Source organism: Nomia melanderi, chromosome 6 (assembly GCF_051020985.1).
Source record: "Nomia melanderi isolate GNS246 chromosome 6, iyNomMela1, whole genome shotgun sequence".
NCBI classification, from domain to species: Eukaryota; Metazoa; Arthropoda; class Insecta; order Hymenoptera; family Halictidae; genus Nomia; species Nomia melanderi.
Window position 1 is genome coordinate 811,918 of NC_135004.1, and position 288,358 is coordinate 1,100,275.

Below are 288,358 nucleotides of genomic sequence, written 5' to 3' on the forward strand. Positions count from 1 at the left end.
GGTATCCTTTTTAACAGAAATTATCCATTCCATTTAACATTAACTATTTATAAAGTTTAATCTCTTCATTTTTATTTTCATTTTATTTGTATTTCTACCTCGTATTAAATTATAATGCAAAAGAACCTTAACACTATTTCTATCAAGCTGTCAAAAGACAACTTCTGAAATTTCAACTTAAAATTATTCTGCAAATTTAGTCGTACATTATGAATTGACTTTTCGACTTTTCTAATGACGATTGTAAAATTAACTGTAGTAAATATCCAAAATTCAATTGAAGAAAAATGATTAAATTGAGAAAATAATTTTAAGTTGAAATTCGGTAGAAATGGTGTTAAAGATGAAAATGAATTTTGAGTAACGAATATTCGTATAGTTGATATTAAAATAAAATAAGCGCAAATTTATTTACGTAATACGACAAACAGAATTCATTTCGTCTTTTTATTAATATTTAAATATTATTAACTTATTGTATCCCGTAATGTAGTTGAGTAATATATTAATGTGTCTGTAATATTATTAATAGTACTTGTACATTTGCGATGTATATTAAAGTACATACGTGCTCGTCGCGAGTTTATGAAGTATGTTTGGTGAAAAATAAACTGACATGTTTGATCAAAAGTAATTTATTTGTTTCTTTAAAAACTTAGACGTGGAATGCAACTTCTACACATGTGACAGGTATAATATGTAAAACTACATACTACTATATCCATAATTTTTTACGGCTTTTAGAAGATCAACATAATATACTTTATTATGTATAATTATAGCATGTCTAGCGTCAATAGCAATAATCCTTAAATTCCGTGCTAACTATTGTGTATATCCCCTGTACTGATTTCTTTACAAATGAGTATCTGATTTCTGTATCGTTCTTTATCCATATTTACTCTGACATAGAACTTATCGGATATTTACAAATATACAGAGTAATTTAATATCGCATATTTTTTTTTTCAATTTGTTAATCAGCTTCGTTCAGTCACTATTATGTTTGTCTTCATATACTGCACGTGGTATCCACATGCGCGCACACATACCCACACTTCTCGTAGAAAAAAGAAGAAGAAAAAAACAAAAACCTGATAAATACCTTTAAACACATTAGAAGGATCGGAAAATCAAACTACTCCGTGTAATATTCATTTTTTTCACAGCTAATGAAATTGTCAACCATTAAAATAACATTTATTAAGTAAAAAAACAAAAAGAAAAAAATTTTTGAATTTCGTCGTAGCACTACTCTGGATACATGCATTGAACGGAAAGTATCAGCCAATCCAAATTCAGAAGAAATCGATCAAATCATACATTTGAACTTTTCGATCATTATATTATTGTATATACTGCTCGCAGTTTTGAGTACGATATTATACAATGTACAGTGTTCGTATAAAACTATATCTACACCGTAATGTACTTAACTCTTCTTTTCGAATGGAAAGCAAATTTGATTATTTTGACTAAATCAGTTTTGCGGAAACGATAGTAACATTTTATGAAAACTATTTGTTCAAACTAGGTACATGAGAACTGTATTAGAAACCAAATGGTGTCCGATAAAACCGATCGAATGAAACGCTTAGTAGTCACATTATACGCTTTATATCGAACAAAAAATTGGAAGAGATAAGATATTACGAATGTGTATTAAAATTTCCATTATTCTTACTCGGAGAGGAACAACGAAGGTTCTATACACTTTACATTCCAATAACGCGATGAACTGATTGCGAACCATAATATACAACCATCAAGGTAAATTATTTTCGATTTGATTTATATCTTTTCTTCCGTGAACGTTATACACGTTTCAATTATATCGTGACGTCGATATTTTCCAAGTGACTTAATTTTAAAAGCAATCTTCCGTGTTCGAAACAAAACTCTAATACTTTAGTCTTCTGAATTTACCTCTACAGAAGATGTTTTTCTCGTGCTTAAATTAAATTAAATTAAATATAATCTTGTACACTCGTTTCGAATAACTCGTGTTCCGTCCACTCACTCGCGAAAACAAATAACAATTAGGAGACGGTAAAAGTGTATGATAGGTTTCGGAAAAAAAAAACGAAGAATCGATGATTATTTTCTAGATAGTATTAGCGGAAATGAAATTCACGGTCATGAATAGATTAGTGGTAGTTTCTTTGCGGCGAACAGAGTAAAGGCACCTTAAAATTCACGGTATTCAATGTCCAGCACCTATATTTTTTGGTATTACAGCAATTTTCTGATTTTCCTCTAACAATCATAAAAGTCTTCTCGTTTTTTTCTTTCTTTTTATAAAAAACAAATGTATTGTCAGTGTTGCGATCAATCGAAACGCTTTATTTGTATACACGCGCGCACACATACACCTGTGTGCATATTTATAGACATTCGTGTAGTATTTGACATGGAATTAAAAGAAAAAAAAGAAAGGAAAATTTAAGACAATTAGAAACTAAATGTTAATTATTATTCAAAATGAGAGACAGATGCGAATGAAGCGAAAAAAGAATACATTTATTATCGAGCAACTGAATCGACAGTTATATTGTGAAAATAACTGTTACGGGAGACCTTGTGCACGATAGGTAAATTCAAACTTAACGCACGTGAATAAGACATTATTGTACGCTGTACAATGTGACCAGAGCGTTGTAAAAATATCGGCATTCGGTGATGTAAAAATTTGACGAGACTACTCTAAATAATTGTCCGCTTTCGATTCTTATATTTATTGCTTATGCAGTAAATCAGAGCTGTAACAATAAAACTGAGAAGACTTTTCATGTTGCAAACTAGTGAATACTTTGATGTCTTAGATTTGGTCCATTTTGGAAGACAACCGCTGTACGTACGTCTTCGATAAATGCTCACGCCATGCATCTGATAGAATAAAATACATACAAATGAATCGTAATTGGTTTTCAATTATCAATCAGATCTTTATTTTCAGTTGTTAATCTGTTCAAAGGCGTATTATTAATGAAAGTTCTGTGAAATTACTGTCTCACGTGTATCTTTTTACATCGACCGCCTGTGCATTTGTCGTTGTGTGCCTATTGGTTGCATAGATTGTGCATATATATATTTATAAGAACATTCTGAATATTCATCTCACACTAATACGTTTTTACAATTTCATTTCTTATCGTTAATACGTGTTCTATGACTTTGGAACGTTATAATATAAAAGATATATGTTAATTCTGTCATGATGTAAATCCGTCATTGTTACGTACCAATACTTTTAATTATGGAAATTAAATTGAGAACTTTTTACAGAAAGAGCATTAATATAAATATTCCATGTACCGAGGTAACTTATAACTGTTGAGAGTATGTAATAGATATTGTGGACAAATTTATTAATGAAAAAACATGACAATAATTTTAGATGAAAATAGAAGGTACAAAATAATAAGAGAAAATATTTTACTTTCGGATATTACACTGGTTATAATTTGGTACATTTAAAGGCTATTGAAAACTGCGCAAATTATAACATATGTTTTCAGTATCAGCGTTAAATTATTAACAATAGATTAAAGTTTTTTCATATTTTTAGCATATGTAGCTACAGTTTTTAGTTTGTCATAGAAATAATGCTGTACAGGTAGGAAATTATTATTTTGTAAATAAACATGATTCATCATACTGTTAAATGGTAATTGTATATGCACAAATCTACACTGCCAATCATTGGTATTTTACCAGCACATGCAAGTCCTGAAAGCTGTTCATTAATTTTCAAACTCCTTTTATTGTACTCCAGTAGAGGAAGTATTAAAATTGTGACGAAGTTGTTGAAACAACTTGTTTTTATCAAAGATTAATTATTAAGTAAACTAAATATGCATAACACAAAAAATTAAATGTACATATACATATATGTACATTTGTCATCGATGATCATACCTTTATCAACTTTGTCATATAAATAAAATTTGTTTAAATAGAAAAGTTCTAGTACATAGTGTTTCGCCAGCAATACATTATGACAATTGGACTTTTCATGGGAGACGTGAAAACATGCACATGTGACCTCGTTAATAGATACCCTTTAGAACCACAATACAATGTTTCTCTCACTCTCTTTAATCAGTACATAAGATATCGCCCCCCATCTATTAATAAAATATGAAGTTTAAATAGTTTAAATATACAGAAGATCTGTTGTTATTAAAGTATTAACGATAATGTCGGTGTTGTTGTTAAGAACTTTCTTCTTATTAAATGGATAAGGATAAACTGCAAAATAAACCAAAACCATCAACTCACACAGAATGTTCAGTGAAATTATAAATAATTTACATTTACACTTTCTCTTTCCAATATGTATATACATATACATGTGTATACGCATACATACATATACATATATATATATATATATATGATTATATGTATATATACACACATGTATACATATGCCACAAGATTTGTATGTGTATGTGTATGCGTAAGAGTATGCGTATGCGTATGCGTGGTGTGTATATATATACATATATACACATGTATACATAGGCATATAGCATGCATACAATCATACACACATACATGCATACATACATTTATATATGTACATATGTATATAACTTAAACATGATTCGCTGCAAAATGATTTTTTGAATAATGTATTAATCTATATACAATGTACAGCACTAACGTGCTAAACCGTTTAATTTCTGATCACAAATTTGTACAAATTTTGTTTTGTACACATCATATTGGTCACCTATTCTATAAATATCTACTCACTTTTCGCTTTCATACTCAGCAGTGTGTGCGAGACGCTCGGAGACTTTATATAGCAAAATAATTTTTGCGAGTCTGTATCAGAAAATGCTTTCAGACAATAACCATTTTCACAGTTGTAATCTTCCTCTTCTTTTTTCTTCTTCTTTTTTTGTTAAGACTAAGGCGCTGTATAATTGCATGAAAATGATGATATAGCAAATCCTTGATTGGTAAAAGTTCTAACTGGTCTTTGGATATAACACGGCAATTACCTTTACTTTGGTAAAGTCTGATACACTTTTTATCATACTTTGTATATTGGTGCACATCTCATGTTCCTGTAAACTCGGATATATAACGTAAATCTCACTACTTCCAAAACAATTAGAGTTCGTGCCGCGCAATATCGTCGATGTATAACTTCGACTGCACGAATTTTCTTTTCTAACGAGTAGATTGTACTACAGCTTACAATAATTTTCACCTTTTCACGTAGACACGACAGTACTTGTCGTCGACGATTGAGCCACTGTTGTCACTGTTATCGTACTTAACGTACTGTCAAGAGTATTTTGTTCCGACGTTACCGTAACGTCCTTTTCAATACACGGTTTCTTCGGTTCCTTCTGCTCCTCTGAGGAACTTGACTTCCTCTTATGATTCGAACTCGACGAGTGAGACCGACTCGATCCCGAATCATCTTTCGATGAACGACCGCTAGACGATTTTTTCTGCCCATCTCTTCCATGACTATGATGACCCTCTCTTCTTTTTTCGGATTTCCTCTCACTGTCTTTATTATCCGTGCGATCACTAGTTTTATTAGAAACGTTATAGTCTCTAGGCAGCGTAATGATTTTCAGTGGATCCTCTTTACTACTAGTTTCTCCGATTTTACTGTCAGATTTACGTTGGGATGACGACGGACTCCGATGACGATGCTTCTTATGTTCCCTATCGCGTCTGTCTCGGTCCCTTCTATCCTTGTGGCGCTGACTTCTAGAATCCTTATCGTCTCTATGCTTTCTTTTGGACTCTGAATGAGCCGAATGTGAATCCGATGGCAATTTCGATGAATTTTCATCACTGCTACCATTTCGACTATTACTACTATGCTTTTCACTTTCTGTTGTCGGAGATGTAGATATAATTGAAGAACAAGAAGAAGAATTAGTAATCTTTGTTGTAGACGACGAATTTTCCTCGCACGAATTACTGGCAGTTGATGCACAGACTTTCTCAGTTTTTGATCTCTCCTTAGCTTCGTCTTCAGCCATCTCGATCAATGCTTTCACTGCATTTTCAGTTGCGCATTCCATTTTCGATGTAAAAGCCAATGTTGTTTCTACTTCCAGTAATTGACAATATTGCTCTAATTTTGATATATCATTTTTGTACTTCTGTTCGGCGATTTCAAAGCTTTCTTTATGTATTTTTTCTAGCACCTCCTTCGAAGCCTCTGCAACACCGGTTCGTAAAGACTGGCAAACTTCTTCCACGTCAGTTTTTGATTTATAAATAGCAATTTCTAAAGCCTTGTCTACAACTTCCGTTGCATATGTCTTCGCTATTAATTGCCGTTGCGCTAATATATCTTGTTCAAGAATAACAACGTTGCAATCGGAAGTTGTATCATGTTCCGACGAACAAAGCTCCGATGAGCTCAAACGTCTTTTACTGTCTTTCGTTAAAGAGCTTGAGCTGCTAAACTTATTGACAGATTTCGATTCGATAGTAGGTGAAATGGTTTCTTTGCTAGACGTAGTACTACTACTACATCGGTTATGGTGACGATGATGGTCTAATTTATGACCACTACAGTCATATTTTTTCTTGTCTCCAGAATGACTACTGCCGCTGCTGCTGCTATGAGAGTGATGACTGGACTTTTCGTTCGATCGACGACGATCTTCGTGTCTCCTTTCGGACCTTTTATCGTCTCTCTTCTCACTGGTCTGTTTTTGATCTACCGTGTTGTTCTTTGAAGATTTATTACTAAAAAGATCCGAACAATTATCGTTATTTTCCTCGGACTCTCTTCTTTTACTTGAGACGGAAGAATGTCTTGTATGGTCTCTGTTTTTACGTTCCTCTTTACGCTTTCCATGTTGATCTGATTTCTTCAAGTTCCCTTGATATTCGGCCGCTCTTTCTTTTGCCTTTTTCTCTTCAAGGGAATCAATACAATGTTTTTGTTCTACACGTTGGCGATTTGTATTCTCTTTCTGTTCATCTCCTATACTAACAACTTCCAAAGGTTTCTTTTCTTTTATGCGATGAGACGACTCACTTCCAACGCGAGTGTGTCTAATGTTTGTATTATGTTGTGATTCTGGATAATACTGTTTTAATCTGACGTGCCATGCCACACTTGAAACGGCCGAGACTGTACGAAACTGATGAATAATATTACGCGGTAAAAAGTATATGTCATTGTCATATAAATTTATTCTCGCATATCGAATACCCTGTCTACGCAATTGATTTAATTTAGCGTCTTCGATCCACTGTACACACTGAGATATTGGTGGTTCATGAAGATCCAGTTGCAATTTTTCGACTAGTTCAGGGAAGTCACCAGCATAGAACGCCACAACGTCCTTTGTAATCCTATTGTATTCGGAAGGTTGTCCACCATGAACAGCTTTCAATATACCTACTGCAGCTGTTGTCATTCTGTCTAATCCATGGCCCACGTGATCCGCATGAGCTTTAGTACGATCCTCGAACATATATTCACGGGCTTCGCTAAGACGAGGTAAGTATTGAAGATTTCGCAATTCGTTTATCCCCGTCCTACGTCTCTTATAAGGACTTTTATTTATATCTGCTGTTGGAACTAATTGCTCCCCTGGTCTAATCCATAGAATTGGACCGTCGTTTGATTCTTGAGGTGTATCCATTTTCACCACAGACAATGGACCCCAAGGCATAGTCTGAAATAAAAAGGGATGATGACCTTTTTGTATAATGCATAATACAAAATACGTGTATTCACAACTTTGTTGTGTTAGTTTATAAAATTATATTTGAAATATAGTAAACATAAGTCTTATTTATTACGTAAAATGCAAAAAGAACTACTAAACTTTTGCGATAAATCTTTATAATATGTGAATATGTGTTAAATTTAAAACACACAGACATAGAGCACAAAAAGTATAGTGACATAATCATATACATGTATATACAATTGAATACGTTTGTATCTTTTTTTCTTGTTATTATTCGTACACACACTAGTACTGTTTCATTCATATAGAATAATAAAGTATGTTTCTTTTAAAGTTGTGCTTACCAGCTTTAAGAATGGATTTTCTTCTAATTTTTGTAATAGATCTGGAAAATATCCACCAACTTCTTCATGAACAGTTCCCACGAGACTTATTTGATGAAGGGGCCCATATCTAACAGTTCCATTACTATATGCTTTACAAACTTGTTCTTTGTACTGAACCATAGTTGTAGTTTCTATATCACTATTTCTTCCTAACACGCCATTTTTAACAGTTAAAGTGGGATAATTGTCTGCCATGTAATCTAATAAATCAGGGAGATATGCAGCAGCATTGTGTACTATACCCATAACATGATGGGCATTTCCATTTTCATCTTCACCAAAAACTACCTATAAAATCAAAATATTTTCTGATGTTTATATCATTTAGAAACAAGTGCAATATTTTGTATTACTAAAATTCAAATATAATTTTAGTTTATTGCATTAAATGTAACAATTTTCAACTATTTTTAGATCAAAGGTATTTTAACCATTATCGTCTTACATACCTTGAAATACTCTTGAGCTAATTCCTCTACTTGTTCGTGTGATAATGCATCAATTTCATCTTGATACATATGCACAACAGTTGCACCACCGTTAGGATAGGTTTCTATATGAATAAATTTCTTGTACTTTAGGCCTTCGAGTAATTCACTTTTAAGTGGTGGATTGTGAAGCATTTTATAATTTTTTGTTTGCAAATTTAACCTGAGATTTTCATTTGTAGACTTTGAGAATGCATGGGTTACTGGTTTAGAACTTAATGAAACCATACTGCGATCCCGTTTACACTGTACTCCAATGCTTGCGCGTTTTATTTTGCTACGTTTGTAACAACGTGAACAAACGCGCCGCTCACTGTGCTCCTTACTTCTTTTGTCTCTTGAAGATGTATAAGACTTTGAATGGGAACCCGAAGATGTAGAACTAATGCAATTTACTGATTTATTATGAGACAATGCAGCATCACTCCGTTCAACTATTGTCGTAGATACATTGTTAGTAGTCCAATCAGATTTAACGTCTAATTGTTCTAGAGAATCAGTTGGCTCTGCTTTCACTTCAACAACTTCTGTTTTAATATCTCTATGAACAATATCCATTTCTTCATCCATCTTTTCTTCTTCGTTCGATTTTATTTGTGTAATAGAAACTTGTTCTTCAGTTTTGTCCAATTGTCCGCAATATGAATAAGGCATCAGATTCTTGTTAGCTTTACCAGTTAAATTATCTGTGTTATCTTCATCGTATGTTGCTGTATCCATTATAACTGTTGACGTTGCTATTGTTGTTGTCATACTACTGGGAAATGTAGTATCTGGACTGTTTGGACTATCAGAAACTCTTGGGGGATAATCTGGACTTCTGGGACTGTTAATCACTTCACCGCTACTTTGAGGACTTTCCCCTAGTTGAGGTGTGTTAGTATTCTCCAGATTCATACATCCTTCTAATTTTGTTGATAATGTATGCATTCCATCTGATAGCGTCGTATCTTTGTTACATGCTGACTCAATCTAATAAACATAGTTTCAATATTTTATAGATTTATTATTTTAGGATTTCTAAATCGATTCGTCCATGTAATGAATAAATATACGTACGTGAATAGCATGCTGAACTGGTTCTATTTTAGGTTTTAATAACTCGTTATTGCAGTGATCAGGATTTCCTATAGTATACAAATAAAATTTCAAAATGCAATCACAAATGAAGTATATCACATAAAATATTTAATTACCGAATACTGCATTCAATTATTCAAAATATTCAACACTGCAATTTTTTTTTATAAGTAATGCGTATTTCATGTACGATAAATATTATTTTTAATATTGCAACATATTATTCTAAATAGTACATTGTCTAAAATGCTTACATTATATTTTAAATCTTTCTACAGTATACTATATGACTATTAACGAATATTATGGGATATCTAGTTTGTACTCTATACATTGACACGTTATAAACAATAGTTTCTTTAATATAAATGTCAATATAAATTTCATGGCAAACATATTTTTTAACGTATTATTTATTTAATGTATTTATCAGACAGATACGTGTGTTTATATGACTCTAAATAACATTAAACGACATTACCATTTGGCTGTTCTGCAAGACAAGCAACATTGTCCAACTCATTTCTCTGATTAGACATGCTGTGTGCTTCCAAGGTTGGTATACGCAATGTAGTGTTGATAGCGAGTTTGTAAGTAGTACGTTCTTCCACATCACCAGAAGAGCTCATGAAATTCACGTTTCTCTGTAATCCTTTCCCTTCCGTGTTTGCATTAAACGATGACGCTGTAGAGAAAATCGTGGGCGTCGTGATTGAATGTAACGCTAAATCGTCCGAAAACTCGTTTGTCTCTTTAGTAACACTATTCCACGCTGTTCTGGACACTTTTACGTTGGTTGTTTCCCTTCGTAGCGGCTCAAATACTTGCTGAATTGTATTATTTACATCACATCGCTCATTTGACACGATACTTGTACCAGTTTCGGATGCCATCTTGATTCTGTGAGCAACATCCTGAACACAACGATACTACGCAACATTTGATTGGATATTTCTTCGTTGCCTTTCGAACAGACCTTATTCTATTCGTCTGAAATCGGATAAAGAGTAGGGGTAAGACCAGTAGATATAGAGGTACCATACACATTTTTATTCATGGGAATCTTCGATCTTCAACCTTGTTTTCTCCAAAATTTTTTGATTGCAAAAGGCCGTATATTGTTCATAATTCTCATATGCACTGCTTATTGCATGAGCACAAGGACACAGGTGTAAAACATTCAAGATAACTTACAGTAATTGATTGGGTTAAGCTCGGCTGCATACAAATACGCATAAGACTTTACCGCTAATTTTCAAATTTTTCCATATAAACACCTCATAGCTTCAATTTAAAAATTTCATTTCTTTATAAAACATTATGTAAAAATGTAAAAAATATTGATTAAATAAAAATAATTTCACGTAGAACAATAAAATTGTTAAATGTGAAAAATAATAAAATCAACATATAAGACTTTTATTTATTAATAAATATTGATTTAAATGTTTTGAATTAGTAAACTATATTTTAACATTATATTCGAAAATAAAATAGATGTATATAATATGTATGGTACGTGAGGTAATAATTATGCATGACAAATCAAAAAATTAAAAATGTTTAAGATTTTGTTAACTTTTGTAACACATGATATGTTTATCTGTTTAAGTATATATATATAATTTTCCTGTACAATTATTGATTGTTTTAATTAATATTTTTGAGGCACTAAGTTACTAGGAGTAACAACAGAAATTCTAAAATCTTTATTATGTATACTTGTATAAATTAAAATATAAGTATAAGTACACAAAAATATGAAAATCGTATTGGTTTTATATTTAAAAGATCGCTTGACATTATAATACCTAGAGGGATACAATACATTTTACAAATCTATAAAAATATTTATCTTCGGACTGTAGTTATACTACTTTAAAACTACTATACAAAATAATTGATTCTCTAAATATATGTCTTGTTCTACCGGATATTCTTGTGCATCGGTTGAACAAGATATTTAATAACTGTTGGTATGTGGCGCAATTTATCTTTCACGATGTGAGGAACTTCGGAGTTTTGATAGCGTTGATTGTATCGCGTAACAGTCCCGTTATTACTCTCGTAAATTATACCACCACCATAGCTTTGAGGACTTACCTAATGACAATAAATTCGTTTAAAATAATTAGTAATTCTATGTTTCGATCAACCTATTCTATTATAAGTTTCACTTACAGTTAAAGTTGAACCATCTTTATAATTGACACGAATATCTCCGGAGGATAGTTGTGTCGCGGTTCCTACTCCCGGAACAATTATCTTCATACTACTAGTATTGGAATTTTTTATGGAATTCAATTTACGTGTATGAGACGCTATCGTAGAAATGACTGAGCAACTAGCATCAAAGGATGGCATCTAAAATACATAGTACAGTTATAGATGACAATGCACAGAAGGCACACCAGATTCCATAAGTTTTTTTTTTTTAAATAATCCGACTGATATTACAGTTGTTTTACAAGAAATTCTTATATAATATCCTTTACATTTGTCTTACCACAGGTGTATTATTTTGTATTGTTGCTTGAGAAACATTTTCTTTTCCTTGTAAGCAAGGAACATCATTTAAGGCCGCGCTAGGCCTACGTCCAATTATAACAGGAAAGCAAGAATGTCCAGTAGCTGTTTCTAAGGATGTTAAAGTAGACTCTAACAACAGACAACGCTGGTAGCATTCCGAGTAATGCTCATAATATTCGTCTAGGTGTGGTGGAAATTCACCTTCTGTAAAGGTAGGTCCATCACTTTTCTCTATTATTTTCACTATACCATCCACACGTACCACCTGTAACAAGTGATACAATTATGATTTATTCACTACTCATATGCCGAATTGAAGGTTCTCATAATTTATTTCTTTATCTACCTTCACTCCATTATAAAAATGAACTTCGCAATCTGGATGAGGCCCATTTTCCATAAAAAGACATTTCGATCGGTTCGTATATAATGTAAGCTTCGGTGTCTTTGCTCTTACAAGCTTTATAAAGCGAGAAGCATAAACGTATTTTCTGTGGTGACGTGCGGGTAGATTTTCATAAGAATAAATGCTGTCTGCACCACGGGCTGGTAATGCAGGTGGTTGCGACCCTACTTCCACGGAGATAGTTGGTTTATAAAGAACAACTCTCAATCCATCACTTGATATTCTGCAGACTTCACCTACTTTCTCCTAAATCATCAAGATAATTTTGTATTAAGAAGCTCGAAAGCTGTTTACATCTTCTTTGAACTTACCACTCCATTTCTTCGCTTGATAAATTCAATACAAACTTCACCATGATCCAAAATGGTAAGAATTGCATTCTTTGTTCTGTGTCTAGTAGGCTGCAGTCTTTCAGAAGACAAAGGAGGAACTTGTAATTTTTCGCCATGTTCAGAACCTTCAAAACAACTTTCTGGCTTCTCCTTTTTTTTGTATTTATCATTTTTGTATCTATCAACATCTTCGTATGCATCGCAACCACTGTAATGCTCATTTTGAGAGAATATTCTACTTTGTGGGGGAGGCGGTATTCCAGCTAACACAAAATTCTGTTTTCGATGATAATTAATGCCACTTGTTTTATGTGAATGCGTTTTTGCAATGGGCTCAGACATAGCTTCGCTTCTTGCGCTAAACATGGGTCCCAAACCATTGGATAAGATTGGCATTGTGGACGTTCTTTCTTCTGATTTAGAACGCATTCTTGGTCGTCCATATGAAGACAATGTTCTTCCCAAACCAGAATCAATCATACCTTCCCCTGACAATGCTCTATGCATACCATTTTTTTCGCAATGCAATTTATTTCTGTCCAAACTAGTTATGAATGGATGTTTTGGAATATCACGTAAACGAATTCTATCTTTTGGATTTTTTTTTAATAATTTGTCTATGAGGTCCTTGGCATTATCTGACAAATGTGATGGCATTACATAGTCAGCCATGACTACACGTGTCAAGGTACTCTTGACAGCATCTGTATCAAATGGTGGTTTACCAACTAAAAGAGTATATAACATGCATCCTAAGCTCCAAACATCTGCTTCTAGACCATGTGATGACCTTGTTGCTATCTATTGCAATGTAAAATATATTAGATTGAGTCTATCAGTGTTACAAAAGAAAGTTTGTATAAATTATTTGACAAACCTCAGGTGATATGTAATTAGGAGTACCACACATAGTTAAATGTTTTTCATCTGGTCTTGTCAGTTGAGTAGCCAACCCAAAATCTGCTATTTTCTACAATTTAAATTATATTTAATGATTCAAATTTAATTCGAAAGACAAAATTTTATAATTTGCAAATAATCTTACCACTTGCATATCTCTACTCAAAAGTAAATTAGATAAAGACATATCTCTGTGAAGTATTTGATATGAATGTAGATATAATAATCCTTGTACTACTTGTCTTATTATACGGCCAGCTGAAATAATATAAGTGAATACACTACATGCAAATTTTAGAAACATTATAAACTATAAATATATCTACATTTATACCATGCTCTTCAGGTAATGCACAGGAGTTTTGCATCTTAAGGTATCGTTGAAGTTCTCCATTGTGACATAACTCTAATATTAAATAAACATAATTGGCATCCTCAAAGAATGTATATACTTCAAGTACAGCTGGATGTTTCAATCTCGAATGGATCGCAACCTCTTGATATACCCTATCCACCATCCCAGCAGCTTGCATCAATTTTTTGTCGATCTAAAATAATATAGTATTTTTTGTTTCACAAAACTGTTTATATACACGGTGCAATAAATACATCTATGCATGTGCATATTCAACGGAAGAAATTTTCATTTTCAATTTTAAATTAAAGAAAATAATGCAACAAGTGTTTGTAGCAATATAAGTTACAAGTTTACTTAACCTATAAAATTAATGAAATTACCATTTTTATTGCAACTTCTATACCACTTCGGAGACATTTTCCTCGGTACACACTAGCGAATCCGCCTTTACCAAGCAAGTTCAATACTTCGTAATCCTATGTTTAGAAATCATAAACAGAATGTTAAAATCGATGGGTATAAACGTACAAATTCAAAATACTAACCTCTATTTGTTCACCGAAACCTCCCGACAACGGATGCATATCTCACATTCACGTGATGAGACAATAAAATTGTTTCAATCACCGAGGCCACTAAGTGGCGTTTTCTTTATGTTTGAAATGTGTCCGAAAAGAAATATATTTAGGAAAATCCATAAATTTCTAAATAGAAATGACATGGCGCGTTTGCCACATACAAATTGTATACGTCTTCTGTTTACTATAGATGGCGTGCAATTTTATGAATAGGTTTCAATTGTTACCTTCCGAGGCAACACAATTAAGTTGAATATTAACTTTAAAATGTAATTTCTACAATAATGATTTTGTGTTATATAATATTATCATGTATACAAACGCCTAAAAGAATTCATCAAAATAATGTATAAAAGTTCATTGAATACTTTGATACTGTGACGCTCGAAGCACCATATTGGTTTCTCTGCTTCTCCGTTACAGATCTCATTTAATTAATAAAATTAAAATCATACGTTATATATATTTATATGCATTGCTATATTTATAATAACTGTTTTCTTGTTATTTTTTCTTTTGTAAACAAATAAATGTCCAATTTGTCAATTGTGTTATTGCTTAAAAAAGTAATAATTATTTAATCAAATAGGTGAGTGACAAGAGTGCTACAATTTTTAAAAATTTAAATTGATCACCAATTTTCACAACTTCTATTCAATTCTAACAACATAATTCATTCTAAATAACTGTAATTACAAATTAGTTACAAATAATACACAGCATAATATAAATTATGCGCACGGAGTATGTATTAACGTTTCAGCGGAAGTGGACGAAATATCGAAATGCCGCGCAATTCATTAGTACATGATTATTCTACAATATAAATATCTTGATATTTGGAGATAGAATAAACACCTTATATATGTATATATATTAGTGTTTTTAGTCGTTAGTTTCACTTTCACTGCGTAAGGAAATAAATTCGTACTATAATTGTACACTTGTTACAAGTTTCTGTTTACGAATATAAATTTTGTGGCACATGACTCGTTTACATTTTATCAGTACTGACATCTATATCCTTTAGAAGTGAAGAACATGTAGCTGTTTTTTTTTCTTATAAAGTCAGTCTTTGAAAATAACACTACAATCAATTGTTCAGTAGAGTCCAATATTTTTTTACTAAAAGACTGACGTTACATTAAAGTAAAGGATTGCTTTGAGTATTCATAGGCATAGAGCTTTGACATCGTTGAGCGGGAGGCTGGTAAATGGGTTGAGTGCTGCGTTGCTGATTACGTTTTTTATTATAATTAGATTTATTTGGAGGGACAACTCCACTTCCGCTTCTTCGAAATTCCATGCCCGCTGCAAAATCCATGTTTACGAATAAAATCTTTTTCTTATATTTAATAATATATACTATGTACTTAATTTATAAAAAGTTACAGATTTACCAGCTATATGATTCTGTGTTTGCTCATATCGAACTTGCTTGTTATTATACCACTGATCTAATTGTTTCTGATCCATGCCATAGTCTTGAACTTGGTACTAATATAATTATACAAACCATAGTAATTAGTTATATATAATAATTATTATATTATGAATGCAAGAATTGTTTATAGTTTACATACATCATCTGTTATTGGCAAACAGTCCACTTGAAGTACTTCTTCATAATTTTCAAACCCTTTAAATTGAACTACGCAGGTTCTATCCGATACACCGGTCACTTTCGCATTGTAATACTAAAATTTAGAAATAATTATTATATTAAATGAAATTCATAATATGCAAACATAATATAGAGTATACCTTACCCTATTATCTTCCCAATATTTAGCTAAACATTTGTCGCCAACTCGCCAAACCCAAGAACTGCCAACAGAAACATTAGCACTTTGATTGTTACTATAATGACTTTGAACTCTTTGACTGTTGGGTCCTATAGTACTCTTGCCCCCAGAACTGTCATTTGGTTGAAATTTATTTAATTGATTTTTGTAATTTTTATCATTTGGGTTTGTAGGATATACTCTATGCGTTACGTCTTCTTGTGGTCGATTATGCCTACCATAAGAAGCATCATAAGTTTGTCTATTCCTGGCGTCAGTCTCGTGATGATTGTAACTCCTGCTGCTACCAAAATTTTTTCCTTGTTGTTCTTGCGAACCTTTATAATAATTACTATTATCGTTAACGTTTGTTCCATCTACATGCATTTGAAAACCGGAATTTCGGGCATCATTCAATTGTGATTTCTGGTATGTTTTGCTTCTAGTATCTTGTTGATTATAATTATGATTATCTTGATTTTTTTGAAATCTTGGCGGTTTGTTTTGTTGAGAATTATTTCCTCCATTGTATTGTGAATACTGAGGGGTGCTAGTATTACTAAAGTTTAATTTCTTATTATTTTTGTTTTCTTCTGAATGCCTTGGTGGAACTTGATAACCACGTCCTCCTCTCTGACTTCTATTAAAATAAGTAGAATAATTATTTTTAACAATTTCAATAACAATATTATACTGTTTTAATAGATATATACCTTCCACCTCTTCTACTTTGTGCATCATTTGTTTTCACTTCAACTCTATCGTAACTATTTTCTGTGTTCTGTGTATGACTATTTTGAGATGTAATATTAGTCTCAGTAGTTTCAGATTGTATAGGTAATTTATCTTCTAGAAAATCAAAAAGAGATATTTTTCCACTACTTGGTTTATTTTCTTCTGATTTCTTATCAAATCTTTTATTTCGAGGTTCTCGAGTTTCTTTTAGTGTACTAAAATAATTTCAAGTATTATAATGTGGATTGCTGGTTTAGTAGTTTAAAATAAGAGAAAATAAGTATACTTGTGTTTGTTATCGGTCTTCTGCAAACTCTTCAATGCTTTATCAACATTGTTTCTATTGAATTTCAAGGCATACTCTGCTTGTTCGATAGAGAAACCTTGGTCTACTATTTTTTGTACACTGTGATCTAAAAGCTACAAAACCATCATGTGATTGTAATGTTGTTATAAAATTGACTTTGTTGTTGAATAATTAATTTGATATACCTGTTTATTTCCACCACCAAAAATTTTCTTGCTACCTTGTTTAGCTGCTTCTGCTATAGCATCTTTGCGCTGAGCCTCAAATTCTGCATTTTCTTTACTAGATTTTTCCTTCTCTGCTAAGGCTTTAAAGTTTTTGTCATTTTCAGACACCTTTATAATTTTTTTACCAAATGGTATCCAAGGTGGAGGTCCACCTTCTTCTGTTGATCGTACTCTTGTATGTAAAGCCAATTTCTGTTATGATATTGTATTTGATATACATATATTAAAAAAAGTTGTTTTCTTTAATATTTAAAAAAATAAAATAATACAACCTACTTTGTTTAATTCCCATTTCTCTACTAGATTCGTTACTTTTCCTCCAAGTACTTGTACTATATGCGACGGTCTTAATAAAATAATTCCATGCGATGTTGGTAGCTCTACCGATCCAATTAAAATCTTTGTACCAGGCGGTGTATTTAGACTAGAATGTATGTTATGCGATAGAATCTATTATTCATAGAAATTATGAATAAACTGTAACAATTTGACCATTTACCTTAAAGAAGAAATGTGTTCAAGCTCTATAGCTTGGTAATTATTTTTACCATCGGTCAAAGACAACTTCAATAAACGTGGAGCTGCACGAGACTCCTCGTTGTTTTTAGGTGCAGCTACGTTGCGAATTTTTTGTATTTGTAATACAATATTACCTTGAATAGCATCTCCTTGACCATTTCCGATTTCTCTCAAATCCAGCTATAGTATAAATAAAATAATGAATACCTAGCCTAACCACTATCCATGGACAAAATATATAAAATACATTATTCTTACATCCAATAATCGCTTTATGATTTTTTGGATATCGACAATATTTCCAGCATCGCTTGCAATATAGTAACCATGATCTGTGATGTACCTAATTTGTATGTTCAAATATAATTAATGCATTCAGTTCTTTTGTACAGGGTGTATCCCAACATGTACAACTCTTAGACATATTGCAAGGTATATCGCAACATTAACAGGGTACACATTCATATAAATTTTCTTTCTTTTTTTTATAAAATGAATCCCGCATGTCAAGAAACACCCTGTACAATGGATTTTTGATTACTAAGCCGTACGAATATTTTCGTGACTCATTGTGAACCAGGTATGTCATTTTTATACGCACCATCCTTTATCCTTCAACTTCATAATATTCACCGTCATCGTGTCCTCGAACTAGATTTTTTCTCAAGGAGCCAATCTCATTAATTCGCCGACTTTCCCAAGAGAAATTTCATGTGCGTTGCATGCGTGTACACGACATGTACATAAACATGTGTCAGCTGACGTGAAAACTAATGGGGAATAGATCTCCAGAGAATTAACGATCGCGAAGAGAGATTGAATCTCTTGACAGGTATTTATTGTTGTTTACTAAACGTTTCGGCACCTTCTATTTTTTCCAAACAATGGGGAAAAAGAACCGCGCCTATCGGACTTCGAGTCCTCGACCACCATCTTGGACGTTTAGTGCACTGTGATTTTAAGATCGATATATCGGTGTGCTGTAACAATACGACACTATCGATACATCGTCTAGCATTTAAAAATAGTCAGAATCGGTAACAATTCGAATAAATATTTCGGCCAAATGTTTATTTCGACAGAAATTGCATTTGAACATTTCAATGTGACACGTTTCAATAAAAATTTTCCACAAGAACACCGATAACCATGTTACGATACATTCGATTAGCACGATATTAATTTAGCTGCGTTTCATCGAAATTGTATTAATTACAACTACTCCACGGACGTTTAATCAAACTTCATTTTTCCAGATGATTATTAAAATCTGATAAACAAAGTAAAATTAATTTTTCCTTTTATGACGAGTATTCCAAGGTTTAAAATGAATATTAAAGTTCGTATTTTATACACATGTACAACTTTATTCTCATTCCATTGTGTCAATAAATTTCAATTTTCCGTAAATGTATAAATCCACACCAATGTTTTCGTGGACTTTTTTATTCGAGACTTGTTAAACGAAGTTTCCAACGACTCAATAGAGGATTTTATAATAGCGTCTGGATGCAGCGTGTAATTTGTTACGTAACGACACGCAGTGACAAAGTAATCGAACGTAAACAGAGAGAAATGTTGGTTGCGGATAGCGCCGAGGGAATCGCGCGAAAGAACTCCGCATCGAATCAGCGGACTAATTGAAAGTGGTTCGTCGTTGTTCGAAAACGGTCGTCGAACGGTAACACGCCGAGGAAATGGGTCACGCGGGCCCGGTGTTTCTCGCGTTAGCTTCTAAAATCAAGTTTCGGTGGACAGTAAAAGTGAGTGACGTTCCCCAATTCTCGAAATTCCACGGACCGCGTTCTCATGTCCAGCTTACGTAAATAAAATTACCTTGACGTTGGTCATCGTATCTTCGAATCATCTAAATACACACACACATACGTGCACACTCTTCCAATTATTTACTCTTGCCTTCCTAAGACTAGAACTATAACGAAATCACGATAATTCCATCGTTCCACTGAACCTTCAATTCTATTGAGTTTCTAGATACGAATTAATTTTATTTTTCATGGTTACATAATTGTTTATATATTTACTCATGTGAAATAAGCAAGACACAGGCACAACTTTTATTTTCAAGCCTTCGTAAGACCACAACTGTAACGAAACCACAATAATTCCATCGTTCCACTTAACTTTCAGTTCTATTGAATTTCTAAGTGCGAATTAATTTTATTTTCCATGGTTATATTTCTTTTTATTATTTATATATCATTTACCCGTAAGTTTCGAGGGAGTTTTGTATGGTTATATAATAATTTATATATTTACTCATATGAAACGTGCAAGAAACGAACATAACTCACATTTTCAAGGTGACGGGAGGTGTTCCGCGCATTTCGTGAAACGATTATGGCCACCAAATTCACAGAGGTCATTACCGCCAGCGACCCCCATGGCGATGTTGAATAAGAGAGGCATTAACCGCTGATCGGTCCAATTTGAACCGATGATTATTACACGGGCCGAGCCCCGTTTGAACAAACGATGAAATTAGATCAGATAGGAACTAACTTTGGAGATGACGGAAGCGTGTAGACACGTTACAAAATAAGACCCGCCCATATCGTTGCACCGAACGTTCGTGAAAAAATTGTTCGGCCATGGTGATTGATCACCATAAATTATTATCTCGTGTTCTATATATAGAACTAATTGACCTACCAAGTTTCCACCTGCCGTAATATCCCGATGAATTGCTTGTTTGCTTTGCCAGTTTTATTAATAGATATCGGAATTCGACACGAGAAAGTTATATTCCTATTCATCGAAGTTGTAAGACCGAACGTAAGTTTTGTTAATTATTACAGAAATACAAATGTTGTCTCGTGGACATTGAATATTCCCGTTTATACGATTCACCGGATGTAACGACGGTCACCGAGGGCCGCGTAACGATGCACTTCGCCGCGTTTTCACATACTTGCCGGTCGTTCGGATTCGTCGCAACACCTTGGAAATGCAAAGATCGTGTGTTTTCTAAAAAAAGAAAGCGCGGCGCCTCGCGTTTTCCACTCGTAGACATTCCCGTGCGCTTTAATTGTGCATTACGGTCGTGGGAGAAAATTATCTTTGCGTTACTGGGTCAGGTTTGGCCGTTGCCGGGGCGGGCGGCGGGGTGGAAAAAATAATTGCGACGCCTAAGGTGCGTCGGACAGGATATAAATAATACAGGTCGACTTTTATGCGTTCCTACGAAAGGAGCCCCCCGTTTATAACATTGAAACTCGTCGGCTGAAATTATCACTCTCGCGCGAGTGTTTGAACGTTGCCCCGCGGATCGTCGGATTAGCGTGAAATGAATTAGGATCGATCACGATATTCCCAGAGGAGCAATTTTCTCTTGCGTTCACGCTAGACTGAATACGCTAAAAAAGTTGGAAATCTTTTTATTCCTTGAATTCTTCTTCTATTGATTTACTAGTTTTATGAACCCTTTATTTCTCGGCGACATCGCTTTGAAACCATATACACCTAACCCTCGATTTACGCGGATTCCTTTCACGCGAGCTTCTTTTTTACACGGTAAATTGGAACACTATTTACGCGGTAGTTTCTACGCGCGATCACAATTTACGCGATCTGAATTTAGTAACAGCGAATAAAATATACTTGTGTTTTCTAGAATGTTATTATTATTATTTCTTTTGTTAAGCTAAAATAAATATGTATTTCTAAAACTTACGTCAGCTTTTCTCTTCAATATTCTGTTTTCTCTTGTACCGACAGGCTCCATTTACGTGATTTTCGTTCGCGTAAAACGAGCCCACGTGGAACGGATTTTCGCGTAAATCGAGGGTCAGATGTATGTCAATATCAGTAAAATGCGGGCCAGTAAACTAATCTCAAAGTCACTAGCACAACATTAACATAATAGTAACCATTTATTATGTTTCACAGTTAGAATAGCATTTTTTATAAAAATATTTATTTCGTTAAAAATGGTAAGCTAATTAACGTATATTGTGAAGGTAAATGTATTTTTCCTAAAAACTTTTGTTCGGTAACTAAAAGTTAATATTATTAACGGCGAAACTGTGGATCACCTTTTAACGACATAACCTCATAAGAAAGATTGTAAGAAATATAAGATGCACGAATTGATTTGAGATGCATGGAGTGTGCCGAGTATCGATTTGGCAGGAATAAGTGGAACGTCGATGTACGATCCAATACTTGAGGATATGGTGCTCTATTGAATCGCTTCTGTACATATGTACATTGTGTTTCAATAATTCTTGCCACTTGCAGCCGGATGGTATATGAATAGACGGTAGGATTATTAGGAGCGGCGTATGCTCGTCTGGGTTAGCTGTCTCGTTTTACTTAACGCGTCAAAGAGGAAACATACGAATTAATATAGGACACATTGTACTGTGGAAGATGCATAATAGAGACGTAACGTAAACAGGCTCATTGCTTGGACATCTTAGCTTGAACTTGTAGGAAAACGTTACACCGTAACGTAATATTGTTTCATCCGCTACAAAAGTCGGAATACATAGATGTAAAAAGTATGGATAGTCATCTTGTTTCAAATTATTTGGAAATTAGTACATTAGTAGTTATCATATATAATAATCCTGTCACCTAGGACAACACCTGCTAAGGTTATAAAACAAATGGTATTACATAAATATATATTCACCTTGTTTAATTAACGCTAGAACTATCGTACCAAATGACTAGTTTCGATTTATTTGTTTCGCAAGTATTGATATCTTCAAAGCATTGAATATTCGAAATGAAAATAATCTATTGTTACAATTTTTATATGGGTTACATATTAATCGTATTAAATGCTCGGCAGTTCTAGTGTTAATCATTCGATTATATAATCTTTGCTACTTTTTATAGTTGTTCCATTGTTCTAGATTAATCATCGAGTCCTAGATAGTTTCAAAGAGACGCAGAAATTACGATGTCCTTTAGGGTTGCGCCCCGCAGAAGCTACCACCCTTTCTACACTCAAGCATGCGGGCACACGCACGGCATCGATTACGGCAGGGTCGAAATCAATTGGCGCCTCGAGGCCACTGAATAATTACACCCATTACAATACTCACTGATCGCTCAATTATTCCCCCCTCGTCTTGCAGACTGAATTTTTCCGGAAAGTTACGATCCAACATGAAATCAAGTCTTTTCACAGACTCCTTCGAAGTGATTATTAAAAGGAGCTATGTACTTTCTAGCTTCTTACTTTCTCAAGCACTAACCATTTTATTACTTTTATTCCAACTATACCTCGCGAATGTACGTCAACCCTCATCTATTTACTTATTACGTTGAAATATACGCGTGTCACGAAGGTGTCCTGTTTTACAGCTCTTTTTACTCAGCAAAACAGATGATTACTTTAGGGATATCCTTTTTTTGGGACGTGCGTGCGTCGGAATTCCCATGCACGATAAGCACGCTACGAGATGTCCAGTTTACACGTCTCCGAGAAATCCTCATGACCTCGTACCCCTAATTTCACCACACCCCATGTACAATCGCCGAGAGCGTCGCGTCGCGCGTTTAGCTAATCGGTTTCGATCGGTCGACAAATTTACGCACCCACCGACACAAACACAGCTCGTTCCTAAACGCGAATAATGTCTCCACGCGCAGTGTTCGCGGAGACGAACTCTCGTACCCCACTTTTGGCAGCGTACCGGATCTCGACGGATTCTCCGTGCGTCGCATCGCACGATGGTTGCACACACGACGCGTATGAGCGGCTTACGGTCGTATGCACATAAAGATATACCGAGGACCGACAGCGTTAAGGGGCCTTTCTACCGCGACGTTTTGCAAAAATCGATTTTCATTCTGCTTTGAAACAATTCGTTCTCAGCCGTCTGAGGTATTAGCTCGAAGAACCACATACGGATTGAGATGCGAGTGTTTGGGGGAAACGACTAATTATTCGCACGCATACATCTGTACTTTATATTAGAGTCAGCTTGGAAATTGTATTTTGAGTTTATTGGAAACGAAGATATCGAGAATGTTTTTGAGAAAGAAGGATCTTGAATGGGAAATTCTGATGGAGTCAACTTCGAAATAAAGCTGTTGTAAAATGTGCGAACCGTTCTTTTGTTCCTATTGTTCGGTGAATGTTTCTTTGTCGTTCGAGTTAGAACTAAGTCAATATCTGTAAAAATTGAATTTCGGAGTTTGCCTTCCTTCAAAGGTTAGTTTGCTTTTTATTCTGCAATGTACATTTTTAATTCTGATTCAGAGGATAGCTACGCTCGTGCAAATTAAGAATGTTCTTGCTTTCTCGATGTCACATAATCGGAGCAGTACAACCCCGCAATTTTCACAGATCGCTCCAGTAACTCCGAACGTAACGACAACTTCTGCCCCAAAGAATTCCTGCGCATACCCGAAGTACGCAGCAACAATCCGGCGAAGTTTAAGATCGATAAGTTTCATGGCTCTCTTTAGCACTAGCTTTACGAACATTCGTAGTACAGTTTATTCCATTGTTCCCAGAAAAATAGACAACCGTTCATGAAGATCTCGAAAATTGGGGGCTGGGAAATATACGATGAAGATATATGATCGTGCACCCGCTTCAGTCGAAATCTACGCGAACACTCACCAAATAACATTTACAAAATTCAATATGCATGAAGTAGACGCGTTTCTTAACCCTTTGCATTCCAGAGGCGCCTCTGATTTGACACAGCAAAATTGTAAAATTTCATATTTAATATTAAATTTTGTATAACGCATCAATATGTGAAATATTGGAAGAAAATAGTTTTCTTTCTCAATGTATGTGCGATTTTTTGCAAAGACAGTTTCAGAAAATACTGAGTATTTCCAGTGAAAAACTTCTGGAGTGCAAAGGGTTAACCCTACAACTACCGCGCCCGTCAAAATGGTGTACTTCAGTTTCCCTATTTCGCAATGACTGACATCTTGAAAGTATCAAAATACCCGAAATAATTTCAAAAACAGCCAGTCTCCCTTGAATTCTGTAATGAACACAGGGAAAGATACCGAAAAAAATCTGTCAAATCAATTAATCATATCAGACACTCGGTAGTTCTATTAAACCTTGCGTCCAACAAATTCCCGTACATCGCGGTGTTTTGAAACGGTCACGGTAGGGAGGCCGCTTAAGCGATGATTCTCTGCCGGCGAAGGGGTGGGGTAGAGAGATTCGAATAAGTAGGAGAGAGGGAGAGTGAGTGTCAGGCGAAGGAGAAGTAAAACCTCGGGCGACAGAGAAGGGAATAAAATAACCGGCTGGTCGGACGAAGACGTACGGAGAAAATGAGAAGTAGAGGGGCTAAGGGGGGAGGGAGGGAGAACATAATCGGTGAGACCGAGCAGAAGGAGAGAGGGAGCCGCGCGACCCGGGGACAAAGCGAGAAAGAGAGTTTTACCCATTTCAGTTTCACTCAGAGCCCGGCCTGAAATCGCGCGTGTCCACGCGGAGCCGAGCCACTCGCGCCCGCAGCCTCGTGTCCGAGAACCATACTGTACAGAGCCGAACCGCGATTTCCCGAGTCGCAGTGGTCCGCGAACAGTTTCCGCGAGAGCCGATCCTGAGTTTCCCGCACGGCGCGTCGTCAACGTCGCGGCAACGAGTGCCGACAGTTCCGAGCCCGTGTCCCGCGGAACGGTGTCACGTTTCGTCGCCGCGCGAAACGAGTTTCCATCGACGTACCCGGCTACGGCGGAACGAAAACCCGACATACGGAACGATGTGAGTACTGATCACGAATTCTCGTCGGCCGATCGGAGCGTCTCGGTGTTTTCGGTTAGGGTACGCACGGATTCGCTGGTATCGTCTTCAAATTCAAACTGAACGGATCCCTGGCTCGCGAGGATCGATTGATAAGAGATCGGAGCGATTCATTCCTTAGAATCGATGAGTTTTCGCGAACTGAAAGGCCAGTCGTATTGGTACGGCTACCGTTGCACGAAGAATAGACACCGAGCCGGCGGTTCTTCGCGGGATCGCCGCGGTGGTTTAATTAGACCCGGTTATAGGGTGCATCGCGCGATAAGGCGCGGATTAAGCGACGCCCACGGGCGCGGAACGCAAAGTCACGGTGGCCAGTGATGTCGAAAGCCACAGCTGCTCGGCTTACAGGCTGTTCACGCGTGTCGACATCTCGGTTGTAATTGCGATTTCGAAAATCGATGAACTGGACAACTTCCTTGCAACCGATCGCCTCTTTCCTTTTTGTTTTCGTGATTTTCCGTTAAGGAGGTTCGTTCGTGTCGGAAATCGTGAAGGAAGGGTGAAGGAATGGATAGATGAGTGGGATCGAAATGATAATTGTTCTTTTTGGAATTGTAAACCGCGAATCGTGACCGATCGGGATTTTCCAGCATCCATGTTGTTACGGAATCGACAGCATTGTTGCGAGCACTCGCGCGAACGGGCGAACGCGTGTGCGAGCGCGCCGGGCGTGTTGGAAACGCGCGGGTAATAGTAGACGCGAGCATCGTAACGCGGACGTAGCGATCGCGCGGGTAGAACCCGATGACCTCGGACGCCGTGTAACTTTCGACCGACTGAAAGGAACCCTTCCTTCGACTCTTTCCTTGATCGTTCTTCTGTGTTTTTTCCCCTCTTGCGTATTCTACTACCGTTGCCCTCTCCTGCTGGTCGGCTCGGATTCCATTATTCATCTTGATAGAGTATCGGCTACGAACACTTTGCTGCCATCTCCCGATCTAACAGTTGTTACGAAAGTATTCGTGTATTTCGTTTTTGGGAGTTCTTTCTCAATCGGGATAGCGTTTCTGTACAGGGATTTTCATAACATAACTATTCTCTTGCTTGAATTTAACGTTGCAGCAACTTGTTGCAACGGTTTGCAGCGCTTTTCGTACGAAAGTATGCGAACACTTTCAAGATAACTGGATATATCATTGAATTATTGTTGGGTATTGAATATTGGAAAAGTTTGAACTTAATCTCTCTAAGGATAATGTCACATATGTGTATATTTGATAATGATTACATGTGTGATTATGTATGTATGCATGTGTATGAATAGCCTATTGGAAACGGAAACTTCCTCTGTTTTTAAACAATTGGTTCTTGAGAAGGTTAGTCATCAGGTGTGAAATCAGCGATTGCTATGATGACTAATAACTGCTTCGTTTAGGCACTCGTATTATATGTGATCGCATAAAGCACAGTTGAGTAAGTGATTCAACGAACTACCAAGAGAGCGTTGAAATTTGTTCTGTAATATTTACAATAAACAGATCACCAAAGATTAATGAACGAATGCTTGCGAAATGCGTAACCTTCGCTGCGTCCCAGGATATCAGAACACGTAAACAAGTAATCAATCGATTGACCCAGAAAGCATCGCACAGATTCAATTTCTCTCTCCATTGTGACTGTTTTTTATAATATAACATAGCTATCATTCCTTTTAACGGCCACAGAAGATCGTAACGTTCAAATTTCTTCAATACCGTTCTCAATAAATGAAACATCTCTGACTCAACGTCAGTATGTATATCCATGAGCAAGAAATCCATCAGTTGTTGACACAGTTGCTTATAAATATCGCGTTGCTTTAATCGCCCCATTAGCTGGCGCCGTTTCCTTCTAGTATAATCGAATACTGAAAATGTCATAAACTCTTCCCATAATGTTCACAATGAAAAGTAATGCGCGCAATGTTCCCAAGGACCTCCCAATCCATCAACAGTGCAAATAATAAATATTGACTTAACCCATACCCGATACAACCGAATCCCCGGCGCTCCAGGAAACGCAGCGATTTCGTCGCCCTGACCTTTCGAAAGCCAAAGCCGGCAAGGTTCGGCAAATTCGCAGACTGTGACGACACGGACCGAATCGTGTTCGAGGGGGGTAATATGGGAGCGTGTTTTTAACGATTTTCTCATCGTTGACTTAACCTTCGGAGCCGCAGCCTCGACTGGGGACGTTCCGGCGCCGATCCTTCGCAGCTCTCTGCTTTTTCTTCGCGTAAATCAGTGGGCGTTCGGCAAACGGTGCTCGGAGAATTACGCCGCGACTTCGGAGAAAACGGACTCGACCAGAGTCGCAGCTGCATCCTCGAAACTCCCCGAGAACGCGACGTGCCTCCTCGATGATGCGGGTACGCGGCGATGATGTCAAGCGAGCTGGGTTTCTGTTTTCGTTCGAAGGTCTGATTCATACAGGCTGGCTCTCCGCTGCTGCGAGTATCGAGAAGCAGCGATTTAACCGATCCTTTACGCAACACTATGGCCGAGTAAGACATTAAGTCCTGGTCGCTTCGACGCAGCGTCCCCGATGACGTCTTCCTGTGGAATTGTTTTACTGCTTCCAGGTGCATAGGGAATTCGGTTGATTACAGTTTTAATCGTGACATGTTCTCATTTGCGTGGAATTCTCCTTTGTATTTATGCGTTCGGGTTTCGAATACCAGCCAGCCATGCTGGTATGCCGCGTCCTTCGCAATTGTTTCGAGAGAAATGAAACGTTGCTACGTGTAAATATGCGTAATAAAATTCATTCAGAAGGAGTCTAATGTCTCTTAGGGATAGTATATACACAATCTCACATTTGACCTAGTAAATTGTGTCCAAATTATGGTAAATTATGAAGTTGCCGCAAAAGAATTAAAAAACAGCTGGAGACTGGAAAAGTTTAGCAATAATACTTTTGAATCTTGACAAACTCTCATTTTAATCTGTGCGTTTGCATTTCGAATAACAGCTGATATGTTGCATGTTTCGCAATTGTTTCGAGAAAAATAAAACGTTGCAACGTGAAAGTGTGCGTAGTAAAATTCCTCCAGAAAAGTGAAATCTAATGTTTCTCCGGCATAGCAGATAAACAATCTTAAAGACCTAATAAATTGTGTCGAAATTATGGTAAATCACGGAGTTGCCGCAAGAGAATGTAAAAATAGTTGCAGGGTGGAGAAGGTTAACAACAATACGATTCTTCGTGTTTTGAATCGTCGTTGGTAGTTGACGATAAACTTCTTTTCTGCAACGCCCTCGAATACGGTAATCGGGCGACGCGAAGTCTGGACAACAGACAGGCCGTGAAGTTTATCCGCATTCAATCCATCAACCAGGGAAACGGCTTTGTAATACCTGACGTGCTTGTCGTGCATGATGTGCAGCATTGGTGTCGCATGCCTTATAAACGAGAATCATATCTCGATTTTCTCTATTACTAAATCTCATCGTTACGGACACTTGCCACGTTCACTTCTACTGATTTTAGTTTACATAGCAATAACCGTGGCGTGTTTCCATAGCCGTGTTTATAAATACCTCGCGTTTGGGTTCGAGTATTACTCACGGCTACGTGTTGCATGGGTTTTTCGCTCATGGAAGTTTCATTGCCTCTCGAGAGGAATTAATTCGATTTTATTATAAAACACGTCGGTTCTCTCAACTTTTTCTGCGTGTAACGATGATAACATCAACGTGTATTTCTTCGATAATGATCTTTCAGGATTACAAAGACTTAGAAGTCGTGAATTACTGGCGGGTCGCAGATATTCGTGCAAACGCAGATTTTCGTGGGGCGATTAACAAGAAGTGGAAGGGAATAGAAATTTGATTCGTTTTTTATTCTTCTGTTCGCTAAGTCGTGGAAAATTTTCAGATTTGAACGTTCCATGATAGTTTTTTAGATAATTTCTTCCATGAGAACAGTTCCGAGGAAAGGTGGAGCTTGGGCCGAGTGTTTCTAGCGCGATCAAACAGACCTGGGCCGATAAAACGGTTAATTTAAACGTCTCGTAACAGGCAAAAAGTGCGAAGTCGTTTGCTCGGCTAGCGATGGTAATAAGAGTTCGAGCGACGACGACGACGCTCGGAAAAGTGATCGATATGTCGAAGCGAGAGCGCTCGCAATTACGACTCGGTGAGGAATTGCGTTGCTCTAATTAAGCTTCTCGGTGGTCGGGGTGCCATTTACGATGGCCCCGGACGCCATTTGCGCCGGCACAGGACGAGGAAGGAAGTGCCGTCTTGACGTCACGCGCCACAGGTCTCGATCGTCTTCCATTATTTTTTCTCTGCGTTTCACCGAGTTATGTCCTAAGTTCGTAGTGTTTTCTTTCGCAAGTGAAATTTTTCTACGGTCTACTCTCGAGCCTTAAATATTCGAAAGAATGAAACAGGTTAAAATGTTCGTTTTTCTCTGTAAGATCAAAATATTAAATAGTTCACTTTACATACAAATTAAAAGATTCTTATTTGTTAAAGATAGATAAGAACCATTTTAAATTCGAAGTTATTCATTCAATCAACCCTTTGCCCTCGACAATTTTTCTCCCGAAATGTTCAACATTCTCCGATGAGATATAGACGATGTTCTCGGAAACTCACTAATGAGGAAACGTACGTAAATTACGAAACAAGGCTACTTTATTTCAATACTTCACATACTGATGAATTATGCAAAGCTCAGTAATATGTATCGAACTTCATGAAGTTAAGGTTAGATGAGTATAGAAATGAAAAACTCTCATGCTTATTCGATAATGGCCCTCTGGCTTCAGAAAAAATGAGTTTCAAAATTATATGTCACTGTAATAAAACAATCAATAATATCACACTAATAAAATACGAGTTATTTAGAGATTATAATTGAAAGGAAAGCAAAGAAAACGGAGAAAGATAATAATTCCAAGTATGGAGACTTAGAACGGCACTTTGTTTTAGCAGACTTCTTCTAATCGTCTTGTTATAGTAACATACAAACTTAAAACTCATTCCTTTCGAAATCAGAGAACCATTGTCAAAAAACCCACGAGGCTTTTCCATTTCTAGATATATACTGTAACATGTATACGGTTTCATTCAAAAACAGATCTTTATGTTTAGTCCTCTTCTTGTAGGTGTGACCTTTTAAGTGCAAAGGGTTAAACATCAAGGAAGACAATTTTGATCCCGACGACATTCAATTTTCAGCTGAAACAAATATCTGCCAAGGGTAGGATTGTCGAATGATGTATTTCATTGAGCATGGACACAATGGGATCGCGAAAGAAATTGAATTTCGATGAGAAAAACATTACGGGTTGATGATACAACCGAATACATACATCGGTACGCGGATTACTTAATGCAGAGGGTGAAGCCACTTTCTCTCTCTCGTGTAACGTGTCTTTAAGGCAGTATGCCGGTGCGTGACCGAGCCACGGGAGAGCTTCGTTCTATAGCTCGTTGCGAAACCGGTATATTATCCTTGCCGGGGTCCGTACGGTGACTCGCGTACACGCGTAACCCGGCCCCGGCTTCCGGTTGTAATTCCCCTTCGATATCAGTTATTTTAAGAGCGTCAAACCCCGTTGTTTTTAATCTGGAACGTAACGGGGGTCCAGCGGCGACTTTCCATGAATTATTCAATACTTTCACTTGTTTTCTCGCGGTGCTGAGATGGGCGAGATGTTATCAAACGAGAGATTGATACGCTCGTGGCCGCCAGTTTTGCTCCCGGAGACACCTTCGTGACTAAGCGTTCGTTTCAGTTTGAATTACTGAGCGTAAGCATATTTTATGTATTCGTTGTTAAAGCGATGATGGAACGTAACGAAGTAGATTATGTCTGGGGATTTTAATGACGCTTCGGGGGAAAGTAGTTAGGAATGTATTAGGTCTTGAAAACTACTGGCTTATTTTACTTATTAATTTGGTATTCATTTATTCGTTAATGAAGATCTTGGATTGAACCGGTTGAAGAAGGCTTTTTAACTAATACAATTCTGGCAAAGTTGCATGAGCTTGACATTAATATTCCTCGATTCCTGAAGTGTAACATCAGTCACACCAGTCACAGTCACTTGACAACAGTCACTTGCAATAAACACATGGTTCTTTCTTCTACTGAGAAATTATTAATAATAAAGTAACTATTGCGTGACAAGGAATAGATCGAAAGGTGAGGGGTTAAAATGTTCTTCGAGTCGCAAGGGGTTGATTTTTCCTGCAGCTCCGGTCACAGCTGGTCACGACGACAATCAAATTTGAATTCACGAGATGTTTCGCTCTCGTTGCTACTCGTTGTGTGAGAAAAATTGTATCTGTATAGAAACCGGGCATTATGACAGACGATCGATACGAAACGGGTTCCGCGGAGACAAGAGAGATCGGTACACATAAAACGTACACACGCCATGTCACGTGAGAACGTTACTTCTACGCGCGTCAATTATGATATAACTCGGCGTAATCAAGGGTAATAAGCGATGAAATATTAAAAAAAGAAACACACGACCTTCCTCGGCCACGAAATTGTAATAACACGGTCCGTGCACCCGTGCGTGCGTGCGTGCGGAGTCGCGTTTATTATCTCCTTCGAACAATGGATGGGCGCGAGCGAAGATCGCGAGCAAAGCGTGTCCCGGATCCGTTCGATCGATCTGCAAAGTTCGCGCCGGAAACGTGGTTGCGCTGTTCCTCCTTAATTACTTAATAGCTGGTTTCTTTTAGTGAGAGATTTGTTTTTATTTTAATTTGATAATTCCCTCTTTACTCTGCTCCTTGTTGACTACTTACTTGATGTCTTGTACCGGAAAATTGTTTCTATTATAATCTCCTATTTACTCCATTGTTATAGAAACAAGGTTTGAATTAAACTTCGAAATATGAAATTGCAGTTTTTTCAGTCTCTGATATTTAAATTCAAAGATTCAAAGATTCAAAGATTCAAAGATTCAAAGACTCAAACATTCAAACATTCAAACATTCAAACATTCAAACATTCAAACATTCAAACATTCAAACATTCAAACATTCAAACATTCAAACATTCAAACATTTAAACATTCAAACACTCAAAAATCCAAAGAAAAAAACAACCATAAAGTATAAACATCTGCGGCCCAGTCATCACAGCTACCGACTCCACTGTTGTTAGTAACACGCAATGATTAAATCGAGGAGAACGGTCATAACCGTCATTATATCTCAGGTTTCCTTCTCTAGAAAAAAACAGACTATAATTCAAGCACATCGAACGAACTTTCAAAGTCGTAAACAAAATTTCTTATAAGAAACTCTTATTCAATCTCTTCCTGTCATTTCTCCGCGTAAAACTGTTTTATCCTTGTCGCGCAGTCTGACAGATTACACAGCCTGTAATTAAAAGTACAAATGAACATAAAAGTATCTCGCTATCGGCGCATCGTACAAAGCGATCGCCGTTCATTCAGAAACAGAAGCACGGACGATTACATCAGCGTCGAATTCCATCGATGCAAATGGATGTTTTTTCCGACTATGGAGCGGAGGGGGGAGGGGTGACGAGATTAACTGACTGGAATAGGATGCGTCGCGGCGCGATACTCGTGATTCAGCCGAACGGATAAAAATCACGCACGAGGAAACCGATGAAACTCGACGGACAGGTCGGGACCATCACGAACCAGGAAACGAGGCGATTCACGGCGAGCCTTCGTTATTTTCAAATAACGTAATTATTACACTGCTGATCTTCACGCAATGTCAAGTTTTTAAGAATATAATTATTAGGTACCAGAAATAGTTCGTCTGGGTTCTTAAACGAAAATATAAACGCAGAGAACGTGTTCATAAAATTATTTTATTTCATTTGATACCAACGACATAAGCATGACTTGCTGGCAATTTCACTCATTAAGCTAGTGAAATACTTAATTGAAATAGAACCTCAATTAATTGCTAACAAGAGAAGCACACGGACCTTTGCCAGTACTTAATAGAAGAATAGTGTTTCAATAGAAAATGGTTTTTCCAAAGAAATATTATAGAAAACACTGCACTTCGGATATTTCATATGTTTTTCTGCATCGCGGCAGTTTGTGCAATTTTAGAATTTCAAATTCTTATAAATGCATAAAAACCTGCAGTCCAGTAATTAGATCTTCCCGGCCGGACGACGATTCTGTGTGACCAGGTCCAAAGTGCCACATTTAGGTCGGACGGGTTGAAGGAAATTGCACGTTCCCGCGGATTGGATAACGCGGTGACAATTGAATAATGCCCTGCGGTGATTAACGGGCCTGTTATCGCGACGACGCGGCTTCGTGTCTTAGAAAAATAGACGTGGCCACGGGGGAAACATGTAATCTACGGCCTACGATCAATGATTCCGTCACAAGAACGTTCTACGTGACTCGAGTGTCCGTTTTGCCACTGGAAAATTTCATTCTTCTTATTTGCGACGCTCAAACGAGAGGAACTAACTTGGAATTCGAACCATTTAAAGATAAATGACTAATGATAAGATGGGCAAACCTTATTTCAGCTGCGACAGACGTGAAATGAGATAATTGGTTTTACATATTCCCTCTACAGTCGTTTCTTCAGTTTAGTATCATCATTCTTTATACTACTTATTCTCGCAACGCGCTGTAAGAATGTAATTGAAACACTTTTCCAGCAAATATTGCAAACAGAGCAAAAAGCGTTTATGGTCATTGACACTTCGACTCAGCGATTTCTGAAACAGCTCACTGGTGCCGAAACGATAATAATTCTACGCTAATCGTTGCGAGTCGATTAGCAGTAAATGGTTTTCGACCGATAAATCTACCCTATAACTACTAAACCCGTTTTTAAATGGACCTTCGAACAAGCGGACAGCAAATTATCGCGACAGTGTCGAGTTCCAATGAATTAATGACCTGTTTCCGACAGGTATATATGCTCGTGTAACAGAAAAATAATATTTTGCAAGCATGTGCGCTGACTCATCCGTAAAACGGGAAGCACCGCGCAAAACAGGAACGCATGTCTGAGGAATACCATGCAAATCGACGGGAATATTATTCGCCCGTCGATAAACGCGACCGAGTATTGTCTTGCTGTCCGAAATGACCCAGTTCTGCCGGCCTCGGGGAGAGAAGTCTCTGGTACGCGTCCATCTACGCGAAGGTCGCCGCTCATCGTGGTCCAGATTGTCGGGTTGCGATGAAAAAATCCTGAAAGCATTCTTTTATCGATTAAAATATTATTTCCTATGCATTCGTGTCTTCTAAATCAAACGTAATCAAGATCGAATCGATAGAATTAGTAGTTTTTGAAGTATTATGAAATAGAGAAAATATTTATACATGTGCAATTTTCGTAATTTATTTCGTTGTCGATGAATCTGATATCAGAGGTTGCTATGCATTTAACCCTTTGTCATATACATAATGTCAAGTATAACTCGCAGTGGAGGTACTGTAGCTGAGTTTAATAAAAATTAATGTTGTTCGTTGCATATAGGTTGAAATAAAAGATTTCTTTGCTAAAAGAATAATATATATATATATATAAGAAATTATCGCGTTTTCGCATATTATTAACCCCTTGCCCTGTAATTTATTTCTTGATCGATGCAACTACTTTATCGTTAACCATTTATTAGGAAAATGTCTATGACTACGTTTACTTCAAAGTTTAATGATTAAAAGATTATAGACAATATGATTAAAGATAACTTAAAAAAATGTACATAAAATTTCTTAAATTCAGTTTGAAATCTTCACGAGTATGACACGACATTATTGATGAAGGGGTTAGTAAGATAAATCTAACCTACATAGTCACGAGAAGAGAAACCTATAGAAGAGAATTAAACACCACTTACAATCCACGAAAACATTCACTAATGCTTCTATTCTTTGACTTTCAATTCTCAATTTTTTCCTCTTACTTGCACGGCCTGCATCACCGTGCAGCAGGTGCAACAACTCCCTCCCGAGGAAAAAGTTTCCGCGCTCAGCTGTATGCAAAAAGGATCGATCCTAATTCTTACGTCATTTAGATCCGTGGGTCAGTTAAAGCGTGCAAGCTCGCGCGTGATTCGCGTGACAATGTCGAGCGAGGCTCGCTCGTGATCTTGAAAACGCGAGCAATCAAGCGGATCAACCGGCCCACCGACCCGGCACCGTAATCATCGGACTGCGAATCATTCCGATCTTCCCGAAAGTTGAGCAACTTTCGGTCGTTTCGTTCGTGGCGCTCGTTTTTCTCCTGACATTTCCTTAGGCCGCTTCCGTTTGAACCCTTCTGACCCCGCGTTACTGATCGCTCGTCGCGATTCCCTCGTCGCGATTCCCTCGTCGCTTTGAACGGTGAAATGGACGGCCTGCGCAGAACGGTCAGCCGCGGGAAGTAACATTTACCTGTTCTTTCTTCTTCCAAGATTTATGAGCGCGCATTGTCTCTGGAAGCTCGTAACGCGATTCGGTCCCCGGCAGACCCTCTTCCCGAAGAGCGCTTTCGATGTATTTCGCTGTTTTTATCTTCGATCGTGTTTGCGTTATGTTCTCTTAGCACGATTACTGGCGGCTCGAGAATTTACTGAAGATCCAGTGACGCGTATGCTTGTAATTTGGCGACCGAACGAAACGTAAGAGCAAACTGTTAGAATAAACCTCGATGTTAGTATCTTTCGCAAGAATTTTTAGTTCGCGGAACAATCGCGTATTCCACTGAAATACGGCTGGTCACGGAACAGTGACGACGGATTTATTTTTACATACAACATCTACAGTGCGATAAAAAACGAGTTCGGGATATTACATTGTATCTACAGATTTATAATAGGAAGTGGTAGAAGATATCTAAATAACGTTGGTCTTCAACTGAAGTCTCCTTAAAAAAACCACGGAGTGTACAATACAAAATGAAAATCCAAATTCCTAGGTAGGATTGCTATCCCTAAAGTCTTAAACCTTCTTTCCACCAGTCTGTGTTTAATATATTTAGATTCTCGAAGGGGAGAAAGTCTTGAATCAAATAAAAGACTGGTCCGCTATTAGGGTCCCATATTCAATGGCTCGCGTATAGTAAAGGCCTTCTGAACTTTGCACCTGGTTCTATAAAAGAAGCCCTTGATCTGGACGTTCCCTTACGCATATGAGAACGCTCCTTATATTCTCGAAGCATTCGGATCTCCGAGAAAACCAGCTGCAACAGATCGCCGGAATGATCTCACGGAAAGACATCACCTGCACGACGGCGTCCGCAACGGTTTGAAGCTCCGCGATGGCCTTAAGGATCGCAGGAAGTGTGTTACGTGAAACGGCGTAAATCGTATTCAGAGATGCGTGCACTGATGTCGAGCATTACAAAAGCTCGTGAGTCATAGCAAGATGTAAAAATAGGGTATTACTATACCATACACAGGCGGCTCGTCTTTACAAACGCTGAATCTCTCTTGAAGCATTGCATCCATCCAGTTGCCTGTGAACCCGAGAACTATTTAGAAATCCGACGGGTCTCGATTTACCAAGAGGATATATTTTCGTCTATTAAAACACAAGCTTGCCTATTTACACAGAAACATGAAACAATAACAGGTGTCTCTATCATTCTCCTACAATCAAAATAGCGTACCACTTTCGGCATGAACATTCAAAGCAAATCATACTGAAAACAGAGTTCCATTCTGCTCCACTAAACTAACTACAAAATAATTTCGTCGACTTAACGAGTAAAGTACCAGTAAGAATATCGATTTCGCCTGCAAACACCGCACACGACATGAAGCGCGTCAAAATCGAACCCTAGGTTATTGAATCTTGCCCCACAACCTACAAAACACCGCGAAAAATCAAACTACCAATAAAAAGGGAAACCTCTTATTACACAACATTCTTAGATCCATTCACCTGCAGTGGTTCGATTCCAGCGAACATTAGCGCCGGAGACATTAGAAGAATTAAAAGTGGTTACGCAATCACGACCAATTGGCTGCAAAGTATGTAGGCCGGCGGAAGGAAAAAATTGGGGCCGATTACGCGGCGCGTGGATTCGAGAAGAAGTCTTTCCACGTGCCGTGACATCAGCGCGGAAACAATTGCGAAGCCGTGTTGCTTAGCCGATGGGACCCCGTCCGTCTTTGGGCACCGCAATGGCGTAGGATTACGCGACCGTTCGAACCTAATTCAGTGCTGGCGCGGTGGTTGCGTTTCGCAGAACAATGCTCCACGGTCCGTCGAGCACCGGGACCACCGGGCGCATCCATTTTACTCCGTGCACCTTTATCTAATCGCGGGTCCGCGGAGTCACGCGATAATCGCGCGCGAGTTCGTACGCGCCGCTAATTTACGAGGTGAGGGAAAGAATCGCGCGGGACCATCGATTGGAAACAAGTTTACGTGCGGGTAATTCGCGAGCCGGGAGAGAATGGCACCCCTTATCCGCGAGAAAATCGTTCGGCGCCTTTTGTTTCTAACTTTAATGGACGACAAATGTACCGCGGGCCCATTGTTTAATCGGCTCTCCTCGTTTGCAGATCTTGAGATAAATCGAAATGGGCTACGGGACCGAAATGGACGGCTGCGGCCGGTGTATGAAGTACTCCCTTTTCTTTATTAACTTCGTCATCTTTGTAAGTATTCATAGGACAGAGTGCTCCTTTGATTCCGCGGAGTATTATGTGTATAGTATTTCATTTATCTGGAATGTTTTAAAGAAGTGACTTTAGCCCTGTAAGTCTTGAAGTCTAAAGTAAATGATTTTAGTCTCTTAAGAAATTACTGCAGACTTTCCATATACATGTAATTAATTAAACTTTAACACTAGAACTACCAGAGTCAGAATGACTCTTCGATGCTTTTGTTTCGGAATTATTAATATCTTAAAAGCATTGGATATTCGAAACGATCTTGAAAACAAATAGTTTCACTTGAATACTGTAATGAATGTTTGAAGAAACCTGAAATAATCTATTGTTACAATTTTTATAGGGATTACACATATTAATCGTATTAACTGCTCGGTAGTTGTAGTGTTAATACTAAAATAAAATAAAGATAAGTACTTCCTTGAAAATATTCCAGATAAAGGAAATAATACAGTTACAATATTCCGTTAAAAGAAGTATCACTAGCTTTGATATGGAAATAAGATTAAATGCGTATCTTGATTAGTTCAATAAACGATTGTCAACAAAAATATTAGTAAAGTGAATTCTTCTAGCTCGGCGGAGTGGCCATAGTGGGTCTAGCAGTGTGGGCCCTACTGGAGAAGGTGTCATGGATCGGCGAACTGGTCGGCAACGATCTGTTAACTGGCGCGATCTACGTTCTGTTGGCCGGCGGCATCATCGTCGCGATTATCTCGTTCTTCGGGTGCATCGGCGCGTCGCGGGAAGTCAAGTGCATGCTTCTCACGGTAAAGCCCGCGTTTCGTCGACGGTCGTCGTCGTTGTTCGCGGCGAGGATTCTAAACGACCGAATTCTGAAAACGTTTTCTAGTACTTCATCATCGTGTTCCTGCTGTTCGTGACGATGCTAATTGGCGGGGTCCTCGCGTACGTGTTCCGTGAGAAATTGGTGAGCACGCTGCAGAGGGAAATGTCGAGTTCGATGAGAGTTTACGATAGCCGCAAGACTGTCAGGGATGCATGGGACACGACGCAATCCACGGTGAGCAATGAAACTCTTGGAAAGTTTGAAAACGATCCTCGTGTTCGATGTGCGTACAAGGTTGCGTACAACAGCAACTGCTCTTTGAAAATATTATGGGAGCGCGCTTTCATCAGATGTGCCAACGTTATTGTTCTACAACCAAAGGATCCCCGCGATCTGATTTTTACACTGTCAGAAAATATGATTTCTTTACGAGCGCGAATTACTGTGCAGACGAGATAAAAATGTTCACGTTACAAAATCTAACGACCTGTTTTACACTTTAACGCGCTCGCTATGGCTGGCATCAGTTTCTCAACCGTTTGCCACGAGCCATGCTAGTTTGCTAATAGTCTACTTAGTGCAATAATACCTCTTTAACGCGTCGTGCGTGGCTCACGAAAAATCTTGCTCTCACGTTTCATTGCCTTTGCTACTTGCGGGATGCAGGAGAGTTTGTATTAATTATACTGTGAACGTGTTAAGTCACTTTGACTTGCGTTGCAGCTCCCAATTCAGTTAATCATTTTATATAATGCTGGAAAACGGGAGTTCTATTCCTTTTTAGGTTCGTAAAGGTTGAAAAGATGAGAGTGACAGTTAAAAATGAAGCGAAGCTTTGCGAGTAAAGTTCTCTTTTTCCTTTTTGGGGAATTTAATTATTTAAATTTACCTCCAGCAAAGGCTTAACTAATCCCAATTAACGCGTTTGTGAAATCTTTCCTGGTCTGACTTTAATCGACATTTTCCACTTGAATTTCAGCTCCACTGCTGTGGCGTGAGTGGATGGAGAGACTGGGGAAGTCTGGGCTTGAACGTGCCGCAGAGTTGCTGTCGCGAAATCCAGCCTGGCCAGGTAAAGATTAATTTCCTTAACGAGCTTGTTCTCGCGGACGGAAAAGTTGGCCGATCCGTGCATACGGAATCACAGTAATTAGTGATCAGCCCGTTGCTACGGTCCAACGCAACGATCCTCGCCAGATTCAATTATATTCTCCGAGTCGAGAGAAATGTGTATCTTCTGCCTTCTACCGGAATAATTGCCTCCATCTCCAGTTTGCTCCTTATAATTAATAAGTCGTCGTAATTAATATTTGCGAGTCAAGTCGCTGAATGAAAATTTCTATTCTAGAAATTACATCTAATGCGCGATAGACGTTGCGATTTAATATTATCAACGAGATCTCGCGCAGTGTGAAACTGAAAAAGTAATTTTATGTCTAATCAGAATTTTCTCACTTTTACTAGGACTCTCTAATTGCAAGGAGTTGGCATGCTACATAAGAATTATATTGTACAATTAACTTTAGTTACTGAAGAATTTGGAATTTGGAATGAAATGACGACTTTAGAAAATTAAATTCAATTTACCAAATAGTTACTAAATCGAGTATAGATTAAAATATTACGCGACGTAGCATCGTGGTAACAAGTGATTTATTCGTTAGATAATATTTCTAGAGCTCAAATTAGTGTCAGAGGACATTATCTGTTCAGTTATCTACGGTCGATTCAACAGGTCTCTGCGCTCATACCAACAAACGATAACGGATTAGCATTTCGGATTTACTCTCCTAACGTGCTACCGAAGAATTTGATTGAAACGGTTTCAAAGTAAATTTCGAAATATCGACGACCTATTGATTACATTCAGAAAAGCCTCTGTTTCATCGCGATGTCTCGGTCGGCCTCGGCACTGTTTCGCCTCTCACGCTTTCACCGGTCCGATCGACTTTCCCAAGCCGAATCGTTTCTCATGCGGTTTCTCATCGATCTGTTGCAGCGGTTTAACTGCAACGCTGGACCAGACTCGGTGAATCTCTCGAATGCCTATCTCGAAGGTTGCACCAACAGAACGCAGGCTTACATGCAGAAGCACGCGACAATCATGGGCGGCGCCGGTATTGCAGTCGCGTGTCTGATGGTAGGAAATAACTTTCCCCTTTCGCGTTTCAGCATACAGGTTCCCAGGATTTTCGGCAAATTCAGCCTACGTAGTATCATTTTCTCCATTCTACACGTGTTTCCGATAAACATTGCTAGTCAATATTATTTTGTTAAATCACAATCTTTCTTATTAGATTTATCATTTACCGTGTATTAGCTAATTTGCAGAAATTAGAAATGAAAAAGAAACCTTCTTCCTCTGTTAGGAGCTGTGATACGTTTAAAAGAAGGTCAAACCTGTAGTCAATTTTATTTCATTAAGTCAGTGATACTTTAAATTCATGATAGATTGATTATATTTATAGTTACTGCATTACAATTGAATATTGTCAGAGAAAATACTGGTTTACACTCAGTTTTTTATTCGTAAGCTCAAAATAATTCGATTACTTATTTAAGAAATAATAAGCTTGGTATTTTCAATGCAAAAATTCGAATGATCTGCCATGCAGCTATCGAGAAATAATTAGTACGTTAAATATATATTCTAATTGGCAACGATTTGATTGCAGTTCTTCGGCATGATATTCTCGTGCGCGCTCTTCAAGATGATAGAATGATGAGAGGGTGATGTGGTCTAAAGATGCCCCGGTACTCCGTGGCAAAGCTAATGAAGACCAAGTGGATGTCAACCGTCCTCGAGCGACTCACACGAATTCATAATCAACGTCATCATCGTCATTGAGTGTACCTAGCTGAAGTACGAAAATCAAAATGCATCTCCACGCGCATCTACTCTTTCAATGTACAGTCCTCATCGTTTTGTTACGTTTAGCATTACTCGATGTACCTTTATTTACCGACTTTATATCTTTCTGTAATTTATAGAGATGTACGATACAAGCGTTTCTTGTTTAAGTGTACAATGTATTATATATAACTATTATGGTTAACACATTGTGTACCTTCCGCGCGAAATAAATATAACGTGTACGAAGTAACCCAACATCTTCTCGAGTGTTCGTTCTTTAGTCTATTAATAACTCTCAATCAATCATTGTCGTCTACATTTGCCAATGCTGCAGATGATCGTATCAAAGAAGCAACCAGTCATCTCTTACTTATAGCTAAGCTATTAATACATTCTAGATTGTCTTTATACTTCCATTCATCAAATAATTAATCTATTTCTTTCCTTTGATTCAATGGGAACCCGTTACGAACGGAATTTCTCTTGAATAAAAGGTGCTCCTGAATTTCTCAGATCGAAATCGATATTTTTAATATTTACGCGACTCTCGTTCGTCCTCGTTGTATCCATTATTCATACCTCCAGGGTTAGAAACTTCCGAAATGCATCATTCTCAGACCTAGCAGAGAGAGGATCGGGCTTTCTATCTTTATTCACGGATTCGTTCAGTTTCCCCGTGTTTTAATTCAATTCGCCCGCAGCTTCCAACAGGCAACAGGAAGTCAATCAAGTTGCGTTTCTCATAAAGGTTTGTGCAGCGCTGACAGATATTCGATCGCAATGGTCTTTAATTTCGTTAGGAAAACGCGACGGAGTAGGGACACGCTCCCTGGACTATTCCCCATGGAAAATCCTGCTCGAGCGACCCTCCTGCGTCCACGATAGTCTGTCTGCCCGGAAAGCTTCGCTTTAACGATTTATTGTTACCCGTTTCTGTTGCTCATTCATGGCTGTCACACGCGAATATGCAGATACGATGAAATAGACAGGGCAACAGGCGTTGACAAGAAAATTATTACGTAGAAAACTATGTTGTGGATTCTTGGATTTTTAGAAATCCAATAAATACAACTTTAAAATTACATACAATTCATTCTTGTTTAGTTCGAAGTTGTTACTTTTAGAAATAGTAGCTAACGTTTTGGATCTCCTCTTTTTACAGATTAATATAATTACTCGATGCTACCTGAATTCAAAAAGTTAAGAAATACATTTCCCTTTGCGTTATTATTAATTGACAGTGTGATTCGAAGTTTTTGTTGGTTGCCTAAATGCTTCTACAAAATGGTGGTCATTAATGTCGCCGTTCTAACTGTTCGACAACGGCTCGCGGTGGCATTCTTATTATTTGTTCTTTCTTCGGCGTTGTCTCGTATTCCGTTTGAAACGGACAAAACAGAAACGAGGAGGAGAAAAAACAGCAACAAAAGTCGAGAAATGTGGCCACAATCTTCGGTAATGAGAGGGCGTATATAGCTTTTGTTTCGGGAACAGTCAGCGCAGTGTTCGAGCTTCCGATACAAAGACAGGATGGACCAATCCGGGCCGTATAGAGACAACGGTGCGCGTCGATATTCCAGACGGTCATTGATAGTACAGCGGAAGCAAGAAATATTTGCTGATGCTATCCGGTGGTCCCTTTCTTCGATCAAATTCCGGAGCAAGGAATCAGAAAACATCAATGAACAGAAAAGTGTAATTTAGTGATCTGCTCCTGAAAGTAATAAATTCGACGTTGTAAAATGTTTCACATAAACTTTCGAAATATTTAGATACCAGCCACAATGTTGATAGTAATTTAAAAATAAACATTCGTGCTTTGGAACTTATGGTTTGATAAATTAATATGAAATATTTTGTATTTTGTCGTTTATACGGCGATTATATTGTAAATTTATTTCATTGTGTTAAATGAGGATGAAGTTGTTATACTGTGCTATTTAATATTCCATGTATTTTGAATGAAGTATTTAGCGATAACTTTGCCATTGTATCGCTGCACGAAATAATATTCGCGAAACACATCACGGAATATACATACGTTGAACGATTGTCTGATGTCCTAACTACAGTTTATCGTTTCAAACTTCGTGAGTCAAACAACGACCCCAGCTATATGTTTGCCCACGGCTTATTCACCCCTTTGTCGTCAGGCTGCGCGCCTCCTTGCATTAAAGCGCGACGGGTTCCAGTAATTCAGGCGCCTCGCCAAAATAAACCTTCGTCGCACTCTATCAGCTTCGTTTTTATTTTCCGTTTAATTATCGAGCGACGGTACAGTCCTGCGCGAAACTGTTCATCGATAACGAACGTTCGAATCGGGATTTCATGAAAATCGCGAGTTAATCATGTATTTATTAGTTTTACAATAACAGCGACAACTTTAATTGTGCCTTCCTTAACAACGAACGAAAGTCACTTTGAAATGGTAATAATTTAAAGAGAAAGTTTGAGGCTTATTCAAATTTTATATGTTGAAGAAGAGAAACCATCTTGTCTGATAAAGACTGTCTCATTCTACTGTATAATACATGAGTTAGTAATATGTCATTCGGTCTTATATTATTTATTGAATTTCGTCTATTTATTTCGCGTTTATTTATTGAACATTCACGTATTACTTATCGACGAGAATTATTTATTCAGGGAAACATTTTAATTATGGAACCGTCAATTTTCAATACAAGCAAATGTAAAATTAATCTGGCTATTTTTCAAACGATTAAAAGCCTCCAGACTGTAATTAAAATTTTTCATTTCAATGAAAGTTTACCCTTTCCAGAGTATATTCATCATTCTATGAACAATGCGTTCGATCCACGTCATACCGACATGCTCTAAAAGATTCAGGAGACCACATGTGTAAGGTGGTTCCTGCCAAATTTTCCACCCCTCGAGGGCAAGCCGTACAGTCACCGTCGAAATTTCCTGCGCTCCAGAAGTCCTGTACAACACACCCAAACATTTCCCTACCATCTAGCACAAAATGTCCTTCTCCCTTCAAGATATCATTGAATTACATCATTTATCCAAACATAATATCAAATAGAACATACAAAGTTACCATTCTTATTCCACTACTTCCCTCCAATTAACTGAAACAATTCCAAGTACTCACTTGATTCGATATAGAAAAATTACAAAGTTCAACGTTTACTATCAAATTTCATACAATACATCACTACGTGAAATATCCGAATAAAACACTTGTAAAAAACCGTTAGTTTCAAAATCATGCCCGTATCAGATCAGAAAACGTTGAATATTTCCAGTGAAAATCTTCCAGTGCAAAGGGTTAATATTCAGCCTACTGCGAATACTTTAACGCGTCCGATAATTATCCGATTGACAATTTTCCATCCAGGCCGCTCGTATTCGCGTTCGCTGGGTTCCGCGGTGTGTGTCACCGGTTCCGCGTGTCTCTAGCGGCCTTCCTTCCCTTTCGGTTTATTCACCCCAGCGTGCGTCACCCCGACGTGCGTCTTTGCGTCGAGGCGTGACTGGCTGCCATTCGAAAGGCGATTCGACGAGTCGTGCGTGCCGCACGATCCCACCGCGGCCGTGCGTTATCCGAGTTTCCCTCATTTGCTTCCGAACCATCAATCCTCCCGGCCGCCCGTAACAGTTGGACACTAGCCAAACTGGGCAAACAGACTGTCGCTGTTTGAATTTTAAATCGCATTTAAAATCGAACGTGTCCCCTCGCGTTCCGAAACACGACGTTCCACGACACGGGGACACCGATCGTATTTGTCCAATACGCGGAGACACTTGTGGAGAACTCGGTCTCAGATATCGAAACTCGAAGACACGTATCCACGAAACGCATACAGATTTTCACGTGGACGTCCTAGGTGTACCGAGTGGTTCTTAGGGTTACCCTTTACCCCTGTCGACGAGTAAGGCGCGAAGGGAGGGTGAAACCTTTGTAAAGAGCCTCCTAAACGAATCCTTCAAAGGGAGTACCACTGAATAGAATTTCTCGTTTGAAGAGCTTTAGTTTTTAACTGCTCGCGTGAGAGTATCCTCACTGCCTCTTAATTACTGTTCCTGCCCCTGTGGGGTGGAATCTGTACCAGTAACGTCGAGCGATACCTCTACTATCGTTCATACAAAGACCAATATTTTCTTTCGCGAAACGAAAACTCATACACTAGTCCATAACAGCGAGTACAATTAGTCCAAATAGTAAATGGTAATTCAGTCATTCAAACAACCTATTTAATCCCAGTATCTCAACAACCTTTTTATTTGAAACGGCTACCATCAAAACACTTGCGAGACAAAATAATAAAATTGCACCCCTTAGTGTCCATCGGTTCCCTAAACTTCCTCAAGCATTTTCCTCCGACATTATTCCCACATAATACCTCAAGTCTCAATGTCAAGGTACACGGACGCTTAATCCCCGACGATTTTTCACGCAGCTCGGAGACACCATGATAATCCCGTCCGTGCACGCGTGCGTATGCGTGCGCGCACAGGATGCTCGGCCGTGACTATTCTCCCCGTCGAATAAGCCCGGCGTACGCGCGGGCCGTGAGCCATTCCCGCGCGTCGCCACAAAGGGCCCCTCGGACAATGACGAATGAATCGCAACACACCATCGGGGATAATGCCACTCGTCCCGATCTCCACCGCCTATAGCGCGCACGGTCCGCTTCCCTCCATTCTTTTCACCCTTCCCCCGCGTATCTTGGCACACGCGATCCTACTTCGGGAAAAACTGAACCACGTCTTCGCTATTCACCCGCGAACGCGCCCCGCCCGCGAAAGTGTCTCTCTTTTCTGTCGCTGGCTGTGTACCCGGCACTCTTATCCGACGCAATATTACCTTTTTCAACCGGGCGCTGCCCGTGGAAACGCGGCGCACACATTCGCCGCGGTTCCACAAACAGGCGGTCCCGAACGCGCGATCTAACGCGACGCGCGTAAAAAGTTTGCGGAGTAACTCGAGAGGAAACTGTGCTACCTTTCGGAAGCAGCTGAGCGATTCTTGGAAGCTGAATCAATGGTTTTTGTCGTAGCAATGAAATGGATGCGCTGTGGAGATGCGTATTGTGTTATGGTTTCCCTTTGGGTTAGGATTCGGTTTGTTGTTTTTTGATGGGAATGAACAGTAGACTGATAAGAGACTGGTAAGTTGAATCGTTTGTCTTGCAATCTATCTTGGTAATGATCTAGACGTGATTATTAATATTCAATTATTCGATAGCTATTTCAGTGTCTGCGAGCGGGAGTTGTTTATAAATCAATCCCCTTCCTCGAGAAAGAAAATAGTAAAGTTCGTAAGGATCGCCATAATGATCCAGTGAAGTTGGGTTGCTTGATAAATGTACGAGGTATCGACAACATGTTATTTAATAATTAATATGAATAATATCGAACGCTTTAAATCAAGTTCCCTCGGTGTCGTCATCCGTTTTCTCAGCTTGGCAAGGATCGTTGGCTTCGGTCTGATTTTTGTAGATCCGAAGGACTATGGTTCTGGGAGCGAGGCGGCTGATACGTTGCTTCGGGGTGTAGACGGGATATGGGCTGTAGCCTTTTGAGAAATTGTTTCGACGTTTCGTAACCAACATGTCCTCGGGGAAGGTAATAATATATTTCTCAGACGCTTGATGAAGACTGCATCGCAGTGATCTACACCCAGAAGCTAGTAATAATTCAACGGTTTGTCGTTGGTGAAGCGGCCGTATCGTTTCATCGACGTTCACCGGACGGCTATAAAATAGTGAGATTAATAGACGTAAAATATGCCGATGCATATGATGACGCATTCTTCGTGAATTTTTCATAGAATAAAACCTTGTCCCTGCGTGTGGTTACGTTAAAATGATATTATTGTTTTTTATTAATTTTCTAGGATAAGGGAAATGGAAAAAATGTCACTGTTCGATGAAATTGAGGTACATAGGAATTTATCTCGTCATTTAAAGGTTAAAGGGCTTAAAATACATCTCTGATAATGAGGATTGGACATTCGATGGAATTTAAAACTGCTGGCCTCTCAGTTCCTGTTTGATTTTTGCAAAAAGTCGGATCGCGGTTGCAGTTGAATCGGGAGGATAATGAGGACGGTTAAGTACGGGAACCCCTTTTTCAGCTGGAAAGGTCGTTATGCCCACTGATGTGCGAGCGGGAGCATTGTAGTGCTCGAACCACGACGTAGAAACAAGATTTGCGAAACACGTTCATGAAACACGAAACATCAATTAGTAAATACTTCTTATTGAATGGTGCATATGCAATTTTGATACAGCCATTGTGAATGGTAATCAGGATACATTGTTTCGAGATATGCAGCTGCAAAGAATATTCAACGGTTAATGAAAGAGAACGAAAATTAAAGATTAATAACATAGATCCTATTATCTGTAAATTGATTATTTTATTGGTCCAATCGGTTACGTAACCTAAAAAAAAAATGAAAGAATATATTTAGCTTCAAGATTAACTTTTCCCAAGATTACCATTGCAATATTTAAAACGCACAGAACCGAATACAGTGAAAACATTGAATTTGAGAAACTTCCAGAGATCGAAATTGATCACTTCGCGAGACTCAGCAGCGCACGCTGATGGAAAATCTGGAGCCACAGTGATTCAAATGCAGCCTCTTCTCAAACCATTGTAACAAGTGGCAGCAGATCTGCAAGAGTCCCGACCGCTATCCCGATATGACGTCCCGAAGCGACTGCTCCATCAGAAATACAATCAGTCTCGCGGACCCACCAACAAAATCCAAAATTACTCTATCAGCCCAGAAGACCGCATTCCCTGATCAGCCTATAAAAATCCTTTGAGAGGTAAACGATTCGTCAAGCAGCCAACGTGAAACGTTCCCCACGTACCGCGTCCAAAGCCGGAACGACGCAAACGAGAATTTCTAATTAGTGGAACAGATTTGCATGTCTGAGTGCCATGGAAATTGGATTTCGTACAGCGCTGGACCTTTCGGCGTTTCCGCCCGGACGTATTTTTCCTTTTTATTGGCATACTTTCCGCATCGCTGACGATGGTTCGTCGAAGACGGAGCGGAAAGCACGAGGGAGGGCGGCAGAAGCGGAAACGCGGAGCAGAGACACACAGGCGGGCGCAGAGAAATACCGAGCCGAGAAGATATCTACGTATTGATTTCGTCTCGAGCATTAAACTCGAATAGACCGGAACCGGGCGGGCGGGAGGGGTCGTGGGAGGCGAGGGAGGGAGCCGTCCAGGTGAAACCGAGGGAACACGGAGCACTTTGGCCCGCGACTGGCGGGACGCGGCGCACAGTCGCAAATTAAATTGTACTCGAACTCGGCAGCGAGTAGGCCAATGCAATTGCCCCGAGACCGAACTATTATGCAACGCTAATATCGCGTCGCGTTTGCGTCACGTAGCCATTGTTGGCGACGGGACGCTACGGTGTGCGACGCCGCGCCGCGCCGCGCCGCTTTGCAATACGCATCGAACCGACATTTTCCAGCGGAATAATGCGAGAATGGGCGGATCAGGTGGGTTAAACAGAAGCGATTCTTCTTTTTTCCCTCTGTTCTTCCTCGCAATTAATAACGAGGTTGCCGACCATCTTTGATTCTCGTCCCGATTCCATCTCCTCCGTGATCTGCCCCCGTATCTTTGAATCGTTTACTCTTGACTTCGCGGGACGTGTAGCTTCGTGATCGAGTTTGGCGAACTAATGCTTGGATTTTCTAAGTGGGAGTCTGTGTGGTGGCTACTATGACAGAGGGAAATTTAGCGAAACGAAAACAGTAAATGGAGCAGTAGGTTTCTGAGATCAACTGTCTGCTACTGAGATTGTTTCGGAAGATCCACTCTTCTTTGAATCGAACATTTCAACCGTTTGTCATCCTTTACTCTACAGTTACTCGTTTATTCGTGTTCATTCGAGTATCAAAACACGAAAGATTGGTTAAACCCGCTGATAAGTGTGACGAATTCATTTGTGACAGATCAATGACTGTCCGCGCGACGGAGGTACGTAGCACCGAGCATAAAATGGCGTCAGCCGGTTCACCGCGGGCAGCGTAGGCTCGCCGTACCAATTAATCGAGCGGCCCTCGGGCGGGACGTTTTTGCGCGACAGCAGTCTCGACAAATATTTGCGTTGGCCGTTACCCGGCGCAACGAGGAAACGAAAGAACCGAATCACTCGCGGGAGCGTAACGATGGTCCGCGCGCGAAAGAAGCTCGACCGACCGTCCGTCCGGTGGTGCGTTCCCGTTCGAAGGAAGAAGTCTCTTAGGGCGGAAAGTGGAGCAGAGCGGAGCAGGGCGCGTTTCGAGGTGCTCGCGAGCTCGAGACCGGCCCGGGGAGTGCAAAGACGGAGGAACAACGGAGATGACGGGATTAAATGGAAAAGGAAGTAATAACGAGGAGGCTGGCTGGCTCGGAGGAAGCCGTCTCCGTGACCTCTCTTATTTTCTCTATCGTTTTCTTTTTCCTCTCTATCCCCGTTTCTCCTTTTCCTTACTTTTTCCCCGTGACCTCCCTTGCCCTCTTATTTCCTCCATCGTTTCCTTTCTCCCTTCTCCCTCGCCGTCTTACCCTCTTTCGATTTCCTTCTTTTCTCCTTTCAAGCTCGCGCGAAGCGGAGGGGTCGCGACCGAGGGCGATTCGCTTGATGAATTAAACCAGGGGACACATGTCATCGCACGGAAAAATCTGGGATTAGAGGGGACCTGGGCGGAGCAAGCTTTTCTAGAGTAAGAGCGGTGCCTTTTCATTCGACAGCGCGCTCCTCGTCGCGCCGATTCATACAAAAAAGAAGTCCGCGATGTTGGAATGATTTATACGGGAGAATGACGAAGAAGAGGACGTGGGGGGTGATTCGGTTCGAGATCCGGCTTGCATTTTTCGGTGAGGAAGCTGGCAAGCGAGGGAGACAACGGGGGTGAATGAAGAAGTTGAGAAGTATTGAGAAACCGGGTTTCCGGAGTTCCTCGGACGCTGTTGCTAGGGGATCATCTGGGGCATCGGTTTTAGAGGAAATTGCTGTTGACTTCGCGGTCTTTGTTTTATTCGATGCGGCATTTGACGGAACTTGCTTCTATCTGATTCCAATTTCTGTTTGGTGGACAATGAAAATGAATATTTGTACTTGTAAACTATTAATTATTGTTTTCAAAATTACTATCATTATTTATGGAATTTCTGTAACACCATTGTAATCCTCAATTCGAGCCGACTTAACGATTTTTGTTTTATTCGATTTTATTTTATTCGAACACTTGACGAGGTGAACTAGCTTCTATCTGATTCGTATTTCTGTGCATTGGAAGATGGAAATTAATAGTTGCGCTCATAAACTACTAATTATTGTTATCACTATTACCATCGTTATTTATAGAATCTCTGAAGCACTACGTTAATCATTGAGGGTCGAAGTCGAATGGACCATGAGAAAGTTCAGGATCTCCTTTTCAATTAGGGTTTGTGCCGTGGAAGGAAGGATCGATCTAGCCGCGATTTATCTGCCGAGCGAACGCATCGGTGAAAAATTTTGGACGGTTAACAGCAGGGTCGAGATCTGTTTACCGATTCGACGAGCGTATCGGCGCGAAGTGTTGGTACACGCTCGGCGAAGTTATCGCACAGGTGAAAAGCCAGGGGAAAAGGGCGGATCGTTTTATAACCGATTACACGATAGACGGCAGGCACGCCGGGAGGAAAACGTATTCGCGTGGTTTCGCTGTATCGCGATGCTGTAACCGCGTCCGACGCCTACAAGAAAGTTATTAAAGTTCAGTGCTGGCGAACGCGCTCGCCGAAACGCAGTGGACGTTGGGAAAAATGTGAAAGCGGAAAGAAAAACTGTCGTCCCGATGAAATATGCGGCTGTAAATCATCATAATACGGCTAATAGAATCGGAATTAATCAATCGAGATGAAGGACGAGAGAAAATATCTTGTTACTCGCTTTTGACGAGAGCTTAAGCATCGTTCATGTTATTTCCCGTACTTTATTCCTTTTTATTCTACCCGCTTCTTCTATCAAGCAGACTTTTCAATGTATTTTTGTTTGATGAGTTACAGCGATAATGCGAGCTTAAATTACGGGATACTTTAAAAGGCTAAGTGAACGTGTAATCGGATTCAATCTACGCGAAAGGGTTTTAATTCATTCATCAAAGCTTTCGGATCTCAAAGGCCGAATGTATTAAGTGAAACTAGCTTCTCGTTTGAAAAACACATTCTCTCTTCGACCACTTCAACTTTCTAACATTGCGAAACTATGCGAACATTGAAACTAAATTAATAAAGTTCGAGAATCAACCATATTCGATGGCAGAAGGAGCTTCTCCGCGACTCGGGAATAATGACCCGCAAAGTGGTAAACAACCAAGAACCCCTCCCCACTACCGCCACCGAAAACATGCCACGCCCTAACATCCGGACCAATACGAACGGCGCTAACCTCGCCGCGAACCCCACCGAAACACCTCGAAGATTTTCGGGAAACAGTTCTAGGTGTACAAAAACCGTAGTCATCATCGATCTCGAGTAGCTCATCGACCGGTGCATGTGAATGGAACCTTAGGTTCCCCGGCAGCAGCACCTGGTTGTGAACGCGCCAAAGCCGGGCAGACGGTCTGTTCTGTCAATCCCCACCGTGCCAGCTACCGGAGCTCCTCCAATGCACCACTACCACCACCAGCTTCGCCTCTATCACCAGCACCACCGCCACGCCACCACCACGACGGGGAACGTCGAGTGTTCCGCACCGTCACCACCACCACAGTATCCTCCACCACTACCTTGTCGGGCTCCACCACCATCATCATCGGGCCACTACCATGGAAACCGACGAATGCGCATTCTGACTTCAGTCCAGCCGTCGGTTTCAACCTGCCAAGTCGCGCAGGTGTCGGCGAACGGTTGTCGGCGTCCACGGACGGGTTCCGCGGATATTCCCATCGCGGGTACGGTACAAAGCGAGCGATAGGTGCAACGAAGTATCTCTCGCACTGGGTTCCTCTCGTTCGTCTCGGGATCGGTGGGTCCCAAAGGACGATTCCGACCAGCGGGTCGCTGGATCGCCGTTCCGCCGCGTGGGAAATAAAGGGTTGCGCCCGGTACTAGCCGAGGATCACGGCGGGAAAACGGGCGAGTGTTAAAAACCCGTGTCGCCGCAGGAGGGCTGCGATTTATGGAACCGCCCCATGGATAGTAACATGTCGACTGCCGCCTTCATGCACCGGTATGGGAACACAAGCTTTTTTAGATCGATACTCTTCTTCTTCCCCTGAACTCCCACTCCCCCTCCTCCTCCTTTTCGCCGCCCGGTTCCATCCCCCGGAGAGAGAAAGAGGGAGAGAGAGAAAGAAAGAGAGAGAGAGAGAGAGAGAGAGCGAGAGAGAGAGAGAGAGAGAGAGAGAGAGAGAGAGAGAGAGAGAGAGAGAGAGCGAGAGAGAGAGAGAGAGAGAGAGAGAGAGAGAGAGAGCGCGCACCGAGCCGTTCGCTGGCTGCCCGACTGAACCGCCCTTCGACCATTTTCCCCGTGCCCGAACCTCGTGCACGGGGTTTCCTCGTGCAGGAGCGTCGCACACCGCGAACCACGAGGTGAACATCGGCCCACCACGAAAATGCTCGCGGGTCCAATCGATCGGCCGGTTTGTTGCTATGCAGGCGGGACCACCTCGGGGTTCTCGGGTACACCTATCCGTGCTCCGGGTGGACGTCGATGTCGCGGCGGCTCTCCGACCGGGGATATCGGGAGGCTCGCACGCCCGATCGGCTACACGGCCTCTACACGCACGGCTCGGTTTTTGTCGAATGTTTGTTCACGGAACGCCCCGGCGAGCGCGCCGAAGAAACCCGCCGGCCGGGGCCAGCTTCCTGCCCGCCTCGAATCGATTTTTCACGGCTTTCAAAATTGCTACCGAGCAACGATCCAGCCAGCTCCCACGTACGCCGCGTTGCAGGCGAGTTGGCGCCTGGGAGGAATGCGGGTTTCATTGGCAATCGGCGATTGTTTTCGTATGCGTTTGCGATGTTGAATTGGTCGTGGGTGGAATCGTATGGGTATTAATCGATAGTATGAACAAAATATATGGATGTAGACTATGACTGTTTATTTGCTCTCATGAGAGACTTCTTGTTAGTAATGTGTATTCAGGATGTGGGTATAGTGGACGCGAATTCTTGAATTTTGTAGCATTAACTGTGGAATTTAGTTTGAAAAATTTCGTGGCTGATGGAATAAACTGACGAGTGTACTCCTCGAAATCGGGACAGAAGCTTATATTCAACTAACGTATATTAAAATGAGAAAGTAAATAGTTGATTGTTCAAGGAATTAGTGTTACTTTGGGTTCCAAGCTGAGAGTTCTACTCGTTAGACACAGTTAACTGGTTAGCATCTGAAGATCGCTGTGCACACACTCTCAGGGATCCCTGTATTCGTTTGCTCCGACGTATTGTGTCAGAATCAGAGCTCGCCCGAATTCGCATTCGCTGCAACCGCAGTCTTCGGAGTCGACGGGCCGCGTGATCCCGGGATCGGGATGATTAAACGAAGCAGATTGCAAAATACACTTCGCTCTGGCTGTAAGTCCGGTATGGGTGTGCTCGATTAACACGTCGCCGCACCAGCGGCCGTAAAAATCCCATAAAATCGGAGGATTTCGTTCGGCGAAAACGGATACCGGAATGCCGAGATTTATCGCGAGGATTATCGGGCACACGGAGATTTATGTTGTTTTACGGCGGGATAAGAAATTCGAGGAATTAACGAGACGCGCGATACCCGGCGACGCCTAATTCTGTTTTATTCCGTCGAGATCATTCGCGGAGGAAGCCTGCTTTTGTTTGCTTCCTTTTGGACACACGCGTTTGTATAACGTTCTGCTGTTTTAATGCTGTTTTATCTGTATTGCATCTTGTTCGGTTGTATCCCCGTGAAAATTAAATTTTTATTGTGTACGAGGGATTATGTCACTCGCCTACGACTGCCGATGATAAATGAAATTACAGTTCCTTATTGAAAGCTCGATGTTTGCGTTGGATGCTTCGGTAGCTAATGAAATGCTTGAATATTCCATCGTACGCGTAATAAACAAGTTTTACTGGAATCATTAACACTAGATTTACGGACATTTATTCTACGCTTTATTCTATTACTTCTAGAAGACTACATGTTTGTTCATATAAGTCGAAATTAGAATATTGCTGAAGGAAGCGTGTCGGTTGCTTGTAGCGTGGTAGCTGTAGTATCAGGGAATTGTTATTCCGTTGGAAGATCGGTGTTCGCGTCTCGGCTGCTGGTAAATCGATCGTGTTTTCGAAATTTCGTTAGAACGAGAAACTACCGACACGTTTCGTGTGATCGATAAGGCTGCTCGGGTGCAAAGTGCGTCCCGAACACGTTTACACGGTTACGAAAGAGCCGGCAACAATGAGATTTGTTGCGGCAATAGGCGGCCATGGCTACGAAACAATTCGCTTCTAGAGTACGATTCCATGTCCCGCGGTTATCGTCCCCATTTCGACGACCGGCCGAGCATCCTTGACCGCTCGGAATCTCATCAAACGGGAGGCGTTCCCATCTGCACCGTCGACCGAAAATTTGGAGCACCTTGCGCAGCTCGAGTAAATGAAAGTTGATCGCCTGTACTCGCTGCCTTTCATGCGTGCCGGATTCGATCGTAAATTATCATCTCGTCGCGCGGGAGAAGATTGTACAAACAGCGGTTAACAATGAGTCACAGTGTCAAGTGGAATCTTGAACATTTCCCGAAATCGTTACAATTCGAAACCGTTGAAAATCGTTCGAATTATACGAAGTACCTAGAATGTTTGAAAACTACTCGAATTCCGAACATTCGAATGTTCAAAAATCGTCTGGATTCCAAAGATCGAGAATTTCCGAAAATTGTCTGACTTCGTAATATTCGAACTTTTCAAAGTTATTCCGAGACATTCGAGTTATTGAAAATTTTTGAAACCCGAAACAGTCGAATATTCCAAGAATCGAAATTCAAAAAATGTAACTATCCACTCATCAATTATGTCCTATAACGACAGTACAAACATAACATATATCATCATCGAAAGCACGAACCCCACGGTGCGACGGAGATAACATTAAAACCAAAAATACACATTTCCAAACAGAAACGACTTTAAAACTAGTTTGACCCGTTCAGTTACTGGAACACGATTTCTACGCTTCCTCGTGATTAAAATCTCGCTAGAAACGTCGACTGATGACGGGACAGGGGAAACGTTTTCGAACGTTGTGGAACGTTCCACCATAGGAGGACGCGTGCCGGTAATACCGAGACTTTTCTATCTAGACAGTATTCTATTAACCTGCATTTTCACGAGCGCGTCACCTGTTCAGTTCCCCCAGAACGACACGGTGTCGAATCGAACCAGCCCGCTTTCCTTGAACCTGCGGATACCGCAGCCATTGACCGCGGCTCCGCTCCGTAACGAAAGGACCTGAGTGCAGTCATTCTCTATTCCTCTTCCCTCTCTCTTCCTCTTCGCCGCTCCTCTCTCCTCTTCCCCCTCTCCGATCGCCGTCTCTCTCTTTCTCACTCTCTCTCGGTCCCTCTTTTCCCATGTCGTTGTCTCTCTCTTCCCCATCGCTGTCTCTCCGTGCCTATCTTCGCGGTTGGTGTCCCTGGCTCATTTGAATATCAGAATGACGCACTCGATTTATCGAAGGCCACGAAAAATCATTACGAATAGACCCGCTGGAACCCGTATGTTCCATACTATCGGGTTTCTTTGCGGATAACCATGGGACATTTTATTGCAGCTAGTTTTTTTTACAGCGAACCGCCGCGCTATCTTTCCCCTGTTTCGTTACGAAAGCCGTGTTTAGTGGTGTGCACGAATCGTTAGGGACTGTTCTGCTCTCCTTGTTTATTTCTTAGATCGCGGAGCTTCGTGAAAATTTGATTTCTTTGGGAGGAATTTTTCAATATTTAACCCTTTGCGGACGCAGGTTCTTTAAAATATACGAAACCTTTAGCGGATGAAGCTAAATTATGTATAGATTGTTTAAATGAAGAAGAGGGAGCTATGTACCGATCTCTTGCTGTTCGAGCAATTAAATCACTTGTTTGCGACTTAGTATTCCAATTAAGAAAATTTCTTCTCCGAATGACGACATTCGTCCAGAAGGTAGTAAAGGTTTTAGTTTGTGGAAGCTTCAGATTCGACGTGTATTAGTTGTCTTTTTGGTTTCGATAATGAAATTTCTGTTGTTCATTGTTTACGACGGACATAATGGAAGTATATTAAGCAAATATGTCTGAGAAAACTGGAAAGTTGTTAAACTTTGGAATCGACATGATAATGCGGATTGTCTACAGACCGATCAACGAAATGAATGAGAAACGATCGGCTCAGTTCTCCGATAATTCGAGACAATGATCACTCGAAGGTTCTCAAAACTGTGCTACGAAGTTCTTCCTCATCAATTTTATTCGCGGAATCCCTCCGTCGCGGAGAGACAGAGAGAACAGCTGAGGGATCCACACTTAAAAGTTTGAAGAGCCTTTCCAACGAACAGTTGCGGCCCGACGAGATCCATTGCAACAAAATCTAAAGTGGATTCGGAAAAACAAAAAAATTCCAACAATTGGGCTACGAAGTTCCTCGTTGGGTCTATTCACTAGACCGCTCCGCCGTTTACACAAAAGTTTCAATAACTTCCTGAAAGGGAGCCCACAAATCGAACCGGCGGACCGTAGAAAACAGATTCGGCGCGATGGTTTATTGTAACTACAGAAAATTCGAGTGACCTCGGTTCAATTAAAAGCCGAAGTATTTTCTAATCCGCAAAAATCAGCATATCAAAAACTAAAATCCGAAAACCATCAATTATTCCCATAGAAATTCCTACAGGTCCAAAACACGAACACCAATCAGATTCCAAATCACATTTCGAAACGCTCGTCAAGTGAAAAAAGCAAGCTTCAAAAACTATCAACAATTCCCATAGAAATTCCTAACGATCCAAAAGACGAACAACAAATTCCAAATGAAAACGCTCAACGAACCATTAAAACTCGCCAATAAAGATAAATCCGCACAAAGAAAATATTAGATTATTCCATTGACTATATATTAAAACCCTTCCCCGTGGATTCGACGAGTCCTGCTATCCAGCCTCGGCGCGGCAACCTTCTTTTTGCTTCTCGCGGTGAACAAGAAACGCGTATAATAAATGTATAACAAACAAGAAATCTCTCGCGATAACGCGATGCGAGAGGGAGGTCGTTGAACAAAGAGAGGAACCGCGGCATAAAACTCTCGCGAGCGTATAAACATCGAAGCGAGAGGAGAGGAACACGCCCTGCTAAGTTCAGCGCGCCTCGGATCGTGCCTTCTCCGAACGCCCCGAGCGAGACGCTAAAATCCCGAGCTCTCTCTAAAAGGCCGTGGATTATATAACGAGGAGGAGAGACACCGGGAACGGCCGGGCGCAGGGTTGCACGGGAATACGTATTTTATCGATAGCACGAAAGTCTCGCGCTCCTTGGTTCCGGTGGCCGACCGGCCGCGCTTAGTCATTCGACATTAATTCCAGTCGCGTTACCCCTCGTAGGGGAAACGGGACCGAGTTGTATCATTGGGTCGTTGCGCTGCTCGATCTAAGACCGGGACTAGATTTTAGTTTGTCCACGTAGCAGCAGCGGCGACTGTTTTCTTCTGGTTTCGCGTCGGTGAGATTCCTTTCGCTGGACCGTGTCAATTACGCGGTTATTAACGTTTCAGGTTGGCACGCCTATTGAAATGTTGGGAGCAATCAAGATTGTTAGCAACTTTTGCATCTGATAATGCTCGTTTAATGCGTCTTTTAGAAACGCATGTGACTTTGAAGTATGTTTCCGAATTGAATCGCCGGTGATTATAAAATTCTTGAGAGGTGACTGTGATGGCTTGAATTGATACAGGAGAATTATGAATTTTGGTAAACCTGTTATTATAAGTGGTATTAAGCTTCGCATCGATACGTAGAATAGTTCTCTCGTTAGTCAGTTCCAAAATCTGTTTCATGGGAAGCTGTAGAATATTTACAGTGGAAGACTTTCTAGTGCAAAGGGTTAAACGCGGTTGAATTAGGAATAACTGAGAAACGTCTAATATAAAGGTACCGATGATCGTTAGACACGGTTAGCTGGAAAACGTCTAGCCCGCGACGTGTCAGACACTCCTGTATATCACGCGTGGAGCGAGCAGAGTGCATCGAGCCTCTCGAGAAAGGTAGCCGCGCAATTAATTAAGCTTTTACTTTCCCATGTACACCGGTGAGTCATCGGTGGAACACGTGACACCGCCACGGGGAAAAATTCAATTTCCTCGAAGGAGAAGTTTTATGCGGCGGATCCGACATAACACCCTTATCGTCGATCCCTCCCTGGTTTATTGGGAGTGCAATCTTGTGTTCGAATCGGCGGAGTGCGACGCGACGGACACGCCGCATCATCGCGTGTCGCATAAAAGCGAAACGCGGAATCGATTCATCTGCCAGGGTACGCGTGCGTACGGCTCGTTGCTATCCGATTACGATCCCGGCTCGCGATCGCGAAAACCTTCGGCCAGCCTTCCCGGATCACTTCGCGTTACAGGCGGATCGTGAAGGCTGCGATCATAATTCTCGATGCCCGAGCGCTGGCAGAAAATATTTAATCAGGATTATTAACGTCGATCGCCCGTAGAATTATTTACTTGCCGATCGTAAAAGATAGTGTCTATTTATTAAAGAATACTAAAAGAATACCTGGATTATTTCCATTGCTTCTGACATTCGATTATAAATCCTATCCCCTGCGTCTTCAATAAGGCTCTCTTTAGCGAGGGCCGGAAAAATATAAACACGAACGAATTCTTTAATGCGAACAGTGAAAATTAACAATAATATGTAATCCGGTGGAAACGGAATTCTATGTATTTTATTTGGAATGCTTTTCAAGAATTCAAAATCATCGTCCGAAGCCGTCATACTGTGCTTGAAATAATTATAAATTTCTAAAATTTAAAGATTTAAAATAATTTGACGAAGGTACGATTTTATTGAATACGTTATTTATATGACAACTTAGCAATTGCGTCTAGTAGTGAAAAATAGAAGTTTTCTTTAAGTATATTTAACGTGTATAAATGTATTTTTCCAAATAAGTTATAAATGAAAATAAAGACCGTGAAATTTAAATATTACATAAATAAAACGTTTATCTAATTGCGAAATTCTGAGTTTAGGATTTGCGGCACTTAGGATAAAGGCTGGCCAAGTATGTTACACAGTATTTGATGATGTATATAATATTTGATTGTTCTCGCAAAGAAGAGTTGATTATCCTTCAAGCTTACCCTTTCTAACGTCAGTATTCTATATTTGTTGCTTTTTATTCCTCCATTCTATTTCCTTTATTACCGACGCAGACGTTTCCTACAATACGAACGCGTTTTTCCCCCCACGAGGACAATTTCGAGAACAAAACGCCTACTTCGCCCCATAAAATACTTTTCGTTAGGGGTAGTAAAGAGCATCGACATTCCCAAGGGCCCCGCGAATGGTTCCCCACAATGTTGCTCGATTGATCGATCCATTCGGCGGTGATTTCGAACGCGGCTCGTTGTTTTACGTCTTCTTCGCGCGATGGTACGGCCAACGGAGGCAGCGTTAGACGTGATCGAGCCTCCGATACGGCCGTTCGAGGAGGTGCCTGGTATTCCGCGCGGCGGAAAGAAGAAAAACAGCGGACGTCGAGGCGGTGCGGCGCGCCGCGCGAGTCCCTCCCCCCAGAAAACGCGATTACCAGGAATTTCTCGGCGCTCGTTCGCGAACGTATCGCCGCGGACCGATCGCGTCGAATTCTGTGAACGCGGACGGTCATCGCGACGGGGGCCACGGGCGACCTACGGAAAAGTGTTGGGAAATTCCGGGGGAGATGGCTCTGCGAGTGAGATGACCTGATCTCGTTTAACCCTTTGCATTCGAGAATTGTTTCGCTAGATCTATTCCTGATTTTCTAATGAAATATCAATGATATGTTTTGTAATTAATATTAATATAAATAATATAGAAATTAAGGGATAGAATTATTATATTTTAAAGTTTCATGGATAATTACGTTAAATGAATTTTAATAATGAATATCAAACTTTGTAATTTTATTGTATCAAACCAAATGGCGACTGTGAGTCGCTTCTCGAGTGCAAAGGGTTAACCCCTTCGAAATTATTGAGATATATACGTTCTAATCAAGTTCACGTGGATGTTAACCTCCAATCTATTAAACTCTCTTGCACTCTGTATCATTGTGAATGAGCTTTTATTAATTTAGAGAATGTAATTTAGTATCGCAATTTCTTAATGTTTAACACTAGATTTACGGACGTTTCTTGTTCAGTTTATTCCGTTGTTCCTAGTAGAATGAATATTCGTTCATTTAGATCTTGAAGATTAGGGGTTGAAGAATTGGCGATTGGAATATTCGTGTCCTTGAATCGGTAAAAATCGACGTAAAAGATTGCCAAACAATGTTTATAAAATTCTATATGCGTTAAATTGATGGGTTCTGTATACCTAGTGTTAAAAAGTAGGTTAAGATCGTTTGTAGATTGTTCTTCGGAAAATGGTCTTGAAGAATTCACCTTGAGTGGGTAAAATTGTCGAATGTCAATGTTTTCAATTGTTTTTAGTGGTGCACGTTATCTTGTACAGAGCTCCATTCGATTGTCTCCCTTATACGTGTTTGCTTTCATAAGTATACGTCTCTTTGTCAGGTGTCAACGATATTTATGATGTAATAGCTGTTTCAAAAAAAGTGGACCATCTCCCCCGACTTGCCCTATTCCTCGCCAGACGTTCGGAGGAACAGTTACTTTTCGATGACAATGGATTTCGAAGGGGCACGGTTCGTTCCGCGGCGGCCTACATCCGAGATCCCCCGGCTAATGAATCATGCATGAGCGTCGTTTTCGAGGCTTCGTTCGGAAGAAAATAGCCGGCGACCAAAAATTCCGTATAGGAGAATCTTCGGAATTTGACTAATGAGTCTTCTGGGGAGTTTATTAAAATTCAGGAGGAACGCGAAGCGGAGTTTCCGGTTTTCGAGAATAATTCACGGTTAATATGCGACAGGTTATAGTGAAACTTCTTAGAGAGTAAAACTCGGTTTTCGATGTTAACCTGCGGCCTCGGATTCGAAGAAGTTGGAAATTCGATAAACGTCCGCGGCCTAATTAGGGGATGCCCGGGTCCTGCTGAGAGCAGAAGATACAAGGGGGAGAGACGTGAAGTCTCGTCCGCGAGAGGAGAGCATTGGCTAACTGGAACAGCCAATGAAAGGAGGAAAGAGGAGAAGAATAATTTATACCGCCAGAGTGTCTATAGCCCGGGGCGAAGATAAGAGGCTGAATGAGATGAACGAGATTCGCGCACCAACATTGAATGAAGATTAATAAATGCTATGATACGACATCTGTTGAGCCAACCGTATATTAAAGTTGAAAGCAAAATGAGAAAGAAGGACGATATAAATACGGACAACTTGTATTTTTCAATCTCGAGCATTTAACACGCGAGTCGAGGAGCAGAATGATCGCATTCAAAACGAAATATATTTCACGAATCTGGAACAAAGGAGGACAAATCAAAAGCTGTCCAAAATCTCTATATACAAACACGCGTTTTGCAAAAGTTCCATTTGGCTTATATCATTTGTCTCTAAAAATACCATCACGGATCAAAACAATTTCAAACGTTCGACTTCATCCATTCAATCATCCAAAATCAACCTACTCAAAAAGAAAACTAACATACACTCAGATCACCAGTCTCACAAACGTCGAGAGTCACAATATTATCGAACTGAAGCATCGTTCGCGTAGAAATAAAAAGCGAACAGAAAAAAGCAACGAAAATGGAACGAGAATATCTCGGCAACCGGTCGTCCTCTCCACATCGCGGAGAGATAAGCGTGACACTTCGCGGGAAAGAATAAGGCCATAGCAGCCGGTCGCGGCCGATCGTATTAGGCCGCGTGGCGGTGCGTTGCTCGCGTTGTTAGAAGTGCATTCACACGCGACTCTCGTCGACGGCGAGTCCGCGGCGCGCGGCTGCCGCGGGATGCGCCTCGATAGGCCAGCTACAGCAGCGTTCCTCCTCGGCGTGGCCCGCGTGTTACGTTCCTCCCGTATCCGTGACAGGGAGCACGGCGGGACGTGCCCGGTAACGGAGAGCCTGCAAAGTGAAACTCGTCGAAGGTTTCCTATAGGGTTACACGGCCATCCATGAGAGAGTGCCTCCGCTCTGCCCTGTCCGCCTGCCCCTGGCCCGACTCCTGCCACGGATCGAGACTCTTGCCTGCCTGCCTGCCTGCCTGCCTGCCTGCCTGTCTGCCTGCCTGCATGCCCCCTTTTACGCCGCACCGAAACGAGTTTTACTCGTTGCGCGATATCGGTTACCGGCAAGTCGAGCATTTATTACTTACATGGAACCCGGAAGATCGATCGAACGGAAGTGGCCCACAAACTTGAACAGTGTTACTGTGGATAGAGATCGGGGTGGAACATAGGGGATCGATGATTGCCGAAGTCTCTTTGGTTTGTGGCGGGTTACTTTGGAATGTTTTAGTTTGATTAGGTGTTGGGTGGTGCTACAATGTTTAGCACTTGGGTGGAACATGGGAGGTGGATCGAACGGAAGTAGACCGTAAACTTGAACTGTGTCACAGTAGATAGAGATCAGGTGGAATTTAGGGGATCGATAATTGGCGAAGTGCCTTTCGTTTGGAGCAGGTTAATATCGAATGTTCTAGTTTGATTACGTATTGGGTGGTGCTAGAATGTTTAGCATTTGGGTAGAACATGGGAGGTGGATCGAACGGAAGTGGACCATAAACTTGAACTGTGTCACAGTGGATAGAAATTGAGGTAGAAGTTAGGGGATCGATGACTGGCGAAGTGCCTTTCGTTTGAAGCAGCAGGTTACTGTTGATTGTTTTTATTTGAATAGTTATCGGTCAGTGCCAAGTAGGACATTTGTTACTTGCGGGGAACATGGATGGTTGGTCAAACGGAAGTGGCCCGTGAACTTGATCTATGTCGTCATGGACAAAGACCAGAGCAAAACTTAGGGGATTCATGGCTAGTGAAATCATTTTCATTCGGAGCAAGTTACTTTTGAATGATTTGTTATGGATTTTTTTTGGGTGTCTGCGAGGATGTATGTGGAGAAAGGGGAATGTAAGATTTTTTTGTAGGATGACGTGCAACTTATGGCGAGACGAAGGTGTCATTATTGAATGTTAGTGTGGGGTGATTTAAAGTACAGGTGAAAATCTTCTTCCTTTCTTTCTTGTCTGTGTATCTTGTTATTTTTCTATTGTGCACCTTCAATTGATTCGTATCGCATAAATTTATGACGGTAACAGAATTCTTGGAAACTTTCTTATGGAAATTTGTAGAAATATCGCTGTATTCATTATGTAGTTATGAATGATTCAGCGGATCCTCAAGAATTGCTAAAGACTTGTGAGTTTTTATTAATACACTCGATAATTAATTGTTAGGAGAATATATGTACTCGATCCGAACAAAGGTATCGATGTAGGAGCGAGTTAATTACACAGAAACTAGATCCGCTGTACCAAAGTAGAATTTCAGACCTACTTGCTCGTGCGACCTCTTTCACTCGTTCTAAGAGCTACGTATTTCTTTTAAACTGACTGATATATTCTCTTAATTTGTATAAATGCAATTATCCCAATGACTTTCAATACATTTAATACTTTGCCTACTATGTCATCCATGATACGTCCTCGACATCCATGATCCCCCTAAAATTGAACATTAATACACATTCGCAATAGACCATGAAATAAACTCAATTTTTATTCATTCCTTGCACGGGTGAGAAGTTTCAGGTCACAATGATCACGACAAATTATAATTAATACAGGTTTATTTTAATTAATAAGAGCATTCTAGCTCTATCGATGTTTTATAGGGTTGCTCGGCTACTCGAAGCATTAAAGAATCCACCACCTGTTCAATTCCATTTGTTCTCGTTTTCCAGCGGCCAATGCCGCGTTCCTTTCCGAGCGTAAACAGGTGGAAAACACTTTGAATTTCGATTAAATTATAAATTGGCCGGTTGAAAAATAGCGGTATAATTATTGGTGCATCCATTCGTTATCGTAATGAGACAACTTCGCGACGAGTGTTTTCGAAGCAATTTTTTCTTCGATTACAAAATGAATCGGCCCCGTGAATGGACGAGACACGTGAACGAGAGGGCGCCTCGACGTCGTTTAGACTTTTTCAATAACGTTGCCTCGATTATCCAGCGGTAGAAAGAACGACATAGGGAGAGGGACAGAGAAAGACAGAGAAATAAAGAGAGAAAAAGAGATAGATAAAGAGAGAATGCGTGGCGGTATGCCGGTTTCGCGTCTCGCACCGAATCGAAACTCGTTCTACTAGTCGGTCGTTATGGGATACCGGTGAATCGAGCCGCTCGCTACTTACGTGGAACCCGGAAGATCGATTGGACGGAAGTGGTGCATGTAACATCGGACCCTTTTCTGATAAACGACGGGACAGTAATTAATTACGTCAAGCGTGCAGCTCTTTTGCTTTCATGTATCGCGTCTAGGCTCGGGCGACCGTCGGGTTTCCAATTTCAGCGGTAAACGATCCCACGATATAATCGAGCCTCGAAATAATTAACTCGAGCACTTAATCGCGAATTCATCCCCACCGTTAGTGTCTCCCGTTCGACCGAGCAGATCGCGCTGGAGAACGCTCGTTAGAGCGCCGAGAGTCACGCTTCTTACTTAGGACGTTGGTATCTCTATCAACAGATGTGGAACGGTTTTATCGATGTAATTTTTTAACAGATAAGTGTTTTCAGAATTTGTTCACGTAGCGATGTTTGTTATTGAAGGACAATATATTTTGAATTCTTGGCGACGAGTGTTAATTTGACCTAGTTTGGAATATTTTATGAAATCTCTAGTTTGGAGGATACTTTTATGCTTCTGATTTACAGACATCGAATTGTGGTAAATTCCCTCGTTTTGTTTACAAGAATGCACACTGTAGGATCGGATATTCAATATTTGAGTAACTCGTGATCGAAGTTTCAATGCTGCTCGACGTAGAGTCGAGTTGAAGTAGGGAGCAAACATCGGTGCGGCGCGAAGGCTACCATGTTGGAGTTCAAAGTTAGGTTCACTGCGCATGGAATAGCTTCTTGCGATCCTTCTCCTTTTTCGTTGTCTTCTTTAAGTATATACACGAACGTATTCTAGATGCAATACTCTTGATTCCAAGGAAAAAGGCTAATCAGAGAACAATATAATATAAATATAAAATACGAAGACAATATACAGAATTCCAGGTTGAAGAGAAACTAGAGGACGCGAGCCGCTCATGTTTCCTCCATTACCCTCCATGTTAGTCAGCAACGCGTTAAACCTGAGCGGTGATCCACACCACAGTAATACGAATTTACGCCTTGCCCTTTTCCCCTTTACATTGCACTGTTTTTTTAACTATTTGCACTCGAACATTCTTCATTAGACGATGCTGTTACCGTTTGAGTGACAATTGAAGTTTATTTATTCGTCTTCCTTTTAATTATTCATTTTCATGTTTGTTATTGCCTGCTTTGAAATGGAAAAATAGAATGATAGAAAATAGAAGAATGTACTATAGTTTCTGAGCTATTTTACTTGAATATTTTTATGTCGTCAATATTTCACGTATGGATATATTATACAAGGCTTAATGTTATATAATTTCTTGAAATCATTAAATGTTCCTAATTCCCTCGCACATCTCAACATTTATAAAAGACATTAAATAGCCTCGCAACATTTCAACAAACGTGCTCAACAGAAACTTTAACCCTTTCGTCTCTAATACGAAATCAGACTCATAACGACAATCTTCAATCCAAGTTTTGAACCGAATTCGACAAATCTAAATATCTATTCCTTTATCATATAAATGAAATACTGCCCATCGCGACCAACCATTAATCTTTAACCTTCAAAGTAACTATATACACAACATAAACATCAAATTCTTTCCTTTCTCTAGTGAATTATCAATCATAAAGTAGTTCTGTCAAGCTGCGAAAGAAATCGTAGAACAAGGGGTTAATACGAGGCCCCAGGAGATTCTCGAGAAAAAGGGGGCGTCCGAGTTCTCGCTGATGGCCGACAAAGGCGAAATTAAGGTCGCGGATTCGCAGCGTCGCGGCGGGAGGAAGCGTCGTCGCTCGCCCCTCTCATTACCGTATTCCCCAATGCATGACGGTATGGTTAATGCACTGTTATTGCCGGTGCATCGTGTACACGCTCTCGGCGTAATGACCCTGCCCTCGCCGTATAATCCGGCGCGGTGCTCGCTCCTCCCTTTGTCGTCGGCCCACGGCCTCAGATCCTCGAATCGATGAATGTTAATCCGCGCCGAAGAGGAGCGCTTAGCGCGGAAGCGCGTTCCGCGGGACAGGCGTTTCCGCCGCAGCGGAAACCTGCCCGAGCCGGGTAATTGGATCGACGGGTCGACGATTTGCTACTGTGACTGATAAAAGGATGCAGCGGGAAATAAGAATCTCGAGTGGCTCGAGTAATTGGAGGAGAATGGAGATTCGGTGCGCGTGCAGCTATCGCGAGCAGGATCACGATGAAAGGAATATTCAGGTTGGCTTTGAGGGTGTTTTGTGAATACTGCGCTGCAGGCACCAAACGAATGTCTCTCGAACCACTGGGAACATGCAGAGAATGTTCGAGTGGATCGTATGTGCTGCCAGCAAGCGCAGTTTCGTGGTTGTTGTTTTAGGGGATAGACAGGTTTGGGCTGTTTCAACATTGCAACTACCGGATGGGCAAATTGACCCACTTCGGAATTTTTGTTCTGCAAGTATTTAAATTATGAACGTGTTTGCGAATGATTTTCAATTAACACTATTTCTAGCGAAGGTGTCGAAAGACACCTGAAATTTTAGCTTGGAATTATTTTCTCAGTTGAATAATGTTTCTTCAATTGAATTTTGGATATTTACTATAGTTAATTTTATAATTGTCATTGGAAAAGGCGAAAAGTTGAAAAATAATTTCAAGTTAAAGTTTCAAAAGGTGTCTTTTGATATCTTCGGTAGAAATAATGCTAAATTTGTGCATTTGCACAGATACGGTCCGTTAAGCGTTAAAATGGATGATATGTTGTTATTGATATGCAGGAATATCTTGCAAATATTTCGTAAATCGTCGTTGCAAATATGGAAATGCTGTTATTACGAGACTCAATAGTCCGAACAATATTTGATTGAGCATAACATTATATTTCCTAAAAACCTAAAAGAGAAGTTCACGTGTTTTCCTTTGTTCTCTGTCAGACAAGAATTTCATACGGCGTCGGATAGGAAGATCACGTGGGTTGATTTGTAGACGAATGAATATTAAATTTACTACAGCATACCTGGTTATGCATAGGAAATCTGATAACTTCGTTCGCGCTGTAGATCACCTTAATACTTTTAATCGGTACCGTAGATTTACGAACGAACGTCCGAGACTCTGCGAAGAAATACTAGTCTTGAAAAAACTGGCCGCATAAATAATATTCTCAAACGTCGACGATAAGATAAACGGAGACGGCCGACCGTTCGGCGGAGGAGGTGAGCCTCGAAGAATCCCAAAAGGATGCACGAAGTCTCTTCACGGGAAAGAGTCTGAACGCAATGTCCGCGAAGATTAAAAAAAGCGGTCAACTTATAAATCATTCCGCAGCCACGATAAACTCGAAGCTCGGATATTCTTCGCGTCAGCCCTCGACATCGAGTAGAGTACCTACAATGTTCCCGCGGGTGACTCATTCGTTTAACTTCATATTCGCGGCTCAACGAAAAAAAAACAGGGCACGCGGAACATCGAATCGCTCTTACGCTTGCGGAAACGCGCGCTAAAGTTTTTTGCCCCGATGTTCCTTCTAAACCGGGGATTCCTGCGACGGACGCAACTTTTTTCCCTGCATATTATTAGAGATAATTGGCGAACGATACGTGTGGGCAGCTAATAACAGCTTCGAACGGTACGCACGTCGTAATTAATTTCTGTCCGGTTTCATTAGGTTTTTGCGCACACGCGTGAACGCGTTTCGCGCGAGGAACGGGGAAATGCGTTTAACCCTAAAGAACCCGGTAGTGTATGACGGATTTTTAGTGCTCTTCGCATAGAAATGGAAATTTATTGATATTTTGTTTTATCAGATGTTTCTGTGAGAAAAATCCTTCGTTTAATCCGAAGGGGTTTATATAAGTCGGTTATATCGTGAAAGTATACTATATTGTTCATCCTTTTTCTATATAAATTATTAACACTGGAACTACTAGGCTGGTCGAAATGAATCATCTAGGATTTCTGCTTTTGCAACTGTAACTTGATGAAGTAGTTGTATCGATCATGGCTGAGAAATACATCATAGATGTTAACCCCTTGTTTTATGGTTTCTTTTACAATTACACCGAGATAGAACTATTTTATTGTTTCCGATTCACTACGATATGAAGTGCAATTAATACTCATTCTATATATATATATATATATATCTACGTCTACTTTAGAACACCACGACTGACAATAGAAAAATAATATTGAACTTCAATTTAAAGCGGTTATATGACATTACTATCTACTAAATTCTCTCTGAAACCTCCATCACGAGTCTCACTCTTCACAATTACACTCAACAGAATTACTTTATTGTTTCCGTTTCATTATAACAAGAAGACCCATTAAAACTCACTCTACACCTACGTCTACTTTAGAGCACCACGATTAACAATACAAAAATAATATTCAATTTAAATACAAAACGGTTAGATGACATTATTATTTGCTAAATTCTCTCTGAAACCTCCATCACGAGTTTCGCGCAAACTTGTAGGGCAAGAGGTTAACGAGCCTCGCGCGCGAGCGAAGTTTGTCGCGGTTCAGTTCCGCGGACGAGCCCGCGACAGTAGCGGTCCGCCGGGGGAAACGGTTGAAACTAATAAAGAAGAGGCCGCGAGGGAGAGTGACGCTTTAGAAAGAAACGATTTCCGCTGAAATGTCTGGAAACGCTTCAGCTCGCCGGGGACGATTAATCAGTTCCTCGAAAACGAGCTGCGCCGACTTCTGTGTCGAGCGGCCCGGGGGCGGGCGGACCGCGGGAGGAGTCGGTGAAAACGTTTTATGAAGGAAAAGGGGGGCAAGTGGGTTTTAATGCCCGCGTACGGCTTCCTCTCGATCGATGTTCCGGGTTCGTACGGGTAAATGCTCGTAACCGATATCGTTTCCCCGAGTCAAACCCAGCCACGGACCGTCTATTGTACGGTGAATGCGGGCTCTCGTGCGCAAGTGGAGATACGTGTCGCGCGCTCTCCGCACGCCCTCCTCGAACGCCGAACCGGCTTCAACCCCCGCGCGGCCCAATGAGATGATGAAACGTGGCTGAAAAGAAGAACGAATCTCGGAGACTAGTTTTTTACGTTCCTCTACTTTTCCTTTTGGAAGGAAATCTGTGGGATCGTCAAACGAATGTACTTGCAAGGAGTTGGAACTGTGGGTTGAAGGATTAATTTAATTAACCCTTGCGAATGTCGATGTTTTGGGGAAATTGAACTTTCGTATTTGGAACGTGAAGTGTAAATAAATTATTTTATTCGTTGAGTAACAAGAGATCGGTATTTGCTTTCGTTTTTCAATATTATTTAAGCGTTTAATATGTAATCTTGCTGCATTTGATGACGAGTTTATGTAGTTTGATGAATCTGCGTCCGTAAAGGATTAAAGGCGATTGTAATTTGTTGGGCGGAGTTACGTTTGGGTTTGAGAAGTTGGAAGTAGAGGAAGTGAGAATGTTTTTAGTGATATTATAATGTGATGATGTAGTTCGTTTCAGTTTGAGTTATTATGAGTTAATATAGAACTGTTGGGGAATTGGAATAATTGTACTACGATTTTTCGAGAAATGATTAGAATGTACTTCCTAGATACTCGTGTCACTGCGTGAAAATCTCTGCGGACGTTTCCGCGCGGAATCGCCGTGGAATCCGATTCGGTCGATCGACAAGAATGATTTTAACTCCGCGGAAGCTCGCGAGTTCCATGGACTGACTCGTGCGTAGAATATAAACAACGAGCCGTTGAAATTGTTTTAAAGAGCCACTTCCGCTGATATTACTGAGCGGTTGTAAAACAAGTCGAGCCCTCTCTCGCGGTTTCTGCAACGATGTGGATCTTCCGGGTCTCTAGAGCGAACGGCTGGAAACGCGAGACATAGGTAGCCCCGTTTTACGACCGAGCGAATGTTGACCATATTATTCGGTCTTTTTTCTCGTTATGGAAAATGCCACCAGTAGAAAACAGCGTAACTGGGCAAGCCTGCCGCGCGGTCAGCCGACTTTCGACTTTTACAGGTGCTTTAAGTGGACTGCGCTCCTGTGTTTCTTGTTTGGATACGTTTCTCATTCATAAAACGAATGTTATTCTATCGAAGATTGGCGAGGATATGGACGGAATTTCGTGGAAAGTGTAGAAAGTTTTGTATGTATGTTAATCTATCGATATTACCTTTGAATGCCCAGATTTTTCTATGAAAACTTGCATCGAATATAACGATTTCGAATGTTTTAGTTGAAGTTGTGTTTACCTGCTAATATTAACTGAATTAATTAAATTAACATTTTAGTATAATATTACAGATTTCTAATGTAGGAGTTAAATATAAAGATTTCGAATGTTTCAGTGAAAGTTGTGGTTATCTCCTGATATTAACTGAATTAGTTAAATTAACATTTTAGTGGAATATTTTAGATTTCTAATTTAGTAGTTACATATTTCTGATATACCTACTATGTAAATATGAAGACTTCTCATATACCTAGTAGTTAAATATAAATATAAAGATTTTTTATCTATACAATAGTTAAATAAAAATATAAATATAATATAGTAATCATAAGTAAATATTTCTAATACAGTAGTATAGCGTTAATTTTAACGAAATCACCAAGTCCATTTGAAAATATGAATCGACGGTTTCCAGGACGCTTTTTAACCGACAACAGAACACGAATCGACGGGCACGTTGAATGGGGGTTTCGTCGGGTCAGATATTCTTTTCACAGAAACACCAGACATAAAAGGTAGACGCGATTTCCCGTGTTTACACGCGTCGAATATCCGCTATCCGTCGGCGGATTCCAGCCGCGGGAGGAGAATAAAGGAGACACGGTGTCCTACTTGCTCCGTTTTCGTGGAAAAGCACGAACGTTCGCGCGATAGCGGCGCAAAGAAATTGCTGGCATCGTAAAAAATGAGATGGCTCTTTTCGTAACTAGCTTACTTATAGCGATTCCCGGTATGAACACTCGACGTTACGAGCCTTCCAATTACGGAATAGTTTGGGAATTTCTTTTAATTTCCGAATTGTTTTTCTATGTATTTCAAACACGTACGAACACGTAAACACAGAATCTTTATATTAAATCTATATTATAATAAATTATAGTATAGATATTATATTATAATAAATAAATAAATTATAATAAATAATAAATTATAATACAAATATGTATCGTATGTATAAGAAAATGTAGTTTATATATATGCAAACATAGATTTATATTGCCTAATTCACAGAAATTAAAATTAAAGAACAAGTACATTTGATTAAGAGTTCTATTATATTCCAAATAAAACGAAATATTCCGCTATAGCGTATGAAATAATATGATAACATACCAAAGCTTCAATAGTACGAAACTTGAAAAATTCATACTCGTTATAAATACAGAAAATCCGTGATCTAAATACGAACATGACCAGAGTAATCGTATATTCTCGATGAGAAATGCCCACAACGTTCTCGGACGCTAAAAGCCGGCGGTCCAAAAATGGTTAAACGCATTTGTTCGGAGTGCCGCGCGGATCAGGTTCAAAGTGCTTCCGTGATGCACACTCGCTGCGAAGTTTCGCGATAGGTGAACACGTGCCGCGCGATTCGCCGGCTCGTTAACGGCCACAATGCGTATTTGCATATCTCGTTAACCGATGCTGAGTTTATCGTCACGTTTGCACTTGAACGTACCTAGGAAGAATTATTTATGGGTCGGGAGAGAACGGTTTTGCGCGGACCGAACTGTTTACAACCTGATTAAAACCGGGATAACGGGCTGCGAAGAACGTTTTTCCATAATTCCTCGAATTACAATCAATTTATTGAAATCAACGTGAGTAATGAATATCTGTAACAATGAAACGTTATTGGATATCCCTTCATGCGAAATTGTTCAAGTACATATTCATTATGCAAATTCAAATGTTCTGCAGAAAGTCAATTATTGCTGCAGCGCAAGAAAATAAATGAATACGCCAGAATGTAAATCTACAGGCGCATCTGTGCTCTGGCATCGTTAATAGCGTGTCTGACTAATTCCGTTCTGGTTCTCTTATTCCACTTATTGGATTCAAAGACTCGGGTATCGCAGCTATTATCGATGAGTGTGTGATAAACAGTTACACACCGGCTGTACGCAACTGCGAGTGTATAAACATCCGTAGTCTGGAAATGACCGTACAAGTCGAGACAGAGGATTAAGCAAGCTAATTACAAGCACCTTATCCTGGAACCACTATCCGACTCGCTTTCCGTAATAACAGTTCCAGCTTCCGTATCTTACCATCTGAAGACTAAAGGAATTCTACCGCCGGGAAGAAAAGGAACAGCAGAAAGAAAACGGAAAAAATTTGCACGACGTGACTATCGACGATCGACGAGTCCGTTTACCGTTTCGTGACGTGAGAAAATCCGACTCACGATCCTCTCGCTAAAATCCCCTCCGTCCGCGCGGCCGAGGATCACCGACAGATTAGCGCGATGCAATTTAACCCCTTGGGCACTGGGAACACTTTTCTCGCCAGCAAAATTCTTTGGTTATCTTTCGAACGTGGAGACAGTTTATAATTGGGAATGTTCCGATTGTTATTCTTGCAAGGGTTAGCTTGCGGATTTCATTGGAATTGTAGTGGAAAAGATGTAATGAATTATTTGTAAATTTTGAAAGATTTAATGTAATTTTAGAATTTTAAAAATTGAAAGTTTCAAACTCCGAATACTTGAAAGTCTGAACATTTGAATATTCGTAGATTTAAAAACATCTGAATTCAACAATTCCAGTGTGTTAATACAACAACGTCGCGGCCTGTCCCTGGCCGCTCGGTCCGTATCGGTGCCGCTAATCAAACGGACGGAAGGCCTGGTTGCGGTTCGTAAGTCATTATTAACCCGCGTGTAATTATACAGAGAGCCCGGTATCACCGAGCCGAGCCTAAGGGAAAAGAAGCCACCGCGCCGCGGAAAGGTATTTAAATTGGCTTAGCGTAAGAGATACGTCGTCCCTTTAAGAACTCGCCGCGCGATTATCTCGGCCGTTCTTGATGCGCTCGTACAGTATACCTAAGTAGAGACACGCGAACGCGCGATCCGAGACATCGCGTTATTCGATCGGGTATTCCCTTCGACGTTCGACGCTGAATTTTCTTTATCCAGGGGAATAGCAATCGTACCGACGCATCGGGGCCTTAGATGCATCGCATATTGTACGAGGACAAGATAGCAGCTGTTTCATCCTCAGCGATAGCTAGATGATGGCAGCGGTATGGTATGTCCTCTGCAGCAGTAAGTTCAGGGAGATCCCATTAATTAGGAATATTCTTACTTCGAAATCATCAAGTTGAAATTTCTATTTCTTTACTAGAAAGAAACTAATTGTCACTGATAAGACTAGTTTTCGGTAGGACTGAACACTCGTAAAAAAGAAGCACCTTTGACACTAGAACTACCGAGTAATTAAATTAGATATTATAATTTTTCTATAGAAACTCTAACATTGTATCTATTGAGATTGCAATCGATTTATAATTCAGTTTGCGTGTTTTGAAGCATCTATTCCTTTTCAATAACTGCGAAAGAGTCTAGGAATGGATCACTTTCACCGATTTAGTAGTTCTGGTATTAAATATACAAAATGATAGATCAACTTTCTTCGGAACCTAAGTACCAATAACAGAATATCCATCGCTTGAAATATACGGGGTGTTCACACTATTACTAGCCAGCGTTTTTCTATTAAATACCAAATATTAGAAAAAAATGGAAAAGGAACGAGTAGTACTGTTTTTTTTATACGCAGCACAATCGCGTATGTAATCTTTCTGGGTTTATACTATTTTGTTAGATATGAAAGTGACCTTCATTTTTTTTAATGGAATGCTGTATATTTTTTTATATCACATAAAAGCGCGTGTCTAGATAAATAGATCCGTATACCGCTTTCATATCTAACACAATAGTATAAACACAAAAAGATTACATACGCCATTGTGTTGCGTATAAAAAACAATACCGTTCTTTCCTCTTTCATCTTTTTCAAATATTTACTATTCACAAGAAAAGCACTGGCTAGTAATAGTGTGAACACCCTGTATATTCGACACAATGAACAAACAGCTACAAATAGAAACATTCTTATTTAATCCTACTATTCCTAAAACTCGTAAAAATCCATTTTGTCGCTTATCAATCATTCCCAGCGTTCCCCAAAGTTTCCCAAAGCATCCAAGCCCTGAATATACACAAATTCCATCGAATGCGTTTGTTTCCTCGACTCGAGCGCAGGATTTTCAATTACGGAGCCTCCATTATCTGAATCGAAGGAACACCGAACGGTCTCGCGATCGTCTGCGCCGGCGAGCTCCCGCGATACCATACCGAGTAACGGTCTCCGATTGCGTTCGTTAAGTTTACGAGACTGTTACGGAGTTTTCGAATCGTAACAACGATTCCGCCGCGGGTTTTATAACCGTTTTCCTCCGCCGGCGAAGCGGCACAGCGCGGCGCACGTGTCCGGCGAGGGACGCGCGCTGCCCCGGGTCTTTATCCGCGGATAATTACGATACAACTCTCGCTTTTGCCCGCCGCGCGTACGACAATGCGCCGCCGTGTGCATAATTCACCGTAGACGCGGCGCCGCCGCTCTTTCGACAGGGGGGCAATGAAAGTCCGAGTGAAAGTTTATACAGTTTACTGTCACAAATTGCATAGATCTCGGCGCGCGGCGAGCTGCGCGCGAATTTCTCTTTTATATTCGACGGGCAGGCACGTCCGCGCGCGCGGAGTCGATTACCGGAAAAACCTCTTGGATTTTATGTCCGCCGCGGTGGTCCGGATCGTATAATTACGAGCAAGAAAGTTTAAGACTAAAGGTAGGAGGATATCGATATTAGTGAACGCGCGGTGCACGTATTATTCAATCTTTCGAAGACGAGTCAAGACTTTTGCCGCGTCACATTCGAGTATGTGGAATCGAAGATTGCGGTTGGAGAATTGAATTGTGGAAACAATCAGTAAGGTAGACAGAGGCGAATAGAATCATAGGGTGAAATGAGAAATCGGTCTTAAGTCTTACAACTTTGAATCAACATTTTTTTCTATAGGTTTCTTATCCATAGACATTCAGCTTAAATATCAGTAAAAAATTTTTGAAAAAGTTAAGAACCTTCGTGTTATAAGCAAAAAACTGAAAAAAGAGGAATATCCGATTCACCTCAAGATTTTGAACGAATGGGATATTTCTCACTTTTCTGCTTATAACACTACAATTTTTAAGCGTTTTAATAATTTGGTTTACTGATATTGCAGCCGAATGTCTATGAATAAGAAATCTACGAAAGGAAATGTTGATTCTAAATTTTAACTATTAGTTTTTCGTTGTTCAATCTGAACTGATCCGATTCGCCTCGGTCTACCCTACATAGTTTTCTTATCTTCTAACATTTGAGAGGTCGATATCTAATTTCGTTTTCTACAGAGGAGGATTTGAATGTTTATAATGATCTTACTAACACTAGAACTACCGAGCATTTATCGGGATTGATATGCAATCCTTACAAAGATAGTAACAATTCATTTGTTTACCATTTCTACACTCATCTGTTATAGTATTTCAGTGAAGCTGTTTATGTTCGAAGTCGTTTCGTACATACGATGCTTTGAAGATATGAATATTTATAAAATAAGGAAAACCCTTTATCTTGATGGGCACGGTAGTTCCAGCGTTAACGAGCAATAAAGTAAATCTCGAAAATGGCGTGTAAAGGTATATTCTTCACAATCTAAATTCCATCGTATTTCAGAATCCGTTGATTCTATCCGATTTTCATCACACTCGATTTAAGGTGCGTGATTGCACGGGAAATGGTATTACGATGGATAAAAGAATAACTTTAGAACTTTCTCCTGCTGATCCGACAGTGTGGACCAGTGCGCGCGGCCGATTATCGAAAGTGGGATGCATTTCGCAGTGCACGCGCGGCCGTCGCCGTCCAAGAGATTCTCGGATTACGAGAACTGTCGATTTCTACAGATCCGAAGGGGATACGCCTACTTAAGCCGCGAATTTTGCGCCCGGATTCCAACCGAACGAGTTTATCCGGGCTTATCACGAGCAAACAGCTCCTCAAGGACGACTTTCTCGTTTACGCTACCTGCTAGATCCTCGAATACGCTCAAGCACAGGAGATTTACGGCTGAGTCGATCCTACCGCTGTTCGCTATCGATTTATACGATCGCCTCGGCGTTCCGTCGCTTTTTTTTTTGTTTTCGGAATATTGCTGGGTGCGCGTTTATTGGTCGAATTTATGGCGCGGTTAATACTGGAAGGACTGAAGAACAGGCTCTTTGTGTTCACCGGTTACGGAATATTATAAATACACCTGACCCTCGATTTACGCGAAAGTCCACGCGGATTCGTTTTACGCGAACGAAAATCGCATAGATAGAGCCTGTCGATACAAGAGAAAACAAAATATTGAAGAGAAAAGCTGGTATAAGTTTTAGAAACACATGTTTATTTCACATAACTTAACAAAAGAAATAAAATAATAATGTCATTTTAGAAAACAAAAGTATATTTTACTCGCTGTAAAAACTACCGCGTAAAAAAACGGCTCGCGTGAAGAAAGTCCGTAAATCGGGGGTCAGGTGTATTGTGATTCGAGTAATTATACTGTGACATTTGGTGGAATTACGGTGCATTAAATTCTTGAATTACTTGGGAATGAGCAATCGATTTTAGTGCGAGATGATTTGAATCTAGTTAGAATACGTGGGTGGGTAAGTTTCCGTGCAATAGTTTTGCGAAATAAAATAAAAGTGTGAGTCATGGAAAAGGTGACACTTTGTTTGTCAGGCGTAAATTAACCTGCATAGATAAATTATAATTAGCAAGACTGTTTTAATGCATTTATGTATGTCTCTTTTAGAAAGGGAACGAAGTATGACATTTTATTTCGCCACTGGAATAGTGAATGGCGGATAAAATTTTGTTTGAGTGGCACTGTATTTGATGTTAATAAATAAGTAATCGAAGATTCATTCAAAAGTTTCACATGTGCATCGAAGAAATATTCAATTACTCGCATTGCGAATCAATTGTCTGTTGTATTTACCTAGGTATCAGCTTCACCTTTCAAAGCGATCGCAGTTTCAAGTGTTGCTAAACGTTACGCACAACCGGAAATAAACATCTTTGCCAGAAAACTTAAATGTCATTACCGTTCCTAAAAGAGCGAGGAAACCGTTTTCCACCGAATAAAGTTTCCTGCTCGGCGACGCTCAAGAGTTTTCACGGCAGGACGCTCGAGCCAGCACAATTCTGGGATTCTCGTTGCGCGCCAGCTCTCCTACAGTTTTCTGCTACGAAATTTTTCCGGCAATCGTGTCACGACTTATGCAACGCGACCATTGTCTCCGGGTTTTAACGACAATGCAAGCGAGACCGTAATAGGCGCGCGAAGAGTCTACGACGAATGTTAAAAATGTCGCGTGTAATTAAGAAAAAACTCCTGATTCCCTCGTGAACTCCATAAAACACGTAAGAAAAGACCCACAGGTAGATGTTTCGATAAAAAATGTGTAATTGTTTGAGTTTAACATTAATCTTCGATCTAATGGATAGTATTTGTAAACAGAAATGCTTCAAGCTAATGCTAGCAATGATTAATTTAACACTGGATTTACGGAATCCATCTACTTGACGGAAATTGAATGTTTTGTATATTATTTCCTAACAACTTAAGTCGATTTTGATTGATGCAATTATGCGAATTCACATTATAATCCTCTGTTCTTGACACATTAATTTCCACCATCTATGTGAACGAACATGTGGTTTTCTAGGAACGATAGAATAAAGTGTAAAAAAACGTCCGTCAATCTAGTGTTAATAAAACACGTTGGTAACGAACAAAAACAAGAAATGTTTACTTGTTTAGAGAGTCCAAGATACAAGTGTTTTCCCCATCATCTATAAATCTTTCGTTAAAAAATCTGCCACTACTCGAATTTTACGTTAATCTTAAAATCAGTGAAGGATATTTACGAACGGTAGTAATCGAAGTTAATGTAACAATAAAATGAATGAAACACGTTATTAATCAATAAAGGCAAGTAACTTTCGTTTTCTCAGAGGGAGTCGCGGATAGAACTATTTTTCTTATTCCCCACGCCGGAAGACAGCCTGAAAAGCGGAACGAAATTATCCGGAAGCGTCGCCATCTTGACTTCCCGCGGCTGGTATCGTTTTCAGACGCACTCGGATATCAAAAGAGTTTCACTGCGAACTTTCAAGGCTCTCACAGAGTTCGATCACCTCATATTGTTTACAATTACCCGGTCGAGGCCGGGCACCATTCGTTCGGGAGAAATGGCGCAACAGAAACAGCGCGGTTTTCGTTTCACCTATGCGCGGACGAAACGCACGCAGAAAAATGATTTTCTCGGAACGCGTCTGCGGAACGTTTAATAAAGCGTCCATAAATACTGATTCATTGCTGGAGTAATTTGTATCCATAAGCACAACGTACGACCGACGGTTGACCACTCAGCCGAGCAATAAATATCGCGAATATTTGAAACGTTGCGAAATAGGCGGCGAGACTCCTTTAACCGTGTATAGCGCGCGCATCTCGCGTGAAAACTTTACCCGTAACTTTCCCATGATGAGCCGCGATATTTTCGTGGCGAATGTTGTTTGGATAATACCACACCCGGGTATAAATTACTCGAACAATTTAACATTAATAATAAGTAATTATTATCGGGTTGGTCAATCGTTTCGCTGTTTGAAAAAATCTATTGTCTTAGGTAGGGAAACAAAAAATACGTAATAATAATAATAGTAATAATGATAATAAATTATGTATTTTTTGTTGTTCTATTTAAAGATAACAGACTTTTTCAACCAGTAATACAATTGACCAACGCAATGATAATTACTTGTATTCACGTTATTCGTCATCATTATCATCTTCTTCTTCTTCAATATGATAAATAATAATAATAACAACAGCAACAATAACAACAACGTTGAAGATAACAATAATAATAATATAATTATACTGAATAATATGAATAATAATATAATTATTATTATTATCTTTATCCATGCAAATATTCAAATTCATTATTTAATCCATCATTCAACAAGAATTCTTAAAAATCGATAACGATTCTTATTATCCTTTCGGTTCATTTCGGACGCGCGTTCCACATTGAACTGTTTCTCGGCGCGCTTCCGCTGTAATTTGCTTCCGTTGCGCCAATGACACGGTCGCGGGCGAGCGTAACGAATCGGAAACGGAACACCGGCGCGGTAATGCGATCGAAGAAACGCGAACGCGCGTGCAAGGAAATTCCGGAGACCGCGTGCGTCGTCCTTGCACGCGTTTCAATGTCAATCGGTACGTGGAAACTCGAGACGCCGAGCGCGATCGTTATCGTTCCGTTCCGTTCGTGCACGCGCGTGCAAGCCGGCTCGCGATTCGAGTGCCGGAAAATTGTTTATCCGGCGACAAATCGATGGGTCATGGGTCACGGGACGTGGATAATGTCTTAATCCGAGAGTCGGGTCAATCGTTCCTGCGCTGTAGCTGCTGTGTGCGAGTCTCGTGACTGTTTCCGGTTATTTAAATTCTAATTCCTTAGGAGGAACCGGTCTCGACAACCGCCTATTACAATACGATGCGCACGCGTTGTGTAATGCATTCGAAATTTAAGCGTTACGTCCTTTAACGGATGAACGACTTGTTCAGTCATTGTCCGCGGCAGCCTAGAACTTTATTCTGCGAACGTATTCGTGGAAAATTTATATTTATTTGAGATATGTTAAAAATTATGCATTCTGAATGTATTAAGGTACATAATTTGTTAATACAATATTTCGTTGCCAGTGATTTTCTTAAGAAATAGAAACTTCGCTAAGCTAGAGTTCACGATATTCGATTCAACGAGTCTACACAAATAAAGATGCCTTCCGATCAAACAAGCATAGTTTCCCGAGTATTCCAAGCACTGGGACTGGGGTCAGATTTAATACTCGCATCTTGCCACATCGCGATTTTCAAACGAGTGTGTTACTGTCACTGTTACATAAGTGTTCACCTATTTCTTCGGGCGCGCGGATAGTTTCTTACGCGGGAACCTACGTGCTTCGTCAAAAGCAAATTGCAACGTAAAAGCTCCTTTTTACCCTAGAAACGACGTCCTTCGCAGTAGTATCGCAACGGGGCGCTGAACAGCGCGCGAAACGTTCGAAATGCCGTCGCGCCGCGGATCGGTTGAACACGGTGTTCGGAAACTCGGGTGCGTGAGAAAACTCACGCCGCCTTGGCGAGCGAAGCGAGAGAGCTTCGCCGAGATATGAGTGGCCGAGGGACGAAGACGAAGAAGAAGAAGAAGGTTGCATAATTAGGGATTGCGATGCCGGTTACGTCGGTGGCCAACCTCTCGTGGAAGTGAAGCAAAATACGCTCGCCCCTCCCCGCTTGAGCGTCCTTTCTAGTATATGCGCGCGTCTTTTTCCAACGCTGGAACGCGTATCAGCTATTCCCAAGCGAATGCCTCGGAATTTTTCTTGGCGTCTCGCTCCCGCCTACAATAAAGTCGTCAATCCTCGATCCCTATCGCCGTCGTTTAACTCCCGCGGTTCGTTTCGGCGTCACCCTTTCGAGGATTTCAATATAAACGACGCCGATCTCTCGCCGGGCGGAGAGAAACCCGTCGGTTCGCTGAAAAATCGCCGCTATCGTGGGATCTTCAGTTTCAGCGGAGACTCGAAGTTCGCTAACTCACCGGATTCCACGTTCCGCGAATATTGTTTATTAACAATTCGCTGACTCTGGGTGACATAATGATACGTACCTCGATTCGTTTCACTTTCCGCGCGCTGCACTCAAATATTTGTATGTTAATACGATTGGCGAACGGAATGAAGACGATAACATAAAAATGAAGGAATTAGGGGAAGAGAATGAGATATGAGAGATTGCGTGGAAGGATTGTGGAAGTAGATTAAAGACGTTGAGTCAAGATATGAACGAACAAATTGGTTCAAGATTAGAAGGAACGAGGGAGGAAGAGAGTCGTTAAAACGAATAATGGGGGGAAAATGGAAGATAAAGGAGAGAAGTAAGAATAACTAGAATGAAAGGGAAAGTATAGTATAAATACAGACGAATGTAAATCCTGTAGGTGGAATAATTTGAAGTGTTCAAAATAAAACGCCCTGCAACTCTAAGGGTAGTTTGAACGAGGAAACCGACTAACTGGTAATGACAGGAATAATTTTATAAACTCGCGTGGTTTTCGAGATCACACGTACCAACGATCCAATCTCTTGCCCTCGAACGCGAGTGAGTGTACACACGGGCTTCGATCATTTATCTGCAGGTTGATGCAAGGTGCGCGCACTTGTGTCATGGGAAAGGTCATTTAAAAATGCCCGTTCGCCGATTACGTTGCCACAAGTAACATTAGCGGGATAGAATTGTCGTTGGCCGACGAGGATGATGCGGATCGTCGGTTTATCCCATCGATGGGCCAATCTGTCGATGATAACGCGCCATTGCCGTCTTCTATCGTTCGCCTAACCGCGAACCGCGGCTGAAATTCGCCACGAATAGAAAGCTAGCCAGGGGCTGAGTCTGTAATGGATCCGCGAAGATTCTCATGGATCCCTTTGTTCCGCGGCGAGCCGTAGAAAAAATAGAACTATCTCATTGCCGCGAGTTAAAGGCCTTCGGTAATTAAACGAACGGAAAAGGAGGTCGACAGTCACACGGCTCGCCGGATTTACCGGAGCACGGTGGTACGTTTTCGTGGTTGCCGGCACAGCCAAAGGTCGATTCGCGCCTTTCCTCCGCTAACTGTTTATGATCCACGAGTGTAAACAGCCGGGTTCCCTTTTACGCGAGAAAGTACTCGCGATCTTTGCGCGTCAATCGTTACGTTCGCGCACTCGTTTGAGACGGGGACCGGTTCAGAGCAGAGGTATTTCTGATACTCGATCTCGCCATTAGAAATATCATTGAATGACATGACTAAAAGATTGTTGAAGTTGAATGTTTGAAAGTTAGAATGCTTAAAAGTTTGGAGATTTGAAGATTTGGAGATTTAGAGATTTAGAGATTTGGAGATTCAAAGATTTGAAAGTTTTGAAAGTCTGAGGATTTGAAGATTTGAAAGTCTGAAACGTCGAAAATTCGAAAATTCAAAAATCAATTCCATTTAATGACTTAAAATTCAAAATCAAAAAGTAGGACACCACGAGCTCGTAAGGAATGGAGCATTCGACGCTAAGGTCCACTAATTAAAAACAAAACTATAACTGCCAAACAAGTGAGAATATTTTTAATTATTTCATTTCCCTAACCAACAGTCCACGAGCCGAAACTCGTCCCGTTCAACAAGTCAAAGAACAAACCAACGCAACGCGATCGAACAAGGTGAAGTTATGTCACGAAACGAGGTCGATGATCTTGAGAACGGTGCCTGAAACTCAATGTTGAATCGAATTCCCGCGATTGAATCGTGTATTAATGCTCCCCACCTATCCGATTATTACCGAGTGCTCGCGCGTCGTTTCGCGTAACACACGTTCGCGTTACATAACCGTTCCGGGGTACACGAGTATCTGCTCGAAGGGAGTTACGTGTACACATTCTCGTCCGATGAAGTTGGATTAACGAATTGACGCCTGGAACTTTCCTCTCCATATAAGAGGAACCGGAGAAAACCGAGCTGGCCGTGCTTAAATTAAGATCCGTCTGCCGCTAGACGTAAAAGGAGACTCTAGTTCCCGTTGATTTTATAACGCCGTAGAAGATCACTTCCAGCGAGCCATTCGATACGTTGGCAAATATCTCCGTGTTTGTAATATCGCTTTAATTAAGGTCCGAAGGGAGACGCTGATCCGCGAAGTCAGTATCTTTTCGTTATGGTACCGCCTGAAAGGCTGTTTGACGCCTACCCTGGCCGTTTTGGATTAACACGGATCGAGATGGATACATAAGGATATGCGAATGCGTTCTATTTCGTCACATACAGTGTAGTAAACATTTTTCAGCGAGTGTGAAGTCTGTCCTAGTTTTTTTGCTGCCGATATAAAATATAAGGAATCAGGTTTAAATAAGGTTTAAAAAAAGTTCGATTAAACGACCAGTTCTCTTTTAATTCTTCTTTCTCGCGAACTGGATCGGACAAATTTGAATTTACGTAAAGATCTGGAGTCTATTTAATCGTATACTGTAATTATAACCTAGAGGCTAAAGAAAGTAACAGGTGCTGAGATGAATTTTTTTATGATTGATCGCTCATCCATATTGCTGATAGAAATCGGGAAAAAGTAGATCCGATCAACGTTCACCTAACGAGTAATGAAATATTTTTTAATCGTTTTCCGAATTGCTCCGCTGGACTTTAATGACAATATTCCTAATAAAAGGATATCGTGATTGCTGCGAATACACAATCCTCTGTTCCAGACGTTTTATTGGCGAAAGAGATGCGCCTATAAATGTCGCTCCGGGATCCATATTAGAGCGTTAAAAATTATGCCGTGTTCTGACACAGATTCCATTCATAACTGTAGTTCCGAACAATTAATTCCAGCGGGCACCTCCGGCTGCTGCAAATGCGCCGTGCGCAACGGAGCGTCGCGTGTAATAAGTTGAACAAAAATAAAAGGTTCTCCGGGTTGTCGGCTCGGACGATTCGAACTTCGAGACGCTCGGGGGATAACGACGATTATCGCGAGCCTTCTTCTTTGGTGGCCATTGAAATCGGACGAGTCGTCCTCGGGTATAAACTTTCACCCGGCGACGAGTTCTTGCACGACGAAAGCGCTGATAGGGACAATCGTCGGATAGGTGGGAGGACGAAGACACCGAGAAGGTAAATAGGGACGAACTGAAAAACAGACGGGCAGATAGAAGGACGTAGAAGCAAACAGAAAAATAGATGGAGATGGATAGATCGTCTGACAGAGGAACGGAGACAGTTACACGGAGAACAGTCGGACAGGGAGAAACAGATCGATGGACAGACAGGAAAGCAGAGGAAAAAGTAGACAGAGAGGAAGGCAGAGTGCTAGACAAATAGACGAAGAGGAAGACAGAGTGATATATAAACAGAAAGAAAGACAGAGTACTCACAGGGGGATAGAGACAGGGAAGCACATAGAAACACACGAATGTACACGCAGAAAGACAGTATGGCAAACAGATGGTCAGACAGGAAGATAGACAGAGCACAAAACTGCAGAATAAACACAAAAACAGGCAGGAAGACGCATAGAAAAGCAGACGGAAAGATAAATCGAAAGACAGACAGATAAACAGAATAATAGGCAGGGACAGTCAGAAAAATGGGGGACAGTGTGACAGATGGACAGACAGAGTGTCATAGAGACAGTGAGCCAGGGAAACAGCGGATCACAGAGGCAGTGGAACAGAGAAGTAATGGAACAGCAGAGAGAGAGAGGAACGATAGAAAGTGTCATGGCGGAGACCATTTGCGGTTTTGCGGAAAACCTTGCAAATAACTCGGCCGGACCGTTCCGACCACAATTTCTGACTCGTCTCTGCGCCGTGCCGGTGAAACTCCGAGCGGATCCATGTATCGATCGGGGATCGATCGCAGGTTTACCGAGTGTTTTGCCTACGGTCTGCGCCGTTCATAATTTACTAGTCGACCGCGAGATGCGACGTTTCGATCGGCTCCAGTCGATTTAGAAAGCGGCGGACCACGAGCAAAACGATCGCAATTAGTGGCCACGACTAGAAGATAGTTAGTTCTCGCGCGTTCGAATTGGACGGAGGCAATTATACGAACCGATCGGTTTTTTCCCCTTTCCTACGGTCGCTTATCGCGCAAGAAATTGTCGGTGCGGCTCGATAGCGCGATTTCCAGCGGTAGTTCTTCGCCAGCGTCTGATGGCGCGTTATTAACATGGAAAGTTCCGCGCGCGGGCTCGTTGCTGCGGCAACTGTCGTCGTCTCGGACTGTCGCGTTCGCCATATGCTTCGCGAAAACGCACGTGGCCAGTGGTTAAACGAAAGTGCCCTCGTGTTCGACCGTTAACGGCTGCTACGCACGCCGCGTCTGTTTTGTGGATTCCAGTAATCCATGAACTTTGTATGCGTTTGGTCCGTTAGCCAAGCATAGTTGCCCTATGATTTGTTTCTCGACTATGATCGATGCGACTACTTTGTCATGTATAATTAAGTAAGAGAAATAATAAACTGATAAGCATATTCTATATTAATATTTTCTGTGTTATATCTCACGACCTCCCATTCATCAACAATGTGATTAGTAATATTATAATTGTCACCACTACCATCATCCTCATCGATTCGGGAATCGACCTGACGGAACGTAGAAAATACTACAGCTGCAAAATGTAATAATTGATAACAGAAAAATAATATTTCATTTGAATTCAAAGGAATCGAGTATTAGTCATGATTGTTACATTCTGTTTAAAATCTTTACCATGAGTTTGACATGTTATTGTAAGGCAAGGGGTGAACAGCGTTTTTCTTTGATCTTTGTACTATTGAAAATTATGTCCGGTTGATTGGAATGATTTACGAATTTTGTCCACGCGTGGCTGGGTAGTAGTTTCTTCTGAGTTTTCTCGCATCCAAGTTGTGTTCGTTTAGTAGAGTGAAATGTTTTGTAAACTTCGTGCACGTTTAATCTGTTAGCAGTGTATCAGTTTTATTTCATTAGAATTATTTTTTTTTCCTTCTTCTTGTATGGTTTTTGTAGTAACTCTTCGGCCAGTTACAATTTTGTATAAATATGGTGCATGTTCAGTTATTCGTGATGATGTTTTTTCATCTTGTGATTGATTTAGTAACTCGTTTCTCGTTTATATGCGCGATACTACATGCGATAAAGAAAAAAGTAATTTTAGAATGGCCGGAAACAGACAGCTTTGCGGCGCTTTCATGCGTTTCCACGATGAAGTGCAGTTAAACTACGCAATTACTCCTGTTTTAAAGATATATACATAGTTAGAAGCAGTATTTAATTCGACACGAATGCTAAGCTTACTGAAATATTATTTGCACCTTTAGCTTCCAAATTGCAACATGAATATTCAAACTGTAACATCATCAAATTTCGCTATACAATATTCTTTTACCGTTTTAAAGACGCAGCTCGTTCCAATTATCTGCTGCACCGTGCAACTCAACTGAACTCGCACGTTCTACTGGCTCGAAGAAATTCAGACTTAAATCATTCGCCACCTGGAACGTAAAACACGAAGCCAGTAAAACAAGAAAAGTAACAGCAGAATACACTTAACTATCCCAAATGAACTACTATCCAAGGAATAAGAGTTCCTTTATTCAAGTTTCCATTGATTTATATATTTATGCATTATTGAAACAGTTTATTTCACCCTTTGCCCTATGATCTATTTTTCAACCTTGATCAACATAGCTATGAGTCTGACACATTATTATAAGCCAAGGTGTTAATACTTTCCCAGAAAATCATTCTTCCAATCATTTTAATGACTCTGAAAGAATTTCTTCTTTCTAACCACTCTAAACGTAAAACTACAAAATGAATCGTACAATGCGTCCGATGTAGGTTTTGCACTCCAAATTCACCCTTTTTCAAATCAAGTTCATCCTTTTCCAAGTAAAATTCATCCTTACATATATAATTTATTTAAAAAAAAAACCCAAATACCAATTAGTTAGTAAGTAATCAAAAATGTCCTTAGAAGGAGGTGTATTACCTATTTATTTAAAAGTAAAAGTAACTGAAATGATCACAAGGAACAACAAATACTTGCAATAATTTGATTTACAAAATGGTGAATTTGGAGTGCGAAACTCAACTCCAGTGTTAACGAAACTAACATACTCGATTAAAGAAAAACAAACGTTTCATCCGCGCGCGAAGAAAGTGTCGGCTATATGGATTTCGATCCTTTCTTGAGGGCAGACCGTCGCAAGGAGAAAAGAGCCAGATGATAATTACGGCGCGGCGACGGCCGGAATTAATCGATAAGGGTAATTCGAGTCACGGCACGGTTGCACTCCAATTAGGTGAACGCTGCAAGGCCGCGGAACCGGTAGCTAAACACCGAAGTTTGTTGCCGGCTAATGGATGTCACTGACCCGCTGACACACATCCTCCTCGGCCGAAGTGCGCGCGCGTTTCTTGCCCGGCTCGCGTGCTTCCTCGCGAATACTTTTACGGCGCGGCCCGCCGTATGTCAACGATCGCGCGCGCCAATTCGTATTCCAGCGATGGCCGGCGACCGCCGCGACGCGACGCGACTCGGCGCGGAAAAAGGGGGAAAAAAGAGGCGAAGGAAACGAGAGGATTTCTAGCCGGTGGACGAGCTTGAAGGATTTATTGGTTGCCCGGACTCATCGATCACCGGCGATCGCCGCCGATCTTATCGCTGCCCCGCGCGTATGATGCCCACTGACACAATAAAAATAAATACGGGGGCGTTCGCAGCGCATGATTTATGACCTTTGACGGTATCTGCGAAATTTTATCGTTTCACGCGTGCCAACGGAAATGGGGAATCGAGGGGTCGCCGCGTGACTAATGGGAGCTTCTACTGGCGAGTCGCGCGTATTAAAATAACTTTCGGGTGATTGATACGTCTTGTGTGGGGATTACCATGTTCTGCGATTCGGACATTTTTGCGATTGTATTGGGAGGATGATGCTTAGTTACTTAGGATGATGCTTTTATGCGATATTTAAGTACGGAAGCTACGAAAGGATAGTTTAATTATTTCAATAAGGAGGGGTCGATGTGTAGTTGCTTTGTTCTCGTATATAAGATTTTGATGCTTAACTTTCTTATGGAAAAGGTTTTCAAAAGTTTAAACAATCCTCGTCCGCAAAGGTTTAAGGTGTAGGAAGTTTTAATTGAAAGGTCCATGCTTCTCAGTTAGAGATCTCTAACTATTCGATACATTCGAACAAATTGCTATTTAAACTTTTTCAATCCTTAATTCTGTCATCTCACTTTCATACACGCGCGTTGCGGCCTCTCACAATACTGTACTCATCATTATTAATCGAAAGAATAGCGAAAGGACTCAAGAGGAGACAGGAAACATCTTTATTTTGCAACTTTTGTAGTTCCCCTCGAAACTTTCTTGTCTCTCCCGAGGTACAAAGGTCCCAAATCTTCCAGCGAAATTGACGAAACACCCCATGTATGGGCAGTCGAAACACGGGTGGCACTTTCCCACGTAAGAGACGAGCTCGTCCGCGTAACATCGTCTTAACGTCGCAATTCTCGTCCCTAATTGTTTAAGCGACTGCAGGGCAATAAAAATTAACGCGCAGATACGATCCGCGCGTCGTGACGCGTTACTTTCCACTGCGTGAAAGTGAATCCTCGCCGTTTCATAAGCCGAAAGACTGGAATGGTCAATGACACGGCTATACCTCCGTTATACTGCGATTCTTTCCCGCCGCGCCGCTTCGGCTGGGACAGGCTGCAAAAGGAATCGAGCGTGGCACGCGATAATCGACGAAACGGGGGGCGCAACGGCCGAGCCGGCGAAATTGGACGAATCGCGACGATTTTTGCTACGATTAATTTCTCAACCATCACATAGCGAGGGGAAATCAATCCTCGTTGACCCATATTTTATTCGACCGTTGGGAAAGTGCACGCCGTTCTTGGGCATTGCTAACGAGAACGGTTCCGAATCATCCACTCGTAACACTTCGCCATAAATCAATTTTCCTGGAGAGGGAATTGCACGTTCGTGAGCGATTTCTTAATTTCTTCGATTGTAACTAAATTGTTGGTTTTTATGTAATTGCAAATTTTCATGTATTAACCGTTTGAGTGGCGAGCAACGCAACTGTGTTTCTCCGGTAAACTGGTTAAAAGTGTCAGCCTATCGGTTCGTACAATCAAATGAAATTTATTTATTCGTCTTCCTTCTAATTATTTGCTTTTAGTTTTGTTATTGTCTGCTTAGAAATGGGAAAATAGAACGATAGGACCAGATTTAGAATTTTTTAATGTGAAAATAGAAAAGCGCCATTCAGTTTCTGAGCTGAAACGAAAGAAGCGTGATAGCACCGTTTGGAATTATTCGACCTGATTTTTGACACTCAAACGATTAACACAAGGATTACCGTATCCGTCAAAATGACGAAATTTAGTCTTCTTGCGTGTAATTATTGATATCTCAAAAATATTCAATATTCGAAATGATCTTGAACATAAATAGTTTCACTTGAACACTATAACGATTATCCGAAGAAATCGAGAAAACTGCATTGCTGTAATCCCTGTAAGGATTACATGCTTGTCAACCCTAATAAATGGTAGTCCTAGTGTTAATTCATAGAAATTAAAATTAAACAACGAGTTAGTTCTCCTATTAAAACAATCCTCAGAACATCTATCCGTTATAAAATAAACTCCTCCTTAAACCTTTCCAAAACTTTCACCACCTGTATTTCTATTTCAGTGAATCGCGAAGCCGCAACATTTATTTCGCGAATCCTCACATTTCATTTCTGCTCGTTAAAAATCATCAAAGTTTCCCCTACTCGTATTTCCTTCTATTTCGCACATTTCCCTTCACCGTTCCGCGGCACGATTCTTTTTTGCCGCTGCTAAACAGACTTCGCGAGACGGAGGAGACGGTTACCCAAGTTCCCCAGTAATCACGGCTTCGTTCCCAATGCGGTCCGAACGAGGGCAGGGCGTAAGGTATTCAGATTTACGGGTCGGATCGAGGCTGCCGATTGATACTCGCATTTCCACCGGCGGGAAACTGTCGTTTCCGGAACGCGGAACGGAATAACGAAAATAGTGCTCGCTAACGAGGCGCGTTTATACCGGTCGCTCGCACGCTTCTCACGTAATAAGCAGAAATTTGTTAAGAACGAGAGGCCGACGTTAACGAGGGGTAGTTACGGAAGGGCTGGACTCCGCTCGGGATACATTTGCATTTCACGACGCCGCGAAGGAAGCCGGGGAGGCGCCGCCCGCGGAATGATTATCGGCCGACCTCGGCGGACTCGCGTTCCCGTTAGACACTAGCCGAAGAAATTATTTACCATTCCATCGGCATTGTGCGGCATTAACTCCCATAATCGGATGCCTAGGGAGGGGCCGAGGTTTGCTTTACTGGCTGCGCGCATTGATCACCGTTACCGTTCAACCGCGGAACCACGCCGAACGATGTCGCGCGGTTTCGTCGCTCGCATAAACACTTCCACGCGGAATATTTTAATGGCACGAGCGCGTCACACCTACGACGTCCAGTGAGACGACAGGATTCTAGTTTCCTCGTTTTACAGCTGGAAAGGAATTTACACGGAACGTTTTCTGGCAAAGGCTTCGAGACATTTGAAATGTATACCTTTTCGCGCGGTTTTTACTGTTCAATGAATTATTCATGAGATTATTTTTCTATCAAGACATCACTCCAACCTTTGAATTGAAGTAAACTGGAAGTTTGCTCGTATTAAGCTCTTGTCGTATGATTTGTTTCTTAACTATGATCGATGCGACTACTTTGTTATTAACCACTTGCGCTGAAAAGACGCACGTTGTGATGTTTTTGTTTAAAAATTGCCGATGTATTATACATGTCGATAATCGTATTGGATTACATATTCCAGATTGTGCATAAAATTATTAATAAACAGAATCGGAGGTCCTGCCGAGTCTCTGAATTCGTTGCCACCGCAGGTGGTTAATGATTTATTGAAAACGGATCAAATTCTAGGCACACTCCATATCAATATACGTTAATAATAATTGATACAGAAGAATAATACTCAATTCGAATTCACGAGAATCGAGTAACATCTGTACTCTCTAAATTCTTGAACATCTTCACCGCTAGTCTAACACGTAATCGCAAAGCAAGTGTAGTCAATTCTCGATTTCCAACCAACGGACGCGTCAATCGTGTACGAATGTCTCGCTGAAAGTGTTAAACGCCGATCGATTCCCGCGTGTCCGGCGCCGCCGTCTCCGCCGACAATTTCTTCATCCCGCGATTTTTTGCTAATCGTCCCCGGTGTGAGTGAAAAATTACCGCAGCTCCTCGTCCCGCCAGCGGACCCGATAAACCGGACACCGCTGATCAAAAGAATGGAATTACTGTAATCAAGTTTCCCCGACGTTCCTTTTATTTTCCATTAACTCGATATTGAACGGCCGACGTGCCGGCCTTGAGATATTTCCGATATTCTCGTTTATTGGATTGGAGCGGCGGGAAAGGGGGGCAGGGAACCATCGTCGTCGTCGCCGCCGCCGCCGCCGCCGCCGTTGCCAGTGAAAACCGTGATCGTGAACGGCTTTTCGAAGTTCACTGGATCATTGTCCCGGCGAGCGACTTTAATGAGCGCGTAGGACGTGGGCGCTGGAATCGGAGAATCCGCTCTTAACGAACGATTGAATCGATCCACCGAACGGGTCCGCAGCGTCCGCGCGACGTTATCATTCTTCATTTTCCACGTAAGGCAACGGGAAGAAATGAAACGAGGAGGCACAAGCAACGTATGCGCGAGCCCGACCGCTCGAAACGCGTTCAACGCTCGATCATGATAAACGACGCGACGTATCGATCAAAGACCGAAGACTCTGCTCCCTACTCTCCCTATTCCACTCCAACTTTTTCTCATCTTCTCCTTGCGAACCACGTGAAAGACGTTCGAGTACACTGGAATCGGTTTCCGCGATTCTTCCCGAAGATTTCACAATTTATGAGACTCGTTACGGCTTTTCTTCTTCCGCGTGCAGTTTTCCCATTTGTCGGTGAGAAACCGAGCATCCGTGTTTACGGCGTCACGCGAGGAGGATGGGATTATTCCCGGTTAGTTGTTGATTAAATGATAAGAGGCTGGAGAGGTGATAGAATACAATGCATTAAAAACGGTGGACATTATAAGGAGACTACCCGCGCGCCGCCGTCCGTTCGTGTCGGCTGTGAGAATTAACATCTATTAGCGTGTTCATTTCACCCCTTGCATTAGAATAACAAGTCAGAGTGAGGATGTGAAACAGAATTTAACGCGTATAATGGGTATACAATTTTTTTGTACTGAAATGAAATATTATTCTTTTGTTATCAGTTATTATACTTCAGAGCAAACATCGGCATGGAATATGCTCAAAACTTTCCTTCTGTCTTAATCAATTGTTAATGACGAAGGTGTGTCGATCATAGTTGAAAAATAAATCATAGGACAGAGTTAAACAAGACTGCTCATTACTTTATATTCGAAAACTTAATTTCCTTGTTTTACGCCTAACACAATTCCCTTCTGTCGATACTATTGCTATAAATAATATACCTCAAACGTGTCAACGACGAAATCACACCGTGCAAAGGTATTTAACCTAAAAAAGGTGTTCGAGCAGTCGGTTGTAAATTAAAAGCGACAAAAATGCTCGCGGAATGGTCACACGCGACCAGTTGTCTTTGCGAAACTCGAGCCAATCGGCTTTATTTGCATAAACATTCTCGCTGCGCGGTTATTAAGTTCCCTGTTCAACGCGAAACCCGTGTGGATCAACGACCTGCGCGAGAGAGGATCGATCGATCGCAGGCCGCGGATTCTCGGAGTCTGTACCGGAGCAAGATCGGTCGCGCGTGAAGGGAAGAAACGCGAAACACGCCCGATTCCGAAGCGTTGACCTTTTCTTTCTCTCTTTGCGCGAGGCGGCGCGGCGTGCCCCCGGGGCGCAGCGCACCGGCTGCGCCGCGCCGTAGTTAGCCGAACAATTCGGCCGTGACGAGAACGAATTTTACTTTGGAAACGGTAACGCGGCGACGCGATCCACGATAACAGGTTCCACGGCGCGGCAGGAGGACGCGGCAGCAATTTCGTGCTGATATCAATTAGGCTGCCCGGCCCGATGATACACGGATATCGGCGGCCACCAATTAGCGAGCACAATCGGGCGACTTTCAAATTATTTATTTCACTGTGAGCACTGTAAATATATCGGTCGCTGATTTATCGGGACCACTTCTTGTTGCCGGTTGCGTTCGACTTGCCGAACACGACGCAAGAACAATTCCGCGGAACCAACGTAATTGCGGACGATTTTTGGCAGTTAGTAATGATCGCTTCTTATGGAAACATTTTTGCGTGTCGCCGACGTTCGGGTCGAGCTGGTTTTATTCGTGTTACGGTTCATCATGGTTCTTCCGTTTGGAAGGTGATATTATCGATGTAGGCTTCGTCGACGTTGCCTTTGGTTGATGAAAATTCAATGTTAATATAACAATAGATATTGATCTTGATTAGTAGCAGATTTCTGGTGATATGCGAATGTATAGTAATTAATCTTAAAGTGATACGTTGGGAGACATGATTGATTTTTGGGTATTTTTGTATGTAGAAGTAGTGTCAATATGAATCGTGTCCAATTTTTATGTGAATCCCTTTTTAATTGATATAAATTCATTACAACGGAAACTCTTACTATTAAATTACACTTGCAATTCCCCTCCTCGTGCGAAGCCAGAAAACTCTAAGTCGAATGTATCCAGTGGAAGTATAAAATGGCAAGTGTATCGAGGATCAATAAATCCTTTGGAAAAACGAACTCGGCACGCTATTAACTGACGTTGTTAATTACTCGCTTGTATGTGATACCAGACCTTGGCAAATATCGAATAGAATTCTTGCAGCGTGGACGGAGGACTGCAAAACATGAAACATCAATTAGGGACCGAGGAATATTCCCATGATTCCGTGGCATCGCGTCGGTCATCATCATCGCAATCTATTACGTGACGTTTACCCCGCCGTTGCGTAACAGTGTTTCTTCATTCACAAAACAACTTTTGCGGTCACCGGGGATTCTTCTTCCGTGGACCATCGATATCGGTTTTATCCCCGGCTCACAATGCCTCTGGCCAGAGGAAATTCAAATCCACTGATAAATCTTGCTTTTGACGCTTCGAGGATGAATTTATTAGGCGCTGAAATCAATTTGTTGGCCATTCATTCAGTCAATTAGGACTTCATTATACATTTAAATATTTCTTCGTTTCGGGACTTCCTATTTTTCCTTCGAAGATAGATAGAAGCCATCGATATTAACACTAGGCTCACGGAACGCGTCAATTTGACAAATATTGAACTTTCTAACGTATTATTTGGTAAATATTACGTTGATTTTGATTGATGCAATTTTCCGAATGTATATCTTTATTGTCTATTTTTAGAACTCTAATTACAAAGATCTAAATGGACGAACATCAATGTTTCTAAGAACAATAGAATAAAATAGCCAATAAATATCCATAAACTTAATATTAATGGTGAATATTTCTCATTATAAGTATAAATAAATTTAACTTTGTACAATCTGTAAATGAGAAAATTAAAATTTTTAGTGATAGATTGAATGACAGAGTCTTTCTTTCGCACGCAAGGTCAAAATGATGAACTATTCTCTATGATTAAAACCAGGGAATTCTAGAAATAAGCGCTACTCTTCCGCTCGATCGGAGAAATGCAAAGTATCAGATAGGATCTTCAAATATCCCTTATAAAAAGGAAAGTATCGAGGCTCTCGAGCGCAGTCGTGACCCGGCGTCCTCTATTTGCCGTCTATCGTGGAGCCACGGGGCTCGCGGAGGACGAGAATACTCGTCAGGGCGTGTCTTTCCCTGTTCCCTGCAGCTTGGAATCGACTTTCTCTGCATTGTTAGCGAGCTGGACGTTCCGAACATCCCTTTGAACCGCGTGCAACTAATACGAGCTCGAATAAATTATTCTAGAAACCCGTGTCACGAGCGCGCCCAACAGAAAAACAGGTGAAACTCCGAGCGAGCGTATAACTGGGGAATTGCTGTTGCGCGTGGACCCTCGAGGATGTAGATCCTCGTGCAACATACAGGGAACGAAATGATCCTGTCGGAAAAATGTAATTCTGGTACGCGGATTGCGAATGCTTATGCATTCATGAATATCAGATACAAACGTGACAGACTAGATGATAAAACGGAACGTGAAATACGTTCAATAATGTCCTCGAGTTATGATATAGTACGCTATGAGAAAATGAAACTTCTGTTTGGTCAGAAGCTTGGAATACACTGCAGAAATTTTATTATGTGTGAAGATATAACAGTCACGAGAAATATTATTAATAAGTAATCTAGTAGCGACATATATTTATCGAATAATTTTGATAATAAAGTTATAGATTGTTATCTCAAACCTTATGAAAAATTATATTAATAAAAGAGTTAACAAATATTTAAAATGATTTCAAAAATGAATAGTTTCACTTGAACATTATAATAAATATATGAAGAACTGAAAAGAATCTATTGTTATAATTTTTATAAGAATTACATAATAATCATATTAAACAGTAATTCTGGTGTTGAATTGGAATTTAAAAAAGATAAAATCTTCCTATCTTACTATTCTTCCCAAGTTAATATAAACTACGAATATCCAAAGATCAGCAGTATACCACTAATAAAGTTCATCTCCGACTACAGAAACGTACATAGATGATCCACGAGCGTGGACGGAATCTCGAGTCGATAATCCGATGATCCTGTTAGCTCATTACGTCTACGTTGGCACGGATGATCGGTATTCGAGCACAGTGTACCCCGAGCATTGTAATTGATCCTGTCCAATGGAATCTACGCGATGAATCGGAATTATTATTGTCCTACGGCGCGAAGATTGAATTTTACGTGCGCGGATTGAGAAATTAAAGTGTAACGATCCGACGTCGCTTCTTCTGCGACTTTCCCATGTACACTATCGCTGCGCGGATAGGCACGATCGGTATTCGAGCGCGGCTCACTTTGATGAACGCCACTGGTTCACGGGTACAGCTGGTTGATCGGTGCTACGCGGCGAATCGTAATTGTTGTTCTTTTACCCGCGAAACTTTTGAATGGATGCAGTCTCCTTTTCAGTTCGAACGTCTTCTGCAAGTTTTTCGTATATATCGAAAGAAGACTGGCTGGAACGATCGGTATTCGAACAACGAGCACTTCGATAATTGCGTTTGGCTCGTGGGTACAGATGCTTGATCAAGGCTACGTGACGAGTTCGCAATTATTTGGACAGCATTGTCCTGTTCTTTTTTTTCTTTCATTTTGTTTCGACGTGGTTTTAACTTGGAATGCTTGGATCGAGAGATCGGTATCACTTTTTGCGAGCGAATCGTAACAATGTGGTGATGAATCGCCGGTATTGTGGTAAAATGTAATTGTAGATGATTTAGATGGATGGCTAGCAGTATATTAATTGTATATTTCAACAAGGAAACGTACGATCATGGTGTATCATTACGTGTTGCGTAAAGATCATGTTATTGTTCGTACGTCTGTACGAAGATGGAATGACATAAACCGACTCGAAAGATTGAGACTAAATAACGAATTAAGTAAATAATTGGAAAATCGTAGAACGGCGTGGCTCGTAACTGTTTCGAATGTATTGAAACCGCCAGGTTGCTTCATAGGTGTAGTTACAGCAACGAGGCTATTAAGAAACGAAATAATTTCGTCGAAACGCGTTTGTTAATTGCGCTGCTAGGAGAGTTCTCCACTTTCCCTCCGAAAGCAGAGTAGCATACACGAGGAACATTCGGCTCTAGCTCGTTGACCCTTACAACTTGTTCGAGGATTCTTGGGCCCGAGTCGCCGATTAGCATAATATGTGAATAGAATAAAGAATTCCGTGTTAACACATTGGCCGGCGTGGTACTCATTTGCCTTGGCAATCTATTATGCATATGTTGCTCCGTTCTAAGAAAGACATTCTTCGGCGTTATTACATGCTCCTTTGTGTTCTACTGTGAAATATGTGTCAATAGACGCGCCAGTAATAATTCTAAGACGAATATACTATCATAACGCGTGGTAATTGTATAATTAAACGTTTCCACGAGCTGTTGGTGTTTCTTCAGCTTTCGTGTTCCAGATTTCTGAAATTCTTTCGGAAGGTTCATAGAAATCCTCGAAATTCAGCTTCTCTGCCGATGTAGCTTTTTACTGAAGTTCTCGGAGAAACAGAAATATTGTGAGTTTACAGTTTCGAAGATTCTCCGCTTCAAAGTAGAACTTCTGAAACAGCGGCGCGAATATCGAAGGAAAATAAATTTTTAAGGAACCTGGAAAGTCAGCTAATAAACTTAGAATGGCCTCGGGAAGTTTTTATACTAAATTCTACTTTTTAGCCCGTAAACCTGTAACGGCACTAAAGAAGTTTCCGTAACATCTGCGCCAGAGTCAATAAACCTAGAACGGCTCCATGGGTATTTTTATAAAATCGATCCGGTAAACAATAAACCTAGAATCTACTTTCAGTATTTTTATGACGCCGGCGTTAGAGGGTACACACCCAAAATAGCATCAAATTATTTCATTAATAACAAATTTGATTATCTACTCGGTAATTAACATCGAGACATTTCCGAAATCTCCTTTCTATGTCAACGGACTCTAATAATTCCCTCGATGTCGCAATCTTCATGCATAGCTGCGTAGATGCATCGTAACACGCCACTTTTGACACGCTGTCCACGCTCCCAGAAGCTAGAGGACTCGACGCGAAGGTGTGGAAGAGGTGCGTAACAGTCGTAACACTTTCGTGGCTCGATCGTTAAGCAGCGATATCAACGACAATAACGGTATGTCAGTCTATATCGATGAGCCGGCTCCTTGTCGCGTGAACCTCCTTGAAAATCTACACGCGTCCATTGTCCGCGAGATTACATAAGAGATTGCGTTCCGGTCTTGAAACTTATCAGCGTCCCCGAGTTTCAGTATCGATCTCGGGTTGCCCGCGTTATCGTGGTCATCGACACGTATTATCGGCATCGGGCCGCTAAATGATTTATGAATAAATTGTTAACGGCACAATGGACGGCTGGTATCATTGTTCCTCGGTTGTCCGGCGTTAAATTCCTCGCGACGTCGCTTCTGAAAGCGGAGAAACGATTGTTTCTTAAATTTCGGTTACCATTGTACACGAGAGTTTCCAATATCAACAGAATCTATTTACACAAGAATGTATTAATATCTTCTTATTTAATTATATAAAAGGCGTATCGGATCAACCGTCTGAAAACTAATATTAGATAAATATAAACACCATCAACTATGAATTCACCGTTAACATCCATCCAAAGCTTCCTGCAGTAGCCGAGGGACACGAAACGCTCAGCACAGTCAACAGAAAAACTTCGAATTTCCCAAGACGGCGAGGTAAACGTTTTTTCGAGAACTCTCCCGCGCGAACGGCGCAGGCCGGCAGTTTGCCGAGCTGTCGAGAAGTGGCACGAGTAGTGTCAGCGGAGTCGTTGAAAACGCGACGGCGACTGCTGGGACGCGGCCATTTTCCGACGCGCCTGAAAAGCCCGGCTCTTTAATAAAGCGGCTACGGCTTCCTTAAGAAACGCCGTCGCCGGGGTACACGTTAAAAATGCGTTAACAGCTTGTAACAAGTAGCCATCGTGTCAGTGATCCCTGGCCCGAGAAATCTCGGGGATCTCGGTAGGTGTCGTCGACAGGTATTTCACCTCCGCGGCGCGGCGAGGGCGGCGCGGACGGAGGAGGGAGCCTCTTCTTCGCGGTACTCTTCTCTTATCTGGCGGATCGCCGATCCGTGGGACTAGTCTTTCAAGAACAGGCCGACCGAGGGCGAAGAAGAAGCTTCCACGCGGTAGCCGCCGGTCTCGAACTCGCCGGAACTCCTCGGCCGGTACCTTTCCTCTTTTTTCCATTACCGCCGTTTAAGGAAATTTGTAATTTTCCGATAATTGCAAATACGTTCTTCGTTCGCCTGGCATTACCATAAAACGGTAATTACCGACCGTGAACAGTCCCATGTAAATTGCTTCGAATAGAAAGCGCCTAGCCTTCGCCGCGCCGCGACGAAGCGCGTCTGCTCCCCGAAAGGCAGATTGCGACGATAAATTCTTTTCACGTAAAGTATCTGGTTCAGGGTAGAGACGGATACTAGAATCGTCGACTCTGTCATCACCGAGGCATCGAGAAACGGATGACAAAGGATCGAGCAGGTTAGACACACGGCTACTTTCTGTTTTCCGACTTCGAACGAAGATAAGGGTACCCGTGTTCTTAATTGGAGGATAATGTATTCGACTTTATCTTCTTTTGCACGGATTAGCACGCGAAATTATGAACTCGCGGTAATTTAATTATCTCCTCTGTGTATCGGCCGTTCAACGAGTGTTGCTAAAAGCGGGGATAATATGAAAATTTTACGAGCCTCCCGCGGAACGTTTGCACGATTTTACTTCGCGCGATAAAGTATATTATAAATGCTGGAACGTGAAATTCGCGGCGTCAGCCCAGTTTAAGTTGATGTCTCGCCGGCTAATATTCCAAGCTGTCTTAGGTCTGGTCCGAAAAGCCGTCGGTCCCGATTCGCAGACATCCCTCGAGGAAAAGGCGAACGGCCGCGGCGTAGGTCTGGGAAGACCGTGCAGACTGTGGAATTCCCTTTTGCCTTCGGTAACGTTCGACAAGCAAAAAGAGCTCTCCGGTAGAAGCCAGAAGAGAAAGACAGTGAGGGCGGCGGGGGCGGGGGAGCTAAGAAGACAGAAAGAGAGAGAGACAGAGAAGGAGAGTGAGGGAGGCAGAGAAGACGTCGAGCCCTCCGGCACGGCGGAGTCATTCTAAACTAGTGTCTCGTTCTTTCTAATGACTGTCATTTACCTGGTGTCATCCTCGTGTCCTGCAGCATCCGGCAATCTACGACGGGCCTTCATACTGCACGTAATCTTTTCAATGTCCGGGGACAAGATGGATTCCCGGCGTCATTAGGGAGCATAAAGTGTCTTTCTTTCCTTGGTCTCGTCCACTTCCCCTCCCCCTTCTCTATATCTCTCTCTCTTTTCGTCTTTTCCGTCTGCCCGTGGAATTTGCTTCGACTTCTCCGCCACGGTGTTCTTGGTCTCTCTCTCTCTCTCTCTTTCTGTCTGTCTTTCTCTCTTTCTCTCTTTCTGTCTGTCTTTCTCTCTCTCTCTCTCTCTCTCTCTCTCTCTCTCTCTCTTTCTGTCTGTCTTTCCCTCTTTCTCTCTTTCTGTCTGTCTTTCTCTCTCTCTCTTTCTGTCTGTCTTTCTCTCTCTCTCCTTCTTTTTCCGTCGCTGTGTTACTATCTTTTTCCAACCCTCTTCGTCTTCCCAGCATTCCCACTGCTCCGTTGGCAATGGTGCGCCAGGTGTGGTCATTAATTTCGCAGCGCGGCGGAAAAAGTTCGCGGGAACCGAACAAAGGTACCGGGAGGGAGGAAGAGGGGAGCCGCAGCACGCTCGCGGTGCCGGCGGCCGTACCGGGTCCGAGAGACGCGGAATTTTTGCGGTACAATTATTCGCGAAGGTGAGCCAGCCTCAGCCGCGAATTACCGTAATTCCTCCTCGTCGGCCGACCGCGCCGCGAATTTTCCGAGCGTTTTGCCCCGCCGATCACGACCCGCCACGCCTACGGGGTTGGAAACGCTGCGCGAGTGGGGCCAAGTGGATTTTCTTCGAACGAAACTGTCTGCGTGATGTTCGTGCAGTTGTAATTAGGGATAAGTGAAAATAGGGTAAGTTGCAGAGAGGTAGGCCAGTATTGCTGAGGGAACTGTTGGATCGTAAATATCATTGATATCTAATGGAACGAAAGATATTTATGAAAGTAAATTATACGGATGAAGGAATAGTTGAATAGGCTTCCATGCACGATTCAGTATACCACTAAAAACAATTGGAAATATAGGTATTTGACAATTTAAATGGGATGTTGTATGTGATCCTAGTGATTATAGTGATCCGTAGGAATATACGAGCCACATGGGTGAGAATTTGCATGATCCACAATCAACCGATGTAGTAAGCAACACACCGGGTGTTTCATTACGCGTGGAACGATAATAGAGGAATACGAGGAAAAGTGTGGGACTCGTGTGATTGGAAGTGTATTGCAAGAAATGTCCGGACTTAATATTCAGCGTCATTGATTGGTCGCGGTAATTACAGTGTAATTACGTATGAAACGGCGTGCATAATTAGATACGATAAGTATTAAAATAGAAGTGAAGCTCGAATAGAATAACGTAGAATGGAATAAACTGATGGAAAAGAATGTAAGATTCGCATGAACTTGGATATTTTATGTTCTACTCGTCTTTTATCTGTACCGGAATTCGTGCACTATATCGTGGTTTTGAAGGTAATTCTTTAATCGATACACATCTTCATGAGCTTGATTTCCGAATAATTGTTATTGGTTTGTTAGAACCCGTTCTCTCTTTCACAAGTTCTGTGACAATTAAAGAAGTTATAGGTATCAAGTGTTCTTTGAAACAAGAACACCGTGGAAATGTTGAAAATAATGTGGTATGTTTGTCTTCATTCGACATTAACTAGTAATGAGTTCACTCTAACAGTCGTTCCATTTCATGAAATTATAAAATCTGTATTAGCAGCAGAAGCGTTACGTTGGTATTTATCTATTCTATGCCTTCGTGAACGTAAATTCCATAAGAAACTAAAGCTGTAAGAACATACGTTCTTTAGAATTATTTTTCTCTGCCAATTAATATAGTGAATTCTTAGCCATAAAAATTCTTACGTTATTGTAACCTGGACATACTTAAGTATCGCTCATTAAAAGAATATTAAATATTAAAAGAACGTATACATCCAAAGATACACACGACTACCTATGTTTCTCGATTTTTAAACAAAACCTTTGGTAAAAATGTTTCCCATTATTCCTGTTCATGCGGGGTCAACATTAATACTTGTAAAGTGCAGAAAATCTGTTGTTCAGATACAGACAGGAAACAGTTATTTCGAGCGCTTTCAATAAAGATTACCAGCTGTTTATTACTGGAGCAGAAAAGTGGCTATTACCGGTTAACAAGATTTAAGCCCTTCGCGCTTCGGAACATCCTGAACTGTACCAGTCCGCACTGTAAAATCCACGGAGTCGAGTGCGCGCGGGATGATTTTTGCAAAATAAGAAATATAATTATCTCCTCGAATCGCGGGTATACTGTTCCCCGGGAATGGTTTATCTTAGTTCCACGAGCGGTCGTTTTTAAAACGAACGCAATAACCTATTACACAAGGTTATTCAGCGTCTGAAACGTATAAAAACTTGATCTTGTAAGTACAACTTGTCGAGTGAGCTGAAGGTCGGAACTTTGAGAGGCTATTGTGAAAAGTGAACGCACGGGATGAACCGCGAATGTCCTTTCTTCGCGAGACTGACGCCCAGCGTCCATGCGTGGAAGATCATTGAATTCGTCGTTCGACTGACTGCCAGTCTATATTCTCACGCTATGAAGCTAAATGTATCTAGGTGCAATAGAATTTTCCAAGTAATCTTAAACTCCGAACACTGTGAAGATTTCTTGACGCAAACTTCGAAGAAGGTACTTGAAGAGTTTACTGAAATCGTCTTGTACGATGATCGACAATTGCAGCTAAATTTGACAAATTTAAGCGAACTCAAATTACAACTAAATTTGACAAATTTAAAGAAATTTAAATTGCAACTAAATTGGAAAAATTTAAAGAAATTTAAATTGCAACTAAATTTGACAAATTTAAGGAAACTCAAACTATGAAGGATTCTAGGCATGCATTCTTGGCATTTGAAGTGTTTTGTTTCTGACGCTATTTACTCAGCTGAGCTTATACCACAAGCATCATAGATCAAAAGGATTCAACGGTGAAAGGTTCGAGCATTCGGTACACACGGATTGATTCAGTGCGGCAATAGACCGCACAATTACTCCGTATAATTACCTCGCTAGCAGTGAACTCTAGAGGAGGCGGAAATCAATCGGAAACGCCGTAACCGCCATCACCGTCGCCCCCGCAAGGCATTTCGCGGGGCGCGACCGTCTCACCGCAGGCATGCGAGTTACACACTGCATATTATAATCGAAACCCGCATACGTACACTCCGGCAACCAAACTAGGGAGCCAATGGTCTTAGGTTCCCTTTGACGAAGAGGTACAATAGTGCTTCGATAGTAGGCGTATTTTGATCTCGATAATAGACGTATTATTTCCAAAAACTGCATTGCGATAAGATTGTCGAGGAGTAACGACCTTCCTTCTGTTTCACTCAAATTTATAGTTTTGAACTCTCATTAATAGTTGACTGCTGTTGAATAATAGTCATCAAAACTTTGGTGGTATAGCTTTTCGTACAGGTTAAAAAATAAATTTTCTCAGTGACATATTGAGGATAACAAATTTTGTTGGGTCAAGAAGCAGGAGGATTAAGAGGGAAATTTCTGTGAGATATTTTGACTTTTCAGTTTCAGTTTCATCAAGCAACTAGTTTCGTTACATGCGCAAATTGATGAGCGCTTATTTGGCAGGAAACATGTTAATAGCATAAATAACTAAACATAGTATATCTATTAGTATAACTATTAGAACAGTAAAAACTGTGGTAACAAATTTAATAGTTGCCTCTATTTATCTTTGCTATGAAGAAATCAGTGATATATAAAACGCTCAAGATTCTCGTAGCAGTTAATGTGTTGAATAGTCACATTACCTTTTGACAGACTTCTATCCAGATACCACTGCATTTCGAACTGCAGTGTTCTTCGAGCAGCATAAATAATCGTTGTTATTAGGGGCAGCTGCGATTTCGTGCGATTTCGTGGCGCGGGAATGACGCCGGGAAAGTAACGTTGGCCGGTTTACGTAACTGAAAAAGAAGAGGCTTATTAACGCCACTGAATCCGGGGTAAACATTGCATCGCGAGTTACACGTGTAGAGAGATAGGTATGTACCTTACATACGGCGCGCTCGAGTCTCCATTCCGGGCAAATGAATCGCGCGCTCCACTTTCCGTGCGCACCGGCGATACCGAATCGCGAAACAATAGACGCAACAACGATCGCGCGCGCTCCGGGGACCAAAAGCATCAATCTCTTCGCTCTTGCATTGAATTTACTCATTACGTCCGACGTAAAATTGCATCGGTGCCGCGCGTGCACGGGGTCGGTTTAACGGGCATTTCGTTATGAATGCGTGTCACATTAAAAGCTAAATGCGCATTTCAAGTATTAACTTATTGGATTCTAAGGGGATTGATTTATTAGCCCCCCGGCAGAATGCGTTCGATTGAGTCGAGCGATCGTTACAATAACTACTCCCGCGTAGGGTGTAGGAAATATTTTCATCGACGATAAATCAAACATTTGCCCAACGGTCTGCAGATTAGTCGTAACATTTTCTATCAGTTCAATTAATCTACGTGCGTGTAGTTTAAACGTTCATCCATCGCGTGATACAACGTTCTCGGTAATTTATAGAAATTTACTTTCATCCTACACGAACCGAACATAAAAAGGAACAGCATATGAATGGACTGACGTGACTGTTTGTTTGAACACTCTTATGCAAACAATAAACATACCCATCTTCGATGACCACTTGTACATCGCCGACCATAAATATTGGACACTTTGTGGAATCTATTGGAGACCTCTATATTATTATTAAAGCCTGAATATATTGCCAAAGAACCATCCCAATCATATTATCTTTTTAATGTCTCTTATAACTAAAGTAGTATAAGTTTCCACCGTTTTAATGCTGAGAATATAAGAATATAAACACTTGGAATATTCATAATTTATTCATTATTGGAATGCTAATAATAATTTTGTTAGAAGAGTCCCATTACAATACCCAGACACTTCGGATTCTCCGATGAAAGCGCAAGTGTCCGTTCGAATACTGTTTACTTGTGGACGATAGTGTACAGCAGCGGTCAAAACAAAAAGCATATGCGAAGCGGCCATCGCGTCGCGAGGTCTCTTCCGGATGCCGAACATTCCAGTGGCGATCATACATGTGTTAATGCCGGTCCCGGGCATTAAAGTAGACTTTTATTAAAATACCTTCTGATTTCCACAGGTCCGGTGGTTCTTCCGGCACGCCCAGTGCTGGCATGGTACCATCGACCGGTGGCGGTCCTGGGAACCCAACAGGAGGCGGCAGGATGGCCGTCATCGGTGTGACCAGGAACGTGAGACTGAGACGGCGTGGAGCGTCGGGATTCGGCTTCTCTCTACGTGGCGGCCGCGAATACGCAGCCGGATTTTACGTGAGCGACGTGCAGCCGGGAGGAGAGGCCCACCGAAATGGATTAAGGGTGAGTCCGCTAGTACCACGTTCCGCGGTCGTTATTGCAGTTGGTGGGCCAGGCTATGGCCAACTCGTAAATTCCTTTTCTACCTTTTTTCTCGTGACCACATAAACCTTTTGCACACCTCGGAACGACCCTCTTCATAGAATTTGAATCGGAACGGCTTTAGACCTCATCCTCGGGCGTCGGAGTCTCACCTCGAATTCTACTTCCCTTGGATTATTTTTAAGTCGTCGATGCTCGGTTTACGCAAGGTTCATGTGTCAGTGGAAATTGAAATGAAATTGAAATACAAATTGAATGGACTACAGATTAGGAGATTAAACGTTGGGAATTCTCGTCCGTAGGGTGGAACTATCGGTGAATATTGGACTGTAATGTTGGAACTGGATGGATGCTAATTGAAATGCTCTTTTTAAATTCAGTGTACACTTTAATGTACAATGTTCAGTACCATGAAGGAATTCGAAAGGAAAAATTAACCGACATTTAGAACTTAAACTAACAAATTAGGAACCTGTTTTACCGATAGTTGGCACGAACAACTCCATTTTGTATATTTTCTTCGCGTAAATGGGAATTTCAAGCATGACAAAAATCAGTTTCTTTAATTGTAACGGGTCCTACTGTTCTGTACGAGCTTCGGGGTTATTTTGTTTCAAATTTCTGTTCCAAGTGCTACAATATTTTACACAAAAATAATTGTGTTTATTGAAGATTTTACGAGTCCTGGACGTTTTGCCCACAAAGTGCAAAGAACTCGGTTTATGCGAACCGCAACGAATCAATTTTGCAATTGAGCAATCAGTCTTCGCTCTATTTCGCATAGTTTCACTAACCGGCTGTTGTTTTCAGGTCGGCGATCAAATCATAAGGGTGAACGGGTATCCAGTGGAGGACGCCGTCCACCAAGAAGTTGCGCTTCTAGCGAAAAACCAGCAAGTGCTCGTCCTTAAGATCCGAAGTAATTATCACCCCTTATCGATTTTTCAACTCTTTATATCATGAGAAAACTTTTACGCGAGAACTACCGAACATTTAATATAATCAATATATACTTGCAATTATATGACTAAGAAATAACATTAAAATCAGCCACATTGACTGATACCGTGATTGTAGAATTAGAACACCATTTTCGTTAAAATACTGCTGTGACTCAAATACGCTTACACTTTTCATGAAACTTAAAATCAATTTAATTACTACACGCATCGGCATTGTAATATTTGTATATATCTCATGCATTATTTGAGCAATGTTGAAACAGACCTCCATGATAATGATAGCAGTGAAAAATAGAAGTCTCATGTTTGAATGTGCAAATGGTTAAGTCTATGATCATCCAGTATGCCGATATCGTTAAGCTGGCTCTTTAACCTGTCCTCCCTGTTCGTCTCACCGCGTGAATACTCATCGCTCTTGTTTTTCTTTCAGGCGTGGGAATGATACCTGTGAAAGAGTAAGTACCGATCAGTCATTAAAACGGGCGGTTATTAAAGGATCCGCCCTGCGGACCGTTTCCTCGTTATAAAGAGCATTTTATGATTCGCAAAGCAATCCAAACGATCCGGTCACTTGGCACATGGTGCAGCAGCAACAGCAGCAATTGCAGTACAACGAGACCGGCGTGGGAGCAGTGCCGGTCACCGAAGTCAGGATTCGAATCCTCGTCGGGGAGAAGGGACGATTGGGCTGCGGCGTTTGCAGGGGAATCGTGCCTGGCCTCACCGTTCAGGTAATTAACAAATTCTATTAACATACCGATCCCTTGCGCTTCAAATATACAAGACGTATCAAAAAATGTTGTACCCGTTTCAGCAATGTAACGATTGCACAATAAAGAAACTTTACTTTGAGTTCGTTCAAATTAAGAAATTTCACACATTCTTGGAATTACTGGAAAATCGGTAGACCAAGATATTATAACAAATGGTAAACAAATGCTGCAGACCTGGAAACATCTTTCACTTTGTGGATCATGCTACAGATATTTCTGAAACATACAACAATGTGCACTTTACATTTTATAGGTTCCTTCAATAAACTTTGCAAGGCAGCATGCATATATAACAAATGATCATATAACAAGTGATCATGGAAATTAACTTAACGATAATGAATTCAGGGAACCAGAGACGACGGACCAGCAAGGGCAGCAGGCCTGAAAGCCGGCGACGTGATCGTTTGGTGCAACGGGCAACGGCTCACCGATCTTCCATTCGAAAGAGCCATCGAGGTAATGAGAAGCTCCGCCATTCTCGACCTAATAGTGCAACGACCCACGTCAAATCACCTTTACGACTGTCCCGAGCCACTGTGGACCCGCGGCTCCAGCGGCTACGATTCTGAAACATCGAGCGTGGCTGCGGCCAGCCCGCAACCCCAACAGAATCAATCTTACTCGCCACAGCATCACCATGACCCTAGAATGCACCATCGATATCCCCGCGACGATACCTGCAACCGAAATGGAAGGTTCGTTACGAGATAACAGGCCGTAAACTAAATATCTACCTTTTCTTCTTAATTTTATCGACATTCGTTTGAAAGTACCTAAATAGATTTCGTTAATATTCATTTCTAAAATTTCTGCGCAATAAGAAAATCCTCTTCTGGTACAATCGATCTGTTAATACTCTGTTGATCGGTGTCACTTGGCCATGTATCTCAGTTGTGAAACAACATCTATAATAACCTAACATTTTTAATACTCCGTTTTCAATGAAACATATTTTTTAGCAATGAAACTAACTGAATATAATGCTTTATCTGAATAATAAATGCGATTACTTCTGTAGACACAGGCCGAAAGAAATACTAGAAAACGTGGAGTTGGGTAATCAATTTTACAAGTAAAAATTGCGGGCGTTAAAGCGTTAACAAATCGGAAAAGCATCGATTACTGAATACAATGATGATATTTAGAATGCCGCAATATACGGTTACAAAACGCAACACCGGGACCCATTGTACACAACTGCAATTAAGAAAGACCAGTTGCACGTTCGTTCGATGTAGCAGCGAACTTAGGATCGGCGCGCAGTATCGGCAACACGGGTTTACGACTCTGGGTACATACCCCTTTCGTTACGTGCTGTTATCGCGTATCATCAATGGACTCATACCGGGAGAAAGTCGGTCTATTAATAGGACATTTCGCGATAATAATCTTAGACACGACGAATACTTCGCGGCCGATGAACGAACGTTTATTCGGTCTTTCTCGCGGAGTCGTTTAATTGGAGATTAGAAAGTAGTAAAAGTGATCTGGAGCCAATGAAAAAAAATCCATCGACCATGTATCTTTGAATTTTCTAGGATCTGTTGCCCGCTGGCCTTGTCCACGAGCAGTTGCAGTTCATCGGAGTGGCCTCACCCTGACCAGGTGAATGAAACTGAAGAAGTATCTCTTTTAACGCTGTGCAACCCAATATACTTTCGTACTTGATCAGTATCGTCTAATAAACATATCACTAAAACTCTTCAACATTACATTAAGTCAAAATAAATAATTCGTTATCGCCACATTACATAAGTTATGAATACTATTATTCACTTAGTAAAATAATTTATAAGAATAAATCAATTTGAAAATATAATCAGGCACTATCGGATTGTTAAAGATTAACAATAGCAATAGAACTACACGACAGATCAAAATGACCTATTCTCGATTTCTTCTTTTTGCAATTATTGAAAAGATAACATGATTCTCTAAGAAACTACCAAAGAAATTGATTGAGCAATGCGCATACACAGTTGTAAATGAATACAAATCTAAATAGATACACTCTTATAGTTCCTATAGAAAAATTTTAGAATCAATTTAACTGCTCAGTAGTTGTAATATTAAGCAGTTTCTTCTGAGATAATACAGCATTGAAAGATGACTCTGGTCGATTCGCAGCCGCAAGAATGGACCCGCAAGCCAAACAACACGACCGTGATCCGTATTAATCAGAACCAGAACCAAAACCACAGGCACATGGCCGGGCCGGGTCACCCGAATTCGCGCAGCTACGACGAAGACATCGACAACGAGCCCCTTTACGATCCCGTGGCGCCCAGAGTCGGCTACGAGGTTCACGATTTCGACGCGAATCCACGGGACGAGGCTAACCGTCGATTAGCTTATCGCCGGGATAACTGTAGTAGACAACAGGACTACATTTACGACGGGCCGGCCGATGACGTCCCTCCCTATCACGGATCCAAAGTGAGGAAGCAGCTTTCTAACTCACCGCCGATCGTTTAACCGTTAACCGTTCGCGGTGTAAACAATGTCTGCGGAATTTCGTGGCGGAATGGAAAAAGAAACTCGCTGTTTCAGTAATTAACGAGCGTTCAACGAGCGCTTTCTACCTTCGGCTACCCCCATAATCGGTCCGATTATCTGATCGAATTAGCGTGACGATCGGCGTACGGTGCGCCTTCGGAGCGACTTAATTAAAAAGAGAAACGATCGTACACGGCCGTCGCACTTGATCCTTTACAGAGTGTAATTCCTGGAACATTGAAAACAAGTTTCCATTGAACGTCGTTCAGATAAGAGAATATTACCGAGACTAATCGAGCAATCGACCGAACGCGATACGTTTATCGAAATAAATTTTAACGTCAACTAAATGCAAGTCGTAAGAGTTAATATCTGTTCCCTGTATCTTTATAGGAAAACGGTACACAGAACGATGGAGACAGAAAGACGGTAACCACGGTGGAAGTGCATCAATCTATCTGCCCTCCGGCACCTCCGCCACCTCTGCCCTACAAATGGCCAGCAGGTTTGTCACGATCTCACGAACCGCTGTTTAGATTAAACTGAAATATTTATACCGTGAAATAAACCTGCCCATAAATATCAGTATACAGGAATAAATACGTGAATCATCGGGGCTGATAAGAATCCGCGCGTCAGATAAGAAAACTAGAAATATGTTGCGTCGTATAGGAAGCAGTGTAATTATCGATTCCAATAAATATGTGTCATAACCATTGATCTTTTCAAAAACTGTCTACCGAGGAAGCTTCCCTTTTCGCAATTGCTATCAGGAACGACATGATAAAGCGTATCGCAAATTAATAGCATTTAATTATTATCAAAGAATATTATCCATTCGTCGTGTACTTTATACTGCACATTATAAAATCGTATTACCCTAGTGAGCAGTAAACCCCGTTAAGGAAACGCATTTTTCGCGATCGAGCAACGTCTTACCCACTTTGTGTCTCAACGAGCACAGAGCTCCGCGAATATTCGAACAAGTGGATCGTAAAGTGACCGATAAATGGTGCTGTTCGTGCAGAGACGAAGCCAATGAACGCCATGGGTATGCAAATGGGTAGCACAATGTCGATGGGCAGCACAGGCTCAACGGAAACCGAGTCGAGCCTGGAGTCCTCCTGTAGCAAGGACTCAGCGTCGACCTCGTCGTCGTTGTCGACGTCCTCCTGCGAGCCGCCGTCGACGGTTTCCTACGGCTCGGTGACGGCCGGCTCGACCGGGACCAATAAAATCAACGACGCGCCGACCACCGTGCACACGACACCCCGCAACTGCGCCACAAGGACGTCGCCGATCGCCTGCACCGACCTGAGCACTGCCATAACACAGGAACTGCAGAGGCGGGCGCAGCAGGTAGGAGCGACACGGTTTTTCCTTTTATCTGCAAGTAACTACTTAGTATATTGTTTGGGAATGTCGTTGTAAATAATGTTCGTTAATCTCTTCAGTAGATAAGTAATTGTTCTCACAGGAGTCTTTATTTCTGCAATCGTCAGATTTGAAAATCGCCACGTTGGTAGATTAGGATTCATAAGTAGAAACTATAATTCACGATCAGACACGTTAGAAGATTCTCGGTGACAGTACGAGCGCTTTGACAAATTTTGGAATGTGATTACCTTGGAAACGAGGTATTGTAAAGGGATGTTTCTTGAGTTAAGTAGAATAAAAGATTTTTCAGAAAATGCATCAGATTTGATTCAAGATTCTGATTTTTCTAGCTTTCTGCTGATACTGAAAATCCTTCGACTTCTTTCTTCTCTCTCATTGCTTCTGAAAGGTGCAAATTGGTAGATATAGAAGAGATTTGTTACCGTGATCCTATCGAATATCAGATTACCATTGGATCCGGGGTTTAATATCTTTCACGGCTGATAGATTTATTCTTGCACAGAGTCATCTAGAGATACTGAGGTTTCTTGCATTCGTCTTCGCCTCTCCTTTCCGCGATCGCTATCAGCGAAGACGCGAGCAATCTGGCTAACTCTCTTGGATGGATCTCAACTGCATTAGTCTTCGAAGCTCTTCCTCGCTATCAACAAAGACACGGATCGTGAATAACGCTTTCTACGAGATAGATGAAATGAAGATTTCATTGGTTATTTGTTCACCGCGCTCAATGAGCAACGCGAAGTCTCATTTACCTTTCCATGACGCGCTGCACAATGTGTTCCCATTAATCTGTTTCGCGTTAACGCGTCGTCTAAAGCGTGGTTACCTCGGACCAAGTTCTAAGTACTGTAATTCTAAAAGTGAAATTATCAGTCATTCGCCAAGCCAGTCACGCTTTCTTGTATAGACTTAAACGCGCCTCCTCCGCGCGTCTAACTCTTCCATCCAGCGGTCCGCCATTTGTTATTCAAAGGGAAAGAGTTACACGGTATCGTTTATGGGAATGTTTCTAGGAAAGAGTTTCAAGATTGAAGGCTAATAACGTTTAAACGATCGCGTGGTTTCAGTTGCTCGGAGATAGCCGATGCTTGCGGATTCAGGTAATGAACGTGCTCGACGCTATTTCTCTTCCTCTGTTTAACACAGATATCGTTTACGTCATTCCTCGAGATAACGTTTCCCCCAAATAGATACCGTGTACCCAGAAGATGATGTCGCCGCGAACTCTTGTCTTAACTCGCTGGTATTCATCAAGTTATCGAACTCATTGTACGCGTTGTTGATAGCAACAGCTGGCAGTGAATCGTCGTTAACAGAAGCGTAACGAAGACGTATCGCCAATAATATCCGACGTTCCGATCTTGTTCTCAAGTGCTTCCGTACTAGCGTGGATTAATCTTCATTCCGCTTTGAAAGATAATCGATCGTCAACGCGCATCACATGTACGCGTTGCTTTCAGCGGAGCTTGAACATGGCCAAATCCGAAGCTATGAAGGAGAAAGCAGCGGAAGCGCGGAAGCCACAGAACCCGGAGGCATTGAGGGCGCAGGAGCAGAAGGTCACCCATGATAAGGTACCGAAATACTTCTATTTCTATAGTTACATGAACATTCGGAACTCTGAACAGTATCAACATAATTTTATGCACACGGACAATCCACTCAGCAAGCGAACAACTTCTTATGAATTATAGAAACGTTTAACCCTTTACGGTCGAGTGGCGACTTACAGTTATCGTTTAGTTTGATGTAGTGAAATTTTATAGTTCGATGTTCGATGATAACATTCATATAATGTAATTATAAATGAAATAATGAAATAGAATATCTCTTTGTTCGTATATTGTATACATTTGTGTTAGTGCGAGAAGGACCGTTAATATTTCATTGGAAAATGATGAATATATCTGACGGAAGAAGCTTCCGACTGCAGAGGGTTAATATCGTGAGATCGCGGTTTTTGTAATCTACAAATCGTGATATTTCTAGTTGAAGATATATTGCGCACTTCCAAAAATATTTTCGAAGATTCTGACTACGTGAGCAACCGATATACAATTAAAGCCACTCTCTAAACATTGATAAGACAACTCGGAAACACCTGGCATGTCCATCATCCCGTGTTCACGTTACCCTCAGGTCATCATCAGCCGCTGTTAATTGCGTGCCAGAAGGTTTACGATTACAAAACGATCGTCGAAGAACAAAGCAACATTTAAATCGAACATGGGCCCTGCCGATGTTCAATTAGCAATTAAACCGAGTGCAGATTCGTCGGTTGTTTTTCAATTGAAACGATCGGGCCGGCACGAACGCGGGCGCGTGCAACATCGCGCCGGGCAGCCCCCTGCGTGGATGAAATCCGCGGTAATAATGAGTAGAGAGTGTCGATCCAATTAAAAATTATTGCCGCGATGTTGCGAACGATTGAACTTTCGTGGATGAGCCGTTCAAACGACGATGTTCGCAGCCGCGAGCCCGAGCAGCGCGCGCCGCGCATTTATAACCGTACGCGGACACCGCGAGCGGTGCACTTGCAATTTCACCGTGTTGTCGATCTGTTTTCAATCGGTTCCGTTCCTCGCTGTCAAATCGAGAAGTAAAAGCGACATTGACATATGTTTAATTATAGATCGTAAATAGTAACAGCGGTATTTGCGAAAATGACGTTGGAGTGCGTTCTCTTGTAACGTGTCTAATTTCCTGATTTCAGTTGCTAATCGTGGGTAAATGTTAATAAACAATGTAATGAATAATTCACTTAGTAACGTTGATTTATTTTAATACTATAAATTATCTATGTACCACCGGTGGTATATGTCTGTGTGAACGTGTTAACCCCTTGTCCTTTCTTCTTCGACAATGAACGAAGCAACTATGTTGGTGTTAGTAATTCATTGAAGAAGATTACAAATTCTAAATACATCCTAGGTCTATGTTTGCTCTAAATAATTATTAACAGAAGAATATTTGATTTGAATTAAAAGGATTAGTAATATTTGTACTTGCCAAATTATATTTCAAATCATTGCCACGAGTATGACACGTTGTTATATTACACGGCAAGGAGTTAAACGGCAACAACAGTAAAACTGCTCGAAATCGGGTCCGGCCGCGGATAAACTCCCGCTAAACACGCGGACACCTCTACAGCGTTCCGTTCTCTGTGTTGCAGTTAATGGAGGAGTTCAAGCGTGCTCACCGGAAGATGTTCAACTCCGGCCAGCAGAAAGTTCATTTCTCCGATCAGCCGGTTGAGCAGGTAAGATAACGATAAACTTTATCGTGCACCAGTGTCCTCGGAAACGCGTGACTGACGCTCGAAACGTTCGGAAATGCCCTAGAGCGTATCTCTCGTTATTGCTACCCCCAGCGGATACTTTCAGCACTTCGACACGTTCGTCACGACGATCGCTCATTTATCGAACGTGGAAAATATTTGCATCAGTGGCAGAGATAATCGTAGCAATCACTGTCATCGTGTTCGAACATAATGGTAACACTAGAGTCAATCGGAATTCGTCCATTTAACGGATATTGAATTTTTTAAACATTATTTCGAAATCATTTAAGTCGATCTTGATTGATGCGATTTTGCGAATACATGTAATTCTCAGGTTTTGAAACACTAATTTTCGCGATCTATATAAACAAACATATAGTCTTCTGCGAACGATAGAATAAAGTATAGAATAAATGTCCGTAAATCTATCATTAATAGAAAAATCAATATGCTTGTTGCTCGGTAATCCGTGGAACGGGAAAATTCAGCGATTCGTGGAAGTGTTTAATTATCTACAGACACCAAAGAAATGCATCGGTAATCTCTGTTGTCATCGTTAGATTACGGAAGTTTATACGAGTTTACACCTGTTATAGACAAATTTGAAGGGATTGAAATTAAGATGATTGTTAAAAATTGAATTTTGCTTCAATTATACGATATCATAAGACAAGAGCATCGCCGTATTATGAATATTCCTGTGAAATACCGTCGATTCTTCTATTCATCAATACCCAACACTTTAATACTCGAAACTGTTTTCAATTTTTACAATCCGCGCAAACAATTTCTTCACGAATCTCGTTCACCGATCATTTCAATCGAACTCTTTCCGCGAGGGATGCGACGCGTCGATACGTAGACCAAGGATCATCCCGTCGTCTCGGATCCCTAGTAAAGAAGCAGAAATATTATTTCCTCGGACCATGGCTGCGCGAGCAACGACACCACTTAGCGAGACTTTCACTGTTTTCTTTCTTCGGTAAAGACGTTACAGCCTCTGATCACCGAGCGGAGGTAAAATTCCTCGTTAGATCCAAGGACGATACGCGGACGACCTGTGGAAAAAGCGGAACTAGGGTTAACGCTGGCGGCCAATTAAAAAATCTGATTAGCAACAGAGTCGGAATTGCTACACGCGGCGAGGATGTTTCCACGGTGTGGATTGCGCCTGGTAACCGGCGTCTATTAAATATTGATATACGAAAAAGAGGGCAGAGAAAGAACGCCGGAAGGAGGGACAAAACAGCGGAATAAAGGAGATAGGGGATCGCGGGGCATCCTTCGCCGGATGATACGGGTATTCTCGCGCAGTTAATTGCGCAACCCGCCGCGAGATCTGCCAATGCAAATAGATAACGCCGCGAAATTGAGAACTGCTTCGGGAGCAGCAGTCATTGTTCGCCGCGGCGAAAGAAACAAGCGTTACGCTTCTGTGTGCGGCCGCGTACGCTCAAGTGCACCTGAATTTATGGAGAACCGAGTTATTAACTGTTCTACGTGCGCTCCGTTGAGATAGAGACCGATCTGCCCGGTTATAGTCACGTACGTTTCACTGTCTTGCCACAGTACCGGAATCGCCTCGCGATCGGGAGCATCAGTTAACCACCGGCCGCGGAAAACAACGAATCGTGGACTCTGATGGAACGTCTCTAACACGACCGGAGGTTACGATACACGCAGTTGTCGCGGGTGTGAAAAACCAGTGAACGCTTTCTAAAATTATCGAGGCATACCGAGGGAAATATTTGTTCAGTGATATGGTCGAGAGACTGTAAGTGCACGATTCGATGGCTTCGCGGCGCCTAACCCTTGTCGTTCACTATTGACACGACAATTCGATAATTGTTTAGTACAATTTCGTTTCGCGTTTGATGCATGAAACTAGATGTATCGTATTTCTAAGATAATTTAAAACCAAGATGTTCGTCAGTTCGTCGTTTCGGCCAATCTAATAGAAGCTTTAGCGCAGCTTTCTGTTTTATTCCAGTCGCAATCTATAGAGATCTAACATTTGTTTCATACTCGACTCGGAATTGACATATCAATTACAATTTCCGTAACGCATGCATCGCATTAATCGCTTAAGGAAACTCTGCTTCGGCGATTGTCGCAGTTCGGATACAGGAACTACGTAGCGGGAATTCCTGTAACGCGAAACAGGCTCTTGACCACATTATCTGAATAATTTCTTCGTACGCGACGATCTCGGACCGCGCGAGACCAGTGTGAATCTTGTGAAGCGTTAATCATTACGTAATCTACTATCAGCCGGCAAATGACGCCGGCAGGTACACCGATGCCTGTTTAAATACGCGCGAGTGCTCGCCGCCACGGTCGATTCCACCTTGGCCGGCTCAGCCTGTCGGCTTCTTACAAACCGTGGCAGACGCGCAAAATAATAGAGCTTACGTAAAAGCCCGAGGCAACGCTCGTGACGTTGTCAGTGCACGCGGATCGGCATTCAAGGTGGGCGGCAGGACACCGCAAAATAACCGGGCGCGACTATGATTAACGAAAATCGCGGGGCGACGTTTAGCCAGCGCGAGACGACGGTGTCGGGCAGCGTGTAATTCGAAGACAGCGACGTTCCGTGTCCTCGGCTCTTGTTTCCAGGCGCAATCCCAGGAACAGTGAAGCACAGTTAACTTTTAATTGGCGCCGAGCTTTTCCTCGGACTGTTAATTAACGCAAGCCGAACCCGTGATTTGCGAAGAGTACGTAAGGCAGATCGGGGTGTGCTTGGAGTTTACCGATCCGCTGGAAACGGAGATCGCATCGCCTATGGAAGGGAAAGTTAATTAATGAATGACAGCAGTTGAAAATCGGAGAGCATGAACGGCTCGATCGGCAACGGCGAACGGAGGAGGAGCCGCGTGTTGGTTACCATCACTCCTTACGGTGTTAGTTATCAAATTCATCTGTTCGACGTGCACGATCGGCACGTCTGATCAGTCGTTCGTGCGTAATATCGAGGCAATTAGAGCCGCTTAACCGAAATTATCGATAACGAACAGACGCGCGTTGCCCGTGTCGACGAGACTTCGCGCGATTGTCGAGTGTACGTGTCGTGTTGAGGGATTTGCGTGGAAGAAACGCGTTTCCGAGATAGTATCTAAAACCTGACATTATGGGCGGCAATTTTACATCCCTAATAATACGCAAAGCTGAATCGTAATTGGTGTATAATACTCGCAGGCTTAGAAAGACTCTCGTGAAGGATACCTTCAAATTGTAATAAGGCACATTTTTAACGTTATCGTTTCTTGAATATCAGTCAGTCATTTCACCCGAAAGAGATAAGGACTGCGAAATACGCTAATTTTTCTAGACAAAGACACGATAAGTATTCTAATGCCTCTAAGTTCTGTATTGTCATCCTTGGTTGCGCAAGGTCTTACCTTATCATGCAACATCATTCCGCAGTTATCTACGTTTCATACAAAACAGCATACCTCAAACAAGCGTTCAAGTCTGATCAGTGTCAGTCTTTACGACTCGCTGTCTTCTTGAACCTGTTACGTGCGAGTTTTAATCGTCGTCTTAATCTTCTGTTACCATTAGGAACAAGAGAAGAGGGTGCTGAATACTTCTTCGACGCCACCAAACATTCCACCGGCGCCGCCAGCACCGCCAGCACCTCCAGCGCCCCCAGCACCAATAGCTGCGCCGCCGATTCCTCCGGCACCCCCTGTGCCACCGGCACCACCACCACTTCCGCTTGTAGCGAAGACCAAGAGCAACGAGGACGCCGTAGAGATGCAGAGCATCGAGTCGTTCAAGCTGAAAGAAACGCCAAATCCAGTGATTCCAAAGCCACCGCCGACCTACTTCCCCTTGCAGAATGCAACGGCAACCACAAACGGAAGTCCTCGGCACACTGCCACCGCAAACAAGCCGCAGGTCAATGGGAAGGACGCGGCGACCAGTCCAGTGTTGGAAGTCTCGAAGCCTATCGTCCCGCCGGCCGCCACGAATGGACAAGTCCCGAAACCTGCGGCGGGAAAAGTCGCTATTAGAATAGGAGCGTACGAAGGGGAGGCCAAACAACCCTCCAAGTTGGACTTCCTTTCGCAGCAGGCTCGATCCGAGAGGAATGGTAGTAACAGTGAACTGGCGAATGGGCCAGTGGTGTCCAGACTTCAGAACGAACTGGCTGCCACGCTGCAGAGATCGAATCTGAGGAGAAAGACTGACGGGGTAGGTTGTTTCGGGTTTGCAATCGGTATAAGTTTTGAGTAGACTTTTGGATTAGACTTGTTAGCGGCATGTGCTATCGAGAAATACAAGCTGTGATTGAAGAGTGAACTGTGTGCTTGAAAACATGTGACAGAAGTAGAAATTAAGTTGATAGCAGGTTTCGTCAGGGATAGTACGTAAGTGAATGTGGGCACAGAGATATAGGTTTAGTGTGGGGTATAGGTTTAAAGATATTTTCTGATTCTTTTCAATTCCCTCTTACTTTTAGGAGGGACAGGCAGCGATCAAGCCAATTCCCGAGAACGCAGCAGCGTGCAACAACGAGACAACAAACTCGGAGCCGGGCAAACTGCCGCAGAGCAGCGTCGAGAAGCTGGCGTCCGCGCTGAGCAACAAAGTCACCATCAAAGTAAACCCGGATCAGAATAACCGATAGGAATCCCTAGCTGTATCGTATTAAGTCGAACGGATCGATTAGGAAGTTCACCTTGTACCTCTGCCACAATGTACATTTTTGCACGCTCTTTCGAAACACCGACATCGACTTTATTATAGACGAAAGGACCGCTCCCCCTATTGGCGAGCATTCTTTTTTACGTCTTTTACCCGTACGTCTTTTTTTATATGTTATTTATTATCGTATTATAGCGAGTAAGGAATTATTAAACAACAAAAAAAAACGGCTGATACCCTTATTAACCGAGACAAGGCACTGCGACACCTTTTACCACGTAGGCCCGTGTCTTTACACTTAGTCCCCTCCGTTACCGACTATGTAACGAGTCGTGAGACACGACGGAGGCATCGAACTGAAAAATAAAAACAATGATACCTAATGGAACACGACTGGTCACCTTCACCTGCTTTCCCTGTCAAGAAATCCCATCGCCTTGATAATTGCGTCATAAAAGTTAATCGAGCGATGCGAGGTCGACACTTCGGCCTGAAGAACGCGACTACTTGGAGAAAATCACTTCTTTCATCATGGACAGTATCAATCCGGTTTTCAAAACAAAAATGATCTAACGAGTCAATTGGACACAATAACAGATCTATATTTTTAATCATATGATTTACGTTTCATCCCTCAAATCTACCAAAGTATAATTGTAGTAGAATCCAAAGTATCAATTTGAATTCAAAGCCAAATGAAATAACTGAATTATATTGCAACTGAAAATTTCAAGTGCCCTCTAACCATCGAAAGTTTACTAAAAACTAAATTCATTCCGTAACGCGCAATCACGGACTCAAAAACCCGTTAACCTGTCGCGCACAGACAACCTGCTAGAATCGGTCCTCGGGTTTTTAGAAAATTCTCCAGTTACCTTGAACCTTGTAAATGATTAACTTATTTCGATTCTGTTCCCCTAATTTAAACGAAATTCGTACGACATGCGTTCGTCGTGCACGACGATGCAGACTCTTCGTTTTCGTTCGAGGAACAGCGACGTGGAACACAAGAGGATTCAGAAGCTGCTGGCCTCCGAGTACACTGATTTCGCAGATACTATTCTCGTGGAATCTCCATTCGCGGAAACCAGCAGGAACGGTCGAGGGATACGTCAGGTATCCCTCGGTCTCACGCCCACCAAATTGATCATAGCCGCAGACATATTTAAGGGCAAAGAATACTTCTGCCCGCGTGGTCTGGACCCCAGCATCGAGAGTTTCGAGTTGATCTCGGTGTATCCTATGCAATACGTTACCCTGAGCGTGTTCAGCAGACGACATCGAAATACATTAAAGGCAAGGTAGAGGTTCGTTTCAAATTATGCTCTTTACATTATAATTTACTATCCTCGCCAAATAGTTATCTATTGTATAAACAATATTCGAAAAAAGCGTTCGTTCACTTCCATCCTAAGGGTAGTGTCTACAAAATTTAATTCTCTGTCTTTTATATCTAATCAATGTCCATTCGATCAGATTCGTTGACGGAAGGGTACATTACTACGAACTTGGCGGAATTCAGAAAAGAAGGATCTTTTGGAATAAATGGTGCAAAGAAGTGGAGAGTTTGCGTACAAAAAGAAAGGACAGGAGTTCACTATCGGAGACAACTGCGGCGAGTTCGTCGAGCACCACCACGCTGTATCTGCTTTCGTCAGAGATCGAGATTTGCAAGGGAGCTAGGAAAAGTGGGAAGAAGACATTGTGCAGGTGACGACATTAAGTTCTATTGCTATGCCTTGTTGAGAATAAGTTCAATGCTTGACCTTGTCGGAATTTTGGCGAATTTTTGTACTGCATGTTATGAAGATGTTTTCAATGTATCAAACGTGAAAGTTATGTAAAGAAACAGATTTCCTTGTATTAAATAAATATCTTCCCTTGATAAATATAGAGTGTGGGCTCATTACGGAGGAGCAGGCGACCACGCACCAACATGGCGGCAGAAAGACCTCTACCTTGGACCCGGTTTCAATGAATTAACAAACGGAGAATACGCGCCTGTTCCCGTGCGATACGCCGGCGCTAGCCTCGAGGACGTGAAGGACGAATTAAAAGATCTATCGCCGTGTAAATTCGACAGGGTCAGCTTCAGTTGGCCGACGTGTTCTTGTCTCGAGAAGAAACCTCAAAATGGCGGTCTCTGTGACGTATTGTTCATCCGAGACCACAATCGCAGATACTGTAACACGAAAAAGTTTTACACGAATTGCCCGAGTTGTCCTTGCCAGAGAATCGTCGTCGAAGACAAGGTAGTAGAGAAACGTAACGTGTGGTACGAGGAAGATGAAGATGTTCCGAAGCGGACCCCCGAAGAGGAGGCGAAAATTCTCAAGAAATGTTTAACGGGGAGAATATCGCGATTCGGATTCGGCATACCAGAGAAATGCGATTCGAGATTGGTGCTCACAGAATGCTATCCAATAAAAGAAGATGGAAGATTCGCAGAGAAATTCTGTCGTCTGACGGAGAACGCTGTAAAAGTCTGGGAAAATGGGGGGCAAGGTTCTTGCAAGTCCTCAAAGCATCCCAGACACTTTAGACGCTACGGTCTCTGCACAGCGGCCCATTTTCTTCATTCTCTTGGACCCTGGACCGTGCAACCTGGAGAACGAAGTTTTCTTCAAGGACGCAGGTCGTTTAGTTTAGTTACTATTCGCCGACAGCCTGTTGATATTGAGCTGAAGCTTCCTGTGTCAAGGCGTCAGTTGTCCACTAGTATTTCTTATACTGCTCTGCAGTCAGGTAGATATGGGTCTATTGGAACCAGTGTCAAAGGACGCGTGGTACTGTTCTGGACGCCGGAGTACTGGTACCGTCCCAGGCCAGCGTCTGCTGCTTACAGGTAACAATAAATAGATTGCAGATGTTTGTGCATTTACTGTATACGAACAATAATTAAATTGAAAAAAATTACACAAAATTGAACTCAGTTTTAGATCATTTTCAGTTTACTGAGACTATTAATCCAGAACGAGACATAAATGGAAATACAATTATAGATACTTTATTCTGACAGGGAATTGAGGCGACACCTAAATCATCTGAAGAGTTATCGACAAGAAAAGGAAAGACCAGCGAAGCGGAACTTCTTTTCTAGAAGAAGAAAGTGTCAGTGCGAGGAAGATTCTATTATCGTTGCTGAAGAGAAACCTAGTTTCTTGGAGAGAATCTTTTCTGGGAGTGGTTCCTCGAAAAGGAAAAAGAAGCATGAGAATCAGGAGAATAATGATACGGTTCAGTTAAGGAGATTGCTAAGGATGGACTTCAGGATTACCATTTGGGACATAGACAGTACCACTTTGGCCACGCAGGTGACCCTCGTAGACCGTGATCTATTCGCTCGGATCCCCGCGGAGGAAATCGAAATCGTAGTGTTCCAAAGAAGCTCGAGAAACGCGCCCAATTTGGCGGCATGGATTGCCTTCAGTCACAGAGTCGCTTGCCTCGTCGCCAGCGAGATTCTTACGATTAAAAAGTTAAGCGTGAGATCTAGAATTATCGCGAGACTCGTGAACGCAGCCAGCAAGTGTTTTGCCATGGGAAATTTTCATTCGTGCAGGTCCATTTTGGCCGGTCTGCAAGCTCCTCCAATTTACAGGCTACGAAATAGCTGGTTCTATCTGCGTGTTCATCATGCTAACAGGTATAATGCTATTTTCTTCAAGTATTTTACCCTACGTTTCCTTATAAACATTAAATTAAAAATAGTTTGAAAACACTAAGTTAAATCTACTAATTTATACTTCAGGTACAAAGCTATGGAGCGTCTTTGTAAGATTTACAAAAGTCCCTGCGCACTGTCATATCAGCGAGCTTGGATGAAAGCAGAGGGAAATCCACCATCGATGCCGTACGTTGGTGATCTTCTAATAAAGCTTCTTGGCTTGAGTAACCCGGGACGTCGTCAGGAGTGCAACAACAACTTCTTGCCTGCTAAAGACAGAATATTTCAACAACATCCAGTCCATGCAAATCCGTCGGACACAATTAAAAACTCGTCTGATCTAAAATGTAACCAGGGTTTAGAACAGAAACCAAGTGTAGGAAAACGCATTCTTACAGTATTGACAAGAATGAGACGTAGAAAGGACCCAGGAACAGTCCAAGAGGAACAGGAATTACCGTGGATGTCCAGAGAACAGGATTTGGCATGGAAATACTTTTATCACTGGCGTAATGTCATCCTGAAGCGCAGAGCAGTCGTCAAGGAGCAGGAAAGATTAAGGGACATGGATCCAAGAATGAAACGGGTCCTCGATGTCGTATTCTGGCTGGCGGATTGTCAGAAACAAGCTCAAGGATATGATTTCCCAAGACACTCGTTCACAAGGGAGTTTCTGCTGAAGACTAGATACAGGGAGGACAAAGAGAATTTCTTTATTAGTCTCAAGCTAGAACCATCGAAGATAACTTGAAAGAAAATATTATAAAACGGCTGGCAATATATTACGGTTAATGGAGAAACGGGGAAAGTAGGTTTTCATATAATTAATTAGTTGGTTGCTACCAGAATATTAATAATCCAGCCTTTCACACAAATATTCAGATATCTTGACGTGATTCGTATACTCCTCGGACAAATCGTCGTCGCCATTGATCTTGCCGTCGTCGATAAGGGGTATACTATATTCTACAATAAAAGGATGAAACAGAAAAATATGAAAACGAGTTGTAAAAATTAAATAAATTTATATAGACATGTATAGAATATATATATGTACACACACATATGTATAGATTTATGTACACTATATGTACATCGATCGCACTCTGGAACGGCGTGTGCTTTGTACTCACATATTTATTATCTTGTTATTAAACTAGCTGAAAGAAATATGGCAGTTATCTTCATCATCATTTTATTCCGAACATAATGTATATATATATAATTGTTTCTATACATACACATATACATGTTTTTCTCTCTCTCACACACACACGCGCACACACACACACTCTCTTTCTCACTTTTTTTGTTTTCTCGGATAAAATTCAATTCAGTCGTGAACTTAAAAATGAGTGTTCGTGATGGGCGGAAGAGTGAATCTCGAACGGAAAGATCCATATCGGACCCCTGACTAGATAACACGCAATTCGTCGTTATTTACAGTAATAAAGTATAATCATAGACAACGGTAAAAAAGAAACGGGAATTTACGAACGAAACAACGAGCGAAGGTAAATCGAAAACAGCGTAGAACAAGTGGGAAACAGTCTTTTTCTGGCACGACGTTTGAACATAGTTACTTACATCAACGATCGCCGATCGCGATCGGCGGGGGCGTTTGAAGTTTTCGTTAACTTTGTTTTCTTCTCAAAAATATAATCTATTTACTTTCTGGGGAGAGGCTACGTTGCGACGTGTGCTCGACGACAGCCTTTTTACGTACACCACGTCGACCCGTGTGTTTGTTCTCTCGTTTTTTTGTTTGTTTCAGTACGCGTTTAGAATGAACCAGTTTTTCGTTCGTCGATCGAAAGTGAGATTCTGTGGTCGCCTTACGTATCGCCGGTCGCAAAGACGAATTTTCTTCAGCTATTATTTACAGTTATTACACGAAGAACCCGTTGTGAATAATATCGCACGATAGTTCTGCCGGGTTCAAGGTAACAAAATATAGGGATTAGTGTTTTCATTTATTATGCTTGTATTTGTACTTCTTCCGTCTCTTTCTGTCAACTATTCAACCTTCCTACCAATGTTTCTCCATTTACGTAATTGTATAATCACTAAGTGACCGAACGTTGCCGACGAGAATTTGCTAAAGCAGTCTACCGACGGTTCCATGAACCGTAAAATTTGAAGCTGTTCTCAGGCGAATTCAATAGTTCAGAGAAAGATAGGAAAAAAGCTATAGAACTATGTAGAAAATATATATATGTAAACACGTACTCGGTAAATTAGTTTCTTTGCACAAAGACCGACAGAACTTTCGCTCTCAGCTAATATACAGAATGCTTCAAAGGTATAGGTATGAAGAGTAGAAGCTGGTGGAATTCATTGAAAGAAAATGCTTAGTGGATACAATGTCGAAATATCGGAGATTTCAAAGATAATTTCGTTTTATAAGAAAATCCTTGTAATTACGACGAAAGTAAAACGAGCCATGTGGGCAAATTACATTTACATACAAATACTAATTGCAGCAGGTCGTATAGCAGATAGAAAAGTTTAGTACCTTCCGTAAAGAGTCAATGAAGTGATTAATCTTCACAATCGGACCATTTTACCTGCTGACATTCCACACACATTCCCCTGGTCACTATATAATATTTAGGCCTAACCTACGTGGAAAGTAGGTATTCATTCGTACGGGAGAACCAACATATTAACCCTTTATATCCTGAATTATGCTATTCCTACATCTTTTACTACTGTCATTATTCCAAATAGTTAAAAATTGTTTAAATACATTCAAGACAAATTTGAAAAGATGTTCGGAAAGATCTTCTCGTGCTGGTGTATGGGAGGACAGTTAAATGAGGATTCTAACATAAACATTATATTACTCAATTCTTCCACACCGACAAATGAAATTCCTTAAGTTGATCAGAATCCCTGGTGATAGTAATTTAGTTCCGGTCCGCATGATCAAGAGAAACTTATAGAAATTGGACCTGGGCAATCAATAAAGAAACTGAAAATCTGATAAATAAATGTGAAAAGACGAGTCCAGCCTTTAGAGTTAATGCCACTAATTAATGCAGCCAAGAAATTCTTTACTTCTTCCAAACACCCGGAAGACTCCAGCACAGAAATGAAGTCAAGTCATGTCACGTCAGATATGGAAGAATTACAGTTACCTCCAGGACTAATAAAGGGTCAAACGAACCATATTTGCCTTCTTAAAAGTTAAAGGAGTACGATTAGTACAACCTGTTTTGTTCCCAAACATCACCATAGTTCCTCTACGTGTAAACTAGACGTTACTTTATATCCTAAACTCGCATGTTTCAAACACTTTAAATGAATTTTTCATACGTATGTATACGTAATCGCCATCGAATGTTCCATTTCTCTCAATGAGTTCCAATAACATGTACAGCGTTGCATCCCGTATTTTGAAACATCCTGTGCGACAAGAGGATATCGTACAACACGCGTTAATCGCGGTTCGATTTGAAACGTGCGGCTCCCTACGCGCTACGAAAGAAAACCGAGGAAAAGCGTTACAGCGCTCCCCTAACTTCGAAGAGTAAAAGTGAAATGCGCTCAGAAATGCACCGCACCGAAAATGCACAAACCAGCAACGACAATTGTCACGAACAGTAGAGTTATAATATAATAAGGTCTCGGTAGACGAGGTCCGAAGTGTGTATTACGCGTCATAAATACAATAAATTCTCGTAGAGTATCAAAAAGAAGTATCTAAGGACAGAGTTCTCCTCCTCGTTTTTTCCTCTGTTCGCGATTTAAATTTAAAAAACGAATGGATCATTTCTCTGATAGTCTTGCTAATACTATACGTTCCGAGGCCTGTCGTCGATCAAGAACCCGTCTGCTCCCATTTCAGAACGAGGCGAAAAATCCGAGTCAGTCGTGAAACATAGACAGGCGTTACGTAGGGCTTGGCAAGTACCAATTCTCCTGCTATCTTTTCTTCGCTGCTTCCACGTGCTTCTCTTCCTTTCTGCCGTGCGTTTTGTGTCTTCTGTTTCACTTCTCTTTGCCTTTCTAATTTTTTCTATCATTCTCTCTCTCTCTCTCTCTCTCTCTCTCTCTCTCTCTCTCTCTCACACACAAACACACACACACACACACACACACACACACACACACACACTCTCTCTCTCTCTCTCTCTCTCTCTCTTCTCTTTTTGATTGGCTCGAGAAAAGGTACCTGTGGTTTATAGTATACATAGTCGTAGCTTTATAGTTATCATTAAGATCACATGCCGCCCGGTTTCGGAAGATTTGTGTCGTAAGCTCTGATCACATCCGTCTGCGTCACCGAGCCTCCTTCCTCTTGAGAGAACGCGAATCCGTCTGTTTCGTGCAGCATGTGCAATAAGAAAGAGCGCAACCGATTAATCTCTGTTATCACAACATATAATAATCAGCGTGCATGCACAATCTACAGAGTTAGGTGGTAATAGACGGGTTAGAACGGTTAGTGGATAGGCTATCAGACATGGGCAAAATTTTTATTCGACTTTTTATATTCCACAGATTTTAGAACTGTTTAAATAACATGTAGTATTAATTAGGTATAGATGCATGTAGCGTTTTAAATAAAATTAAGTTAAAAATAAGAATCTTAGCATATTTTGTCATTATTTTCACCGGATACTTGAGAGTAGACTCTGCTGATCAGAATAATAAATTGAATAAATTCCTCGAATCTTCGAATCTATTATCTAATTTTCATTAAACATTTGTAAATTGTTCGCAGAGTAATGCTGGAATAAAATTATGCCCATATCTCTTACTGACAGACCCGAGAAGTTTCTACTTGGAAAGGTATTCTTTGTTAATAGTTCTTTGGAAAGTTAGAATAACAGAATATGGTAAAGTGTAACCTATGGAAGTAAATATATGGATATGTACACCGTAGGGCACACAATAAAATGGTGCGTGTGCAATTATCGTGAAGAAATATTAGCTTGTCGAAGAGATTTTTGTTACTTTGAATAGGCGAAAGCCGTGAACATTGAAGCGCGTGCTTTTCTCCACAATGTTCGTGACAAAAACAATGAAAAATGGTACCACACGACGAGCTCAGAAAACAAAGAATCCTTATGCAGATGGATTTGCGAAGAAGAAGGTCCCCGTCGTTTGGTTTATCCCAGTTAATGTTTTCTTTCGGTTCCAGCCCGTCGCTGGGTAAGCAAAACAACTTACGTGATAGTTCCACCTCGACATTAACTCTGGAGGCGGCGTTCGATCGCCGGGAGAAAACGCTTTTTACGTTTTTCAGTAGCCGAGCCGTCTCCGTCAATCTGCAAAGCCGTGCATTCAAACATTGTTTAAGATACCCTCGACTGACCAACCGGTTGTCCTCATCCGTAACAGTTTCAAATTCGTATACGTCGAGGAACGGAAGCGTGCTACTCTGAACCGTATTAATATGAAATTCGCCTCGACGACTTCGTCAAATCAACGATGAATTATTGTCGCGCGTTGCCGCCTCTTGATAATCTATCGAATGGCCACTGGTCTATAGTGACGCATGCAGTGCAATTGTCAATAATAATGCGGTGCGGATTTTTTTAATTCTAATACGTCTTTAGAATGTGATGAATATCAGATATCATTAATATACCGTCACCAAGTTATGTTGATAAACTATTTTGTTTCCTTCTGGAAAGATACTTGGTGTTTTGTCAACACTGTAGATGAGTTCGTTAAAGGTCAAATGTTTCAACTTACCGATTGAAACGGTTTTCAAATTTACCGTGAAAAGTAGTGCCCTCAACAGTGTTATACTCTAATTAAGTCACTTAAAAGCCAACGCGGTTAAGTCCAGAAAACAAAAAATTAAGATAATTAATGTTCTGGCTTCTGAAATTATTATATAACATATTTAGAAACTAAAAAAAGGGCTTTTTGACCTAGAAAAAATAAAGAAACGAGTAAATCCTTTAACAATTAGAAGGAATATTATTCATCCGATTAAAATTTACAAAAATCAGAAAGTATCAAAAAATGGACTTAATCGCATTGACTTCTAAGCGACTCAATTAAGGATACTAAAATGCAGTTCCAATAGATTTGAAGAGACTTTCATGTGTATGAAAAGTCTCGAAGATCCATAAAGATCAAGAATGCTTACGCAGTGGTAGCTCAGATACCGGCTACAGTTTTGACAAAACGTTCAGTGACAGAATTGCTTTTCAGAGTACATATTCGTCACGGTTCTCGCACTCCAACATTCTGCGCACCTTGACACAAAAATGGGATTAAACAAGCGTTAAAAGTTTGCAAGTGTGACAAAGTGTTAATAAATGGACATACTGCGGTGCCCTCGCAAGCGTAACGTTGAACGACCATGCGGTTTAGCTAGTATTGCTAACACCTGAAAGTGTAGAATTACAGGAGCGGTACGAGTTACGTACTACTGGGAGATACTTACACCTCGCGAGGTCGGCGATGGCATGCACAGGCCTTCACGGGATACCGCGAATAAAACATACCAGAAAACCGCATTAACAAACAATACCACTTTGAGACCAACTGATGATTTTGGTCAGTGTCAACTAAAGGGGGCAGTTTCTTCTCGAGGTATGATCGAAGCTCGTGCTATTTACAATACCATTGATTAACCTCTTCGCGCTTCGTTTCACGCAGGGTAAACTTATTGGAAAAAATTTCGGATGAACGTATAATGATTAAAAGAAGATTAAATACACGTGCAAATAAAAGTTTTTATACGAGCATATGCATGGTATTTTCTAAAGAAGCTTTCGGTCTTTGAATCACTGTGTATATACAACTACTACATAATCATGAGATGTGTAATTCACACCGCAAAACAATCCTAAGTAAACCCTAAGGGAAAGGAGCGTGCACGATGTGTTGGGAATACTGCTAACCAACTAAGGCATTAAATTAAATCCAATCAACTACCTACTAGCTATTGTAAAGGATGCACTTGAATAAAAATAGAAAATCCGTTTTATAGATTGATTCTATTTCTAATAGGTAGGAAGAGAAGAAAACATTTTTTTGTCTGACTTTTATAAAAAATATATAATAGAATTTGTACAACATATGTACAAAATGGTATGATCACAGCTGTTTGTAGTACGTATAATAATTCTACACGTATAAAACTGATTGACACGTAGAAAATAAATAAACGTGGACCGTTAGGGAAAGGTAGAGGAGTAATATCGTGGAATGCTTACGGAATCCTGATTGAAGTAGGAATATGTGGATTTTTGTTAGGAGCATGGAACTCGGAATGGTGCAGACGAGACGTGCTCTGTATGGTGGGTAAACCATAAATCACGCGCCGCGATCGCAAGTGGGAAGATTCTGATTTTATTTCGTCTTCGCGGCGACCAGAACGAGGCCCAACACCAAATTAACCATCGCCTCCTCGAATACGACTTCGACCTCCTGTTGCAATTTTTAATATTCCACTCAATGCGATGAACATAAATCATATAATTAATTGTTAGTATTAATTGATAATATGAAGTAACCGACCGAGCCGCAGAACAAATTGTTAGTTATGCAATGTATGGACGACATATACACTAAGACTGAAACAATATGTAACATTATATACATACAATATTTTCTTTTCTTTTATTACGTTGGCAGCATCGAATTCACATTTATGTATCTATCTCAAGCAGAAGGGTTGTTATAGGGTAAATTTGAATTATCAGTTTTTGTCTCATTTTCCCTATTTAATGGTAAATAAAAATTGTAAAAAAGTTCGAAGACATTTTTGACAAAGCAGTTCATGGCTAAGAATATTTTGAGATTTTTCGGCTTTAAATTCTTAGCATGAAAAATGGAAAACCCTCCAAAAAAAATAGAAAAATGTAGGTTTCACAATGAAGCATTCGAGAGGCAAGTTTTTAATTGAAAATTGGTGTACAATGTTTTTTTTATGGATAAGTTATCGAAAGAAACTTTCGCGAGAAAAATCGGTCTAAGAGAACTTTTGACCCCCTTATTCTGCTATACCCTTTGTAACAAATATAAGTTGTTGAAGGTACTACATCCAATAAGCCATGCACGTTAGACGGTAATGAATGACTCCTCCAAAATTTTCCTTTCAATACTTCATGCAATGTGTTATTGGTTTGCAATCTGTTATTTGATTGTTATTAATAGATACTGAATAGTTGTTACAAGTAAGCCAGTAATTACTACCGATAGTGATATGCCTCTGCATGCATAATTTAATTTAAGAAATTGGCACTTTCCTATCATGGAAGTATAGATATTAATGATACTAGTTTCGCGAGTTAAATGAGTAATTTAATTCGTATTTCGACGTAGGAATATTTAATAAAAATTAAAATACTTACGAGCTTCTGTAGTCGTGACTGTTAAATATGTCCCCTGGGTCCGATTTTCTGATCTCGTTTTCTCTGGCTGCTGCAGTCACCGACTTCCAAACAGTATTTTTTACGCTGTGGCACAATACATTTCATATTGAGTTTATGAAACATGTAACAGGTTTATACGATACTTCCTAGGTTAAATTATATCAAAAAGACGTATACTTACGCTTTAACAGTAACATCCAACAGCAATACTGCTAACGGTATAAGTACCAACCCCAGCCAAAATACAGGCGAAGAAAATAACATCCTGTCATTACCTAGCATTACGGCACCCACATTTAACGGAGGCCAAAAATTACTGAAACAATAGAAATTATTAACAATATTTTGAATATGACCAAATAGAAGGAAAATATAATATGAAATTTACCTATATATAACAATAAATAAAAACCAAAGTAAAATGGATCCCCACGTTGCTAAATGAGTAACCCACGTCCAAGAGTTTATGATCAATCCTGCCTTCCCGCAAACCGTCACTACAACGTACTGTTAACAAGAGCAATATAGAATACAGTAACATTTTTCGTGCAAAAAGAATTGTGTTACGTATATTAAAACTTACAGTGTATACAAAGTTTCCTAGAACTATGTATCCACCATCTCTACCATTTCCCCATACCACGCCTTCTTTCAGAGCCAACAGAGATAACCAATAGAGCAGAGATGAATGTATTAAAGCATTCGCAATCCATACCCAAAATACCTAAATAAAGACAAGATATCGTTATTTCATAGAAAAAGGATATCAAAGTAATTAAATTTCGATTACAAAAAATGTATATTACCTTTATATTAAATGATGACAGTCCAGAATTTTTAGTAGCATATAACCCAGGATGAGCTAAATGAGTTTCTGCGGAACATACTTTATCAAAAAGTCCCATAGCTAGTGGTGGCGCTGCTGTAAACACCTAAAACGAAGCAATATTTCCATACAAATAACATACTACTATAATGATAATGATTTTCTTATCATCATATTACTTACAACATTGTAAAGACCAATAGACCACCTTTCAAAAAGGATCTGTCCGGACCAGCCGGAATAAATAGCGAACCATAATTCAATAACGTACAGACAAATATTCTTGTAAAATGAATATAATATTAGTTTGCACATCCTACTATAGTTCCATGAACCGTGGACGAACAATAGACGTTTCAGAAAACGAAACTGTGCAATAGAATAGTCAGAAGCACAAGCTGCCTGAAGACCTTCAACGCCAGAAATTCCTGGACATAAAAGAACAGTTATTGAATATTCTATAATCCATCCTTCTTTATGATGGAAACTAATGTGTTATAATCTTACCAACACCGATGTGGGCTTTCTGAATCATAGCTACATCATTTGCCCCATCCCCAATTGCAAGAGTTACGGCTTTCTTGTTACTTGTAATCAAGTCGACCACCTATATATGATTCGTATTATAAAAACAATAAAGTTAAACATATATTATTTGATATTTTGTAAATTAAAAGATCTACCTCAGCTTTCTGCATTGGCGAAACTCTACAGCAAATAACAACTTTGCAAGAAGAACATAAATCCAGAAAGTCCATTCTAATATCACAGGATAACGCATGCTCTAAAGTATTTCCATCTATAATAAGCGCTACTTCATTTTGACATTTTAAATCAATACCAAAATCCAGACAACGCTGTATTATCACCTCTCTTGTTTTCTAAAAAAATTAATTTCAATTATAAAATTATTCGCAGATCACATACATGATTGAAAGTAAGAATATTATTTTCCTTACATCTAAGGATTGTTCATTAATAATATACAACGGCATTCCATGTGTTATTAATTTACAAGAATATCCAATATTGATAGCAGTTTCTTGTTTATCTCCAGTTAACACCCAAACATTAATATCAGCTTGTAAAAGAGCTTGTATCGTTTCTGGTACCTGCAGAATGAATCATGTAGTATCATGTTCTTTTTAACAATACGTAATTTCATATGAGTTATGTACCTGATCTTGCAACTGATCCTCAATTGCAGTTGCCCCTAATAACCGTAACTTTGTCTCGATTAGATTAGCAGCATTTTCTATCATTTTTTCACGATTCCCTATAGTGATTGTTGCATTATGATAGGTTTCACGCCACCACTATAAAAAAAATGCGAAAGGATTATTTTTAATTTAATATAAATTAGGTATAATGAGAAGTGTATATTACTTGATAAAAATTATCAGGTATATCGGCAACAGCAAAACAAAGTGTTCTTAATCCCTCTGTTGCAAACAATTCCAAATGCTCCAATGTCACATCTCGAAAGTCGTCTAGACTGACCTGTTCAGGGTCACTATTTTCTACAGGTGCTGGACATAGCCTTTCATAAATAATAGAATCAGCGCCTTTACAAAAAAGTTTGATTTTTCCATCTGGTGTTTTTACAATTACCGACATTCTTTTCCTAGCTGATGTAAACTCTATCACATTTAATATTTCATATCGAAGTGTTTCACCCAAAGCTATTATTTCCACATAAGCTGGTGTTCTAGTATCGAAAACATAATTAAATTTGCGTGCTCCGTCTACTAATGCTCGTTCATCTATTAAAAAAGATAATTTTAATTTCTAGAAGTTTAGTTTGTGAAGAACTTGTTTTCAAACTAATTACCTGGAGACGCAGCATGGTAAATTACAGTATCATCTATCTTTTCTGGAATAACAGTATGACACACGGAAAGCATGATCATAAACTCATGCACTACTTTTGCGTGGTTTATAACTTTCTTATCTACAGGACGAGAAGGATCTTGCACTGATCGTCCATCAACAATATCTCTAACTAATTCACTATTAATGTTACTACCACTTTGATCACCATTTAAAGGATTGGGTAGGCTGTAAAATATTCACTTTTAGGACAATAAATGTAATATGCTCAAATGAAGTAGATAACATAATTCAGAGAACTTACTCGTACACCTTGCCACCAATTGAACATCTTTTAAATTCCATTACATTCTTGGTAAGTGTACCAGTTTTGTCAGTAAAAACATAACTGACCATACCAAGTTCTTCATTCAGATTACTCGTACGAGCCATTGCAGGAGTATCTGTCTCTGCGTGATACATCTCAATATCCATATTAATAAATGTGGCTTGAACGAATCTCACAACTTCTAATGTTACTTGTAATGAAATTGGTATTAAATTATTAAACAAAATAATAAAGGTTAATAGGTTAAAACCAAAATTTCTTGTCAGTTCCTCTGAAAGAAAAAAATTATTTATAATTTTATAAATTTCATTTGAAAGAAATATAAAGGACAGAATCAATGTATCACCTTGTAAACCTAAATACCATAATCCATGACCATTTGCTTTTGTCCAAACAACATTAAATATTGCGGATAAAAGGCACAGTAAAAGAAGTATAAAGAACAGCATGAGTATTTGTGTATTGGTCATCCGATCTAAAGTGGACCTCTTCAGAGGTGCTGTTGTAGTATTATTCTGCATGAGTTTTGTATCATGACCAGTATAGATTACTACACCAAACACCCAACGTGTATTTCTTAACATTGCACCACGAAGCAATACCTGATCAGGTCCCAAACCTACGCTTCTAAACAATATAAACAAATATTACTTAAATGTAGTTTAAAATTTTTCAATCATTAATACAAAATAATCATACTGTTTGTTAGTTTCCCGTAACACTCCATTAAATTCATACAGATGCCTGTTTGGTGGTTCACATTGTATATTTGCATGAAAATTCATTAATTCTGCAGTATCTAAGAGACTGGCAGTGTCGGGATGGGCTTGTCGAATTTTTAAGTTTGTCTCTCCATCCAAATTGGCAGTCTCTATGAAAGACATACCCTGTGGCTCCGATGATGATAATAAGATTAAGTCAGCGGGGAAGAAATTGTTGTTACGGACCTATACATGTTAAAAAAATTGTTTCCAACAAAGCTGTATGAATTATTAATAATTACAGCATCAAGGAATTTAATAGAAATATAGCACAACCTTGACTACATCTCCAACAGCAATACGCCGCCACTGGATCCACTGCCAATGTCCATCTCTTAAAACCTCTACCTCGCGCATATTTATTTCATCATCTGCTCTGTGCCTTTTCTATAAAGAAAATAAAACTTATGGTTACAGTATTAATCTAAATATTCAGAAGAATTTAAAATACCTACAATATCTTCAACTATCTCTTTCAATGCAGACACACTAAGAATAAAAATTAATGGAACCAAAGTTGTATATCGTCCTGTTGGTGACACATCTGGTATTTGCTAAATAGGAATTAGAAAAAAATATAAACATTCGACAGAAAATTTAAAAGTAAATACAATAAGGAAGTACATGATGCATTTCGAAAAAAATACCTGCATAAGGGCGATGAAGAGGAAGAAACAATTACTATACCGACGAAATTGTTCAAAAAGGAACATGGGTACGAATGAAAGAATCGAGTACTTCGCGGTACTAATGCGATTATTTTTATATTTTGCAGGTTGATGTGGAGCATTAACAAAAACCACCCTCTCCTCACTGCTGTCATGTTGATGCGAGGATCGCTGATCGTCACCTTGGGACCCGCCATTTTCCGCCCTTATTGGACCAACTGCGAAACAAAGTGTTCTAATTACACTATTCTAATACTTTTCACAATTTCTGATTATGATTTATTTACATAATATTATCTCGATATAATATGTGATATTTATTTTATATTTATTTCGAACTTTTTTTTTAATTTCATGCAGTGCAATACAACATTATATAGTCGAATTTTATTTTATATATCAACCAATTGAGTGCTCTACATAATTTCTGGATAATTCGGTGTCTTAAAGAATAGAAGTGGAAATATTTTATAAATGCAATTGATATTGGTCTACAATGGTCAAGCACGGATCACGTGTTTAACTCGACCGTATATGTAATATTCTCAAGGCACACAGACTTACGATTTTGAGCGTGCAAATAAAGGTGAATACGGGATCTGAGTTCGTTGACCCATTGTATCACTTTTGTACTCGCTACATCCATGTTGCTGTTTGCTAAATGAAATGTCTTTCACATCACTTCCCTTCGTTCATTGGATTCATATTTAACCAGTGATAAGGGGAAAGCACTGTACAAACCCACACAGTAACATGGTACGGTTTGAGATACTGATACTCACACTAACGCGAATTAACGATTGGAGGTTATAGCGGCAGATCCATTCTTTTATAAGACAATATTTAGACATAAATTACGACGGAAACAAATTTACTAAAATGACGTAGCCGTGATATCATTTTTGAGGTTATAAAGTTACACATTCAGAGGATACCGTGAAAGGACTTTTCTTGTGATCAATGGGAATTATATACATACATTGTCCCGAAAAGATACAGTGAAAACTATTAATACTCATTGAAAGTAATCGTCACATGTTTTAATACAGTAAGTATTCCTTCATGTATCCTTGACACAATTCTTTTATTATGTGTTACGAGGTATAAACAAAAAAACTTGCTATTGCTATTTTCGATATAAACAATGTCAAAAGTAATATTGCGGCAGCGGTAATAATAGCGTTGAATTCAATTCAGGTGATTAATCACCAACTACTGTCAAGGCATACTTTCCCCATTTAAATGCAATTTCTTTAATCAATATTCCCTCAAGGTCATGAAGAGGTCACTGGTATTAAAACAACACGAACGTTATCGTTTCATTACACGTTCCTGCTGTCAGTGGATTTCAATATCAACACAAGCTACATAGTGGGCGTAACAAACACCGTGGATCATTATTAGATCATATTACAGGAAACAAAAATTGCGTAATATCGAGCTCCAGTGGATGTCGGATAGTTATCTCTTACCATTACACGTCATTCCGCGATACGCGTTCGCGTAAAGTATTTCAGCTATTCTATTCCACTGTTTCCAAACACCGATCACGTAATAATTACTTCCGGTGTCGTGTTATCAGTTACATTCCTGTATTACCACTATCGAAATCAGTTGTCTAACGATCAGACAAAATTAATCTAGCAATCAGACAACAACAATAACCTGTCCAATATAAAGAGGCTACAATTAAAACGAATCGAATGGAAGAAAAACATGAAGTAACAATGACATGAAGAAATGGATAGGCATACGGTTATACTCCAAGTTGCATCCTCGCCTTGCTCGGAATCGATCAAATAGTAATGATCGAACTGAATCACCGACTTTGTTTTGACATGTTACAAATGACATCAAATCGTTCCCCCGTTGATTCACTGATAACAACTCGACAACGGTCAGTCAACACATCGGCCGAATATTCACAGCACTTCACCGGTGAAAACGGTGATCAACATACATTAATAGCACAGTTTTCCGCCTGAGATAACGATCGGTCAAACAAACCACGTATCTGCGTCATCGTGCCGGAAGAAGTTCCGCGTATGTCGCCACACCCCTGACAGGCTAACGGAAACACAAATACGCGTGAAAGCAAGTGCGCTGCGGATCAATGTTCACGGCACGAGAACAACCGAAATCGAGCTTTCCTCGTCGAAGTTCTCGTAGCTAAAAATTTCCTTGATCATATCGCGCCTGCAAATTCACTGCTCGGATGCTCCGCATCTAGCTCCGTAGGTGGCACTGGTCACCAGTGACATTGTCGTGGTATATGTGACCCTGCACACTACGAACAATCGAATAATTTATAAATTCTATTTATCGTGCCTGATCGATGCTCTTTTCGAATCTATCCATTTACACGATAAAATATTCAATCGACGTATAGCTGTCAAGCAGACGAACGGAAAAGAATAAAAAGTTATCCACCCAACGACGAGTACGCCGGTACCAAAGATCGTCGTCGAATCGATCGGACGATGGAACGCCGTTATGTTCGCCGGCGTGAAAATGGCACGACCAAACGAATATACTCGATACGTGGTACGGTTACAATGAAAGATGACACGGGTGCTAAATGCGTTCGGTACAACACTGTGGAGGGGATTTTGACGAAATGCGACAGCCCTGCACACGTGTTACCCCGAAAACGCATGCGCCTGCTACCGGCAACAAGTTGGTGTCAGCACCGTGCTGTCCTCCACCAGCACTTACTGCGACTATCAGGCCGTGGACGACGGTAAGGTTGCGTCAATAAACAACCTCGACGCTCGTAGACTATGGGCCAAGGACACCTCCGCTGGGGTGGCTCCACACGAGGGATATCAAATCTTATTGGACAATCCGCTCACGCTATACCGACACAACCGGAGTCCTGATGCGTTCGCAATGCGCGTCGGGAAATCTTATGAAGTTCCAACGATCTCTCCACTTAGTCGGTTTACTAGTCGGGGGTTATTTAACCGGATTTCCAATATTGACGATAAACAGCTAAGAATCTATTAACTGATTCTCAATTCGACGAATTGTGATCACGTTATTTACGACGGACGTAAACTCTTATCGACGTCAAGAAACGTTTAAGAACTATAAAGAGTCACGGTCTAATTAGACACGTGAACAAATCAGATAAAACCGGGTAACATAAGTAACGAGTCCCGTTTTAATACTTGTGTAAAGGAAATTTCATAATTCCATGTTGATAAGCGTTGATATTAAGAAGCGTATGAATAGGCAACTTTGTCGAGGACTGGCAGCGTCTGTGTATTAAACGCTGCTCGTGTTAAGTGCGATTTATTTCAAACTTAATTGAAGAGATAAGAAATGGTGCAGATAACATTGGTAACAGGTCGAATAGTTTATGCAAATATGTGATTTCGAGGATGCATTAACTGCTGAACAACGGTATATACAATGTTTTATGCCTGACCTTGAATATCGCGTGCTGCATTTCGCGATCATATATATCGACGTTTATAGCTTTTTTTATTATTTCCATGACAGTAGAAAATGTTCTATCTTGATGGTATTGACTATCCCCGGTACAATTCGTTTATAGATTGACCCATTGTTGTACCGTTAGACCAGCTATGATCGCTCTACCATAGTTTCCGTAACCACCTACTATTGCTGGCGAAGCTTCCGGTACGGTGCATTTTTTACGAAGATTCATATAATCGAATTAATATCCTACATCCCAACTCTACTCAGGTTTCATCGACCGAAGATAGACTCCCCGGTCACCAACCATAGGAAGTATTAACCCTGTTATGTGAAATGCTTTCCTGTTCAAGAAAACTATAAAAAAAATATTAAGGCGGCAGCATTTTGTGCACTCATCATAAAAAAACTACGACAACAACATAATACGTTTCCATTTCTACTTGGTCCTCTATACATTTATATGTACACTGTTTATATTTTTCCATCAAATCGTCTTTACATCATGGTTTGACTCATGGGCAATAACCCCAGTTACACATGGTTCAAATCCGATGCGAAGCTTCACGTCTCAAAGTGGTGGGGGAAAAATACCCTTCTGGTCGTCTTCATTTAGTCCTAGTGGATCTATTAAACTCGGGGCATTGGCCAGACAGCTCTAGCTGCTTGAATGTGTATAATGTTATGTAATATGCTTGAATGTCGATATAGACGTCCCCACAGGTCTGTTCCGTTTGTTGATGTCTGTATACAAATACCTCTCAGAAAGTACCCTATGTACTCTGTTCAACAAATTCGTAGAATCATTTTCTTACTACCGCTTTGGCAACTCTGTTTTCATACGCGTAACTTCTATTTGTAAACAGGAAACCGCGGAGGCAAACGTGGGCATACTAAAGAGATTTACGGCTTCTCTTACATTCACGTTTCATCCATTTACAAATAAGTTGCAATCTAAGAAAATCATTCTACGAACTTTTTCAACAGAGTAGTACATCGCGAAGTGTTTATGAATTACAATATGGGAGTAAACGAGCAATTGAATCCCTAATTCTTGAGAAGACCTCGCTGAAAACTCGTCATGCGTCAAATGCAAGCATTCTAAGGGTTGCATCGTTTCAAATACACCACGGACCATGCTTGGCCCTTGTAGTTTTCGCAAGATCTCGTTTGACACGTGCAAGTAAACCAAATCCGAGGATATTGACATAATAGGTTTCTCGCACGATTTATTGATATAAAAAGATCCCCTATCCATCGTCAACTGACAAATCGGAAGTCCATTTCCGACATCCCCTTAGTTACGAGATAATGTGCATCGAAGTATCGCTATTCCGTAACTACGCGAGTGTAGCCCTGTTCCTACTTTCTCAATAACATTTCGAATCCGTAGAACCGAGGACAGTAGCAGGATTAATATCGTGGACGGTGTCTCACCTTCGGAACTCGGTTCAGCTGACGCAGCCTCTTGCAGTTCGATGTGCTCTCGCGTGCTTCTCCGTCCGGTCGGCAGACGTAGGCTGATGTTATCGACGTTGTCGATGTTCCCCAGATCGATGGGGCTGCCGATGATGTAAGGCCCGGTCTGCTCTTGTGCCCCGCTCTCGTTCGCCCGACCGCTCGCAGATGAGGAATTGCTACGAACACCGCTGCCATGCTGTGGTGTACCGTCCATATGAGGTATGGAAGAGAGGTCCGGTGGTGTGAAGGGGCGCAACGAGCCAGGACTGGGAACCCGGGGGTTCCCCCTGGCAGTCGGTTGCATTGAATGCAGCGGGGCCTGAATCAAACGGAATTGCTTAATGTAGACGACAACTACTCCTGGCTCCAGGTGAAAGAGGCTTTAATTTTATGGCCTGGTTAGTTTAGTCGATCGAGGCTCGTATCATTATTGAGGCGATTAATTTATGGGGTGACTAGTCTACTTTTAGTAGACCACGGCCGTTGCCGTTGCTAAGGCGACAAAGAATTCCTAATTGGATGGCCTGCATAATTTAGTTGATCCAGGGCCATACAATTATTAAGACGATCTAAATTTGGACACTTCAATTTTGCGTTATGATGTAAGAATCCGTGTCATGAATATTAAGGCTCTGTGTACTTATGTGGCAATCGATGATTGGTCACCTTGTAGACGACCGGCATTTTGATTGCTAGATAAGTAAGCTGAGGATCCTTGATTGAATGAGGTACGTAATTCAGTTGATAGAGGGTTGTATAATTATTTAAAAGGTTCAGACTTGGATTTTAACTTGGTGTTTTAATGAATCCTAGCTGACCGTAGCCTAGTAAACGGCAACCGTATTTACGTTGGACATTAACGGGCCTACGTGAATCGTGATTTCTACGTTCAAAATGTGACCTTTTCAGTAACGTTTTTCTTCAATATTTGAAATTATCACTTCATTTTACGTGGAACAACCTTTCATTGGAAGTACCACGGCTCTGCTGTCGTTGGCCAGAATTTATTTCTACCTTTTTTCTTTGTCAGAAGGTAACTAAAACTTCTATTAAATAAATCGAATCGGTGGTCTATGTATCCGCACAGACCTACTCCATGCATTCTATATCTATAGACACATCTATCTGTTTCCAACTCGCTGAAGTTTCTCGATAAAATCCTCACTATTTATGATACAGTGAAGTACATACATGTGTATACTCCTAACAACATCGAGTTCTAGCTGCACATGTCAAAACCCTCAACGAGTAGTTACAAAAATAGGAAGATTACTTCCAAATTGTCTCGACCATCAATGGCGTATACCAAAAACATGTGTAAACATAATTGTTCCAAAATAGTATTTTATAAATTTACCCACGAATTTTCTCCGAAAAACACTTTTATTCAGTTATTAAAAAATATAACTGTTACTCCAAAGATTTCGCCGGAGCCGGTGTCAAAGTACTCCAGGGGAGACAACCAAATTTCTTGCATTCCCTCGTTAAGTGTTACGGAATAGTTTTAGCGTGCTCGCAGGAGTTATTCGAAGCATGCAATGTCAACGCGAAGTTGCACAGATTTCCGGCGTGGCGAGCCGCACGCAGGTGAGCTGGCGCGCGAGATTACGAATCGTTCGAGAAGTCTGCGATGATGTAATACTGAAGTCAAGAATACTCGTAGCTTCGGTAATTCTTGTCGGTTATACTTAACTCGTGGATCGGGTAGCAAGAGTAACCATCGAAAACGTTTCCGCGCGTGTGTTCCTTAAAGTCCCCAAATATTGACACGTCCGAATAAATTACCATTCGTTAGGTTCAGTTATAATTCCACGACACGCCTCCTTCTTCAAATAAAACTCTTATCGTAGCATTTTGAAAGACTGATACGGAATTTTCGGAGAAAGGAAAGAGTCATCGGATGACGTATACCATTTAACGCGGAACAAAGAACCCGATAAATGTAAATTTATACAGAAACGCGATAAAAAAGGTAATATAGAACACCGACATGCGATGGCACAAAGATAAAGTTTTAGCTCTGAAAAATGCTTACAAGCTTACGTTGTAACCTAATAAATACGGCAAAAACTATTGCAATGAATTTACTTTACGCGTTCAACGTTTCCCTGAAATATCACAAGAAAATGCTGCTTCGTTAATATTCCTGCGCTGCTAAAATCGAACGCAAATGATCTAGGGACGAGCGTGTGACTCATAACGCGAGCACCGTTACACCTTTATGACAATTAACGGTCCGGTGACGATAACTCGCCGCACACGAGTGCGCGAGCGACACAGCTGCTGATAAGTTACTCGAACATTAGAACCGTATTGATAGGTACGGAATAGAAAAGCATCGACGCAACGTATGAAAACGATCTAGCTTCGACGTCGAAAAGGGAAACGAATTGAAATGTCTTGTGCGTCCGGGAGAAGCTGACGAAGGGAAGCGAAACAAACATTGTATGCAGAGCGAAGGACGTTAGGTCGTTCGTCATCGTCGGGTGCGAGTAACGTGTAAATTTATGTAAAAGTTCCCTTGACACGAATACTATCTTTCAAGTACTATTTTCGTTGTCGTAAACGCGCAGTCATTACTCTCGACAAGCGAAACCGTGTCTTTCATAATGCCTCCTATCACCTTTTGTATAGCGTAGCATATAGACAAACTGTTGATTCCAACGTTACGTTACACCTGTTCAATTACCATCTTCAATGTCCAACGGAAGAAAGAAAAATGATAAAACATTTGTACAGTACGAATCACCCGAAAAAAGGCCTTCAACGGTAGACAAATTCCCCAAGGCGCAAAGACAAGATTTCACGAAAAGCACGTTTCTACTCACTACTTTTAACCGGGCCGGCCAAGGCGGATTTTTGGTGGCCGTTTTTCGATCGATCTCACAGTTCCGCTCGACAAGAATCGTCGTCCCGCTGGCCGGGCTCCGTGTCTCAGCGAAAAGCGGCGCGGCTCGTGACACCTGCTATCGTGTGGTCGCCGCCTCGACTAACCTCGTCAAATAACACCAAGATTGAGGAAATCTGCACCGCTTCCCCTACTACGGAACGGAACATCTATCGTACACTTCGATTTCTGAATCACTTTTAAATTTCCCGTGATCGATACAGAATCACCACCGCTTCGATTCATCGGACGACGAAGATTTTCGGGATTCAGTAGTGAATTCCGTACATGGTCAGACGAGATTCGGAACGAGCACGCTACTACGGGACCGTAAAACACCAAGATGCTTCCAGGCGGCGGACAATTCGAGGCGCGAGACGTGTACCTCGAGAAATTGAAGAAAAATGGAAGAAAGGGCGAAAAAAAAACAGAAAAGAGGATAAGCTCCTCAGCGAGCGCCAAGGGGACACCTTGTCAACAACGCGACACGGCAAGCACTGGGTGCAAAATACGTTCGCGCTCCATATGGTCCCCGACCACGCGAGAGTTCGATTCCTCCGTGAACCGACGATCAATCATCGCCACGATGATGTTACTGGATCGCGGGTACCCGTGGCGTGCCGGTGTCGTTACTGGCCGCCGAAAAACGCGACGATAAAGCGACACGGGCCGCTCGGGCGGCGCGCGGATCCGCGGCAGAGGATCATCGCGTACGTACGCACTTTCACGCTGTGAAAACTCGACTGACGGACTACTAGCCAAGGAACCGATCAATGACTGGGTGTCCCGCCATTCACCGCGATCGATACTACCGATCTCATTGATCCGCCGGGAATACCACGGCCGCAACGGTCACGCGATGCCCGACACCGGATCCTTGCTAATTAAGATCGTTAAAAAGGTAAAACACGATCCATGTATCGCGGGCGACGCGTTTGATTCCTCCCACAGCCGTTTCGCGAATCGGTTTTGCAGCAGCTCGGCAAGCACGTGAAGCGACTTTTTTTTAATGCTATGTTTACGTTTTATATATTTTCGTGAATGGCAGCTGTTAACAGGTTGACTGTTACGGTGGTCGCCGCTGACAGGAGCTTCCAGGTTGCTTACATAGAATTGCAATAAGAAAACTGATGTCGAATAAAAATATTTAGTAACACGAATAGCTGGGTGATAGTGTAATACGAGTACTGTGGTATCATTATCATTAATATTATTTCTAATACCATTTGTTATGAAAGAATATGTATTGCTATACAAAACACTCGAAATTCTCGTGAAAGTCATCGCGTTAAGGACGTTGACAGTTGACGGTATTTGTCTACCGTGAACGACTGCGGACTTTTCGCGCCTAAAGCGTTCAGAGATTTTAAAGAATTTGTAAAGTTGACTGTTTAATAAAGATTATTCGTGTATTTGTAATAGGTAAATTTATTTTTTGCAAATTGTTGTAGGAGTTGAATGGACTACATATTTACCGGTTTGTCTCAGAACAGTTACCCAACCGAGTGGCCCGTAATGGGCTAAACGAATAGGTTAAACACGTAGTCTCAGTTAAATTAGACCAATCTCTCCCGGCAGGTACTGAGAAATCTCTAATCAAACTTTGCAATCGAGTTCCGCGTGAAATTCAATTTAACGCTTCAGACGGGGAATCCCGCTTCACTTCGACAGAATGAAATCAACAAAAACTACACGCGACGTAAACAAATTACGGCCTTTGTGGTATCGTTCCAGGGGAATTGCGTAGTGTTTGCGATGGCATGTTCGATTTATTCAACCGCAGTCCGTGTAATTAATCCGTTTAATATTTGAAACCAACCGTCCGTAGGTATCGCCGGCGAAAATCAGTCGATCTGCTTGCAACGGTCTAATGGGCATCCTTCGTGGCTTATTAATCGTAATAAACCGAATAAATTGATGACGCAGGTGGAATAGTTCAGCCTAACGTAATAAAGATCAGGGGCAATTGTGGTGCGCGCGTGCACAGAATTACGAAAATTCCCAATGAATTCTCATTTTTACGAAAGGTGGGGCGATGCATCGCGTGTCTCTGCCGCTTCTGGACGGAAACGTAGACCCGCCCGAGGCAAGAAGCAAAAAAAGGTAGTCCCGGGAGTCGTAAATGAGGTCAACGAGATGAAAAGTCTTTGCGGAAGCACACCGAGGCGGCCCAGGATCTTCAAAGGACTTACGGAAACGTCGCTAATGTTGACCTTAACTATAAAATTTCTTATTTTCGATAAGGATCCACCGTTACGAAGAATATTGTAAGCTGGTGAGCTTCTTGGTCACGTGACCCGTCGCTTTTAACTACCTCTGTCTCGCGGATTTAATCTGCTGCGTGCGTTATCCAATCGCAGAAAGGATCTCATACGTTTTTCAAGCTGCGTCCGTGCCACTGCGCAAATGTTTTTTCGAAACAAACAAACGAAAACAAAGGAAGAACCCGTCACGGTTTTCATTCCGAGAATTCTCTCATAGGTTCGTGCTGATGTTTACTAAGTTAACGTTTAATTACTATTATTAGCGAGGATAACTATCGTTATACCTTTGTATCTGTATTTGAAAACAACTTCAAATAAGTGTTTTTTATAAAGGATGCGGGGAAATGATAGCGAAAGACGAAGAAAACCGATCGTACGAAATAAGAGAGGTAATAGTACTTGTATAATTATGGAATACTTGATTTGAAAAGCTTGCTGAAACGAGAAGTATGTATTGTTTCCAATGAAACTTGCATCAAAACACAAAGAGATTAATAAATATTCGTACACTGATCGATAACAATGCAAACATTAAAACGCCTTTAAAATACGGTCGAAAATCCGAATAAAATGGAAAACAGCGATCTCTACACAAAACTTGTTTTTATAGCGAGAGATGAATATTTATGAAATTAAACAAGATAAATACGCGAGTTTTCTACTTTCCTGAACTTATGTTTTGTTCATTTCTTCCCTTCTTTTCTTTTATACATTGAATATTTGAATAACACATCGGGATCATTACATTCTCCGTAAACCCAGTGCATTGGACATATTTTCCATTATCATCATTTTTGTAATTGCGACGATAAAATAAGAATGTAACATAACAATATGTAACGTTCTACATTAGAAACCCACGTACTCCAATAGAAAAGTAGTAACCCCAAAAAGAAAATAAATTCGCAGAATAACTACCTCAGAAGAAAAACAAATTTGCTCAATGATAAACCACGAAAAAATAAAATTTCTTAGACTATCTATATCAAGAAATTTCACTATTCAACTCGTCTATCAGACAATTTAACGTGTTACTAAATACAATAATGCTTCACATTCAATGATAAATTCTTAATTGATGTTCGACTATTAAAACGATTGTTTTTTATTACCAATGAAGTGTTTCCCACGGTAACTGGCGCATCAAGTTACTTATCCTCCGAAATACTTTGGTGTCCCGTATAAGGCGCCGTTACCCTATATCATTAAACAAAGTTTCCTTGCGTCGAAAATAGAACGCGTTTCACTATCGCATGAAAATTCGCTCGGAAAGTCCAGGCAGCTCGATATAGACGTATTATAGAAACATCAACATCAGAGACGAACGAACAACGCGCGCGTCTTCCTCGAAGCGATCGCGCACCGCGGATAAGAGGTCACATAATGATAATTGTACGTGATTAGATTACGGTACGCGGAACGTGTTCCATTCGCCGGGGAGGATACGCGAGTGCTCGCGGTATCTAGGGCGCGAAGCGGTTAAATCATCGACTTTCCTCGTTAGTTTTCGCGGCGTTCCTTCGCTTGCCGCACGTGCACGTTTACTACGGTCCTTTGTGCTGGCTTCCCAGACACCGCGCCGGGTTTCCATATCGACAGGACGCGGTCGTGAGCTATTACCTGACAGACGCGTGGCATCGCGCCGTCCTCCCCCGCGACTCAGCCCCGGACAGACGCCCGCAATCTTTTGCGCGTGACACATGCATCGACTGTCTGACATCGGCCACGATTGATTCGATAAATTAGACCGTGCACGTACCATCATCCGTTACGCGGCCGTTCGCGTGTAATTAATCGCGAGACGCTAGCCGGGTACGATTACAGCCAGTCGGGTACAATGGATGATGTAGAGCTGGCCGAATTAACTGCGGCCCGATGGACTGCGTTCCCAGTTTTTTTGGGATGGGAGGGACAGAACACAATGGCCGCTCACGTCACTCGAATTAACCAAATGTTGCGAGGCTATAGTAATTAGAGTGCGATGGTCGGCTATTGTCACTGTTCCCGCTACAGAGAGCAAAGTAGCGTACAGAGTATCATCTTTTCGCGAAGGAGTCTGGTTAACACGTTTGCGACCACGGTCAAACTTGAAATACCCTCATTGTGGATCACGTGTGCCTTTCTTGCAGTCGTTTCACTTTGATATAGCCAAAGCAACAATATGATAACACCAAATGTATGTTAATACCATCATAGCAACGTCACACATGTGTCACGCTGGGAAATCTGTACTAATAGTTGCGTCACACATATGTGACGTATGATCGCTACATGTTCACTGGAAAGTCCAGGTCTTAAACTTTGCGCCGAGGACTGTGGACTTTTTGAGTTCTACGTACTTAATATGTTATTTTGTTGGTATCCGGGTCAGTAATATTGTTCGTTTATTCTCGTGGAAGATACTAGGAAGAAAGTTGCTGTAATTAGAGTGCAATGGTTGGCTATTGTCGTCGTTCCAGCTACAGGGACTCGGTAGGGTATTTTCTTTCTGCGATGGAGTCGGGTTAACTAGAAAGTCTTGCATGTTCTAAACTTTTTCTCGGGGATAGTGGAGTTTCTGAGTTTTCACGTGTTTAGTAAGACATTTGGTTTGTATCTGTGTCGTCAGTAATATTTCTGGTTTATTCTCATGGAAGGAAGTGGGAAGGAAAGAAGTGTCTTTATAAAGGCTTTTTGTTCTGAAACGTCACTTAGGGAAAAGCCGCTACACTGGGCTTTTGTCCTGGAAAGTTGCTCAACGGAAAGCCACTATAGAGGCGCATAGTAGCTAAAGGGATGAGAAAGTTAAGCGCGAATTTTGTGTGTTGCGCGTAAGTTTGTCACTCGATTATGTAGTTTCTCGGATTATTAGTGCGCTGCCTTCGTAAATGAAGGTGTCGCAAGGAACTGATTACGTGGATGCTAAAGCGTTTAACGCAGGACAGGAAAGTTATTATCGCGATACCGCGATAACTGTAATCTGAACAGTACAGTTAAAGGTATAGGTACTCGACAAAGTTAACGAGATATTCATCGATACTCGATCGACGTTCGATTATGTGGAATATGATGGGATCTATGAAAAAGAGAGTAGCACGGAATGCAACGATATTCGTAACAGAAACAGGCTAATCGAAATTCATAGGAAATGATCAAGGTGCCCGAAGAAGTAATTGAAATCTATCGATTCCGAATAGCTTGGCGTATCTATTACCGCGGCGAGCGAAATATAAGTGACTTACGTGCCCCAAAACCTTTATTGCTGGAAGTTGCCCTTTAACGGAAATGAATTCCTGACACTTTTTAAGGCCATTACACTTTAGAAACATCGGTCGAAATGTCAACTCTCTGGGGTGCATTTAGGAGCATCGATCTTTAACGCAACTTGTGGGTATACCTCTATCTCATTACCGCTCTCTCTCTGTCTGATACCGAATGTAATAATTTCAGTGACAACATCACGTATTCGTAACGATCGCGTAACTATTTTGCGTAAGCAAAGTAAAATTACATTCCAGCAGGCTAAAACTTTCTGCACTTGACCCGTTTATTTTCGAGTCTTCTTGGAGTCTATATCTTTCGAATATTTGATGGAGAATGTACGTTTCATTTGATAAAATGTCGCCATTCTGAACATTTTTAGCGTTTGTCGCGAGACTGGCGAACATATGAAATTCCGTAGAAAATTCGAACATATGAAATTCCGCGTTTCAGCTTATATTCGAAGTGAAAAGAAGAGGAAGAAACACGAAACGCACATATCGATTCGAATTTATCGATTTTACGAAGATCCTCGCGGGAGTGCTTCCAGTACGGTGGAAATAAGGATGGGGCAAAAAGGACAAACATCTTACGCTCGGAGCACAAAGAAAACATTGCACAGAGAGAGAAACAATTATGAAACGCTTACACAATATAAAGGTTCATTTGTTCAAATATCTTTTTGGCAACTGGAAATATGTGGCTTCATTTTATTTTCAACCTTGGCCAACTTCAAGCGCCTACGGTCTTCGAATTCATCGTAATCTGGACTCTTCCTATGTACGCTAAGAACATTTTTCAACAATATTAAAACTATGAACCACTGCAGGAATCGCATTTCATACTTTGAACCGGTATATGTGTACGTGATAAATTATCGCGACTCTTTTTATTTATGTTGTGGCCCCTTAAAAGAAGATTAGTTTAAAATACTACTTTAAAGCAGCTCTATAGATCCACTTAATTTTCTTTGGAACTTGCACGGACAAGAATTTACAAATTTTAATACCCTCGGCCACTCTAATTACGACTATTGAAAACTTATAAGATTACTGCTATTCTCCGAAACTGAACTTGATCCCTAATACTTGCGCGTTCAAATGCAAATGATAGTTTAACCAGTTAACTGTGTTTGACGAGTATACACGTCATCGTAAAGCTTGACATGATACTAATTCTTTCAGCGATGAATTCATTATTTTTTCACATAAACATGTAATTCTTCTTTGTTTCGCTTTGATCTTCCATTAAAATATATTCTACGTGCATTCGTCCTGCGTTCGACGAGTACACGCTCGATTTTTCGATTTTATTGCGCGCAGAACGAGAGGTTTTTCCAACTAAATTCCACAGTTAACTGGTTAATACGTTAAGTGTCACAACAGTTTGCATCGTTTTTCCGTAGAGTAATTCTTTTATAGCAAAGAATAAGTACGAGTAATTATTAATTATTCGAAGTTACAATCCTTGCATTACACTATTATCTGCTTGTTTACGTTATTAAACATTTTCATTGGACATGGGTTATCTTGCATGTTACGATTGTTTTCAAGTAATTCAAAAGCGTCGGTTATCAGAGACTGGCATGACGCTTAACGCGTTAAAATACCTTCAGAATACGAGTTCGAAAGTGAAACGATTGAAAATATTTTCGAATGTATTGAAACAACCGAAGAATCCGCAGATCGAAGATCGGACGACGCATCGCTCTGAAACGAACGGAATATGCATGTCATTCCGAAAATGGAATTTCCTCGATGAGGTCAGCTCCCCGAGGATTGTAACGAATATCGGGGACGACGGATTAAAGTGAAACGGCAAATCACGAAAAAGTCGCGTGATCCCTGTAATTGGCTTATAGACGAAATCGCATGTTGAATCGGACACGGCAACAGATAAGTCGGGGAATAGTGTAACAAGGAGGAGCGGCCCTTATGGGTGCGTACGCGAAGGCGTGGGTGGTGTATTTACGGTGTGGTTCTCGTGTTTGCGAACGGGAACAACGTTCGATGTGTCGATAGGGCTCACGTGATGCCGCGCCTTTCTCGGCACAACGTTTCGTTACATAAAATCATTCAGTGAAATCGAAAAATTACAATCCACCATGGAAATTATAATATGCGCATTGCGATGATCACAGAACAGAAGCTTGTTAAAATAATAACACACCAGCGATCGATAGTACTGTTACTTTGAAAAATGTTCAAACCTAACTCACTCACCTATCTCTCGTATACAGAGCGAAACACTGACACATTAAGTATCAACGATTTCAGTACTGAACTACCTTGTAACTGAGACATAGTCAAATACTACAGAATATTCAGTTCAATGATATCGAAATTCTTTTATCGTGTCTACCTTTCCGAGAATTACTACCATTCTGATTGGCGATTGCGGGAAGGAGTATAGATATTGCGATTATCATTAATCTCCGTTTTTATCTGTGTTTTCTAATGCTATCTTGGCCCAACAGAGAGAGATGGGCGTGATAAATTCGACGTAACTATTACGCCGAATGATTCGAGTCGCATAAAACAAGTATGACACGGTTGGTATTCATAAAAAGAATAGTATACCGTTTTGTCATCATTAACGTTCCAGCTGTTTCCGTGTGCCATCAGATAAATTGATCTTTTAATGCAATACAGCAATCATTCCGTCAAATGTTCGATCAACGGATAGACATTGTTCGCGGAAATAAACGATGCCGGTGAATTTCATTTTAATCGCGCGCGCAGGCACCCGTCCAAATCACGTTTCTGTAATTGGCACTGTTCAAACCATTTCCGTTGTCAACGCGGTCATGCGTCTGCGAGGATCACATCGGAGCAGGTTGCACGCGGACGCGTTTGCCTTGTACACGCAATTGGATTAACAGCTGCTCATTTAAATTTCGGAGCTACCTGTTCGTAGAAATAAACAATAATCCGTATCAACAATCGAAGAACAGGCTGTGACGATACACGCGGGACTCCTGGAATGTAACTGGAATCTGGCTAAAAATAAGCTAATCAATTTCGCGAAATCAACGCCGAAATCAATTGACAATATCATATACACTAACTTATCAAACGCAGATGGAAATTCGCGGAATCGATTACAGATTCTAATCGTACGTTATAGAAGCTTAAATGGCTCATTACTGACTTATTAGTTAACGATGATTTAAAAACATAATGCCATTTCCGTTGAGATACTGTTGCGAATAAACTCAAGTTTCCACCTTCAATTTAATACAGTACCTTTAATTAAACGCTTTTACTACAATAAATGCTGCACAACGATTCCAGCTGAATTCAACCGAAACAAATACGAAGCAATTTCGATTCCATAATTCCTACTCCTTTCACCTTTCAACGACTGGGACAAACATCGTTTCACTCGTAGTGTTTCCCCAAGCCACATTATCATCAGGACAAGATCAGAAGACTAGGTGACAGTGAATAAACGTTGTAAGTTATGCAGATTCCGGTTGTCGATCAATAAAATAATCACGGAACCATTTCTCTCCGTAATCGGTTCTTTTGAACGTGATCGAACAAAGCGAGAGCTGAAACTCTCTACAACTGTAATCCCTTCGAAATTTTCGCCCCAAATACTTCGGGATCTATCGGACTCATCGACTGGCGTCTCCTTCAGCACGGCATCGCCGATAAAATGGAAGCACCCCGGGTAAAGTTCCACGCAGCACTTCCAAGGAGTCCTCGATACGATCGGTGTTGGCACGGCTACCCGATAAATAGCGAAACGCCGGAAGGCAGATGCGCGGCTTAGGGCCGGAAGGATTTCTGCCAAACCGATTTTAATGACATCCGCCGAATTTCGCGGGTTACGTGGGATGAGGATGGTGGCGGCCCGAAACAAAAGGCCGTCCCCATTCTTTACAGAAATAACTTTACGAAATTGGGACGAACGGAATGAAAACCTGGCCAACGCTCAGGAAGCATATGCGGCTCACGTGATGAACAATTCGTTTCGTGTTCCGCCGTTAAACCGGGCAACACTGCGTTCTCGTCCGCGATACGCGAAATCCACGATAAAATAACACATCCCGATAAAACCCACCGGACGCCCGTGGATTTCTGTTTAAATTGGACAAATATTCTATCGAAGTCCGCGAAAATATCGAAAACTCTCAACTGCATATAACAATGCTTTCGGGTTATAATTGATTCTGAAAACACACGTTTTAATTGACGTTGCAGCGTCGATACGCTTGACTTCCAGTTCTCCTTTAAATTGCGGACGTTTGTATGGTTTCCGATATCTTCGGTTGAATAAAATCCTTTGCAAAATATGCGTCTGGTCTATCTATGTTTCGCGTGTCTAAATCAGCTTGTGATATTCGACATTTTTTTAATAATCCTCTGTCGGTGATAGTAGGAGCGTCGTAAAATCTAATGTCGAGGTACCGTATTAAGCTGCGCGTCCAACGGCGGCCGGTGTAACGGCAGCTTCTCTTGAACTTCGATTTCACTTTCGTGTCCCGAACTGGGCCGAGAGAAGTGGACGTACGAGGGCGTGAATCGACCCTCGTGCTTAGCATTGCCACGCTACCAGTGTTATCGATCAATTCGTGGTGAAATTATCACAAGGCCAGCAAGTCCATATTGTTGAATGAAAGAAACGAAACGTATCGACTTTTCGGGAGCACGCGCGCGAGAGACAATATATGCATACGGCCGGCAAGTACCTACTACCGGGTGTGTCGAAGGTCCAGCTGACCAATTTGTGCGGCCGTATGCGTCACGGAAGAGGACGCGGTGAAGATGCTGCGGAAAGGCGGCTCGGCTAGGTTAGCGTGATCGATGCATTATGCAACAAGTAGTCAAGCTGAACTGCGACAGGCACAAAGGAATTTCGCGCAAGGATCCTACGAATATTCTGTACCCCTATCGTTTATAAGTCGCAACGAGTAAGAAAAAGATGGTGGTATTACCATTTTCGTCGCGCACGTAATAGAAGGAGCACAACCACGATCGTAACAGGAAACTTTTTGAATGTGACAGATCAATAAATAATATCAGGTTTTTTTCTACAGGACGCTAGTATAACTGGTTTATTTTTGTCGCACGATTCGTTCTTTTTGTTGCAATTTTTACGCATAACGCAAGATAATGAAGGGAAATAAGTATTTATAAATTAAGTTTCTTAGTAGGGCTACTTGTGTGGGAAAATAACATACAGGCGTATCTAGACCAATTAAGCTGCTTATTTTGAAAGTCGCTTAAGTCCATTTCCCCAAAAACTCAAGTTAATGGTTACAATAAGTCTAATTCTATATTATCCTTTTATTCCTTAACAGTTTTTTCTTTTCTTTTAAATGGACTTAAGTTACTTTCAAACTAAACAGCTCAGTTATTAATTCAGTATTATTCAAACTACTAGAAAATCTGGACTGTATCGTTGAGTTATATTTTTGTGCTGTATTTATAGTACACTGTAATCGCACCATTGGCAACCTCGTATTATGTTGTTTTATTTCGTTACAGTTTTTATCGGATTGCCCTTGTATAATGATTGCACAAATTAAGGGCAGCGCGGGTACAACAACGGTGTTCCTGATTCGCGTCAATTGCAATTGCCTTTAATTCGTGTTATTGAATTTGTTAACACGCGGGGATCAGCCTTATTTCTCGAAACGCTGGCAATCGACGATCAATTGAAGCTTCTTACGTTGTAATGGAAAGTAACCGAAGCCTCGCAAATTAACTTGAAAAACAAGAAACCGTTTTTATAAGTGAACGTTGTTTCACTGTGATGACCAGTTCTTCGAAGATCATTGTGTCATTTATTAGCCGATGTAGAATAATGCCTGTATACTTCGTCCGTGCGTCATTTTCGTCCTACCTGGCGTAGTGAAAGGAGAAGGCTAAATGATGGTACGAGTGTTCCGAATACTCGAGTAATTAATAATTTGATGATTCAATTTGAATGTACGCAATGAAGATTCTTAATTTCAACAACCAAGAGAAAAGAATCTCTATTCATAATTCAGTCACAGGTATCTCCTTAAAAACAAGAATACTATTAAAAGTCATCAATAAATATTTCCTTATTCAAAAAAATAAGCTAGAACATTCTTTGCATATCTAAAGCTAATCAGACTGTTTCTGGTATAGGTTCTCGTACGTAAAAGTGAAAGTCAAAATTTAAGTCTGCGCATGATGAATTTTAAGCCGTAATTCTTTAAACGGTCACATGTAAAATCAAGTTTCGATCGTGTACCGTTATCTCGAGAAACACAGTGGCGATATTCATAATTTACTTTAATTCTGAACTAAGAAAAAGGAACCGAAACATAAGGTGATTATATTCTGCCGACAGTATCCCTGCTCCTTAAGTAATAAACCTATACATATATATACATCCCGTAGTATCGCACCGTGTTTTCGTACGTCCTATGTATCCTGTTCTACGCGACTTCAAATGCTGTCCATACGGGATATAACCTCTAATGTTTTGTACACACGCTGGTTGGGCACCAAGGTTAATGGAATATGTCTCAGAAAGGAATAGTACTCACAGGTAGCGAGCGGTGTGTCCGTATGAACTATACTGCCGCATTCATGTCGCCAGCTTGTCAGCATTTCACAGCGTCGGTAGATAAATCCAAGTAAACCCGAAGGAAGCTGCACCGCATGTACTCGCACACACACAGGAATACGTAGCCACTAGTACACGCTTGCCGTGCTGCGCCCGGGTAAACTGGTTTCGAACGAAAATGTACAGTGCCGCGTATTCCGACGCAATAAGAACCGCACAGCGAACGGTAACGACAACCGATCTGAGCGAATCGTCTGCACCAGTACACGAGGTGTCTTGTCGCATTTACATTCAATCTTCGTTTGACTCTCTCCCTTTTTTTCGAAACGGTTCAAGGATCTGCGCGATCGGCAGTAACTCGCGAGCATTACACCAAGAGAGTAGTCCAAGCAGTCGCATGTGCGACACTGTCGAAGCCCGCGTCGTCTGCCATAGACGCTGTCTAGAATCTAAGTACTAGATGCAAAGCACGTAGGAGTAACGTAACATGTGACGGAATCCGTTTATTTATTATTAACCCCCAAGACCATAGGCGCGAAACACAGAACGTCCCTTCTTCACGGAATGTCATGGAGCTGTGCGCTTCGATTGATACTTTCGTCTATCGTTAGGTGGCGCCACATACTGACCCTGTGGCGTGTTTCTTTATTCAACATATTTATTTACAATGTTCGCTAAATTATAATGTTGAAATATTTTTATCGACCAACTTCTATGACGGATTGTTTCTAACTGACTATTTACAGAAAGAATATCACGGATATTAACAAAAGAACTTTAAAATGTGAAGTTAAATAATTTCTAACAACAAATAGAAATTGACTTTATCTATAAGTAGAAATTGACGTTACCGACACATTGGCTACATCCGTCACAGTTATTTTGTGCTTTTGTTAGTTATATACTATAATATTTATTAACTATCTAATTATAAAATAATACGTCTGTATACATTGAGAGGTTTTAATGATATGAACTTTTGTTGTTAATAAACGTGTATTCAAATTATGAAATTGACAATCTATTTCATGGATTACTTTGTATACAATTCTGAATTGTTGCAGTTGATAAACATGTTCTTCATAAAAACATCAATAATACAAATTCTTCGAACTTCGTTTTGGTAAAGAAGGTTTTTTCCTTATCATGCTGAACCGCCACCCCGATGAGAAATAGAGTAGACTAGATATTTTATGGAATTTCATATCTGGTAGTCTGAAATACCGATTGTAAAAAAAAGGATTTTTTTATAAGACTTATAATATTCCACCAACAGGTTCATTTCTCATAACGAGAATATTGATATGAAGGATTTTTGGAAACTCTAAAATTAAGACACAAAATTTTGCAAAAACGCGTTTTACCAATGTAGTGTCAGTCTTTATGTTTCCGTTACGGTAAGGACAACCACCACTTCACGATGCGTTCTATAACAGTTATTTTTGAAAACGTCTAGGAATATTATAGTGGAAGTTGCAAGTGATCAGGAATAAAGCGTTTTAAATTAGTAGTACATCGTTGAACATTTCTCACATGATATTTAACTTTCAATACTAATGACCCATTATAAATCGGTACTGGTACCAGCGAGTAGGGAAAATAATCCATTTTTCCTACAGTGCGGAATAAAAATATAGCACCCTCTCATGGTATTTCAAATTTATGTGGATAATAGATGTGGCTAGTTATATACTAATAGCTTTTACCTTAATAATTGAAATTTTGGCAAATAAAATGAAGTTCAATATACATTTTTATTTAACCTATAATATTTTTAGAACCGGTAACACTGTAAAAATTGGTATCTCAAGATATATACTTCCTATGTTGCAGTCTTATACAGTTCAGTAGTTGACCGTTCGATTCAGGTAGAGTGCGCTGGTGCATCGGAGAATTTTTAACGGTATCGGTATTTCAGAACAGTAGATAAAAAAATTCATTGTATGCACAGTCTGTATATATATTGTAAGCCTGTGTAAACGTTCCGTTATGTCCTTTACGAATTTGAGGAGTGAGTTTAAGAATTATATTAATTCCGAATATTGAAATTTTTAGTCTTACACCACGTAAGATACAATATTCTTTTAAAATATTTAATTTTTCATTATGTCATACAACAGACGGAACAAATCTTAAGTTCGCAGTTAGAGTTCCTTTTCTTACACTGTATTGTCCTGTTTTACACAGGACATTACCTTCAACTTCTAATATCATATTAACGGTAATACCGATTGTATCATGGGTCAACGATGAACGGCATTGTAACGTTAACATTAGACGGTGGTGGCTCTGACCGTTATCTATTGCAATACATGCGACAATAGAATGCGATACCGACAGTCGACAGTAGACTGGACTTACCACCGACAGACAAACGGCGATACCAATTTTTTCGCGGTCCGCGTTCGACTGTTCGAAATTCGTACGACCCATTGGCCCAACGATTGTAGAACGGACCTGGACAATGGGGCGTGCCACATAATTTCCAAGCGTTATGAACAAAGAGTCGGTAATTAGATTGCGTGGAATTTATTATCGGATGAGGATGTAAAGCTGTTGAAATCGAAAATGATTTATAGTAACGGGATTTAACGGAAGGCCGGCACTGGTAATTAACCATTTATCGGAGCAGCAGGCGTTGTTTGCATGATAATTTTGAAAATCGATACGTAACATTTCTGCAGACTGCTATCATATTCACAGTTCGCGGCGGTACGGGTGTAAACCATAATCTCGCGGTAAGCGCGGCACGAACCACGTGGAACGAGTTAACGCCACCCGGATCCCTCGAAATATCAATAATTGGACTGTGTACGCACCGTAGCCACGGCCACGGTACGCACTCTGTACGTCGTCGCGTTAATTATCGATCGGGCAGCTTGTGGCTAGCAAGGTCCGGCTTTCCGGGCTTTCTCGTGTCAAGCTCTCGTCTTCTCTCATTCTCGTCCTTATCTTGTCGCTTGTTACTCGACTCGTTCGCGTTACTCGTATCGTCTGTACGTTGTTACGCGTTACGTACAAGGAAACCAATTAAGCGATTTCGAAACGAAACGGGGATACGTGCTATAAAGGCTGTCCTTCAAAAAAGTCTTCTTTGAAATTCGAGGCTGTACAAATCGATTTTTCCGATTTGTTGAGCGACTGACGATCTCGGAGCAGACATTTATTGTTGCTTTTAGATACTTTGCTGCTCTTCGAAGGCTCCTTCATATCGACTTCGTCAGCCGGATGTTGTTAGGCTTTACTTCCTAGTTCAACACCCGCGAAGAGGATGTCCAGTTTGAATTGTCGGTTTTTGGAAAAACTTTGTTCTCTTTCTCTTTGTAGGAAAAGTGATCGAGTAAATTAGGTGTATTTCTTTAAGGAGAAACAACATACTCAGCCAGCCTTGGACGTTGCGTGCAACGTACAGCGTTGTCCAGTGAGGATCGCGAGGAAATAGAATCGATTTCATGCAGGTTGGCTCCGACTCGCGTCGTCGCTGATAAATTCCGCAACTATAATATTAAGCACATCGCTTTTGGGCTATCTGGATTTTCCGACTTATGGTCCCGTTGATTTGATCATCGACAAAAGTTCGAAACGGTCGGACTTGGGGATCCTTTGTCTGATTGGAAAATCGCTCGCTCCACGCGTTCCGCGGCAAATCCTGTTGGTCGCTATACACCGACAATTGTCCTCTGTTTTTTCGAAATTGCATGAGACTAATATCGAAACTGCCGGGGATTTTTGCGTGCATTGGCGTACAAGCGACTGTCGTCTCTCGAACGGTGTAATTCCGGGTCTCGCTGAGCGACGACGGAACGAGAGGGCGAAGAGAAAATTTGATTTCACCCGAGCAATTGGAAATCCACAAAAACCCGAGCTGTAACGATTCTAAAACTTTCCTTCGCAATTTCACGGCTCTGTCCGCAGTGGTTCGTTTCGATCCCACCTAATGGAATTCCAAAATATTAATCGTCGACGACTGAACCCGCGATCGTCGTATTCCTTCCCAGCTCGACCTTTCGTTAACCTTTTATTAACGGTCGCGCGAGCGTCGAAACGGAACGGCATATTTTTTCGCGGTAGGAGGATGAGATCAGCCGGGAGGAAGGGAGACGGTGGTTCCGCGTTGCGAATAGCTCGCCGAAGAGGACCCGTTCCAGCCGAGATCGAGAAGATAGACGGACGAGCGCTCGCAACGATCACAGGGGAGGGATCGTTTGGAGTGCGTTCAAATCGTCGTAGCAATTTCGCCGCCCCGTTCCCCGGCCGCGTTTAATTCCTGTCTCGTCACTGGTGAAACTTGCCGGTGGCGGTTGTTGACCGAGAAAAAAAGAAGCGGCGCGCGGCGGCCATTCCCATTCATCGGGCGGCCCTCGGCGGAGAATAAATTATCGTCGTTCGGCGGACGGGCGCGGGAAAAGGGGTTTTTCGTACGTGAATTCGGTAAGGTACGCCAAGCTATTTCGGCCAGCCGTAATTCATATTTACGACCGATGGGAGTTACGCCAACTATAAGAGGCTGCATAATGAAACCCAGTGGCAGTAACATCCTCCCCCTTCCGCGACCACCTATCAGTTTTTCCTTAGCCCCGTTCCATTTTTATTCCTCCCGCCGTTTACCGTTTTTCCTCCATTCGCCGTTTCGTCTCCCACGATGCGACCTCGCTCCTCCATCGCCATCCTAGTGGCTCGAGGACCGTTTCCGAATGATATTTCAACGTTCAAGCCCACGGGACCACGCATTACCTATCGTTCGCGTGATTTCCTTTCGCTTTAGTTTATGGGGCCGGTTTATGTTCCGAAACAACGGCAATTTACCCCTCATCGAACACACGGTTATACCGCGGGACGATTTCACCTCTCCTTCCTTTTCGGTCGTCTCTTCGTCGTTACTGGACTAGGTCGCTGTTTAACAGGTTATAGCCGTGATACGGCAATTACGATCGAAACGATTTCGATTCGTCCTTGTTCCGATCGTGAAAACGAGTAGTGCAATCGACAGATTCGCGCCTCGTTCGTTCACGCTCGTTTCGCGACAGCAATAATTCCGTCACGCGTGAAATACACGAAGCGCCCGTGACGGTGAACGCAACGAAAGTAGAAAAAAATAACAAGCCTCTTTTTCGCACAGAATGTACATTTTCATTCGATTTCGTTGAGCGAAATTAAGTCGCGTATTTCACGCGGCTTTAGTTCTTTCCGAATCATTGAGTCCTTTTGGTCCGCTCGTAGCTCCCGTTTAATCCTCCCGGGAAACGGCATTAACGATGTTGGAATAACTTAAACGGAAGAGACCGGCGCGCTGGCCCTCGTTCCCCATCTTTTGTAGCGGACTTCGCGCTAGTTCCGCGCCGGGGAAACTAATAAAAGATATATATATATATATATATATATATATATTTTGTTCGACGTTCCATTGGGTTCGCCGGTTAGAAAAAGAGGAAAGGATTTTCGGGGGAAACGAATAAAGAAACAATGGAGCGTCTGGTATTCAGCGACGTACATCCCCAGTAACTTTTAATTGACCTGATCGGTTGTTGTTCGATGCTCGGGAAAAAACAAACGTGGCGAACCGTTCCGTCGATGTTGTCCCGGTCACGTTCCTACTTCGCTTTATGCCGACCGAGAAGTTCGGAAAGTTCGAGGAGCCTCGCGGGTGCGAGGGCGCAGTCGAGAGTCTGGGTTGGAAACATAAAACTCCGGACAACATAACTCACCCATTTCCAGACTATCCCTTCGAGAAATTATTTTGTAGGTGGAAAAGGGGTCGGGCGGAAGAAAGCGTTCTCCGGCACGTGGGAAGAGCGCGATCCTCGCGAGAAAAATCGTCCGGTCGAGTTCGCCGAGTGTGTCTACGAGGGCTACGTGGAAATCTCAGAAGCCAAGTTTTCGACTCGGCGAAACATCGATCGCCCCCTTCGACAGTTTATTCAGTTTATTAGGTTTCTCGGGACAAGGCTGGAAGGAGCACGGTTCTGCTTTTAATTAGGGTAGGTGGTTAGGCGCGGCAAATAAGCCGATCAAAGATACGATTGTCGCGATCTAACGCGACAACAGCCTTCTATTGTTTAGCCAGTCACGTCTTCCTCTAGGTTTAAGCGAAGATGAACGTGATCATCCCTTAATTTCACCAGGCAGAATTATTCTCCGGTGATATCTCGATTCCGGCGTGCAGGTATCGAACCGCGAAACGATAAGGCAGCGGCGCGCGAGAGCAATCCGCTCCCCTGTTTCGCCCCGTTCCGAGCGAGAGAAACCCAACCGTGGCGTCGCTGTCCCGGTTTCTCGAACGCAGGGCTTCCGACGCGAAAATAAAACGCGACAAAGACAATATTTGCGGTTGCAGATGACGCGGGAGCGGGGCGCGTTCGCGGCGCATCGCGTGCTCGAGAGAAACGACCGCTTATTTCGAGGAGGAATAGAGTCGGGGCTATTTTTCAACGCGGAGAATGGCTAGGATTCTCGCCACGAGCGATTCCGCGCGGAACATCCGGCGAGAAAAAGGTCGACTCTGTGGACGAACGAGTTGGAAGAGAGGTTCGTTCTCTCGTCGTCGCCGCCGCGAACGTCGCAGTTCATTTTCTCGCCTATAAAATTAATTGCGGGCTGGAAGGTCGAGGCAGGAAAGGAGAGTCGGACGGGGTGAAAAGTTCGCGTCGAGCTCCAGCGAAATAAGCATGGCCGAAGAACGAGCCGGCGCGAAAAGTTGTCGAGACGCGGCACGCTGAGGCATGGCGGACAGCCTATTACAACGGAAGGAGGCTGCGCGTTCCTCGGAGTTTCCCATGGTCGCAACCGAGGAGGGAGAAGAACTAGGTCTCCGCGAAATTAAAAAATTTTTAATTGTAACCGTAAACCAACGAGTCGACATCGCGCTGGCCGAGGTGCAAGCGGTTGCTAATTATCATCCAAGAAATTACAGGATGCTGAAAGGGCGAATCGTGAATGGCGAATTGCGTGGCTAGATAAACGGGAGCAAACTTTTTTTGCCCGTGCGTTCGATAAATCGCCATTTTGGATATTAAACGGCGTTAAGTGCTCGTCGGTTATTGCAGAGAAAGTCAAGCGGAAGAGGCGCGAGGGAATCTTGTTCAGCGCGGCTCTTTGTTTGCAATTTCCAGCTTTTCGCTAGAAGTATTCGACGACTTCCGATGAGGCACAGACGACATTCTTTGATACTAACTCACGAGGAAACGTACGTAATATTTTATTCGAATATTTCGCATACCGATGCATTAAACGCAGCTCGATATTATACATATGTATAAGACTTTGTAATTTATATCACGTAATGATTTAAGGTCATCCCTCGAGTGCAGATGTTTGATTCTCTTGTCAAATCGTTCAAGGTACTTTACAGGTTTCCACGTAAATCGTCGCGGGACGAGCGAATTCGTGTTCACGGATTCTAGTCGATTGTACGGAGTCCGTGAATTTTACTCGCTTGCCATATCTCTTTCGACGCGGTGCCGGGTTCGCCACGGTAATTTCAGTGTGTACGGGGCAACGGTGCTTCCTGCTGGCGACGGTCATAATTGGAGCCCCTCGTAATTTCTTGCGTTAACCGCGCACCAGTTATTCCGACGAAGAACGGTATTCCTGGTACGCGGGCCGGTTGAAAGGATCTTCGCTCGTAAACGCATCCTGCATCTCGCGGGATAATTCGTTCTCGCGCTCGCTCTCTGTTCCTCCTTCTGTCACCCTCTTCCTCTGATAAATCGCAAACGCTCGTGTCTCGCGAGCAGCCATTTCGGCGTTCATCCGGATCAGGGAATAAAAGCACCCCTTGCTACCGGTAACTTGACAATACCGGTCCTACTTTCAATGGGACACTGCTGTTCGTCGACATTAATTAGTCGAGAGTCCCGGACGTCGTGCCATACCCACGCTAGCAAACCGGAAAATGTTTCGCGTGCAGGCTTGTAAGCGTCGCCTCGTTCTCTCGAGAACAAGCGACAAGTTTCTTCGTTTGGACGTTCAGCAGCTGGAGAAAGAAAAACGATGGAAGCGTTTCCTCGATAATTTTCCACTCCGTTCATTTTCCTCGAAAGCTCCAATCACTCCGATCATCGTGCCTTCGTGACTGCGTCGCACGCAGTGGCGTCACGCGGAGCGTACGAGTTCAATCCACCGAACAAACATTTGCGTTGCAGGTTTTAGCGTGCCACAGACCATCGCGTTTATTAATTACGATCTATAATGTTGGTCCATCTCAAACACCGAACATCGAGCCACTAGAGCTTAAACGTGGCGGCCGACGCAACACCGTTCAATTCGAGTTTTCCTGCTCGAGAAGTGATCGAAATCTTTTTACTATTTAATCAGTCGGCCTGCGATTTCTTTGACAACTACCAGCGCGAGAATTGCTCTCAGCGGAAAAACGAATGCCGCGTTCGTCGTGCGCGCACACTTACCGCACAGTTTAAATATTCATAACAGCGGAACCGCAATTTGAAACAAGGCCGGATCGACGTTATAAGGCGGGGGGTTAATATTACGTCGTTCCGGGCGTGTGTCGCGGTCACCGTTAACAAGCGCAACAATTCACCGAAGGATTTCCCAGGTAAATAATAACCCGCGTTAAAGCTCCTCCGCCGTTTATAAAACATTTTGCGCGCATTACACGCGGGATATTTCGTTCCACTAAAAACGGAAGGAAGCGCGCCCCCCGGAGTGGTACAATAAAATTGAAATTTATACTTGGCGTTAGCTACTCGTTCGCGCTGCGCTGTTTCATTTTCCGTTAGCGGCGAGTGTCGCTCCTCGACGCGCTGTCGGCGAAGGAATTCCGTCGTATTCATCGTGACCGAAGAACAAAAAAATCTAACGCGGTTGCTCGAACGTAAATGAAATTTACCGCGTGGCTCGCCGTTTCCTCGGATAAGGCTCGATGCACACTGGCGGCGCAGGATGCGATCAGATCGCGACTAGTCGACCATTAAGAACAATCGAATTCCGTAAATACGAGTACATCATTTCTGCTCATCCGCTCAAGGTTTTCTGTTTTTAAAATATAACGTAATCAAAATCTTATATGAGGTGGAGATTACATTCCGATAAAAAGACGATAGTTTCATGTAAATTGCACGGTCGTCGCAAGGAAGCCTAATTTTTTACTCTGTACCTTCATTTGTTTCCGATTTCTATTCATATCTTCATTTTAACGACGAAGCACTATCGTTTAATTGCTATCTGTTAATTGTTCGTCAACATCACACTCGCCAGTCAGTTCAAACCCGGTGGAATTTACATTCCTTGTATCGCATGTTATTTACATTGCCAACGATCACGACCGACTCTGAATCGACTTGATCCGAGCGTACCGTTGGCCGCTGATGTGAATCGAGTTTAATTCGCTCGCGTTCCGCTCGGCCGGGGTCCGTTATCGAAAATTAAAGAAACGCGGGTATGTTGTCCGTTATCATTTCGTAACGTAAATTTCAATGTGCCGTTGCGTATGAAATTCCCGTTTTATGGAGTTTCATAAACGCGCCGCGGCGCGGCACGTACGTTTCACTTTTCCCGGACTTAAAGTTTCCGTAGGTAGGGCCCGCGACGCAGCGGCGGGGCACATTTTCACGGCACGTTGTAACGCCTGGAACGTGACGTGAAAACGCGAGCGGCACCGATGCACGCGCGTTTCAATTCCTGCGAGGCTACTTATTTACGCACCTCGCCATATCGCTCGAACATCCTAGCAGGAACCTAGGCGGATTGTCCGATGACCGCTTGATCTCCCGCGTTACCCACGCTCGCAGCGCGAGTTACAGTTTACAATTTACGAGCCGTTCATTTGCGCGACGTGACTCGTGTGTAAGCCCACGGATCCCGTGTGTTTTTATTCGAGCGTGTCCGTTTGTCGATTAATCGTGCGGGATCCTTCGCGACTAATTCGTCGGGATTCAGCAACTATTCGCGAACTAAAGCACGTGTGAAACGGGCATTGACAAATCAGGGATTCGCGTAGTTATTACACGCGTACGCGTTGCTCGTGAACCGTGTATTAACACTTTGCTGTACAACAACGCGTCAGACTCATGGATTTGACAAGCACAAATATGACTCAAGGCTTTTCCATTCAAATTAAAGATTGTTCTTTTGTTATTAACACGTTGATTGTCACGGTGGTCACTAGTGATCGGAGCTTCGAAATGACTTGAGAACAATTATATTTCATAAAACAACTGACATCGAATAAAAATATTCAATGACGTAAATAAGTAGATAATATTGTAACGCAAGAATTGTGGTAGTAAATAATTAATAATTATTCCTATTTATATTTGTTACGAAGGTGTAACTGGTACGTAAAATGCTGATGTTTTTCGTTGCAGTCAACATGTTAATGGTTATTCTTCAAAGTAAAGGTAGATATAAAATGTACCTAGGGTTTTCCTCTTTTTTCAATAAATTGTAAATAGCTGTAAATTTTTTAAATGGACTTTTGGCCGCCCGGATTGGGCGAACACTATACTATTTTCAAATAATCATCATTTAATTGAGAGAATTACAATAATTGAATTTGGGTGGAGATCACTGGTGGCCCCCACACCGTTCAGCGTGTTCAAATTCGGATTGATCAGTTACACGTGTATACGCGTATTTCCGTCTAAGTGAAATAGGGTTCTTCAGTCTGTAGCCTGGCTGAAAGGAATATTTCTCTGTTCCTGTTTCTCGTATTCCTCTCTTTCCCTTTTTCCAAACGATTTGGAGCGTCCCTTACGTTAAACCGGCGATGAGAACGTCGAGCGAAACGGACCGCAGCATCCGTTCCGGACGAGAATCATGGTTGTCCGTCGGAAGATTGGATTCGTGTTAGAGAAGTTCCGTTCTTAACTGTTTCTCGATCATCTGGTTTGCAGTGGTCCCACGCGCCCTCGATTCTACCCCTCCGTTCGATAGTTGCCGACGCACGGCGAACAGCCGTCGGATCGAAGTTCGAGCGGTTTCGGGGTGAGCCGTTCCGAGGATGTCCGGACGATCTCTCGATCAGCGTTCGAGCCGATTCGGTTGCCGCCATTGAAGAAGGACGCTAGAAATTCCACTGGAACCGGGAAGATGATGGTCGAATTCTTCTCCGCCGATATGCTGCTCAATGTTTGCAGGTAGCGTAGCTGCAAATTCAAACGTATTATACAACGGAAACAGTGTGTCCTGTGCTTTTGGGAGAATTAGATCAGTTTTTGCTCGATTGTAACGACGACTCTTGATGCACATGTGTAATCTCGGAGATCGACGAATCGTTCCCGAAACTGCTCCGAATCGGATAACTTGAAAACGAAGTAAACACGCCGATGGAATAAGTTTGTTGTTTCGCGACGCGACGGTTCAAGACGCAGAAGTATTTACCTGAAGGGCTGCCGGACTCGTAGAGATTACGTCGCTGGCTTCTTTCAGAGCTCGAGACGCCAGCATCTCGCCCTCGGCTGCTATCACCTTCGCCCTGGCCTCCCTCGCGGCTTCCGCCTCCGTAGCCATGGCCCGTTGCAGCTGCACCGGAAGTCGAACGTCTTTTCTAAATTTGAAACGCGCGTTTGGATCACCAAAACATCCGTGTTTGTAATATTTTCCTTCTTATTAGATCTTTACGCAATATCTTCGTGCATTTTACGCAGTTTTGCACTTTTACATTTTGCATAAACGTATAAAAACTCTGCAGTTCAATTATTATAATCGCTATCTTTTCCTACCGCGTGTTGCACTATCATTGAACATTCGTAAATGTTTAAATAATCCCGTGCGTTTTGCTCTTGGAAAATCGAATTGCAGCCACGTTCTTCGTATTTTCGAGAAAAGTCGCTAACGCGACGGTTAAAAAAATTTCTCGATTATTGCCTCAATTTCTAGGAATACCTGACGCTCAAGAGTTTCGCGTTTCACGCCCTCGTTTACTCTGCGCCGTGTCATGCGTATTTAGGGGTGGCTTCGAGTCGCGGTGAAAAAACGCGGGCTTCCCGAGCCGGTTGCACTCGACCGGAATAAAAATACACTTGGCGAGTTCTTTACGTTCTTTTATTCGGTAGACGTCGGCGCTGCTCAAGCCTTCGACGCTCACCGTGCCGGCGTAATCACGGGCCGCGCCGAATTCACAAAGAACGGTGTTCAGGCTTATAAACTTATTGAAATTCAGGTGTGCGTTTTCTTTTTCGCGCATTCAGGAAGAAGTTTCACGTGGGACCGATTCAACGAAGTATTTGCTCGTGCCGATACCTATTGTGTAGTTTCCAACTGATATTTACGGAATGCATGTGTAGAAATAAAGTGGCATTACCATCGGTAGAATTTGTCGACTATCGGATATCGGAACATTATTAGGAGATATATGAAGACATCCCAAATTCTTTAGTACGTTAACTGCCACGGTGGTCACCGATAACCGACAAATTGCTCGAGAACAATCACAATATGTAAGATGATTGACGCCGTATGAAAATGTGTAATAGCATAAATAATTAGATAATAATGTTAAGTAACAATTGTGATGTCAAATGATTAATAATTGTTTCTATTTAGTTTGCTACGGAAGAATAAGCAACATATAAAACTCTCAAGATTCTCGTGACAGTCGACGTGTTAAAAGTCGATGATACAAAGAGAGTTTCGATAAATTGTAAGGTCTTGCGTTAAGGGTTAATTGAAAGAATTAAAATCAAACGAATCTTAGCACGACGAGCGAAGAATGTTAGAAATGAATATTCGATACGACAGATATTTAGGGCTACTCAATAGTCGTCAGCCTTTTTTAGATAGCTGAGTTGATTTAAGACGACTTAAATATATTTATTAGTCAGGACGGGTTTCTCATGATATTTTGTAAAGTTTGAATGTGAATTTATAGTTTGCAACCGGATAATAAAGAAAAATTATACTGAAACAAAATGGCTGAATATTAATCTACTGAAGAACACACACGGCATTGCATGTTTATATTAACCTGATATAACGCCACCAGATTATCACTTATTCAGATTTATGGTGCATTGCCTTTACAATACAAATTTTCAAAACTACAATGAAGCCAAGACTTACATCCAAACATATTTTTGAACACTATACTCACGGACGTTTACTCTACACTTGATTCTATTGTTGCTAGAAAATTACGCGTTCGTCTATATACATTGCGAAAATTGCAGCTTCAAAATCAGAGTAATGCAATACGTATTCGCATAATTGCACGAATCAAAGTAGGCTTAAACTGTTACTAAATAATGTTTAAAATATTCAGTACCCGTCAAAGTGACCTAACACAACAGCAGATTTTTCAAAGACAAGAATAGAAAATTTACCAAGAAGATGGCGAAAGATTATAGATAATGATGAACATGTAATTAATCAGATAAATAAAAATATAATTAAACGATCATATTTAGTTTCTTATTGAAAATATTTGATTACTCATGAGTACCCTTAACACATGCATGTTACCAGGGCATTGTTCGCGATAACGCCGAGTTTGGCACAGGTACGCGTCCTCCGAACATCCCTTTACGCGTATCGGATACCGCGATAGACATCCGATATAACGATGAGTGCCGGATGTTGGGTGCCGGGCACCGGAGAACTCTCGACGCGACAACGCGCGTCTGGTTCCTCTAGTACGCGCGCATCGCCCGTCCTCCCTCTCTCATACCGCCATTTTCAAAAGCACTCGAGTTTTCTTCGACTTTGAAAGCACGCGACGGTGGTGGCTGGAGATCGAAGTCGAGACCAGAGGGCTCTTCGATAGCTTTTTTCGATGGCCCGACGAGGGGCCGAAGCTACTCTCGAGTGTCCGCGTTTATGCGCGTCCACGTACCCGTCAGCTATAGGCACCCGCCCGTTCCCTCGAGTAGTTGTCGTCATCGTCGCCATCCTCGTGCTACTTATTTCCCTTTGTATCTTTAACACGTTGAATTGCCGGACGATTTACCGGAGCAAAATACACGGAATGCGAAGTGTATTGTATTAACACTAAACCTATCGGACGGGTTAAATTTACCCATTTCAGAATGTTTATTTTACCAGTATTTTAATTATGAATGCGTTTTTGCGAAAGATATCCAATTAAATTCGAGTATTTGCGCAGACACAAAACTAGGACACATTTCGAATCTCAAGAAATGTATTTTAACTTTTATAAAAATTGGAAATAAGTCACTCTAATTGCTCGGTAGTTTTAGTGTTAACCTCTTCAGGGCCGAATTCTTCTCGAGAACCGACAAAGATGGTCTTAGTTTCCGTTTTCCTGTAGTTATTTTGTTCAAATTCTCACGAATCGGACGATACGAAGACGGGCGGAGATGGTTATGAGAAACATTCGAAAATAACGAATGTCCTTTCGATGGACATTAATGTTAAACTAAAATCAAATGTACACGTATGTGTCAGTATCATTGAAGAGGTTAAATTATTCAATGGAGTTGCGTTCTCATTACTGCTCGCATATCTTGTCGAATGCTATCACTTTGGATTGAAGTATACAAAAGTTTTCAAATAATGATTAGCCCAGTGAATTACAGTAATCCGATTTGATAAGCGATTACCGGTGACACCCATGGCATTCAGCGCGTTAATCGAAGCTGCGCGAATCCCTTCTTTTTCTGGCGTTCTTCCGTTCGGAAGAGAAAAAGGAAACTAAATGTATCCCGATCGATCGATCGATCCAGCTACTTCCATAGCACGCGAAACGTTGTCCACTTGAATTTTTCGACGGTGTTCAAAACGTATAGATGCAGCTATTCGCATGCACAACCTCGAGCACCGTCGAATTATCGCGTCGAGATCTATCGGGGATGTTGTCGGTACTCGATCGGCGCGCTGTGATACGGGACATATTTCTCAGTGGAACGTTAAATAGAAGTTAACGTAGAATCGAGAATACAATATTCGAATTGACGGTTTTATTTTCCGCTGCGTTACGGCGCGAGAACATCGAGACTGTTAAGAAGAGATTCGCCTGGCGGAGAATATCAGGGAACCTCGAAAATTTTTGCAATATCGCGCGCAATAACGGAGCTCGAACGATTTCGACGTATTCAGGAGGATGCTTCTCAATAGTACATATATTTCGCGGAAGATCCTTTCGGAGCGTAGTCGATGGGGCGCAATACACTTTCGGTGTATTCCGACGGCGCTGAGGAGATAAGTCGTTTTCCTCGCGAAAGAACTGATAATAATCGCGACGTATACGTCGAGCATTCGTTCGTCCAGCGATGATCGATAGGTCGGCTATTTTTCTTCCCGTGAAATCAACTGCTGACAATCGGAATACGCGCATCGCGCAGCTCTTCCTCTCGAGTTTATTTACCACGATCCCTAAATTCTCACTTATACTCGGCGTTCGGGCGCATTTAACATTAGCCCTTTCGCTCCGAATGGTACACGTAGGTATCAGGAACATTGATACCACAAAGAATACACTTATTCTACACTTTATTCTATCATTCCTAGAAGACCTAACATTACCAAGATCTGAAACCTATTAATCATAATTTAGATTTTGGAATTTTGAAAAAGGCGAATAAAATAAAAATTAACACTAGATTTAAATTAATCTTCCTGGAGGGTTACATGTTATTTTATAGACATTGCAGAAATTAGTGTTTCAAGGACAGAACATTATAAAGCTTATTCGCATAACGGCATTCGTAAAAATTGATGTAACACTAAAACTACCAGGTGGGTCAAAATGACCCATTCCTGATTTCTCCCCTTTGAAATTATTAAACAGATAGCAGATGTTTTTCCGAGAAATTATTAAATAATTGATTTACCAATATCCACACTGAATTGTAAATAAATTAAAGTTTCAATACATGCACTCTTCGAGTTCCTATAAAGAAATTTCAAAAAGTCTATTTAACTGCTCCGTAGTTTTAATGTTAAATTGTTAATATATAATGTTTAAAAAATTTAATATTCGTCAAATTGGCGGGTTTCATAAATCCAGTATTAAAGAACCGGTCATTCTATCTAGTTACGGTACGAATAAATAAACATGAAGTGTTGGAAAGTCTAGTGTTAAAGCTAAATCGAAAGGATTCGAAGCACCGTTTAAGCCGTGGTCGAACTTCAGGTCGACTATCTGGAATCTTCGCAATTCGATCCTTGTCTCAACGATATCTTTCAAATATTTTGATTCCATAAACTTTGAATGCGCGCCGCTCGACGATCCGTTACCGCATTCTCAATGTCGTGTGCTCCGAGTCGCCGATATATTTGCCAAATCTCAACAGGTGTTTGCGAACGAATCGCGATACGATGCGTTTCACTCGCATCTGTTCCGTTCACGGATACCCTGGGAATCCGAAGAAGCTGGGGACGCGAGAAACACGGCTTCCGGCAAGTTCGCCGCGCATACTCACATCTCCACGCGTTCAACCTTGACACCCCAAGGTTCCGTGGCTTCGTCCAGAGATGTCTGCATGGTGTGAGAGATGGTCTCGCGTTCGGACAGGATCTCGGCCAAACTTCTCGTCCCGAGGACCGTTCTCAGCGTGCTGGCAGCCAATTGTCGAGTGGAATGACTGAAAAGCAACGATCGATCATCGGCGTTCGAATACGCGGTCGCTGATTTCCGCCGACTCGTTTCTTCGGTATGGAATCGAATGAAATTCATTATTTAATTGAATTAAATTGGATTGCGTCGGACTGAATTGGATTTCGGACCTGATTGATTTGATTTCATTCGACGATAGTAGAAAATGTTTGTCGGTACGGTTGATTATATATCCGAGTGTCTAAATATCAGAGAACTTCCTTTCTGGAATTACTCTTTCACAGAGAAAAGATCTCTCGAGTTATAGGTTTTATAATATTTCTTTATAATACTTCTTCGAACCGCTTTTCACTTGGCTCTAAGAAAACAAAGTGTAAACGTCGGTTCAAAGTGTAACTGAAATTTCTCATTTTCAATGGATTCTTCCGAGAACGAAATTTTACACGTGCATCGCGCGGTTGATTTTCGTATTTGAACGGCAGGGAACATCGAGGAAAGCGAACCGTTCGAGCAGATAAGGTTGCACAGCTTGTACGGGAACTAATCGAGTCGCTAGCGCCTTTCGCTCGGCACGGGCACAAATTATTCAAGTAATTTCATCACGCCCTCGTAACCCCTCGAGAAGCCGTCCTTCGCATTTTTCTCCTCCATCCTTGATTCGCTCTCGAGACGGAACAAGATCGTCCCTCTCGGCAACTATACGGTCCCCGAGATGCTAATTAAAATTTCAGAAAATCGCGACCACGTTAATTAGCTCGGCTACGTGTGAAGTAACGAAGATCAATTAATTCACGGTATTCCGGGGATCGATAGAGTCCCGCTTGTTCACGGTATACCGATCGCTTCTAATTTTGTGAATGCGTTTCCGAATCTCCGGCATATAGAACGCCGCTTCCATTGCACAGTTTATAAGTTTCGGAACGTCGAGTGAAGCGTCCGCGTCCGCAAACTAATTTTTAAACGAGAATACACATAACGATTCGGTCGACGCAGCGAAGCAACGGGAAGGTTGTTCGACCGAAAGTTTTGAACGGAAATTGAAAATCGAAAATCAATAACCGAAACTCGAAAATGAAACTGCGAAAATGCAAACGTAAAGATAATAGAGGCGGGTACCTATAATTGGCAATTTTAACAACGGCGTTCAGCGGCTCCTTTATGCGGTGGTAGACGACCGCGTCGACGGTCACAGTCACGGAATCCTTGGTGAGGACTTCCTGTGGTGGCACGTCGAAAGATACGGTTCTTAGGTCGACGCGCACGCAGTTGTCGACGCAAGGCATCACAAAGAATGTACCTATCAATGGAAATGCAGCGATTTTATGTTTCGGAAGTTAACTGTTTATCGGGGAAGATTATTTTCGCTGTTGAAATGACACGTTTTGGTATTTTGCCTAAGTGTTTTAGCGTCTAGACTTGTGTGGCATGGACTCAATTAATAAAAAAATGTTTGACCGAGAATCTTTGAACGCCACTATATATTAGGCGAACAGAAACACATAACTTGATTGCTGAGTAGTTTTAGTGCTAATCGGTAATGTGGTATGAAGCAATGGAAACGTATCGGTTAGATGAGCAAGGAACATTGAAAATGAAGTTCGCTACCTGGGCCACTAGCATCTCCTTTCAAACGCCCCATTCGAAAGACAACGGCTCTTTCGTACTCCTGCACGACTTTGAAGGTGAAGCACAACGAGAACGGAAACGTAACCAGGACCAGGAGAAACGATCCTATGATCGCCATAATTTCGACGAATCTCGTCGTCGCACCCACCGTATTTTCCTCCGGCATCTGGGAGCTACGGGCTGCCGATTCTTCTGTCGTTGGCGATGAGCGAACGTCACGATCGAAAAGAGAAGCAAAGCGGTAAGAGAAAGGAAGAACGTTCAAAAGAAAGATAGCGAACGGAAAGAACGAAATTGCTTTCCAAAAGTCGACAGCTTGGACAGCTGTGACTCGCCGAGCAATTAACCCCTTGCCCTACGATTGTCTCTATTATTAGATTATTTCTGTTAGATCTATTATTAGATTCTGTCTTATTAGATTTATTTCATTATTAATCGTCTACAAAAATGCAAATACGGTGGATCAGTCAGAAGCAGTCGTCGATTGTTCGACGACCATTGACGATGTTTCTCGAAGGCGTGCGATTTCGTCGCGAAATCACGCCGCGTTACATATTCATTTTAAGAGAGTAGTCTTAAGTCACTTTCCATGAATGCTGGAGATTTTTTTCTGATATGCTCTTTGTAACTTCTTAAATACATCAATATTCTATTTAACTTTTCTCGCTCCCTACAGAAAGAAGTAACCTCCCTGACGGAAGCGTACATTTATTTTTAAGCTAAAACATTGATCTCACTCGTCATCGCAGGCAAGGGGTTAACAATATTCCTTTATTCGAGAATTCACGCGACGCCGCGCACAAAGAAGCAACCGGCGCGAAAGGAATCCCTTTTTCGCCGGTCCTTTTCGGCTGATTCGGAAGAACGCGATAAGCCGTGTTGCCGGGGCGGAAGCTGAAAATCAACGGAAGCGTCTTCGCGGGTGCAGCGAGGCGGAAGATTGGCGAAAACGCGAGCGGGGCTAATCGCGAACGGAGGCGTTTCACGGGTCCACGATCAAACGGAAAGCGATTGTTTCGGATGCTCGCGCAGCTGGCCGCGAGAACGAAAGTTTTCGTCGTTCCCGTTTTCGCGTTACGACCCACCGCCGCCTCCGCTGACTCGAAAGCGCAGCGACAACGAGAAAGAACGGTGCAAAGCATCTCGGTGTCTCACTGAACTCGACGAAGCACTCGATTCCACCGCTATCGGTTTTCGTGCACCCGTAGTGCACCATGCCGCGCGACTCGACCAACTTCTCTTCCCTGCTAGTATTCACCGGTCTCTTCAGGTTTCTTCAGCCTTCGTCTGCGCGATCGCCACCGAAACGATCCAGACGAGCGAATCGCGAGTCCAGCTCTGTCGAACGCGGTTAGCGGACTAAGACGGTCGGGTCGCAACCGCTTCGGTCATTGGCTGCCGTTATAACGAGCAACAGGATTCGTGGGTGGACGAGGAGATGATCGCGAGCTACCGGGAGCCGACGAAAGACGCATCCGGCGTGGGCCGCATCCACTGCAGCACCAAGACTCCATACCGAATTAACCGTCGTTATGGGTAACGCAGCCGCTGTTTATGTACACAACGACATGAACTTACACGGCGAACAAGCGAAGAGAAGCAGAAATCCTGCCACGCGATGCCGCCGTCAGCATGGAAATTCGCCGTGAGGTCTGCGTTTCGTCACGGACACGACGGAACCGTCTTCCTTTCTCCTGCTCGATCTCGGTCGCGATACCACGGATCGTCTGCGAGGTGTTCCCTGGGATAGGCGACGATGAATATTTTAATATCCCGTTAATTAAAATACCTCGGCCTAGAAACGGCGCGATTGCTCCCGAGAAAGGCTTTTAAATCCGATTTAACTTTTCATTTTGCTCGATGATGGGGTCGCGCTCGAGAGCTTACTTTATTCCCGCAATTAAGCGTTTATCGCGGCGACCGGCGCGTAATCCGAGCATTTTCGGGGCAACGAAGTGACGGGGAATTTCTACTTTAATTTCGCGCGCGGAAAAAGCTCGGCCCGCTATTATCGATGCGACAAAGCCTAATCCTTTTGGGCGTTCGATCCTGAAATTTCTTGTTATAGATTTAATAGTTGCCCGGTCGATTGGATCGACTCGTTACGAGGCTCTCGCGGTTTATTCGTTGCCCGGCGCTACAGTGTTAAGAGTAGTGGATATTGCGGAGGCATCGGGCTGAGCGGAAAGCGTCTCCTTTATTTTCAGAGAGGATCCGCGCTCCCGGCGAACCTGCAATTTACTTTCTTTTCGTCGTGGGAGAGGGGCGTCAACTCGGGCATCACGATTTTAATCTTCTCGCGGCTTTTTTTCCATCGCATCGATCGTGCACGCGTTTCGAAGCAAGCTCCGCGATGTCCTCTACTTCCCGCGTATCGGGATCCATTAGTTTAATGAAACGCCGTGGTGGGAGCACGCCGGGTTTATAGTTATCGGGGACTGTTCTTTTCCTCGATTCGAATCTCGACGCGTGAAAGACGAACGCAATTTCGCGATAAACGACTGGCTACGTTTCAACAGATCAAACGGAGCTGCTGGTTTTCGGGACTCGTCGGAAGAGTCTCGACGCTTTGTTTCTTATGGTGGTCATTGTTTACTGGAAACTCGAAGAGAAATCGCACGTATCTCGAGGAACAAAATTATTTAGAACATAAAACATATATTTGTAGTGTAGGGCTACTAAAATAAAAACTAAGTCCGTAGTCAGGTTAAATATATTTATTACGCGATATGGCTCTAACGAGGAACGGCGACTAACTGCTTTTCCTCAGTTGCTTTTCTAAAAAGGAAAACTCTTCAGACGAGGGCGTACGTGACCCAGGTCATGGTGGTCCCCTTGGTCATAAATTAGTCAATGGGCCTGGACTATCTCTCAGGCCCTCAAGTATCGACACTCAAAAGGGCGAACCGTCTACAGTAGGATGTTAACTTGGGGGTTCAAAGAAAGTGTTCCTGAGAATAATTAATTAAATTATGTATATTTAATAAAGCTGGAATATTAAGTGTATAGTTTGATACAGAGAAAAAGTATTTTTGTCGTCGGAATTTCAGCGTTATGCACCGGTTTTTTAACCGAAACTAAACTTTCTTAAAATTCTAAGCAATGCGTGTGCATTTTCTTCGGCGGCGTCGGTGAGTGCAAGAGAAATGATTTTCCCTTTATGGCACTAGCTTGTACTCTTACATATTAGCGCCACTATATTCCTGACCTATGACGCTACAAGCGAAATATTAGCAGGCCAAGCCTAATTGCCGCTATGATGCATTAACAGGCCAAAACTCGCCTTCGCAGATGTACGGCTGGGTTTTGCGCCGGTCGTACATAAATAATCAACTAATAGAAATAAAGTCTACACACTATAATTTTACAAAGGAATAATAACGGAAGTAATTAGATCACAATGAGAATTATGATACTAAAATAATTAATAATCGTCTGTATTCACCTTTACTATGAGAGAATAAGCGATACATTGAACATTAGTTTAGTTTCTCGTGATAACAGTGAACGCGTTAGTTTCGTTCCGCGAACGTGACCGACCAGTCCAAGTCGCGGTTATCGAGAGTGCTCTATTCGTCGTCGTAACTCGACTCGCACGGGGAACGAATTGTTTGTGCTTGGCCGGCGTTGATAGCGCAACCACAGCCGCGTTCGAACGTATACGAGCGTGAAACAGATCGACACAGAGCACGGTATGTACATAAAAGAGGAATGTCCGTAAACCACCGCCTCTAAGAATAACAATTACCCGATGAATCACGAGTTCGTGGAACGGTTGGCCCAGAGATTCGGTGAAACGTGCTTTACGACGTGTTGCTCGAGATGACAGTTATTCTAGGCTCCCGCGTTACACGACCGTATCTAGCTGTTTTTTATTCGGCACCGGGCCATGATAACTCTCCGCGATACGTCCGTGTACAGTTACCGGGTTGATCATTTCTCGCGCGTTCTATTAAAAATTGAAATTAAAAACCCATCCACAAATTGAACGAAATTGACTGAAATGGCAGGATTTTTGAGGGAGAATAAAGCAACGAATACATGGACGAAATGGATATTCGTCCATCGTGAATATAATACGCTTCGACATATTGGTTTTACTATTCCAGCGAACGCATCACTGTTCCGTCGGTCAAGTTTTGATGTTAGTCTACCAATTAAGAGTCTTCCTTGGACAAGCTTGTAATTGATGGAAAGAACATGGAGATATCAAGGAAAATTTCGTCAATGTTAGCTCGGATCGTTGCGGAGGTTCGTCTCCGACGAGCACGACGGCAGACATCCAGGAGCATGACGGGTTAAAGGTCCTCTTTAGGCGTACAGCCTATTAATAATAATCAGCCACAGGATACAACGGTAAGCCAACGCTGCATCCAACGACTATGAAGCTACGAATAGATTACACGGGGTAACGCCGAATTTGTGCTCCGCTAACGAGTGTTGTCTCGAGGGTTGCAGGATCAGGAACATTGAATAGCTGGCTAATCTGGCGAAGAAGCGGCGAATCATCGTTACCTCTTATTACACACCGGGCGATGATCGTAATTTTCATTTGCAAACGAATTTTTGGCAGCCGTCGGAACCGAGCATTTTACAGGTACGTTGCGTGTAGACTTTCGAATCTATATAATAATTTATTTATTTGAAACAGAGAAATATGCGTAGTCGCTGAAGTGATCTTCGTTTGTTTTCGAGTATAATCCGAGGTGACTTTCGGCCAGTTGTACGATCGCCGCTCTCGGGAATAGATATTTGTTTTCAAGACCTTAAATATATTCTATCAATAATCACTCAAAATTATTACCACGCTTGTTCCCAGCCACTCCGCATCTTATATCTTGTAATTTATTCAAAGGTATTCAGTCAAATTTATTAGACACCATTTTACATACAGATTCGAAAAACAGAAAACACCGATTGATGTCTCCAGTTGCAAAGGTATCAAGAAACAGTGGAATTGCTATCGCTTGGTCGACCGATGGCAATTGCCGATCCGCGAGTCGCGCGAGCGTCGGAACGGAAACAGCGCGGGAGTTCCGCTCGGCGTAGTCGGCCCCGAACCCGTCGTGTTCCCTTCCGGCGCGCTTCCGGAAGAAAGCGAGCAACGACCGCGTCGCAGCTGGGTCCAATAACTTGAAATACTTTCGCGAATCCGGATCCCGCCGGAATTCGCTTCCGGTGCAGGTACGATCGTTCGCGAACCGTCCGCCGGAATCTAGGAATTCCTCGCTAGCAGTATCGCGTTACGCGATAAAATTCCGAGTCCCTCGTTACGTCGCCATTTACTCGGGCGCCCCGCGGAGGAACATTTTGATTCGCCGCTAATAAACGACGGGGAAATTGCTCTCGTTTGGAGCTATTGTACAGCGCCGTCGTCCGAAGTCGAGACGGTAAGTATACCCGTACAATTTACGCGAGGCGGAGGGAATCTTTCGAAGAAGAGCGGCGTCGCCGTTGCCGCCGCCGTCGACGCCAAGTTCGTCGATACTCTCCCTCTCGAACATACATTACCGATCAAAAGTTTCCGCGCGTCCAAGCTACTCGCGCGACGAGGATAGATCTACGATCGATCGCGAAACGATGCGACTCGCGAGTCTTGGAAGGAGGAAGCCGCGTGTTGGCTCGTGACACGCATGTGCCATGTGTTGGTGAAGAGCTAGTATCAGAGACAGCATAGATATCGATTGATTAGCGTCAAATATGAAAAGAAATCTGCTTCTTCTAACTCTGATTACTTAGACTAGCGATCCTTGCACGATACGATCATCGATTCGTATCGCGATGGAGACTATCTACGAGTTAGAATCGAATAGTTAATAAGAGGTAGAAACGAGACACGAGTGGAAAGAAATAGGAAGAAGTCGAAAGGGTTACGATGATTTTGGAAGTTAGTGTACACGAGGTTCGAGCTTCTCCGTGCTAGTGCAGGAGGACGCGGCATCGATTGGAAGGGGCGAAAAGCCAAGAACAGTGTAAATCCTACGAAGCAAAGTACGTAGCGGTGTAGACCAGCTATCCAGGGATCGGTGATCGGTGACCGACGACCTCCGGCATCCCGCTCCACGTAGGGAGTCGCCCGGCCTGCGCTGTATCCTCTCGTCGATGTTTGCGGCGGGCGCGCGCGCACACCCTCGTCCCTGTGCGAGTAAATCCCGAGGATAACTAGGTGTTACGGGAGAAGGAGACGAGGAGGAGCCGGGGTGGCTCGTACGACGGTGATTCTTTAAACCTCCCGTACTTGACTGCGTAAACTTTGCGGGATAGTAAATCCGGTGTTGTGTAACCAAGCCCCGGGACTCGGATTTACGCGGTTACACGGGTTACAGGGGTTACAAGGGGTTACGAGGGCTACGAGCTGTTCTCGTTCCTATAAAATTAATTCGTCTCATTGCTCGTTCGTTTCGGTTCCCTTTCCGTTCGAGTAATCAAGTCGACCACGAACAGCGCATACGTGTTTGGGAAACCTTAACGACTGATGAACGCGTTAGAGTACGCGGTTCATTCAAGAGTGTAATTTTTGCGGGGTACTCTCGAAAGAATTACTCGCAGCCGAGTACCGTGTTCAGAGTGATGACGAGTTTATCAACGCACCCGGATAGTCGCTCTCAACGCTATATGCATCCGCGAAAAATGCTCTCGAGAGAAGCTCACGGTAGTTTCACTCTCGAATGGACACCTAGCTTCGCTCGCGACGCCTAGCGCGAATTCACGCGTTTATCCGTCCGAGCGGCGGAGAATATTGGAGGATGTCAGAGAATCTTGGAGATATGCACACTCGGGAGTAGGACTGCCGCGACACCGTAGAGATGGGCCGCAAGAGAAAGGGTATGCTAGCTGATGCGGTGATCCTGCGGGAGTACTTGAACCGTGATCGCGTTGTTAAACTCTACCGTAAACCCTGTCCTCGTCTGGCCTCCTCTGTCTCGAGTGTTTCGTGAAAACGTACACTCGCGCCCAAATTTTCATCCCCTCTGCCTCGTCTATAGTGGGCCTCTCGTGTCTTTGACCTACTACTTGTAAGTTAAATGAAAGCGGGGCAAGGTTAATCGTTCGCTCGCTCCAGTTCTTTCAGAGTCGAGCCGTCGTGTTTACGGGATTCGCCGATGTTCATTTTCTATCCTTGCGTCCCACTTTGTCGTATTTTGCTTCGCTTGCTATCTTATGCGAGTCGGCCAACGACAAGAATCTATCGAAACCGAGACATCACTCTTGCTGTGACAGGTTGATCAAGTATCGCGAGTGCACGCTTCCCATTGTGTAGTTTTGGGGTCCGTGCACACGAGCTGGCGCGCGATTTTCGTAGAACAAAGACGTAAAGTCCTTTTATCCTGCTTTTGTGAAACAGAAGAACTTTGTTTCTCTGTTACTCGAAAATAATCGCTAAGATTGTGCAGAGCCAACGTTACAACAGTCGCTACATGCTCGCAATGGATCGCGACAAGAATGACAAATATAATACATGTATATATATATATATATATATATATATATATATATAAGAGCCAACTCTTGTGCGTCGCGTAACGTTCTTTGTAGAAAGTCGATACAGAGCGTTCGAAAATTGGGACGCACGTGCAGAAGCGATTCCCGAAATTGGCTTGGCGCGTTCTCTTATCGAGGACCAACAGGACACGTACGGCGTCCTTCGAGGCGCAGGTGTTAATTTCCGAAAACGTCGCGGCATATAGTTTTTCTGTTGGAAGCCGACATACAGCGCCCGAAAAATTGGAACACACGTACGGAAACGGTATCATAAAATTGTTGACGCGCCCCTGAAAGTAAGGGAGCTTAAAAAGGGAGACGATCTTCGACCGCCACGCATTCCGAAGTCGGTCATCAGCCACGTTCTGTTGAAGACCAGCTCAGTCATTTTAATAAACTAAATAATCATCACGCAGTATATTTTTGTTCGAGAAAAACCATCCTGACCCATCCGAACTTCCGCTTACATATGTATATTTCTTTCTTTTTTAGTTGTGTATATTGTAAAATGAATTTTGTTCTGTGTATATGATACGTACATATATCTAGAATCGCCAGCATCACCGCCGCGAGATTGCAGCGATTGTTTTCGAATAACAGAGAAACAAAGTTCTTCTGTCTCACAAAAGCAGGATAAAAGAACTTTACGTCTTTGTTATGAGTGTGCATAGGCTCTTAGCTTGTAGGTATTCGGTAAAGACACGAGATACAGTGTAGATCGAAAGTGATTTTCGCTCGATCCCGATAGAAGCGTAACTCCCATCGGATTCGATTCGATTCGACTCGACGCGACCAACGATTAAGAGTAGCCGTAGCCCGTTAACAACGACTCGAGGTAATACCGGTCGGCTGACCGTTTCGGCAAACGTTCGCAGCTCGATCGTCGAACGTTCGTCGCGTCTCTTGATCTCCGAGCCTAATGGCTGGGACGTGCTGCCGGCAAGCCGAGGATCTTCCGGCCAGACCTATGTTCGTGTTTGCTTTACATACGCGCCTGTCCGTATCGTGCTCAGCGCGCGTCGTAAACCGAGATTAGACGCGACAAAATTAGTGCCGGGACCTCGAATTCTAAGCGATCGACCGATCGCAGGGAATCGCTTCTCGGAAGTCTGTAAGTTTTCCCAGACGCGAGTTCACCGGAGCGCGAATCGTTACCCACGGCAACGTTTCCAGCTGTTTTCCGAACCGTTCGAGACATCCGGCTCCACGCGTCAATCTCGAACGTCGAATGCATCGTTAACGAGGATCGATTTCGTAATTTCGCCCCGTCGTACACGCGTTTAACATCGTGTCGCGGATTTGTGTCGTTTCATTGAATAATTCAAACACGTAATTGGTTGTTTCGCAACAATGATTACTATAACCGTTACTATTGTTGCCGTCGTCGTTATCATTGTTCATTTATTATGCGAGGTAAACCTACCAGAATCGCGCGACGGCAAAATACAGCGCCAGGAACGTTTAAACGCCTATTGAGATGGTCAAAATATGTGGACAGATACGGACGTTATTGACATTGTTGAAATAACAATCGGTGGCCAGGATGTTGACCAATTATGTCGCAATCTCTCGGGCGCTCCACGTTCCAGTTCAATTACAAAATGAAAAACGCTATTCGTTTATAATCTTCATCGATGGGAGAATTACAGGGACGATCGACCGACGGAATACCAGCGTTAATCGTGAGCTCGATAGATCGGTTTGAAACGTGCCGACGCGCCGATGGTATTTGATCGTTCGGAGGGGCTGACTTTGGTAAAGCGAAGCCGCGCGAAGAACCGCTGGCTAACGGGAAACGAAAGGGTGAGCCACGGAATACGCAAACACGCGACTGGAATGCGATTTACGCGGTTGCCCGTCGGACATCGTAGTTACCCGTCGTCGATTCACGGATCGCGACGGTTCGCGGTGATCGCGGGATGCCCGGCGTTCCACGATATTACTTGAAACACCCGACGCGCGGGTGCGACGATAAAAAGAAAGAGTTCTCGATCTATCTCACGGTTCTACGGAATCTATTTGACGGTTTACGTACCAGAACACTTAAGCTTCAGCCAGAACGATTCGTTTCGCTTCGACGACTATCAAAGCCGGTTCGTCGGCGAGAGTGCTCCGCGTCGCACCGCCGGGAAATGTTTTAGTTCCGCGATAAACGTTTAAAGCTTCGACTCAAAGATTGATAACCGTCGCTACTCGGCAGAGTCGCGTCGTGTCGCGTCGAAAACAAGATGAACAGCGGCGGAAGGCGAGAGGGAAGATCGGTGCCTCCTCGACACGCGCGTTTCCCCTTCTCGGGGTTTCGTCGGAATTACCGCGACCTCTTAAAGTCGTTAACGAAATCCGGCGGAACGACCGTTTCTTTTCCTCGATCGTTAAGGATGACGGATCGCCGCGGCTCACGGATAAAACTGACACGACGATCCGCCCCTCTCGTTTGTTGCGCTCGCCCCACGCCCGAGTAATTTATAACTGGACGACACGCGTGACAGGAGCGACACGCGTGCCCCTTTTTGCACGGGACAAATAATTAACGGAACTAGACGTCGTTAGAGGTTCCGAGTGTCCACCACGGAAACGTTTACCGACCTTGATCGCAGGTCTCGCCGGGAAAGGGCTGTTCGCGGCTCGCCTTCCGACGTTTCTCCTCCGTTTCTTTCAGCTCAGCCCTACCCTCGGCTTTCTGGGATCCCTCTATTAAGCCAGGGAATTAAATTACTGAAATTACACCCTAGGGCTGCGAATGCTAGATGGAAAATCTGCTAGTCGAACCATCTTCACAGCTTTCTCGTTCTTTCTTTCGTCGCTACGCGCCATGGAATCGTTTCGACGTGGCTCTTCGTCCGTTTCCCTTCTGTTCCGGCGAGATTAAGATTCTCTTGCCTTACATTAGCCCCTCGCTAGCTCTTTGACTCCGTCTGCTCGCGTTATTAGCTCTGCGATATTCTTACTTCGAGATTAGGACGGAATTCTCGAGCTAGTCGCTGTTTCGTTTGTGTCGTAACGTCGATTCGCTGACACGGCACGTGGCGCACGACTGTTTTTCTTGAGAGGAATAGAGCGAGAGGATTTAACGCGCGAGGACGTAAGTTGTAGACTTCTTCAATCCGCCGAGTCGAACCGTCGAACGGTTGGCATCAGCCTGATCCTGCGATCGTCTTTTATTGTCTTCGAGTTTTCGTGGCTTCTTAACCCTTTGAGTGGCAAGTACTGTTATATAAGACTTCGCGGTTCGAATAGTATAATACCTCGGATACCGTTTGTCTTGTAGAGGATATGTGAGTCGGTTGGGTTCGAAGATACGAAAAGAGTTCAACACTGAAGCACCGTTCCGTATTTCGTCTAATTGCCAACTAAATTGATCGGTGTGCCGTTCGTACCTCGCGCAGTACCATCGTCCCCGCGTCCCCCGCGGGCCCAAAGCTGCTCGATCCACCTGAGGATCCCATGGGATCGACGGAGGGCGGTGGAACCGGCAACGCGCAGGCACGTCGTTCAGGATCATCTTTATTCTATAAATCGTCAAATCGTTTCAAGGAGGCTAGCGAGCACGAACCGGAACGCAATAGGCGAAAACAACGAAAAAATGAAAGGATGTTAAGCCGGATAGTACTCGCTAATCTAGCAACAGGCAAATATTTTTAATAAGTACCGCTATCTCGCGTCTACTGCCTAAAACTAACCTATCAGTTTTTGGAATCAAACTGAGCTTACTTATTTGTTTCGCTGTTAAGTATTTGTTTTTATTCTTTCATTGCTTGTTTATAAATATCATACTATTTAGAATCTTCCAATGCGAAAATAAAAAATCGTCATTCAGTTCCTGAGCCAAAGAGTAAGAAGCACGATTATCTGGCACTTTTCGCAAGTTCATGGCACGTAATAATGAAAATTGACGGTCATCAATGTGTTGCTAGGTAGTCCCGACCATACAAAATAATTTTCATTTCAAAAATAACAACTTTCCATTTATAGAACTTTGAACTCGAAACACAGAATATCTATTATTATTGAGAAAGACTTTATAATATCCCCGTGATGTAAACAAAAAATATAACCACCGTACATTTAGCTCTATTCCTTACAACTTTTGTCTGAAGCACTTTTTTGTCACTCATACATTTCAAGTTATTGAATTTTCCCCAGAAAACGGGCCGCGTCGTAAGAAACTCTAAATTAACGCAGGTACACCCCAAAAATCACGCAGCCGCGTTCTACTTTCCGTTAGTACGTACTAGCTAAGCCAGACTTACACCCGTGCCCCTTAGATTCCGTAATCTCAGTCCTCCATCGAAGCGTCGATTTCAGAAAAATTCCCCTTTCGGCTGCCCGAATCGCTCCATTGAGGGGAACGCGAGCACAGGGTTCTATGCGGAGGGATGCGCTGGTCAGGAGCATAATCCCGGCGGATAGAGCAGCATGAATTTTTCATGCGGCCCGTTAAACGTTCATCCGGGCGAACCGTTTCGTTCGCGCGGCCGGCCCCAACTGAAATTTCAGCCGCGGACGCATTCGCCGTGAACGACTTACCAGCGGAATGTTCTCCTCTGTTTCCGCGTGATTCGCTCGTGCCGCGGCACCGCAACGGCAATCCAGATGTTCGTGCATTTGCATTAAAATGCTCCTAACCAGCGGGAACAGGCGGAGACCGGCGAACACCTTTCTTTCAATGGCCTCCGAGGAATCCGGTCCTCGTGCTCGGCGAAGGATTTCGCAGCCGTTACCACTCGACCCGGCTTCGAGGCCGATGAAACGAACGCGCGTATTTCAGAAATTCTATTCGCGTTTCAAATATTCGGAAGTCCAATCGCCGCCATAAATATTCTGTGGATTATTTTAAGCTAAACCCGATGTCCTGCTGCGGTGAAAGGACAATCGTCGCACACGACTCGACTCTAGGTTTGCGGAGCGCGACGATTTCACGCGTAGTGAATTTTAGAAACATTATTTGGTAAACGATCGCGTTGGTTCTGATTAATGCAGTTATACGAATGAGTATCCCATTTGTGCATTTCTCAAGTTCTAATTTTTAAGGTATAAATGAACGAGCTGCAGTTTTCGAGGAAAGTTTAATGCTACAAGTAGGTACTACGAAGAGTTTAAATTAATGGTGAGCTAGAAAACGCTTAGATAAAGGGAAATTGTACCATAGAGAGATCTTTGCTTACGAAAGCTTGAATGCTAAGCGCCAGTATATGTGTTATGGTTCATTAGCGCGTAAGTTTTCCTTCACAAAATTCATATTCAAAGAAAATACACATTTAATGTATATACGTTTATTTGAACGATAATAATTTATTAATTTCCGTTGTAAATACAAACTTCGTTTTTTTTATTTATCTTTTTTTTTCGCGTTTATTTAAAACAACGCGTACACTCACGCTACACCCATACGTACACATACACACACACACACATCCATAAAGTTTACATCAATATTATAGTATATAGTGGTGGTTTACTATTAGATGATATTTGAAAATGTGGATCTTTAGTAAAAAGAGAATTAGGAAAACAACAATATATTTAATAAGATAAAGGAAACAATACGGACAACACGTAAAATACAACACACGACTCTCGCACCAAAAATGTTCTACTCCGCTGTCGCTCACCAAAAAGTCCTTCTCCACTGTCGCTCACCAAAATGTCCCCATGCACGCATTTCCACTCGCTTTTATCACACACCCCATTCGCTCTGTCTTTCTCACCCTTGCACCCTTCTCACTCGCATCTTCCGTCCATAGTCAAAACTCACGCAGTCACGTACACACTTTTCTCACGGTTCAGTTGCTCAGTTCCAGATACTCTTCCTCGCATTCTTTCAGCCACTCGAAATTGTCTAAACGCAGTCACACTATTTCCCAAACATCCCGGCGCCGGTCCGTCGCAATATGACCTGGTCGCCCTTACGCACGCACAACAAACCATTCATCCTACAATAAATATTCTCGATACTACAATATTAACTTACGCGCCTAAAAATGACCAAAGGGTGAAAGAACGATATCCCGAAATAAAGAACTCTATACTTTCGTGATGCTATCTCGCGACGTTATCTGACTGACCTTCGCGGACCATCTATTCTTTCAATTTTTGTCAACCATTCTCTAAGAATCACTCACTCTCTTTTCTTCCCTTCCTCTCTCGCGTGCTTTCGCTCGAGTCCCCAAAGTCCCACGTAAACCCTTGGCTATGCGCACAAGCCCATGCACTCAGAACCGTTCGCTCAGTTCCAGACACCCTTTACTCACTCAAGGTTTTTCAGGCATCCATCTACGCTCGCTCCGATTTACCGCGTCCGCCCGAAAAAGTTTCACTTGAGAAAAATCCTACAGTATTTCCGCGGGAACGTCTGGAGGTTGTTATCGACTGCGGCTCCGATTCGCTGTATTTTTTCGATTCCCGTATACGCTCGGAGTCCAGCTATTTCAATGTTTTCCATCTCCCTCGGCCCCGTCGCGCGTGGAATTTTCATCGTGCGTTTGCACGGCGAGCGGGAGAATGGAGGAGCAGGGTAACGGACAGAAAGAGGAAGCAGAGGAGTATAAAAGAGGAGGATAAAACGCGTATACACGTGTTTTATTAGTGTCCCGGCACACCGGTCAGCGTGAACCATTCATCGCAACATATTGATAACGTTTTTCCATCAGCGGTGTATTTCTATCTGGGGTTTTCCACGCTATTTCATTGATAGCGGATGAAATTGACTTTCGTCGCGGAACAAGAAGGGAAAAAGAAGGCGATCGACGGGGCTCGGTTATACGGTTCGTATATATGTATAACGCGGAGTATCGGAATTATTTTCGCGGAGGAATCATAACTCGAACTCGGATAATGGACCGAACTTGTGACCCCGCCTTGTATCCTTTGTTTCCGAACGAAACGAGTAGTTACGCAAGATTTCGTTTTGAGACTCGACGAAACAGACTACGGACAGTTGATGCCAGTTTTGGAATTAAAAAACGTATGCTCGGAGATTTGAGATCGGAGAAGAAGAGCAGCATCGAAACGAAAGGTGTACAATTTAAGATAGAAGTTCCAGCATTCATCGGAAGATGAATTTGAAGCGACACTTCAATTATGCGATAGACAACGCGTCTTAATACGACCGACTGTTCATTTACTAATGGTTCTTTATCCAAAGTTCATTAGCATCGACGAGGAAGTTGGCTTATCCAATTCTGTTAGATAACAACGCTCTGCGCGTCGCAAGATCCTGTGACGTGGAAATCCAGAGATCGGAACGGAACCCTGCCACGAACTAATAGCAATCGAACGATTAAAATTAACGATCCCGTTGCTCTTTCGACTCGTCCCTCGTTCGCCTCGCTGCCGAGATTACCTCGAGACCCGTCGACGTTGAACCGACGCACAGTGGGGTATTCATCCGATCGGGGCGCGCAAAATTAAAGACAGGTTCATATCGACCTTTTACCAGAAAATATGAGAATTTAATATAACAGTATACAATAATATGCAATTATACGGCATATAATAGTATTAAAATGAATTTAATGAATTTACAATGGAATATTACAATAAAAATTTATTGATATAAAATTATTAGATGTATAGAGGTATTAGAGCAAGTCATTGCGATAGCTTGGTAGTTCTAGTACTAAGAACACGACTTATATCACGCTACCGTCTGACCATACGAGCGCGCTACTACTGTGAGAGACCAGCGTCCGATTCCGAGGTAAATCGTTCGTGTTTCGACCGGACTCGAATCGATCGACCCGAAACGTGACTTTTTATTTTAATGCTAACCGTACCAGCACTTTTCCTGCCGTAACCATTCAAGTGACTGTAAAACAAAGATAAACAAATTAGATGATAAAAGTTTCGTAGTGAAAACAGGAGCAAAAAGGCAAGGCAAGAATTGAAAAACTGCGTAATCAGACAATATAGGAATTGATATTAATGTTACATATACGAACCAAAGACCTAGAATTTTAAATCCGGTTATCCGACCGGTTCCCAGTACGGCTACTGTTAACGACAGTGAAGTTTTCCCACGAATTCACATCTTGCCACTGGATCGATCTCCGTTATTTTTCGTCAGAAACAAGATTCGTCGGTGAACGGAAAAACTCGATGAAACAAACGTATCTCGTCTGGAGGGTAAAGCGACGATTTCGATATCAATATCGGTGGCAACGTTCGAACGCGAATTTGACTGGACAGGTTTCTCTGTCGTCGCCCGATCGGTACAACGCATGACGAAAAATTCCTCGGACGCGTTAAAACGCACCGCTCAAAGTGAATGGCTGAACACGGTTTCCAACGGTGGAGCCGACTGGTCTCGACCGATGAATTATTCGATGGATAAAAATTTATCAGTAGTATTGGCGAGCTGTGTACAGTATCGGGGTACGATTCCTTTCGAGCTAGCAAGTTCGAATATACCTACGTTTGTCAAGTATCTTTCGAAATTTGCGCAACAAGATCGCGATACTGTACAACTGAACGAGAGCGACTAAACTAGCGATGAATTCATCTCGGGTGTCATCGATTTTCAGACTGCGACGAGCAGAGTACGAAGACCCGGTAACGAAACGAAAGAGGACAGGGTAATTTTCACGCAACGGGTTACTTAATTTTTATTAATCGTCCGTTCCACGTATCCGTTTCTATTCCGTTGTATTCCCAGGGGAGCCATTCGTGTAGAAGCAAGCAGCTCCTCTTTTATGCATAATCCGATATCGGTATCCGTTAAGATGCGTTTCCTGCTGGTATTTTTGTGGCAGCCGGGGTAACAAGGGAAAGAGTTCGTTTCTTTCTTTCAAAACGTTCAACGAGCGCTGTGCATCCAACGATCGCTAAACTTGTTTTAACGTTAATCCCCAGAAGCCACGTGTGTTTATAGTAGACATCGCCATTCAACTCGACAGCTATTGACGCGTCGCAAACTCGAAGACGCGATACGGCGGTGAACGGGACTGCTCGGCGTACGAACCCTTGAGTCTGACTGTTGGCTTTGTAAATAGCCCATCCGATACCTGATTTTCACTTTCGCGCGAAACAATGGGTCTCGCTTCTCGAGTGACAGGCTACGATATACGGGACACCTACTATTTCCAAGTAATTTAGGGATAAGACCATTTAGTTGGAAAGCTTGAAAAATGTACGTTGCTCTTATCACTGTATGGGATAAGTATACAGCTGTCCGTTAATACTATCCGAACGTTGACTTTTTTCGACGATTTTCCTACGGGTCGTTGGAGAGCCAGTCGCAAATATTAGCTACGGAGCAGCCAGTTTCACCTTATCGTCGGCAGCGACGTGCGCGTCGCCTTATTAAAGAAATTCTCGTGGGAGAGGACTGAGTTTGCGGATATATTTTCGTTCTGGTGGAACAGAGTGAGGCGGAAGCTCGGTCGATCCATCGATAGCTGTATTAACGCGACAGCAGCGTTACATATCGCAACTCGTTTCTTTCTTCCGCGTTTCGTCTCCGGGTCACCGAGCTTCTTCTCGGCGGCGGACGCGCTCTCGCGGGCAGAGACGCGACAAACGAGCACGAGGCGAAAGAGCGTACGCGAGATAGGCCGGGACAATACCCTTGAGTTCCATCGTGACCAGCATTTTCGATCGGTCGCATAAATTCATTTTTTTACCCGCTCCGGGAGCGCTCTTCCCGCGACGCGACGCCACCTGCAACCCTTGTTCCTTTTGTTCGTCTTGCCGCCACCGCCGCTCGATGCTTTTTTTCTAGCCTAGCCTCGAGGACTCGCTCGGACGAAGCTTTTCGAAGTATTGATCAATTCCGTGCTGGCAGGCGGAATGAATATGCCGCGACACCGATGAAAATATTCTCGTGCGGCACCGTGAATGCTCGGCTAGTTTCGAAATTAGTCGTTCGCCGACTGCGACAGCGAGTCAACGGACCCGGGGAAATTTGCTCGGCGAAAAACGAACGCGACAGTTTCGGAAATGTTCGCGGTAAACTTCGTCGCGAACTTTGCTCGACGCTTCTTCCGTGTTTTTCGCGCGATTCCCCGGCCGTTTCTCCGCGCGCGGTCCTGCGGAAACGACTACGACCGATCCCCACGGCGAGGGAAACGATTCCGTCTCATTAAAATCATCGAATTCGCATTCATCGGACGTTAACGAGTCTTCTCCAGAGTTTCCAAGGAGGGACGCTCGCTGGAAGTCTCCGCGTTGGACCTGATCAACGGAGCGCGTGTCGTCAACGACCAACGCCAGCTTCGAATTCCGTTGTGTCGGAGGTCTCCCCGACGAGCCAATTACGAACCGAGCGTCTCGCGAAGCGAGGCGCAGCGAGCATTCCTTACCTTTGTGTTTGTCAAGGTACGCGAATTGCTCGTTTCAAGACCGACACTTCGATGATCGCGCTTTCTCGCAGCTACTCCCCGGTGTACGCTCGCGAACAATCAATTTCTCGCCGAAGAGCGCGCACGCTTCGACGAGTCGCAAGAATATTCCGATGGAGCCTCGAACGTCGTCGTCTTTGTATCGAGTTTCGCGTTACGAGCTGAATCAACCCATTCCCGTCGACGTGTCGCGCTATCGTTACTTTTGTTTCCGCGTCGGTGAAATGCGGCACGGGGCTGATCGCGAACTCCCTCCCCTCGCGGAAATTCCGTCGCCTTGTTCTATATCTTGCGGGGGAACGTTAAGCTCGGTCGCATACGATGATCGTAAATTACGTTCGTTCCAGGTTGTTGAAGCGCGAGGGAAAAAAGATCGAGCGTCTGCCCGCGGATAGACCGGTTTCCCCCCCAGCTCCGGCAACTTTTCAATTAACCCCCGCGATGCGTATCGTACCCCTTGCATTTACCGCGGACCATAACTTATCGAGTGGAAAGCTCGTGGATAGAAAACCGTGACGGTGACTTCTGCGAAAGCTTCGGCGGGGAGAACGCCGGGGAACGCGTTCGTTCCACGAATGCTCCGAGCCGAGCTCGAAGAGACAGCGCTCGATAGTTTCGAGGTGATCGAAGAAACGTTCACCGGTTTCTCAGCTTCCGTTCGTATCGGAACTGATCGCGAAGACCGAGGCGACGACCTCCGCCAGGGAAACTTGAGAATTCCGAGACGCGCGCGTCGAGACCGCAAAGCGAGACCGCGTCTCCCGAACGACTCGATTTCACGACTCGCTTCTCGCCTCGCGAGAAGATGCGACAACGATTGAATTTTAATTCGGTGCCGCGGCAACTGCCGCCGACGGGACGCCTCGAATCGAATCTCTTGACGGTATTCAAACGATTTCGATATCCGCTCGAGGACCGGTCGAAACCGTTCGAACCGCGTCGCGCGACGGACGGATCGCGATTTTATCGGGGGACGAAATTTTATCGTGGAACGAAGGAAATACTCGCGAATCTTTCGATATTTTTCGTCATTTAACAGCAGCCTTATTCGCCGGAAAGATTTAGGAAAGGCTCCCGAGAAAATACGAGGTCTTAAAAACGCTTTGGGATTTTCGAGCACTCGGACGTCGCGAGACGAACGACCCCCGAAAGTAGTTGGCTGGTGTCGAGACGCGAGGTTCCTGGGATTCGACGACGGACCGCCGAACTTTTATTGCGAAATAAGTATTGTGGAAAGCCCTGGCGGCTGCTGCACCCCTGAATATTCCAATTTCATTAAACATTCATAAAGCTCCATGTTCCCAAGTTTTTGCGGCTGCCCTCAGTCCCCGTTCCGCGTGCTCCGCGGCGCGGCGTCGCTCCGTTCCAACGGTCCGTTACGCTAAAATGGACGCGACGAGAGGTCGCGTTCGCGCCCGTATATATTCGCGGCCGCGTCTAGACGGTGTCGAGACCGTCCGCGTTCACCCAGCCACCCGTGTTTTCGCCTCGCCTGGTTCAGTGCGCGTGGCAATTACATAGGCTAACGGGATTTTTGTTTTGCAATAGTCGCTAGGTGATCCCTCTAAGAGTTTCTTAGTCTAAATATCTGAAAACCAAATTGCTCACCCTCAGTTTCCAAAAACATGGGTAATTGTGGAAAACTGAGGTGAGCAATTTGGTTTTCGGATATTTAGAGCAAGGAACACTGCGAAGATCACCTAATGGATACTACAAAACGCACAGAAACTTCAAATGTACTGAACTCTGTTATCAATTTCGAACGTTGTTCTTCAACGACCGATCTGACGTTTCCATTCGATCTATTTTAACGAGAATAGAACGAGAAGAGAAAGGGAAGCAGCGCTATCCAGCTTGTTAGCCGTGAATCTTAGCAATCCTAACGTCGTTTTCGCGTAATTAAACACGGCTGTTTCTATTCTCTATGCAAATCGGCACGCTAGAATTATCATATTACCCGTCGCGTCGGACGGAATAATCTTCGCCGCGGCTTGCTCGAATTCCGCGGCAACCGAATTACGCCGGCACGATCAATCGTCGCGAAGTTTCTTTGCCGCCTGTCGGACTGATAACGCCGAGGAGAAACCTGACAACGCTTTTGTCTTCGCGCGATATCCGATTAAAACCGTATCCCGAGTCCAGCGTCTACGCGTCGCGTACCGTTTCCATCGAGTATCGCGGACTCCTTTGAACCGCGACGGAACCGGAACGGCGCGCGAGTGGACGGAAGGATTTACGGGCACATCGCAGGCGGCGAGAAACGAGAAAGGAAAAGGCGTGGGCACACACGAGAGAACTTGTAATCGAAACAGGCTGCGAGCGAGAAGTAACGGCCGAGAGCGGTGGTAAGTAGCCCGGGAATCAAAGCGGTTGGAAGTGTATGACCGAGAGGAAAGAGCAGGATAAGAGAAAACTTTGACGCGTCGGGGAAATTCCGTGCGGAGCGGGAAGGAGGATAATAAAGCGAAAAGCGGGTGATGGATAAGGGGAACGGGATGGGGAGGTGATGGTGTAGAAGGAGACTAGGAAGGACGAGGTGGCAGAAAAGTGGCGCGATGTAACGTTCCATTTCGTAGAACGGAATAAAAGTTTCCATTCTGGTGGATGGTACGCGAGCACTCTCGGGCTGTACCTCGTTCGCCTGGTCGCTGCTGCTGCTAGTGCTACTGCAACTGCTACTGCTGCTGCTACCGCTGCTGCTGCTCGTAACCGAGGACTGAGCGACGCTCCGAGCGGCGCTGAGCGCTGCACGCGCGCGCGGTCAAAGGTGTAGGGATAAAAAAGTCTCATTTCGTTGTAAATTCCATCGAGTTTTATTGTTCCCGGGCACAGTGTCGGGACGGTGCGGCGCGACGAGGGTTGGCAAGGGGTGGGAAAGGCTGGCGAGGCGTGGACCGGCGTGCCACGGTCGAAATCTCGTTTGGCTAAGCACGCTTTTACGCGAGCGCCTCTACAGGACGCGTGTATTAATTCCGAACTTTGTCGTGTGTCGGGAAATACGACCGCGCGATTCATCCTGCGATTGTTCGTTTCTCCGGCCGGCGAGTACTAGAAATTGATTTCGGAGGACCGTTGCCTCATCGGCGGTCGTTTGTCTATAAGGACGCAATGGTTGGTAAGCTGTCGAACGGTCGATCGAATGTTGACGGTAACGTTGACAGTGTAACGGCTCTTTACACATGCCAGTTATCCTACCCCTCGCCCTGAGGATTATATACACCCTGTCCAAGACTAAATAAATCTCTTTGATTTGAAATCGACCCCGTTATCTTGTTACTTCGGAAACGACAGTGGTCAAAATTTCCGAGCAGATCGTTATTGGAATTGAGTCCATGCCATACAGATGTATTGCTGTGATTAATGCAAAGGGTACAGTCACAAAATACTAACTGTAGCATGTTGAATACTATATATTAAATTATTATTATAATAGGAAACAAGCATTACTTCCGTTTTTAAAGACTTTGGTCGAAAACCTTTGAATATGCCGAATTATTTGTTTCTAACAAGATATGTATAAAGAATGGCGTTGGTTTCGTTACAGTATCCTCTCACGCAATATGCCCTTTATATGTCACAGTAACAAAAAGTTCTTAAAGCCTTTACTACAAGGAAAGTTCCAAAAACAATCTGAACTTTTGAATGTCGCTGTATATCCTGCGGATATAACGTGTCATCGTAATTCGCGAACATTCGTCCCGACTTGGTCTCTTTACAATCACCTTTTGCGAGTATTATTCTGGAGTAAGACCGGAAGATAACCGTGTCAATTTATTTATTTCCTTCTATCAACAAGTTCCGGTTAGTTGTTTTATTACTTCGACATTTTTCAATTGGCATCGTGATAACACACATACGAAAGAACTTTCCTTTTCCGAGCTAGAACGAAAAAGTCCTTCGTCCGAACGAAAAAGAGCCGAGCGGAGCCGTCGACGTTATCGAAAATCGCAACGGATCTCAGAAACCAGTGTATCCCACAACAGATCACGGCAAACGACGTTATAATACTTTTATAACGGGTCAAGCGCTTTGGTCCTAAGTACGACTGACGAGACTCGATCCGATTCAGCCTGACCCGATTCGATTCGACGATAATCGAACCATTTTACGTGCAGCTCTCCGGTAAACACCGATGATTTCGAGTATGAAACTTTTCACGTTGAAACGCTGATCGAGCAGCGATCTTCCGCTCTAATTACGTTACACCGACGGTTCGACCTCCGCGGCTTCGTTGTTTCATTTAGGAAAACTTGTTTACTCTTTCTCCCGAATTTTCATCCGGTTTCCGCGCGAGCGCAGTTATCGATCGTTTATCATTTTGTTCCGAGGCTTTCCTTCTTCGAGGGTTATGCGAATATTTCGAAGAACGCTTACGATCGGTTTATCGGTCGCCGCGATTTATTCGCGCATTTTATTCGTGTTCCACGCATATGGGAATTAATCAAACACTTGCAAGTATTTGCTGAACTACATTTAACAACCACAATCCGTTCGCATCGGTAAAACGGGCGAGAAACATTATTCTATTTTGCATTATCAACCGCCTCAACGAGAAACCGCTCGGTCGAGCGAACAAGTGTATTATGGTTTACCGGACTAATACTCTCGAATGGATATAATTTTTATTCGCATACGCCGTTTCAAGCGGACAACGAAATTTGGTTTAATCGGCGCTTTAGTAACGGCACGAACGCGCGTTATTCCGTGTTTCGGGCGTGGATCCGCGGAACGCGAAAACGACGATGGCCGTTATTCGGAATTCCCGTCGCGAATTCGAGGAGACCGTGCGATGACCGTTTCTTTCCCGGTTATGGAACAAGAATGTTCGGTAACATCTGCCCGCTCGCTATTCGCTGGCGTTATTCTCGGGCCGAACTCGAAATATCAGTTTTTCCATCGTCCCCTTTCGCGTATCAGCTCAGATAAGAGGAACATTATTGCTCGCCGGCCGAGCGAACGCAGCTCGCTGTCTTCCGATATCGATCGTTGCCGTATTACCGATTACGAAGTACCGGGACTTCCAAGCAATAGATCTACTTACCGGTCACTTGAAATTCTCCGTTGTTTCAAAGATTTAACAGTGAAACCACCAGACTGGTTAAAATGACCCATTTCCGATGTCTTATCGCAATTATGAAAAAGATAACAAATGTTTCTCTGAGGAATTATTAAAGAAATTGATTTAGCAATATGCGAACTGGGTTTTAAACCAATTAAGGTCGTAATAGATGGACCATGGGAGTTTCTACAGAGGCATTTCGAAAAGTCAATTTAACTGCTCGGTGGTTTTAGTGTTCAACGGGGTCCAGCGGATTCAGCGTGTATTTTAATCTAGCCGTGGTGTTTTAAATGTTTCAGTAAGGAGCAAAATGAAATGAAAATACATATGAGATCGCGTATTTTATGCCAGCAGTGAGCGCGTTAAAATAAGACTCTTCATCGTCACGAAAGAATAAATAATATCGTATGGAACGCAGAAAATTCTCGTGGCAGAGAACGTGTCAATCCGGCTTTGTCGGTTTCGATCGCGTGTTTCGACAAAAGGAGAAGTGGTTCGCAACGTTTTCCTTCCTTTTACAGTTTCAAAGGGCAGAGAGTGCAACTAGAATCCGTCGCGAACCGCGAAGAGCTTAAACGCCTACCGGCACACGCTTTTATTCGGTTTTTCTTCGAATACGTTCGTCTTCGTGCGCGGAACGGTAAAAATCGAATACAGAAGGGAGGATGACGGTTGCGGATATTTGTCGACGATGGGTAATCGGAAACGGCTGCCTGGAAATCGTTTCCCGTTCCCCGATTCCGGTTTCCGGTTTCCCGTTTCTCGTTTCCCGTGTGCCTCGGATGTTTGCGAAAGCTCGTAGTTCGGCGAAAAGGTTCGGGGCGATGCGAGCCGCGCTGTCTCTCGCGGAGAGGAGGACATCGCGGCAAACAATGGACAGCGCGATACCATTTGAAAACAGCGAATCAAATAAAATGTAGTAACGCGGCGTGTTTGCCGAACGCGCGCGTGTCTTCTCCCGGTATTTACCTATTCCGGTATGCTCGAACAATTTCCTCCGGCGCGCGTCGCCGTCGAACGAAAAACGGTCAGGAAGCGTGGTTTTATTGCAGCCTTCGCGCAGCTCCGGGGTGAGGCCAGCGAGCCGAACCGTTCGAGATAAGACGGAGTTTATTAGAAGGGAGGAAACGGGTCGAGGATACACAGCGAGCTTTCGGTGGCGCTCGCGCCCGCACCGGCCGACGTTCGGTGAACCAGGAAAAGACCCTTATCGCGGGACGAAAAGCCGGTGAATAAATACAGTTCCCGGCGAGTTGCTGGCATCACCGAACTTTCCGATTCTTCCGAGCATCGGAAGAGCTCGACGAGCGAGGAAACTCCGGACGGAAGGAGGAAGGAAGCGACAAAGCACGCGCAAACCCTGTGCTGTTTCACCTCTCCCCCAGCGATCCTGCTTCTTTTCCCAACCCCCCGACCGCTTCGAGTCGAACTCCTTTGACCGAACTCGGTTCGCCCTCGATCAAAGTCCCTTTTCACCTCTCGCGAAGTTCCGGTACAGATGAAGCGGCGGTTGGCACGCCTGCTAACGGAAAAACAGACCGCTCGCTCGCTCGCTCGCTCCCGCGCGTGCCAATTACTTTACCCTTTTCTCCGAGTTGCAGATTCCGGTACGGACTAGGAAGTCGTTAAAGGCAGCTGCGTTTCATGGCCGAGACGGTCGGAGCATTTTTCGTTTGCCGACCTCGCGCGTTTCCTCGAGAAACGTTTGGCAAATAATTCTCCGCGAAACGCCGCGCCGGTTGCGCTGCCAGCCAAAGGAACAGCGCGGATTTTCGCGCTGCCTTCGTTATCTTTGTGTTTGTCACGAGTAATTCGGGCTTTCGGGTCCAAGTAGAAGAATTTATGAAGCAAGATCCGCGAGGACGGGTTAACGGGCCTTTTCCAGCGGCGAGGTGCCGACCGCTCGCGACTCTTGACCTGATTCGCCGGAAACATAATCCGTTCGAACTTTTTCAAGGGAAAACTCCGCCACTCCCGTTTTCGCTGAATTTGTTTACGCAAATTTAACATTCAACACGGTTACTGAAAGCGTTGATTGGTCGAACGTTCTAAAATTTACCCGAACTCGACGGTTTTCACCGAAAAAGCCTCAACGTTCCACTTCTCGCTTTATCGTTTTCATTGTAACGTACGCACGAATGTTCTCAAATAAGCAAGTTAAAAAGCAGTAAAAAATTTCTGAATACAATACGCAACGCATGATTCAATGAACACTAATTGAACGTAGCGAAATCTTCCTTTAGACATCAGTTGAAAGTGTGACGGGAGTTTCTGATATTCACGATGCAACGACCTTCGATCGGGAAGTCCAAGGAAATTCAAATTGCCGGTCGCCCGTGATTATCGAGGGATGATTGGAGAAGATAGGTAGAGTTTCCAGCCGGGACGCGTAGACGACAGGTAGCGGCGAAGATTAGATCGGCGACACTGAACGGTCCGCCATGCCGCAGCCAGACCTCCGACCTAGTCGCGTTGCGTCGCGTCGCGTCGCATCGTAGCGGGCCGAGCATGCTAATGAACTCGTTCACCGACTACCGACACAGTTTACCGGGGACGCTTTAATCAAAGAGCAACTGGCAATTACAATTATCCGGGGGATTCGCCGGGATTCCCGACGTGCGCCTCGCTCGACGAACCGAACGAGAAAGTCCGTATATTTTATCCACGCGAACTTTTTCCAGCGTTGCGCTCGTGAAAACTGTCGCGTGCACGCGTCGCGGTGCACCCTATCGCGACAAGGCCAAGAGTTTTCGCTCGAATCTCCGCGCGATCGAGGAACGCGGGCGCAAAGTCTAAAGCGAGAATTAATATCCGTGGAACAGGTGTCGTTCCGCGATCGCTCGCGTCCCGGCTCGCGACGTTGGATTGCTTGTAACGCGATTCGCGGCAACGACGTTTCACTTTCCAAAAGAGCCTCGTAACGAGGGCGCGAGTTCCCTCTCGCGCTGCGCGCCGCTGCACGGCGGCCCATTTCAAAGGTTCCCTGGGTTTCTCCGACTTTACACCGCTAAAATGGAAATACGCGAAAACAGCTGGAGAAAAGAACAAGATGTATTTCATTATTAAGAAATTGCTCGGGACGAGGCGCGTTTCGAGGAGATACTTTTGCCAGCTGGAGGCGCGCGAGCCTCCTTTGACGCGGCGCGCTGCAGTTTGCTTTGAAAGGAACGGTCTTGCACTCTCGCGGCACAGAGCCCCGCGAAAGGCGAGAATTCCTAGGGCCGTTCGAGCGACAGTCGACCCTCTTCCACCCTCTTTTACCTCCTTCCTCTGCCTCTTGCTCTCGTTTGCCCTCGGAGCCTCCGACACCCTCGACAAAGCGGAGGATCGATCACGGGGGTCCGAGAAATATCCTTTCCTTCCGTGTCTTTCCGCTAAAGCGAACCTCGTTCGCCGAGATCTACCATCTTCGAATCGAACCGCGACCGTGTTGTCGGACACGGGGCCGTTCTTCGTCGAAGCGGTCGGCTATGCGAGTCGATCTATAAGTCGATATTGCGAGACTCTAACAGAGTGACAAAGAGAGAGAACGGTGAGAATGATACGGAACTATATTATTGTACGCGATTAACGAAAAGAGCATCGTCAAGGGAAAGAAGTGAACAATGGGAAAAAAACAGCAGTGTGAAGAATTGTTTGTACGAACGTGTTTCTTAAATTCTTTTTCCGTGTCGAATACACTCGTTAATACAGTAAAGAGTATTTTACTGCCTAGTCTCTGTCATTACCTCACAATATCGAACCGATCAGTACAACCCAGAGTGCTAGCGATTAAGTATTCGTAGTCCTATCGTTTCACTTCTAGTTATACTTTGCAGTTGAGTGAATCTTCAACGAAACATGCTGCGTTTGAAAATCATCAACGGTCCGAGACGGTGGCCAGGGTTGGTTGTAGTCCGACTTTCGGCACGAATGGTGCCAAGTTTCGCGACGATTCGAATACATCGAACTAATCGGCAAAGTGTCGGAAGGAGCCGCGCCACGTAGAACGCGTATACACAGCCACGGCCGATTGTGTTCGATTGCCGATAACTAGCTCGAAGTTGGCGGTGGTACGCGGACGAAATTTCTCGATGCAACGACCGAAACTTTCCTGGAGATTGACGCTTTAACATCTACCGCGCGCCTCTTCCCGTCGCTGGCTCTGTCGTTGCTTCTGACGCTGTCTCCGCTGTCGCCGCCGCGCAACGCCATAAACTGCAGCCCTTGTGTTCGGGAACCGCTTCAGCCTGTATTAAACTTCGTCTGCGTATTTATCGGCCGGATACCAAGTTTCCGATCGAGCGACGGCTCGATCCTCGCGAATTACCATCCCCGAGCGTCCTGTCCCGATATCCGTTCACCTTCCACCCCCCGCCGATCACAGTGGATTCGATCAGAAGCGTTCGCGAAAATCGGTTCACGCGCGGGTGATTTTAATAACGATAATAAATGTATCAGCAGAAGCCCCCCGATACGAAAGAAATGATAAGAAAAATTCAAAGTCGAGAGTAACGAGGCAGGATAAGAGGAAATTGAGAGGTTAAGGCAAAGTGCAGTGCGAATAAGCTTTTAGGAAATAAATGAATGCTGTGCGAGGATGCGTTAGCTTGTGTGCGCGTGCAGTTTATTGGTAAGTATGGAGACGGAGACGACTGATTTGAGTGAATTGACAAGTGGAGTGGATTGACAAGAGGATGATGTCGGAGGAATGCAAGTGCATGCGAGATCGTGAAATGTCGTAAGCTTTATAAGTACGTTTGCGAGTAGGATATTATAGCTTTCTGACTGTATCGTTATAAAGAAACTTTTGAAAAGGGCACGTTTGTTAGCGGAAAATCTAGGAAAATCTAGAATTTCCGCTTAGATTGAAAAGACATCAGTGTTTTAAATTTTCGCTCCGTAGATTTGCTTTTGACGAGAAGAGTGATTTGAAAAATATTATTAATGATTTGTTCCAGCGGGGAATAATCGGACAAAGTGATTTCGAAATGTTTACTGACAACAAAATCGAATTACAATCAACAAAGTGTCACTGTCTTATGCTTAAAATCGATTATGTAGGTTACGAAGTTTCAGAAAAAAGGGTGACAGTTACCAATAGTCATGTCAGTGCCATTGAAAATTTTCCTGCCCCGGAGACGTGAAAAGTACAGAGTTTCATCGGTCTCGTACTTCAGTTTTCAAAGTCTATTCATCTTCATTCAAATTGCAAAACCACTGTACGACTTACCGAGCAAATGAAGTCACTACAAATTTGGTGAGTTTGAAGCGAATGCTTTTAATAAATTGGAAGAGCAAAGCGGCGCGCCTTCGCCGTACGTGAAAACGGAATAAAAATATTGTTTACGAGCGCGTAAAAATGGCAACCGGTGCGGCCCGCGTTACGCTGGCGCACATGAAGACGTCGCGGGAAGAAAGGGGAACGAGGCGGATCCTCAGCTGCGACGAATCGAGAAACCTAACGCGGCGGCGTTCATGTAAAGCGAAATGAGACTGCGAGGCGTTCGCGGAAATGAACCGGAAGCAGAATCGCGTGGGACAAAGATTTCGCTCGGCTGAAATCGCGGGTTCAAATGAACCCGCGAGCGCCTCCGCCAGCCACTCGACTCGAAACGCCGAATCGGAAGCTATTCCCCCCGTCTCGTTCTCTCTGGCGTATCCGCGCGCGCGTATTCGGGATTAAATGGTACGCGTGTTTCGACTAAGGCTATATCCTAATTGGATATCGCGTGGAGACAGAATCATTACCGCATGACCGATCAACCGATGTCATGTTACGTTACGACAGAGTACGATAGTGTTTATGTTCAATTGAACGATGCAATGATGAAATTAACCCTTTGCTGACGAATGTCGACGTTTCGATAACATGAAATTTTCATGTTTGGAATACTAAGTCGCAAATAAATTATTTAATTACTCAAACAGCAAGAGGTTAACATGTAGTTTATGTTTTTTTTCTATTATCTAAGTAATTAAGATACAATTTAATTTCATCTGCTAAAGGTTTTGTATATTTCAAAAAATCTTTCTTCGCAAACGGTTAAACTTGTAACTCTATAGAACTTTTCTCTGTAACAATGAATGGTTCCGAAAAGATGGTTTTCAGATATTTATACAGTGTACATATGAGTCACTCAGAAGCCAATGTCGATTTTTCGATATTTTCTAAGTTTTGTAAACTGTAATAAATCATATTTTTTTTAGTTATTCAAGGATTTACTCGTTTCTTCGTTCTTTCTGGGTCAGCAAGTCCTGCTTCTTACAGCTTTGGATATATTGTGTAATAATTTCAGAAGTCAAAACATTAATTTTCTCAATCTTTCTTTTCTAGACTTAACCGCATTGGCTTCCCAGCGATGTATGTATGGATCGGAAATAATACGAAATATAGAAGACTAATAATCAATAAGGTTTATTATTACTATAATGGATAACGTTTAAATATAATACAGAACTATATAACAATTAAAGACAACGCACAACTCAACTAATTGCCACGAAGACCAACGCACGACTGTCCTTTAAACTCTCTTTCCAACGTTTGCACCCAAAAATCATTTCCTCCACACAATCATTCTTCACTCGCACTCTTAACAAAGTCTCCAACACATGCCTTCGAAGCTAAACTCGCAAACTTGGGTCTGCGACGTTATGCAGGCCACTTTCCCTCGATAGTTATGATTATCCTCTTTTATAGCTCTTCACTCACATTTATCCTCGCATTTATGTTCCTTAAGAATATCCTAAACCACGCTAAAATCCAGGGTACTACATTTAGCAGTAGAAGTACCGAGCATTTAATACGATTAACATGTATCGCTTAAAAAATGGTAACAATAGATTATTTTCAGTATCTTCACATATTCTTCATAGTATTCAAATGAAATTACTTATTTTCAAAATGACTTCGAATATTCGATGCTTTTGAGATACCAATAATGGCGAAAACAGAAACCCGAAATCAATCACTGTGACTGGTTCGGCAGCCCTAGTTAACAGCAGAATGCTAGTAGAATTCAACCGGTACACCTGGTAGCGACGATTTTCATTGAGCCTCTGCGATGTCACAGCGTACGGGCTGCGTTGCGCCGCGATAAAGCCGCTGTCGGTTGCTTATTCCGACACGTTTCTCCGGCAGGGAACAGCATTACTTTCGCATCAGCTGTGACCACGATTAAAAAGTTCCTGCGCGGGTGCGGGTCCCCGAAATGTTTCATCCGGAGCGAGATTTAATTGCCAGTAATGGAGAAGCGGAGCGGGCGAAGGTAAAATCGTTAGCAGTTGCGGAGAGGCGCGTTTCTCGAGTCTCTTTGCCGAATCGTTACGCGAATCCCGCAGCGTCGTGACAATCTTGTTTACAAAAATTAACACTTTGATGCACCGAGTCAGCCCAGCTGATCGACCACGGCGTCCGGCAATAAAACAATTTCGAGGCGTTTCGATGGCCTTCGAATTCCGTGGAATTCGGTACACGACAGTAGCATGTTTCGCGCGGAGTACGACGACAATCTAGTTTAACTCTAATCTTAGCTTTTGGGTCAGGTTTCAAAATAAATTTCGCCTTCACGCGATACCGTGCGAACTAACTACTTTTAATGTTTCAGACCCGCTCGGTGATAAAGATTGTATGGGAGTAATAACAATAATCAAGAATACTAGAACAAGACGCGCGAGAGCAGGCGAATATAGAAATGGTTGAAGGAAGGTGGGATGCATGAGAATCGTAGCGCGCGGATAATCGCGTATACACAGGTAACTATAGCGTAACGAACAAGGCGAGACCTAACGAACAGTACGGCAATCCCGAAAAGTAATAACAAAAACGAAAGGAAAAAGTAGAATACAATAATCTCGATTCTGTTCTCGGCTAACGAAATTGACAGGCGAAAAAGAGAACGCCACCAGAACGAGATGCGACGCGCTGCAATGCGATGCAACGCGAGGCGTGCTCGGATTTCCCGGAAAAAATTCAAAGCTTGTCGGCTTTCCAATCGGTCGTGTTGTTCGTCGGTGTGTTACAACGTCAAAATATTGTTTCGGACAAGTGGCTTTGTCGAAACATCGGCCGCGTGCCGCGACTCCGAAAATAATGCGTCGTTCGGTGTACCGTAACTCTCGTCCCTTTTGTTTTGGAAACGTTTAACTCACCGCGGACTGTGGACCACCGATCGTAAATAATCTCTCGGTGAGTCTCACGGTCCGCCGTTGAAATTCGCCGGGAAAAAAATGACCGGGAAACGCGGAATTTCACTCCGACCGTCGCGAGAAACAAATTACGACCCGCCTTCGCTTGTCGTCCTCGGTCGTGTTTCGCCGGTTCGAATATTTTTTCGATCGTTTACGGTGGCGCGGCTTCGATCCAATTCGACTTTTCAGCTTCCTTCCGTCCGGCGCGTTGCATCTGCTCTATCGTGTTTAGCGCTCGCCCGTCCGGCTTTTCATCAATCCGTGCACACGCCGCGCGTTCCCTGCCAATTACGTCGACGCCGTTTACCCCTCGAATTCTCGCCACTCGAATCGCCGCGGAAAAAGCTACGAGCGGCCTTCCTGTGCCGCGCGAACCCTCGTATTTGAAAAACGAAGCAAACTGCGCCAGTTTCGCTTCCACGCCGGTACGCACGCCAGAAAATTCCAGTTGACCACGGTGGCCCGATTTCCAGTTTCCGTTTCGATTCGCGGCTCGATTCCACCTTCGATCGAAAAGCGGCTTCTTCGGCGCTGTTCGTACCGGCTCTTCGCTAGAATTCGGCTCTCCGACGACCGCTATCGAAACTTAAACTTCGATCGACGCTCGCGAAACTCGGGGAGAAACTTTGTCCTCCTCGAGTCAAGATGGATCGTTCGCGGATTTGAAACGCTTCGGTTCTTTCCGATAGGATAAATAAGTACGATCCAATCGTTCCGATTAGCAGGAAGTACACGAACGGTCTAGATGGGCAAAAGTCAATTTCGAAAGTTTTAGGTGAACTATACAATTCTTACCGCTTGACATAGTTGAATGTTTGAGGATTAATGTACTAATAATCTTTTTCTGCATGAAGCACTCGACAAATGCAGAATCTTCGCCAGAGTTAGGCACTTCTAGACTACGTGTTTTACTCTTTAAATGCTTCGTAGCACTTTCTATATTTTGAAAATGAAAGAATCTTTGTATCGAAGTTTGTCAAGTATACAGGATGTAACATCTGGCAGTAAAAATATCATGCAATATGTGCTCTGAATTCGTTCCTATTTTTAAAACTTAAAGTGGCCTCGATTCCGCCATGAACACAAACTGTTCCTCAAATTGTTTTTACTGATACCTATTGTACATTCCATATTCTGCAACTCTACTTCAAAACTTTTTTAAAGCCCACTGCGCGACGTTTCTTCCGATCGTCTACCGGGCCATGCGTGACTCGGCTTCCATCGACCTGTTTCCTTCAAGTTTCAAACCTTGACAGCATTGGGGCGTCCGAGATTTCAAAGACGTCTATTATTTACAGAAACGCTACGGTCCGTTGGATTAGTCTAGTCAAACTCTTTCCCCTTGCTTGTTTTCAGTGCACACGTGCCATCCAGATGTTGCTGCGAGTAAACTCGGTGGGAGGGACTAACTCGCGCGCCTCGGTTGACAATTAACGTGCGCTCGGAATGGGAACGAACCTTCAGAAACGGCACGGACAAGGCCGAATCCGTGGTTAGACTCGTTTCAACTTCGTTAACCTCTTGCAGTACATCGCGAGTCTCACTCGTGATCACAATTTCGTTCCAAATGTCACGAGTGAGACACGTAGTCTTCCCCCAACATCGCTTTACCTTCACCCTACAACTGTCGCCCGGATTCTGTCCAGCTAAACGGTAGCACAAGGGGTTAAAGTGTACCCCGGTATCTATACGAAAGGATCGTTTCGCGCAACCGAACCAAGGGTAAAGGTATCGGATACGATTATATGCTTACCCGAGGTCGAGATAGGAGCCGAAGCCACATCCACGAGCAGAGCCACAGCCGCGGCCACAGTCACAGTCGCGGCACGCGCGCGTCGCATGCCGTACGGCGCACGCATGCTTGCCAAATAGCTGGAGAGTGGGAGGCAGAACTCGGCTCGCCTAGCGGCGGAAAAGGAGTCCGGCCCGCTAGGTTCGGTTAGTCGCAGTCACGAAGCGGCGCCGAGTACGATCGCTCGGTCGTGACCGGTCGCCTTCTTTCTACCCCTTTGTTCCGTTCTTACGCTCGGTTCGTCGACCGTCCGACCTCCTCCGCGTGATCATCCACACTTTTCAGTCTCGGCGTTCCGCTGGTGGGTGATAGTGCGCGCTGCTCTAGGAAATGGGGCGCGACGGTGAATTTTTATCGAGAGCCGGGGGACTGGGTACGTGATTCCGCGCGCTCCGCCGGTTCCTCGCTCCGTCTATAATTAACGGCGTCGCGTCGGCGGTGCGGTGCGGCGCGCGGTGCGCCGGAGAAAGCGGCTCGGCATCGCTCCGACACTCGAGGGCAGCCGACGCGTGCGAGGCGTGCGACGCGATCACCGAACGCGTCGCGTCGGACCAACGGATCCTCGCCTCGAATCGTGGCCGCGCGAACCTTGACCGTGAGACCGCGACGAGGTTCTCTCGAAACGACCTATAAACCCGGTGTATTTTCGGATTCCCCCACGGGACCGCGATGCGTTCTCGCCTCGCATCGGAATACCACCAGTGGGCGAGGAGGACGAGGAGGAGGAGGACCACCGCGATCGCAAGCAGGACCACCAACACGATCCTCGTCCCTTCCAGCGAGCGAATTCGCGTCTGAGTGCGACGCTGGATGGACCTACTCGCTCCGGTTCCTTTTGGTCTCGTTGGAATCGGTTCGGTGTTCGAAGCCTAAACGCGGCTATTGGTCCAAGGACCGAACCTCGATCTCGCCGAGATCGCGCGCGAACGGAGTATCGCCGCAGCTCCAGATCGTGTCTGCAGCGCGTGAATCCGGACTCGCGGGCGGCGCGTCCAGTGCATCGGCAGGTCAGCGGCTGCTCGGTTCATCCGCAGCGGTCACCAGTCTTCGAGCGTTCGTTAATCATGCGCGTTCGAAGAGGAGGCTGAGATCGGCGGGGGTACGAGGACGCGGCGAAGAGCCAGGCGAAAGCTACCCCGCCGAAAGCGAAGAGACAAAGGAGGGAGGGACGCTTTTAAACCGATGAGATGACAGTGTTGTGCGTGCTGTGGGCAACCTTGTCCACCGTGGCGTCGATTCTCGCCTGTTCCGGATTTTATCTGCCTTACTGGATTCAGGTGAGCGATCGTCTCCCCCCACTCACCTAGCTGGAAACGAGCCACGGGAACCGAAGGTTCGCTCTATCCCGTCGTAATCCCGGATTTTGGCTGCACCCCGCAGCGTCCGGTTTCGCGCTTCCCTCCAATTACTCGCCGTTCGTCGTCGGCACCGATGCTCGGTTTTTTCCTCCTAAGCTCCCAATAGTGGAGACGCTCGCTCGTCCCCGCGATCTCGCAACCGCGGATCGAACGATCCTTGAACCCGTCCCACCGCCGCGTCCGCTAACAACTCACGTCGTTTTACTCGAACGGGCTCGAGTGGCGACAAATAGCTTGCCGCGATAGAAACCGTGGAAATTTATTGGTCCGCGAAACGAAGGAAAGAGAGAACCGTTCCTGAAAATAATGCCCGGACCTCCCCGCGTCGCTCTCTTTATCTTTCCCTCGGCTATTGTAACACGGAGCTCGGGTGTGTCGCGTCGATTGCGAACGACTGGCGCGAAGGGCGAACGCGCGAGCAAAAACCGCGCGAATCGCGGGCGGGCCGACGAACGAGCAAGTACGATTTCCAGGAACACGCACGCGTCACGCGTACACGCGCATACACACGCACACGCGCGCGAATACCTCGATATGTACCTCGAAGGGCGAGGAGGCGGAGAGTGCGATTTCCGGCATGATAAAATCAAATTTTCAATATCGATTGTATCGCGCCCAGCGAACCGGATATCGGTGCCGGAGTGTTTTCTAAATTAAACACGGTCATTTGGTGGGATTAATAAACAGCGGATGCAAATTGTTCTTTCGAGCGCGGCGAGGAACGAGGCGAATCTCGATTGAAACGTTTCGGATGAACGCGCGCGAGTTATTGGAATGCGAGTGGGAAAAGGCGAGCCGTGCTTGTTCGATGCTCGCCGATGCGAATCTCTCCCGCAGCTTCTGCTCGCAGTTCTATACATCGGAAATTGGAACCGCGCTGCAAGCTGCGTACCAGTCGTTCGATAACCCGACGTCGCTAATCCCATTTACGTGACGCTCGGGATCGAGAATTGGCGTTGCGAAGCCGGTTCGATCGCTCTTTCGAGCAAAGAACGCGACCGATCCATGTCCATCCGTAATCGCGCGCGATCGTTGGTCGTCGGAGGCAACGTTGAAGGAAGGTGGACGAGCGTGCACACGGTTCCGAGGTTTCTCACCGCGCTCGGGGTCGGGACGCGCGCTAAACTGCACGCCTCGGAAAAAGAAGAGAAGAAGAACGGCTATTTAAAGCAACCTCGGCTCGAGGGAGAGAAGACCGGCTTCGTGAAAGGTGCCGTTCGAAAGACTTTCACGATTTCCGATGGTTCTCGACATCGCCTCTTCGTCCTCTCGGCCGCGTGTCCGCGGAAACGCCTTGCACGAGTAGACGAACAAAGTTTGAGCAAAGACGAACAACTACGTAAACAAATCCCGACGACTGGCGTGTCGCTTTTCGCGTCCCGCGGTGAGGATATTGTATGGGAAAGCGCTCCAAACGCACAAAGGAAACTTTTCGCGGATCTCGCGAGGCGCCGTCAATTTCGAGGCATCCTTGAGTACAGCCACGGAACGAGTTCGCGTCGAACCGGTCGAAGAGCTCGAGAACTCGATCGTGAAAGCCCATCGCTGTGTCTTCGGGGAAAGGGGTAACGCCGCTGGGAAACAAAGCGTCGAAGAAACGCTGTACGCCCTGCTTCCAAGTTCGCACTCCGTTCCGCGGAATAGTGGTCTGTTTCGGTAATCCAGCCGGACAATAGTTTCAATTGATATATAACTCGTCGAGACAGAAGAAAAGCTAGTTTCTCTTAAAGAACTATGTATAATATATGACAATAATGAAATTGTTGATAATTTTATTCAACGGACCAATTTATTTAATTCAATATAAAAATGCGAATAAAAGAATTCCAATAATTGATAGATAAATAACAAAAAATCATATTTTCTTATATATTTAAACAAAATGCTTCAGACAAAAGTTGTAAGGTATAGAGCTAAACATGTAGTAGTCATATTTTTGCAAACATTACGAGGATATTATGTAGTTTTTTCAGTGACAATAGATACTTTGCGTTTCGATGCCAACGTTATATAAATAGCGAAACGGAATTTATTTGCTCAAAATTTTTATTTTTCAATTGAAAATCATTTTGTATAGCGGGGACTACTTAGCAACATATTAGTAGCCTTCAATTTTCATTATCTGAATAGTCGAATTTCGGGGTTTCGTCCACAGGCGGCCGCATTGTGCGCCGGCTGGTTCCGGGGGAGCGATACATGCGGGCTTTCTTCGCGAGTTTCGTCAAATGTACATCGCTCGCCGACGCGGTGTGGCAGCCGGCGTAGAAGTCGGCGAGCGACAGCCGACAGCAGGCTGGAATGCCGAATTGCCGGTAGGACCGATTCGTTCTTCTCGTCGTCAATCCAGACGCGCCCGTAAAATTTTATCGTCCTTGACGAATACGTTTCGATATCAACTTCGAGACCGATTCGAGTATTCTTGGGCTTGCCGAGCTCGTCCGGAGGAAACGGAAGGGATTGCGTATCAGTAGCTTTCGCGTTCGTTCGAATGAGACGTTTCCGATACATCGATGCGACGATGCGTCGTAAAACGAAAGTAAACTCTTTACGCGCAACGGTTGAAACTGCGACGCGTTCGAATCGCGGCGAAGGAATCGGCAATTAACCCCTTGCCTTGTGATTTGCTTCTCCGTTATGGTCGATACAACCACTTTGCCTTTAACTGTTTATTGAAAAAGGAGAAAAATTCTAGACATATTCCAATCTTTGCTCGAAAGTATGATTATTGATAACAGAAAAATAATATTTAATTTCAATTCAAAAGAGTTGTGTGATATTCGAGTTGCTCAGAAGCCGATGCGGTTAAGTCGATTTATCGACATTTTCTGATTTTTGTAAATTTCAACGTAGCAAATAATATTCTTTTTAGTTATTCAAAGATTTACTCGTTTCTTCGTTTTTCTAGGTCAGAAAGCCTTTATTCTTATGTCTTCTGAACATGTATAATAACTTCCGAAGTGAAAACTTTAATTTTCTCAATCTTTCTTTCCCGGACTCAACCTCATTGGCTTCTGAGCGACTCATTTATCCTTCTTAAATTTTATTTAAAATCTTCACCGCGAGCCTGACACGTTGTTGTAAGGCGAAAGGTTAATCGGGCGCGACGCGATGGTTGCGCGCTGCAAAAAGCAAACGCATCCGTTCGGCGCGGGCGTTCTCGGTAGCGATGAGATGGAAGTGTCAGAAGCTGTGAGACGAGAGTCGAGAGGATCGTGGGTCACGGGTCACGGGTCACGGTTCGTTACGAATGCGGACGGAAGAGTCGCGAGAGCCGCGGAGGAACGCTCGACGTGGAGTGGCTCGGAGATACGACCGATTCGAGTTGCCAATGAGCCGAACGTTGTTGGCACGACAACTTTTGAAACTCGAGGGAACTGTTCGACGCTAACCGAGCCGAGCGCGTAACCCTTCTCTTCCCTTTGCTTCTCTTCACTGACGCTCGAATTAGATCGCAAACGAATTTCTCCGCGCGGAATCCTACCTCGGGGAAGACGAATCCACTCGGAGAAGCGGCGCTCGTTTCGCGAATTGCTCCGGGAAACTAGCTTTCGAAAGGAACCGGGGAAATCCCGCCGACTTCCGCCGACCGATAGAAAAAGTTTGCGGAAAAACGTACTTTCCCGTCGATGCATCTGCTTCGGATCTTCCGAACTTCCGGATGAAACGTTTCAATCGGAAGCGTCCGAACGCGAAAATTCACTCGTAGAGAAGACTAGGGTTTATTCGAGTCGCGAATCGGATTGATAACTGGTCCTTCGTTACACCGATAAGGCGGTAGGATCTCAATGATATGCAATTGAGCGACTGATCGTCTAGGTAAAAGAAAACTCGAAGACGAATTTCGATTCTATGTATTCTGAAGTATAACCTAGCAATTCGAATTATCGAGTGGCAACTCAACCGAAAATTTAGACGATCCAGACCGCGGGAAACAGTTAATCTTCTCGATTCTCCGCGAGGAAGTCCGCGAAACGCGAAGTCGATGTAGCTCGGTGTATCCGCGTTTCTTTCTTTCGCGGTCGTTAAGCCGACGACGAAAGAAACGAGCGCAAAACAGCCAATGAATAACGCGAACGTCGACATCGACGTCGAGGTTCGGACGCGGACGTCCCTTCGGAGCGTACACACGCATTTATCCTGTTCGAGTGGCAAAATGCAGAGAGGAGGGCTCTGAATGGCTTTGAAAATACTCGAGTAGCGGGATGAATAAATGCATAAGGGAATTTACATTTGCTTCTCCGTGCATCGCCGCCTTGCCGCTTCGGCTAGCGACGCGTGCGACCCTCGTATACGCGTTCGAGGTCGACTTTCCGCGTATTTCGATGATCCGCGTGCTAATCTCGGAAGATCTTGAATTCGATTTCGAATCGCTCGACCGACATCGTCGGGATCAAAGGCGCGGGTTCTCGGTCGCGAAATTCGATCTCTGTAGGCAAATAATTCGGTTGATGCGGGATAAGCGATCGTTGTTCGCGAATCGAATTCCACCGGCTAAAGCTGCCGCGGGAACCTCCGGCGGAATCAACCGGAAAATACAAGCGTAGCGGGAATCTCGATGATCGGGCTGCGATTCGACGTAACCCGCGCCGACTTTCGATCGACTTTGCGTTCAATTGGCCGTTGAAAAGTTGTTGACTCGGCTCAAAGGGGGAGCCGAGGCGAAAACGCTCGGTAACGAACGCGAACGGGCTCGCCGTGAAATTAGTAGTATACTTACTTCGGGACGATGTTTAACCTCTTGCGGTCCCAAAGCCCTGCTCGGAATCCGCGAAAGAGGATCCGAAACGTTGAAACTCTCTAGCCTCTCGAGCCTGTTTCCTCTCCTGTTCCCACCAACTCTTGTTCCTGCTGCGTCCCATGCTTTGTTCTGGTCTCTCCTTGCGTAGATGTGTGTTTTGCATTTCAGGGACGACTGTTGGGAAAAGCGGACGCGTATTTTAGTTCCTTTCGGCGCTGCAACTATCCACGAATAAGGGCGCCGAACACCGCTCCCGAAATAGTTTACGAGTGCGCCAGGTATTCCAGGTACGTATACGTGGGAACAGGTGGAAACGCATCCGAGCTTCGCGAAATTAATTGTCCTCCTTTCTCCGGGATTCACCGGCGAAACACTCACTCGCCGCGCTATCCGTTCCCACGGACTTCGAGTATCGCCTCTGTATATTTATTTACAAACAATCTCGGTTACTAATAGTTCATTGGTATCGATACCTATCATTTCCGCGTTAACCATTGGATCGAATTGAATCTAAAAATTTGTTATAGTCGTTGATTTCTTTGCACTAGGTTTGCGGACGGAGTCGTGCTAATTGAATTACGTAATTTCGTTTCGTTGTAATTTAATTACGTATATATAATTTGAAGCATTCTATTAATTTAACTGTTGATTACTTTGATCATGAGTATAATTGAACTATCAACTACATGTTTCTTCCCTTAAATTTATAGTTGTTTTATAAACGCACGTAATAAACAAGTTTGTTTCTGATGACGTATTATCATGTATGAATAACATCATGTTTCCACTGCATTCGATCTTTACTTTTTCAAACCCTCACGTGGTTTCCTTTGACCTTTCGTTACCTCTCAATATCGTTTCTACCGCAGCTTATTTTTATTCATTCGGAACATACATTGCATTTTCTAATTGTATTTAAATTGTAGAAACGAATTACATTTCAATTCAATTGAATACGCGACCAGAATTACGAATTATATTAATAATAATTTAATTGCGTGAAGAAGCTGAGCTACAAATCCCGAAATAATTATATACTACGTAATGGAATTACTTATTCGTAGTTGAGCTACGAATACCGAAATAATTTTATACGATGTAATTGAATTCCTTTGTAATTATAATTCATGAAGTAATCATAATTTATATAATTATATCTAAACTCTTAGAATTTCATAAACACTGTTTGATGAATGTTTACCATTTATCTTTGAATCTCTAATCTTCAAAATCCAAACGAACGAACATCGACGTTTCTAGGTGCAATACGATAAACTATACAATAAATGTCCGTAAACCTAGCGTTGACCATTGTCGCTTCTCACAAATTCAACAAAACTCGTTCGAACGTCACGGAGGAAACTCGTAGATGAAACGCTTTTGGCGGACAGGGGCCGAACGCAAGTTTGATCGTTCCCATCGATTCCCAACTTCGCAATCTAAATTATGCAGCAGCTTCGATGTACGATAACGTTGACAAAGCACGTGAAGTTAAGATTATCTAGTATTTTGTCGCCGCTTCGGAACCGCGCGATATAAATTCACCGGGTCTGGTTGGGAAACAGCACAGGCGGCGTCGCGTTCTCGTTCATAAGGCGCCACTCTCGGACGTAACGAGGCCAGGAAAACTTAAAGCCACTGTACTCCGAACACAAGAAGTTTGCACGCGCGCGCTTATCGAGATATTACAAATTTCGGAACGTCGCGCTCCAGTGCTCCGTTCGCGAAGTAGATCGTCGATCAATCAACAAATGTCGACCTATGTCAACGTTTAAATAATTTCGAGGATCTAACAGTTTCACGAATACGGCATGGCAATCCATTATCACTCTTATTCACGAACGTTTAAATAATAACAGAGAAATCCTACATTGCAGCTTTTGCTTCTTTGTTTCTCTTTGTTCTCACTGGAAACGATGCTGGTGCTACTACGGTCGGTTCGAGCGAGTATCATTTTAGCGAGCACGGTGAACGTTGAATGGCATTTTCGCGTGAAATCCGACAACGAATCTATGTGAAACAATGGGAAACGATGTTAACGTTTAGGAAATGTTCCCCCTTTAGCTGTGGGCAAGCCGAACTCGATGTAATTTTCGCGCGTTCGGTTGTTCCGGTGCAAAGTTGAGTGGATAAGCTGAATCGTTGCTTGTTTCAAGGTTGGTTAATCGCGTTGCGAAAAGAAGATGTATAAGTGAGATCGGCGAAACTCAGTGGGAAACGGAGATCGTTGCATTAACTGAAAGAGTAACTGTACTTCTAGCAATCTCGTCATTCGATATTTTCATTGGCAAACACGGTTTCGCACTAGGCGGCACGCCGCGCCGCGGGGATCAACGGAGTTCCGGCGACTCTTGAAGCGACGCTAGGCAATGGAACCTTCTTCTCGCCGGTAATAGACCGGTAATGGCTTTGTATCGGCGGGCGCGAAGTTCTCCGCTGTCGCGGGTCACCGTCGAAAACGAACCGCCGAGACACAGGATGAATTAACGTTTGCAAACTTTCGATTCGAGCGGTTGGACGATTCGCGAGCGCACAGTTCGAAACGCTCGTTTTTTCCCGTCCGTTCGAATTTTCTGGTTGAAGCTCGTTAATTAAAAGTAGTTTGGAGTTGTTTCCGCGATGTCGGATCACTTTTTTCCGCGAACTATGTGCGTCCGTATGTACGATATGTATGTACGTATTCGCCGGCTCGTTGCAGCTCCACCGATTTGCTCCCAGCACACGGCGCATTTGGCTAACTTTAATGGAATGCACAGCAACGAATACCGCGGAAACGAAAATGCAAACGAAAATGCAAATGAAGAGGAAGACGAAAAGGAAAACGGCCTTTGTGCGGGCGAGATTGCGAGACGTTCCTCAAGGCCGCGCGAAAATCCGAACTCTGGCCTACTTTCCGACGGCACACAATAACGGCCTATGCACACGAGCGAGGCGATCTCGCGGCGGTGACGCTGGCAATTTTATATACGTGCACCTATACACGGAGCAAATTTCATCTTACGAAAGATACACAGTTAAAGCAAACAGAAATATATATATATTTGTCATCCTTGTTGCGACCCGTTGCGATCATGCAGCGACCGTTGTGACGTTTGCGGTTTGGTAAATGACAGATCATTGTCACGCCGTTTCGTCAATCGCAACGGATCGCGACGAGGATGACAAATATGTGAGTCGCTCAGAAATCAATGCGGTTAACTCCATTTTTTGATGTTTTCTGATTCCTGTAAATTCTCGTGGAATAAATAATATTCTTGTTAGTTACTAAAGGATTTACTCGTTTCTAGATCAAAAGTCCCTTTTGCATATATCTTCTGATATGCATAATAATTTCAGAAGCCGAAACATTAATTATCTCAATCTTCCTTTTCTGGACTCAACCGCATTTGCTTTTGAACGACCCATATATATATATATATATATATATATATATATATATATATATATATATATATTTCTTTTTCTTCAATTGTGTATCTGGTGTAAGATGAAATTTGCTCTGTATGTGGTGCACGTATGTAGAATCGCTACGAGATCGCAGTGGAATTATGCCGTTCGTGTGTATAAGCCCTAAGAACGAAACGAAGGTGTCGGAATCCCTGATCTCCGAGGCGAGAGAGAGGCGCGGGTCGTATTCGCGTCGAAGTAGAAACCTACGAAATGATAACACTCGTTTCGCGCATCGATCTCCGCTGCTTCCGAAGCTGTGTAACTCGAGAACGGGGGACCGCGTGGCGAGGAATTAACGAGCGCGCACTCCGAAGGGTAGGGACATATAATCGAGTTTCAATTTAATTTCGAGTTACGAGTTACGATTCCCCTTCGACTTGGTTCGCGCGCGTTCGACGTTCAATTATTCATCGAACTCCGCGAACGAGATACCGTTTACCGAGTCGCGTCGCGTCGCGTCGCGTCGCGGTGCGATACCGATTCAAGGTAATATTTGATTACAGTTTCTGGGACATACCGAGCGCTTGGTGGCAGGCGAGCACCGTCACGATGGGAATCGGTGTCGCGATCGCGGTGATCGGCGCGCTGACCCTGCTGGCCGCAGCCTCCAGCTTCCTGCCGCATATTCTGAAAACGCCCAAGCACACCAGAGTGTTGGGCAGCTTGCAGTTGCTCGCTGGTGAGTATGGGATCTTGGAGCTTCCTTCATCGCGATGGACTGACGGGGGATGTTATCGAACTCAGAAATTCAAAAAATTACGAATCTTTGTGTATAAGTAGAGTAAGTCAAACCTAATCGTATTACAATTTTTTGTCTGCCGAATTTCACTTTGAAGGAGTGAAACTACCTCTAGAAATGCAAATTTTACTTTTCTATGGATTATCTTGGGAACGGTCAGAAGTAGCGAGGACAGTTTAAACAAAAAATACATTGTTCTTTCATGTTCATAAAACTGCAAAATAAAATTTGTCAAGTACAAATTTTTCAAAATACCTCCACGATTAATCCTTTTTAAAAAATGTCAAGGGATAGTTTTACTCCCTTAAAATGAAATTCGACACGAAAAAAAATTGCAATGTATTAGGTTTCACTTACTCTATTTACGCATAAAGTTTCGTTATGTTTTTTTAATTTCCGGGTTCGATAACTTCCTTTGTAAGTTTCGATACGCGCTGTCGATTGGATCTCGACCCCTTTGATAAGATATTCTTTGGTTGTTTATAATACATCTGCTGGCAGTATGTATCCCAGTCCGATTTCGATTCGAATTCGTTTTATCTTCGTTCGTCGAGAACAATAGACGAAGAAAGAATCTCGAGTGGATCGACAGCGTGTATCGATTCTAACCGTATCGCCTCGGACGGATCGGCAACGAGGAAACTCCCACTTCGAGTCCATCGTGAACGAACTTACGCATTCTGCTCCGTGGTACTAAGAACAGTCGCGACCGGAAACTTTACAGCGTTCCCCGATGGCTCGCGGAACGAGATCGTAACAGGTTACGCGTCGAGTTTCGTAATAAGATCGACCAAGAGTTCGCCGCGAATCATGGTAAATTTCTCTAATCTGCCTACGACGGATCCATCCAGTATGAGATCGATGAGAACGGGACGCCGCGAATAGCTGAAAACATGACGCGGAATGACTGGAAATCACGTTGTATCTGTTTGGACCGCAATAATATTCGATTGCACGCAGAATTGACGGGTGAACGCGAAGCGAAAACGTTCTTGCGAAGAGAGCGAAAGCGTTAATAGGAACGTCCAGCGTTTGCGAAGCAACGGGTCGACACGCGGTTTCCCGAGAGCCGCTAGACAGCAAAGAATCCACAAAGAAAATGGATATTACTCGAATATCATTCTTCTTTGAAACGTTGACACGTTCCATTTTCTCGTTCGCCGTTGGTCGGGCCGTGGTTATCGCTCTCAAAATGGCTTTTCACCGGGCGACGCTGTTATTAACGAACTCCTGGGAAACCGCGTACCAGGCATAATTTATTTATTAGCTCGGCAGACATAATAGCGTCCTGTTGATCCGGCTCTCTGCGAACTCATCGCGGACGTTTCGAATTTCCACTGTGAAACTAACTTTTCCGTGTTACGGGAAATCTACCTAAAAGCACCGATGGTTGGTCGTCCGGGTCACGAGCGAGTCTCGAAAGCTAGTCGTTTGGTTGTCTTTGAAGACCCGCCTTCTCATTGTCGTACGGTTCTTCCATCGCGTACGGTCAAACGGACCTGTGGTTGAATAAAATTCCTCTCCGTCAACGTCGTCGCGCGAACAATGTTCGGTGTTTCGCTGTTCCGCCGAGGTGCCGGATGGAAAGCCGCGAGATTTAACCCGCTGACAACCGCGCTGCCATTTTCTCGTTACAGCAGTGATGATATGCGGTGGTTTGGTGATGTATCCCATAGGATGGGACAACAGGGAGGTGCGGGAGTCTTGCGGGAAAGGTGCTAACGTGTACAATCTCGGTGAGTATCGGTCTCTAGACGGACTAGCGTCTCTTGGAGAATCGTTGGAATACGTTCGTCGACGACGTACGACCGTCGATCGTTGAACTCTGACTGGTGGGACTGAAACTTGAAAATTTGTTCGACGCTGCGACGAAATTTCGATGTTGCCTACTGTGAGAGTCTGCGTGGCGCACAGTGTGATGAAAAAGTCAAACGCTAGTTAATTTGATTGAAAAATAATCTGTTGTTCCTGGATTGTTGCATTACTTCTTTATGTCTACTGTTATTGCGAGACAAGTATTTGCAACTTGAAACCATATTTTACTTATAATTCGGTAAATTTTATTTGACGTTTTCGGAATTCGCTTGGAATATATTTTAGATGTTTGTTTATAGAAATATTAGCTTCTTAATTTATGTTGGAATAGGTTTGCATACCGTTTCTTTTAATCCAATACATATAGCTGCGTGTGATATATAAATTTTGTAGGTATGATATAATTGAATCCACTGACCAAATATATTTTCGCCAGTCGTTATACATATTTCACTTGCTTTTATACGAAAACACGTAAAAATATCAAAAGATTGGATGCGCACGGATATAAATGTTTTGATCTCGCAATCTCGAATCTATAGAGAATTAAGAGCTATATTTACATTTTCAAATACGAACAATTTGCTTGACTTGAAGAAATTCGAAAATAGAGAGAAAAAGTGGTAATTCGGTAAGAAAACAATAATAAAGATATTAGTATTCACATTCTCCATTGAAGAAAACCACCACCTAAAACTATTCCAACAAAAATCAAAATGACAACCGTTTCCTACAGACAAAAATCCAAACAATATTTCGCTCAAGTTACCACACTTTCAAATAAAGTTTGACATAGCCAAAGCATGGTGTGTTACAAAATTCAGATGGATCTTCCACAGCAACAGCAGAACCAGAAAACTAGTACATGACTACAGAAAGAAAAACGTTATTTTTCCATGGAAACGCCCAGCGTTCGACGATTTCGTCGCACTGTGTCGCGATCTGGACCAATCATCCCTCATCCGACCGAATATTCGACGTCGATCTGTTTCAGGAAAGTGTTCCGTGTCCTGGTCGAGCCATTTGCTGATCGGCTCTGTGGCGTTGCTGATGTTGTGCTTCGGGCTGAGCTTCTGCGCCACGCGACACAAACCATCGAATCCCCGCACCGATCCGCTGCGCATTTGACAATCGAGATATTCCCAGTCGATTCACGCGTACGCTTCGCCGAAGACGACCACCACCCTGTCGTTCGTGACCGTCTGCTGATCCCGACGATCGTGGACCGCGTACGACGCGGCGTGGTCGCCGCAGCTTCCGGTTAACCGGTTGGTTGGCTGGCTGGTTGGCTGGCTGGCTAGCTGGCTGGCTGGCCCGACGGTCGACTCCTCTACTCTCTACTTATAGGTGAACGTTTACGTGTGTAGCGTATAGTACCGGGATCGGGCGGAAGTCTTTCTCCACCGTTCGGTCTTCTCTTCGAAAGAACCGCGCTCGACGACTAGCATTTCCAATCGTTCCTCCTGGAAATCGCTGACCGGTGTTCACAGCCTAAATGGCGCGGCGACGTCTGCGAGCTTCTTGACCAGCAAACGACTAGGTTCCGATCGCCTAATTTTTCTACGCTGCCGCTAGATCTCGACCGGAATACAATTTTTCGTGGAAATCTCGGAGGTTCTCTTTGAGGCAGCGATCGGTCGCCTCGTCGAGCACGTACCGGGGTGAACTGAATTTCCTAAACGACGTAGGGCCCCCCAGTAGCGGTAGCCGCGTACGCGAGAACGTGGCGCGCGTTGGACCGCGAGCGAATCGTTTCACGTTATGGATTTCCTAACTTTGTAGCGAGGATAATAGATTCAATTAGGAATTAGACGTAACGCGCGCGCGCGCCCTTCCGGTGTAACGGTTCCTCCGTGGCGGGAAAGGATGTGATTAATTCCTATCGGGGGAATCGAACTCGCGCGCCGACTTCGGAGTTGTTCGCAAAGTCGCGCGTCGCAGGGGCGAGCAAACGATTTCTTATTTCTCGAATTCGCCATGGGGTAATGTATACCGCCGTATCAAGTAATTACGAGTAGGTATCCTCGCGGTGGTTCGAATCCCAGCGCGAAAAAGCTGGGAACGTCAGTGCTCGGGGTTCCATTTTGAAACGTGAAAAGACGAACTCGCGTGCGACGAAATAATCGCATTGTTCGGATTAAATTCGCATTGTTCGACCCGCCAGCGGTTCGTTCGCGTTGCTTACGCGCCAACGGTTCCTGCCGAATGCCCGTTCGGTCGACGCCATTTCGACGCGTGGCGCCTGCCGTCGAACAGACAGCCAACAAAAAACAAAATATAACATCACCGATGCGGGAATGAAAATTCTCTGGGATGGAAAAGCGGAGAGAAAATCCCGCTGCCGGAAAGTTCGTCGAACTGCTGAAAAACTGCAGAGCCTATCACGCGATCCTGATTTCTCGGCTCGTTTTCACGTGCTCGCACGACCGCGGAGACCGAATTTTCGCGGAACGCGAAGCGACGAGCCGCGGCGCCCGTATTTTTCAAAATAGAAGATTTCATTCGGATATCGAGTCGGTTCGGAATCTACGCCGCGCGGAGCTTCGACGAACCGTGAAACGGATGAGCAAGTTAGCGATAGTTGCGACGGAACTGCCGCGATCCGTCGGGTTTTCTCTACGGAATGCGCAAGATTGTTTTCGCAGAGCGGAAACTCGACGATGGAACTTGGTTGAATTTCCGTTGCGTCGGTGGGAGACGCGCAAAACTCGGGGAATCGTTCGGAGGAAGACCAGTTTCAATGATAATCGTTCCGCGGAGCGTAGTCGAGTTCCAGTTTCAGCGCGAAACCCGATCGCGCGGTCCCTCTTCGCTCGCGGAGTCCGGTCGGAGTTCCTTTTCAATGATCGCGGTGCCGCGACGCTGCTGCTCTTTAATCGAACGCCTCGCGATCGATCGCTTCGAAAGTTTTCCCGGAGGAAATCGAGCCACGAGGACAGCAAGATTTACTCTTGAGATTTAAGTAACGGTAGTAAAAGGAGTGGAGCGGCGTGAAACAACGGGACGAAGTATGCGTCCATTTCCTCGTCCCGACCCAGATGCGAAGAGTCGCGACGTGACTCGAGACGAAACGACACCGAACGACACCGAACGAAACCAAACGAAGCGAATCGAGCGAATGGCTTTTGCTCGTGACACGCGCGTTTCCTACACCCGCCCGATTTATCCTTTATACTCTTTCCCGGTGAATCCCGGCGAGCGTTTAACGGGTGTTCGCCGTGAAAATTATTACGATCGACTTCCCGTTCTCAACCACCTTTCTGTTTCTGGTGTTCGCCGGGCTCCTCCTACTGGCGGAGATCCTACGTGCATTTTCCCACGTTCGTAGCAAGTGTTTTCCTGTCGATCGAAAATCGACCGTTCCACTGGAAGTTGCAGTCACGGAAGCGAACTTCTAGCTCCTGTTCTGGAATTCTTCCGCTCTCGTCGCTGTTCTCGCGATTTTTATAGCGATCCCGTTTCGTTCGCGTTATCCGTTGATTTTCGAGGAAACTGGCATCGATCGAACGCGGGGAACGTATCGAAAAGTTTAATCTCTCGCCTCACGCGATTTGCTTTGAAGATGTTCTCCTCGGTGTTGAAATATCCTTAACACGTTAAGCGAAAATCTTAAGTGTTTTTCTGCAGAATTATTCTTTCGCGGAAAAGAAGAGCAAGAACAATTATGAATTATTTGCTGTTACAATGCTTGCGTTACATTATTATCAAGTTAGTTACGTTAGTAAACATTTGCGTTTGACTTCGGTTATCTTGCATGTTACGATTGTTTTCTAATCATTCAGAAATGTCGGTCTCTAATAGCTGACATGGCGCTTAACGTGTTAATAATTATCTGGACAAAGGGATGCGACGTTCGTTATAAGTCTGTGTTTATTACGAAGATCAACCTTCGCAAGGGAAAGATTGAATTACGGTAGAAGCTTAAATTCAGTTTCTAGACTATATCACGAGTCCCACTCTACGTTACAGGGCGAGGGGTTAACGGTGTTCCTATCGTTCCGAGTCTATCGAACCCGAGACGGTAGCTCTGTGGTCGGGTTCGGCGGTGCAGACCTGTTGCCGGAATATCTTTTCGCCAGCCCGCGGTGTCTCGTCGCGGAATTGGCAACGAAATCAAGATCGAGACAACCGGTGGCGTCGCATGCGTTTCGTTTGAGGTAGTGCGGTTTCGAAGCCTGGCTTTCCGCAGCGAGACGCGTCGCGCCGCGTTCCAGTTCCTTTTTTCGCTCGAACGAGCTCGAGTTTCCTTTGAAACCCGGAAACAGCGTTCCTCTTTTCAGCGATTCAAATTTCCCGCTTTCGACATTTGTACTTTTTAACCGTAACGCACAGTCCCCGACAACGCCGTTCGCTGTTCCGGGTCCAGTTGGCTCGCTCGATCGATCGACGCGCGGCGAAAGGCCAAAGGAAATAACAACGAATTAGCTTCGAGCGATCGCGTAGAAGGATGACGGCGGATCGAGTCGAAAAATCGGAACGTCCGCCGCGAAACGCAACGTTCGTCGACAGGGCAACGGTCTTAGGATCTCGCGAGAGAACGCGGGTGCGGCGAATTCGTGACGGTTTTCGACCCGTCCTTCCTTATTTGCATGGAAATTGCTGCTCTGTCGGATTGCGCGAAAAAGGGGACCGCAGGAAAAAAAGAACCGCAGCTCGACCGAGCCTGGACGCTGCGCCGCGACGACAGAGTTTAATAAATCAACTTGCCGTCACGGACCGCGCGCGTCAAACGGCGCGTAATCGACTGCCGCGATACGCACAAATGCGACGGACGCAAAAAACTGGGGGACGGAAAATGTAAATTGTTCCCAGTTACGAACACGCGTGTGCGCGATAACGTTTGCGAGAATGTCGATACCGCGATGCGCGAGCCGAACGAGGGATCCCCGTGAGCGAGCGCCCGCGAGAGAAAAGCAGTGCCCGTGGAAATAACGGAGAAAATAATGGTCGTTCGACGTCCGAGCGACGGAACGTTCCCGATGAAGCTCGAGACCCGTCGACGCGTGAAATTTGTCGGTTCGTTTTCCCCGTCGCTGTGTTTCTGGCTGTGCTCGGAAGAAGTCGAAGCGTTCTCCGATCAAACGTCGACGCGGGGTAAGAGAAGAGCCGCGCGGTTACGCGTAATCGCGGGAACGATCGTCACAGTTCTCATCTGTATCCGTGGAAACCGGACTTTTTCTAGGCTAACGAACCCCGTTGAAAGCAACGCGAGCTTGGCGAGCTCCTCGTGCTCGCCCGTGTCCTTTCACTTCCGTAAATCTTCAACGACTGTACATACTAAATATACATAGATATATTATATATATATATATATATATATATACAAATATACATATAGTACCTACGTAAATATTCGACGTGGCGTAAATGTTACCTATCATTACTATATATTTTATAATAAAACATGGATTAAACGAAAAACACTTTGCCATTCGCTTTATTTCTCGCACCGAATACCGTTACCTTCGCGTACACCTCGTTCATCAAATTCATTGCTTTTACAGGATTATTCCCCCATTTTTTCTTTCAACTCTTTTCAAAGGTCATTCATTTCTTTCAGTTTTATTCGTCCTATGCGTCGATCTTTGTCCGTATTCGCTATCGGTATTCACCGCGGGACCATTTTCTCCGGGCTCGAGCCGCTGTTTCACGGTTATGCTCGTTCCGTCCCGTTACAGACAATAAATAACATTCTTTACGTCGTATCTTACTATCGCATGTATTTTACGAGCGATATTTTTGTTATTTATAATTCTCCCTCTCTTTCCCTCGCGTATGCTTTACTACTTTTACATCCGACGAACGGATACAACGGACTCGTCCCGAACAATGGGTCGCCAACAATAACTGTGATGAATATCGATACCGTATTACGACTACGAGGAGTAAAAGAAGCGTGGAGCGATGAGTCCCGTCGAGGTATCGTAATTCCCGTGTATCGATGATTCCCCAGTTCCCACGGATCCGTCGTGTCGGATACCGCAATCTGGAGACCGTCTCGTTGTCGTTTCGAATGACGAACCTAATTACTAATTGGAGCGGATACGGTGATCGAGACGCGTCCCAATAGTTGCACCCGAGATATTGGCCATGACGATCCATCATCTCGCTGCCAATGATGGAGAATAGACGGAGAATAAGGTACATGGACGAACAATCCCGTCGCGTTTTGAAATCTAGAAAACAATTCCTGAATCGTCCGGAACGCGCGTTTAAGAGACATCGCGCCGCACCCAATCGAATTAAAGGCGCGAATGGAATAAGATGGTCGTCGTTGACCCGGACCTGCCTTCATCGATCGGAACGATAGAAAGGGGAGGAGAGAGAAGGTTTAGCTCTCCGTGGAAACGAAATTTAAAGTCATGGAAAATTTATGCGACCGCGCAGCCCGTTTGAAAATATGTTAAACGTATGCAGGCTAAAGCATTCCCTTAACCGAGCTAGGACGATCTTGTTCCCGTATCGGCGGGCTTTCCAACGCGAATGCACACTCCGCGACCCTGTCGCAACGCGGTTGCGGTTTCCCTTTTTTCCTGCGGTTTCCTTTCCAACGTCTCATCGTTACCAAATTTCTTCCACGAGATTTTCACCAACTCCGTTTTCCGCGCGTTCTCGCGAGCACGCGCGAGTATCGAGCTCGTCGCTTCGCTGTTACACGCGAAGCTGGTCGCTCTGGAAACCATGAATGCCACGCTTCCCCTTTGAACCTCCTTCCCTGCAGGCTTCCTCTTAAAGATCTCCCTCGACGTTCCCGTTTATTTACGATTCTCTCTAAGGATAAAATCGAGCAACGCGCCCGGAGGAAAATAGAAGAACGAGGCAGCCACTTTGCTCGACGGCGGCGTTCCGTCTCGCGTTCCTCGCTCGATGGCAGCGTTTGAACGATGCTCCTTTGGCGATCGTGACGAACTTCGCGAGAAACGTAGTCGGACAGCTGGACATGCGAAACTCCGTTCGAAGGGATGATGCTAATTCTCCAGGGCGAGGCCAAAGGTTTCCTTCGATTACGAGGGAATCGTGTAATCCACTTCTGATTCCGGTTCCGTATCCGTGTCGAACCACTGAGAGTCATCGGTAAGATGTTCCTGATTCGGAAATTGGGTTCTGTGTTCGAGAAGAGATTCGTTGGACAAATAATTTCTGTTTGGAAACACAGACTTTCGAAATTACGCGGTGTCTTCCTGTTCCCTCGTTGTTTCTTCGGATTTTTCCTTTCCCCTGGCACGTCGAGAAATCGGTAAACTACCCTCGGCGAAATAGCACGGAAAACGACGCGAAATAAAATACCGTCGTAACTGTTTCGCGCTTTAAAATTTAAATTACACGGATTTACGTCGGCTGCCAGTGAATTACGATGACCAGGTTGCCGGCGAGGAGAAAGTCGTTTTAACCGTATTTTTTCTCCTCCCATGGATATCGTTCCGACTGCTTTTATTCTTCTTCTTTCTTCCTTCCGCTATCCTGCTGCGTTTCCGCCATTGGAACTTTCAAAGTTAGTCGGCCGCATTTGCCCCGGAAAAATGATTCTTTGAAAGAGCCGAATGCGAGAATTAATTTTGAGTGGCTACGTTTCGAATGGTAAGTGGCCGCTGAGCCGTATTATTCGTGCGACGAATTTTCGTTGCTCGAATCGCGAACGTTCCGCTTTTTACCGAGAAGTGATTCGTGTAATTTCCTGAAGCGATTCGAGTGCGACGAACGCGCGATTCTCGACTCGTTTCAACGGACAAATTCAATTTTTGATTTTCCCATCTTCCATCGTCTGGTAGTCCCCCGACGATTTTAGTCGCTACGTTCCACCATTTACTCAGAATTTCGCGTATTTCGATATTAATCTGCCTAGTGGCTATCTCTCGTCGTCCGACGTCGGCGTCACGCGGGAACCACCTGTGCTGAGTACTGGATGTCAGCTCCGCTGTTATCGCTGCGCGAGATCCACCGCTTCATTACTGTTCGTATTACTTACGAAGGAAGTTATCGAGCATGGACATTCAAAAAATTATGAAACTTTTTGTAAAGTAAGTCAAGCCTAATACATTGCTATTTTTTTCGCGTCGAGTATCACTTCGAAGAATTGAAACCACCCCCTGTAAAGAATGCAAATTTATGTTTCCCATGGATTATCTTCAGAATAGTAAGAGATAGCTAGAAAAAGTTTTAAAAAATATACATTCTTCTTTCACGTCTATAAATATGAGATATAAAATCCTTTTTTAAATTTGAACTTCCTGGAATATTCTATTTTGTATATTTGTAGACGTGAAAAAACAACGTATTTTTTGTTTAAACTGTTTTACTCTATCTTTCACCGTTCTCAAGGTAATCCACGGGAAGCAGAAATTTGCATTTTCTTTCAAGGGGTGGTTTCAACCCTCCGAAGTGAAATTCGGCACGAAAAGAAATTGCAATGTATTAGACTCGACTTACCCTACTCACACAGAAAGTTTTATGATTTTTTGAATTTCCGTGTTTGTTAGACAAGTTACCGCGGTAGAAGCGTTCGAGGAATCGAGGAACTTGATGCCGTTGAACTCGATTCCAGCACGTCTGTCAATAGACCATCCTTCGTGTACAATTTCACGGTAAGTAATCTTCGAGTTTTAGATTGAATTTCGATTTCGATTTTAATTCCAAGCCAACTTTCAAAATAATCTTGGTGACACGTTGTACTCGGCCAGTTGTACCAGATACGTATCTTTGATTTTGTATGCACTTTCAAGAACAACAAAGACGATACGATAATAACAGTGACGAATATTTGAAATTTCCTTGTCACGGTGCGCCGAGAGGCGGCTCTCATCTCGAAAGTAGCCTACGCCTGATAAATGTATCGGTCTACAGCGTATAGAGATAGATACACGTTCTTCGATGGGAAACTTCCCTTAATGTACACGGTAAACGGAATATGTTTGACTTGCCGAGTCGAAGACAAACGCACGATCGATAAACTAGATCCGCGAGTAATGCGATCACGAGATCGTAATAATGCTGGTTGATGGTACGTCGCTCGATCGAACGACGGATGTTCAAGAGATGCTGGGATAACGGCGCGAGCGTATTTTGAAATCGACGAATCGATTCCATTGGTTGTTCCGTTTCATTCGGTAAGTTTCAATCGGCGAAACGCGCCCGGGAATCAGCGCTTTTATTTGCTTCGCGAAATCGTTGGAACACGACGTTACCCGTCTAACGTTTCCGTTAGATGTCCGTGTACGGAGCCGTTTCGCACAAGACTATGGCCGATGGTTCCGGTACATTACACAGCAGCCAAACAAGTGCTCGGGACCGACTATTCTCCGTTCAGACAAAATTCGAGACGTACTTACACGCGTGACTCTATCTGTGGTGCATTGCTTACAACCTCATTCGAATTATTACGTCGCGTAACAATAGCCGGCTACATAGAATCATGGGGCACGGTTAAAACCGGGCAATCGCGCACCTAACTAAAACTACACAAACATTTCCAATTTTACAGTTAAAATTAAAAACAGGTTTACATCGACTTTTGACAAGAAAATATGAGAATGTAATATAATAATGTACAATAATATACAATTATATGGTATACAACAATAAATTTATTAATATAAATGATATATAATTTCATATAATTATATAAGATGTATATTCATATATCATATATTACATGAAGTGGAGTAGCTAAAAGGTTAATACTTCACCAAATAATAAGGAACATTCGTATACCGAATATAAATTAACACTAGAACTACCGTACCAGTCAAAATGACTGGTTTCGACTTTTTCGTTTAGCAATTATTGATATCTTCGAAGCATTGAATGTTCGAAATGATTTTGAAAATAAATAGTTTCATTTCAGTACTATAATGAATGCCTGAAGAAACTGAAAATAATCTATTGTTACAGTTTTTATAGGAATTGCATATTAATCGTATTAAACGCTCGGTAGTTCTAGTGTTAAAATACAAAACACAAGTGTCTCCGAGCAGTCTGAAGTCAAATCTTTCACTTGTATTCCATCGTCCATTGCAACGGAAATAAACAAATCAATTTTCTCTCTTGGTTTGGATCAGACATAAGATTTTCTCTTCGCGAATATATCGGATAAACGACTAGCAGACGTTTTCGCGCGACCCTTTTCGAATGTCCACTGTGTGGACAGTACGCTCCGACATTGGGGTTACTTTTCGCGTGTCAGTTCCGGATGCCATCGCGATTTCCCGTCACGAAACGGATTCACTGATGGTTGGCGGTCCGTGTTCAGCTGACCGAAGGGCCGCTGCGCCACGCCGTGCCTAAGCACGGTGCGAAGCGCTGCGATGCACTGTGATGCGATGCGATGCGAAGGGAGGCGAGGCGAAGATACGTCGCCGCAAGGGCGGCGAAAGCTGGCGATCGTGTCTCGACTCCGGGGGATGAATATTTGTTCGGCTCGGCCCTGCGGCTCGTGCACCGCTATGTTGGCTATAAATACTGCTTTGTATGCATGCTGGGTGAACGGACCGCCAAGCACAGATAATAGGAAGGAAGCCCCCGAGAAGCTACTTTGTCTAGCTCCTTCTCCTCTTCTCTCCGCTCCACGGTCTCTTCGTTCGGTCTCAGTTTCGCTCGTATCCTGGCCGTCAGCGTAACCTAATAACACCGGAACCGTTCCCGGCTCGCGGCAGCTCCGAGAATAATTGCTAACGTAACACCGACGAATTCGAATAACTCGAGGACCGACGGAAATTGTTTCGACACGCCCGGAAACGCGGCGAGTTTACGGCGCGAGCGGCCACGTTCCGACCGTGGCGAACCTATCAAAGCCCGCGTGTCGTCGATTTCGGCTACTCGCAGGAGAACCGATCGTTCTCAAGAATACTCGACAACCCAGCTGACGAAAGCCTCCGTCGGAGCGGGGCTGCGCTGTCTACCGGAACTGCATAATCCTCGCGACGAAGTTAAGCTGGTCGGGTCGCTTCGAATCCGATATCGCGGGCGTCCTTCGTCACGGAGCGTGCACACGACGTCGTCGTCGTTGTTGTTGTCGTTGTCGCGAAACGTAAACTTTACCGCGAGTAAGTAGACGTCGAGTTGACGCAGCCGGCGGTAACGGTATCATTTACCCTGTTGGACCCTCGGATGCGACTACGCGATCAGAACATCGACCCGGATGCCGCTACTCCAGATTCGATTTAGCTCAGACGGGGGAACGGAGGCATGGAAGGCAGCGGCGCGACTCGCTCGAGAAAAATGTCGTCGGCAGACGTCGCGTTGGGAAGCAGTCATGATTAATGGCGGTTTGATGCGATCGCGGGGAACGGTTTAGTTGCGTCACCGACACGACTCGCGAACGAACGTTGCTCGCGGTCAGCCGAGTTCGCTGAGTTTCTTGAGTTGAGGATTTTTACGTTTCCGCCGTGGGAATTCGGTCGTCGACAGCGGCGAAACGGAAGATCGATCGTGAAATCTTCTCTACGCGAGTATTCCGGGAATTACGATCAAAACACAAATCAAAGAACGCACCGCTCCTGGTGCGAAGGACGGCCAGGATCGTGAAACGGTCGCGCCTGTCGCATTCCATACCCGGGAATCCGAATTTCATATCGAGAAACGTCGAACGGTCCAACAGGTACACTGGCTCGTTTCTCCCGGCATTGCCAAGATTCTTTCGCGCCAGCCGACGCGATATCGTTCCGTATCTTTGAAAAATCATAAAAGCTGTATTCGCGCGTTTCCTTCTCCCGTTTCCGTCGACTGTTCCGTATCCGGGCTCCTGCGAATCGCTCGCAGCCGACTTTTCCGGGTTAATTCCCCGACTGCACCGTTTCAAACTGCAATTTCGGATCGACCGCGAGAATTTGTATTACGTTTAAGCGTCGCGGCGCGGCGGGCCAAGCCAATCAACGTGCAAATACGGATAAACCGGTCGCGCTTTTGTTTTTCCGAGACGCGGCTCTTCGTCGGCCGAGTATTTTTCGATGCAAATTGTTCTCGGTTTCAGCGCGACGAGCCCCGTCCATCCTCGTTTTCGCCCGGTCCGAAGAATATTCGCGGCGTTTCGAGCGTGCACCGATCCGCGACGCGAGACCGAAACCCTGCAACGGAGATCGAAACTTCTCAAGTGGAAAGGGTCGGTTTCCGCGGCGAGCGCGAGTAATTTCCCAACTCTCCGCGCGGAGATTATTCCATGGCCGCCGGTTCGCGCTTCCCCGATGAAAGTTGACGGTTAAGGCGACGCTCTCAACGACCAATTTCGATGAGAGGCCCATAACAGTCCTACGGGGCACCTAAACGTACCTGACGATTCTAATCCCCGTAAACGGTCTCCTTTCCCTTCGCGAAGCGGAATTTTCGTTCGCCGGTCCAATTAGGCGAAGAAGCGGAATCGTCTGGAACCGCCGCTCTTCTCATCCATGATACGCTCGCTACCTTATCCTGGAAATTCCGCCGGAGCGTGCCTCGCGTCTATCGACCGTTTATTTCTATCCACCGTCCGCCAAATCGCGCGACTACGTCGTCGTTTTCCTCCTCTTCGCCGATATTCGCGAGTTCGTTCCGGAAAAACGGCCGGCGATCGTCCACGGAACTCTTTTTCCTCCGCTCCCGTTCGCCCGGCCTTCGTAGCAGCCGTGGCAACCCGCGCGCGAAAGAGGTCGGATTTATTTCAAATTATAATCGGTATACGTCGCGCTCCACCTTCGACCGCGCCGCGCCACTGCAGTTTATTGAAACTGCGTGCACGCTTTCGTGCAATTTCGCGGAGCTTCGTTTTAATCCCGCAGGACGCGTCTTTTCCCCACGCTCGTTCCTCTTCGTCTGTTGGCTCTCTGACTCCCTTCCTCCGCGATTCGCTGGCGTTCGCTATCGCACAGTACGACCGAACAACCGTTTCCTAGATAAAACTCGAAAACTTTAAAAGTATGACTGATACAAAAATATGATTACATTTTTGTTATATTATGGGGATATTAGGAAGTTTTTTCAATGACTTTGAATACTTTGCATTTTGTTCTCAACGTTACATAAATGGAGAAACGGAAATTTATTTGTAGACAATTATAGTGTGGCTATTATTATAGATAGTGAAAAGGTGGATCTTCAGTAACCGAGAATTAGGAATAAATATATGTATTTAATGAAATATGGAAACAATACGGACAACACGTAAAAAATACAACTCAATGCCACGGAGGTCAACACACGACTCTCCCTCGCCACTCTCGTACCACTCTTTTACAGACATTCTCTCCCAAAAATCATTCTTTCCTCCACAAGCATTCTTCTCACTCGCACTCATCACAAACACTCAGATGCACCCCTGGAAAGCTGGCCCTGCAGTCTTGGGTCCGTGACGTTGTGCAGGCCATTTTCCCTCGACCGTTTTACAGCCTGTCCTTCAGTCACACTCATTCTTACATTCACTCTTCTTAAAAATACCTTAATCTACACTAAAAATACTAGATACTACACAATTTTTATTTTTCAAATGAAGATCATTTTGTATGTCAGGGACTGCTTAGCAACACATTGGAAACCTTCAATATTCGTTATGTGAACAGTCGAATTTTGCATAACGAAAATGGACAGTTACTAATTTGTTGCCAAGTGTTACCTGCTGTACGGAATGATTTTTATTTCGAAAATTAATGAATAATATTTAGCAAATAATGTTTAGCACGCTCGAAGATTACCGTGCAGACATTCCCGGTTTCCTATGTAGTATTTATATTTTTAAGTCGTATTCCTTGATAAGTATATTTTATATAGATTTTTGACAATGGAAAATATTTTCCGACGCGTGTAGATCTGATTTCGTCCAATTTTGAGCAAATAGATTCTGTTCCTCTATTTGTATAACATTGGAATCGAAATACAAAATGTCCAGTAGTTAATATTAGCCTACGAAGCGGAGAACCGCTAGAAATCTTATGTTTTTCGTGGTTTTTAAGTCTGTGGCTGTTATAGTTTACATTATATTTACACTATAAATTCGTAAACACTGTGAAGGTGGCCATTACGGATATCAGAAGGAAAGAAATACACGACAGAGTCGTAATTCGTGTTCTACTAGGATTACTGTCGACGACTCGCCATGCAATACCGTCATAAACCCCTCATTACTTTGAGATGTTTTTAATCCTCAGTGTGATACAACTGATTAGTCATTATCTCAAATTACTTTTCATCACTTGCTTTGCCGTCAAAGAAAGATTTTCGAACATTACAAATTATGGAGGGGATCTTAGAGATTCTTCCCAGTTAGGGTAACAATAACAACAAAAATAATTACTTATCAAAGGTGTATTTTGTTAAATATTGAATAATTGCGCACTAAAGATGTATTTTGTTAAATATCAAATAATTGCGTATTAAAGATGCATTTCGATAAATATCCAATAATTGCATATTTTATACACCCCATGAAAATCGAGTCCATAATCAAATGTTTCAGAACCTTTAGAATACATTAATGTGTTTTGTTCAATATTAATTATTTGTCGGTAATGAGAAGTTTCGATGCAGTCTGTCTCTGTTTCACATTAAAGAAAACTCCAGAACAAACATACAGAATATATTTGCTTCTCCAAAGCGAAATTTACTGTTCCGTAAACATACAAAAATGCTTCTGTAGTTAATAACATTGCACGCTTCCATCTCGGTAATTACATACGGAAAAACAACGTAATATCGTGTTCTGACAATATCTCAACGTTATCTGCACGAATACGAAATCGAATGTATGAGCACGCAATTATTAAAATTGTAATTTTATCATTTCAAGAAGTTCGTAACAATATCTCTGTAATGTAAAAACAACATAACCTGCATATGCTTATCTCTCTACACCTTACAGTTTTTCTCTAAAGCACTTATTTCCTCACTTATGCTTTTCAAATTATCGAAGTCTGTCCAAAAATTGGGCGTTTCGTCGCATTGTTCGACGTCTCGCGATCGCACGCACACCGATGCATTAACGTTTCCACATATTCTAATACAAATCCGGACAACGTTCTCTCCTTCGAAAACTAATTCGATCCCACAGATTTACGAACCGCTTCACCACGACATCATCACCACGTTTTCACTTTCGACTCGAAACATTCGCGAAGTTTCGACACCAGAAACTGAACTCGTGCCTCGGAACTTTCGCGATAATCCAGCTCCCACGAGAAAGAAAAACGGCACGAGGCATGGTCAAGGAAAACGATTCGTATCGAGTTCTTTAATCACCGGGAGGCAGTTATTTCATTGCTGGAAAACCGAGAGAGAAGGCGATGGCGCGTGAGCTATTCCAGCGGAGCGAGGGAGAAGAAAGAAGGTCGGCACTAACCGAGTTACGGAGTTCACCGCTAAATAATTCCGCTTTACGATCGACTTTGATCGTTTGTTTCGCGCGCGGACGGAATTATGATCCCCCGTGAAAGGGCCGAGGGGAGGAAGCGGCGTTGTCCCTTTAACGCGAACAATTTCCGTGAAACGATCTCGGTAACGACGTTCCAGTTTGGAAGTTTCGTCTGCGACGTCGGTTCGAGGGGCCCGGGAGGCGGGGGTTGCGCCGGATCGGCCGCCGGGAGATGAAAGGGAATTGAAAAGTTATCCAGTGACTGGAAAATAAGAGACACCGCGGCACGATAGAAAAGTTAGACGCGTCGGTAAACGAGCATACGATTCTGAGACAATCTTTGCGGAGCGGTTGTCGCGGTAGGCGAACACCCCGTGCACGAAGAACCGTGAAACTCGATCGAAAGACGCGGCCCGTCGCCCTCGGAATTCCGAGATTCGCTCGTATATACGGAAGCGTGGTTCTATTCGAGTTCTGGTAGTAGCAGTCAGTTGCTCGAAAACGTCGGGGCTCAGTTTTGCCAGGAAGTTTGTCGGAAACTCGAGCGAACTCGTTACGATTTCTTTTCCGCCAGCAGTCTGCTTTGACACGTCCGCTTTGCGTTTTTTCTTAAAGGTTCGCTCGTTTTTTTTTTGTTCGCAACGGGACGTTTTTTTCGTAACTACTTTGTCCGGCAACTCGCGAAACGTAGTAATTTCTTGCGTTTATTTTTCATGGCGGATCGCTCCGCGTCGGGCCGCGATCGCGAGTAAACGAAACACTTTTGATGAGACGCGTAGGAATATCGTCGCGACAGGGAAATGGGAGGAACAGGAACGATTTCATCTCGACGAGTAGTCGGTTTTTGGTTTTTGTTAGTAGTTTCTAAATTCTCTTTCGGTTTCCATCTTATTTTCCTAAATCGTTCCTTATGTTTTCTCGTGTAATGGCAAGTGGAGTTCCTTGGTCGCTGTTCTCCAGACTTAAGCGAGAATAATTAACATCTGCTTTTTACGGAGAAGTAAAAAATTCAACCGCTCAATTAATTGACTTAAGGAACTGCTCGCTCTTTCGTCGCAGAATGGAACTTCCGTCGTAAAAGTGGGAACGAGTTATAGCTCTCGTTATTGAAATAACTATCCAAAAAGTACAAAAAACAACAGCAATACAACCTCCTTACTACCAAAAGAATTATTACAATAAGAATAAAATTGAAATATGAGGCAGAAAATTCAAAATGAACAGAACCACTATAATCTCGCGTTGCGTGCGTGCTCACAGATTGGGAGAAAACCAGCACATCTGATAAGTGAACATCTGGACTGTCCGTGTTTCAATCCCGTTGGAATTAGTACATCACAAAAACTCCATCGTAACGATCAACTCCTTCAAATTTCATTCAAATATATAAAGCAATAGCAAACTTATAGATTCCTGATCGCCATCGACCATTCCACTATGCGTCGTCAAGAAAGTTTGCGCAAGGAAGCATCCGTGCATCCGACCGATCAACTATTCCCTCGCGAAATGAAAGCTATCCAACAGAGGAATCACCGGGAAACGCGGCGGAGCGAAGCAGCGAGAATCATCGATCGGCGATCGCGAGTGTACGGCGAGCATCCAAGCGGCCTCAGCGGTTAAAACTGAAACGCGGCGGATGCACGGTTTCCCTCGGGACGATTAAGGTGGTTCGTTATCCGCGGACGGTATCGCGCATTCGTTTGCTTCCGGCCCGTAAATATTCGTCGAGCAAACGTTTGAAAATCACCGCAAAATTTATTCCGTTTACGTTCGCCCATTTTTCCTCGAGGAAATGCTCGATATCCACGGGAACTGGACGCGACTGGCGCGGCGAAGCCGGAATTCGAAACGGTTGCAATTATTCTCTCCACGCCGATATTCCCGAAGCGTACGCGTTTCCCGGCCGGAAGAGTATGTTTACGAGAGCCGAGCGGACGCACCAGTTTCCATTATTTATCGTGTTCTGTGTGCCCCGACGGCAACGCGCGCGCGTTTCTTTCTTTCGTTTCGACGTTTCGCGTCTTGCGCACGTGTTTTTTGCAGTTTCCGTCCCTGTATCGGGTCTTGGCCGGCAGAATCCACCAACTATTTGCAATTTTCCGCTCGGTATGGCCCCCAGTCCTTCCTCCTTCCTCCGTGGCTCCGACATTTTCCGCCTCGCATTCCCCGCAGCCGTCGACGCGGAAAACAACGACGCGTACAAGATAAATCGGGGGCCGAAGCATCGTCCGCTTCGCGTTCAGCGATCGTTCCGTAGCCTTTCGATTCAATATTTTTGAGTCGGCGGTCGCGGGGGCTCGAGAAAACGTGCAGTCGTCGGCCGGTTCCCGGTGAGCCTCGTTATCTCCGATTTCCGCTCTACTCGCGGTCGATGACGCTCGAGTCCCCCATTTCCGAAGGAGGAAGTTTCGGAATACGCGGGTGTGGAAAGTTCGAGGCGGAAGGGATTAATTCGAGGCAGGTTCTCGCGGGGCCGATACACCCTGCGTCATTTCCGGGTTTTTTCCCCAACAGTCGGCCGGAAATTAAAGTTTCGCCGGGTCGGATTCGTGATCGACGCGGCGCAATTGCTCGGCCGAAATGGAAACGCGACGCGGCGTTGTCGATTCACGCGAACTTCGCGAACCTCGGTTGCTCGTTAATTATTCGACGCCGGTGCTGAGTCACGAAGCGTTGCCGCGATAAACGTGGCCGAGATCGTCTGATAAGCGTCCGCAGGATTCTCTCTTTAAACGATCCGGACGAGCGATCCGTTTTTAACGGCGTCGCGTCGAATTAGTCGCGACCTCCGCCGCAAACTTTGCTGCCCCGCCTTCGTCCGATGACCAAACGTGTTTCGACGAATCGCGTCGCTCGATCGAATTCCGTTCTCGTTCGGAAGAACCTTGGAGAAGCGAAATAAAATCGGAGCGGGAACTGCTGCAACGCGGAGGAACACGCACGAGATCCGGCTTTGACACGTTGAATGTCATGGGGGTCACAGGTGACCCCCGCCAAATCGAATTACTATAGTTCAGTCAATTAACCGACGATTATTTGAAAACATTTGCATATTATAAGTAGTGTTTCCTAATGCGGTGACATTCAGCTAGATGAAAGCGCAATAATAATAATAATACAATTCAATCGAATGATTTAATATTATATTTTTTCTGTTTTTTTTTTGTAGTTTGCTCTATAAAACCGTGCGGCATACAACGTGTTAAAAGTGTAAGGGAGGTTGGAAATGTCAGGATGGTTTCCTGGACTGTACAATAATATGTTTTCAGTGAAACCTGCATTCCAACACGAAGAAATTAATAAACATTTGTACACTGATCGATAACAACGAAAAAATTTGAATGCTTTCAAATCACGGTAATAAATGTAAACAAGACAGAAACAGCGTTTTAAAAGAATGGCTCCGAATATGAAACACCTGGGTAATTGGTAAATAAAACTCTTTATTAATAATTTTTATCACGAGAAATCAATATTTATGGAATTAAAAAGGACAAATAAACGAATTTTCCAATGTTTTCGTGTTCGATTTTAAATTATGAAAAAATAAAACTGCTTGGCTTTTCTATATTAGGAAATATGACTATTTAACGCGCCTCCCAGATAATTTAACGTACTATCACACACAGTAATGCTTCACATTCAATGGAACATTCTTAATCGATGTTCAACTATTAACATGTTTGGTTTCCTTTACTAATAAAGTGATTGCCATGGCAAATGACACATCAAACTATTTATTTTCCGAAATATTATGCTACAATATTTCATATTAGGATCTGTTCTATATTAGGCGCCGTTACCCCACACTCGCGCAGTATCATTCAGTTCCACCGAAACAACAACCGTTCGGCTCGTACCGAACTCAACGGATCACTAACTCTTCCAAAACCTTGAAATTTGTCGAAACGTCCTTCAGCCGGTCTTTTCGAAAATTCATTCGCGGCAAATTCGGTGCTCGGAATTGCGGAAAATGTGCGGCTCGCGAGTAAGGGAATCGCGTATAAACGCGTCGCGGGCAACGAGAAGCCAAATTAAGTCTGGTTTCGGGCAAATCCTGTCCCGGCTGTGCCTCTGTACGAATCCACTTACCGTTCACCACTCGGGGATAAAGGTCGTCGCGTTCCGTCCCGAATGCCGAACCGTGTCGCGGGGAAACGCTGTGCAAGTTTCGTCGACCGCAGACCGATACCCTCGTCCCGGACGACAGATTTTCTCCGAGGATGCGCTCGGCATCGATTATTCACGGACAAGACCTATCGCACGGTCCTGTTCTTTAAATATTAATCGACCGTTCGAGCCACCGTCAGTTTTTCCCACCAACTTTTTCAGATTCTTTAGGCCGTCCGCTCGCGAGCCTGCTTCGAGGAATTCCGCGTCCGATACATCGCGCGAATTCCGTCCTGTAACCGGTACGGACCACCGCGGCAACTCGTTCCCGCGATTTTCCATGTCAGTGCTCGTGGAAAGATATCAATTAGTTTTAATCGAACGAATTCCGCGTTTGCGGGTCTGTAAGATAAACACAGGATCGCCGACCGCACCGACCAATTAATATCGCCAGCTATTTACTTTTGTCTGAATCGAGATGCGGCCGTCCAGTTTATTCCGAAATAGCTCGTTCCATAATTAAACGAAAAATGATGCGTGTTACTGGCCGATGTATTTTAATGAGATACGCCGCGCGATAAACCGACGCGTGGAAAGCTTATTTTTCCCGTAACGGGAAAATGGAAACGTTTCGCCACTAATTTCGGCGATTATGAGGCTGCCGTGGCCAGTTATTGTTGACTGAAATTCAGCCCGCGATTAACCGCCGCCAGCGACCGTTCGTCGTTTCGCGAGAATGTTTTTCTTCGTCTCGGCTTGTCCCGGTACTTTCCGTGCGATTAAATAGTACGCGGTGGATGAAAAGTCGCGGAACGTAAGGAGGAGGTTTAATTTTCTCGCTTCCGACCTAGCTTGCGACTTAAATCAACTTTGAAACTAATGTTTCTCCGTTTCTCGGCGAGTTCGATTATACGCGCCGACGCACAGTGGGGTTTTTGCCAGATCCGAGTCGCCAAAATTAAAGACAGGTTTACATCGATTTTATATGCATAAAACGCATAGTACAAACGGTGAGTCGTGATCAGACGCGTCCATTGATTCCTGTTCAACGGTAAAGTGCACTAGAAACTTTCGAACGCGGTCACTCGCGAAACGAAACGCTCTACGAGCGAATTTTCCCTTTAGACACCCCCGACTTATTCTCACGCGTAAACGCAGCCTTTACTGTGACTTTGGCAGCTGCGTATATTCAAAAGACCGACGCTACTCGTTTTCCTGGATAAATTCAGTCTCTTTTAGCGCGGATGCCGCTGCTCGTCTTAACCGCGATTCGTGGGAATGCTCGCGAGCAACGGGACGTTCTTACCTTTCATACCTCCTAATTTCCCGATACCTCCGCTGGTCAGCGGAAACCGGGCGAACGATAAATATCCCGGTCTCGTCGGCGAGCGCCTCCTTTGCTGTTCTTTCGTCTCGCGTAGCCGGCGCGAGCAACGAACCCAGCCCGCCGTTCCCGAGATGGGATCAAGCGTCTCCGCTCGTTCTCAGAGGAGGTATCCGTTCCGCGTTTTTCCTTCTTTCAGGCTGGTAATGGAGTGCCTCCTTTGATACATCTTCATTTGACATTCTCTTATTGTATTCCCGGTGCGCGTACCGCGGCTCTCACGATTTTCGTTATTCCGGTCCCGGGCCGTAGACTCCATTTTTCCGTTTTCCGATAACGAGATGTTCGGCTGCGCTACCAAAGGAAGCGGACGAGACGAGAAAGCCGCCTCGGCTTTCATTCCTCTTCCATCTAAGACCAAACTTTGCCGTGCCTCCGCCTAGGTTTCGTTCTTGCGAGCGCTATAATTGCGAGCTCGATGCTCGTTTTCGTAGAATCGCGTTGCGCGTTTTCTTCTATTTCGAGGCAACGGTTTCAAGGTCCTCGACTCGCCGTCGCGGAGCCGAGAGAACAGCTCGAGAAGAACGTCGCTATGCGACGAGACGCGTCGCCGGGGTCGGGGTCTGGGTCGACGTTTCAGCCGAGGAACGCGAAAGCGGGGCTTATGTTTGATTATACACCAGTGTTTATGCGCGCTCGGAGGGCTCCGGCCAGTCCCACCGCGGAGCGCCGCCCCACGAGGAACCGCCGCGCCGGTGTCCAGGCTGATCTTTTGTGGGAGCGTGAAATTGCCAATCAAATATTCAAGGCCGCTTGTTTAACTGCCGCAATAAAGAACGGGCGACGAGGTTCCGGCATTCGCGCGGATGCTTTACTCAGCTTTTCAGGCTGAGACTCGAATGCTGAAAGGTGCAAGCGAAAGCGACGTTTACGCGGGGCTGTCCGTCCTGTCGTCGTTAACGGCGAATAACCTCCACCGATCCGACATCTCGCCGCCGCGAATCGAATTATATCGGACGATCGTTCACCGTTGCGTTTACGGAAAACTGCGCGGTTCTCGCTCCTCTCGAAAGCTGGTTTCGGCTAACGGTCCGCTCGATTCGTCGGCGAAACGGTTGAATTATTCAACGATCGAGGAAGAATGGTTTCTCGTTCGAGCGGGGCCACGGAGTATCGGTTGGGCGGGAGAATTTCGAAGCTGGGACCATTCCGACGGTGTAATTGGTTCGGATCATCTTTAATTCAGGGAAATAACCTTCGTCACGTCCCGAACAAAATGGTACTTTTTCTTTCATTATTATTTCATTGGTTTTAGCGGGATTCGACAATGCTCATAGCATTCTGAGGATTGCTAATAGAATAGTATGGTCTTTGGGGTAGCTTCGTCTTTGGCGACGTGGGTCGGTTGTTGACCACTTGCGTTTGACGAGTATACATGTTTACATGAAGCTTGATATGATACTAATTCTTTCAACGATTAATTATGTATTTTTTCAGATAAACATGTAGTTCTTCTTTGTTTTGCTTCGGTTTTTCATGAAAATGTAGTCTAGGCGCATTCGTTCTGCGTTTGACGAGTACACACTTGATTTTTTAATTTTATCAAACGTAAAACTAGAGATTTTTTAAACTACGTACCACAATTAATAATTCCTTCTAAATTTCTTTCCAAATTTAACCTTCAACACCTAGAAAAAGCAATCTGGTGAAATGGTTCATATGCGACTAGACTATTCTTGCACCCCATTTACCAGTTTCTTTACTCAAGGAAACATTATAAAAATGAAGAATCACTCCCTCGCTAGATATCGCGCGATTTAAAAAAGGCATCGTCCACCTTCGTCGTTTAACGAAACTAAAACCAGCAAGAAAACAATTTGATCGTTGAATTCGCCCTTCTGGTTCGGCTCCCGTTCACCGTTTCTCGCCCGGTCGTTCCAATTTCCTGAATTTCCCGAATCAGGGAATCGCGAAATCCGGTGGACTCGATGCCAACGTTCGTCGCGAGTCCGCGCCAGCGATGGAAATCTCGCTCATTAATTTTCGCCGAACGAGAGAGGGTCTAGCTCTGTATCGCGACGGGTCCACCGTCCCGGAAACTTGTTTTCCCCGGTTCGATTCGTACTCCCTGTTTCTTCGCGCTGCTTTCTTCCTTCTTGACGGAACTTTGCGCGCGCGTTTCATTAAAACTTCTGTTCCTCCATGGATCCGTGGCTCGCGTGCTCGTTAACGCGACGAGTGCGGGGGTCAGCGCGCGGGTTTCGATCTCAACGTCGGGAATTACCGCGGAACGAGCGATTTCTCATTACCTCGCGTTCCCTGACCCATCCTCGAGACTCATTTTCGTTTTCTCGAAATGTCGTGTAGCGTCGGTCGCTAGTTGCGCGTTAAAACACCTCGCGCGGAAATTGGACGCGTCTAATTTATCGTCCTCTTTCCTTTCTTTCTCCTCGTTCGCGTTACCTCGCGACCGTTCCGCCGAGGGGATTCCTCGATGAACTCGCGTTAACCGTATCGAACACCAGAGAGAACGATACACCCTTCCCGCGCGAAGGTCGAACGGAACGAGGGACCGAAGAGGGGGATTTCCGAAACGATCGTTACGCGGAAAGATTTTCTTAACGAGAGGCACTCGGGGACAACAAACGCGAGAGAGCTTTGACGAGGCAACGGCAAGGGCACAAAGTAAACGGCAGAAATCTCGAGGGCTTCGAGAATCCGGCGGTGAAGGTAAACATCGAGTATGCTAATTCAAAGCCGTGGGTTAATTTAAAAAACAATTATTCGCGTTGAATATAAACAATAAGGATGCGAGGCGAAGTAGAACAAAGGAAAACAAAGCAAAGCGAAGCCTCGAGCTATAGAGCGTCGGAGGGTGGCGAACGTGCCGCCCTGCTCCGCCTCGCTCCGCCGCGACGTATACCGACGTACACCGAAACGAGCCTCTCCGTTATGCGCGCGTTTCAATTGCCTCCGGGCTAAGGGAACGAGCGTATTTAGATCAGGAGCGCCTCCGACTATTCGATTCGTTTACTTTTTCCACGGTCGCCCGTGCCGTCTTTCTCTCCTTTCCTCTCCTTTCTTCCCCCTTTCCCCTTTGCCGCTGCTTGCGATCGTCCGCGTTTCCCCGCAATTTCCATACCGCGGAACGACTGAAAAACAGTGATCGCGCGCTTTGTTGTCTCTTCTTTTCGCTTATCGATGCGAACCGACCGTAAGAAGAAAGGGAGAAGATCGAAGGGTGGTCGGTTACCACCTCAGCATCGTTGCCCTCTTTTCTCCGTCGACGAAAGTTCGCCGTTTCGAGAGTTACGACGAGACGAGAGCGCGAGAATCGCGCCCTGCCGATCATCCTCGAGTTCTGGGGGAAATGTCCGGGAATAAATGCGAAATTACTCTCGTCGCCTTAACGACGATAACTTTTGCGAACCATGGCTCGTGGCAATTTTACGAGTCGGTCGATTTTATTCGCGGGTCGCGTGGTTCGTGACCGGATCGGGTGATCGGCTCGCAGCCGTTTCCCCCTAGGCCGATCACGAGCCGAATTATCGTAAACACGAGGGGATCGATGAAACCTTTTATACGCTCGTAAATCGGTTTACATCTTTTACAGACGGTGGCCTTGTAATTTCACTTGCTCGTAAATCAGTGCAGGCTTAGCGCTCGTTTCCTCGTTTTATCGCTGCAAATTGCCGCCGTTTAATCGGTTATTACGGGCGAATTTGAGTCGCGATGTCGGTCGCTGTAACGGTTATCGGCGCGTTCCCAGAGGAAGATGCGCCTCGAGCTCTTTCCTTGTATACAGATTTTCCGGTCAACGGCCAGCTTCGAGATGAGTGTTCCGCCGAAATCCGTCCGAGGATTTTTTTCCCCCTATCGCGCAGCGCGTTCCGTTAATATCGGAGCTCGTAATTGCGCAACACGCTGTGTGCCGTTAATTAAAATCAATATCCAGCATTCGGCGGGTCTGCTGTTACCCGTGTAAATCCGTGTGCCGCAGACCATTGCGCGTTATATGAATCGCAGCGCAAGATTTCTATAAAAACATCGCCCCAGGAAAAGCTAGGTAATGAAAAAACGGTACGGTCCGATGAATGTGGAAGAATGGAAATCCGCGATGGATAGATATCGAATTTTATAACGGATTCGAACAGCTTTCTGGCCAGGTAACCTACGCGAGAAGCTAACAGTTAAGCAAGGCACTCGTGACGATGGCCCTCGCGACAAACACTTCGAATTCCAGCTAGAAAACGACGACGTTATCACCGTCAATTCCGTCGACGTCAATTCCGATGACCTTTCACCGGTATCGTCCCAACAGGGACTATGTATAATCGATATTCCAATATCAGCCATGTTTCACCAGCATCGAGCACCCCATTTATAATTTAACTTCTCTAATCTTCTTATCGGACCGCGGGCTTAAGCGAACGAATTCGTGGTAACGCGCGGAAGTTAGTCGCTTATCCGTTTCCGCGGCCGCAGCTCAGCCGGCGAAAACCGATGCGACGCGGACGACCTCAGCTTCTACGGTCCATAGATTTCTAATCCACGTTCGCGCGTAATACGACGAATCCGGAACAAATTTTGTTCCATTGACGCCGAGTACAGGGATCCCGTTGCTTGAATCTGTTCCTCGGGAAACGAGCTTTCAGACGGAATCGACTTGTTTTCCAGCTCCTTAGCTAATCGCGAAAATATTCTCCTTAAGCTTATTTTTTACTAAGCTCGGTCTTTATCTTACTTATCGGTAAGCACCGTTTTTTCATTCGCTTTCGCGTAAATAGTTGGTTCCTTATATTCAGGACATATCTGAGATCGGTATGTTGTCATTGTAGATCTGCATTGTAGAATTTTCTTTTTATTAATTGTTATTTGTGTATCACCGGGATAAAACCCCGTATATCTGTGGAGGCGATTTTCGGATATTGATGCATCATAGCGGCAATTAGCCATGGCTAGTACTTCGGCCGTAGCATCAACGGTCAGGAATATAGCGTCGCCGCACAGTGCGGTCAAACGGCCGTTTTCCGGGGAATACCCTATAACTTAAAAAGGATGAGTGATACAAGAAAATGCTTCAGACAAAAGTTGTAAGGTATAGAGCTGATTGTTATATTGTATTTTTTTGCATTATGGGGATATGAAGTTTTTTCAATAATAATGGGTACCTTGCGTTTCGATTCCAACGTTATATATATATATAGAAAAACGGAATTTATTTGCACAACATTTTTATTTTCGCAATGAAAATCATTTTGTATAGGGGCTACTTAACAACACATTGGTAACTTTCAATTTTCGTTATGTGAGTAGTCGAATTTTGGGGTTTTGTCCACAGGCGGCTGCACTGTGCGCCGATGAGTAACAGCATTAAGTACTGCCACAAAAAATAACCGTTTTTCTTTCACTCATCGACGTGTCCGAGAAAGATATATAGGTATCGTTTAGAGTTTAGTTTAGGAAAGTTTTAGTGTAAGCTGAACCACCGACACATAAAGTCGGCTGAGATTTCGATGTGTCAATAAAAATACTTGTAAGACTCCTCTGTATCAAACGATATATATGGTATTCCAATTTTATTATTATTTAATTATTGTAATTATTTTTAATTAACTTTTATTAACAATTTTTGTATTATTATTAATTTTGTACAGCAATGTTTGACGCGGTCCGCATATCATAACTGTAGCACTGCGATTTCAGACTAATAGAATTTTTCACTGTGCAACTAGACTATAGATCAGACTATAATGTACACAAATATCGATTACAGAGAAACAATTGAGCCACTATAATAGCGTACCGTTCAAAAGGGTGATATACGCGAAAACCACTATAATAGCGCATTGTAACTGAAACGTTAAATGTAGATATTTTCATAATTATTTTTTACACTTCTGGACGTCCGAGATAACTTCCTACATCTTTACTTTCCGATCTCTTTTCTTCTTCGTTACGAAATAAATAAAGGAATAATCAAATGTTCGGACGAGCGTTGGAACTCGTTTAATTTCCCGTTCGATCCGCGGATCGATAGGATAGAATCGGCTCGAATCTAGTCGGGTCCGCGGGTCTAGATTACAGGCTCCTTTGTTCGCAGGCTGGGCACGTCTTCCAGCACGAATTCACGAGTTAACGAAGCACTCCGCACTTTCGTCGGGCCAGAGGACTGCTGGTACCGCTAATTCTATGTGTACACGGGATCCGAGGGTCGGCCGGAAAGCGTCGGCCGACCATACACAGAGGGGGACGGGCGCGTTCCCGTCCTTCGGCGTCGCAAGCTCGGTTTGCATCTAACTCGATCAGCGGAGCCGTGCAATCAGCAAATACGGCGGCGTCGCCGTTGCGCTTCTGCATCGTTCGCACGGTCTACCACCACTCGCGCGGCCTCTCTTTGATTTCGCTCGGCCAAGTTTCGCTTTACGCCACCATCGCCGTCACCCCTGCCGACCTACCAAGGGACCGTTCGACTTTCTCGGCAGCGGACAATCATGTTTCACGTTTCCGCGTGTTCTTCTCCTCGCATTTCCAAAGATCTCGTCGGAATTCCGAGTTCCCCCGAAGTTTTTGACCGTCCGAACCGAAAGGCGCGCGAACGTCATAGAACTTCGAACTTCAAAATCGTTTCTCTCGAAATCGAACGTCTCTCGGATAAACGTGATTCCTTGTGGACAAGCAGGGACGTCGATTTGAAAGTTTCCTAGCACATACGGAAAAACGGGTAATGTTCCGTTTGAAATGATTTTCTATTCGTTCTGCAGGGGTTGCACACGGAAGGCGCGGTTGGGTCAAAGGTAACGAGCCAACGGGTTGCCGAGAAAAAGGCGAGCAGCCTCTTCGTTGTTGGCGCGACAATGAGCAAAGAGATCTCGGACCGCAAAACCAGGAACGACCGGTTGCACGGGAAACCTCGACAATCGCTGCCGACCATTTATCAAATTGAACGAGAATCACGGAAGCGGACTCGATTCGACTAGACTAGACTCGTCTCCCCCGGAAGCTGAAAGAACGCGCGTCCGAATACACGAACGGAAATCGAACGAAGGCGGGTTGGATCGCGGACGAAACCTAGAACAACGATTTGTAATTACATTTCTTTCCAGACCACCCGCCTCTGAACCGCGCGCTCTTCCATCTCTCTATTTTCCTTTTCTTGCTGGCGTTTTTTTTCCTCCTGGAAGCTCCTCCGTTTCGTGCACTCGACCTTATCCGGTTCTATCGTAGTTCGTAAAGATGTTAAGTCGTTTTCCGTCGCTTCGGCTCGATAAAACCGTCTGGCTGTTTCGTACGCGTGATCGTACGAAGACGAACTCTCACGGTTTCCCGTCCGCGAGAGGTTCCCATCGATCGAGCGTGGACGCGTTCGTCGACGACGACTACACTCGAGGATATTCCCGACGGTTGTTGCGGTAAGAGGTAGCACTGGTCCGCGAGCGTACCAACGAAAGCGCATTGTTGACTGTTTACGAGTGACACGAGCAACGGGACGAGGACGGAGACAACGCGTCGACTCATCGGCCTCATCGACGAGCGTGTGCTCGCAACCGAGCGATACGGCAGCCATCTAGGCTGAGTGTATTGTTGGCTTGCTCGGCTAATAAGAGGCTTCTCTATTAATTTCCTAATGGAATTTCGCTCTGTAGCCATGTCCCGGCGGAGGCAGGATAGAATAGCTAATGGTGCATGCTCGCCCTCTTCGTGACCGTTTCGGAGTGTACGCGATTGGGAGCCATTCGATTTTCGCGATTGCCTCTGCCTCCAGTGGAAAGGACACCGTACTCCGAGTTCAACGAGGTTTTGGTCAACTTCGAAAACAGCTTTCACTCGCAGTTAACCCCTTCGGCGACGTTTCAGCTGCCGCGCACCTACCTGCAACGTTAAAGACGTTGTGGAGAATAAAGACGAGACGGCCGCGATAAACGGCCCGAAAACATCCGACCTTTCTCCCCGTTATCTACGAATTGATCGGCGATCCTGGAACGATCGAGTAAAATTCCCGTCGGTTAAAACGATGGAAAGATAACGTCAAAATTTCTATCGAAATAAAACCGCTGGTCAACGAAGAGCGGAACGCTGTCCGCGTTTCGTCGGTAAACTCGCGGTCGGAAGATCGTCCGAACAGATACGAACGGGGGAAAAATCTCTCGGCAAGATAAAAAAAATCGAACTATTAACCGGCCGGTATTGTTTCAACGTTTGTATTATAACGAACGCGCGGACCGGGTGGAATATGACCGGGTATAAAATACGAAGCGTCCGTAGGCCGACTCGTTTTTTCGACACGGCCATCCGTGCTCGTGATCGTTATCGGTGTTTACGTTTCGTTCTCCTTTGCGAGAAAAAGAACAGAGAAATGGAGGGAAAAAATTTTGCCATCGGATCGAACGTGGCCCGGAAAAAGCCCGGTGACGTATCGCGACGGAGCGTTGTCCATCGCGCGCGACACATTTTAATATCGTCGCGCTCGGAACACTGGGCGTCCCGCTTTGATCTTCGCCGGGAACGTTTAGTCCCGCCGTGCTGAGCCGAGCCGAGCCGCGTTTCGTTCCGCGTTCCAAATGGACGTGGACAAATTGCGTTCGCTCCAAATCGCGGGGACGCGAATTCCGGCCGCGGATGCAAGCGCGAGAGCGCGAGAGCGCGGACACGCGAAAACGCGAAAACGCGGGCGAAACTGCCGCATTCTTACACCTTCGCAATTATACTTTCGCCCAGCGAGCTGCAGTCGTGGAAGAAATTATCTCACATTTCACCGTGCTTTCGACTTTTTCTTCTTTCTTCCACTTTTTCCTTTCTTTTCCCTTCTCGACCGGGGAATCGTTTCTGTTCCCGTCGGCGCAAATCAAGATTTCCGAAAGTTTGCGATCCTCGAGAGGTCTTCCTTCCCGTTCGATGATTTATGGGCTCGGAGAGGAGGAAGCGAGACGGGCAAACGCGATTATAGCTTCTAAATGAAAGGGACGTCATCGGCTGGAAAGACGAACGATCTCCTCCGATACGGATATTCTCGGCCGACGCGCCCCAACTAATTTTTCTCGAGCAAACTCCCGGCTCGCTTTCGATGGTCAGAGTTCGATGATCTTCCGTCGATTTCACGGTGTTTCCATCGCAAAATTTGATCGTGTTCTCACGCGAATGGTGGGGAAACTAAAATTCTGGGCCAATCGATTTCTCGGCGAAACAATGTTCAACGGAAAGAGAAAATGCTGCGAAGTAGCCGGATCTTGGAGAAGGAAAGTTGTTAAGACGTCGAGACGCGGTGACGTCGATCGTATCACCGTTTAACCTCCTCTACCACTCCCTTCTCGTGAGTCCCCTCTCCACTCCTGACCCACCGCGGAAAAGTTCGTGATCGCTGCGAACAGGTAGGACCCCTTTCTTTTTCCTCCTCCAGTCTTCTCTCTTGCGTTAGATTTTTCTTGGAGAAAAGTTCGGAGTCGTTCGCTCTTCCTCGAAACTTTCCGTTCGAGCAGCCTCGATTCCGCGGCGCAAAATACATACAATTCCTCGGATTATCGATCGATCGGGGTTAAGGAACGGGCGGACGCGTGTCGAGTAAATCGCGAAGACGCGGTCGCGATAACGAATCCCGGTGGGATCGATCGGCGGAACCGTCTCGTCGTGGTCATTAGCGCAGGATTGGTTGTCTCTTACAACGCGCAACAATACTAACAGCGCCGACACAAATTTCGATGTACCGCTTTTCATCGCGTTAATGGGCCACGCTAATTGATCGCTCTTCCTCTTCCGTCACGGGTTTCCAGTAGAGTCGCATTCGTGTCATTTTCGTGCGTCCCTCCAAACGATATCTAGTTTCCCTTTGCGTTTATTTAGAAATTCCTGCGTTAAATTATATCGTAACATACGTAGGACTTTGGATTAAATTATAACTCTATTCATCGCGACCGAAATTGCTTTGAGTCGTTATCGTTCCCTCGACCGCGCGGCTATTTGCGGTTCAGAAATCACCTTTGATGGTCCGGTAGTAGTAGTGACGTTAACCGATTACGCGTTGCGATACACTGATCGATGACCAATGTAAATCGAGGAAACGATGCCAAGCGTTTCCGCGATAAACAGAGGTATGGAGACTACCCGGTTTAAAAGCAAAACCTCGCAGAAACATATATTCTAAGAAATTGACGTTAACATCGTGACGTGCGAGCGCGATTTCGCGAGTAAGCTAAGCGTATTCTAAGGAACACTGGCTGTGTATCGTTCGAGCAGCATGAAATTACTTTGACGCAAACTCGTACGTAACTACGTTCGTCACCGTGTGCCTCGCGTCTCGCGAAAACTGAAGCCGAAGTCGCGTCAACTTTCGAACGATCGGCTTCTCGTCATCCCCGATGGCAACTTATTACAAGTTATTATCCGTTGGGAACTTTTCTTGTTTCGCCGGTGCGACGTTGCGACGTTGTTCCGGGGATCGAGGGCACACCGGTCGCGTTCCCGCGGTAACAGCGTCGTACGCGACCCGAAGCCGTAAAACGCTTAAAGGACAGCGCGGGTTTAACGGCACCAGATCAACGTCGACGCGACTGTTTCCTGTTGAAAGTTAACAACGACGGCTATCTTTCGAAACGATCGGAGGTGATATCGATCGAATGGATCAATTATAATTAAGGTGAATATCCAAATTTTCAGCGTTGCGAATATTTTGATAGGATTTCTAATTTACCGTTGAACCAACAATTTCTTATATGCAGGTTAAACGGAAATTCGAGCTACTATTGGGGAATGTTTGGAATATTCTAGAATATATTGATCATCTAAAACATTGATTTTTACATATTAACGCTATTCACTTTAATGAATCTAGAACATTCCAAATATACACGAAGTTAATGCATGGTGACAAAAGAATGTTCTAGAAGTTGTCGAGTGAGATGGAAGTGTGCGAATATATAAATGAAGAAATAAAATTGATCCTACATTATTACTAAAAGTAATTGTTATTTTTCAAGAACATTTTTGTCAAGCAATATCAATAAAGCAACGTGCAGCTCAGTAAAGGCGCTCTCACTTGTGCATTTCCGTTACGGCGCGCCGTTCCACGAGAGTGTCACGGTGGGCGGGACACCCATAGCGAAAGGGTTAAACACGCTCCGTCCTTGAACCGTAACGAAAATTACGCTCAGTGACGATTCCCGAATCGCCGGAGCATCCACAATATTCGCCGCGTTCGCGTTTTCTCAGCGGATCTTTCGGAGCGTGAGTGCCCGGCAATTTCAATGGCGGCGAACGAGCAAAGTAAGTTCTCGCAGGGAGCAAGTTTGTTCCAAGACTAAAGAGTTACGACGCTTAATTATCGACGAGCAATCCTTTGTAGCGCTGTACTCGGTGTCGGGATCGCGCGTTCATAAATCCGGTAGAGCGGCAAAGAGAGCGTGCAGCGGCGAGTATACTGCAAACACGACACCTCTGCCGCGGCTATATAAATCAGGGCTCCGTCTCGCTGGAAAGCGGAAAGCAGAAAGCGGAAAGCGGGGCGCCGGAAGCCGGCCGAACTGAAAGAGATACGAAACTTTCCTCGTAGTTTCCGAACTACCGATAGAACCGAAACATTGCCAACAAGATTCTCGCCTAACTTTGTCCGCCTTATTAAGCGGGACGGCTCGACTCCTCCCGCGCGGTCTGGCTGATCCCGAACGCCGATTCTTCGCGTCGCGCTACTCGCGAGGATGGAGTCGTCGGCATTTCGATCAACGAAACGTTTCGACGTTGATAGCAGTAATAATAACGACAGTTGTAAGAAACAGGAGAGAAACAGGGGGGAAAGAAGATGCCGTTCTCAATTTCGCACGTTCCAACGGACGGATGGAGTGCAACGAGGGAATCGATATGGCAGAAATAGCTCGATAAAAGCCCCCTCCGCTTTCGTTTCAACTCATAAATTCCCCGGAGGCTACTTTTAAAACGTTTTTCCGTTTTGCCCGAAAGGAAACGTTTCAACGGAACAGTCGAAGAGATCGACGGGAGAGGATAGCGTTTCGCTCGCTCTCAAACCGGAGCGACTTTAATCGAGATACAAATGATTCTCGCCGGGTGAAAGGTATATACGTCCCTTTCGTCGCTGCCTTCTTTCTTCCCTTCGGCTTACTTCTTTCTTTTTTCACTCGGCGACTCGATAAGCCCACGAAGGACGGTGGAGGAGGAGGAGGAGGAAAGGAATAGAGAAAGAAAGAAAGAAACCGCGCGAAATAAACGGCCGGCGGCGTGTCTGGCTAAATGGAAAAAGAAAAGCGGAGAAGAAGCGGCCGGTCCGTGGATACTTTGATCATCGTATCGGGGAATTTGGAGTTGATTAACTTCGATCGGTAGAGACTGCAACTGCGAGTTACGGAAGAAACGGTCGTTGGAAACTCTGCCCGTTTTCTCGGGCTCCTTCGAGGAGAGGCAAGGAAAGACCTTTTCGAATGAATGGCTGGTAAGGGGAGGATGAGTCTGGCGCTGCCGGTTCAGCCGATTGCCTCCTAGTGAGTCGAAAAGCCTATTTTCGGGGCAAATTTCTATAACATGAAATATATAATTGGTATAACAAAGTGTTTCAGACGAAAGTTTATGATATAGTATAGAGCAAATGGTAGGTATATTTGGTCGATATTATATTGACCTTGTAGTAAATGCCTACAATATTCTCCATTGAAAACAAGAAAAGAATATTATTAATACTATGTAAGAATTCAGATTTTTAGTGAACATGTTGTACAATCGAAATGATGCGACATATTTAACCCTTTACAGTCAATAAAGGTTTTTAATTGTGTTTAGCACGGCGGTGACGCCGGCGAATTTACGTACACTCCGCAACAAAATGATAGGACATCCCTAGATTTTTGGCATTTCACAAATCCAGTACAATATACAAACATTTTATACGTACTTACATAAGAGTCGTCCTTTGTTTAATAACATGTGACAAGACCAGCAGCTGTTTACACCCTTTTCTCTGAATTGGAGCTGTTTATATGAAAAATGTGTGCGACCAAAAGATGGGACATTAGGTTTGAAAGTAACTGATGAAGTATATATTTTCGAGAAAAGATAGATTACACATTACACATTATACTATTGATTTTACTTCAACAATAACGACAAATTTACGATAGTTAATAGACGAACGTTGAAGTAGTAAGATCAGTGCGTGATTAGTTTATGTATTGTAGTGTTTGTATAGAGTCAAATGAAATCTTAAGTCTAGTATTAATTATAAAATGGGTCACGGGAAACAGTTGAATGACACAGAAGAGAGAACGATTTTAAACTTAAAGAAAGAACAGTTGAGTGTGACCGAAATTGAAGAAGAGTAAAGGAAGACCGAGTGTTGTTATTGCTCGAGAAATCCGAGGCATTTTAAGAACTGCATCCAATTCAAGAATAACATCGCGACAAGTTGCAGAAGAATCTGATGTAAATACAAATATAAGAAACGTACAACAAATGCTTAATAAAGCAAAACACATTCAAGGAAAAAATTGAAAGGTAAGCCGTCGTCAACACCACAGCATGTAGAGAATGGAATGAACTTCGTTCGTGAACACATCAAATGGAGGAAAAAGTGGCGAAATGTCATCTTCACTGATGAAAAGAGATTTAATTTGAATGAGCCAGGTGGCTGGTCTTTACTACTTTCACGATTTGAAAAAAGGTGAGGTCGTTAAAGTAAGGCGACATGCAGGTGGAGGAGCCATTATGTTAGGGACAGGAATTGGATACCGTGGTAATACCTACATAAGGTTTATCGATCAAAAAGTGAATAGCGTCACTTATATAAAACTTACACCTGAAGAAATTGAAACGCATGCTGTCCGCATTGCTATTGAAAAATTCATTTTTTAACAGGCCATGCAGCTGTTCATACAGCAGGAATCGTTAAAGACTATTTTTTAAGAAATAACATGAATGTTTTACAATGACCGTCAAAATCTCCGGATCTAAATATAATAGAAAATATGTGGGGAGAATTATAGCAAAATATATATAGGCATGGGAGACAATTTAATTCGATAAATCAGTTAAAAATAGTGATAGAGCAAGAATGTACAATAATATCCAAAAAATTGATAAAATCTTTGTATAAATCTATAGCTAAACGTATCTTAGCAGTTATTGAAAAGAAGGGAAAGTGGAAACATTATTGGTTACAGATTAACATAAGATTTTTGTAATGTATTAAAGTTTTTATATAAATTACCAAACCTTTCCTATCATTTTGTCGTACATGTTTTTTATAAACCGATAAAGTTGAAAGAAAAGAGTGTAAACAGCGGCTGACTTTTTCATAAGTTATTGCAGAAGATATATTCTTTGTCTTAGTGCATATAAAATTTTTGTATATTCCATTAAACTTATAAAATACCAAAAATCTGGGAGTGACCTATTATTTTGTCGCGGAGTGTACATGTACCACGTATACAGAGCAAATTCAATCTTATACAACATACCCAACTAACACGTTAAACGCCACACGACCTCATAAAGCAAAAGACACAAAACGAAAAAAATATAACATTAAATCATTTCATTGAACTGCATTATTATTATTACTCGTTGATTTAGTCAAGTGTCACTGCATTAGGTAGCATTATTATAACAGAAATGTTTCCAATTTTTCATCGTTTAAGTGAGTGAAATAGTAATTCGATTTGGTTGGGGGTCACCCGTGACCCCAACGGTATTCAACGTGTTAAAAAAAGAAAGAAATACATATATTCTTCACGATTGTCGCGATTCGTTGTCGTTCTGCCAATCGCGCGGAAATCCCGGCGGGATTGCTTCGTGCGCATAGATCCTTACTATATCGAATCGAAGGAACCGCGAGAGGACAAGGAAGATCGAAGCGGAAACTAATCGCGAGCCGACCGGGCAGCCGGTGATTCGTTTGTTCTCGAAATTCGAAATTCCTATTGGCCAGCCACGCGTGAACGCGTGAACGCGCGACACGCCCGTCGGCACGCTTCACCGCTTCCAGAACAAACACGGGAATGCCGGACCCCGTCGTTTCCCATCACGCAGTTGCGCGCGCCAAAAACCACCCCGTCGAACAGTACATTTTACGCGTAACACACTTTTTCGCTTGGGGGCGATCGAGAAAGGCGCAACAATATTTACCCACACAACGGAATTCGTAAAACGATTCGCGTCGGAATGTTTGCGCTAATTAACTGAAAAACCGAGCACCAGCCAATCGCACCGATCGAATCCTTCGGCATTAACGTCCGAACATAACCGGCATACGATAGCACGTCGGACCAGGCTGGCTGTTGAATTAACCCCTTGCTTTATAATAACATGTCGGACTCGCGGTGAACATTTTAAACGGAGTTTAACGAACATAAATATTACTCGACTCCTACTTGAATTCAAATTAAATATTATTCTTCTGTTGTCAATGATTATATTATGGATTAATTTTAAAGATAAAATATACATAGAATTTTCATTGTTTTAACCGTTTCAGTGGCAAGCGGCGCGATCGGGCTTCTCCATTAGATTGTGTAAAAGTGCTAACCTATCGGTTCGTAGAATCAGATGAAGTACATTTACTTGTTTTCCTTCTAATTGTTTCTTTCAATTAATTTCCTGCTCAGAAATGGAGAAACCGAACAATCGCGCTATTTACAATTGTTTCATGTAAAGATAGAATAGCGTAATTCAGTTTCTGAACTGAAACGAAACGAGTGCGATCGCTTGGCATCGACCAGGATTTTGCAAAGATTCGTGGCACTCAGACGGTTGGTAAATTACTAATGACAAAGTAGTTATACGAATCACGGCTGAAAAATAAATCACGAGGCAAGGAGTTAATCGACATCGCGTTTTCACGGTGGCTTGTAATCCCATCTCTGCGGTACAGGCCGCGCGAATCTCGCAGCGGCGTTAATAATGCCGCGTTCCTCTTAGCGGCCTCTCAACTCCGGCCAGGAAACGGGGAACACGCGCTGGACCGTATTCGCGTAATTGGTCGTCCAACTGTCGCGACCGCGGTACATCGTAGAATTCCATATTTAACGAGTCCCGTGTACGCGCTAAATTCGATTGACCAGCGTTTTCCATCATTCTGAAACTGGAACTCGATTATAGCGCGTCGAGCAGAACGGCATTGGCCGTTTCACGATTATCAGTTTCTCTTTCCCCGTTCGAGGAGCGCGGTATCGACCGACGAGCGTTCGCCGTGCCGCGGACACTCGGCGAGTTCTTTGTCCGGGAATTAACGGCGAAGGAAAGCAAAGTGTGACCGTAGACCGAACGGCGAACGGCGACTCGGAATTCGATTGCGATTGAACGACGCGAGGAGCGCGGCGCGGCTCGAGAGAAAAATTTCCCCCGATAAAAGTCAATGCGCCGGAAAGTATCTTATCGGCGGTGGCTGAGAAAACACGGCACGGGACAGAATGGAACCGAACGAAACGGAACGGAAGGGAAGGGCAAAAGGACGAGCGAATCGACGCGACGGCGGTTTGTTCTGCCGCTTAAAGTTGCGAATCCGTTACAAATGTCAGCACGTTCGCCGGATGTTAACACGGTCCCTGCTCGTTTTTTGGCTGCAACCGTTTCATTCGGTCTAACGTCGCGCCCCGCGAGACCGTTCAAAAAACTGGTTTCCAGTTGAAGTGGAAGGATTCCAAATTTATCGTCCGCGGTGCCATGCAGTCGACGGCGAAACGGTGATTAGGAGGGACTAAATTTCACTTTGAACAACGAAAGGGGACATTATTTTTCCTTGAATGTTCGTTGCTAAAGAAAACATTGATAGCCTTTCGTAACGAGTGTGCTCGGCGTAAACATTGAAAGTATTTTTATAACGAATCATACCACGATGTGACTCTCAGTTACTTATGAGAATAAAAGGAATGATTAAAATGTTATTGTTTTGTTTATAGGGCCCAAATGTTAAAAGCCCAAAAAAACTTTTGGAAATGCAACATGAAATAATAAAAAAATTTAAGTAAACAGTTCAAATGTGACTCAAAGTCACATCGTGGTCCGATTAGGGTTAAATAATAGATAATAAGGAAACTATACACTGATTCTTTGTTGTTTAAGTAGTTTAGTTGTATAAATCATTTGTTTGCAACTTGGTATTCCAAACATGAACGTTTGGTCTCGGCAAAATGTCGACATTCGTCTGCAAAGTGTTAATACCTTAACACCTGGACAAGTAATAAGGGACGCTCGTGTACCGAACACATCGCTTTACACTTTGCTCAAACCTTTCTCGCCCTCGCCAGCATGTAAAAGCTACACGGCGCGCCGGCGGAGGGTACGCCCGGAGGTCGGAGGGCGAGAACGCCGATATTTGGAATAAAAATAAAAGTCACTTTGTACGAGGGTAGAACCATTCTCGGCCTCGAGCGGCTTTACCTTCGGCCGCGGCAACCTCGTTCGAAATCGTGCGCGTCCTCTCCGTGGGCGTCACAAATGCGAGACATTTTTCCGGGGGGAGGCCCTCGGAGAAACTCGGAGAAACAATGCGGCCGCGTCCAAGAATAATGCGCCGTTTCAGTGAAAAGTAGGGGCCATGAACGAGCATTAGAGCGGTTTATTTGGACGGCCTCGCGCAGGTTCGGCGCTCGCCTAAACCCTTAACCCTTTGCGAACGGGACGATTCGAAGCCAACCGGACCGTGTAGCCCAGCCGTTGTCATGACAGTCGTTTGACATCGCCAGCGCACATTTCTGTCTACATTGTTATCGTTTATAGCGGCTCAAACTGCCAAATTCTGGACATATGTACTCTTTGGCTGAGAAGTGTTGGTTATTCTTCGCGATGAGAAGTCAGTGAGGCAAGAGGGCTCTTCCTTCGCCTCGACCTTCGTCGCATGGTCAGGAAGCGAAACCGAATGCGAGAAGTGAGACGTAATGGTAGAAAACAGAATTCTCTACGGTTCCGTCTCACTCCGTTGCATTCTGTCTCGCTTCCGTCCTTTCTAGCATTAGCCACGCGTCAATAATGACCGAGCATCGTGAGTGAAAGAGTTCACTTGCCTTTCTTCACTTTTAAACCTAAGGTTGGCTTGACTAACGCGAGATTTGCACTGTATACGTATGTAAGAATGGAAAACGCGCTGCGACGCAGGTAACAACCACCCACAGTTCAGTCTGTCAATCGGTCGCGATGCAGTACCTATATTGTAGTGCTTGGTTCTTAAGATATGAATGGACGATTGTTTGGGCGTGTGGCTTTGCAACGGGATGGCGCTATTATGTTTCGAGAAACTATAAGTGCACACAGGATGACCTCAAGTGGTTGAAGGAAGAATGCTTGGAACCGAGCGACTTCGAGAATGCTAGTTATGGATGCAAGGGGCACGGTGCAAGTGAGAGTGTAAGATAATCTTAGTGAAGAGAAAGTCGAACGCTAGTCTTCTGCGTTTCCTCAATAGGTGTCTTCTTAAAGGAAAGCGTCCCCGAGTCTCGAGGTGCAATAGACAGAGAACCACGCTGACAAGAGGGAGTCCTCCGGCTAAACAGTGCCCCTGCATTTTTCCTGTAGCCTCCAAACTAGATTTAAAATTTATTTATAATATAGGATTTAAAATCCTACGTTTCCATTCGTTCATTTCACTGTATATAAATTTCTATATTGATTAATTTTTGTCTTTCTTTTTGTTTCTGTTTCCACTAAACAGAATGTATCATGTAACTTGTTTGCCTTTATTTTGTAGACAATTATTTGACTGGTTACAGTAGAAGTGCCGGTGTAGTTAGTGTTAAAGGAGTAATATTCAAACCACGTTCCCATCATATCTTATATCCATTAAATCCTGTTTTACAAAAGGGATGCATAAGGAAGAAAGAAAGAATGATTAGAGGTGAATATTAAAAGTGCGTGAAAACTAAGGTGCGGTATGGCTGTACGACAGCAGATAGTACGACACGATAAGCGAAGAGTGTATAAGCGATAGTCCAGCGAAATATCTTTTACAAGCGGTAGTCTACTGAAATATCTTTTTTCATCATGCATCATATAATTTTAATAAAGTGTTCCTTTATATTCGTTAAACGGGCGAGTTCTGTCAATTACCCACACAGTCACATCCTACATACGTATCTAAATGGTAATCTGTATGGCGGCACTCCGGAAAGGGTTAACGGGCCGCCATTAAGCCGATGTTAACGCGACCGCGGAGCGACGCGCCGTGTCGTCGAAGACGAAGGAGCGGCCGAACGACGGCGCGACGTCGTGGTTCGATCTTGGCCCGCGTCGACCGCGTCCGGGGACGCTTCGACGACAGCTTCATCGATCTCGTTAAAGCTTCCCGTTGCTTCGGCCACCGCGTCGCGACGCTCCTTTTTTCTCGTATCGGCCGGATCGCTCGCCGGCCACGCTCCTTTCCCGGCCTCCTTCGCCTCTGCTCCCCGAACGGGGAGCTCTTTTCACCACCGAATATCTTTCGACGTCACCCGGCGACCGCTTCCCTCGATCCTTCCGAGCGGGTCGAACCGACGCGGGTTCCTCGCCGATTACACGCTCGAGGGAAATCCTTTTCACGAGTCGACGTCGGTTGCGAACGCGGGGTGACGGTCTATGAGGAGATTTTATTTTTGCCCTGCCGCGCTGTTAACGGAACAAACGTTGGTGATTGAACAAGCTTCACGGGTAATCGACGCGTGGAAGGCGGTATCTATGTATCTAGTGTAGGGGACGGGGGAGGAGGAATATATTTAATACAGTCGTGGACAAAATTAAGTGGACACTACGTTCGTTTTAGAAAATTCGTTCCTCAGATACACTGCTAGAAATGGATTTTAGCGTTTCAATGTAGAATGATTTTTAGATTCTTGAAATCGAAGCATAATTACTTATACGCGTTTGTTTGTTTGGTGAACTTTAGACCGTGGACAAGATTAAGTGGACTTAAAGGTTTTTGTATTGACAGAAAAACAGTATAAACAAACATTGAACTTTCCTCCTAAATTAATATGGTCGTCAGCATTCGTAAAGCCTCCGTATTGGAAATTTTAATATTAATAAATAAATGTCTAACATGAAACAAGAAGTTTGTGTTCAGTTAGGAAACCTAATTACCCTTGATCGTTATTCCAATTAAACCAAGTTACATGCCAGATGCTCAGAAGTCAATGCGGTTAAGTCCACTTCTTGATATTTTCTGGTTTTCACAAATTTTAATGGAATACATAATATTCTTTTCAGTTATTAAAAGATTCACTCGTTTCTTCGTTGTTTCTAGGCCAAAAAACCCTTTTTTTTATAGCTTCCGAATATACCGTATAATAATTTCATAAGCCAAAACATTAATCTTCTCAATTTTTCTTTTCTGCATTTAACCGCATTGGCTTCTGAGCTACTCATGTCACTCCGTCGCATTCAGTCTCACTTCCATCCTCTGTTATTTCCGCGTGCCAATAACGACCATCCGTTAAAGACCGATGCCGCTCAAACATCGCGATTGGAAACTGTCCCTTTACCTCCCTGACTTTTTAGCTTTCTGGACAACCGACGTCTTTTCTCGTCGGACAATACCTCGACCCATCTACCAATGTAGAGCCACAACGAAGTTCTTTCCATCCTATCGGCGATCCGAACTCCGATCGGAATAAAATCGATTCCGCGGTGTACACGGTCTCACGGTGGGACGGTGGAACAGCGGGAGTCGCGTTCGATCATCGATATTACCGAGAACACGCCGCGAAGGTGTCGAGTTCTCGCGAGAGATGAGTTTCCAGTCGCTGGTTCGCTCCGCGCGTTGTCGGCCAATGAACGGGGGTACGCGTCAACGCCGCGTAATCGACGAACTGCCATCATTATGAGTCGTGCCGGAGGCAGCCGATAGCGCCGGAAGATTAATAGACCGTCGGATAGTTATAAAAGTTCATCACCCGCGCTGAATATTCATGTAGCATCTTTTTTTCTGCCCTCGAGTGGCCGGCCGTCAGTCGTTTTACTTCGCGCGAGGCGTGCTCTCTGGAAATTCACTTCCCTTCGTTTATTTCCTCCGATTCGTCGAATGCTATCTTGGCGCCGTTTATGGCTGTACTCGTCGGTCGTAAGATTTTCGCCGCGCTGTCGCGATTCGAGTATGATCGATGGAAAAGCGATCGTCCCGCCACTATCACCGGGGAGAGTATCGAACGAAGGACGAACGACCGTATATTTAATGTTACGAGGTTCGGCAAGTGCCAGCGAGCTTCTCGAAGGCGAAAGACACGGCTTGCGGTTCGTTGCTGCTTGTTCGTTGTCGGTTCGATCGAGTTTGCTCGCGAAACGGCGGTTTTTCTCCGGTTTAGGAAGCATTTTAAACCATAACGTTTAGAAAGAAGCCCCCGGAGGTTGCGTATCCGCCGCGAGTCGGGATACAGGCTAGATACATTAGTCGGTCATAGCCGTAAAATGAGACATCGGTGAACCAACGTTCACGAGCGAATAGGTCGACCGTGACTATAGCCCGTTGGTAGTTCCGAGTCGCGATACGCGCTTCTTCTAGTTTGGTACCCAGCGAAATACGTCGTAATACAGCGGTGTTTGAAACATTTAATGTTCTTTCGTCTACCGTACAGCGTATTGCGATAGCTAGGTTGAGATTTACACCGAGAGAACAGAGTCTCTTTTCATCGCGACCTGCGACCCCAGTAAACCTTACGAAATCTCTCGAAAAAACGGCGGCCCGTTCCTCCGACGGCAACGTACACCTTAAAATAACAAAGCAAGGGAATTCTACTGGTACGATTTCGTTCAGCCCGAAAGCGAAACCATTTCTACGGACGTGGCCGGGAACCCGAAAGAGAATTGCATCGAATGTTGAAAGCGTTTCGAGAAAAACGCTTAGAGGAAACGAGCGACTAGGACGTATCGCTATATTGAGATACGATCGGTTAATCGGTTTTCTTTCTCAAACTTCCGATCGGTCTCAAAGATCTACACAACGAAGAGAAACAAAGTGAAAGTAGGCTTTCGGCATTCTCGAGAAGGAGTCGGTTCCACCCCGACTTTCGCCTGCTTCCCGAGAAACTTTCGAACGTCGGATTGGCTTGTCCGAAAGAAAAAGACCGAGCTTTCGTGCCGAAGAAATAGGTTCCAACGAAGATCTACGAAATCGAATCTGTTTGAGACGAGACGCGCGTCGGCCATGGCGTGCATGCGATGTTTCGGTCGCCCTCGCGTACGCGGCGGTTCGAACCAAGACGTATTTTCATGGAAATTCCGATTTAAATTTCAAATGTTCGACGACAAGAGAAAAACGGAGCCGCGGCGGCAGCAGATTCGCGCAGCTTATCTTAGCGGAATCGCGCGACAGAGCGCACGCACCTGTTGCGACGGCCGCATTAAAAATGAAAGCTCGCTGCTCTGCGGTCGTTGCAGGCACGCCCTCCTAGCGAACGTTGTTCGGAATCGCTGTCGACTGGACGAGTAGTGTCCCGCTGTCGGATCCTTATCGGAACGCCGATAAGGAGCTATTCTTTCACGCGGAACCGTGACCGGAGGAGGAAAATCCGATCGATCGATTCGTGAACAAGCCCTCGGTCGACCGTGCCCGCGCGAAATTGGGTTTCGAAACCGTATTAGGATTCCGCCGGCGGACGGAGCGGACGGACTGGCCGGCAGGGGGCTTCTAGACGAACCGGAACGTCGCGCGAATATCCCGTGCACCTTTGAGCGAGAGATCTCGGAGGCGGCGACGGGGATTGTAATTTTTCTGCTGGCAGCCCGCGCTGCTCGCATTCAAAGGAATCTCTTATGCGACGGGAAAGATGGTGGCGCGTCGATATCCGCCCCGGAAATATCGGTTTCCCTCGATATGGCCGGACCGCCAGCCATCCTTTCACCCTTCCAACGAGAACTTTGCTCGCAAGTTTTTCCAGAGGAAGCTCGTTTTTACGAATCGCCTCGCTGTGTAGTGGGTTATGTGCCCGATCTGAGTGGGCAAGATGAGAAACGGGTTTATGTCGAGTTTTTACGAGGAAATATGGGAATGTAATGTAATTATGAATAACCATATGCAATTATATGACAGATAACAGTGTTAAGGGATCGCAAAATTTCTGTTGTAACATTGCTGAATTTGAGAGTGATATAATTTTATGAGAAAAAAAGTTTGTTTCGAAGGATAATCTTTATGATCTTAGAAAGTGGATTTTCGTACAACTTTTCCAAAACACATGGAAACGCGCAGTCGAAAAATACCTAACTTTGCGCCGTCGCGAGTAACGGTTCGAAAGATCGCAGTTGTTTACGTTTCCGTCCTTCCGAACGCGGGGAACTTCCTGATTTACTGGGATTTCCGCGTGGCGATCGAGAATCCCGGTACTTCACGTGGCACGATCCAATTAACCTCTTGTACTGGTAAAGCGTGCCACATACGTCGAGACGTTTTCGTTGCAAAATTGTCAATGACGTCTCACGCACATCGATAGCCTTGTTGCATTGCACATTCTAGATTGCTTTCAAATGTATCGCTCTATACAAAGGTATTAATAAACAAACTTAGTATACACATCTGTGTAAAGTAGGTAAAAACAAGATTCTTCGCGCAATATTGTACTAAATCTCTAAATTAATCTCCAGCGCGAGAGGTTAACTGACACCTTGTTGCGTCGTACATGTTAGCGTCAACGTGTCTTACAGGTCGGTGAAGACGGATGACCCGAAGTTGTTTAGTTTTGCCGAACGGTTTATGATAGGGATTGGGCCTGCATGGGGCCCAAAGAGGTACTCACGAGGGTAGCCATCTGAGCGACCGGGGATGACTGGCGTCCCGAGGTCATGCAGCCATCTGTCGCAATAGGATTCATTGTTTAAGAGAAAGCATAGGAATATTTGGAAAAGTCAGGCAACCCGACGTTGTCTTGCTTTAAAGAATAGGAACACTGTTCCTCCAGGATCTGGCCACGGAGAGGGAAGGCGGCGGTGCTTTCTGGTAAGAGGACTGTGATAGACCACGCGGCACTTACCCCAGAACCAGCGTGCGATCGGGTGCGAAATACAACTAGATCTAACAAACATGCTCGCGGTTCCTTTCCTCGTCGATTCGTGCGTCTCGCGCGACGTTCGCTTCCCCATGCCCACCAAAAGATAACGGAGACCGACAGACGAGCCGTGAAAACCCACTGTCCTGGGAATCGTTGTCCGAATCGAGGTCGACCGCTTGAAATTTTTATGCCTGGAATAAGCGGAGACCGTAGGGGACGTTGATTTTAGCGTATCAGAAGTACAACATTCCCGGGTGACCTGGAATTACTCGCGCCTGCTCCTCCGCGGACGCTTCGGACCTTCCGAAGTTCCTTCTTTTCACGCTCCGCTAGAAATTCCGCGCGGCGACGCAAATTTATGTCTCCCCTCGGAGTCTCCTCGTTGGAAGCTCGCGAGCCGGGTCTCCTCGAGCCCCGTCATCTTAATATCGAGGGATCCGCTTTGGCGTGCTGCGCCCGAGATGTCCGTGCTTCAATTTCCGTCCCTTCGAGGACGAGCGAAGCGAGAGTTTCGCCGCCGAGAAGATACTTAACGGCAGCCTCCGACGCGTGTTCGGCGAACGAATGGCCGACTCGGAGAAAGGGAGAAGAGGAAGAATAAAGAATAGCAGCGGCCAGGACAGCAGTTACGTACGATAACGCGCCCGGCAGTAGAATAGTCCGTGAGGAGTCAGACAGTCGGGCGGTGGACTGGTTCGGGAAAATAGGTGACATTTTGTTGTAACTCTTCAACCACAGAAAGCATCGGCACGAAGTTTGCACTAAAATTCATTAGGAAATTATTATTTTCTCATGACAATCATTGTAATATATCTTGTTTTTTAAATAATTTTTTAATTAACTGATTAAACGATATTATTTTAAAATAAATTTTCAAAATAAATTAAAATTTTATAATATGAAGAACAGATCTTTATTTTTCTTCGAAAATTTCCCGTTATAGGTAATTTGTCAGTAGTAAATAACCGTTAAATACGAAAAAAATATATTAAACACATAATGTACCTACCATATACGAATGGCTGTGGACACCGAGAACCGCCTCGAATGGATTGGAATCTCTAGAAGCGCGTGATTCTCTGCCACTGTTCTGAACGTGACCCGACCCGATTTAAACAAAAATCACCTCATCTCATTCGTACAGTTTGTTTTCACCCGCCGTGCGATGCAACGGTCGAAGGTATTTTTTTGCAGCGCGAAACCTTTGTCGCGCGTTTCTCACGAAATTCCATCCCGACGCGAATGTTCGACGAAAGCTTTCGATTCTACGGGTCGCGTTTCGAGTCGCGATCGTTCGGAATCTCCTGCAGCGTTTGGTAATCAAATTTCTTGGACCGAAGTCTCGGCCTGGAACCGGACTAGGCGAATACCGGAAACATTTCCCAAGAGGTCGGATTCAATTTCGCCGACCGAGACGCGGAATTTCGCAGCGGTGGCTCTAAGCTGTCCGTAAACTCGCGCGCGAACGAAACTCGAGCGATAAGACCGTCGAGTGTCCGGGACAGCCTAGGCCGCGGAGGAAGAAAAGGAGACGGTGGAGAACACGGTAAGTAAGAGAGCAGGTAGGTAGATCGATGGCCGAGCACGCAGCCGCGGTGTTTCTTTCACGGGCGAAAAAGGACTTGCCTCCGAAGCGACCGGCGCGCTGCAACGAAAATCGAAAACCGATGCGGCGAAGCAGGAATTAAGAAATGCTGCGGCCACGGCGGACCAGCTTAACGGTACGGAGATTTATGTTACAAGAAACATCGAAGCCGAGGAAAAAGAAGCGGTACAGACGCCCTGCGAAGATGAGTGCCTGCGAACCAAGATTTAGAGAGTAACGGGGCGAGCGCTCGCCGAAAGCCGGCCGACGCGCGACACGCGACCAAGTCGTTGTTTTTCCCTCGAACGTTCTTACCGCGGGATCAACAACCCTCTGACTTGTTCGACATTTGTTCGGAAGAGATCGAAACAAGTTGAAAGACGTATGATCACCGTGAAAGTGGTCGAAGCGCGGCTGACCGATAGGAGATTCGGAAAATCGCGTGGTAAAGTCCAGTACGCCCGACTGACGAGCAAGGTTATCGAACCTAGAAATTCTAAGATTATGAAACGTTGTGTACAAGTAGGTTCAATTTTTGAAACATTGCAATTCTGTGCGGAGTTTTTACTTCGAGGGGGTGAAACCACCCCTTGAAGAATATGCAAATTTCTCTTTCCCGTGTATTATCTTAGGAATGGTTAGAGATAGCGAAGGAAAGTTTCAACAAAAAATGTATTGTCCTTCGCGTCTGTAAAAGTGTGAAATAAAAGTTAAACTTTTTGAAAAATTTTACTTTGCGATTTTATAGACGCGGAGGAGCAATGTAGTTTTTGTTGAAACTTTCCTTCGCTATCCCTTGCCGTTTTCAAGATGAAATTTCAAGATGAAATTCGATGCGAGGGAAAATTGCAATATACTAGGCCCGACGTACTCTGCTCGCACAGAAAGTTTCATAATTTTTTGAATTTCCGGGCTCGATAACTTCCCTCGCGAGTCCATCTTTTTCCAAGAATGCCGCGTCATTATGGGATCGATCGTCCTTTTACGAGTTTCACGAGTGTCGCCCAACTTTTTCTCGGGAATGTTATGAAACGTCGAACGCTGTCCCGAGACGTAAATCGAACACGGAGCGGTCGCGGGCAGCGGGGGAGACCGATTCGTCGCGGACACGGACGTCCGCTTTTTCCGCCCCATTTTCTTTTCTCCTTTCCTTCGATTCTTGGGAATGTCTCCCGGCGCCGGACAAAGACCCGGCTACTTTGCAGCGTCGTCGAACAACTCTCCAGCCGGAACTTAAAATTTGAATTGACCCCGGAACAAAAACACCAGAGTCCCAAGCCAAATTGCCAGCCAGCTTCCTGCGGTCGCGAGAACACTCTCTTTCTTTCTTCCTTCCTTCCTTCCTTCCTTCATTCCTTTGTCCTCGGGCTTTTCTCCCGCGATCTCGCTCTTCCACGTTTCCAGCCGACGAAACGAGGAAGCGACGCAAAGGAAACTGTCGAGGAACCTGTGAAAGGCGACGGACGATGACTCGAAATGGACGATCGGCCAACGTCGAGTGACTCGGAACGTTCTACCGCGTAAACCGAGGGAAAGCCTAGGAAACCGAGATAAGATTTAGACGATAACCCGAGACGCGTTCGTTCGACGAGTTCTTTCTCGTTCGGGAATGCCGGGTGTTCGAACGTACGGAGACGAGGCGATTCTCGGACCGATCCCTCGGGTATTCGAGCATTCGAGGACTCGAGAACGCGTGTTTGTATTTCGATCCCTTGTCTCGGGACGCCGGACGCGGCAGCCGGTGACGAATGCATCGAGGAAACTCGTTTCATGGTACGGTTATCGCATCCTCGCGCGTTCGAGAAAATTGCAGCCGCGTCACGGTCTCGACAAGGCTGGGACTGGACGAGCGGCGCTCGTTTTTCGCGCGATTCCGTCGATGCGGTGTAATCCGTCGTCGTCGAAGGAACAGCGAACTCCGCGGCACGTTAACACCTTGGCCGGAGCTTCAAAAATGCTTGATGTATGTTGCCACAATACCACAGAAGGAATACTCTTGAAGAAAAGGTATAATAAGAAAAAAGGAGGCAAGACGGGAAGAACAAAAAAGATAGAAGATAGAAAAAAAGATAGAAAATAAGGATCAGAAAGAGAGACAGAAGAAAGATAAAAAATAGATAGATAGACGATTTAATTAACACCCCAGATCGGATTCATCAGACATACCAGAGTTATTTTTACAAGTAAACGCAGTGGTAATGCTAACGGAGCATTTCGGCATGAACAATCGTTGTCTTTAAATGGGATTTATTATGGTACAACACGTTTTCAGATGGAGGCAGCGTATAATGTCACAATGGAAACCTTGAAGGTAGTTATTACGAACATATATGATATTTAATGGAGTAGCACGTAACACTCGAAGACAATTGAAGGAAACCAATGTCAAAAGAAAATATTCGATAATACAAGTAACTAAATAATAGCATGACTCGGGAACCATGATGCCAAACCACTAATAACCGATTCCAATACCATTTGCCTTCGTTACGAAAGAACAGGTAATATTGTATAACACAAAGCGCTTAAAATTCTCGTGACGGTCAATGTGTTAACGCAAGAATACGTTCCGTGGACCATTCGTCCGACTTACAGAGACAAATGCCGCGAGTGAAAATGACAAACTGGCGCATTAATTTCGAGAATTTCTTGCGCGAGCGCGCCGTGGATTCGGACGGTTCGAAGTTCCCGACGGAGAAGTAGTTTCGACGGGCCCGCGGGTCAACGGCAAACAGAAACTTCAACGTTTTTCCTCGTTTCTCTTGTTTCTCGTCCCGCGTACCTCGGCCGAGGCTTCTTTCAGCGGCGTGGCGTGCGAAATTATGCTGAAACGTCACTGGTCCCGGCGCGGCAGGGACGCGCGCTTCGGCAAACCATCGCGATAAACTAATTACCGCGTCGGTCGAGACCTCTGGCCCTCGCGGAGCACGAGGGGTGGCGGTTAAACGAGCCGACGGCAAATCGTAGGTCGAAAATCGGATTACCGCCATCGCTGGCGATGACTGCAGCGGCTCGCGCACCACGGTTTGCAAATGAGTTCCACGCGCGGACGGACTCGACTGAGCGCGCCACCGCGCTGCACGGTGTTTCAAGTATATGGGAGTTCGGAAAAAGTGTCATAACTTCTAAAGTAATTGTTGTTTCACGTAAATACCTTGATAGTTTTGTTTTATAAAGAATACAAAGCTTGTTTACAATAAAAAGATGCAGATGTTCAGCTTAAGAATATCACAATTTTTAAGCTGAACATCTGCATCTTTTTTTTTTTATGAAATGAACAATATTTTATCAGTTTCAATTACTGTAGTTCGTTGTTAGTTACCTACTGACTAGTTTGTTCGGCAACTTTTGTTAATGATTTAACGGAAGTACCTAATAAATAGTCGTGAACGTTCTGCATACGTTCATATAGAGGTTTTAGTAAGAAAACTCGAAACTCAGTATCAAAATGTTCCTCCTAGTTATTAGAATAGTTATTATATACAACAAATAATTGGACTGTATACATACTGATTGGCAAAGCCTTAAAGGATTACGATAAAGGCTTAACAATAGACGCTTTAACAGTAATTTCAAGTTTCCTTCAACTTGTGCGAGTATGTGCAAATACATTTAAGGTGACTGTAAAGTTTAATGCTCCCTGAGTTCATATGCATCATGGAGGTATTTTCTGGTATTTTTGTTGAAACTCTAGTCAAAGTATATAAACATTTAAAATAAGATATCGATTCGAATTGTTAAAATTGCAAAAGAATCTTCGGTGCGTTTAAAAGACATTATAGTACTGAACATAACTTACAAAAACCAGATTAAGCAGCTAAATATTTATGAAATGACACGTGTTTGAAAACTCATGTCGAAAATTGCAACGAACTTCTATTATTTTTACAACAAATTGGCCCCAACGATACCGAGAGGCGGCTTCGTGAAAATTGAAATCAGACATTCGCTCTAGCCAGGCCGGAAATTTTGGCAAATTTCATAAGCGGCGCCGCCGAGGGGCGGAAGGTTTAAAATTCATTGGACGAAAGATTGCCGAACGTTCCGAGTGTACGTATCGCATCGTATATCGAGACCCGAGCCGCGTATATCGCCGAAGATATTGGAATCGCCGGAAACCTCCCGTTTGGGACGCTTCCCGCGCGGAGACACCTACGAGATCGTAAAATACATTGAATAGAGGTCGTAACCGACGAGATATTCGGTCCGGACTCGCAGTCGAAGGTACAGTGGAATCGGTGAAAGTCAATGGCGCGGAAGGAGGACTCGATTCGTCGGTAGAATCCGCGACGCGGCCGTGTTTCGTCGTCGCGTCGGGACGAAAACGGCGAAGGAGAAACGGTAAAACGGTTCGGCACGCCGGGAAATGCCGCAACCGCGACGTAGTCGAGGAGCCCTTCGAACGCGTTCGCGCGAACAAGCGAAGCGAATGAACGAGGCGAATGAACGAAGCGAACGCGGGCCAGGAAACGATATCGAAATCGATCGCCGACCTGGAAGGGTTAATTATTGCGCGTCCGATACGTCCGATACGTCCGAGTAGCCGCTGTCAACCTGCAGCTCGCGGATATTCGGCAGCAGCGGAATCATCGGCTTTCGCATCGGATGGAATTAGATAAAATAGACGGGATAAGTTGGAAAAGGAAGCTGGAATTTCGGTAGAAATCGCGACGTAAAATAGCCGCGGCAGACGTTTATCGACCGTTCGACGGAGGTAATTCCCGACACGGTGCACCCCGTTCGGAAGCTTATCGAGGGCTTTGCTTATCGGGGATCTCCGGATGTCCGGGACAAGGCGAGGCGCAAGAAAACGCCAATAACTTTTGGTTCGCATCGGCGAGGCGCGAATTCGCGCCCGTAAAAAGCAGAGTAGTCGCTGGTGTATCCAGTAACTGCGGATCCGAGAATACACCGAGGAAAACGGGAACGTAGCCCAGTTATTGCTTGCCGTCCGCTCACTGTCCAGTCGTTTATTCGCTTAATCCAACGAGTCCGCAAGTCCTCGGTCCAGATTTTATTCCGAGAATAAGTTTCGACTCGAACGGGAACGAACGAAGGAAAAGTCGGTCCGTCGCGTCGTGTAATTCCATTGCTGGAAGATCGGCCGTGAAGTCGAAGAAGCGCGAACGCGGGCGTGGAGGTCGCCTTTGTCCACTCCCGCACGCCGGGCACGAATCTTGTTTACGTCATGCACGTTTTCCCTTCTGATATCGGTGATATTTGTCAGAGTACCGACTGTTCGGAATGGAGAAGCGTCGCACGTAGGGATACGTGCACCCTGTTTCACTGTGCGCTCGCCCGACACGGCTATTCGCTTCTCCGTTTCACGATATTTCGTGTTGCGCGGGCTTCGGGACCTTTTTCCAACGGAGCGTACCCTGTCTGTCCATCCTCCGCCGAGGAAATCGCGGATAATCGTTTCTCGGCAATTCTGTTGGATCGGGTTACAAACAACGTCCATCGTAGTGCATTGTGCGCGCCAACGAATAAGCTCGATTTGACAAAACGGGACTTATTTACCATCGAAGCAAACATCATCGCGCGTCAGCGGGCGGGCCCGTATCAATCCCGACCGGAACTCGTCGCTCCTCCTTCTCCTTTGTTTTGCGCCTGGTCGTTGGCTCGCGTAAACATCGATCGCGGCGCGAGGGTGGAAAATAAAGCGGGCTCGTCAAAGATCCGAAAAAAAATCGCAATGGCAACGGTAACGCGTCGCGTAACGCGTGGTAACTAGAGCGCTGCAGGGGGGTCGAGGGGGCGGCATGCGGGTAAATGCAGCCGGCCGGCTGACAGATGCAACTCACGGCTATGCATCGAGTCTGGTGCGACTGACAGTTTTGTACGAGCACTTCCGCTATCGGTGTAGCACCGTGAAGCTTATTTACTCTTGACATTCCTCGTAGCACTTTCTATATGTTTTGGAAATGTACGAATTCTTATTCGATATCAAAGTGTTTCAAGTACAGCGATCGCGTTGGCTAGATCGATTACCAAGCTGAAAGTACACAAAGGCAAGGAGCGTCTGCCATTCATGATGCTTGGGTCGCTTTAATTCGACGCATGATTACTGTCGGCGCGCCGCAGTAATGAAGGTCGGAAGCGAGACCAAATGTAATGAAACGAGACTGCATTATAGAGAGTTTTGTTCTCATGTTTACGTCTCACTTTATAAATAAGGTCATTAACCCTTTGAGTGCCATTTGTAATTATACGATTATACATTCATATCACTTAAACTTCAGCAATGTTCTAACGGAAATTTTGTGAACCTTTAATTTTGCTGACTAGTACAGAAAATTCATGACGAAAAATATTATTCATGACGTATTACTGTATACTATATATTCTATTATTACATATCATCTGATTTTTCATATATAAATATATAATTCTTCGTACAAATGTATCATATCATATGTAATTTATATTAACAAATTTATTGTCTTACACCACATAATTGCATATTACAATATTATATGTGTACATCATTGTTTTGGATTCACACATTTCGTCGCGAAAGCTCGATACAAATATGCTTTTAATTTCGGCAGTTCGAATCGGGAAAACACCCCACTGCGCGGCGTATTGTTTTCGGGGCCTGTTGAAACTCGGCCGATTTTCGGGCATCGAGAAGCAGACGTTGCCAAAATACGCGCGTATCAGCGCGGAAATTCTGGCGTGGTTGATGGTTCATTGTTAAGACGGGCCGCACAGCCGCGCCGGAACATTCTCGTTAATCATTTATGATCGAGTTAATCCACGCGCTCGGCTATTCCGTTCCGAGAGCCAAGGTCTCCGCTTTCAGCTTTACCGAAGGGAAATTTCATGTCTGCGATTTAAAGTGCCAGTCACCTCGAAGCACGCCTAACGTTCCTTTAATAGCTTCATTTTTTCCCTTCTTGTCTCCGTCCTTTTCTTTATAGTCCGCGTTACGCCGTCCGGAACGTAATATTACCTGGAAGTTCTTTGAATTTCCCCGCGCGACAGCGCGCGACCCCTCGGGACGCGTTATTAAATGCAACGGAACGCCGACAGCGCCGGAGCGGGAGGATGGCGCGGAGCATCGGTAAATAGAGAGCAAGTTCGCGAAATTCGTGGGCCGCGCGATGAAAGTAAACGTTGAAAATATATTATACATCCGTATTTGCGCACGGAACAGCGGGAGGTCGGCCGAGCGCGGGCAGCTCGGGTAATGCGACGCCGGGAGGGGGCTGCTGGAGTTGGTTATTATGTAAATTTTAATGTGATACCGGCTCGGCTTCACTCCATTCCCCGTAACCGCCTTACATATCCGCCATTCCGCGGCTGCTCCTCCCGAACACTTACAAAACTATACTTTTTTTTCGCTCTCTCGCCTTTTCCCAGACGCCGTTTCACGGGCACGCGTTCACCACTCTTCGCGCGATTATCTCGCCTACGAACTATTTCCTGAAAATAGAAATATAATACTTCTAATGTCCTCTCTTATAGTTCCACGTTAGCGAAGATCCCGTTTCGTAGTTATATCGCCGCTTTTCTTCCTGAATTCTTTTCGAAAGTTGCGGGGACGAGGCGCAGCCGCTGAATTTCGACCGAAGCGTTGAGTAATCTTGAACGTAAACGAATCAACTCGCTTCGCTTTCGTGCAATTACGCCGTGATTAAGAAGAAGAAGAAGAAGAAGAAGAAAAAGAAGATGAAGAAAAAGAAGAAAAAGGAAAAGAACGTGTAGCGCCTTGCGAACGCCCCAGTGACTATGCCGCAAACTTTCCTCCTCTCGCGATATTTTCCGTTCCCTTTTACGTTTGCCGATGTATGTAATCGCCGTTTGCTCTGTTGCATTACCGAGAATTACCGTGTCTCCCGGTCGAGGCGCTCGAACCGTTTGTCTTTCTCCGATCCCGCAATTTGCGATATTTTCTGAAAACGTTTACTCACCGGAGCTCGTAGTTAAGCGCGTCTGGAACGACACTCTTCGCCGCGTTTAATCAACAGACGAACGAACGAACGAAGGGTGTACGAGTCATGTTCCGGGGTCGTGAACGGTGCGCTATTTTTCGCCATACTTATTTTCCGAATTCAATTTTCAGAATATTTTCAGAATATTTTCAGAATATTTTCGAAGGTTTCGCCGAGCCATTCGTCGCGGCGATTACAAGATGAAAGGAAAACCTCGAGCGGCATGTTCTCGTTAAAAGTTGGTAAGAACGAAAGTTTGGTGGTGGTTGATTCTTCGTTCTCTGCCGTTGGTCCCTCGGCTGGCAGAAGTTTCACTTCCAAGGTTCTCGCTCCTGTTCTCGCGGCCGCGACGCTACACGCGGCTACGAGTTTAATGTCGCCCTCCTGTTACGTTCTCTGCGAGTCCCGGGGATAAGCTTCTCCGCGGTTTCGAGGTGCCGCCCGCTCGCGCAATGTTTCTCGCGGTTTCTTACCTCCGCAATGGTTTTAACGATCCGCCCGGTCGTTCCGCGGCTGGGAATGCTCCGCGCGTTGGAACCCGATTCAATAAAGTTCCTACCGCGACGCGGACCATCGTACGCGTTACGTCCGCGCGCGCGTGCACCGTGAAGTTCCGACGTTTCGTTATTGTTGGTTTGTCGCTAGTAAAATAACGTGAGGCTGGTTTCCTCCTCTATCAACCTGTTAACTGTGGAGTTTAATTTGAAAACTCTGATGATACTCGTAATGAAATGAAGTAATGAAGTCGTCTAACGCGGGCCAAATGCACCTATAATATGTTCTAACGGAAAGCTCTCTCAGCGCGCTTAAAAGGTTTGCACATTTTTTAGCGTTCCAGAGACGTGGTACAATTTATATATCCACTTTTTCATTCAGATTTCTGAAATATTTTTAACCCTTTAGCTACTGGCATATATTAATAAATGTGTCTGTCTAAACTCAAAACAAAAAAGAAAAGTTGTACAAATGCTGATGCAATCATTTCTTTTCTATATGAGATGATTTATGTGCATAAGAATGACAAAATTAGAGGGGGTAAACGGGGTAATTACCCCTCCCCATTAATATAATTAAACTTATGCAATATATTATATAAAAATACGTTTGCTAAGAAAATTAGTCCCTCTAAGCTTATTGTCCTGTTCCCTCCTTGGTACATATGTAATTGTGTATTACAATAAAAACATCCTGTTTTATAAACAAGGGTTTTTTAGATAGGGGTGAATGTAAAAAATTATAATTCTGAGTACAACAAATACACCCAGCATATAAAGCGGTGTTTATTATGCGTCTGACATGCAACGAACGAAGCATAAACACTCTACGCACTTGTTTCATCGACGCAATCTCGATAAAATAAATAAAAGTCAATCAGCGAGCCCCGTTCCCGGCATAATTCATCAAATCGTTTATTGACGACAGCCGTAGTTAAAGGGTTAAATATATGAAAGGGCGTTTATTTTTCAATATTTAACAGTAATATTCAATATTACTATTCATTATCTATTATATAGTACCACTATACTATATAATAGATACTATAATAGGTACTATATAATAGATAATGAAAGAGTGGATCTTGAGTGATCTTGTTGGAAACAACAAGGACAACACATAAAAAGTACAACTCAATGCCACGGAGGCCAACACACGACTCTTCTCGCGCCACTCTCTCACAGGCATTCTCTCCCAAAAATCATTCTCTCCCGCACAAGCATTCTTCTCACTCGCACTCATCACAAACACTCGGATGCACCCCTGGAAAGTTGGCCCTGCAATCTTGGGTTCGCGACGTTGTGCAGGCCACTTTCCCTCGACCGTTTTATAGCCTGTCCTTTACTCATAATCATTCTTACATTCACTCTTCTTAAAAATACCTTAACCTGCGCTAAAAATTCTAGATACTACATATATATTTCTTGTACATCTATTTATTATATGTGTTATTAATGGAAATAATTATGTTTTATTTTTAAGAAGCAAAACTCTCGTAAGCCATACTTAAAAATCATTCTTCTCACTCGCACTTCTAACAAATTCTGAACCACACCCTACTCTTACCACCATGCACTCATCATCCTCGATTAGGCGTAGCTCGGGAAACTCGCCAACCCTTGGGTCTGGTCTTCATCAGTCCCTTTCTCTTTTGTGGCCCTCTTCTTGTCGCACTGCCTTAAAACTACGATACTACATATATCGGCTTTTATACATTTTAATTATCGTTTATTATGTAAATGAAATTGATCGTCGGTACGAGCATATGAAAAAACAAACGAGATATCTCGTAACCCAGCCAGAAAGCTCGGTTTTTTTTATACGCGATATCTCGTGACCCATACGCAATGTGTTAAAATGACTTGTATATTCGCCGAGCGCAGGTAACTGGTTAATATTCATTAACTTCGCACACCGATCTCGTGCCATTTGTATTCGAGCTACTCACCTACAGACAATATCTTTTCACGGAGACGATATCTCCATGGAACTAGAGGCGTAAGTGCTGCAAGGGGACACGGAGCACAGTTTGACAACGTCGGAAAATGGGTATAATGAGAAGTGAGACAAGTACAATGCTTTGGGCATCGATGGTCGAGACGCCAGACTTCAAAGCGATGCGGCACGCGTGTAATATAAACATGCAATAAACAAAATATCAATCCATTAATTTCGATCGTACTTTCTCCACCGAGTTAATCTAATTAACAAAATTAAAGTTTCTTTACCACAAAATCGATCAAACTAGTCCCATTTACATCGTGTTTGAACTTATTTTAATCACAAGAATCTCAACAATCTACTGGCACTATGTTTCAGAAAATAAGATCGAAATTAATGAAATAGTTATTTCCTTTATTGCATGTTTATATTTGACGCGTGTGGCATCGCTTTGAAATCCAGCGTCTTGACCCTCTATGCTCGAAGAACGTATGTCTGTCTCACTTCTCGTTATACTCATTTTCCGACTTTGTCAAACTGTGCTCCGTGTCCCCTTACCGCGTTTGCTGCTTCAGTTCGTTGGAGAAGTGAAAAGATATCGTCTGGGAACAGTACTTAACCTCACATTGCGCACACCGTGCACAAAAATCGCGCAGTTTGTCGGACATTTGCGCGGACCGCAGAAAATATGCACTCGCATTGCGCCGATCGGTTTACATTTTAACTGTTATCGACGTCCATATCGATATCGTCCATCGAAAGAATACTGCGGCTATTATTTATATTCGCCGCCGGAACGATGGGAAATATTTTATGCTGTTACGTATACGGGGTCGACGGACGGCGCGGCGTTTTCTATCATTTTTAATGTCGCCCGACGGCCGATTCGTTAAAGTTTTCGAAAATTGTTTTTTTCCATAAAAATCCTCTCGACCGATGAATACCGCGCGACGCGGGATATTTATTCGTACTTTTATTACGGCTCGGGCGACGAGCGCGGGACGTTCGATCGAGCTTTAAAACGAAAAATTGCTGTGGAATTCGATCTCCGCAGCGGCGCGCTGCGGCCGGCAAGCTGGTTCAATGGGAAAGATACGCGCGTGTTCGCAGGAGGGGCCGCCGACGTGAAATCAAGCAAACATCGCGGCTATTCAATTTTCCTTAATCGATCCGGCTACCTATACAACGCTGGACGAATGTGTATTAAATCACCGGTTCTGATATACCGCGTTAAATCGAATGATGCGGTTTCAAGAGAATTTCGCGTTACGCGTATGTGGTCGCGGAATTCCATAGGTTTCCTGATTCGTACCGGTTCGAGCGTTTAATTACGTTTCGAACGCGGGGCGAGGAGAAAGAATGGAAACTAGCTGCATGCTCGAAATTCAAGGAAGATCCTTTCGCGGCGACAGCCTCGATGTTACAAGGTTGATGGGAAGTACAGTAAAATTCAATTCAGTTCGGTCAAATTCGGTTAATTCTAATTAACTTCGGTATGTTCGCCGGACGGTTATATTTTTCGCAAGTTTATTCTCCATCGAGGTATAATTAAATTATTGCCAACACATCGACGAGCCACTCTTGGAAATACGTCAACCGGGGTTAATGAACGGACGTTCGGTAACCGGAGGGACTCGCACTTCCGCGTACGAAGCTCGTGGTAGCGAGAAGGTACGCAGAGCAGGTAGTCGCTGAAGCGGGCAGCGTGAAACATCGAGCCACTCTGGTTATCGCGATCGCGCAAAATTGAAGCGGCCCGGTCGCGATCGAAACTGCCTCGGGCTGTTCGATCGGAAGATAAACGATCGCACCGCCGGAAAATCGCGAGCCAGCCAGATGGAGGCGCGTGCCTAAAATTGCGTTTTCCTCGTAACCGATATCGAATTCGCCGATATTGGTAATCTCGTATGCAGCAACGTATAACCGGCAGTCGTAACTAGCAAGTAACGCGAGGCGCCGAGCGCTCGAAGCTTTCGATTCCACGAGCCACGCCGCGACCGAACGGAGTCGGGCACTTATGAATCGCGCGGCAAAACCGGCGCAGACCGAACGATCGACCGCGCGCGACCGTTAATTGTGAAGCGCAAGCCGTCGCCGTGAATTCCGCGCTCGTCAGGATTCACCGATTATTTGCCGGAACGGAAACTGGACCGTGTATCTGGAAATCCGATCGGCGCGATGCCCGCCGGGAAAAGTTTCGCGGGTGGAACGAACGTTACACGAGGCAAAACGGTAAATCGAAAATTGAATTTCCTAATCCATAGATCGTAGCAGGTGTGCGCGCCGAACGAATGAGATATCGGTAGGCTTCCGGCCTACCGCTCGCATCGGATCGAGCGGGATCGAACGAAAATGAAACGGAACGCGTTCCCAATCGTCGCAGGAGTAACGGGATTCATGAAATCTTTTCGATATTTTCAATTTTTTCGATTCTTTCGGTCCTTTCAAGCAATCGATTCGATCCGATTCGGATAAATGTTAATCGTCAATCTTGCGTTACTGGGCGTTACGTAACAATAGCTAGAACCTCACTGTTGCGGGACCATTAAAACTCGACGCGGTCAATTGCACTCTTAACACTTTGCACTCTAAAGGTGCCTGTCAGTCACCATTCAATTTGATATACCAACATTATAAAGCCTTGCACACAATATGAAACTCTGTTTAGTCCATAAACATGTGAAATATAGGGACAATCACTTTGTTTCTTAACTTACGTATGTTCTATCATTCAGTTCGTTTCAAAGAATGTCGCCTATACCTCGTTGGAAAATGTTGAATATTTCTAGTCAAAGACTTCCGAGTGCAAAGGGTTAACTAAGAAATAGACAAATTAATAGGGCAATTAACGAAGCACCAGATGAAGAAGCATAGCCTAATGCAAGCTTTGTAAATTTCTATCCCACCTGCACTGGCAGGTACCTGTTCAATGTCTCCATCGCGATTTTCCTTTGACGACTTTCAAGAAAGTGGGCTATGGCTTCTGAAAAAGTCGTTAAACACATGACGAGATTTTTCTACCACTGTGCGGACGAATTGTTCGCCAGTAAAAAAATGAAATTCCTGTTTGAAATCCACCAATCAGAAAATTCTTACTTATTAAAACACCCTTTGATGTCGCTGGAAAACTTCATCACCTCCGCTCTGCCGGAAAAACGATTCGACAGTCCGGCTACAGTATTCCAACGGTGCATGTCGTAACCTGTATTGCTTTACCGCAGTGAATACATTTTCTTTCTATAGTCTGTAACGTGTTATTCAACTTTTCCAATCTCGTTGTTTAACGCTAGGTTTACGGAGTGCGTCAATTTAAAATAAACACTATTTAGTATATGTTTACGTCGACTTTATCGTCGACTTTATCGAAATCTATGTTTAAACTTCCAACTTCCACAATCCGAATGAACGAAGATGAATTTTTCTAGCAGCAGTAGACCACACCGTATAACAAACGTCCGTGAATCTGGTCTTAAACAAATGATACAGTCCACTGAAATATCATGATCCCGTTGAAACATCCGTAATACCTTAACAAGTAATAAGGAACGTTCGCGCACCGAACACCAGGAATTTATCGAAGATGCGCCGGGAATTTCCGGGATCGGGGTCGTCGACTCTGTTCGCGGGAGCGATTCGCCCGTCGAATCGGTCACGAACCCACTGGCGTTCGTGGAAAACAGATACGATCCGAAACGAGAGGAAACGGGTACGAAGAGCGAAACTCGATTTATCAGAAATTGGTAAATAGGTCGCGGGCGAGCTACACGAGCGGGGCGCGGCGGGCTGAGCAGGGCGGAGCGAGGTGAGATGGTGGGATAGCCGGTCGGGACGTGACGTTGACGACCGCAAAACGAAAATCAGAAACTCCAATTTATCGTGGGAACAGCTAATTTCCCGGTCCCAAGCTCCAGGTTCCCGTTTCCCGTGGAAATGGTCGCGCGTGTGCGCTCCGGCGCTCGAGAGCGGCCGCGCTTTCGATCTCGCCTTTCGGGGATTCGAGCAAGCCCGACCGGTGTCCCGTTGCAGCCACCGCCGATGTACACGGACGTATCCACGTCGGTTCCTTCCCGGCGAGATTCCTACGATAATTGGCAGACAGACCGACCGTGCGTTTAACCGCAACGAGAGAATAGCGAAATTAGAATGACGCATTTGGGAGAATAGCCTTCCCTTGTTCGCTCTCCCCGGCTGTTCCTCGTCAGCTGTTTCCTCTTGCGGTTGCAAATATACCGTCTATTTTAATTACGAGATGGCACAGGGGTCCGAGGGTTAGCTCGCGACGGATTTCCGTCGAGGAAAAACGCGGAAAACGCGCCACCTGACGGGTACGCTTCGCGCGCAAGGCGACGCGCGAATCGTTCCCAGTCGCGACCGAATCGCTAACCGAATTTCTCGGAAACAGCTCTCGTTTCCGTTTCGTTCCGCCGATCGACGGACGAGGTTCGATGGAATTCCACTCGTGTAGCAAATTACTATTCGAAATTACGTTTGCCAATTTGCGGCTGCTCGAAACAAATTTATCGGGAACGGAATATTTCAACGATTCCGAACGACCACTCGAACTTCGTTTCTCCTCCTGCACGGCTGAAACGCGCGCGGAGTGGAAAACGGACCGCTTGAAACCGAAGTCCGTCGTTATTCGAGCTCTCGTGAACAGCGCGCACCGCGAATCCACTGATCGCCGCTTCCAGATTTCGTTTCGTTGAAGCAAACGTTTCCCTCGGTGGAATCCCGTGCACGTTTGCGCGTCGTGAGACAATAGACCGAGATGGTCTTGAATCTTCTATTCGTATACTGCACGGTTCCTTCTACTTTCCGTTTCTTTCGGAAGGAAACCTGGATGGAGGTTTATATGTAAACACGCGTGTAGCTGGACTAGTACATATATCACATCTGTAAATTGTATTGTTTCGAAACGCGAGGATACACAAAAAGTTGTAATATTAAGTTAGCATCTCAATATCGGCACAGCGAACGAAAGCATCTTTCCTTGCAAAGTCTTCTTCGAAATCGATTCCTACGTCGGATCTCGTGCAGGTTAATCGTCGATTCCATTCCCGATGCAGGCGTTTCGAGATATTGCGGAGAGAGATAGAGATAGAGGGGGGTACGCGTGGCACCGGCCGTCGAAATGGGAATGATCGCAATTGCGACTCGTGCAACGTACAACCGAGAATGTATGGCCCTGAAATGGTTCTCGGATGTCAAGCTTGAGGTAGAAACGCTTGTTTTATGCATGATCGCAGGGTGAAACGTGGTCGTTTCAAAAGCCGAGAAGACGTCGGCGTCGCGGCGTGTCGCGCCGCGTCGCGTCGCGTCAGTGGGAACGGGAACCTAAAGGCAGAAACGGGAAAGAGAGAGATTTGGCGAGTCGGACTGGCAGCAACGGGTAGCCGGCAACGCGTGTTACGCGAGCACGCGACTGACGGTACTCACGAGAGAGCAAACAGGATGAAAAGCTCTTTCTGTCGCGGCATCGTTTCCCTTTGACCGTTTTGGGGACTGTTACGACGTTCTCTTTCGCTTTCGTATCCAGTCACAACGAAAGAATTTCTCCGCCAGTCGTTCATGCCGTGACGAGAATCGACGCGGGCCATCCGCTTCGAGCGACAAATGGAATTTTGATGAACTTCTTTCGGTTCATCTGGCGAACGCACGGTCTTGGTTAGATACCGGATACGGCACACGAGATACGCGGTGCGACGAGACGCTCGGAAACGCTCCGAGCGAAAAACGCGACGACTCGCGCGAGATGGTTCCCTCGAAGATTCTCAGGTCCCGTTCCCACTTCCCTCGAAAATCTTGTCGTCGCGGCGTCTGTATCCCGAGCGGTGTGTTTATTCAGCAATTTGCTCGAATTAAAAGTAAACAGTCAACCACGGAATTTCAAGTTCTCGTTTAATATCGACTTCGAAATAGTACTGCAACGATTATGTGAGTATGAGACCAGCGACGGCCCGATCGGTGAAAAGACGAGTTTTATTGGTGCGAGTAAAGAAAATCCGAAGAAAATCTAAAGAAAACACCGTTTACTGACGCTGATTCGACGAGCCTACCTAACCAAGCTTGAATAAAAATTCGTGCGAGCGACGAGCTGGATTTTATATTCGGATCGACGATTATCCCTCAATTATAATGTCGTATTCGACTTTAAAATTTGAATATTTTTTTTTATTTAAGTGCACGCTGGAATTGCATTTCGTCTCTCTTAAGGGTTTCTCTTGCATTCGCGAAAAATTAACGTCATTTAAATATTCTCAAAATTAGACCACATTGTTGCAAACGATTACTTTGCGCCAAATATTGGAAGTACCACATTATCTGGAGACCAACGAAGACTAACGAAGGAACCGCAATGACAAACTAACAATTCCGTCTAAGTAACATTCCGTGTTTACATTTAGCAATCTCTTCAATTCAGTGTTTCATTCAGTTTGACGGTACCAATACACTTCCTTAGAAATGCGCTCTGACGCGAAATTCTGCCGTAGCCAAGAGGTTAACCTTTTAGCTACTGTACACCGCTGTAGTAGCTTTCATGTACATCATCTTTTTCAATGATACGCCATTATACCGGCACAATACCTTCTGTCGTCGATAATTGTGCACATTATAGTATAACCTAACGTGATTGCACAGTGGACAATTCTATCAGTCTCAAATTGCATGTACATTTATGACACGCCGACCGCGTCAAACCTTGCCGTACAAAGGTACAGCTTCAGCTTAGATTGAACTCTTCGTTCAGTCTTACAACCCTTAGTCCAGTGCCTACTAAAACAAAGTATTTCTGGTGAGGCGGCGCGACGCGTTCGTGGACGTCCAACGGCATCGGTGAAAAATTGGGAAGCCGATTCTCACGAGGTTATTCGCAGCAATGCGATGGCTTTACGCGTACCCGTTAATTTCCGTGCACCAGCACGCGATGCTCCTGCTACTCGCTGGCCGGCCCATTCTTTCCCGCGTTTCACCGATGCTCTCTCGATTTCCATTTCCATTTCCATTTCCATTCCGATTCCGATCTCGATTTCGAGCCGCGATCTCGATTTCCAATCGCGCTTTTTGTCTTGGAACAAAGGGTCTCCGCGACGAATTGCGAACGATCGAATGCGGATACTAACCGCCATTCTTTTCCACTGTGAAAAGCAGCAGGCTTGGAAATTCATCGGAAAACGGTTACCGATTGTCCGAGTTTTCCGTTTGTTACCGGTATCCGCAGACCGGATTAAATTCACCGACGGGGATGTCTCTATCATATTTCGATGCGAGTCATCGGAAACGACCAATCGACGCGGCTTTCGATCGAACCGTTTACTACGTGCCATGCGCGATGGACGCGGGTGCCCATGCCGCAACGCCGATCTCGTCCCACGGCGAAAACACGTAGATAGGTTTAACGCGATCGACGAGTCGCGGCACTCGTGACTCGCAGAGTGCGCTGACGCGATTCAGCGCCGCGTATTTGCGACTCAGAGGGGCGTTAATCTTGAAAAAAAAGCGTGGACGGTTGAACAAACACGACCCAAAATGCTTGGTAGGATTGCTTCCTCTGCCGGCAGCGCGTTTCACGTTATTTCTCCTCACGGGCGGCGTCTCGTCTCTTTTCTGGCAACCCCCGAAGCGCAATTAACGTTCCCGTTCCAGTTCTCGTCCTCGTCTCCATCCCCGTCCCCGTCCTCGTCACCGTTCTTGTTCTCGTTGTCGTTGCCGGAGTCGCGGTCGGTTCGTTCCGACATTCCAGAATGCAAGCCCGCTTGGATTCCACGACGAACAGGATTCTCGAATTACCGGCGAATTAACGGGCTTAATCGGGGAATGGTATCGCGGATAGACCTCGTTTATTTTTATGAATCTCTCCGGTTTCCCGCGAAATTGCGTCGATAATTCGGAGCTCGATGTAGAGAGCGCGTCGTTCGGAAACGCCGCGGGCGACCTGAAGATACGCGTATCGCTTCGCGAAAGTATCGAGAAAAACTGGACCGTATCGCGGATTCGTATGTTCGAACGTTCGGAAAATGTCGATTATCACGCGACGCGTTGCGACGCGTTGCGACGCGTAGCTACGATGCGAGGGACGAGGCGAAGGTTCGAAGGAACGTCGAACATCGGTGCGGAAAATAGGATTTCGAGATTAATTGGCTCCTCCGGGGAAGCTCACAGGGAACGGTCTACCGCGATAGTTCGGTATCGCGACGAGGGCCGGCTATTTCGCGAACACAGGCCAATTAACTTTTTCATTAGGACGAACCTGGCCTGGCCGCGCGTTCTGTTCTTTCTCCGAGCATCGCGTCGAACAACGGCGTTTCGAATTAACGAGCTTTCCAGCCCCCGAGGATCCCCTAGATTTTTCCGCTTCGAGGTTCGCCGTCCGATTTACTGGCTTCCAATTTAATGGACCGCGTGTCCCAGAGAATTTTTATCGGCGAACGAGCTCGTGCGCGACCGATACATCGAAAACACTTTTCGCGGCGTCTGTCCTCTATCGCCGCTGATCGCCGCGAGATCGTTTATAACGGACCAACGATCGACAACCATTCTCGACGAGACAGGTGAAAGGGAAAGAGAGACAGTGAAAGAGAGAGGGAGAGAGAGAGAGGGAAAGAGAGAGAGAAAGAGAAAGAAACGGTTTTCCTTTGTCGATGGTCCTGAAGCATTTATTACATATTTCGCCGAGCGATGCGAAATGTCTCGTGCTTCGAGGCAAACAAGCTATCGCGCGGCGGCCAAACAAAGCTACCGCGTAAACGAGGAAATGAGGAAACGAGGAAGCGAGGAAACGACGAAACGAGGAAACGAGGAAACGACGAAACGACGGGGCGAGACGAGACGAGACGGAACGAGGGGCCACGAATGGAGGGTGGTCCACGAACAGCCGAGATAGAAGAAACGGAAAGAACGAGACGCACCGGGGAACTTTATGAGTTTATGAGAGCGCGCGCGGAACCGGAGTTGGGCCAGCCAGCAAAATAAGAGGCTCCTCTAACTATCCAACTACCGTCTCGTATCTTTTTCATTTACGCGCTGTTTACAACGCGTCGGGCATTACTTTTATCGCGGCGCGGACGCTACCCCCTGAATTACTCGAATGCCACCGACAAGCGCGCAGAATTCGTCGCGATTTGGACCAAAACAGTTTAGTCGACGCGAGGAAGAGGGACGTTGCCCGCGTCCCTTTTTTCGAATATCGCGAACCTCCTAGCCGCCCACTCTGTTTTCTCCCTCGGAACGAAACAAACGAGCTCGATCGTTGTCCGCGTGCCCGTTTAGCCGATAGTTGTAGGAAGTTGTACAATAGTAAATAATACCCCTGAAATACCAGCTCGGCGCGGATCAACGATGCAATTTATCCGGCAATCCGATTACATCGGCGAAATATTTTCACCGGTCATCCGCGCATTAGCGCGCAATGTATGCGCGGCGGCTGTGATTCGATATCCGTCTATAAATATTATCCTTCGACGAGAACCGCGTTCCCTGAAAATTGAACGATCGTCGATACGTATTAGCCAGCGGAAACGCGGTTGCCGCCTATCGACCCATGGTGGAATGAAAAGAACCGCGTACGCTCGCGCGATTAACCCGTTCGCATCTTCGCTCTAAATGCAAAGCTTACCTTATAAATCGGAGGTGCTCGGCTGAAAGTCTCTCAAGCTTTTCATTGAAATTCATCCGCTTCGACCGAGATAGCCGAGTAACACGTGGACAACTGAAAAGTCATTACTCGCGGAGTATTCCAGTCTTGGCGACAAGCAACAGTTATTGTGCGCGTATTATTTCGCTTAACGATGCAAATGGGTTGACTGTCAATGCTTAACCGAACGAGTACCTTTCGAATATGGCAAACACCGAGCGCGTAAGGTACATTTGTGAGATACGTTTCGAGGTATCTGCTCGATACCTTTCGAGCAGAGAAGTTTGCTCGAAATTTCTCGAACGTCTCGAAGAGTTTTCCAACGGTCGAAGGTATCGAAAAGATATCCTTGTCGATCGTATATCTGTTACCGGCGTGTCGAGTATCGCGACGGAGTCGAATGAAATTCCAGCTGGACCGGGAGCGATAGCCGAAGAGGAAAACTAACGGCAACCTCGGAAAAACCGATAACCCGGTCGGCTATCGTTCGGACGTAGGTGTACGTATCGGCATGGAGAACAACGAACGCGGCTCGCGAAGTCCCGACGGGCCGGTCTCTTAAAATCATTCCGCGAAATAGCCGTAGCTCTCGGTCGTTGATCCCGTTCGCTAAATAATCGACTCGGGCGCGGGCATCGTATCCGCGGCACGGTTTATTTAAAAATATCGCAGTCGATCCACGCCAGAAATTAGCTCCGTCTGCGTCAGACGTTTATTCGCCTCCGTCAGTTTCCTGTCTCTTCGATTTGGAAACGAACAGTTTCACGGATACGTTCTAATCCACTCTCGGCTCATAATTTACAGGGAAAATTGACGTTGACGCGAATTAACCTAGATGCATAGCCTGCGACGGGTTTAATTAATTTCTGCGATATAATATATATATATACATATATATATAATACCCGATCCCTTAGGAGTATGTCAGGTAGATTGGACACACGACGCGTGTGTCCCGATCCCCGTTAACAACTCAATTCGCAACATCCATCGACGTTAATTAATCCGTCTGGCCCATTTGCAGTCAATCTTCGAACTTTCGCGCGTCGAACGATGCAATTTCCATTACGGTTCTCGAAACGCTCGAAACACGGAACACAAAACGCGCTGGTTTGGCGAAACGCGTTGAAGGATCGGAATATCAGCGAGAAGTTCGCGATTAAATCGATCCGCTCTTTGAAGTTCATGCGGTGAAAGAATCACGATTTTCACTCACCGAGATTTAATTCGAATTCGACTGGTGCTCCGGCACTCACGTGAATAGGAATACGGTGCGAGACGTTGTGTAATCGGGAGATTATTAATGGCCGATTTGCGATATTGAATCAGTACAGCGTACACCGCATTTAGGTATCTCTCCGAAAAGCTGATGAAAGATATTTTAACATTATTACAGGGTTTAACATTATGATGTTTATAGGTCGTTGGATTTGTCTTGACGTCAGTTACAAATCGTAGAAGTTAAACATTGAGAATACCTTGAAAAACTTCAAGATGACCTTGACTGTTTATAACAAAAATTTGATTTTTAGCTAGCGTTATAAGCCAAATACCCCGCTGTGCGGAACACGTTCGCGCAAGAAGCTTTTCGTTTCTTCGTATACATCTCTCACTACGCTTTTCCACATTTCCAGCTCAAAGGGATCGATCCGACGTTACGTAAGAACTGTCGATCGATCGCTTCGCGTTTGGTTCGCCTAGGTAGAATTTCTTCGAGTCCAAGGCGTGTGTCGTATGGCTAACGAGCAGATCACAGGGCTGCGAGGATGTTCGCAGACTGGTATCGCCGGAGCCCGAACCGAACGGTCGTCGCATGTAAATTCGAGGAAAGTTGCGACAAGGTCGGGCGTTCATCGTTCGATCGTCGAGTCGGAAAGGTTCCGGGGAAAGGCGGATCGAACTCGGGAACACGGTACGAGTTGGCCGAGGTGCTCGGTCCTGAAAGGCCCTGACAACGTATCCGGCGAACGACGGGATCGCCTTTCCTGACCGCTCGATCGATTAATCGCCTCGACGTCCAGCCTAGCAGCGAGTTAGCGCGCTGATTCAACGGGCTCTCTCCGCTTCTCCTACAACTAATCAAAGTACGGACGTTGCCTAGAATTTCGTTAGGACAACAAAAACGATCGTTAATCCGTCTCGACCGAAGCAGAACCTTATTAAGAGAACACAGCCGATTTCTACTCGAAACTCAGAGTAAGTTTGCCGTGGTCGTTATACATTCCACGCTGAAGGAAAAATTCGTTTGATTCAATTCGTTTCTGGTGGTTACCGG

General features: G+C 43.7%; 9 protein-coding genes and 1 long non-coding RNA gene across 36 annotated transcripts; 4 read left to right on the forward strand and 6 right to left on the reverse strand.

Annotated features, from left to right (window-relative positions):
• Positions 1–467: 467 nt before the first annotated feature.
• On the reverse strand, positions 468–10,591 carry LOC116432353 (uncharacterized). The gene is made up of 5 exons (XM_031989080.2): positions 10,130–10,591; positions 9,628–9,695; positions 8,530–9,540; positions 8,039–8,368; positions 468–7,676 (listed from the first exon to the last, which is right to left on the reverse strand). The coding sequence occupies exons 1-5, from the start codon at positions 10,539–10,541 to the stop codon at positions 5,229–5,231; spliced, it is 4,269 nt and encodes a 1,422-aa protein (XP_031844940.2). The 5' UTR covers positions 10,542–10,591; the 3' UTR covers positions 468–5,228.
• An 818-nt stretch (positions 10,592–11,409) lies between these two features.
• On the reverse strand, positions 11,410–14,946 carry SAK (polo like kinase SAK). Of its 2 annotated transcripts, XM_031989084.2 has the most exons (10): positions 14,719–14,946; positions 14,554–14,649; positions 14,150–14,363; positions 13,961–14,073; positions 13,793–13,885; positions 12,895–13,716; positions 12,524–12,829; positions 12,155–12,442; positions 11,830–12,012; positions 11,410–11,751 (listed from the first exon to the last, which is right to left on the reverse strand). In XM_031989084.2, exons 1-10 carry the CDS (start codon positions 14,755–14,757, stop codon positions 11,575–11,577), a joined length of 2,331 nt encoding a protein of 776 aa, XP_031844944.1. In that variant the 5' UTR covers positions 14,758–14,946; the 3' UTR covers positions 11,410–11,574. The 2 variants fall into 2 exon arrangements, with proteins under 2 accessions (XP_031844944.1, XP_031844945.1); XM_031989085.2 differs by lacking the exons at positions 14,554–14,649; positions 14,719–14,946 and having other exon boundaries at positions 14,142–14,283.
• A 717-nt stretch (positions 14,947–15,663) lies between these two features.
• Positions 15,664–21,303, reverse strand: Tdrd3 (Tudor domain containing 3). 3 transcript variants are annotated; one of them, XM_031989087.2, is made up of 12 exons: positions 20,997–21,303; positions 18,925–19,303; positions 18,582–18,666; positions 18,304–18,503; positions 18,081–18,228; positions 17,763–17,996; positions 17,557–17,690; positions 17,249–17,485; positions 16,521–17,175; positions 16,335–16,448; positions 16,152–16,248; positions 15,664–16,062 (listed from the first exon to the last, which is right to left on the reverse strand). In XM_031989087.2, exons 2-12 carry the CDS (start codon positions 18,960–18,962, stop codon positions 15,896–15,898), a joined length of 2,109 nt encoding a protein of 702 aa, XP_031844947.1. In that variant the 5' UTR covers positions 18,963–19,303; positions 20,997–21,303; the 3' UTR covers positions 15,664–15,895. The 3 variants fall into 3 exon arrangements, with proteins under 3 accessions (XP_031844947.1, XP_031844946.1, XP_031844948.1); XM_031989086.2 differs by having other exon boundaries at positions 20,639–21,303; XM_031989088.2 differs by having other exon boundaries at positions 18,925–19,319; positions 20,639–21,303.
• Positions 21,304–25,712: 4,409 nt separating this feature from the next.
• On the forward strand, positions 25,713–42,563 carry Tsp74F (Tetraspanin 74F). The gene is made up of 7 exons (XM_031989120.2): positions 25,713–26,043; positions 38,554–38,649; positions 39,240–39,434; positions 39,518–39,688; positions 40,434–40,526; positions 41,454–41,594; positions 42,130–42,563. The coding sequence occupies exons 2-7, from the start codon at positions 38,572–38,574 to the stop codon at positions 42,175–42,177; spliced, it is 726 nt and encodes a 241-aa protein (XP_031844980.1). The 5' UTR covers positions 25,713–26,043; positions 38,554–38,571; the 3' UTR covers positions 42,178–42,563.
• Positions 42,564–53,052: 10,489 nt separating this feature from the next.
• On the forward strand, positions 53,053–120,902 carry LOC116432354 (uncharacterized). Its single transcript, XM_031989081.2, has 14 exons — positions 53,053–53,514; positions 106,670–106,907; positions 107,757–107,865; positions 108,339–108,363; positions 108,459–108,639; positions 109,030–109,379; positions 110,223–110,289; positions 110,812–111,120; positions 111,574–111,685; positions 112,208–112,539; positions 114,039–114,152; positions 115,754–115,840; positions 119,426–120,061; positions 120,330–120,902. Exons 1-14 carry the CDS (start codon positions 53,477–53,479, stop codon positions 120,495–120,497), a joined length of 2,766 nt encoding a protein of 921 aa, XP_031844941.1. The 5' UTR covers positions 53,053–53,476; the 3' UTR covers positions 120,498–120,902.
• Positions 112,542–117,339, reverse strand: LOC116432362 (uncharacterized). Of its 4 annotated transcripts, none has more exons than XR_012998789.1 (4): positions 115,588–117,339; positions 113,331–113,432; positions 113,027–113,218; positions 112,542–112,959 (listed from the first exon to the last, which is right to left on the reverse strand). It is a non-coding gene; the product is annotated as an uncharacterized LOC116432362 (long non-coding RNA). The 4 variants fall into 4 exon arrangements; XR_004236114.2 differs by lacking the exon at positions 115,588–117,339 and having other exon boundaries at positions 112,542–112,727; positions 112,806–112,959; positions 113,331–113,896; XR_012998790.1 differs by lacking the exon at positions 115,588–117,339 and having other exon boundaries at positions 112,542–112,956; positions 113,331–113,896.
• Positions 120,903–121,617: 715 nt separating the features above from the next.
• LOC116432346 (uncharacterized) lies at positions 121,618–126,157 on the forward strand. 2 transcript variants are annotated; one of them, XR_012998880.1, is made up of 6 exons: positions 121,618–121,815; positions 121,991–122,224; positions 122,409–123,359; positions 123,534–124,160; positions 124,266–124,989; positions 125,064–126,157. XR_012998880.1 is itself a non-coding variant. In XM_031989047.2 (5 exons), exons 1-5 carry the CDS (start codon positions 121,757–121,759, stop codon positions 124,930–124,932), a joined length of 2,538 nt encoding a protein of 845 aa, XP_031844907.2. In that variant the 5' UTR covers positions 121,618–121,756; the 3' UTR covers positions 124,933–126,157. The 2 variants fall into 2 exon arrangements, 1 of the variants encoding a protein (XP_031844907.2); XM_031989047.2 differs by having other exon boundaries at positions 124,266–126,157.
• On the reverse strand, positions 125,217–157,341 carry ATP8A (ATPase phospholipid transporting 8A1). Of its 19 annotated transcripts, XM_076368858.1 has the most exons (23): positions 156,762–157,341; positions 141,818–142,160; positions 136,919–137,157; positions 136,727–136,825; positions 136,548–136,658; positions 136,210–136,457; positions 135,857–136,137; positions 135,487–135,781; positions 135,184–135,410; positions 134,739–135,115; positions 134,531–134,668; positions 134,312–134,464; positions 134,036–134,233; positions 133,860–133,959; positions 133,536–133,780; positions 133,333–133,458; positions 133,110–133,250; positions 132,915–133,033; positions 132,708–132,842; positions 132,506–132,610; positions 129,360–129,457; positions 128,359–128,552; positions 125,217–125,341 (listed from the first exon to the last, which is right to left on the reverse strand). In XM_076368858.1, exons 2-22 carry the CDS (start codon positions 142,143–142,145, stop codon positions 128,407–128,409), a joined length of 3,909 nt encoding a protein of 1,302 aa, XP_076224973.1. In that variant the 5' UTR covers positions 142,146–142,160; positions 156,762–157,341; the 3' UTR covers positions 125,217–125,341; positions 128,359–128,406. The 19 variants fall into 19 exon arrangements, with proteins under 19 accessions (XP_076224973.1, XP_031844878.2, XP_076224972.1 ...); XM_031989018.2 differs by lacking the exon at positions 125,217–125,341 and having other exon boundaries at positions 128,209–128,504; XM_076368857.1 differs by lacking the exon at positions 125,217–125,341 and having other exon boundaries at positions 128,209–128,552.
• Positions 157,342–167,652: 10,311 nt separating this feature from the next.
• Positions 167,653–176,221, reverse strand: LOC116432345 (band 7 protein AGAP004871-like). Its single transcript, XM_031989046.2, has 6 exons — positions 176,031–176,221; positions 174,855–175,067; positions 174,366–174,546; positions 173,116–173,277; positions 168,119–168,284; positions 167,653–167,883 (listed from the first exon to the last, which is right to left on the reverse strand). Exons 1-6 carry the CDS (start codon positions 176,089–176,091, stop codon positions 167,653–167,655), a joined length of 1,014 nt encoding a protein of 337 aa, XP_031844906.1. The 5' UTR covers positions 176,092–176,221.
• Positions 176,222–207,858: 31,637 nt separating this feature from the next.
• On the forward strand, positions 207,859–225,217 carry LOC116432341 (LHFPL tetraspan subfamily member 6 protein). 2 transcript variants are annotated; one of them, XM_031989038.2, is made up of 5 exons: positions 207,859–208,994; positions 213,982–214,100; positions 217,767–217,942; positions 219,640–219,738; positions 220,812–225,217. In XM_031989038.2, the coding sequence occupies exons 1-5, from the start codon at positions 208,905–208,907 to the stop codon at positions 220,943–220,945; spliced, it is 618 nt and encodes a 205-aa protein (XP_031844898.1). In that variant the 5' UTR covers positions 207,859–208,904; the 3' UTR covers positions 220,946–225,217. The 2 variants fall into 2 exon arrangements, with proteins under 2 accessions (XP_031844898.1, XP_076224394.1); XM_076368279.1 differs by having other exon boundaries at positions 219,643–219,738.
• The last annotated feature ends 63,141 nt before the right edge of the window (positions 225,218–288,358 follow it).

What these genes read in the sequence shown, in the direction of transcription:
- LOC116432353 (XM_031989080.2), bottom strand. Translation starts at nt 10,541, where the DNA reads ATGGCATCCGAAACTGGTACAAGTATCGTGTCAAATGAGCGATGTGAT. An exon ending in TCTTGCAGAACAGCCAAATG is followed by an intron (nt 9,696 to 10,129) that starts GTAATGTCGTTT and finishes TGTATACTATAG; the next exon opens with GAAATCCTGATCACTGCAAT. An exon ending in TAGCTCAAGAGTATTTCAAG is followed by an intron (nt 8,369 to 8,529) that starts GTATGTAAGACG and finishes TTGATTTTATAG; the next exon opens with GTAGTTTTTGGTGAAGATGA.
- SAK (XM_031989084.2), bottom strand. Translation starts at nt 14,757, where the DNA reads ATGCATCCGTTGTCGGGAGGTTTCGGTGAACAAATAGAG. An exon ending in TAGAAGTTGCAATAAAAATG is followed by an intron (nt 14,364 to 14,553) that starts GTAATTTCATTA and finishes ATATTATTTTAG; the next exon opens with ATCGACAAAAAATTGATGCA. An exon ending in TGAGTAGAGATATGCAAGTG is followed by an intron (nt 13,886 to 13,960) that starts GTAAGATTATTT and finishes TTTAAATTGTAG; the next exon opens with AAAATAGCAGATTTTGGGTT.
- Tdrd3 (XM_031989087.2), bottom strand. Translation starts at nt 18,962, where the DNA reads ATGACGGTGAATATTATGAAGTTGAAGGATAAAGGATG. An exon ending in AGAAATGGGAATTAAACAAA is followed by an intron (nt 17,997 to 18,080) that starts GTAGGTTGTATT and finishes ATATCATAACAG; the next exon opens with AAATTGGCTTTACATACAAG. An exon ending in GTTTGCCAATAACAGATGAT is followed by an intron (nt 16,249 to 16,334) that starts GTATGTAAACTA and finishes TAATTATATTAG; the next exon opens with TACCAAGTTCAAGACTATGG.
- Tsp74F (XM_031989120.2), top strand. Translation starts at nt 38,572, where the DNA reads ATGGGCTACGGGACCGAAATGGACGGCTGCGGCCGGTGTATGAAGTAC. An exon ending in GCGAAATCCAGCCTGGCCAG is followed by an intron (nt 40,527 to 41,453) that starts GTAAAGATTAAT and finishes GATCTGTTGCAG; the next exon opens with CGGTTTAACTGCAACGCTGG. An exon ending in TTGCAGTCGCGTGTCTGATG is followed by an intron (nt 41,595 to 42,129) that starts GTAGGAAATAAC and finishes ATTTGATTGCAG; the next exon opens with TTCTTCGGCATGATATTCTC.
- LOC116432354 (XM_031989081.2), top strand. Translation starts at nt 53,477, where the DNA reads ATGGATAGTAACATGTCGACTGCCGCCTTCATGCACCG. An exon ending in ACTGCCGCCTTCATGCACCG is followed by an intron (nt 53,515 to 106,669) that starts GTATGGGAACAC and finishes TGATTTCCACAG; the next exon opens with GTCCGGTGGTTCTTCCGGCA. An exon ending in CCGATCAGCCGGTTGAGCAG is followed by an intron (nt 115,841 to 119,425) that starts GTAAGATAACGA and finishes TGTTACCATTAG; the next exon opens with GAACAAGAGAAGAGGGTGCT.
- LOC116432346 (XM_031989047.2), top strand. Translation starts at nt 121,757, where the DNA reads ATGCAATACGTTACCCTGAGCGTGTTCAGCAGACGACATCGAAATACA. An exon ending in CGAAATACATTAAAGGCAAG is followed by an intron (nt 121,816 to 121,990) that starts GTAGAGGTTCGT and finishes CCATTCGATCAG; the next exon opens with ATTCGTTGACGGAAGGGTAC. An exon ending in GGGAAGAAGACATTGTGCAG is followed by an intron (nt 122,225 to 122,408) that starts GTGACGACATTA and finishes TGATAAATATAG; the next exon opens with AGTGTGGGCTCATTACGGAG.
- ATP8A (XM_076368853.1), bottom strand. Translation starts at nt 142,145, where the DNA reads ATGCAACCGACTGCCAGGGGGAACCCCCGGGTTCCCAGTCCTGGCTCG. An exon ending in TTACCATGCTGCGTCTCCAG is followed by an intron (nt 135,116 to 135,183) that starts GTAATTAGTTTG and finishes CTTTTTTAATAG; the next exon opens with ATGAACGAGCATTAGTAGAC. An exon ending in CTATTGGTCTTTACAATGTT is followed by an intron (nt 133,459 to 133,535) that starts GTAAGTAATATG and finishes GCTTCGTTTTAG; the next exon opens with GTGTTTACAGCAGCGCCACC.
- LOC116432345 (XM_031989046.2), bottom strand. Translation starts at nt 176,091, where the DNA reads ATGGTGCACTACGGGTGCACGAAAACCGATAGCGGTGGAATCGAGTGC. An exon ending in AGGAGATGCTAGTGGCCCAG is followed by an intron (nt 174,547 to 174,854) that starts GTAGCGAACTTC and finishes TTCCATTGATAG; the next exon opens with GTACATTCTTTGTGATGCCT. An exon ending in AAGGTTGAACGCGTGGAGAT is followed by an intron (nt 168,285 to 173,115) that starts GTGAGTATGCGC and finishes TTTCAAATTTAG; the next exon opens with AAAAGACGTTCGACTTCCGG.
- LOC116432341 (XM_031989038.2), top strand. Translation starts at nt 208,905, where the DNA reads ATGACAGTGTTGTGCGTGCTGTGGGCAACCTTGTCCACCGTGGCGTCG. An exon ending in CAGCTTGCAGTTGCTCGCTG is followed by an intron (nt 217,943 to 219,639) that starts GTGAGTATGGGA and finishes TTCTCGTTACAG; the next exon opens with CAGTGATGATATGCGGTGGT. An exon ending in TGCTAACGTGTACAATCTCG is followed by an intron (nt 219,739 to 220,811) that starts GTGAGTATCGGT and finishes GATCTGTTTCAG; the next exon opens with GAAAGTGTTCCGTGTCCTGG.